Genomic DNA, 288,358 nt, shown 5'->3' on the forward strand with positions numbered 1-288,358 from the left:
GGAGTAAGGTAAACGTGGAGAGTTGTTTTGAAGATCCGACTCTCTCTCTCTCTCTCTCATTGTTTTCTCCCTCTTTCAAAGCCATTTAAAATTTAAAATTGAAACACGCCACTCAAAAGAACCTCTTTAAAGTATGTTGGTTTGTTTAAATTTTAAGAGGTTTAAATTTCAAAAAACCTTATCACTACAATTAAGAGGTTTAAATTTTAAAAAGCTTTCCCGCTCAGTTAACTATAAAATTTTGTTACTCCTTTAAAGTATGTTAGTTTGTTGATATATTTAATTATACATATATTAAAAAACAAACCTTATCAATAGTACCTCCAACCACATCCCCACAACAGCCACGGGACAAACCTAATGAATACTGTGAAACCTCAGCCGACACCTCCTACGTTTCTTCTCTGCATATCTTGAAGAAACCCTAACACACATCTCAAGTTCAGCCACACATCAAGTCTCTATCTCTCTCCCTCTGGCAACTCCGACCACCGGAGTGAGCTCCGGCGACAAGCACATACCCAGCTCCGGTTCTCTTCTCCAGCCGCATACCCACCTCCAATCTCTGGTCTCTCCTTAAAATCAACACGACAGATAGAGAGAGAGAGAGAGAGAGAGAGCCTGAAACAGAGACTAAGAAAGAGAGAAAGTGAGAAAGCAGAGAAAAAGAGAGGGAGATGTGGAAGAAAGATCGACTGTTCACGAAACGGCAGCTCTCCGGCGAACGGCCGGTGTCCGGCGAGGGTGAGAGCGGTGATGAAGTGGTGGCTCGAAGTCGAAATAGAGACGGAGAGGGTCAAGACGGTGGGCGCGTTCTTCCAAAAACCCACCCAAAACCTAGAGAGAGAAGGATCAGGGGAGTGTCCGGTCGGCCAGTCGTTCCTCCAATGGCGCGTGCACCATCACGCCACACAGATCAGAAGTCCGATTTCGAAGACATGGTGACAGTTTGGAGGTATTGAGAATGTTTTGTGATATGTCCATTTAGCTTCAATTTTGTGAACTTGATGTCTGATTGCTTTGGTTTTGTTGTTGTCTTACACTTTGTTCATGTTAGATTTGTTTATTATGTTCTATACAATCTTTTAATAAGATGTGGTAGTGTTAGTGTGCCGATTGTGTGAATTGATTGTTCAAGTGTCGACTGAGGTTGAAACTCTTTTGCTTGGCTGCAAACATGTGTTTATTGTTTATGTTTTCTCTTGTAGTCGCTTACGTAGTTGTTTTAAGTGCCAATTTTCATCTGTCTGTTAACATTTTAAAAGGTTCAGTTAGTTCGTCTTATTCGCCTAACCCAAAAAGGGTGCTATGTAGTTCAGTTGACAAGTGAAACAGAGTAATGTGGGTCACAAACATACGGGTCATTTAATATTTTGTTGGATACACAGTACGATTTTGTTTTGATGACATTTAATGTAGTTCTGACACTTTAAAAGATTTAGTTGATTCGTCTTAGTCACCTATTGGCTATTTTATGTATACCTTGAACTTTATCATCTTTTATACTTTTAATACTTTTATCACTAGCTAATTGCATGGTTTAAGGGTTGCGAAACAGGTACTTATATTACCCACCAAGTGTTTGATTAAATGTCTATGGCACCGTCGCCATGACCTGCACTGCCAGTATCGGAGCCTTAATCGACCGGAGACACCATCAAAAGTACTTCGTAATTTGGTTAGTTGCTTCTATTAAATCTGTTATGCTTTCTACCACTTCTCACTGACCTAATTTTCATCATTCTGTATAGACTTTTAAGAGAAGGAACCGAGGTAAAAACAAGTCAAGTTCGTTCGTGCTCCAACTGTCGCAGGTGTTGCCCTAAGGTCAGTTCTGTTTCTATATTTGCTTTGTTATATGTGTTGTCACCTATAATCTGAATAATTTGTTGAATACAGAAGGATTGGGTGTAGAATTGTACCGTTTGGGTGTAGATGGTGGGTTGGTATGAGGGATTCCTTGATGAAATTAGGTGCTCTGGTGTTTTGATATGACGACATGCAGCAAAATGACTAAGATGGCGGCTCGAGAGTTTTCCGGTGGTCTCCGTCTGTTTCCAGCAAAGATTGTCAGAACCCGAATCTTAGTTTTTTTTTTTCGGTGAACTAGACTATTTTTAAGATCAATCTATGGTTGCATGTCATTATTTGACTTAGATGTTGCTACGCCACCCGTAGTCCCGTAACCCCAGTAGTGGAAGTAACGCTGGTCACGTTAATTGGAGGCTTATTGAAGGTAATCATTTAAGTGCGAAACTGTATTGACATCATTCATTGCTGAATATATAATCTCAAACTTGGTGTTTACCACACATGCATAAGACTGAATCATAAGTTACAATATATATTGCTGAATATATATTATAAACAAACAAACAAGCAGTCAACAAACGCTGGTTTTATTCATTGTGTTACTTTTATTGATATAGCATAATATATAATCTCAAAGTTGGTGTTTACCACACATGCATAATGCATTACAATTCTGATTAAAGATCTCAAAAATAGGGTAGTAAAAGCGTCGACATTGGATATGCAACGGCTTCTTATTTTGAATCTTAAGTTAACTTACGTATTTTAGTGGAAGGTTTATACTTTATACTTATGTTATCCTAAAGAAGCTCATTTTTGTTATGATCTGCAGATTTTGTTGATAAATGAGCAGGTACAATCCGCAAAATGTGTCTAGAAAAACGGAGTGATCACCGGTTATGCATTGACAAAGCGAAGTGAAGACTATTCTCTGTGGTCTGCACCACACTTAATTCCAGTGTTCTTCATTTTTAGGCGGTGGATTTGGGATTTATATAATGCAAAGGTATGTGGTTCGCAAATTTATTAAAATCCTCTATCTATGTTGGAACATATGTGTGAATTCCAGTCAGATCCTGTTGTTTTACACTGCGGAAGTAGTGGAACAAGACTAAATGTATATGAATGGATGCCAAAAAGTCGCGTTCCAACTAACAGTTATAGCAATTTGGAATTCCAGTTTTGCTCTTCATTATTTACATAGCAATTAAATGAAAATTCACGACTTTTAATATTAATTTTTGGTGTGTATTGTTCAGGGAAATGATGCATACAAGAAAAGATAGTGGAATAAAGATGTAACATGTTATACTGAAGCTAACAAGTTGGATGAATCAATGCTCCTTTCTACTTCAACGGAGTAGCTACCTACGTAGAATTAGGATGGTATGCTTTCATTGTCTTAGATTTTTTTAGTCCCACTTAGAGGTATTCACAGTCCGGTTTTGATGGTCCTTAGGTCAAACCGTAAGCCAAACCGTTTGTAACAGTTTTTGAAAAAAAAAAAAAGAACCGTTAAACCTTAAAACCAAACCAAATCGTTACTAACGGTTTGCTTCCGATTTGATTTCACGTTTGGACTTTATTAATTTTTTTTAAATTCAATGCGTAATTTTTAAAATGAACTGCCAAGATAAATAACATAACATTTATTCACATAAACATAAACGAGTATAAATAAAAACTATAAAGCGCTTCAAATATGAAACATAGCCAAAGATGAAAGCTTTGTGCTACAACAAAAGCTTTATGTTATTTATTACAAGTTAAGGCCTAGGGTTCCACTTCAAATACTTTTTACCATTGTTTTAATTAAATAAGCATAACATAAATCACAAATAGTAAAATGCTATATTATTTAGCATTGTTTTAATTCAACTAGGCATAATAAAATATATCATTTAATGTTACGACTTACGATCCTGTCTGGTATTATATGCCCGGTTATTCGTATAAACCAAACTGTTCGCTACGTTTAAAACTTTGAAACCGACCGACCGAAAAGTGAGAAAAAACTGAACATTAAACCAAACCGATGACCAGTTTGGATGGTTTCACGGTTTTAAACCCAACCGTGAACACCCCTAATCCTACTTAATAAGAAGGTTAGCAATCATGCAAGTTCTTTCTTCTAGCGAGCGTTTAGTAAATCATTTTGTAAGAGATAGTATTTTGATATGCTATTTTTCCGGCTTGAACATGTGATCAAACTTTATTTAACTTGAAATATAACAGTTTATTCTCTATCCTTTTCCCCTGATCCGAACAATAGGGAGACTAAAGCTGGTAAGTTTCATTGCCATCAAGAAGCGCCAAGGAAGATTTGAAGACACTGGTGGCGAGACGACATCGATGGAAGAGATGGTCAGGGTGGGCCATAGCAATAGCATAGTAATAACCGACTGAACCCATATGAGGTAAATCTGAGCATCAATTTTTTAAAATCCCTTCACTCCATCAGAATATATGTCATGTATAACGAACCCAAGTGTCCTAAATAATACTATAGTCGAATCAGAACCAATACGAGCCGGATGTTCTCATGCTATTATACTATTAATACATCATATGATGTACTATTTTACTTCGTCAAAAGTGCCGGCATGTAATACAAACAAATCTCATGATATGTTTGTGAATGTTAATGACGAACTTTGATTATATGCAGATGCTAAGAATAGGTGCCAGAGCAGTTCAAGGGGAGGGCAGCTTATTATTTAGAAGAAGAGGGCTTCACTTATGACGGTGCTCACACCATCGACAAATCCAACATATGTTACTACATTCTTTCACTTCTAATATATGGTAACAATAATCAAGATTAAGCCTGGCTAAACAGGTTCGGTCAAATAACATGTCAAAACGGGTCGTTTTACCTTTTAAGAAGTATTTGTTTGCTTCCGAGTCAAAATCTTTTCTACCTAAATTGAGCTTGGGTTGAAACAAGTCGATTTAGGGAAAAGACAATCAAAATGGGTTTGTTTGTATGACGGACTGACGGTGCTGACACCATCTACGAAGCTGTAAGTTACACAAATCAATTTGCTTGACAAACAAAATTACCTGGAACAGTTTTTATTTTTGGAAAAATGAGTCTGTGATTGTCAAGAGTAATAAAGATTAATCTTTGGTTTATATATATATATGTATGTTTGTTCTCATTGTGTGGTTCTACTTTAATGTGTAAAATCGCAGAAGGTTGAAGTTGAGGCAAGAACTAGTAAAGCTCAAGAGGGAAACCACAAGATATGGTCTAAATATCAAGAATTAGGTGTAGTTTATATGAATTTGATAATTTCTTCAAAATATTGTATTGGGCTTAGATGAATTTTTTTCTTAAGACCAAATACCCACCAGCCACGGTCCACGTGTAAAATAGTGTAATCATTTAACTATGTACATACGAACCTCAGTTTAACCTGTTCCTCCTGCGCCCTGTTCATCCCGCGCAACGCAAAAAATGTTTGCAGCCGTAGCTTATGAAATCTAACATGTAATGTCGCGCAACGCGCGACAACGAATTCCCCTAGTTTAATTAAAGTGTAAAGGTAATTTTTAACCAATTTTTCAACAATAGTTTTTTATTTTAAAAACGATAATGATTTTAGTTTTTAATCTATGTTTTATTTGTGATGTTTTTAATCTTAAAGTACGTTGAGATTTTAATCATTTGGACACTAAGGCATCATTTACTTGTACATTTTAATTCGTATGTTGATGCTGAACAAGACAACTATCAAAACGTCGAACAAAATGAGTAGGTCATCATGGTGCCTTTGGATTTTTTTGAAATATTGTAGTTTATAAGATATTGCAAGAATACGTAAAATAATTATAAGTTTGTTTAAAAAGGAGAAAAGTGTAACTAATTATCTATAATTTTGTTAAAACTTATGGATTTAAGTGTAATAAGTTTAGGGGCTAAAAAATAAACAGTGTTTAAAAGACCAAACTACCTTCATTTTAGGGGCCTTTCTATAAATAAAGAGGGGAAAAGTTCTTATTTTTTGGGTATCTTAAAATGCCCTTGCCTCATGCATTATAATATAGTATAGATGCGTATCTCGAGGTATTATGATGCATGCAAGTATTGTAGTAACACTCTTATTTGAAAAAATCATTAGTTCATTACAATCTTGATCACTTAAGTGTGAGATCTTGGGTTTAAGTCATACGAAAAACAAGATATTCGTTGTTAAAAAACAACATATGTAGAGTTCTTTTTTTCAAAAGGATGTAGTGATTTGGTGTCGACAATGGAGTCCCCATATTTAACAAGAAAAAAGATAGGATGGTTAGGGGATCTTTTAGTATTTCTTTATTTTTTTTATAAAAGAACCCATTTTGATAAATACTTTGAAACAAATCACTCAAAGGACCCGTTCTTGCACATAGAAAAACTACTTAATTTTTTTTACTTTTATCCCCAAAACTTTTCATCTTTGCTTTTAACCTAAAACTATTTGATTTTTTTTACTTTTAACCACAAAACTTTCCATCCTTTATAATTTAACCTCACAACTTTTTCACTTTCAACTTTGACCCTCTATACTTTCCATTTTTCGCAAAATTTTCGTTTTATGTTCCGTTCAAAATTTTGCGAGTTAACATGGCGCAACGTGCATGTGTGGTTAAAGTTTTTACGTCGTCTATTTTTTTCCCGTTTGACAGGTTCATCGTAGCGCGTGGGTCCTAGATCAACATAGTTATTCTTTTATATGTTTTACGTTTTGGTTTAATTTTTTCACATTAACACGCCGCAACTTCAATATTGGTGGTTGCTGGCAGTAGTGTAGCATTGGTGTTCGCCCCTGCCGCGACGCGGGGGTGCTTAATACTAATTATACATAAACATTAAAAGAAAATACAGTCATGTCAATTCGATGATAAATTACCTCAAAACAAGTCTCCTTTTTTTCCCATTAGCTCAACTCGGAGATAGTAAAAGTTCATATTTTGTGTATTGATTACTTATATAATCTTTTTATAATATCACTACATAAAAACAAAAATGTTGGGATCAATACATTTAAAAGTTCATAAATTGGGTTATATAAAATTTCTAAACAAATTTAAGTTTCTAGTTATATGGCTGTGGTTACTAACACCCTAAGTGTTATGCACATAAGAGAGTAGGCCAAACCCTCACTTGGGCTGCCCATTTGGTCCGAATACAAGAGTGTAGCCCAAATGGGCTTGTGCGATCGGGTGAGTCTTGTGCGTTTGGGTTCGCTTGCATACATACATATATTATACATTGCACATAACAACATAACATTCATTAAATTAACATACCAAATAATTACACCGAGTTCACATACGTTACATTAGGCACATGTGTAAGTTCGGAAATACGAGTTGTCACATTTTTTTCAAAAGGATGTAGTGATTTGGTGTCGACAACCATGGAGTCCCCAGATTTAACAAGAAATAAGATAGGATGGTTATGGGATCTATTAGTATTTCTTTATTTTTTTATAAAAGAACCCCTTTTGATAAATACTTTGAAACAAATCATTTTGGTAAATAATTTTGTCAACTACACCCTTTTAAAAAAAACAAAACCTCGTCAAATATACACCAAAAGTTGTATAGTTTAACTCGGTAATATTACAAGTACACTTGAGACTAATAAAATAATTTAAAAAAATGCAAATGAGGTGCTTGAAAAATATGTGGGGTTATACTTTTATTCTTTTTTTAAATTTTATTTAATTGTTTTTTCAAAGATATACTTTTAGAAACATACTTCATAAGTAAAAAAGGTTTTTTACATGGGAGTTATAAAAGATTACTTCTTGATGAGTTTAGTCATCTATATATTGCATTTTATATAAATAGACATTTAAATTTTATGATACATTATTATACCTTTTATTTTACCATTATTACATGTAACAATATGTAATTTCGGTGTTGAGAGTTTGGTAAAAAAATTGAATTACAGTGTTTTTAATGTACAACCCCGTGTAATACACGGGTTTCTAACCTAGTACGGATAATATATTATAATATGTCATCTTATTTAAAAATTCTATTGAGAAATGTTATTTATGAGAGATTTTTTGTTTGACCGGCTTTGAGATGAATAAATATGGTTGTTCTAGACATTATGTATTTACAATAATTTCGTTAACTATATATCACAATCAGTTTATATCACTTCAACTTTCTTTGGTTTTCAGTTTTGCCATTTGGTAATACTGTTGCTATTTGTTTGTTAACTGAAAAAGCAGAGTGCATGATTGTTTTTAGTTTTTTTTTTTTTTTTATTGAACCTTTTAGGGTAGAGTTATAAAAAAAACATAATTGTATTCAAAATCAAATATTTTTTTGGCATCATAGCTTATAGCGGGTGATGTTACCGTTGTGGTACTATGACGAACCTAACCGTTTATGAGCAAACATCGTTGCCGATATTTTGCCATAATGTAAACAGTATCAGTGTTCGTCTTTAAGGTTTTCAACAAGCCAAACCGATAGTGACCAAACTCCAGCAACTTGCGTGCAGAAAGACGATTGTATTCCCGCCGCGAAGCACAGGGGTAAAAAAAATAGTTAGACTTAAAGCAAGAAGCCCCCACAGCCCACACATATACTATTGCTCAAGATAGCAGCGACGGAGCTTAACCAAAAGTTTCGAGGCGGCGTAAAGTGATGAGACCTAAATTTTTTTCCTATTGTTATGTTTCGGGTCGGGTCGGCTATTCGATTCATGTCGGGTCAGATAATAATATTACAAATAAAACTAAAAAATTTCATTCACTCAAAGGACCCTTCTTGCACATAGAAAAATATTTAATTTTTTTTTTTACTTTTATCCCCAAAACTTTTCATCTTTGCTTTTAACCTAAAACTATTTGATTTTTTTTTTTTACTTTTAACCTCACAACTTTTTCACTTTCAACTTTGACCCTCTATACTTTCCATTTTTCGCAAAATTTTCGTTTTATGTTCCGTTCAAAATTTTGCGAGTTAACATGGCGCAACGTGCATTTGTGGTTAAAGTTTTTACGTCGTCTATTTTTTTTTCCGTTTGACAGGTTCATCGTAGCGCGTGGGTCCTAGATCAACATAGTTATTCTTTTATATATTTTACGTTTTGATTTAATTTTTTCGCATTAACACGCCGCAACTTCAATATTGATGGTTGCTGGCAGTAGTGTGGCATTGGTGTTCGCCCCTGCCGCAATACGAGGGTGCTTAATACTAATTATACATTATACATAAACATTAAAAGAAAATACAGTCATGTCAATTCGATGATAAATTACCTCAAAACAAGTCTCCTTTTTTTCCCATTAGCTCAACTCGGAGATAGTCAAAGTTCATATTTTGTGTATTGATTACTTATATAATCTTTTTATAATATCACTACATAAAAACAAAAATGTTGGGATCAATACATTTAAAAGTTGGACGTAGTGAAGATCTTCCATGCTACCCAAGACATCTTTTTATCATTATTCGAACCTGCCCAGAGAAAGTTTCGCATCATTTTTTCAATTTGTTCGTCACTTTAACCGGAGCTTTGTATAGAGACAGGTAGTAAACCGGTAAACTAGCAAGCACCGATTTGATTAATGTTAACCTCCCACCCATCGATAACGTATTCGCCTTCCAAGAAGCTAATCGTGTTTGAATCGTATCAATGACCGGATTCCAATGGCAACACTTATTCATATTCGCTCCAACCTTAATCCCCAGGTAATCGAAAGGAAATTCCCCAACTCTACAACCTAAGATACCCGCCATTTCACCAACTTCGACTCCATCAACACCGATACCAAACAAATGAGACTTCCTGATATTAATCTTTAGTCCTGAACATAAATAGAACACTCTAAGCAGTCTAGCCGTCTTCTCAATATTGTCTTTCGACCATTCCCCCAAGATCAATGCATCATCAGCGTACAAAAAATGCGATATTTCCAGGCCCCCATTGAAAACTTTAACATCCTTTATTTCCCCCACTGCACAAGCCTTACTAACCATAAACGAGAAGGCCTCCATCACAATCAAAAACAAAAACGGGGACAAAGGATCACCTTGTCTAATCCCCTTTTGACATTGGAAGTCAAAAGTAGGCGACCCGTTGACAAGCACAGCTGATCTAGCCGATTCTAGAATGCCCTTTACCCAGAGACACCACTTGTTAGGAAACCCCATTTGATCCATAACCGAGATGAGAAATCCCCAATTCACATTATCGTAAGCTTTCTCGAAGTCTATTTTAAGCAAAAAGGCTTTCCTTCTAGTCTTTTTAACCCACCCACACAGCTCATTAATCATCAGGGGACCATCCAAAATAAATCTATTTTTTAGGAACGTTGTCTGAGTAGAAGAAATAATTTACCCATAATCTCCTTCACCCTTAACGCTAAAACTTTAGAAATAATCTTACTAACAACCCCCACTAAAGGCTGCTGGAATACGATAGTGAAGGAGATGGATCGCTGCTCGCTCAAAGGAAATAACATTAGGTCGCTGATTAAGGTGACCGTTGGGAATGGTATGGAGGTTCAGTTTTGGGTTGATATTTGGATCGGTTCTACTGCTTTAAAACATCGGTGGCCGAAAATGTACGCGTTGGAGAGAGAGAAAAACTGTTCAGTTGCTGCTCGTTTTCTGCTACAGGATGGGGGTTGGCGGTTTGTTCCTAATTGGAAAAGAGGTCTTGCGTCGGTGGAGGAGTTATCAGAGATGCAAGACCTGCTGTTTCTTTTTAATAACGTGTCTTTTTCAAGTAGTCAGGACCGATGGCAATGGGGAGTAGATGGCAAAGAGTCTTTTTCTGTGGCGCAGGTTAAAAGTTTGATTCGAGATGACAACGAAGTTCGTCGGGACCACAGTATGCAATGGGAATCGTGGATTCCTCTGAAGGTTAATTTGTTTATCTGGCGTGCTGAGATGGAGCGTATTCCGACTAAGTTGGCTCTTACCAGAAGAAGGATTTTCATTCAGGATGTTTCTTGCAGTCTTTGCGAGACAGGAGAAGAGGATGTGAACCATTTATTCACAGGGTGTGGCTTCTCGTTCGGGGTCTGGTCCGCGGTGGGGAAGTGGTGCAAACTAGCGCCGATTTTTGCCTTTGAATTCAAGGATTTGCTGGCCATTCACAGCCAAGTGCAAGGCGACAAATGGGCGAAAAAAGTGGTTAAAGGTATTGTTATGATTACTTGTTGGGCTTTATGGAAGGCGCGAAACTCAAAGGTTTTCGAGAGAGTTAATCCGAAGGTTATTGAGGTAGTCGCGATGGTTAAGTCTTTGTCTTTTCTGTGGTTGAAAAACTGGTCTAGGTTTGTCTCTATTCTTGGGAAGGATTGGGTTGTTTACCCCTTGTATATGTTGTAGTTTTTTGCCTTGGCGGTCCTTGCTTTGAGGGCGCGCCCGGTTTTTTAATGAAGTTTTCTTTTCAAAAAAAAAAATACATTTAAAAGTTCATAAATTGGGTTATATAAAATTTCTAAACAAATTTATGTTTCTAGTTATATGGTTGTGGTGTAATATTAAACCTCTGGTACCAATCAATATTGTCTGTTTTGCCCATGAAAAGTGCACATATTTGTTTTGATTACCCGAGCAAAATTTCCTAGGAGATCACCCATATTGGAAGATCACCCATATTGGATTGCTCCCACTATGTTATGCTTAAGTATGAAGTCGTTCGCACCTCTTGAAATTTTGGTTGAATCCCGATCGCACCTCTTGAAATTTTGGATTGCGGACGGACCCTTGAAAAGAAATTTTTATTGTATTTTGTAGGCTAAAATCCCGATCACATCTCTTGAAATTTTAGTTGAGCCCCTCGTTCGCACCCCCAGAAAATAATTCATGTGTCCGCTACTGCAAAGCGTTGGTGATCATGGTAGACATGCATGCTAAAAGGAGGAGCATGAATGAAATTAAAATCGGTCATGTATTGAACCAGTCAAGCTCAAGGGTGTGCATACATATTTAAAATCGCTTATGTATTGAACTAGTCAGGCGCACGAGTATGCATGTATGTGCGGTGCTAGAGGTCGTTGTACTTACTGGATAAAGCTCGAATGTGAGCTCTAATAAGCATAACTTGCGATTTGAGAAGCCGAGTTAAAAACCAATACATCTTACACATTACATGTATCGGTTTTTTGTACCCAAATTCAATAAACTTTAAAAAGCCGGATAAAATGTGTTGTTGCAGCCCTCGTTTCGCAAGAATCACACAATATGAGCTCCGGTAACACCTACGGCTCAAAAAATATAGCTTTAACGTTCAAAATCGAGCCTGCAGTACAACTTAAACAAAAGAGTTAATTACTGTTTTTGTCCCTGTGGTTTGTCAAAAATCACTATTTCAGTCCATTAATTTAAAAATTGGCGATTTCAGTCCCTGTGGTTTCACTTTCGTAACCATTTCAGTCCATCTCGTAACCATTTCAGTCCCTGTACTAACAGAATAAATGGATTGAAATGGTTACGAAAGTAAAACCACAGGGACTGAAATCGCAAATTTTAAAGTTTAAACTAATGGACTGAAATAGCGATTTTTGACAAACCACAGGGACGTAAACAGTAATTAACTCTAAACAAAATTAACTACATTTGAATGGTACATGTTTACAACAACATCTGGCTACCCTTATGATACAAAATTAGGGAAGAGATTACATAAATTAGCTACCCAAAATGGCAAAATACACCACTGAAACACGGTCTCTTTAGACATCATCGGTTCAGAGAAACTGGATCCACGTGAAGACTATCATGAGAAGAAAATAATAAGGATTCGGGAGTGAAAACTCTCTTCGCCCTGAAGAAGTTGCATTTGCACCTGTCGTTACGTTGTTTGCAGCGGTTTTGTTACTCCTGTGACAAGTTTGCAGCCAAGTTTTAGCTAAACATACTTAAATTGTTACGTAAATTGGTTCACAGTTCGGTTTTGGTGGTTTGGCAGTTTTACCAGTTACAACGGTTTGGAACTTGGAACCGATCATGCAAACCAAACAGCCCGTTTATCCTTCTTTTTGTTTTTATTTTATTTTATTCGTTTTTTGGAAATATGGCGTAACGCATTTGTATTATAATTATGAACCATCTTTTATTTTAGCGTAAATTACGTTTTTGGCCCCTGTGGTTATATCACTTTTACTATATTAGCCCAAAATAAGAATTTTTAACATATCTGCCCCCATGGTCTCTATAACTAACCATTTTGGCCCCTAAGTCTAACCATTTTGGCTCCCGTGGTCTCTGTAACTAACCATTTTGGCCCCCGTGGTCTCTATAACTAACCATTTTGGCCCCCATGATCTCTAGACTTAGAGGCCAAAATGGTTAGTTATAGAGACCACGGAGGCAGATATGTTAAAAATTCTTATTTTGGGCTAATATAGTAAAAGTGATATAACCACAGGGGCCAAAAACGTAATTTACTCTTTATTTTATTAAATTTTTAATGTAGACAATCTGTCAAAGCAGCCGAACCGGACCATGAACACCCCTAAATAGTTTATCGCACCAAGATGTAACGAACTTTCACCAAACTTTAATCGGGAACATACCCCGCCACATTAAATTGTAACAAAGTTTTTCTTAGTTACATTAAAAGGTAAAAGTGAAAATTAGTTACATTTTGGTGCAATAAAACTATTACTATAAAAAAAATGTTTTTTACAGGGTTGATGATTTTACGTACCCCGCTGTCATGTACAAGCAATTGTCATAACCTGTCCAAACAAAGATCAAAATTTAATAACAAATATATATATATATATAGGGTAAGGATATATAGAAAACCACTTTTATTGAGAAAACCCGGGAAACTCAAAGCTCCCAACATTTTTTTTTTTTTTGAAAAAAATAACACATGTAATATACATGTTTTTAAGAGTTTTGGGCCAAAAAAAACAAAAAAGCGCCGAAGAAATTTTTTTTTAAAAAATAAACAAGTTTCAACATATTTTTGCTTAACACGTGTTAGTCAACAAAGTTGCTGAAATTTGTTTATTTTTTTTTTAAATAATCCTTCGGCGCTTTTTCGATTTTTTTTGCCCAAAACTCTTAAAAACATGTATATTACGTGTGGTAATTTTTTCAAAAAAAAAAAAAGTCGGGAGCTTAAAGTTTCCCGGGTTTTCTCAATAAAAGTGGTTTTCTTTTTATCTTTAGCCTATATATATATATTTATGTATAGACAAACCAAATATATATGTTTTTTTTGCTCTATAAGCAAAAAAATAATTAGCTAAAAGGGAAATTAGTCAAACTGATATACTAATAAATTGGTTAATTCAAAAACAAATATGATCATTGTTTTAAAATTGTTTAATCATGATATTAAAATAAATTTTCAAAAAAAAAAATAGTATAGTTGGGTCAAAATACGTAAACGGGTCAAAATATCCAAATCAACATAACCCGGGTCAACCAAACCAATTCACAAGTAAATGGGTCAAAATACGTACTTGGATTCTTGTTCGTTTTAACTCCAGCTCCTCCAAAGCTACAAGCAATATCAGTAGCCCCATTTTGCTGATAATAACTATTAAACGCATACGAAGCATGCGACACCAAACTATCGGGTTGAAAACACGGCTGACTGGGCTGGATCGGCGAACAATCCACATTCCCGGACCCGCAGGCCCAATCCAGCCCGTTTCTCAAATCTTCTTCCGAAGCATTCGAGCTAGCAATACACCAAGAAGTCCCATTTACCGTAGTCAAATTCCCGCCATTGTTCACATCAACCGTACCTTTCCCCGTAAAATCGACATTATATACGCTCGTTTGATCGGGATAATACAAACCCCAGTTCCGTTCGGAATCCAAACCGGGCTTTCGGTTCTCGTTAAACAACGAGAATATGTATACGTCGAGCTCTTCACCGGGCTTCGCTGGCGTACCGGTGTTGTTGATGACGTGGCGGATGAGATTCGTGTTGTACGTCTGCGCGTTTTCAGGTGTTGCAGCGGTTTCTTTCGGGGAGCCTTTCGAAGGCCAGCCCGTTTCGGTTACCTTCACTTTTATCGTTTTGTAATTTAACCCCGCTAACGCGAAGTAAATCGAATCGATCTGTGCGTCGAACATGTTCATGTAAAGCAAACCCGTGTTCGGGTCGATTACTTCCGACGACGACTCGAAAAGCGCGTAATCTAAAGAAACGTTATTCGATGAATCACGATACGCGTAATACGGGTAAACGTTGACCAAAAACGGCGACTGGTTTTCCGCAAGAAAGTCGAGCAACGGTTTTAAAAAACCCGCGTGTTTGCTGTTAAACGAACCGGCCGACGGCGGGTACGAACGGGATAAAACCCCTAACGAATGGGTCGTCGAGACTTTAATCCTACGATGTAAACCAGCTTTTTTAAGCGCGTTATAGACGTTTATCATGGCGGGGACCACCATCGATGAACTGTTATCGCGAGCTTCGGTGACTTCGGCTCCGACGGTAATGTAGGTGATTTTGGTGGCGGGATAGTACGGGAGGATGCTGTTTTTGAGCCACGTGTCGGCGTTTGATTGGAACTGGGAGAACGGTAAGAGATCGGAGTTTGGGATTCCGATCATGAGTTCGATACCGGTGTTTGCGAACGCTTTGAGGACTTGAATGTTGGAATCGTAAATTCGAACGTAATTTATGTTTTGGTTTTTGATTAAGTCTACGGCTTTATCGGGTGTTGGGAGATCGTCTGCGTTTCGACCGTAGCAGATTCCGACTTTGCTTCCATTGCAGGTTCCTTCCAAAAGAAAACATAAATTAAAAGATAATTCGAAACATATAATCAGCTGCATTTTAAGGGTTTGAGAATGTGTTTGGATGCAGTTTGAAGAGTTAGATCAAATAGCCATTTGTTTAAAGCTAGGGGTAGTTAAGTAAATTTACATTCGTTTCGATGATATGTTTTCTTGATGGCAGTCTTAACCTGATTATCCAAATAGTCGGTTTTTTCATACCCGTTGTAACAAAACTGACTATATGTTATCTAAGCAAATAATGGGCGGGTTTGGTTTGTCGTTTTCCAAAAGTGTACTTAACTGTTCGGCCTTAATATTCATTTATCTGAACACCCCTAAATAAGAATAAATTACAAAAATCGCCCTTTATGTATGTCACTTATTGCAAATTGTGTTCTTTGTCTTCAATAATTACAGAAAACATATTCGATGTTTGCAAACCCTTGCAAGTTGTGTCCTTTAGCCCTAACTCAGTTATTTTTTGTGGTTAACTCTGACCAAATGGACCCCACATGGCCACATGAGGGTAATTTGGTCATTTTACTCTCATGTGGGGTCCATTTGGTTAGATTTAACCACAAAAAATAACTGAGTTAGGGCTAAAGGGCATAACTTGCAAGGGTTTGCAAACATCGAGTACGTTTTCTGTAATTATTGAAGACAAAGGACAAAGTTTGCAATAGGTGACATACATAAAGGACGATTTTTGTAATTTACTCCCTAAATAAATTTACCTTTCCATTATCAACATTAATACTAGCAAGTTTAAACAGGCTAAAGCAGATACCAACACTATCTTCTACAACTTGTTTTAGTATCCAAACACTTATCCTAAAAAAAACCTAAACTGATTATTGTGAAGTTTAAAGTTATCCAAACAGTCCATACTCTATACTAATCTAATCACATCTACATTCTTTATAATAAGTATTATTGGATTTTATCACCTCCAACTATTGGCTATTGGCCGCTGTCACCCCCAACTATCACTTTGACGCCCGTCACCCCCAACTTAACACTCCCGAGTCTCATTTAACAGGGGGAGGGGAAGGAAAATTTTCTCCTAATCTCTCCAATTTGGGAGGAGGAATATATGGTCATATTTTCTTCCCTTTTCCCTCCCCTCCCCCTGTTAAATGAAACTCGGGAACATGGTTTTTCATATTTTCATCTCTTTTCCCTCCCCCTGTTAAATGAGACTCGGGAACAGGTGTTCTGTCACCACGTCGTTAACTGATCACTAACTTTTAATCTTGTTACTATACTTTTGGGGGTGTCATAGGGATCTTAAGAAGGTTTTAGGGATCTTAAGAAGGTTTTAGGGATCTTAGGACACCCCCAAAAGTATAGTAACAGGATCAAAAGTTAGTTATTATTTAACGACATGGTGACAGAACACACTACGTATTAAGTTGGGGGGTGGTGGGCGTCAAAGTGACAGTTGGGGGTGGCAGCGGCCTATAGCCTATGTTCAGGGGTGATAAAATCCAATAACCCTTATAATAAACAATATAGAAGTGGAGACACTTGATGCATGTTTATTATACATAACCAAAAAAAAGTATCCCATTTATGTGAGCCAATGTTCCAGCATTGAAAAGGGATGTTTGTTTCCAAACACCAAAATGTAAATTAATTCAATAAATCAACTTAAAACCACAAAAACATGTAAGAGACATTTACACAAACACATAATGTGCATAAAAGGGATCTTTGCTTCCAAACAACAAAGTGTAAATTAATTCAACAAATCAGCTAAAACCCAAACACCAAAATGTGAATTAACCCACTAAATCAGCCTAAAACCACTACAAAACTTAATCAACACATTAACCACAAAAACCAGTTGAGACATTTACACAAACACCTAATATGCATAAAACAGATCTATGTTTCCAGACACCAAAACATGAACCAACCCACTAAACCACCTTAACCCCCCACACACCAACACTTAACACACATTCTACAACACTTACCCAACACACCCACCACCAAAACTAGTTCAAACATTTACACAAACACCTTACATGCATATAACAATTAACAAAGAAAACACATACCAAACAGCATAAGAACAAACGAAGCAGCAAAAATCAACCGAAACCCACTTGACATTTTGCAATCAGCACCCAAAAATCAACCTCCACAAATCTTTTTCTCTCTCTCTAAAACCCACTGTTCATCTGATATATTCACTCAAATTACACAAATTTAACCTCTAGAAACACGTAAAAACAAGTTGTAACGTCTATATTCTCTCACACACACTGTTTCGAAGCTTTTTGGGGCTCGATAGTGGTGAAAGGACAGAGGAGGGAGAGTGTGTGGGTGTGGGTGTCAGCTGCAACGGGACAATTCAGGAGTAAACAGTACAGAGTTGAAAGATTTTTAAAGGTTTTATTTTGCGGATTTGAAATGGGTTTATGAGTTGGATTTGATTTAAGGTTTTGAATCCGGTGTTAACCTGATAAAGAGACAAAGCATGTCTGTTCCCCACGTAATGTTTGGCATTATATAATAATCGAATATGTAATTTTTAATTGTTATTTTTTAATTATATGTTGTATGCTAATTTAGGTTGTTTCAATTATTTATTTTAGTCGTTAAAAACTATTATTAAATTAGCTTTTGGCTGTAATTTGAGGGTGAAGATACAATAGGAAGTTTATTTAGCTAGGAAGGATAGGAAGTGATCTTGACCATCCATTAAGTTAATTAAGGGCTAAGATTAAATCAGGGAAATTGAAAGAAAGAAAACAGGCGCGTGAGTTTGTTCAAGGGTATTCTAGTCAATCCAAGCCAATAGTTTCTCTCTCCTCCAATCCCCCCCCCCCATTTTTTAAACGTTAATAACTCTTTCATACGACATTATTTTTTTATAAAAATTGCACCAAAAAAACGAGCGTTTTTTTATCGTTAAAACGAGTATACTATTGCTATATTTTAAAAAAAAAAATTAAAACCCAGTTGCGTAAAACGCAATAGAAAAACCACCAGTTACGTAAAACACAATGAAAAAAAAACCTAAAAAATGACATTTTTCTAAAACGCAATGCACCAAAAACACAAAGAAATGACTTATTTGTAAAACGCAATTGCCAGAAAACACACAGAAATGTCTTATTTGTAAAACGCAATGGCCAGAAAACACATAAAAATGTGTTTTACCTAAAACGCAATGCACCAAAAACACAAAGAAATGACTTATTTGTAAAACGCAATGGCCAGAATACACTTAAAATGTCTGTTTTCTAAAACCCAATGGACTGAAAACACATAAAAAAGTGTTTTACCTAAAACGCAATGCACAAAAAACACAAAGAATGTCTTATATGTAAAACGCAATGGCCAGAAAACACTTAAAAATGACTCATTCTAAAACGCAATGGACTGAAAACACCTAAAAAATGTGTTTTACTCAGCCAGGGGCTGCCGCCCCTGGGACCCCGCTACCGGACCCCCGCAAAGATCGTAAAACGCAATGACTAAATCAAAAACCCAGATCATAAAAATGAAATTAAAGAATTTCTTACATGGATCGAAGCCGATTTCTTCATCAATTGACAAAATTTTGAATGATAGAAACACTTATCAACGCTCGAATCGAACGAATCGAGTGATTATCTCCAAAATCACCGGAAAAAACGAGATTTTTTTATGAAATTAAACTGGGTTTCCTTCAAAAAAAAGCTGAAGAACACGTTGATCGGGTTCTGAATCATTGATTGGTGATGAAAATCGCACTATAATGTAGTGATTATTGAGATAGAAAGTGAAGAAATAGTTGAAGATGGTGGGTTTTGAAAATTGTGGGTTTTTGAATATACTGGGTTTTGAAAAAGGAAGAAGAAAGAGTTGGATTGACTAAAATACTCTTTCTCTTTATTTTAAAATTTGCCACTTGTCATAATCCTATGGCTTCCTATCCTTCCTAGCGAAAATTAACTTCCTATTTGATCTTTTCCCGTAATTTGAATCATCCAATTCATGTGTGTTTAATATTTATATATATTTTTTTTAATTTTAACATTAAATGATTTAAAGAGCAACATCAAAGTTATTTACGTTGTTTTGATAGCATTTAACTCAATTTTCATTGTTTGGTAATTGGTGTCATTTATGAGTGTTGCGTAATAAATTTCAGACCAATTCAATAGAATGGGGCGATATCAATACTTACTCTTTAAATTAGTCAGACACCAACCCTCATACGTAATCATGTAATAGTGCACTTGTTCGGATTTTACAGCTACTTATTGGCCCTTGCAATATATTTAATTATTTATATATAGTTTTTCGTTGTTCCAAAAAAAAACAACCCTCATACGGGAATGTAACAAGGCGATTTTAGCTATACTGGCATATGAGGGTGGACATAGTGTATTCTTCAAATCTTTTAATCTTCCCTAACTAACTATCAATCACATATGAACATGTTTGTTATTTCCATACTATTAATTTACAACATTTTTATGCTTTATGGTGTTGTGACCTATGCTTAGGGGTTTTTTAAAAAGAAAATTGATTTTTCATTTCTATTTCCATACTATTAATTTACAACATTTTTATGCTTTATGGTGTCATGCCCTATGCTTAGGGTTTTTTTTTAAAAAAAAAAATTGATTTTTCATTTCTAATCCAAAATTTCTTATCTTTTTCAATTTAACCTCAACAGTTTTTTACTTTCAACTTTGGCCCTCCATACTTTTTATCTTTGCAAGTTTTTAGTTTTACGTTTCGTTCTAAATTTTGCGAGTTAACACACCGCAAGGTGCGTGTGGGGTTCGATGTTTTTTCGACTATTTTTTCCCGTTTGACACTTTACAGGCCAGTCGCGACGCGTCTCTTTTTCCCAGTTTGAAATGTTTGTCGCAACGCGCGGGTCGCAGATAAACTTAGTTATTTTTTCTATGTTTACATTTCGGTCTAATTTTTTCTCATTAACACGCTGCAAACGGATGTGCATGGTTCAACGATTTTACATCTTCTTTTTGTTGGGTTTTATTTTTTCCCTTTTAATTTAATTTGTTTTTACGAGCTTTTCCGGTTGTGGTGGTCACTGGTAGTGGTGTGGCATTAGTGCTACTTGACACAGTTTTACGTCACCGCCGCAACGCGGGGTTCTTAATACTAGTTCTTATATAATTATAATCAATCACAGGTGAGCATGTTTGTCATTATTATATAATTATATATAATAATCGAATATAGTATGTATTATTATAAAAGTTTAAATATTTTTAAAATTTAGAGTGAATTTCAAGGATTGTCCTTTATCTTTATACCCATTTTCAGTCGTTGTCCTTTATGTTTAAAATTGACGAGTTTTGCCCTTTATGTTTTCATATCATACACGTTTTGTCCTTTAGGCCTAACCCAGTTAGTTTTTTCAGTTAAATTTGGTCATATGCTTTGCACATGAGGGCATTTTTGTCAATTCAAAGGTAAGTTCAACGGCAGATTTACAGCTCAAAGCTTCTGCAACCTTTGAATTGACAAAATGCCCTCATATGTAAAGCACATAACCAAATTTAACTGAAAAAAAATAACTGGGTTAGGCCTAAAGGACAAAACGTGTATGATATGAAAATATAATGGACAAAACTCGTCACTTTTGAACATAAAGGACAACGCCTGAAAATGGGCATAAACATAAAGGACAATCCTTGAAATTCACTCTTTTAGTTTATTTTTAATTTATATTTGTTTCAATGACTTATTTAAGTGGTTAAAAATGGTATTTTTTTTAATTTAAGTGGTTATGTTTGTGCCGGATTCGGCTTGTCGCATGTGTGGGGATTTCGTGGAGACCGTGGAACACTTATTCATTGTTTGCCAATTTTCTCAAATGGTGTGGTGCGTTTTAGCTCAGTGGTGGAGAGCTTCTTCTTTTTTTGCTTTCCATTTGTTCGGTATTTCTCAGATTCACAAGTCGCTGGGTGGATCTTTTGGCCAGCAAAAAGCTGCTCAAGCTATTGCTTATACCGCGATGTGGAGCATTTGGCGTGCGAGAAATGCAAACGTTTTCGACAACAACAAAGTGACATCTGTTTTGAAGGTTGTGGATGAAACGAATACCTTAAGTTTTCTTTGGGTAAAGAATAGGTCGCGTCGAACGGGACTTTCGTAGGAGGACTGGAAATGTTTTAGTATAGGTTGCCTATATTAAGAAGGGGTTCCCCTCCTTTTCTTTTGTTATTTTCGTGTACAGGTTGTTTATGCTAGCGCCTTGCTAGTCAACGTCTTTTCCCTAAGACCGCCCGTAATGGGTGTTTTTTTTTAAATTGCCCAAACACGCCCAAAAACGCCCCGGAGCCGCCCCCTGGGCGTGATCTAGCGTTTTTTGCGAAAAGTTGGTTGCTGCCGTTGTTTGAAACACGCCAAAATGGTGCTTTGGGGAGCGAGTTCACCGTTCAACGGTAACTTTCTTTAATGTTTTTTTTTAATTTCCATTTAATACTATAAAAACCCCACTGTACATCTGTGACAACTGGCATCAAACCGGTAATTTCCGTACACTTTAATTATTATTTAATGACTGCAATTATGTGCTTAAATGTCAACCTTGTCTAATTACATTCAATACAAGTGAATTCATGCACGTTTCATACTACAAGAATTACTTTATGCATTAATGAACAACGTTGCGTCAGAAATACTAGTAAACTCGCCGGTAAGACACATTGTGTCAACAATTCTGCAGAAAACAGTCAGACAATAAAATTGGAGCCTAGGTGTAGGTCCAATGACAAGAATACATTAAAACCCAAGAATACATACAAGGGTTAACACATAGACATTCTGGAAACTAAAATACGCACTAAAAAGCACCCGAAACGCACTTTAGGTGCAGAATTTTATTAAATTCAGCTACAATCAGCCATAATTCAGCATCTAAACCTTGAAATATTATGCAGAATTCATGTCTTATTATACAGAATACCCTTCTAAGTGTTGGGAATTAAAAGGGTACCTAAGGGACACTAAACGGTGCAATTTAGCACTTTAACGAACCGGTATTTAACCGAACAACCGGACATAACCCGGAACATCAAAATATTATTAGAAGCATTGTTTTAATGTTTCTGAACTAGTTATGGTCCCCGAACACCATAACACCCCTTATAACGTAATAACACATTAAGTCCCTAAAAGTTACACTTGTAAACTAACTTGCTATTAAAGTTAGAGATTGGAATTTACATTTAACCCCCCCCTCTAGTTGGGACGGTCAAGATGTAGGCCCCATCCAAATCTTTGATAAATCTTACTAAATCACACAGTATCTTACCAAAATATTCACATGATCTTCTTGGATTTGTTTTGATTATATTAAGATGTTGTAAGATATGAAAAGATCTTATAAATGTCACCATCCTCACTCCATCATCTTCACACAACACATCTCCTCTCCCTCTCTTCCTTACATCTACCACCCACCACCACACTACCACCATTTCCGGTTATCAACCACCCACTCCAAGGCTATTTCATGGTGCTAGAAGGTCACTAACGGAGCTTGGTGGACTCGGATCTTGAAGAACCTCAACCGTTTGCTTTTAACCACTCAATTTTCACCAAAGTTCTTCCCTAGCTTTAAGCTAGTTGTAAGCATCTTGAACACTCTCATTTACTTCTATTTTTAGTGGTTAAAAGACTTGTCATGTTGAAAATCTTAAGAACATTAAAGAATATGAACATGAAACTTGAACATAAAGCTTATATACATGATGAATCTTGATGAAATAGTGATGTTTTGCTTATGTGTGATGTTTGTTGTTGTTGTTTATTTGAGATGATGATTAATCATCACATGAAGCTTGCTAGGTGATGTTTAAACACTTAATCTAGCAAGTAGGGGGATGATTATGTAACATCCTAAAATAATCATCTTCTTGGTAAGACATGAACTTGAAGAATGAATGATTCCTTGGAAAAATATTAGACAAAACAAGCTAGTAATCTTGTGAATCTAAGATTCATAAGTGGTTTTTCTAAAAGAACCAAGTTCAAAGTGTGATTTTTAGAAGAGCTTGATTTTTACTTAAACCTACACTATTTTTATTAGAAAGACAAGTGTATAAACACTTATGAAACAAGAAAAATACAAAAGAAATATTTTTAGAAAAATCATCCTACAAGTTGTAAAGAAACATATTCTTTAAAAATGGAGTTTTTAAAGAAGCAATCACGCTTTAAAGGGTAACAAGAATTACTAAATACACTAGTAAGTTACTACACATTTTTATAAATTTTCAAGTTCATGAAATAGAGAAATTAGTGTATGTTGTTGATGATTGTTGTTGAAATTGATTAATGATGATTTTTAAAAGAAAATAAACACATGTTTTGAAAACATGGGAAACCTCCATTTTTAGGGAAACTCTGTCAAAATTTCTGTAGGATTTTGACACTTAGAAAAATATAAGTTTCGAGAAAACTTATTCCCTAAAAATGTGTCTAGAAAATTTACCAAGGTTTCCCTAATTTTTGTGATAAAAAATGATGATTTCTTCAAGATTAAAAATTGATATTAAGTATGTATATTTTTTAGAAAAATATATATATTTTATTGATCACTAAATTTTGTGCTAAGTGTATGTAGTATGTATTATACGTGGTAGTGTATTAGGAATTGAAAATACACTAAATACTCTTAAGGAGTGAAAATACAAAAATACACATACGACATGCTTAGACACATACAAGAAAATATATTTAGGAAAATATATTTCTTCATAAAATAAATAACTTGGACAATGAAGCTTTAGACAAAGTACATAATTCGGGTGCAAAGTGCAAAATACAAGGAACTTATATTGATTTTTGAGAAAATAATATAAGTAAGACACATAGTTAAAAATATAAATTATTTTAACACAAGAAAACATATACAAAAGATAGTGACTTGTACTTGTGCGATACAAGTCTAGTGACTAACGTTAATAAAACACGTTTAGGTCACGACGCATTATAAGCAAAACCCGGTGAAGTTTACGACGCAAGGAACGCAAAGTTGTCAGTTTATAACCCCACCTTTTCACGGTTTTACATTTTTCTAAATGTTTTCGGGGTGGAAAGAGATGCACTTTTTGCAAAGCATACAAGAATTACATATTTCCAAACCATGTTACAAGCAAGTTTTAACAGACACAAATGGTTTACGAAAAGCTTATGTCTTATACCGGTTTTTCAAACAAGCGTATTTTTTGAAATATGCATACATACGAATTCTAAACCCAGTGAGTTCATGCTCCCTCTTTTCTTTAACTGTTTTTGATTTTATAATTTCGGGGGTGAAATACATGTTACAAATGTTACAGTATTTATAAGGGGTAACTTTGTAGAATAGTAACCAAGTTTTAAAAGTGTTCTAATTAGGTCACTCAAGTTTCAAAAGTGTTTCAATCAGGTCACTCAACATTCATTTTTTATTAAAATTAAGGGTTTTTTCATCCGATCCATAAGTAACCATGGTGATGTGAATTTTTGTTTCTTTTTTCTCTTTTATTTGATGCTAACATCGAGCAATAAAGTGGATTTTAACTTGTTTTTTTAATTTTTAATGTAATTAAATGTTTTTATTTTTAATAAATATAATTTCTTATATTATAATAATCCGACCCTAGCATCTTATGCTCTATTTTTCTTTTGACACATGGAAAAAAAAGACATGGCTCAATTTGAATGTTAAGTTATCTAATTGAGACAAAAACGATACGAGTGACCTAATTAGAACACTTTTGAAACTTGGTTACTATTCTGTGACATATTCAAATGGTATGATGGAGTACAAAAACATTCAAGTGAAACATTCTAGATCATGTCCCGAATAGGGTACCATAAGCACCATTAATCAACGTATACATTCAGACCGCGGAACAAAAGGTTAGATCTAATGGGTTTTAGGCAACCCCACTCTTGACCTACTTCTACCAATGAGTGCTTCTGTGTCTCATTCAAAGTAAACAAAAATGCCTAGGTTTGGTGGCTTCCTATGTCGTGACACATGTTAGTGGCCTTGCAAACCACTAGCGATCTCACACATTCAAACAATCATAGTACTCAGTTACAGATACGTTTTACAAGTTGCATTCATACATTCTACAAGTTTCATACTATGTCTTCATTCAAGTATTTAAACATTCAAAACAATCACTGCATGAATTCACACCAACATTATGTTGACGTTTTTTTTTCCCCAAACTCACATGTATTTCAGGTAACTAAAGGTGGATGTGCGCGCGGTCCTACTCATGCTTGTGGATGTCGTCTATGTTTATGTTTAAATAAAGTTGTAAACTTTTAAGACAGTGTTTCATGCTATCTTGCGATGTAAACGCTAAACTTATGTTTTCAAATTATGAAATGTTTGGTATTTGAAGTGATTTTTATGAGCATGTAGTATGTTTACCTTTCGTATGCAATGAGAACCTTTCATGATCACACCTCGTGCTTCCGCCGCAGAAAGGGGTGTGACAACATCCACATTTTTATAAAAAAAAACTCACCCTCAATCAAAGTTTCTCTCTATTTCTTTTACATTTTATAAAAGTATGAACCCATTCCGACCCCCATTTGGTTTTCCCTCAAGACCAGGGAACCCGAACACCACCCAACCGCAACAAAGCTTTAGCCTTCAAGATATGGACCTGAACATGTTATCGTACGCGGCTTACTTGAGTGGCCCTAATCCTTTCATGCCACCCACTTTCGGCTTTGGCCAAGTCGGCGGCTCGCAACCATCACAACAACAACCCGAACCCGATGTGGATATCGTGCCAGAGACGCAACCCGAACCGGAGCGAGAGACATCGAAACGCGGCAAAAGGTCGCATAAAAAGAAGGAACCGAACCAACCTCGTCGTAAGCATACTTACGTTATTTGGACGAAGAACGAGGAATTCACGTTGGCTCGGTCGTGGGTCGATGTTTCGGAGGACCCCGATGTTGGTAAGTTTTTTTTTTGTACTTTTTTTTCCTACACGTCGATTTTATTTTATTTTTAGCGTACAATTTTTTTTTCTATTTGTAGCAAACTTTCAAACCGGTCCTGAATTTTGGAATATGATTCGTGCACTCTTTTGTAGCACGTGGGGTAAGGGTGAACATCGTGACAAGGATTCCATTTCTAGCAAATGAACCGACATCAACAACAAGTGTCACGCCTTCTAATAAGTTTATCAAAGTAACTACGATAATCGGCCGAGCAGAGAAGGTGACGTCGGGGTTTTAACGAAGGCTATGGAAGTTTTTTAATGAAGTATTTTAAGTTTTAAATTTAAAAAAAAATAATTGTGTAATGATTGGATGGGCGTTATTGGGCATTATTCCCACTACGCCATTTTTGCAATAACGTCCAATAATGTCATCATGCTGCTGACTGGACTGCCACATGACAGAAAACGCCTTAGGGTGGGGGCATTATTCAAGTAACGACTACGCATGGTCTAATGAAGTTTTAATTTTGTTGATCGTTAAAAAAAATTGAATGTGATTTTAGTTAAACAATTCATTTGTTTAATATTTTACTTTTTATTTTCAATATAAAAATGATGTAGAGATCGACGTCAAAGTTATTGCCTTGTTTTGATAGCATTTAAATCTATTGTTATTGTTGGTCAAATACGTCATTTATGAGCTTTACATGAGACACTTTAAATGTTTAATGCAAGGTTGGTGATATCAGTTTAATACAAGCTTGGTGATATGAGTACACAACCTTCAAGTTGACCTAACATAGGACTGTTCAAAAAACTCCCAGCTTGCAGTTTGGTTCGGCTCGGCTCAGCTCAGCTCATTGGCTTGTTTAACTCCGAACTGGAGCTCGGCTCAACTCATTGTAAACTAGACATTTCACACACACTTAACTGAGATATTTAACTTAGGTTAGTGATATGGATCACCCGTGTTTAAAAATTGCAACTACTAAGACCAACTCTGTAATTATTGGACCCTTGGGACCAAGTCTGCAAAAATGACTGTTGGTGCATATGTCTGTCGACTTCGTCTTGTATCGAATCTTGTAATAGATTAGATTTATCAGGGCACGAAGTACGAGAAAATTGAGAAACATATGAGTTGGGACCATTTCGCACGAAATGGGAAGTTCATTTCGCACGAAATGGATGTGTCCATTTCGTACGAAATGGCAAAGGCCATTTCGTGTGAACCTGTTTCGTACGAAATGGTTGGCCTATACATAGCTGACTTGGTCTTTTCGTTTGGATCGATCTGATTCCGGTGCCGAGGTGTTGCCGAAGTGTCTCCAGACTGTAAATCGTTGTTATATCAATAAACAAGACAATTGGAGTGTATATCAAGCTGATTCAAAGTCGATACGTTTGTTTCCGCCTCTTGTATTGATTAGAACTCTTCTGAACGACTCGTTTTGGTCGTGCAAACGATCCTACAAGTGGTATCAGAGCTCAGGAGGAAGAGTTCTTACCGGTTCAGCTCGATTGCATCGAAAATTCTGATTTCTACACCTTCTTTTACAAGATTTTTCAAAATTAAACAAGATTTCACGGTTAAAATGGACGGATTTTCACATATTTTAAGCGAAACACAGTTTTAATCAATCCTTGAAAGAATTAGACCTAAAATCAACCTAAATCTTGTTCAATTTTGTCAAAAACCTACCCGATCGTGTGACGTCATCATCATTCCGTACGGAATGGGCCATTTCATGTGAAACAGACCCTCATTTCGCACGAATTGGACAATTTGGACCTCATTTCGCACGAATTGCACAATTTGGATCTCATTTCGCACGAATTGGACAATTTGGACCTCATTTCGCACGAATTGGACAATTTGGACCTCATTCCCCACGAATTGGACACTAAGTCGTCCATTTCGCTTGAACTGTAAAGTGCCATTTCGTTTGAAAATCAGGATCAGGTCGTATAGAGTTGAAGCAGGAGTTGGAGACATAAAATATTGAAAATGAAAGAATCAGACGATTGCTGCAAAGTTATTCAAGTTCTGATTATTTGATTGTCAGAATTTATCCAACTGTTGCAGGTTTTGAAGTATTTCAAGATAAGAAGATGGAAGAAAAGGATACTGGTAAGAAACAAAGTGTCAGTTATAACAAGTGTCCACCTCCGATTTGGGAAGGTTATTCTCCTAGAAAACCAAATGAGGAGCAAGTAAAAAGGCAGTTAATATAAAATTAAAGTCTGAAACAACTGATGAGTTACCAGAAAACATTGACGTCACGTTCACATCGTCTGACACTAATCATGAGTCTGAGTTAATAAAGAAAGTGGTCGATCAGGTGTTGGATAGAGATGAGGAGTCAGAGTTATAATCAGAATCCGAGAGTTCGAGTTCATCAGTTGACAATCCAAAGTCGTCGGTCAAACGGGTTTACAATAAAGAATTTATGTTATCAAAATCTAATTTAAATGACGAACCAATCAAAGTGGTATATACTTTGATTGATCCAGACAAATTATATTCTGATGAAGAATTTTCAATAAGAAGTGTTCAAATTGAAAAGATTAAAAAGGTTTTCAAATTAACAGAAATTAATATTTTTGAAATAAAAGATGTAAATCTTACTGAAAAACCTTAAAAATACACTTCAAGAGTTCAACAAAGAAAAGAAAGAAAGCGAGGGAGTATCTTGAAAAGATTTTGTCCTCGGGTACAACTGTTGATTCAAATACAAGTTCTGATGAATCGATTTACTCAACAAAAAGTAAAACGAATTCATCAGATACAAATATGAGGACAAAAGAGAGGATAAAGAAAGAAAAGTTGACTAATCAAACTGATAAATAATCAAAGAAAGTTAATTTTTCGGATAAAATCTGTATCAAAGTTTTTGAGTATAAAAGAAACTATGAAAGATCATTCATGTCACAAGTTGATAAATTTGGAAACCTAAATCTTGTAAGGATTGGGTTCCAATAAAGGATGGCAATGAATTTGTTTCTGCGAAAACAAAAGAGCCATCTTCTGGCAATGAATTTGTTTCTTTGGAAGCAAAAGAGCCACGTTTTGGCAATGAATCTGAATCGTCAAAGTTAGAAGAGCCACAAATCGAGGTAAAAAGTAATGATTCCATGTCGACAATGGATGATGCAAACTTTCCATCATTGTCAAACGGAAATTTAAATCAAAAAGCTGGCAAACCTAAGGCACGTCAGGCTTGGGTGAATCTTTTTAAATAAAAATCCTGACTTGCCGGAGCTCCCAAGTTGGTAATCGTGGAGCATGAATCGGCATCTTTCTCAAAATTAAAAATTGTCATACTTTAATTTACTAGTGTTATGGTTGGCAAGTGTTCCTACATGTGGTTAATCAAGGTCATTAAGTTGAACTTGATTTAACTTTCATACAAGTGGTTTCGACAAAACTAATTTTCCGGAAAAACCGTTTTGATTAAAACAAACTTAAGTGTTTTGAAATCATAATGGGAAAATAGTTTGTTGTCAGGGGGAGTTCTGATTGTTTACGCCAAGTGGATGGAGAATTGAAGCAATTCACATCAGTTTTGTCAAATTTTCTTTAAATGATTTTGAATTTTAGGGGGAGTAAATATTTCAGAAAATCCAAAAACATTAGAAAATTTGAAAAAAAGCCAAAAACATGATAGAATCAAAAATGAGTTTTGTTGTGAAAAAGAGGAAATGATAGTACACCAGTGGACTATCACAGCACGCTAAAGATTTGGAAAGTCAAATGTGATAAACGGTCTCACTGATGATATGCCAGTAGGTTTTCACTCACTCAGTAGATTGTCTTCGAGATATAAACTTAAATATCAATACTTACTTATCTCGTGGGGAACATCTCTCGGATATATGGGTAACCCCCGAAATCTTGTTTGAAAGATTTTATATTTCTGACATACTAGGTCTTTGTGCGTGATGATATCTGGGGTATTATACCAGGACTTCTGATTTTGCGGGAGCAATAGCCTAGTTGTAACACCCTGTCTATTTATTTTAGATTTTCGTATAATTATCGGTAACTAATGCATAATTCCGATAACACATACTTATAAAAATATGGGTTTATTTAAAGCTTGTATATTAAAAGTAGTACAACATGATGTAAAAGGATTTGTCATTTAAAAATTAATGACGAAACAATGTGCGGAAGCTTCTTTTTCATGTGTTCGGTTCTTCTTCGAGCTTGATCGTCTTCCGTTGTTGTATAATATACCTACATTTCATAAAACATGAAATGAGTTAGTCATTCAGCATTTATAAACATTATTGAACCAGTTTGTGGGTCAAAATAAGCCAACAACAAGATCAACAAAAATTTCCAAAATTTTAAGCCGTCGCGTGTCGCGACAGCGTTCACAAAACCTGTCGCGTGTCGCGATGGTTGTCGCGTGTCGCGCGCCGGGCTATGTCCTCCGTCGTGTGACGCGGGGGAAACCATTTTCCAGCAGGTCCGTCTCTGGAACCTGCATGTCTGTCCAGCTATAGTTTTAGTCGTAAAACGAACTTTAAAGTGTCATAACTTTTTATTTACAAGTCCGTTTTACCCGATTCTTTTTCCTACACGTTCGAAATTTAATTCTCCATCTCATGGAGTCACTACCTGATATTAGACTACTTCAAAAATTCAGATTCCAAGTTCAAGGCTTGAAATCCCTTTTTAACACTTTTGACCCGTTTATGATTTAATTAAACACAGTTGTTTCTAGTTAATCATAAATCATACACCAAAGTATTTAATTCAAAATCTTTATTTCAGATTTTTAACTTTTGTGAATTACGCAACCAATACCCAAGTTATGCACGTAATTCGTTTTGACCTGTTTAGAGAATTTAAACTTTTAAGTTTAAATTTCGCTCATTCTTTTCACCCATCTTTATCCCAAATTTTAATTATCTACTTACATTTCACCACAACTATACTCGTGGTGGATTTAGTACATTGGACCGATTTTCCCGGATTCTACATTTCGGTTGGTTGTTTTACGGAAAAGACCCGTTTATAGGCACTTGACCCAAAAAGGCTTATTTCTAAAATGTATAAAACTTACCAAACATTATTTATGTTGTTAAACAACTTCTGGCCAAATATCATGTCAAAACTCGATAGTTAAGACGTCGAAATAATTTCTACAAGTAACGGAACTGTTGCTGTCAACAACTAATTTATTGACAAAACATCCGCGAAAACCTCGTCAAACGACTTTATAAAAATCTATAAAAATTACTAAACATCCTTTATGTTGTAAATCGACTTCTGGTCAAATATCGTGTCAAAACTCGTGATTAATTTACTATTTTACCCTTTTTTTACAACCATCATGGTTTTCATCACTTTCACTTGTTCCGACCCATATTATTCACGTCGGAACATCAAAATTCAATTACGGATTTTTCTCTATTCATTTTCAATACACACAACTGATGTATACTATAAAAGGGTGTAAGATTTTACTTACCTTGCATCCAAACCACGCTTTTCTTTTCGTTCTTGATCCGTTTGACCCGCTTCCTCCACAAGCTCCCACCTAGCTTGTTAAGCGTTAAACTATCATTATAATTCGTAAGATAGTTAGTTGTTACGTGCGTGACTATACATATTTTTACAATGAAATTACACACGAATTGGTTTTAAATTTATAAAAGTGATTATTACTTTTACATCAAAACACACACGATAGAGGCAAGTGTACCCCGTCATATATGTAGTAAAGTATCGGTAAGAACCAAGTATCGATCCACGGAAATGGGCGGAGAAATAATACTAGACCTTTGTCACTAAATTACCGGTAAAAACATAAATTGTCTTGGTTTTAATTAATCTAAATTAAGCATGAATAAATACTTATAAAACATAGTAAATTATATATTAATAGCCTTGCTTAATACACAACCAAAGCATGTCAACTAAGTCAGTTTTGGCACTAGAAGCATTCGGTCAATTTTCCAATTTAAGACAATTAGTATCCCTTTCGGGAATCCTAACATGACAATCATTCGGAAAGTTAAAACGATAAACACACTTTAACCACCTAAAATTGTTCTTTAACGTGCGATTGATTAATGTCTACAAAAATCTCCTAAAAATAAGTTAGTCATCCGTTAGGAGTTTTCTAACCTCACTTAATCAAGGAAAGCAACACCGATAAACACAATGCAACCACCGAGACAAGCATAAACTAGATTAAATCACAACCGAGTTCATTTTACAAATCTTGCACATAAATTCACCAAGATAGCAATTTTGGCCGAAACTACTAACTAAGCTAACAAATCATGGCAAGAATTCGTAACAACACCATCTAACCCGTTAGAGTCCTTCCGTGAAGGCAAGCTTTCTTGATTAACAATAATTACATTTTATTAAACCACTAACCCGTTAGAGTATCATGGTGCCTACATTTTAACCAAGTTAAACTAGTTAACCAAATTAAAAGTTTACTAATACATGATTAAATAAGCTTCATTTTTCAACTATCTTACCTAACCAAGCACCAATCATCCAACACAATTACTTATAATCAAGAAATCAATATCAATAACAAGGTTGCAAACTAATCATCAAAGATAATCATAGAAAACACTTCAAAATGTCATTACAAACATAGATTGACATACTAATAGCTATAATCAAGCAAGGGATTGTTGTGTTTTTGCCTAAAGGCTACAATAATATATAAATATTAATCTAAATGCTTGAAACATTAACAAAAGTATGGAAAGATTAGAAAACCCAACCATAAACAAGCACAAGATTAAGAATCCGGATAGTAAATGAGCAAAACCGGGCAATGTGGCTTGAATCCGAGTGAAAGCAGCAGCCTTCGGAGCCTCAAAATCGCCTGCAGAGCTCCCAAAATTCCAGAGTTACTACTAAAATGGTTCTGTTCTGTTTAAATGCTTTTTCGAAGTTGCACGGCCGTTCTTCCGATCGCACGACCGTGCACTTTAAGCATTATTGGTGGTGGGCCACCATACTGCATGACGTCACAGATCGTTGACTAGTCTTCGGTCACGCACGGGCGTTCCACATTCGGCACGAGCGTTCCACACCGGCATTTTGTTGCACGCCTTGACTTGTGGTCGTTCAGCTCCGAGGTGTTTCTGGGATGCTGGATCCGCACGATCGTTCTTGATCGGGAACGGTCGTTCCATATCGGGCTTGCCTTCAGTGTCTTGCACGGTGAGTTGCACGCCTGGTTCACTGCCGGGTCTTCTTGGTTTGTCGGATATGCACGGTCGTGCATATGGCCGCATGACCGTGCCAAACGCCCAGGTCAGTTTTCTTCACAGAATCTTCGCAGCCTTGTCGTTTTGTCCGGAAAGTCCTCGTTTTCGCTATCATCTTGTCTGGTATGCTGTTTTAGGCCTGTAAACAAAAATGTAGATAATTAAGTATCCGAATGACGGTTTTACGGCCGAAAACGCATAAAATGGGGGTAAAACGGGGGACTAAAATATGTGTAAATTAGCGAATATCAAATCTCCCCACACTTGAACCTTGCTTGTCCTCAAGCAAGCTGAACTAAAAAGCAATAAAAGACTGAACGAACAAGAACGATAATTTACACACTATTTTATTGAAAACTACTATAAACGGTTGGCCGGTTTGTCGAAAGACATCATCAAAAGACTCAAACCCAACAAGCATATGCAATTATAATAGCGACAACCAAAAAGCCGTGACTTCACATTTAATTGACTCGACATGTTAATCTTCACACGACTCACAATATTCACACACACTCGGTTTTATTTATGAAACATACATAAAATGTGTATGTGCAAACACTCAATGCCACGTCAATGAAATATGCAATATCATAAGCTTGTCATAAGATCTCGTCTCCACCAACTAACATGCAAATAAGTGTAAATCAAGAGGTCTTTACGGGTTGTAACGTTAGGCTTGGGCGAAGGGTATGGAAATAGACATTTAAAGTGGCGAAAATGGTTAAAACTCGGTTTTAGCGTTTAACTAGCAAGAACATAATACAACTATACATACAAACGCCTTAAAAAGGTGACTAAAGCGCAATCGAGCTTATCAACGAAATTTTAACATTTAAGCATTCAAAATTGCTCGATTTTTATCAACTTCACCCTATTTTAGGGTGTTTTATTTTCTGGGGTTTTTTTTATATATAAAACATACTATACAATAAACTGAAATAAATGCTAGTTAAACGATTATTTTGTCCGAGTTTCAACACTAAAAAGGGTTTAAAATATACAAAGGCTAAATTTGGCTAAGTGGGCGATAATGTGGGTAAACAAAGGTAAACGGGAAGGCTCGACATGGTTAATCCTAAAGGGTAATATAAGGTGAACGGAAAGCACAACACAAAGAACAAGGCTTACAACAAAAGGGGTAATCTAAGTGCCTCTATCACTTTTACACAAATTCACAAGTTCATGATTTTAACAAGCATACTAGTGACAAGTTCTATATTACACATAACATCCGGCTCACTCATATATCCGAAATGAACAAATATATAACAATAGGCTCAAATATGCTCACGTAACGGATGGAATGGGTAAAAGTGTGAAAACTATCATGCAAGTCTTTCTTTGTTTGTCACGCTTTCCGGTTTCCTTTTTTCAAAAATATTTTGCTTGTCGAATTTTTATCAAGTCCGATGCTTTCTAAAACACAATCAACCTGATTATTTACTAAAATATATACAAAATACAGGTATTTTTGAATGATTTTTCTGATTTTTGATTTTTTTTTTTAGATATATGAGGACAAACAAAGTTAACAAAGTTAACCCCCTCCCCACACTTGAATCTCGCATTGTCCCCAATGCGAAACCCGAAATATAAAGAAAAAGGATAATAATACTCCCCTCAAGATGATATCTGATGAATCGAGGCTTCCAAAGCTGCGTCTGTCATATGCTCCGGCCAAAGACTTGATAGCCACAATCTGCAAATATGTCATATGGTACAGCATAACAGAACAGTAACAGAATAAACAGAAATAAACCATAATGTACATAAATACTACTAGTCCAAACAAAGACACAACATAAAGTAAAGAGTTTTAAAATACAATACAATCCGAGGGTGTTCGAAATAGTATGCAAAAAGAACACCCGAAATAACAAGTACTAATAATAACCATAAAAACCACCAAGGAAAATCACCACCAACTCCTACTCGTCATCGCCGTCATCGTCTCTCGTGAAGGATGGGCCCGCACCACCGTAACCAGGTGGGTTCCACGGTGGGAACTGTGGAGGGTGCTGGAAGTAGTCGGGATATGCATGGTGCATCTCCCCGAATAAGTACGAAAGCCCGGCACTCACCCCCTGGTATAAGCTCTCCTGGCTCTGCCTCAGCTGATCCTGCGTGGCCCTGAGCTGATCCTGACTAGCCCGGATCTGGTCCTGGCTGGTCCTAATCTGATCGATGTACGCACCATTCTGTTCCTGCGTGACACGCATCTGCTGGAACTGCTGATAAAACTCAGGCCAGTCCTGGTGCTGATAGAACTCATGGTGCTGCGGCTGGTGTGGCGGTGTGTGGTTGGTGCTGCTCCTGCATCTCTACATCTTCTTCCTCTTCTTCTGCTGGGAGTGGGGGTAACGGGTCCCAGACCTCGTTATTCAGCCCCCTCAACCTATCCCCGTGATCAGTCTCGACAATAACCCCCATCACCTTCAGCGACCTGATGTCAACATGCACTCCCTCAGTAATCAGGGTGAGACTCTGAAGTACCTCGTAAGTCATGAGGTGTTCGTTGTATGCAAGTTCGGTCACATATTGACCGCCATGTATCTGACTGTTAGGGGTCCTTCCTGAGCTCTTCACAAAGTATTTAGCCATACGCGCCGCTAAATTAATTGGCGCCTTCTCCACCAATGCGTAAAGAAAAATCAGATCTGGTGTTGGACAGTTACCAAGACTGTCCATGCGCCCGCATATAGTGTGGCTAAACACATGGTGCATCACCCGCACCAGAGGGTCTTTAAGTCGTGAGGCCTTTGACATCCTTGGGTTGTATGGGTCCCCAACAACATTTTCAGCCCAAAACTCATCCCTTGCTGCATCAGACGGGAAGGTGAACTGCTCTGTGAAGACACTGGCATCATCCATGTCTTCCCTAGTGTAAATACCGAGTCTCCTTCCCAGACGACCAACCGACCACCGGTGCCATTTACCACACAATCGGAAAGCTATCCGCTCCTTGTGGCGGAATTTGGGTCTTCGCGCAGCAACTGGCTTTTCATAAGCATATGATGCAAAGAACTCTATGGTAAGCTCCAAGTACACAGGTCGGTTGCAACCGACCAGATTTATAAGTGGACGACTCATCATATTTTCTAAACGGTCGTATTGATTAAGTTCTTGCATAACTTCCCAATCAAGCCATCTAGGGACTCCGAATTGCCCCCTCCGGGCCCATAACTCGTCTCTTTTAGGAATGCACAAAGCTTCACGCTCGTTGTTAGGATCGAACTGTAGGAAGGGATGATCCATCTGTAATGGGGAACATTGTTAGAAAGACAGAAACAGGAGAAAATGGAATTGAAAACAGCCGAGCAGCAAATTATGAAGTTTCTGTCCAACTGATCTGGGCGAATGGCACGGGCGTGCGGCGATATGCACGGTCGTGCATCACCGACGATGTGCACCATCGGCCCAGTAAACTCGGAACAGCACGGCGTGCGAACATCGGAACGACCGTGCAACTCCGAACCAACATCAGAAGCACTGAACACCCAGAAAGGCACGACCGTTCCATACAAGAACGACCGTGCAACGCCGATTCTGCAGTATTTCGAACCCCTGATCTAATAATAGCCTGATTTTTCGCAAACTTCCACAAGTATTGGGCTAACAGGGGTCGGAATCACAATCGGGTGTTCACGATACTTTGATTCAACAAAGGTTAGGGTTTCGATTTGTTTATGAAGAGAATCCTAATAAATCCCTTGTTGAATCGGAGGAAATCTACCTAGAAAGCGAGAAAACAAGAAATCTAACACTAGCGACGTACCGTGCGAAGTTGGGTGCGAGACCGTGCGAAAAATCGTGCGATTTGGTGTAAAACCCGCTCTGGAACGGCTGCAGTTGCTAGGGTTCGCGAATGAGAGGTTTTGCAGCAGATGAAGGTATATATAATGTGCAAAATGACAAAAATGCCCTCAGCCTGCCGCACGGTCGTTCACCGTTTGGCACGGTCGTGCGAATCCGATGACTCTCATTTTCCTTGGTGATGCACCGAGGGTGCGACCCACCGTGCCGGAACCTCGAAAACGCACGGTCGTGCGAATCCTGGCACGGGCGTGCATCAGCTGCAGATCAGAATTTTCTGCAGAAGCTATTTCCAGCAACTGTTTTGGCCGTTTTTCGCCATTTCTTCGACACGCCTACTGTTCTAACTATGTTGCAACATAGAACCCTCGCTCGGCACGAATAGAAACTGTTCAAACTATCGGAAACTACCTAACTAACCTAAATTACGCTAAAACTAGAAAATAAATCCTAAATGACTAAATTACCCCTAAAGCGCAAAATACGCTCTTGCTGCATTTTTGATCCACGAGTCAGCAGCGTAGACTCTCTCTTCCCCACACTTATGATGTGTGCGGGGTTTGGAGCTCAATGACCTCCATCACCGAATCTGTCGGCCCGGCAACGTATAACTTCAAGCGATGCCCATTTACTTTGAAAATAACGCCGTCCGCGTTCTCTATTGCAACAGTCCCATACGGAAATACCTCTTTAACCGTGTATGGGCCTGTCCAACGTGAATGGAGCTTTCCGGGAAATAAGCGCAACCGCGAGTTGTAAAGAAGAACGAGATCGCCCGCTTGGAATTCTTTGTGGTCCTTCAAGCGTTTATCATGCAATCTCTTCGTGCGCTCCTTGTACAACACGGAGTTCTCATAAGCGCGCTGTCGCAACTCTTCCAACTCGTGAATCTGGAGGAACCGGGCTTCACCTCCGGCTTTTAGGTCCAGATTTGCGGTCTTTAGCGCCCACATCGCTTTATGTTCCAGCTCAACCGGTAAATGGCATGCCTTTCCGTAAACAAGCCTAAAGGGAGTAGTCCCAATAGGCGTCTTGTAAGCCGTACGGAAGGCCCACAACGCTTCAACAAGCTTATCTGACCAATCCTTGCGGTTTGCACCTACTGACCGCTCAAGGATTCTTTTCAGCCCCCGGTTCGTGACTTCCACCTGCCCGCTTGTCTGTGGATGATAGGGCGTGGATAGACGGTGATGCACACCGTAACGGGACAAGGCTCTCTCGAGCTGAGTATTGCAAAAATGCGTCCCTCTGTCACTGATAAGCGCTTTCGGAGCGCCGAACCGGGCAAATAAGCTTTTCAAAAATCTCACGACCACCCTGGCATCATTGGTGGGCAAGGCCTGTGCCTCCGCCCACTTCGATACATAGTCAACCGCGACCAGGATGTACTTATTACCTCGTGAGGGGGGAAATGGTCCCATGAAGTCTATCCCCCAGATATCAAAGACTTCACAAACCTGAATGCAGGTCTGAGGCATTTCATCACGTGCCGATATATTTGTCGCTCTCTGGCAAGCATCGCACGCTCTAACCCAACTCTGCGCATCACGAAATATAGTAGGCCAATAAACCCCGGAGTCCAACACTTTCTTGGCGGTAAAGTTGGCTCCATGGTGGCCTCCGGTAGGTCCCTCGTGACAGTGGCGCAGAACATCGGTCGCCTCCTTCCCTGAAACATATCACCTAATCACCTGATCAGCACCAACCCGAAACAAGTAAGGGTCATCCCAAATGTAGTGCTTGACATCCGAAAAGAATTTCCTCTTTTGCTGGTGAGTCAACCCTTTGATCAGAATCCCACAAGCAAGGTAGTTCTCCAGGTCAGCGAACCATGGCGACTCATCGCATATCTCAACACTCATCAAAGACTCGTGTGGGAAGTTGTCATTTATGGAATCCCAACGCGCGTCCATGATGTCTCCATGCTCTAATCGAGATAGATGGTCAGCCGCTACATTCAACGCACCCTTTTTATCTTGAATCTCAATATCAAACTCCTGCAGCAACAAGATCCACCTGATCAGACGTGGCTTAGCGTCCTGCTTGCTGAAGAGATATCGGATGGCTGCGTGATCAGTATACACAACGGTTTTCGAAAGCACCAAGTACGATCTAAATTTGTCAAATGCGAAAACGACCGCTAAGAGCTCTTTTTCAGTCGTGGTATAATGCTCTTGAGCGTCGTGAAGAGTTTTGCTCGCATAATAGATCGGATGAAAGTGCTTTTCTCTCTTTTGACCAAGAACGACCCCTATGGCGTAATCACTCGCGTCACACATAATCTCAAACGGCAAACTCCAGTCCGGTGCAACTAAAATAGGGGCCTCAATCAACTTTTGCTTGAGAAGGTCAAAGGCTCTCAAGCAATCATCTCCGAATATGAACGGAGCGTCTTTCTCCAACAGACGGGTCATGGGTCTGGCGATTTTTGAAAAATCTTTAATGAATCGCCGATAGAACCCGGCATGACCGAGAAAGCTCCGTATCGCTCTAACAGAGGTGGGAGGCGGAAGTCGTGAAATGATATCCACTTTGGCTGGATCGACCTCCATACCAGCATGCGAAATCTTGTGTCCCAGAACTATGCCCTCCTTCACCATGAAGTGGCATTTCTCCCAGTTCAGGACCAGATTCGTCTCCTCACACCTCTTCAACATCTTTCTCAAATTTTCCAAGTAGTGATCGAAGGAATCCCCAAATACCGAAAAATCATCCATGAAAACCTCCATGGAATCCTCGATCATGTCATGGAAAATTGCAACCATGCATCTCTGGAAGGTCGCTGGTGCATTACACAACCCAAAAGGCATCCGCCGGTAGGCGAATGTGCCGAAGGGGCATGTAAAGGTAGTCTTCTCCTGATCCTCAGGAGCGATAGGAATCTGAAAGTACCCAGAGAATCCGTCAAGGAAATAGTAATACAACTTCCCCAACAGACGTTCCAACATCTGGTCGATGAATGGAAGCGGGAAGTGATCCTTGCGAGTAGCATCATTGAGCTTGCGGTAGTCAATGCAAACTCGCCACCCAGTGACGGTACGGGTAGGAATTAGTTCATTCCTATCATTTGAAACTACAGTCATACCACCTTTCTTAGGTACAACCTGCACCGGACTCACCCATACAGAGTCAGAAATAGGATAAATCATGCCGGCATCCAACAATTTAATCACCTCCTTCTTCACCACGTCCTGCATATTTGGATTTAAGCGTCTCTGATGCTGCGCACATGGTTTGTACTCGTCTTCCATCAGAATCTTGTGAGTACAAAAAGAAGGATTGATGCCCTTGATATCCATGATTTTCCATGCAATGGCTCTCTTATGAAGTCTCAGAACCTCGAGAAGCCGATTTTTCTCATCCTTTTCCAATGATGCTGAAATTATGACCGGTAGGCGGCGCTCCTTGTCTAGAAATGCGTACTCGAGATGTGGCGGGAGTTCTTTCAACTTCAAAGGCGTCGGATCATCAACCGAAGGCTCTGCTTCCCCCTTTTTCACATGGTCAATTTCAAGAAATCTCTCCGGACTCTGGGAACCATCGTCACCAATCTGATAGACTGGCTGCTCGAAATCGTGGCCCTCCTGCGTAATGCCAATCAGGTCCCCACACGACAGACGTGTGTCCGAATCAATCTCGTCAATAGTACCTTGAAAATGAGAGCACACACATGCATCGACAATGTCGACGTAATAAAGCTTGTCATCGTGACATTGCGGATGCTGCATCGATCTTTTGATATCGAATGTCACGTGCTCATCATTCACTCGGAGCGTGATTTGGCCAGCTGCCACATCAACAATCGTCCTCGCCGTATTGAGGAAAGGACGTCCAAGTATCAAAGGTACCCTTGAATCTTCATCCATGTCAAGGATAACAAAGTCCACGGGGAAAACAAATTTATCGATTTTTACAAGCATGTTTTCCACAAATCCGCGCGGATACTTTATTGAGCGATCTGCCAACCGAATGCTCATCCTAGTGGGTGACGGCTCACCCAGATCCAGTTTAGTAAAAACCTTATATGGCATAAGGTTAATACTCGCTCCCAAGTCAGCCAATGCATGGCTAACAGACATGTTTCCAATCAAACACGGGAGCGTGAAACTACCAGGATCTCCCATTTTCGTGGGCAAACGGTTTTGCAGAACGGCGGAACAAGCCTCATTTATCACCACACACGATATATCCTCGAGCTTCTGTTTATTCGAGAGGATATCCTTAAGGAATTTCGCATACTTTGGCATCTGGGCTAAGGCTTCAACAAACGGTATATTGATGTGTAGTTGCTTAAACAACTCTAGGAACTTACCGTATTGTTCTTCATTCTTCTGCTTCTTCAACCTGCCTGGATAAGGTACCGGAGGAGTGTAATCTTTGACCGACTCCTGGACTTGTGTTGTACTTGCTGGGCGCAGCCTGGCTTGCACCTCGTCCGGTGTGTCAGTCGGGACCACTTCAGTGATCGGTACTGAGTCCGATATGACGGGTCCGGTAGTTTTTCCACTCCTGGTCATGACAGCATTCACATCCCTGTGTCCACCCGGGTTTGGTTCTGTATTACCCGGAAGACTGCCTGGGGGTCTTTTGGACATCATTTGTGCCAGCTGACCAACCTGATTCTCGATGTTCTGAATCGAGGCCTTCTGACTCCTCATTTCTCCCTCGTTAGCCAGAAAACGATCTTCGCTTTGTTGGTATCGTTTTTCAGAGCTAGAGAGAAGCTGAGCCATCATATCCTCCAGCTTGGAACTAGACTGAGGGGCCTGCTGCTGGGAGCTACTCCCAGTGCCCTGATTCTGGTACGAATATGGACGCTGCTGGTAGGGTTGGTTGTACTGCTGGTACTGCTGACCCTGCTGAGGCGCTGGAGCACGCTGAGTGAACCCCAATGGGTTCTGATTTCCTGCATTCGCTCGCCACCCAAAATTTGGGTGATTTATCCAACCGGGATTATAGGTGTTGCTGTACGGGTTGTTCTGCGGCCTCACTTGATTACTCACAAAATCTACCTCTTCATGGCCCTCATATACGACTCCCTGAAAACATGCCCCAGGCTCGTGTGACACTCCGCACTGGTCACATCCCGAGCCAGCATGCGCAATCAGCTGGGACTTGTCGAATCTCGATGTAAGAGCCGAGAGTTGTGCAGTAATGGCCGTGTAGTCGTCTACAGCATGAACTCCTGAGCGAGATGATGATGATCGACCTCTATCTCCATCCCGACGCGAACTGGATTTTAACGCAGCTTTTTCGATAATATCATACGCTTCATTCGGCGTCTTAGTTCCAAGATCGCCTCCCGCGTTCACGTCTAATCGCTCTTGCGTATTATAGCTGAGCCCCTGATAGAACGTTAAAACCAGCTGTCGCTTGGAGAAGCCATGATGTGGCACATCAATCAATAAATCTTTGAATCTCTCCCAAGCTGCATGCAACGACTCGCCCTCGTCCTGGCGAAAGGAAACAATCCGGTTCCGTAGTTTGTTCGTTTTCTCAGGCGGAAAATATTTCTACATAAACTGCTCCGCCAACTGATTCCAGGTCCTGATGGACCCGGCAGGAAGTGACATAAGCCAAGCTCTAGCTTTGTCACGTAACGAAAACGGAAACAACCTCAACCGAATCGCATCCTCCGAAACACCTGTAATCCTAAATGTCGAACAGACAGCGAGAAAAGCAGCGATATGTCTCCCAGGATCCTCATGCTCACGTCCGTCAAACTGTACAGAATTTTGTACCATATTAATAATACTAGGTCTAATTTCAAAAGTAGGAGTATCTATAGTAGGCTGAAGGATACTCGGCTCCAGGCCTGCCCTTCCGGGCTGGTTTGTTTCATTCAGCGGTCGGTCGTCGTCCGCCATGACGACTCTCTCCTCGTCCCCTGAGCTTTCGTCTTCAGAGATAATCACCGGCTCGTCGATTGCATTTGCTATGCGTTGTGCAACGACAAGCGACCTTTCGCGCAGCCTCTTACTTCTTCTAAGATTATGCGCTGGTTCTTCAGTCGGCTCAGCAATAGCGGGCACGGGAGTTGAGGACATCAACCTACAAACGAAAAACTGACACAATGAATATTTTATTAATAAAATAATGCTGTTTTTTTTTTGAATAGAAGCAGAATATGTATAAATATGGGCTGTAAAATTTATAAAAATCCGAAAATGGGCCGAAATTTTTATAAAAATTAAAGCAACGAAAATAATCGAATCGGCTAGTACAAGAATGATATTTTTTTTTAAGAGCCGAAAACTCAAAGAATAAATGAATAAATAAATCCGGATTTGAACAAATAAATAGAATAAAAATTTACAAGTGTACAAAAGAATCATGAAAACGAATAAATTGAATTAAAAGCAAGAAATATTAACAAATAAATCAACAAATAAATAATTGATGTGCGTAAGTGTGTATATGTTTTTAGATGTTTATTTAAGCCCTTTTTACACTTTTAGCCAAGTTTTAAATTTATAAAACACGATATTTACTAACACTAAACACACATATGGGCAAGTGCACCCATCGTTGACGTAGTATAGTGTTGGTAAGATACCGAGGTCGTCCAAGGACACAAGAGCTTTTAATACCGGTTTATCCTCAACGTCTAATCAAATCAAAAAGTTAGAAAAATATTTTAAACTAAGAAAAATAAAAACTAACTAAATGCTGAAAAATAAAATAAAAACAGATAGACAAGATGAATCACTTGGATCCGACACGTGTATTAGTATAACCTTTGATTATTTTCGCACTTTTGCACTTGTTTAAGAGATTATCTTAGTTATTGTAGTAGGCCCCTCTTTTGAAGGCGACGTTACCCTCAACCCAGTAGTTTGAGTCAGCAAGGATACAATCCTAAAGGGTCGGATTATTGAAAGATAATGAATTAAGTTATTAATGCAAATTATGGTAGGCCCCGTTTTCGGCGGTGACGTTACCCTCGACTAAGTAGTCTGAGTCAGCAGGGATACAGTCCTAAATAGCCGGGTTATAGTATTAATAGTAGTTAGCTTATGAGGGGGTCAAAGAGTTTGGATCCCCGCCATCCAATACCCATGGGCATTGAAGGCGGTCCTATTAAATTTGACCCAGGTCCCAAGCAGGACCTCTAAACGCTGAACAAGGGCAAGACCTTTACCAAACCGTTCCCTTAACCCCCGACCGGGTAGCCAACATACCTCCATATAGACCGTGGAGATATGAATGGTGAAAATCTTTTATTTTATATAGACAGTAAAATAATGCCAAGACACCACGGACAAACGATAAGGAAAGATCACCTTCAACATAAGTAACTAGTTATTAAAGTCATTAATACAAAACAAAATAAAAAGTGCAAAAGATTAAAAATAAAAAGTATTATACTAAACACTTGTCTTCACCAAGTGATGTAAGAGACTTAGGCAAACATGGCCTTGATTGTCAAGAACTCTTACGATCAATCTTGGATCCCGAGACGACTCACACACTCTATGATGGACAATGGATGATGGTGGTGGATGATGGTGTTATGGTGGTGATGGGTGGTGGATGAAGTGTGAGAGAGGTGGTGTGCCAAGGGATGAGAGAGAATGGAACCAAGCTCCTCTATTTATAGGCTGAACAGAACGCTGGACACGGCCCCGTGTCCGCTGGACACGGCCCCGTGCCCGTCTGACATTCTCTCTCTTCATTAATTGTAATTGCGAATTACAATTAATGCACCTGCTGTACTTTCAACACGCCCCCGTGTCCGCTGGGCACGGCCCCGTGGTGAGCAATGGAAGCTTCTACTGGTTTGTCTTTTCTGCTGCTTCCTGGGCACGCCCCCGTGTTCACTGGACACGGGGCGTGTTCAGACTCTGTTCTCTTCTTCTTTGTCTTGGGAGATGCCGTTGAGGGTCCGGGCAGTTTACTTTTGTCCCTTTTCTTGTATTTATGGTAGAATTAGTGGTCTTTTTGCTTCTTTTGTGTTTTTGAGCTCATTTCATCCTGAAAATACAAAAGGAAGACAAAAACACTCTTTTTCCAACATTAGTACTTAAAAAGGGTTAGTTTTATGCCTTAATTGATGTGTTTTATATGTTGCATTTTACACACATCAAATACCCCCACACTTGAACTTTTGCTTGTCCTCAAGCAAAACTCTTTTAATGTGGCTTTACACTCCCAAATGGAATAGGTAGAAGAGAAGTTTTTTAACTTGTCCTAGAGTGTCGGGAATCCAAGGTTTGTATAGGTTCTATTTTTATTTTATTTACAATCTTATTCGTCATGGTTTATTTTGAACTTTTCATAAGATAAACTACTTAATTGGGCATAGCATGCCTTATTAAAATTCCATTTATATACAAGTTCACATACCTCACGGGAGATCACTCAATCACTCGGCCGAAGGTGTATATTTAAGTGAATCGCTCGAGAGCGGCACGGATTTACATTCTCCATATGCTTGCCAAGCGATCAATCCTCCTCCTTTTTAACTTTTTACCTTTGTAAATATCAAGAGGTCTTTTTGGGTGAAGGCTTGGGTTTAAAGGTGGGTGGTTGGTTAGTGGTTAGTAAAAAGGGCGAAAATCGTAACAAGTGTCGGTTTTCGTGAAATACCTTATTTATGGTGACATTTATTTTTGAAGTATTTCTCCAAACAAGCTTTTTGTAGCTTATGTTTGTTTTTGACTTCATCATTTTTTTTTTTTTTTTTGATCACCTTAAATGGTATGTTTATGAAAAACCGAGTTTGTTACTAAAATAAAGGTAAAAAAATGAAAAAGGTTTTTGGTGGGTAAAAAAAAATTGTTTTGGGGGTAATGAAATGAAAGGTTTAGGCTCAAAGGGGTTTTCTAGGGGGATTTTGGGTAGGTAAAAGAAAATGAAAAATAATGGTTTTGAAAGAAAAATAGTTAGTCCTAATGCCTCCATCATTTACTTACTTGGGTTTAAGTTGGTAAGGACCGGGAATGTATCGTCGTGGCAAGTTCTAGATTTGTAAAGACCGAGCGGCTATTCACACAAGAAACGAAAAATGAGCATTTAATCTAAATGTGTGTATTTTTATGCTCAATAAAGGCTCAAAACTCACTTTTTGTGGGAATGGGTTTTTAATGTGACCAAGCATATATAATCGAATTTTAGCTAGACTTGTTATACCGTTTCATAATTTTCTTATGTTAGTTCTTTTTATCACGACGCTATCGGTTGTAAGTTTGTAAAAATATAACCCTTTTATAACTTGTTATTCCCAACTTAAACTAAGACAAGTAAATAATAAAATGAAAAAGTTTTTGAAAAAATTTGGGGTGTTTAGCGGTTCCAATAGAGTTTTGTGTAAGGCTTGTTTTAGGATTTTGCAAAATTCCAAGGTTTTAGCATCCCCCCCACACTTAAATTACACATTGTCCTCAATGTGTCCAAAAATAGAGTTTTTGGTTGATTAGAATATGTAAAAGTGTGTTTAAAAACAAAGATTTGTGTTACTGGCACTCTGGACACGGCCCCGTGTCCATTGGACACGGCCCCGTGGCGAACTGCCAGTAACGAAAAACTTACAGAGGGTGAACACGGGGGCGTGTTGGGTGAACACGGCCACGTGTCCGACAAAAATCTGCAGGTCAGTAGCCAAACAGCAGAACTGGGAGATGGACACGGGGGCGTGTCGGCTGGGCACGTCCCCGTGTGGACAGTCTGTTAGCCAGAAAAATAGGGTTTTCTCCCGGTTTCTTCCTCCTAGGGCTGCGAGTGCTAATGTTTAGCATTCTAACCCTTGCATTGCACCTGTTCAAGCATTCAATACCATCCAACCAAGCACAAACCATCCTAATCTTACCATAGTCAAATATTATCCAAACATAAAGTAAAAACAAAATAAAGATAAAAAGTAGTTAAGGAAAGTAAATTGTCTTGACAAATGGCACGCAGGCCATGAATTGTTCGATGGATAAGAAGGGTAACCAAACCTGTGGGCTCATCATCAGCTAGCCCTTTGCTCCTCTCAGCCTCCTACTCCATATCTTCATCACTGTCTTCACCTCCGCCTCCCTGCCTCGCCATGTACTCCCGGATGCTACCGATATCATCTTGTATATCGTTGACACTGCGTTCGATAGCTCCTACCCGGAGGTGTGTGTTGTTGGCGAGGTTGTAGGTGTTCCGGGTGCACATGAGGTTTTCCTGCAAAAGATCATGTAAACTTTGGAAATTAGGAAAACCGCCTCCTTGAGAGGAGGATTGACCCTGTTCGCCTTGGGGAGGGTATTGGTACTGTGGAGGTGGTGCATGAAGAACTAGAGCCTCTTGCGGGTTCCATGCGTAGCCTTGCGTCCTTTGAAAGCTCACCGTCCCGTCCTCCGCTTCATAGAGCAAGTTCATGGCCCGGCAGATATGGTAATCAACCCGGCCCGACCATGGACTCCTTTCGAAGGACTTCGGGATGTTTGCGAAGTGCTTGAAAAGACGGTACACCCATCCCCCGAAGAAGATAGGTGTAGGAGCAGAGGCAAGGCGGTTCAAGTGCATGTTCCGCAGTAGGAGGTAAGGAACATCGAGAGGCTTCCGGTTGTGGATGCAGTGAAGGACAACCAAATCTCTAACCCCAACAACGCCACTACTGTCATGGCGTTGGTTCAGCGAGTACGTGAGGAGCCTGTGGATGTAGCGATATAACGGGTCTCTCAATTTGGTACTCTTTGTGCTGCTGGAGTTGTAGATCCCCTCACCGATTTGAGCCCATGCGGCTTGGCGTTCTGTTGCGTCCAAATCTCGCAGTCCCCCGGTATTCTCTTCGTTCCCCGCTTCTTCGTCTTTGTACAGCCCAATGATTGATCCGAACTGCGCCATGGAGGTTCTATAGGTCGTACCCCCACATCGAAACTCGACCGCCTCGTGATCAAACGGGTCGCGTCTCGAGCTGAAGACGAACGTGCTATAGAACTCCAATGTGCATTGGTGGACCGACCGAAGTCGGGTAGTCAGTGCAACGTGCAGTGGACCCGTCACTATGTTGTTGAAGCGGTCCAGTTGGTTTACCATTGTCAGAAGATCGGTACATGCTCTCCTTGGATACTCTTCGGGCCTTGTTTGTAAGACCTCGTAGCGAGCCCTGGCGTCAAGTTCGCTGGCATTGAACCGTGTGAATTTGGACATCTGAAAAGAATACAGCAAAAGTTAGTGCGAAACATGGAAATTCGGGTTGAAAACTGCAAACAGTGGGCTGGACACGGCCCCGTGTTCAGTGAACACGGCCCCGTGTTCAGGCGTCTGTAACACCTAATTTTCATTTTTTCGTCCCGGTTTCGAAAACCTGAAAATTTTTAGCCTAATAGCAGCGGTTTCCCCCGAAAATGAAACCCTAAGTGTCATTTTTCCAAAATCAAACCATTTACCCTTTCAATTTTGTGTTTTTCGGTTCAAGAACAAGGGTTTGTGTTTTTAGTTGGAAATCTGACAAATCTATCAACAATACATGTCTATTTACTCCCTACTACTCTATTCTAAACTACTACTAACAATTTTCATCAAAAATTTTGAGTTCGATCCGGATGAACATGAAGAACCCTAGATTTCCCCCAATTTTTGATGTTTTAACTACATGCAAGTAACTAATCTAACTACTAAGAAGGATAGAATCATACCTTGACGTTGTTAGGCTTGGTGGTAACGTTCGAAATCGGCAGAAAATCGCTCTAAACCAGAGAGTTTTCGGCGAAACGGGGCGTGTGGAATGGTGTAACTGATAGAAAAAGAGGGTTTTATCCCGACAGTCGCCTCGACACGGCCCCGTGTTCAGCGAACACGGCCCCGTGCCGGGTGAAATTTTGAAATTTTTTTTTTTTTTATTTTTATTATTTTTTTTTTAACGTGCTCGTGTGCATGCCCCTTATCTCCGAATAATGGTTAGATGATTTTACCAGTTCCGAATGTATACTTACCTGTAACATGTCGGGTATGAGTTTATTCGTTGACCGTTTGAAGTGCGATTTCCTCTTCCTCATCCTCAATGGATCCTCTGTAGAGTTTCAGCCGTTGGCCATTGACTTTAAATGGTATCCCATTTCGAGTTTTAATTTCTACTGCACCGTGTGGAAAAACATGGGTGACTGAAAAAGGTCCCGACCACCTAGACTTTAACTTACCAGGAAACAATCGAAGTCGCGAATTGAATAATAGAACTTGGTCTCCAACCCGAAATTCATTAGATTTAATATATTTATCATGCAAATTTTTCATTCTTTCTTTATAAATTTCGGAGTTAGAATATGCATAATTCCTAAGTTCTTCTAATTCGTTTATTTGACAAAATCGATTCTTACCGGCAACTTCTAAGTCTAAGTTTACATTTTTTATTGCCCAGTAGGCTTTGTGAGCGATTTCTACTGGCAAGTGACAACTTTTTCCATAGACTAGTTTATATGGGGTTGTGCCTATAGTGGTTTTATAAGCAGTTCGAAAAGCCCATAAAGCGTCGTCTAATTTGTCAGCCCATTCTTTTTTATTTATCCCTACGGTTTTCTCAAGTATTCGTTTTAAACCTCGATTAGTCACTTCGGCTTGCCCATTTGTTTGAGGATGATATGCTGTTGAGACCCGGTGATAGACCCCATATCTTGTTAATATTTTTTCGAGTTGATGATTGCAAAAATGGGTACCTCTATCACTTATTAAGGCTTTTGGTGTCCCGAAACGAGAGAACAATTTTTTTAGGAATTTTACCACTACTCTTCCATCATTTGTTGGAAGAGCTTCGGCCTCTGCCCATTTAGACAGGTAATCGACTGCCACAAGTATATATTTGTTTCCTTTTGAAGGTGGGAAAGGTCCCATGAAATCGAGTCCCCACACATCAAAGATTTCACAAACGAGAATGCCATTTTGGGGCATTTCGTTTTTGGAAGAAATATTACCTGATCTTTGGCAGGCATCACACATCTTTACAAGGTTTTGTGCATCCTTGTAAATGGTTGGCCAGTAGAATCCCGAATCAAATACCTTTCTTGCGGTACTTGCGGCACCATGATGTCCTCCGTATGGACTTTCATGACAATGACGGAGTATTCTTCGTGCTTCATTACCATGGACACACCTTCGGATGAGTTGATCGGCACACATTTTGAAAAGATAGGGGTCTTCCCAAAAGTAATGCTTTACATCAGCAAAGAATTTTTTCCTTTGATGATGTGGCCATCCTTTGGTGACTATACCGCTGGCTAAGAAATTAGCGTAGTCGGCATACCATGGTTCTTGTCTGCTTTCCATCATTTCCAGGGATTCCGTGGGAAATTTTTCGTTGATTTGCTCGTCCCTGGTTGTCTCCAAAGCTGGGTCTTCTAAGCGTGAAAGGTGATCTGCAGCAGTGTTTTCTGCTCCTCTTTTGTCCTTGATTTCAATGTCGAATTCTTGGAGGAGTAGAATCCACCTTATCAAACGGGGTTTTGCGTCTTGCTTCTTGAAGAGGTACCTGATGGCTGCATGGTCTGTATAAACTATTGTTTTAGAAAGAACAAGATAAGAACGGAATTTATCAAAAGCAAACACCACCGCTAGTAACTCTTTTTCTGTAGTTGTATAATTTTCTTGTGCATCATTTAGAGTTTTACTAGCATAATAAATTGGGTGGAAATGTTTTTCTTTTCTTTGTCCCAATACTGCTCCAACAGCAAAGTCGCTTGCATCGCACATGATTTCGAAAGGAAATTTCCAATCTGGTGCTATCATGATAGGTGCATTGACTAGCATTTCCTTGAGGGTTAGAAATGCTTGATTGCATTCCTTGTCAAAGATGAAGGGTGCATCTTTTTCAAGCAATTTTGTTAGAGGTCTTGAGATTTTCGAAAAGTCTTTGATAAACCTTCTATAGAATCCGGCATGCCCTAGGAAACTTCTGATCGCTCGCACGGAGGATGGAGGAGGTAATCGAGATATAGTCTCAATTTTTGCTCGATCAACTTCCATTCCTTCGCTTGAGATTTTATGTCCGAGTACTATTCCCTCTGTTACCATGAAATGGCACTTTTCCCAGTTAAGGGCGAGGTTAGTTTCCTCACATCGGGATAGCATTCGTTCAAGATTATCGAGGCATTGATCATATGAGTCTCCAAAGATGGAAAAGTCATCCATGAAGACTTCCATGGTTTTTTCAATCATATCATGGAAAATGGCGACCATACAACGTTGGAATGTTGCAGGCGCATTACATAGACCGAATGGCATGCGTCGATATGCAAAAGTTCCGTAGGGGCATGTGAAAGTTGTTTTCTCTTGGTCTTCTGGTGCTATCGGTATTTGGAAATAACCTGAAAAACCATCTAAGAAACAATAAAATTTATGACCGGATAATCTTTCTAACATTTGATCAATGAAGGGCAAAGGAAAGTGGTCTTTCCTTGTTGCTTCATTTAATCTCCTATAGTCTATACAGACTCTCCATCCTGTGACGGTTCTTGTGGGTATTAATTCATTTTTCTCGTTGGTTATTACCGTCATACCTCCTTTCTTTGGGACTACTTGGACGGGACTTACCCTTAGGGAGTTCTTTGAGCTCGATGGGTGGGTCTTTAGGAGACACCTTATTTTGTGGCTCATCTAGATCAAGAACTTTAAAAGTTTGTTCTATGGCTACCTCTTCTTCGACAAAGTGGTCTTCCTCGTGGTTTGTATCAGGTGGTTCAGCTTCATCTTCAATTAGGGGGTCATTGTTGCCAAAAGGATATTTCATTGAGCGCTCAAGATCTATGCTCCTTTTGAATGCCCCTAATTGAAGAGTTAGATTGTTGAATTTCCGTTTTTTCAAAGCTTTGTGAGTTTGTACAAAAGGTTTTCCCAAGACTAGGGGGCATCATCTAAGATGACGAAGTCGGTTGGGATTACCATTTGATTTGTTTGAACCAAAATACCTTCGACTACACCGATTGATTTCATTACTTTTCGGTCGGATAGAAAAATGGGTATTTGAAGTGGAGTAAAATCACTAATACTTAACTTTTCAAAAATGTAGTTGGGCATTATGTTAACACAAAGATCTTTATCAATAGTTACATTACTAATAAACGAATTTTGAAAGAAACATGGAACCGGTGTGATGTTAATTTCAAAAGGATCTTCCCTTATTAGTGAGGTTTGATCATTAGTTAACTTAACACTTACTATTTCTTTGATTTTAGCACTAGTGTTTAACTCTTTTAAAAACTTGGCATGAGGGGTTATTAAACAATGGTTTTCGAAAGTAGGTGACAAGAGATTAATTTTTTTTAAATTAGACTCTTCTTGAATTTTAACATTATCGGACTCACCATTTTCGTTGTTTAACTCATGTGTCTGTTTTTCACTTTCTTGTTCTTCCATTTTTACACTTTCAACTATCTCTACGTTTTTATCATTTTTTAGCTCTTCTCTTGCACGGGATTCCTCTTCCCTTGCGCGAGATTCTTTCATGCAACGTTCGATAGTTTTAATGTGTTCTAATATCCTATTAGTTACTTCGGTGAGATTGAAAGAATTTGGATCCTCAAAGCTTGAATCCGGTTGTTCGATCCTTGGTTCCTCATAGTACTCATATGAAGTGGATGGTTCACACCATTGTTCTTCATTATAAGTATATGATGGATAAGGGTCGAAACTTTGTTCTTCATAGTACTCATATGAGGTGGGTTGTTCACGCCATGGTTCCTCATAATAAGTGTATGAAGGTGGTGGCTCATATGTTGAATCTTCAAAGTATGAGTATGAAGGCTCATACCTTGGTTCATCAAAATATGAGTATGAGGAAGGAGGTTCATACCTTTGGTCTTCATAGGATGTGTATGAAGTTGATGGCTCGTACCTGGGCTCCTCATAATGGTTGTATGAATTGGATGGTTGATATGAAGTATTATATTGAACCGAGCGTGCATTACGACAATTAGTGCAATAATTACCTCTATAATCATCCTCATCATAGGTGTAGTTGTAATCTCTTGAGTATTGATCCATAGGAATCACTCAACAGACTACAACTGAGTCTCGGGACCAGAAAACAAAAATAAGACGGAAACAGAAGCTGGACACGGCCCCGTGTTGAGTGAACACGGCCCCGTGTTCAGGGACTGTATCTGGGCGTTTTAATTAAATTAACTGGTCACGTTGAGCACGGGGGCGTGTTGAGTGAACACGGCCCCGTGGTCAGACTCTGTATCTGGGTATCTACTCTAAAAATATGCAGCACGGGGGCGTGTTCAGCGAGCACGGCCCCGTGTTCAGGCGACTGTAAATGCAAAACTAAGCTAAAATGCAGAAAAAATGCGCGCGTTTTAAAAAGGTTTTGAAAAACTGATTAGGCCGTTGATTTTAAGCTTTCTTAAAATCCTTGTGTCCCCGGCAACGGCGCCAAAAACTTGATGTGCGTAAGTGTGTATATGTTTTTAGATGTTTATTTAAGCCCTTTTTACACTTTTAGCCAAGTTTTAAATTTATAAAACACGATATTTACTAACACTAAACACACATATGGGCAAGTGCACCCATCGTTGACGTAGTATAGTGTTGGTAAGATACCGAGGTCGTCCAAGGACACAAGAGCTTTTAATACCGGTTTATCCTCAACGTCTAATCAAATCAAAAAGTTAGAAAAATATTTTAAACTAAGAAAAATAAAAACTAACTAAATGCTGAAAAATAAAATAAAAACAGATAGACAAGATGAATCACTTGGATCCGACACGTGTATTAGTATAACCTTTGATTATTTTCGCACTTTTGCACTTGTTTAAGAGATTATCTTAGTTATTGTAGTAGGCCCCTCTTTTGAAGGCGACGTTACCCTCAACCCAGTAGTTTGAGTCAGCAAGGATACAATCCTAAAGGGTCGGATTATTGAAAGATAATGAATTAAGTTATTAATGCAAATTATGGTAGGCCCCGTTTTCGGCGGTGACGTTACCCTCGACTAAGTAGTCTGAGTCAGCAGGGATACAGTCCTAAATAGCCGGGTTATAGTATTAATAGTAGTTAGCTTATGAGGGGGTCAAAGAGTTTGGATCCCCGCCATCCAATACCCATGGGCATTGAAGGCGGTCCTATTAAATTTGACCCAGGTCCCAAGCAGGACCTCTAAACGCTGAACAAGGGCAAGACCTTTACCAAACCGTTCCCTTAACCCCCGACCGGGTAGCCAACATACCTCCATATAGACCGTGGAGATATGAATGGTGAAAATCTTTTATTTTATATAGACAGTAAAATAATGCCAAGACACCACGGACAAACGACAAGGAAAGATCACCTTCAACATAAGTAACTAGTTATTAAAGTCATTAATACAAAACCAAATAAAAAGTGCAAAAGATTAAAAATAAAAAGTATTATACTAAACACTTGTCTTCACCAAGTGATGTAAGAGACTTAGGCAAACATGGCCTTGATTGTCAAGAACTCTTACGATCAATCTTGGATCCCGAGACGACTCACACACTCTATGATGGACAATGGATGATGGTGGTGGATGATGGTGTTATGGTGGTGATGGGTGGTGGATGAAGTGTGAGAGAGGTGGTGTGCCAAGGGATGAGAGAGAATGGAACCAAGCTCCTCTATTTATAGGCTGAACAGAACGCTGGACACGGCCCCGTGTCCGCTGGACACGGCCCCGTGCCCGTCTGACATTCTCTCTCTTCATTAATTGTAATTGCGAATTACAATTAATGCACCTGCTGTACTTTCAACACGCCCCCGTGTCCGCTGGGCACGGCCCCGTGGTGAGCAATGGAAGCTTCTACTGGTTTGTCTTTTCTGCTGCTTCCTGGGCACGCCCCCGTGTTCACTGGACACGGGGCGTGTTCAGACTCTGTTCTCTTCTTCTTTGTCTTGGGAGATGCCGTTGAGGGTCCGGGCAGTTTACTTTTGTCCCTTTTCTTGTATTTATGGTAGAATTAGTGGTCTTTTTGCTTCTTTTGTGATTTTGAGCTCATTTCATCCTGAAAATACAAAAGGAAGACAAAAACACTCTTTTTCCAACATTAGTACTTAAAAAGGGTTAGTTTTATGCCTTAATTGATGTGTTTTATATGTTGCATTTTACACACATCAATAATCACGAAAAATATACACAAATATTAACAAGTATATACACCGATAACACAATGACTCAGGTCGTTCCTAAAACTCGCCATTCCCCGGCAGCGGTGCCAAAAACTTGTTACGTGCGTGACTATACATATTTTTACAATGAAATTACACACGAATTGGTTTTAAATTTATAAAAGTGATTATTACTTTTACATCAAAACACACACGATAGAGGCAAGTGTACCCCGTCATATATGTAGTAAAGTATCGGTAAGAACCAAGTATCGATCCACGGAAATGGGCGGAGAAATAATACTAGACCTTTGTCACTAAATTACCGGTAAAAACATAAATTGTCTTGGTTTTAATTAATCTAAATTAAGCATGAATAAATACTTATAAAACATAGTAAATTATATATTAATAGCCTTGCTTAATACACAACCAAAGCATGTCAACTAAGTCAGTTTTGGCACTAGAAGCATTCGGTCAATTTTCCAATTTAAGACAATTAGTATCCCTTTCGGGAATCCTAACATGACAATCATTCGGAAAGTTAAAACGATAAACACACTTTAACCACCTAAAATTGTTCTTTAACGTGCGATTGATTAATGTCTACAAAAATCTCCTAAAAATAAGTTAGTCATCCGTTAGGAGTTTTCTAACCTCACTTAATCAAGGAAAGCAACACCGATAAACACAATGCAACCACCGAGACAAGCATAAACTAGATTAAATCACAACCGAGTTCATTTTACAAATCTTGCACATAAATTCACCAAGATAGCAATTTTGGCCGAAACTACTAACTAAGCTAACAAATCATGGCAAGAATTCGTAACAACACCATCTAACCCGTTAGAGTCCTTCCGTGAAGGCAAGCTTTCTTGATTAACAATAATTACATTTTATTAAACCACTAACCCGTTAGAGTATCATGGTGCCTACATTTTAACCAAGTTAAACTAGTTAACCAAATTAAAAGTTTACTAATACATGATTAAATAAGCTTCATTTTTCAACTATCTTACCTAACCAAGCACCAATCATCCAACACAATTACTTATAATCAAGAAATCAATATCAATAACAAGGTTGCAAACTAATCATCAAAGATAATCATAGAAAACACTTCAAAATGTCATTACAAACATAGATTGACATACTAATAGCTATAATCAAGCAAGGGATTGTTGTGTTTTTGCCTAAAGGCTACAATAATATATAAATATTAATCTAAATGCTTGAAACATTAACAAAAGTATGGAAAGATTAGAAAACCCAACCATAAACAAGCACAAGATTAAGAATCCGGATAGTAAATGAGCAAAACCGGGCAATGTGGCTTGAATCCGAGTGAAAGCAGCAGCCTTCGGAGCCTCAAAATCGCCTGCAGAGCTCCCAAAATTCCAGAGTTACTACTAAAATGGTTCTGTTCTGTTTAAATGCTTTTTCGAAGTTGCACGGCCGTTCTTCCGATCGCACGACCGTGCACTTTAAGCATTATTGGTGGTGGGCCACCATACTGCATGACGTCACAGATCGTTGACTAGTCTTCGGTCACGCACGGGCGTTCCACATTCGGCACGAGCGTTCCACACCGGCATTTTGTTGCACGCCTTGACTTGTGGTCGTTCAGCTCCGAGGTGTTTCTGGGATGCCGGATCCGCACGATCGTTCTTGATCGGGAACGGTCGTTCCATATCGGGCTTGCCTTCAGTGTCTTGCACGGTGAGTTGCACGCCTGGTTCACTGCCGGGTCTTCTTGGTTTGTCGGATATGCACGGTCGTGCATATGGCCGCATGACCGTGCCAAAAGCCCAGGTCAGTTTTCTTCACAGAATCTTCGCAGCCTTGTCGTTTTGTCCGGAAAGTCCTCGTTTTCGCTATCATCTTGTCTGGTATGCTGTTTTAGGCCTGTAAACAAAAATGTAGATAATTAAGTATCCGAATGACGGTTTTACGGCCGAAAACGCATAAAATGGGGGTAAAACGGGGGACTAAAATATGTGTAAATTAGCGAATATCATTAGTTTAGTTATTGTCAATCACGACTATTCCATCTTACAAATTCTATGTCGAAACTACTATTCGACTTCTTCACCGGTTAATTTGACTTATAAAAGTCATCTACCCTTAATCATAAAAATGCAAATTTGCGTTCAATGACTCGTTTAGGCAATCTCATCAATTATCAAAGACACTTTATTCATTTAGACAACTTCTACGGGTTTTCGTCTATAAACGAAACCCCTTTTTTTTATCATGTTATTAGGCATTCCTACGGATACCTAACCAAATCAAGTTCTACTTACAACCGAGTAGACGCGCGATTTCACTTAGGCATTTTAACAAACACCTAGTGGGCATAATTTTTACACATTTATAAACTAGTTCATAACTAATTATTTCTACCAAATTTTACATCATTCTCAATTTCATTATATCTAACATACATATGAACCCTAGATTCACTTCATGGAATTCAAACAACACCCATCTCATAATCAAATTTCTAGTGTTCTTCCTCATCCTACAAAACCCATTTAACAACTAAGTGGGTGATTAGGAAGTTCATAATCATGAACACAAATTCATAAATTTATTGACTAGGGTTCGTTCCTAAACATGAATTCATCCTAGTTTCACCCAAACATCAATCATTCAAGCTTGAATTTCGATTTTCATAAGTTTATCAAGAATCTCAACTTCATAAATATCAAAAATTTGACATACCTCATGATCCCCTAAGCTTGGTGATCGTTTTTATGTGTTCATGCATCGATTTAGGGCCTGAATTGAGCTTCAATTTGAAGATTCTTGAAGAACTTCTCTCTTCTCCTGGTCGCTCCTACGAACACACACTGTGTGTTTCTTTTTTTTTCTTTTTTTTTGTTATTTATTTAGTTAACTTTCAAGTTAACCCTTTTGGCCCCTCATGTTTATTTTGTTTCAAAAGAAGTTATAATTCATTATTCATCACTTAATCATATATTACTAACTAGGTTAATTATTCCTAGTTAACTTAATGGGTTCGGGAAGTCATAACCCGTTTTATTTTAAGTCCCGTTAACTCGAGTCTTCTATATACTTTGTTTTCTCAAAGTATTTATCCTCCTTTTATTTATTATTAAGCTTATTTATTTAAATCCTAATAATTTCCGGTTTAATCTTTTCTGCTAACGCTATTATACCCGCTCTTTAGTATTAACGGGGTTTAATTACCAAACCCGTTTTCGGGATGTTACACTAGTCCTAGTATAATGCTCTGCACTGCTTTAATCTTAAGGCTCACCCTCAGCATAAAAAATGATGGAGCATTGAAAAATGCTAGTCATGTGTTGTTGAAGAAAAGATCCCCAAACGGGACACACCTAAAGACGAGCCATCATCTCTTTGTCTGAACGAAAGTTCTAACCTGAGCTCTCATGGTCTCGCATTACCCTTTTACAGATATCATTAGTGTACATTCACCTGTAAGACTGAATATAGAAGTCTGGATACGGGAGTATATTCTGAGGTGGGACACGCGAATAAGTTTAAGTACTTAAAACACTAATCTCGTATCTCGAAACAATTTTTGTGTGAAAATTTAAATGGATCAGTATACTGACAATCTACGTGAATCGTTTAGAACTTAAAATGATTTAAGCTTAATGGTGTTAGTGATTTGTCTCAAAAACTGATATGATCATCTTACACAGACTCATAAAAAATATTGTCTGTAAATATTTCTTTACTGCTTTTCAAAATCCAAAAAGATTTTAAATGTGTTTTAGCATAAAATTTTGAAATATCAAAAAGATTTTATTTCGTCTTATTTTCGACAACTGATGTTGGAAAGCTGATTTTCAAAATTCCAAGTGCTAAACATGATGAACAACAGGGTTGGGAGAATTTGTTGAAATGAGATTTGATTTTGAAAAGATTAAATGGTTCATTAATTTGAAGCCAAATCTGAATGTTCAAATTACAAGTGGTAAGCCAAAATTAAAATTGTCATAATATAAAAGTCTTATGTGTTGGGTAAAGATTTGTGCAGATCCTCGATTCTAAGCCTAAGCAGAGGTTGAGCCAGGTCACGATCTTGGAACAAGAGCTGTTCCAGATTGCGATCCCAGCTTATCGAAAGGGGGAGTCTGAAGACATAAGAGCTAGATTCAGATTATGGATCAACATTCAAGGGGGAGCTTGAATGGTAGAGAGCCAGTTTTGAATCCTGCTGATTCACGTAAGCTGCTGATGCTGAAGAACTTAAGGAATCAAGAGATCTGATCAAGAGAAGATAGAGTTAGATTGAGATTCTGGAAGAGAGATAGAGAGAGAGAAGAAGAGAAAGATTGAGGATGCTTACAATGGAGAATACTTTGGAGAGAGCAAGAAGACTGATAAAGACAGGAGACTTTGAAGACTCGACACTAAAGACTTCGTCAACATCCAAGGGGGAGTCTGTTGGTGCATATGTCTGTCGACTTCGTCTTGTATCGAGTCTTGTAATAGATTAGATATATCAGGGCACGAAGTACGAGAAAATTGAGAAACATATGAGTTGGGACCATTTCGCACGAAATGGCAAAGGCCATTTCGTGTGAACCTGTTTCGTACGACATGGTTGGCCTATATATAGCTGACTTGGTGTTTTCGTTTGGATCGATCTGATTCCGGTGCCGAGGTGCTGCCGAAGTGTCTCCAGACTGTAAATCGCTGTTATATCAATAAACAAGACAATTAGAGTGTATATCAAGTTGATTCAAAGTCGATACGTTTGTTTCCGCCTCTCGTATTGATTAGAACTCTTCTGAACGACTCGTTTTGGTCGTGCAAACGATCCTACAATGACAAACCACATGAACCAACCAAGCATTTAACTCTAATGTTAATGTGGGAAATATAGTTTTGATGATGCACATTACTCTCATTCATAAATGTTATTGAATTTAAGGCTTGTGGATGTCATCCAAAGGCCGAATCCACATCACTCTCTGGTATCCCGTCCCACATGGGTGAGATGGGCTTCCCTTATGGTACCACTTCTCGTATTACTCTTATCTCATCCTACCACCCATCAATCCTTCGTTGTTTATTTTTCGCTTTGGTACAACTATACCACTACAACATCCCGCACCACCATATATCATCCACCTTACTATCTCGTACAGACACATCACCCATTCCAATTCACCATTTTGTCCGTTGTCGAGACCAAACCCATCACCCTAATGCTCTAAACAAGACTAATCATAATATTTTGAAAATTTTTCTAAAAACAGTAGCTTAATAATCAATATATCAAAGGGCATGCATCTGCACCCTAAAACAGAAGTACAAGAATAAAATCTTGTTCTCACATCAACCATTTAACCGTGGTTTACATGTACATGATTCATCTCGCTCATATCAACCATAAACACGCTCGCCTTGTTTAGGGATGAGCGAGGTACCGGTACCGTACCGAACTAATACCGATACCGAAATTCGCCAAAATTGGATACCGGTACCGATACTGAAATAATTGGTATGGTACCGGTACCCAGTACCAAATGCTCATCCCTAGCCTTGTTTATAGAAACAAAACATGGTCGAACTCGAACTAAACATTTTAAAGTTTGGTGGTTAAAATGAACAATACACGATACTTAAAGGACCTTTTCCATCATTCAAATTAAACATCTATACTCTTGGCGGTCAATCACTCATTTCAAAACCCATCTTTCTCTCTCACACACACAAACACACACAGTGTAAGAAACCCTAACCTAAATTACAGCAATGAAGGGGATGAAGCCATTGAAGCAGCTAAAGCTCTCTGTTCCTGCTCAAGAAGCTCCAATAACAAGCTTCCTGTAAGCCACAACACGTTCTTATCTTCAATTTTGGATTCAAATTTCAATTATTTGCTCATTTGATCCGTAATTGTGCTCGTTTTTTACATATTTTAGTTAATTATAGTGTGTTTAGTCGATGTTTAACTGTATTTCGTTTGAATTTAGATAAATGTTGGTGTGAATTTGTTAATTGTTATTGATTTGTAGGACTGCAAGTGGAACGTTTCATGATGGGGATTTGCTTTTGAACTTCAACGGTTTACGAATCAAATCTGAAGAAAAGGAAGCTAGTGTAAAGGTTTTTGTTTATTTATTTATTTATTTATTTTTTTTTGGAATGAGTAACTGATGTACAATTGCACACAAAAGCAGTGAAACTTAGGTTGTAGAAAAAAAAGTTATTGTAGTTTAGGAATATTTTAAGAGCCATGTTGAAGAAACACCAAACTAATCAGGTGATTAGCTTGTGGTTTGTGCCTCGACAAATAATGGTTAATCTTCTTTGTCTCGCCTGAACTACTACGGAGATCCTGCAAAACACTCAACACACTGTTAAGCTCGTTATAAGGAGGGGAATAGGGGGGTTCTCCTTGTAATCACTCTCCGGCGTGAGAATAAGTAATTTGTTTTGAGGATAAAGTGTGTGTATAGAGTAAAAGAGTGAGAGAGCAAATTAAACATGGAGGTGGAGTCTTCTATTTATAGCAGGAGAATAGTGAACGAGGAGACCTGCCAGCTAGCCCATGCCTGCCAGCTGTCCGACCAGGAGGAATATCCTTTATGTCCCCTCTGACGTTGTCAGTAGCTGAGGTGATGTGGCACGCGGTTATTCGTTCCAGCTGGGCACTCGCTTGTACTGGCTGTCGCCCTGTCCTCCAAGGATCTTGCAAGCGTTGCTAGCGTCTAGCTATTGGTTCCACCTGTTGTCCTTTTTGTCTGCAGGAGCATCTTTCTTGTCAGCAGGTGGTTTCTTCCAGAAGGTTCTAGAACCTTCTGGATGCGCTCGTGTGATGTGGACGCCAGCTTGGAGTGTGGTGTGGTCCCTTTGACATGTGTTCATTTGTGATTTGGGACCATACCCCTTCAGATGTGTAATTCTGTATAAGATGTTTCTAATTTGGGTAGGTTATGCAAAAACTTCAAAATTTTAAGTGTTGCTTAAATTTGAAAAAATGAGCTAAAAAGGATGATCATTTACCAGCTATTAAAGGTTTTGTTAAAGCGTTGATGTGGTTGATCTTTTAAACATGGTTGTTTCCTTGGGCTAGGGTGTGCAGAAAAGCAATATTAAAAAAAAAACGGATCCGAAAACGAACCGTTTTGAAAAAAACAATAGGCTCCAGTGTTTCATATATGTTTTTTTTTGTAAAACTATCTTTTTGGGTTTGTTCATTTTTGTGTGAAAAATCAGGAAAAAAAAAACAGATTTGGACCGACATTTTCCATTATAGTAAAAGCACTAATCTTGTATCTTAGAATGTATTGCTGTGCTATTTTTACCTCTAGAGTATAAAACCTACTGAAATTGAACTGGGTAAAAAACTGAGTTAAAACCAAAAGGTTTTAACATCTCAGAAACCGGATATAGATTTCAGTAAATGAAACCGAACCAGTTCGACCTGTGCACACTTCTAATTTGTGGGATGGGAAGATAATAGTTGCAAGGTGATTCCTAAAAAAAGTAGACGTATCTTTTAATGTAGGTGTTCATGTCGTGTAGAGTTTTATAAAACGATTCACTAGTTGTTGTATAGAAAAAAGGTTTTAAATTGCAAATCTGTTTGCAAAATTATTACTCAGTTTAAAGCGGCAAACTAAGAGACTAGCTTGTTCATAAGTCATGCGTTTCGCAAGGTTTTATGTTGAATAGGGAGCATAATTGGTCAAATGACTCAAATCAATAAATTTAGCTAAATCAGAAACGGGTCAAACGAGTCGAATAGGTTGTAAGCTGCCTTCAGAGTATTGGCAATGCTTACAACCTCCAAACTAGTTTAATTTTAAAAGACTAGAACTACCATTGTAGTAACATAGTTTCTTGCTATCAATTTAACGAATTAACTATTAATTCAAAATGCACAAAAGCGTTTGTAACACAACCTAATCGGTTACTTTGACAACTGGCAGCTTCCGGAGACTAAGGAAATTGATCTAAAATTTTCACTGGAAGACCTTGAAACGATTAAAGTCATTGGAAAAGGAAGTGGAGGCGTTGTTCAACTGGTTCGGCATAAATGGGTCGGAACATTATTTGCTTTAAAGGTTTGTTCTTTTTAAACGCTTAAATTTTTATTTTATGGATTTATATTACCTGCTTCTTCTTTGTCTGCAACTATGGTTTATAATAAAGCAAAACAATGATAATGCAAGAACAATGATAACACTCTGTTATAACTAGGGCTACAAACGAACCGAACGAACAAGAAATATATGTGTTCACAACACTTACCGAACAAGATTTTATGTCCGTGTTCGTGTTTGATAAGGAAATGTACGTGTTCCTGTTTGTTTGTTCATTTTAGGCAACGAATGTTAATATTCATGAACACAAATGGAAACAAACGAACACAAACAAGCGTTCATGAATAGAATATATAATACACTGACACTTATTAAACACTTTATTTGTAGGAATTTCGAAGTATTTAAAAAAACTATAAAAACTAAAGACACTAGTGAACTATCGAACATAAATAAACACGTTACCGAACGTTCACGAACATAGATAAACGAACGCGACCTCTGTTCATGTTAATTCATTTAACTAAACGAACGAAATTTCTTGTTTGTGTTCGTTTGTTTAATAAACGAACGAACACAAACAAACTTCCTGCCGAACGGTTCACAAACTGTTCGCTAAACGTTTGGTTCATTTGAAGCCCTAGTTATAATAATAAAACGGGATACAAAAATATTGTTTATATTGTTTGGAGTTTTAATAATTAGATAACTGAGTGTTCGACTATTGAAATTATTAATAGAATAATAGATATAATGATAAAAAATGACAATTTTGTGGGTATATGCCAATTGTAGGTAATTCAGATGAACATACAAGAAGATATACGTAAACAAATTGTTCAAGAACTCAAAATAAACCAAGCATCACAATGTCCACATGTTGTTGTTTGTTACCACTCGTTTTACCACAATGGAGCTATCTCTCTGGTGTTCGAATATATGGACCGTGGATCTTTGGTGGATATTATCAGACAAATTAAAACGATTCTTGAACCGTATCTTGCTGTTGTCTGCAAACAGGTTAGTTTCTGAATTCTTTTCATTTTTTTATTTATTTTTACAGTTTTTTAGAAGATGTACAAAAGGTTACAAAATAGATGGCCGGGCGGGTTGTGTATAGGGGTGTGAATTTCTGACACGACACAAACCTAACACGAAATTTGCGGTTTAGTCTAAACGGGTTCCGGTCATTTTCAGGTTAAACCCGCGAACCCGTTTAGCTAAACAGGTCAGGTTATGGTCAACTTGACCCATTAAACCCATTTATATTGTAATATATTTTTTTACAATATGTTTTATGTTATAAATCAAATCTATGTGTATTCCACGCCATAGTTATAACTTAAAAAGAGAAATTGACATAAAATTATATAATTTAAATGTAGTTGTATTATATACATTTGTGTTTTTTTAGAAAAATTAAATTTTAATATATTAATTTGCATAAAAGAAAATAAATTTTTTTGGGTTGAATGAGTCGTGTTTGGGTCAACCTGTGAATATTCGGGTCGGGTTGGACCCGCCAACCTGCAAACACAGTCCGTTTAGCACCTCTATGTACAAATGGTGGCATAATAACATGTCAATTAATATGGCATTTTTATTGATAATTGGGGAGTTAAAAGCGGCATCTGAAGTTATAATATATTAATATTTGATAATGATCCATCGTTTAGGAAATGATTAGGAGGTTTAATGGTTCAAATATATTCACTCTAGTTGAGAAATATTATAGATACTTAATGTGTTAAATATGAATCAACAAATGATGTTATCTTTATAATAATCTTTTTTCGGAAATGATTTAGTAGGTTTTGTGCATTAATAATGCCTCTGGTTGACATTGGCTTTGTTTAGTTTGTTAGAGATAAAACATATTTTAATTGACGCATTCATAAGTAAAATGGACGGGTTTGGGTTCGAGTCAAAACAGGTTTGGATAGAGATGGTTGACCACAACATCTATTGTCCAAAAGTTTGAAGGTTCTATAAATAATTAGCATGTCAATTAAAATTACAAAATTTACATTATTTCATTAACAATCTATTTTTTTTGGAACCGATATAAGAGGTTTTATGCGCTAAAGAGGTGTTTAAGATTGCTTATTTAAACAACTTAAACGAGCCGAGCGGCTCGATAAAAAGCTTGAAACTAGCTGAGCCTTATTAAGCCCGAGCTGAGCTTGAGCCTAAAATAAAGCTCGTTTATTTATTGAACCCAAACTCAAGCCTAGCATGTGAAGCTCGTCAGGCTCGTCGAGCCTTATCGAGCTTTAGTGTAATATTAGTTTTTATTAATATTTAATAACATTTACCCCTTATTTAAAGTTGTCTAGTAAACGAGCCGAACTGAGCTTATTTAAACATGTTTACAAGCCGAGCTCAAACTTAAAAATAAGTTTGTTTAGTAAACGAGCCCAAGTCCAAGCTTCACTTACCGAGCTCGCGAGCCTAAACGAATCTATGGTTTATATTATATTTATTTAATATATTAATTAGTAGATAATAAACGAGCTGAGCTTGAGCTTGAGAAACTACCAACGAGCCGAGCTCGAGCTCTCATAAATTAATCAAGCTCGAGTCTGGTCGAGCTTGGGCTCGGCTCATGCGTTTTTCAATAAGCAGTTGCATACTTAGGATGAAGAAGTTACTTTTCCCTATGTTGTCAAAGACGCAAGGCGCAGGCGCATCGGCCTCGCCTGGAGCCTAGGCGCAAGGCGCAAAAAAAGCGTGGGCTTTTTTAAGAAAAGCGCACATAGAGAAAAAAAATAGAAAAAATATGTTATGCTTTGAAAATAAATAAGATTCCACATATAAAATTATAAAAACTATTATATATGCCATTTAAGATTTTCTGAGCTGGAATTTGGTTCTGCGGACACGAATGCAGCTCCGAAAACCCGGGCCCGCGTGGGGCAGTTTTTGCACGCACTCGGTTTCGTTTTTAATGGTCAATTGTGCTGTTTTACCTTTTTTCCTGCGCCTCAACAACGTTTTTTGCGCCTAGGCGCGCGCTTTTTGCGCCTCAGCACCGTTTTTTCAAAAAAAATCCCATTTTTGCGCCTAGGCTACCACCAGGCGCTATAGGTGCGTCTCGCTGCGCCCGGGCGCCTAGGCGCGCGCTTTTTGCGCTTTTGACAACATAGACTTTTCCAATAAGTAGTTTCGACCCGTTTGGTTTACTTTCGACCCCCATTTGACCCATCCATAAGTAAACGGTGTGGAATTGTAAATATATAAGTTATAACCTCGTTAAAATGTTTACAACAGGTACTGCAGGGTCTTGTGTATTTGCACAATGAAAGACATGTAATTCATAGGGACATAAAGCCATCTAATCTTTTGGTAAACAAAAAAGGTGAAGTCAAAATTACGGATTTTGGTGTGAGTGCCATGCTGGCAACCTCTATGGGTCAACGTGATACATTTGTGGGAACATATAATTACATGTCGGTAAGTAATTTTTTCATGCAGTTTGGAATTTTATAAAAGAATCTGGAGTAAAATGTCATTTTCGTCTATGTGGTTTGGCCAGTTTTGCGACTTTCGTCCAACGGTTTGTTTTTTCGCATCTGGATTTAAAAGGTTTGAAATCTTGCAATTTTCATCCGGCTCGTTAACTCCGTTCATTTTTGTCTTCTTTGTTAACTTAAAGGGCAATTCGGTCTTTTTTAGAGGTATTCAGTCTTTTTACATAAAGTGAAAAAAACCGAATTGCCCTTTAAGTTAGCAAAAAGGACGGAAGTACCCTTTCCTTAACGGAGAAAAATGGATGGAGTTAACGAGCCGGATGAAAATGGCAAGATTTTAAACTTTTTGAATCCAGATACCGAAAAACAAACCGTTAGACGAAAGTGGCCACATGGACGAAAATGGCATTTTACTCAAGAATCTGATAATCACAACTTTATACTACAGAAACACATCCAAACACCATATACTACAACCCGTTTGATTATCGGATTACAGTTACCAACTTCTTAAACTACCTTCATGCAGAATCTAATGAATGAGAACCTTGGTTTTAAAATGCGCGCATAATGCGTGATGCGCCCGATGCACTAATGAGAGCGCATCGCAACAGCTGATGCGATGCGTTTACGTGATGCGAGAATATTGCGCGCATTTCGCATAATGCGCTCTGATGCACGCAACATTGTTTCTTATGCTTTTTTTCCAGATTTTATGAACTGTGTTCGGTTTTTTCCATAATTAACATCTTAGTATGCTTGATTTGAACCAAAAAACACAACTCTTATCTTCTAATTACGTCAGTTGTTTTACTTTAAGTATGTTTTTATAAGTTTTTATGTATAAATAATTTTTAACTATTTTTTTTATAAAGAACGCATCACATACGTGATGCGCTCGCATCGCGCATCACGCATCAGAGTTTTGGACTAAACGCATCGGAGCGCATCACGCAATTTAAAACCAAGATGAGAACTACCTTATTTACATGTTGAATGTCTTTATGTTTGTTAAGCCCGAAAGAATTAGTGGTGGTGCGTATGATTATAAAAGTGATATCTGGAGTTTGGGCCTTGTGATTCTTGAGTGCGCTATTGGACGATTTCCGTATATACAATCTGAAGATCAAAAAGTTTCGCCCAGTTTCTACGAGCTTTTAGAAGCTATTGTTGCAAAACCACCACCAATGGCTCCAGCAGATCAATTTTCACCAGAATTTTGTTCTTTTGTCTCTTCATGGTAAGTTGAAATGTGATTTTTTAATCTTTTTACTCCAAGTTTATACTTTATACATGTCAAAACGGGTTTACGTTTTGGTTAAAGCAGTTCCTATTTTAGCAAGTGTTGAAACGGGTGGGGGCGGGCCAGGACGGGTGTTCCAAAGAATCGAGTAACGAACTATTCGAATCAAATTTTTTGATTTTTTTGTATTTTTTTTACCTGAATTCGTATTCGACTAAGATTTAATTTATTTGATTCGAAGTCATATTCGAATTTTGTGCCTAATTTGAAATCCGATTCAATTCGTATTTGAAACTAGAATTCGAATATATTCTATTTAATTCAGATTTACCCTAAATAATAATTTATTTTACTTTTATTTTTGAAACTTCTACAAAGTTTGTAGTACAAACTAATTGTATGGGCTTTTAAAGTATGACCAAAATTTAGAATGTTTTTACATGTGTGTGTATCGAATACAATAGTGCTTATTGTATTCAGAGAAAGTGTAAAATACAATAGTGCTTATCGTGCGTTGCGTATGCAAGCAGGAGATTGAGACGCGTGTCATTCCTTATTTTTTTTTGTATAAGTGCGTGATTATGTATATAACATGCGTAATTAGGGTTTGGAACAACCCATGCGTGATTTTGAGTTTAACATGCGTAATTTTCATGTTTGGTGGCATGCGGGTTTTGATTTTTTTTAACATGCGTAATTATGCAAATAACGTGCGTGATTAGGGTTTAACCCAACCCATGCATAATTATGCAATAACGTGCGTAATTATGTCAAGTTAATTACTATTGTACTACCGCGTTCAATTTAAGGCCTAGGGTAGGTCAATCATGTGGCTGAGATACTCGCGTACGCAACGCACGATAACCAATATTGTACGTTAACTGACCTCTATATATTCATATATATATATTAACATAAATAAATATATATGTATAATTTGAATTCGAATTTCGAATCGAACTCGAAATCTCGAATATTTGAAAACCAAATTCGAAGCTTGATAATTGAATTCGAATCAAGTTTCGATAACATGCCGATTGAGGTGTGGAGGTGTTTAGGTGATGAAGGAGTTCAATGGCTAACTACTCTGTTCAATCTTATTTTCAAATATGGAAGCATGCCAGATCAGTGGAGGAGCAGTGTCATATTGCCCTTATATAAGAACAAAGGGGATGCTCAATATTGTGGGAATTACAGAGGGATTAAGTTACTAGGTCATACTATGAAATTATGGGAGAGGGTAATTGAGAATAGACTTAGAAGAGAAACTCAAGTTTCGGTGAACCAATTTGGTTTCATGCCGGGGCGGTCAACTACGGAAGCAATACAAATTCTAAGGAGATTGATGGAAAAGTATAGGGAGAAGAAGCGAGATCTGCATATGGTGTTCATTGACCTTGAAAAGGCATATGACAGTGTACCACGCATGCTGATTCGGGATAGTTTGGAGTGTAGAGGGATTCCGGGGAAATATATAGACATAATTAGGGATTTGTATGTTAGGACTGAAACTAGCGTGCGTGCACCTGTAGGGGATACTGATGTCTTCCCTGTGGAGGTAGGACTCCATCAAGGGTCTGCGTTGAGTCCGGTTTCTTTTTGCAATTGTCTTAGATGAGTTGTCTAAGTTGATCCAGGACATGGTTCCGTGGTGCTTGCTTTTTGCCGATGATATTGTGTTAGTGGCTGAGAGTAAATAAAGCTTGAATGCAAGGTTAGAGGAGTGGCGAGTAGCTTTAGAGGGTAACAGTTTAAGGATTAGTCGTTCTAAGACCGGGTATCTTCGGTGTGATTTCAATGGTGTAGGCGACCAGGACAATCAAATCTCCTTTGAGGGGCAAGTGGTTCCGGAGGTAACTAAATTCAAGTATTTAGGATCTTTTGTACAAAATGATGGGGAGATAGATAGTGACGTAGCTCATCGAGTTCAGGTTGGATGGTGTAGGTGGAGAGCAGCCGCTGGGGTATTGTGCGACAAGAGGTTCCCAGCAAAATTAAAGGGAAATTTCTATAGGGTTGCAGTTAGACCGGCTATGCTATACGGAACAAATTATTGGGCCATTAAGAAGGCACAAGCGCGTAAGCTGGAGGTGGCAGAGATGAGGATGCTTAGGTGGATGTGTGGGCATACTAGGTTGGATAGGATAAGAAATAAGGTTTTTAGGGAAAGATTGGGAGTGGCTAGTATTTTAGATAAGGTTAGGGAGGGGAGGTTGAGATGGTTTGGGCATGTTCGGAGGAGACAAGTGACAGACACAGTTAGATCAACAGAAACTCTCACTGTGGAGGGGAGGAGGAGTAGAGGCAGGCCGAAAATGACTTGGGAAGAGCGTGCTAGAAAGGATTTGTTGAACTTACACCTCTCTGAGGACATGGTCGAGGATAGGGGTTTGTCGAGACGCAAGATTAAGGTTAAGGACTTTTAGGAGGATGACACAGTTTTTTGTATTAGTTTCTCGTGTTAGGAGCTTAGCTTCTTTAGTCCATTTTGGTGGCCTAGGAATATCACAACTGACATGTGTGTCTATTTGAAGTGCTATCTGTTCCTATTATATGTTTTCATCTATTGTGGTAGCTTAGTAAGAATATGTTTAGTACTATTTATGTAGTTATATGTCTTCTTCCGTTTTATTTTGACTCTTTTGCCTAGATATGATTTTATGTGATCATATGTCTTTTTCTGTTTTTATTTGACTGTTTTACCTATCGAGCCGGGGGTCTCACTGGAAGCAGCCTCTCTATTCCTAAGGGGTAGAGGTAAGACTGTCTACGTCTTACCCTCCTCAGACCCTACCTTAGCTTTGCTATTGGTGGGATTTACTGAGTATGATGATGATGATTAAGTTTCGAAATTTTCGAATCTGAATTAAATACTGAACACCCCTAGCGGCCAGGTTGGGTTGACCTTTTTTGTTAATTCGTTTTAGTTTTATAGTAGATGATTAGTGCGTTTATTTTGATTTTTCTATTATGCTTACAAAAAAACTGTAATATTTCAAAACGTTGTAAAATAGAATACGCTTATTGGTGGTTTGTTTTGGTAATTTTATATTTATTCAACCTGTTTTCATGATTACATTTTTTCTGAAAGTCACACTTTTGTAATTATGGTGTATAGAAGCGTAAAAAATAATAATAAAATAGGCAAAATTAATATCATTAACAAAACTTTTTTAAAAGGTTGTATGCATCTAAATACAAACCTGTTTAATTTTTAACTGAATTTTTGGAACCCGTTTGACGTGTTTCATTTTTACTAAATATTTGTAACCTCCTTGACACGTCACACGTTTCATTGTTAACTAATTTTTCTTGACCCGTTCGGTCTGTTTCATTTTTAACCAAATTTTATGGTTTCATGTGTGCATACTTTTAGGTGACTTTACGACTCGTTTGACCCATTCCATTTTTAACTAAATATTGTGACCCATTTGACATGTTCATCGTTAACTAAATTTTCTGGTTTTGTATGCGCTGTTCATCTTATATATAATTCAAATCGTACATTTTTTGTGAACTTACAGCATACAGAAAGACCCTAAAGATAGATCATCAGCTTTAGACCTTTTGGTGAGTATTACTTCTTAACTACTTTGTTAATTACAATGCATTTATTGACAACCCTTTAAACTGCTTTCGATTTTTTTTACTTATTTATATTAGAGTCATCCCTTCATCAAAAAGTTTGAAGACAAGGATATTGATCTAGCAATTCTGGTCGGTAGTTTGGAACCACCGGTAAATTTTACTAGGTAAGTTTAAACCGAAAACGTAACATTTGCTACATACCAAACACTCTTATATAGTATCTTGTAGATTAAATCGTATGTATTATCACATTTTCGACAAATATCATCGCAATGTATGTTTGCAAGTTGCTTCTGTATTACATCTTCAAGAAAAAAAATGTGTGGTTTTTTTTTTTTTTTTTTTTTTTTTTTTTTTTTTTTTTTGTTTAGTTTGCAATTTTAGCAACCTATAAATTGTTGTAGTTTTGTATCACATTGGCGGTTGGCCAAAAGTATCGAAATTGTTTTAGAGTCTCGTCTCTGCAGCACCAAACGACTTTTTTACGTAATAGAATGCGCTAAGTGTGTTGTGCTTAAGAGGGGGCGTATGTGAGCCCCATTAATTCGGTGTTTTACTATGGTTTTAGGTGTTAGTCGTTACAATGGTGTGACACCCTTACCTCCAAGCGTGTAGCTAAGTTGGTTGTGGGTCTCGATCGACAACATAGAAGAAACCCGAATTCATATTATCATAGAGGGAACCTACATGAGAAAATAAATCTCTTATAAGATGTATGGGATACTTGAGCCAACCGATGGCTCAAATAGGAGTAGAGAAATCTATCATTTTCAAAATTGCCCAGTTTATTAAGTTATAATCTATAATCATTCAGAAGCATTTCAAAATTTCGAATTATCTTTAAGAATACATTAACTTAGATTTTTTTTTTAAACATATACAAATGTAAGCTAAGGCATTTTGTATATTATCAAGAGAATAATACTTCGAATATAGGTTTTTTAAGAGCATATTAAGTTAGATTTTCGAAACATATACAAATGTAAGCTAAGGCATTTTGTATATTATTGTCAAGAGAATAATACTTATTTGATGTTTGATTTTATTATATCTAATTTAATTGATGTCCACTAATTTATATTTGATTTTATTATTTTATTATATCTAATGATGAGATGATTGATTCACTTAGTTTTGTTAAACGAGTGGCCGTAATTATAAAATCACGGCTCTAACTCGTTTTATATTAATAATACTTTAGAAAAACGCGGATAATTAGGTTTCAGATTTTTTTTAAAGAAAAACATAGAACTTATACATCTGGGTTAACCGATAACCCAGACGATCGAAGTAAAAATTATTACACTTGAATTGCATTTTACAATAGTCAAGCTTTTAAGTTTGAATACTTCAACTCGCATGATCATGCATCAACTTTCCCATGAATCGTCTCCAAAGAGATAGAGATAATGGTTTAATAGTGTTCGGTTCTTCGCGTACTTGATCATCCGTCCGGTACCAGCCCTTTTATAAACCTGTCATAAACACCAAAAACGATTAGTGTTTATACATCTTTTGTGATAACGGATGAAAAGATGACAACGAAAATATTCTAATCAACTAGAGTTCTATTGCGTATCACGACAGAAACGCTTTCAGACGTCGCGTGCTGCGAAGAATAATATGTGCACTTTACTAGTACGTGCACTTCACTAATATGTGCACTTTACTATTATGTACACTCCACTAATATGTGCATTTTACTGAGATTTGCATGCACTACTTTGTTGAAGTGTGTGTACTTTGCTGAGATGCGCACTACTTTGCTAACGTGTGCACTACTTTGCTGAAATGTAGACTTTTTTGCTGAAGTGTGCATTACTTTGCTTAACTGTGTACTTTGCTGAAGTGTGCACTACTTGGCTAAAGTATGCACTACTTTGTTGAAATGTGCATTACTTTGCTGAAGTGTGCCTACTTGGCTAAAGTGTGCACTACTTTGTTAAACTGTGTACTTTGCTAAAGTGGCTGAAATATGCATTGCTTTGCTGAATGTATAACAAAAACGGGGGGGGGGGGGGGGGTAAGTGTCAAGTTTTAAAAGTTTAAGGATTTGAATGTATATTGAGGGTTTAATTATGTGTTAATTGTTTTTAGGTGTTTTTATGTGTAACTAAGTGTTATATGGCCAATACTAGTGTTACAACATTAAAACAATGTTACTAGTCCATATTTGGTGTTTTGGTAGTGTTCAGATAATTCTTCGGTGCTTGTTTCGTTGTCGGTTCGCTAAAAGGTTAAGTTATGTAATTTATTAGGTATGATATGTTTTTGTGTTTTAATGATATCCCTGATACTTTTTAAGTTGTTTTTGATGTTTAACAACATTTCTGGACTTGTATAATTTGTTGGATTCTAAATCCTGCGAAAAATTGTCATTTATGGTCCAAAACGGACACTTTTAAGTTCGTTAATTTTTTTCCGGAAAGTGTTAACTATTATACGTGTTTTCCCACTTGGGATTTGTTATATTTTTGATGTTGTACCTACGTCTAAGTCCTAAATCTACCAATTAGCTGAGTACTGAGGCTGTGTTGACACAACATATCTAACCAGTGAGTTTGCTAATTGTTTTGACGCAACGCTTAAATTGTTTCACAATGCGATGAATGAAATGTATGATATGCATGATTAAGATGTATAACATGCAAACATGTAATGTTGACATTCAAAACACATAATTGCACGAAATAAATAACTATCTAATGGTACAGAAGTTACCGGATTTGTGTCGTTTGTCACACTCCACCTGCCAAACTCTTCCCTCCTTATCATGTAGCCCACTGCAGGAACGTGTTGAGGCTGTGATTGAATCACACCATCAATCTAATTCAACAATAAGGTGTCGTTAACCTCAATCTGGAGGATTTTGTTGAAGGGACGGACAACGACCCCACTGCCCTCCACCAATCGGCCCATGCTCAAGCAAGTTATAGTTTTGTGGAGGCGTTGGGTTCATGGTTAAATGAATGTTTGAGGAGAACAAATCTAGTGAAGGGTTATATGTGGCGATTTAGTTGATTGGTGATGTATGTTGCTAATAATGTGTAGGTATCAAATACCAATTTCTTTTGCTGGTTTGGTATCAAGTTTGGCACTTTAGGATCTGTTTGCATACTGCAAGAAGCATTTACTGAAACAATTTTAATGTTTGGTTATTGAATGACTCCATCAATATCTAATGAAATATTTATGATGGTGGTGACATGGTAAACGGTGGTGGCGGAGTGAACAACTGGTGAGTTGCAGGTTTCTGGCGATGGTGGTCGGAATCGTGGCCGGAGAAGGGTTGTTGGTTTGGCGGAAATCAGGTCAAGTAGAAGGGTGGGGTCGCACTTATTTTATGTGTTCTTTTAATGTTTATCTACTTAGTTATTTATTGTTTTTTTAGATAAAGGGGTATTTTTGTCATTTTACATTAACTTAACAGGAAAAACTAGCCTCCATCTAATCGGGGGACTATCCGAGTAACAACTAAGCAAACCACAGGGAGCATAGAGGTAATTTTAATAAGGTGGGGACTAAAGATGAAAAAATGGTAAGCCACAGGGACTATCCAAGCAATTAAATCTTTTCATTAGATGAATATGAATTTGGAGCAAGTATATCTTATATTGTTTTACTTTGAATATTTAGACTAAAGGGTATGGAGAGCCCATCCCCATGAGGATGGGCCGTCACCTAGGCGCCACATCACCATCCCATGAAGGAAGGATGAGCCTCCTTGCATTTTGAGGGGGGTGGAGGATGGGCCTACCCCATCTAATTATTTTATAATTTTCTAACTTTTTTTTGTTAACTTAATAAAAACTTCATAAAAATTAAATAAAATTAAAACATAAAACAACATAATTAAATTCATTTCATAAAAAATTACATTTCCTAAAAATTAAAATTACTAATCCTAGAAACGGAAAACATAAAAGCGAAAAAAATAACGATACGATTAAAAAAGTAAACAACCTACGACGTCTATTTTTCTTAACCTCCTCTTTCATCCTCCGGTAAACCTCGCGTTCATCATCCGGAATCGAGTCAAGATCCAACCTCATAATCCTAAAATCCTCCGCTCGAGCATAGTTGGCCGACAAGGTTTTCTTGTTACTATATTTTTCTGTAACACCCCAAAAATGTTTAATATTGCAATAAGTAAAAATAAACAAAGAATTTAACATAGTTATGAGATATGGCGAAACGGCACTTAGTTTATGGAAAAGCCCAAATCAAACACTCTTTTAAAGTGGGAGGGTTTAATGTGTAAATAATGAATTAAAAGGTTTTAATAGTAAACAAAATAAAAAAAAAATATATACCCACATTTGGGGTTCTGGGTTCGACGATCAGAGCAGGGGAAGAACAAGCAAACCCTAGCTTGCTAAATCCCATCAATTCACTTGAAATCTCAAGGAGAACCTAATGCATGAGCCCATATTTTCGAGTATCTAACCCTAATTAGTGAAGTGGTAAGTTTTACTTTCTGAAATTATGATTTGTAGGATGAGGGTTACAACCCAATCTCGAATTTTTATGTCTAAATGTGAGAAATCTGAGTTAGGGTTACCTTCTAGGACAAGAATCATGTTGATTTTTGGTTATTTGAAAGATTTTGGTAAAAACCCACTTGTAGTAGTAATACTATGAAGATGATGATGCTAAATGTGTTAAATTGAGTATGGTTATGATATATGAAATTAGGTGTTGTAGATTATTCTTATAAGAATCTGATTTAGGATGAAGGTTATGTGAAAAATTGTTGAATTTCATGATTTTGATATGAACTAGTAAGATTATGCATAATATACTTGTACACTATGCCTTGTAGATGGTACGCACGCAATGTGTTCGATGAAATGCCTAAGTGAGTTTGGTTATAGTTTTTACATGAATGCTTGTTAAGTCGATGTAACTTCTTTATGATAATGGCGTAAGTGATTAGTAGACACCATAATGAACTATAAGGAATGTGAAAGTAATGTTTTTGAAAGCTAAAGTATGGGATTATGACATATAGGCACGAAGAAGGAAGAAGGCGCAAGTCACTTGAAGCCATAAGTATCTCAAGATCGCGGTAAGTTCTTTTGAACTTTATTTACTCTACTAGTAGATTTACGATAATATTGAATGATATTATTTGATAATACAATTCGTGCAATTTCTTTACGGATAAAGATTGGTTAGATGTAAGGAATTATATTGAAGAGGACTTAGAAGTTATGTTGTAACGAATGCGAAAGAGGAAATCCCTAGTGAATTTGGGTATGCTAACGAAAGTGGTGATAAGCTATGCATTTTGATCGATTGAAATTCAATCGTGTCAAGTAAAGATGAACGCCATCCGTTCTAACGGATAGCTTTGAATGCTATAATAAAGATGAAAGTTATAACCCGTTTTACGGGTAGAAGAAAGAGTAATGTTGAAAGCAAATAAACCCAATTAAACGGGTTGAATGTGAATGCTTAACTCTCGATGAGAGTGTTTATGCTAAACCCAATTAAACGGGTTGAATGTGAATGCTTAACTCTCGATGAGAGTGTTTATGCTAAACCCAATTAAACGGGTTGAATGTGTATGCTTAACTCTCGATGAGAGTGTTTATGCTAAACCCAATTAAACGGGTCGAATGTGTATGCTTAACTCTCGATGAGGGTGTTTATGCCTAACCCAACTATTGGGGTAGTCGAATGCGTAAAAGTAAGAATGTTTTTGTATGGATAAAGCTAAAACGAAAGGTCATGATTTATTATGGTGATAACTAATCTTTTAAAATTTTGATTGTTAATGTAGGTAAAACTCCACTTTAGGCGATTTGGAGATATGGAGCGAGCACGTGTCCATGATTTATTTTACCAAGCGCTTCCGCTAGTTTATGTTCGTCTTTATGGTCTATGACTTAATATTTTGTCCAACTTTGTTAATAGTCGTATATTTTGTAAAACTTGTTGCCTTTGTTTTGGGTAGTCTAATGTCATAAAGGGGCATAGATTTTTGTTAGTTTGTTATGTTAAAAACAGGGGGCACGTTCGTTTTACGAACGGGTCATGCCAAATTTTTGTAAAAATTTTATTATGTATCAAAGTTGGTAATTTGATGTCTATAAATTACTTTTGTAAGTTGTTTTGTAAGGACGAAAACTGTGGGCGTAACAAGTTGGTATCAGAGCCAAGGTTTGAGGGATTCGGGCAAGAGTCTTAGCGCTCGAACTCAAACCATGGCTCATGCAAATGTGCTCGCTCCGAGATCGCCAATGAGGTAGAATTTTAAACATTCGCTTGATATGAGTATGTATAGTGCGTTACGGTTTAAGATTTAAGATTACTTATGTTAAGAAATGTTAAGATGGGTAAAATGAGAAGTCCCTGGACCCGGGTAGCTGAAAACGGACCCGGGAAATGGTCAAAACTGTCAAAATAAGGTTCAGCAGCGTTTCAGCAAAAGAGGGGCCGTCGCCGACGGGCTGTAATGCCGTCGCCGACGCCCCATGTTTGTCGACGGCCTATCTTCCTGTCTACGGACATTGTGGGTGACGCCCCATTATTGAAGCCCGTCGCCGACGGGGTGTGAAGCCGTCGCCGACGGCTAGCGGAAATCAAATCCGCGGAGGATTTTTGTTTTGTTTTGGTTCTCGTATTTTGAGTTTCCAAAGTGTTTTAAGGCTTATTAAATGTTCGTGTAGGGTCTATATAAGGCCTAATAAGATATATGTAACCACGATTAGTGGTTACGATGGAAAGAAAATTTTAAGGGTCGAAAGTAATGTGTCGAATGACACAAATGAATGCTAAAAAGAAAAATGAATGAAAAATGAGTAAAGTTTTAAATGTGAGGATGCGAATGAAGTAAATACGGACTAATAAACTATGATGTATTGAAAGCTTGTGAACTATAATTTAGGTTACCATACTTCTCAGGAATGCCCGTTTTATGCTCCTGGCAAGTTAATAGAAGATAAAATAAGTTATGTAAGGTTATGTAGACCGTTGGCGATAAAGTAAAAAAATTTATGAAAATTCGGATGAATGTATGCTTGATCAGAATTATGCATTAGAGGCGTGTACCTTGTACCGAATGGTGTGATGCTTATGTGTAATTAATAATTTGTCATATTATGATTAAGGGGGCGAACATGTGCTAAACGCGAATCATATGAGCTTAATAGTAAAAGATACGTTGGAATTATGATATATAGTTAACTTGAATGGTAATTACCATTTGTAGAATCATGAGGCATTAGTATGCGAAAATACGTGAAGGTGAATGTACATATGTGTATTGTTTGGGGGATTACGTAAATTATATGTATGAAATACGTAGAATATTAGTATTACGGTCTATCATGTTTTACATGTTCAAAAGTTTGAAGTATGTAAGCAAGACAGTTGACTATCTAAAAGTCAACAGTATAGGAATATTATGAAATGTTCATTAGACACAAAAGCTAAAGTAAAGAGTTGATATGTTATGTATTAAGCGATTCACGTGTTATGCTTGACGATAGTTTAGTTGTATGGATTGGAAGTGAGATGACTAATAATAAATGCCTTGTTTTTACGAAATTTGACTAACGAAAGTCAATTAACTTATGAATAGAAAGAAAATGAATAGTTGTATGTATGCTCACATAAGCTAACAGTGTTATGAATGTAATAATATATTAATATGTAAGGAATGGAAGTCTTGTCAGTTGATTCAAGTATGGATGGCAAACGGAGTAAGAGGAAGCAATGAGGCAAGCATGAACATGAACGCTAAAGGTAAGTGATTTCGCAATCGCTTCGAATTCATCTACATGAAGGTGTATACGTGTTTGAGTATTCGAAATCAAAGCGGAATGTATAAATAAATGAGAAAGGTTATGGTACGTTTTGTTGAGATTGTTGGCATAATGTTAAACCGATAAGACCTCATTATAAGGGTAAATCGGTCATAAATTTTAGTTGAGAAATTCTAAGGCGGAAATGAGAACTTGGTAATGTTGATGAAAGGTATGGGAAGAATATTAGTTGGGATGTCAGTTAAAGACATTTTTGTAAAGATGTTCGAATTGAGAGTAAGTGCAACATGTACTGAAATACTTATATACAAAAAGTATTGGGTGGTGGTTGACCTTATAAGGTTATATTGTAAGAAGACAGTAAATAATAATTACTTACAAACTTTGGAAATATTACGTAAGAAATGCAACGTGTAATGTAGGATACTCATTAGTAAGGGGCATGCTAGAGAACGTAGGAGAATTAACACCAAATACGGTGAACGAACAAATGGAAATGATATATTAAGAAATGGTCATGAATTGACCGAAGCTCGAGAAAAACACGAGAATCATCTCACTTACGTCCAGTCAAGCTAGCAAAAAGGGGTCTAACGATTCTTATAGGATTGGATCAATATAGGCAAGAAGGATAAAAATGAAAAGTAATAAATTAAAAGTTAGAACCTGTATGTGAAGACGAATTAAACAAGTGAGAATAAAAACTAAGTACCAAGCTCAAATAAGTTATACGGGTCAAATGGCGATCGCCATTTGAACCCGGTGTTTAATGTTCGGTTTGTCAAAGTTTATTACTTATAGGTGAGCATAATGTATGGGCATCCTTTGTCACGGCTTGGAAAGCATTAACCGTCGCAAAAGTACAAATAACGAGTCAAGAGTTTTGACCCGCGCCAAGTACGTATAAAAAGATTATATTTTTAATAGGAGCTTAGGGCTCGACTAGAGAATGATGTGTCAGAACAGGATAACTGATACCCATATGTAAGAATGCATTTACAATAAGACTTTCGAAGAGTCAAACGAAATAAATGAAGTCCTTGCAATTATGCAAGTATATGGTACGAACGTGTACCTCGATGCAACCACAATAGGTGAAGGGGTGTTAGTCTGACCTTGAAAGGTCAAGCTGCGAAAGTTGGAGAAATAACCAATAAAAAGAAGGGATTGTACGTAAGAAATGGAATGTATGATATGTTTAGCATGTACGCAAGAAAATTTTGAAAGATAAAATAGGCGAACAAACACCCTGTAGGACACCATACGAAAGGTTATGTGCTAATTATTTAATTATAGATATATATGATAGAATTATTAGGGAAATAATAGTATGAAGCTAGTAGAAGGATGCCTACGAGTGAAAACATATTTCATGAATAAATGGGACCAATTTTTGGTGCGGAAGGTACATATAAAGAAGCGGATCGATCCGGCACACGGATAACCGACTTATGCATTGAAGGTGAGGTTAGTAGAATGTTTAATTCTTGAGTAATGATTAAGAATCCGTAGATTAAATTGTAAGTATGAACAAAATAAATGGTAGAATAAGTATGGTATACAATGATCGACCTGTAATGGTCAGCGTGAGAAGGTATGAATGACACTAAGAGGGATATCTAAAGGCCTTAAATGAAAGTTTGAGCTGAATTGGTTAAACGCTCGTAGGGTGCTCATACACAACATACCTAGTCGTTATCATAAGTAGTTTATGTAAGGAGCTAATAATAAAGGGTGCGAATGATTAAATTTGAGGCTAAACTCAAAACTTGTAATTAGTTCAAGTGACGATAGTAACCGTAGAATGATGCTTTATACTCGTATTAAGTATGAAAAAGTAATTAGGAAGTGGCTAGCTTTGTATTAGTACCACTAAGTCATAAAATGTTTATAGTATACGTACAATGATATGATAAGCCCTCATATGAATAAGAAAGTAATTAGAATAACGTTAGTAATGGGATAATGGGGTTTGCCCATGATTACAATAATGAATTATATCGTGCATGATTCGTGAGTGGAATGAAATAAATCGATTTATTTGTATTAGTAAATGTAGGAATATGTTACGCTTATTTAGGAAGACAGAAACAAGCCGCAAGCATAAGCTTGTACGACATATAGTATGTATTTGGAATAAATTTCAATGAACGAACCGCTAGTGATGATGTATGTTAGGAACTAGTATTATAAAGTGAAAACGACACTAATAAGAGCTCCGGATCAGATTCTGACTTATATGAGATTATGAAAGTAAATTGTTTGAGTTAAGAACGGAGGGACAATGCGTACAAATACGTTTATGCATAAATGAACACTTGCCAAGATTCAAAATGCGTCCATATTATATTAAGCAGTGAGAGCAAATAGATGGAAAAGTAAGAATAGAAGTGGTCTTGTTGGAATGAGAAAGGTTTCGGGGGCGAAACCTCTTTTAAGGGGGGGTAGATTTGTAACACCCCAAAAATGTTTAATATTGCAATAAGTAAAAATAAACAAAGAATTTAACATAGTTATGAGATATGGCGAAACGGCACTTAGTTTATGGAAAAGCCCAAATTAAACACTCTTTTAAAGTGGGAGGGTTTAATGTGTAAATAATGAATTAAAAGGTTTTAATAGTAAACAAAAAAAAAAAATATATACCCACATTTGGGGTTCTGGGTTCGACGATCAGAGCAGGGGAAGAACAAGCAAACCCTAGCTTGCTAAATCCCATCAATTCACTTGAAATCTCAAGGAGAACCTAATGCATGAGCCCATATTTTCGAGTATCTAACCCTAATTAGTGAAGTGGTAAGTTTTACTTTCTGAAATTATGATTTGTAGGATGAGGGTTACAACCCAATCTCGAATTTTTATGTCTAAATGTGAGAAATCTGAGTTAGGGTTACCTTCTAGGACAAGAATCATGTTGATTTTTGGTTATTTGAAAGATTTTGGTAAAAACCCACTTGTAGTAGTAATACTATGAAGATGATGATGCTAAATGTGTTAAATTGAGTATGGTTATGATATATGAAATTAGGTGTTGTAGATTATTCTTATAAGAATCTGATTTAGGATGAAGGTTATGTGAAAAATTGTTGAATTTCATGATTTTGATATGAACTAGTAAGATTATGCATAATATACTTGTACACTATGCCTTGTAGATGGTACGCACGCAATGTGTTCGATGAAATGCCTAAGTGAGTTTGGTTATAGTTTTTACATGAATGCTTGTTAAGTCGATGTAACTTCTTTATGATAATGGCGTAAGTGATTAGTAGACACCATAATGAACTATAAGGAATGTGAAAGTAATGTTTTTGAAAGCTAAAGTATGGGATTATGACATATAGGCACGAAGAAGGAAGAAGGCGCAAGTCACTTGAAGCCATAAGTATCTCAAGATCGCGGTAAGTTCTTTTGAACTTTATTTACTCTACTAGTAGATTTACGATAATATTGAATGATATTATTTGATAATACAATTCGTGCAATTTCTTTACGGATAAAGATTGGTTAGATGTAAGGAATTATATTGAAGAGGACTTAGAAGTTATGTTGTAACGAATGCGAAAGAGGAAATCCCTAGTGAATTTGGGTATGCTAACGAAAGTGGTGATAAGCTATGCATTTTGATCGATTGAAATTCAATCGTGTCAAGTAAAGATGAACGCCATCCGTTCTAACGGATAGCTTTGAATGCTATAATAAAGATGAAAGTTATAACCCGTTTTACGGGTAGAAGAAAGAGTAATGTTGAAAGCAAATAAACCCAATTAAACGGGTTGAATGTGAATGCTTAACTCTCGATGAGAGTGTTTATGCTAAACCCAATTAAACGGGTTGAATGTGAATGCTTAACTCTCGATGAGAGTGTTTATGCTAAACCCAATTAAACGGGTTGAATGTGTATGCTTAACTCTCGATGAGAGTGTTTATGCTAAACCCAATTAAACGGGTCGAATGTGTATGCTTAACTCTCGATGAGGGTGTTTATGCCTAACCCAACTATTGGGGTAGTCGAATGCGTAAAAGTAAGAATGTTTTTGTATGGATAAAGCTAAAACGAAAGGTCATGATTTATTATGGTGATAACTAATCTTTTAAAATTTTGATTGTTAATGTAGGTAAAACTCCACTTTAGGCGATTTGGAGATATGGAGCGAGCACGTGTCCATGATTTATTTTACCAAGCGCTTCCGCTAGTTTATGTTCGTCTTTATGGTCTATGACTTAATATTTTGTCCAACTTTGTTAATAGTCGTATATTTTGTAAAACTTGTTGCCTTTGTTTTGGGTAGTCTAATGTCATAAAGGGGCATAGATTTTTGTTAGTTTGTTATGTTAAAAACAGGGGGCACGTTCGTTTTACGAACGGGTCATGCCAAATTTTTGTAAAAATTTTATTATGTATCAAAGTTGGTAATTTGATGTCTATAAATTACTTTTGTAAGTTGTTTTGTAAGGACGAAAACTGTGGGCGTAACAAGTTGGTATCAGAGCCAAGGTTTGAGGGATTCGGGCAAGAGTCTTAGCGCTCGAACTCAAACCATGGCTCATGCAAATGTGCTCGCTCCGAGATCGCCAATGAGGTAGAATTTTAAACATTCGCTTGATATGAGTATGTATAGTGCGTTACGGTTTAAGATTTAAGATTACTTATGTTAAGAAATGTTAAGATGGGTAAAATGAGAAGTCCCTGGACCCGGGTAGCTGAAAACGGACCCGGGAAATGGTCAAAACTGTCAAAATAAGGTTCAGCAGCGTTTCAGCAAACGAGGGGCCGTCGCCGACGGGCTGTAATGCCGTCGCCGACGCCCCATGTTTGTCGACGGCCTATCTTCCTGTCTACGGACATTGTGGGCGACGCCCCATTATTGAAGCCCGTCGCCGACGGGGTGTGAAGCCGTCGCCGACGGCTAGCGGAAATCAAATCCGCGGAGGATTTTTGTTTTGTTTTGGTTCTCGTATTTTGAGTTTCCAAAGTGTTTTAAGGCTTATTAAATGTTCGTGTAGGGTCTATATAAGGCCTAATAAGATATATGTAACCACGATTAGTGGTTACGATGGAAAGAAAATTTTAAGGGTCGAAAGTAATGTGTCGAATGACACAAATGAATGCTAAAAAGAAAAATGAATGAAAAATGAGTAAAGTTTTAAATGTGAGGATGCGAATGAAGTAAATACGGACTAATAAACTATGATGTATTGAAAGCTTGTGAACTATAATTTAGGTTACCATACTTCTCAGGAATGCCCGTTTTATGCTCCTGGCAAGTTAATAGAAGATAAAATAAGTTATGTAAGGTTATGTAGACCGTTGGCGATAAAGTAAAAAAATTTATGAAAATTCGGATGAATGTATGCTTGATCAGAATTATGCATTAGAGGCGTGTACCTTGTACCGAATGGTGTGATGCTTATGTGTAATTAATAATTTGTCATATTATGATTAAGGGGGCGAACATGTGCTAAACGCGAATCATATGAGCTTAATAGTAAAAGATACGTTGGAATTATGATATATAGTTAACTTGAATGGTAATTACCATTTGTAGAATCATGAGGCATTAGTATGCGAAAATACGTGAAGGTGAATGTACATATGTGTATTGTTTGGGGGATTACGTAAATTATATGTATGAAATACGTAGAATATTAGTATTACGGTCTATCATGTTTTACATGTTCAAAAGTTTGAAGTATGTAAGCAAGACAGTTGACTATCTAAAAGTCAACAGTATAGGAATATTATGAAATGTTCATTAGACACAAAAGCTAAAGTAAAGAGTTGATATGTTATGTATTAAGCGATTCACGTGTTATGCTTGACGATAGTTTAGTTGTATGGATTGGAAGTGAGATGACTAATAATAAATGCCTTGTTTTTACGAAATTTGACTAACGAAAGTCAATTAACTTATGAATAGAAAGAAAATGAATAGTTGTATGTATGCTCACATAAGCTAACAGTGTTATGAATGTAATAATATATTAATATGTAAGGAATGGAAGTCTTGTCAGTTGATTCAAGTATGGATGGCAAACGGAGTAAGAGGAAGCAATGAGGCAAGCATGAACATGAACGCTAAAGGTAAGTGATTTCGCAATCGCTTCGAATTCATCTACATGAAGGTGTATACGTGTTTGAGTATTCGAAATCAAAGCGGAATGTATAAATAAATGAGAAAGGTTATGGTACGTTTTGTTGAGATTGTTGGCATAATGTTAAACCGATAAGACCTCATTATAAGGGTAAATCGGTCATAAATTTTAGTTGAGAAATTCTAAGGCGGAAATGAGAACTTGGTAATGTTGATGAAAGGTATGGGAAGAATATTAGTTGGGATGTCAGTTAAAGACATTTTTGTAAAGATGTTCGAATTGAGAGTAAGTGCAACATGTACTGAAATACTTATATACAAAAAGTATTGGGTGGTGGTTGACCTTATAAGGTTATATTGTAAGAAGACAGTAAATAATAATTACTTACAAACTTTGGAAATATTACGTAAGAAATGCAACGTGTAATGTAGGATACTCATTAGTAAGGGGCATGCTAGAGAACGTAGGAGAATTAACACCAAATACGGTGAACGAACAAATGGAAATGATATATTAAGAAATGGTCATGAATTGACCGAAGCTCGAGAAAAACACGAGAATCATCTCACTTACGTCCAGTCAAGCTAGCAAAAAGGGGTCTAACGATTCTTATAGGATTGGATCAATATAGGCAAGAAGGATAAAAATGAAAAGTAATAAATTAAAAGTTAGAACCTGTATGTGAAGACGAATTAAACAAGTGAGAATAAAAACTAAGTACCAAGCTCAAATAAGTTATACGGGTCAAATGGCGATCGCCATTTGAACCCGGTGTTTAATGTTCGGTTTGTCAAAGTTTATTACTTATAGGTGAGCATAATGTATGGGCATCCTTTGTCACGGCTTGGAAAGCATTAACCGTCGCAAAAGTACAAATAACGAGTCAAGAGTTTTGACCCGCGCCAAGTACGTATAAAAAGATTATATTTTTAATAGGAGCTTAGGGCTCGACTAGAGAATGATGTGTCAGAACAGGATAACTGATACCCATATGTAAGAATGCATTTACAATAAGACTTTCGAAGAGTCAAACGAAATAAATGAAGTCCTTGCAATTATGCAAGTATATGGTACGAACGTGTACCTCGATGCAACCACAATAGGTGAAGGGGTGTTAGTCTGACCTTGAAAGGTCAAGCTGCGAAAGTTGGAGAAATAACCAATAAAAAGAAGGGATTGTACGTAAGAAATGGAATGTATGATATGTTTAGCATGTACGCAAGAAAATTTTGAAAGATAAAATAGGCGAACAAACACCCTGTAGGACACCATACGAAAGGTTATGTGCTAATTATTTAATTATAGATATATATGATAGAATTATTAGGGAAATAATAGTATGAAGCTAGTAGAAGGATGCCCACGAGTGAAAACATATTTCATGAATAAATGGGACCAATTTTTGGTGCGGAAGGTACATATAAAGAAGCGGATCGATCCGGCACACGGATAACCGACTTATGCATTGAAGGTGAGGTTAGTAGAATGTTTAATTCTTGAGTAATGATTAAGAATCCGTAGATTAAATTGTAAGTATGAACAAAATAAATGGTAGAATAAGTATGGTATACAATGATCGACCTGTAATGGTCAGCGTGAGAAGGTATGAATGACACTAAGAGGGATATCTAAAGGCCTTAAATGAAAGTTTGAGCTGAATTGGTTAAACGCTCGTAGGGTGCTCATACACAACATACCTAGTCGTTATCATAAGTAGTTTATGTAAGGAGCTAATAATAAAGGGTGCGAATGATTAAATTTGAGGCTAAACTCAAAACTTGTAATTAGTTCAAGTGACGATAGTAACCGTAGAATGATGCTTTATACTCGTATTAAGTATGAAAAAGTAATTAGGAAGTGGCTAGCTTTGTATTAGTACCACTAAGTCATAAAATGTTTATAGTATACGTACAATGATATGATAAGCCCTCATATGAATAAGAAAGTAATTAGAATAACGTTAGTAATGGGATAATGGGGTTTGCCCATGATTACAATAATGAATTATATCGTGCATGATTCGTGAGTGGAATGAAATAAATCGATTTATTTGTATTAGTAAATGTAGGAATATGTTACGCTTATTTAGGAAGACAGAAACAAGCCGCAAGCATAAGCTTGTACGACATATAGTATGTATTTGGAATAAATTTCAATGAACGAACCGCTAGTGATGATGTATGTTAGGAACTAGTATTATAAAGTGAAAACGACACTAATAAGAGCTCCGGATCAGATTCTGACTTATATGAGATTATGAAAGTAAATTGTTTGAGTTAAGAACGGAGGGACAATGCGTACAAATACGTTTATGCATAAATGAACACTTGCCAAGATTCAAAATGCGTCCATATTATATTAAGCAGTGAGAGCAAATAGATGGAAAAGTAAGAATAGAAGTGGTCTTGTTGGAATGAGAAAGGTTTCGGGGGCGAAACCTCTTTTAAGGGGGGGTAGATTTGTAACACCCCAAAAATGTTTAATATTGCAATAAGTAAAAATAAACAAAGAATTTAACATAGTTATGAGATATGGCGAAACGGCACTTAGTTTATGGAAAAGCCCAAATTAAACACTCTTTTAAAGTGGGAGGGTTTAATGTGTAAATAATGAATTAAAAGGTTTTAATAGTAAACAAAATAAAAAAAAATATATACCCACATTTGGGGTTCTGGGTTCGACGATCAGAGCAGGGGAAGAACAAGCAAACCCTAGCTTGCTAAATCCCATCAATTCACTTGAAATCTCAAGGAGAACCTAATGCATGAGCCCATATTTTCGAGTATCTAACCCTAATTAGTGAAGTGGTAAGTTTTACTTTCTGAAATTATGATTTGTAGGATGAGGGTTACAACCCAATCTCGAATTTTTATGTCTAAATGTGAGAAATCTGAGTTAGGGTTACCTTCTAGGACAAGAATCATGTTGATTTTTGGTTATTTGAAAGATTTTGGTAAAAACCCACTTGTAGTAGTAATACTATGAAGATGATGATGCTAAATGTGTTAAATTGAGTATGGTTATGATATATGAAATTAGGTGTTGTAGATTATTCTTATAAGAATCTGATTTAGGATGAAGGTTATGTGAAAAATTGTTGAATTTCATGATTTTGATATGAACTAGTAAGATTATGCATAATATACTTGTACACTATGCCTTGTAGATGGTACGCACGCAATGTGTTCGATGAAATGCCTAAGTGAGTTTGGTTATAGTTTTTACATGAATGCTTGTTAAGTCGATGTAACTTCTTTATGATAATGGCGTAAGTGATTAGTAGACACCATAATGAACTATAAGGAATGTGAAAGTAATGTTTTTGAAAGCTAAAGTATGGGATTATGACATATAGGCACGAAGAAGGAAGAAGGCGCAAGTCACTTGAAGCCATAAGTATCTCAAGATCGCGGTAAGTTCTTTTGAACTTTATTTACTCTACTAGTAGATTTACGATAATATTGAATGATATTATTTGATAATACAATTCGTGCAATTTCTTTACGGATAAAGATTGGTTAGATGTAAGGAATTATATTGAAGAGGACTTAGAAGTTATGTTGTAACGAATGCGAAAGAGGAAATCCCTAGTGAATTTGGGTATGCTAACGAAAGTGGTGATAAGCTATGCATTTTGATCGATTGAAATTCAATCGTGTCAAGTAAAGATGAACGCCATCCGTTCTAACGGATAGCTTTGAATGCTATAATAAAGATGAAAGTTATAACCCGTTTTACGGGTAGAAGAAAGAGTAATGTTGAAAGCAAATAAACCCAATTAAACGGGTTGAATGTGAATGCTTAACTCTCGATGAGAGTGTTTATGCTAAACCCAATTAAACGGGTTGAATGTGAATGCTTAACTCTCGATGAGAGTGTTTATGCTAAACCCAATTAAACGGGTTGAATGTGTATGCTTAACTCTCGATGAGAGTGTTTATGCTAAACCCAATTAAACGGGTCGAATGTGTATGCTTAACTCTCGATGAGGGTGTTTATGCCTAACCCAACTATTGGGGTAGTCGAATGCGTAAAAGTAAGAATGTTTTTGTATGGATAAAGCTAAAACGAAAGGTCATGATTTATTATGGTGATAACTAATCTTTTAAAATTTTGATTGTTAATGTAGGTAAAACTCCACTTTAGGCGATTTGGAGATATGGAGCGAGCACGTGTCCATGATTTATTTTACCAAGCGCTTCCGCTAGTTTATGTTCGTCTTTATGGTCTATGACTTAATATTTTGTCCAACTTTGTTAATAGTCGTATATTTTGTAAAACTTGTTGCCTTTGTTTTGGGTAGTCTAATGTCATAAAGGGGCATAGATTTTTGTTAGTTTGTTATGTTAAAAACAGGGGGCACGTTCGTTTTACGAACGGGTCATGCCAAATTTTTGTAAAAATTTTATTATGTATCAAAGTTGGTAATTTGATGTCTATAAATTACTTTTGTAAGTTGTTTTGTAAGGACGAAAACTGTGGGCGTAACAAGTTGGTATCAGAGCCAAGGTTTGAGGGATTCGGGCAAGAGTCTTAGCGCTCGAACTCAAACCATGGCTCATGCAAATGTGCTCGCTCCGAGATCGCCAATGAGGTAGAATTTTAAACATTCGCTTGATATGAGTATGTATAGTGCGTTACGGTTTAAGATTTAAGATTACTTATGTTAAGAAATGTTAAGATGGGTAAAATGAGAAGTCCCTGGACCCGGGTAGCTGAAAACGGACCCGGGAAATGGTCAAAACTGTCAAAATAAGGTTCAGCAGCGTTTCAGCAAACGAGGGGCCGTCGCCGACGGGCTGTAATGCCGTCGCCGACGCCCCATGTTTGTCGACGGCCTATCTTCCTGTCTACGGACATTGTGGGCGACGCCCCATTATTGAAGCCCGTCGCCGACGGGGTGTGAAGCCGTCGCCGACGGCTAGCGGAAATCAAATCCGCGGAGGATTTTTGTTTTGTTTTGGTTCTCGTATTTTGAGTTTCCAAAGTGTTTTAAGGCTTATTAAATGTTCGTGTAGGGTCTATATAAGGCCTAATAAGATATATGTAACCACGATTAGTGGTTACGATGGAAAGAAAATTTTAAGGGTCGAAAGTAATGTGTCGAATGACACAAATGAATGCTAAAAAGAAAAATGAATGAAAAATGAGTAAAGTTTTAAATGTGAGGATGCGAATGAAGTAAATACGGACTAATAAACTATGATGTATTGAAAGCTTGTGAACTATAATTTAGGTTACCATACTTCTCAGGAATGCCCGTTTTATGCTCCTGGCAAGTTAATAGAAGATAAAATAAGTTATGTAAGGTTATGTAGACCGTTGGCGATAAAGTAAAAAAATTTATGAAAATTCGGATGAATGTATGCTTGATCAGAATTATGCATTAGAGGCGTGTACCTTGTACCGAATGGTGTGATGCTTATGTGTAATTAATAATTTGTCATATTATGATTAAGGGGGCGAACATGTGCTAAACGCGAATCATATGAGCTTAATAGTAAAAGATACGTTGGAATTATGATATATAGTTAACTTGAATGGTAATTACCATTTGTAGAATCATGAGGCATTAGTATGCGAAAATACGTGAAGGTGAATGTACATATGTGTATTGTTTGGGGGATTACGTAAATTATATGTATGAAATACGTAGAATATTAGTATTACGGTCTATCATGTTTTACATGTTCAAAAGTTTGAAGTATGTAAGCAAGACAGTTGACTATCTAAAAGTCAACAGTATAGGAATATTATGAAATGTTCATTAGACACAAAAGCTAAAGTAAAGAGTTGATATGTTATGTATTAAGCGATTCACGTGTTATGCTTGACGATAGTTTAGTTGTATGGATTGGAAGTGAGATGACTAATAATAAATGCCTTGTTTTTACGAAATTTGACTAACGAAAGTCAATTAACTTATGAATAGAAAGAAAATGAATAGTTGTATGTATGCTCACATAAGCTAACAGTGTTATGAATGTAATAATATATTAATATGTAAGGAATGGAAGTCTTGTCAGTTGATTCAAGTATGGATGGCAAACGGAGTAAGAGGAAGCAATGAGGCAAGCATGAACATGAACGCTAAAGGTAAGTGATTTCGCAATCGCTTCGAATTCATCTACATGAAGGTGTATACGTGTTTGAGTATTCGAAATCAAAGCGGAATGTATAAATAAATGAGAAAGGTTATGGTACGTTTTGTTGAGATTGTTGGCATAATGTTAAACCGATAAGACCTCATTATAAGGGTAAATCGGTCATAAATTTTAGTTGAGAAATTCTAAGGCGGAAATGAGAACTTGGTAATGTTGATGAAAGGTATGGGAAGAATATTAGTTGGGATGTCAGTTAAAGACATTTTTGTAAAGATGTTCGAATTGAGAGTAAGTGCAACATGTACTGAAATACTTATATACAAAAAGTATTGGGTGGTGGTTGACCTTATAAGGTTATATTGTAAGAAGACAGTAAATAATAATTACTTACAAACTTTGGAAATATTACGTAAGAAATGCAACGTGTAATGTAGGATACTCATTAGTAAGGGGCATGCTAGAGAACGTAGGAGAATTAACACCAAATACGGTGAACGAACAAATGGAAATGATATATTAAGAAATGGTCATGAATTGACCGAAGCTCGAGAAAAACACGAGAATCATCTCACTTACGTCCAGTCAAGCTAGCAAAAAGGGGTCTAACGATTCTTATAGGATTGGATCAATATAGGCAAGAAGGATAAAAATGAAAAGTAATAAATTAAAAGTTAGAACCTGTATGTGAAGACGAATTAAACAAGTGAGAATAAAAACTAAGTACCAAGCTCAAATAAGTTATACGGGTCAAATGGCGATCGCCATTTGAACCCGGTGTTTAATGTTCGGTTTGTCAAAGTTTATTACTTATAGGTGAGCATAATGTATGGGCATCCTTTGTCACGGCTTGGAAAGCATTAACCGTCGCAAAAGTACAAATAACGAGTCAAGAGTTTTGACCCGTGTCACACCGCAACCGATGGCGGAATCATCGGGGCGCGGCACTGAGCGAAACAGATTGTTCAGAAGTTTCCACAACAACTATCATACAATTCAGTTATATAACACGTCCCATACCGTGTCCCAAATAATAACAAGTTATCATAGAAATCAACTAAACAATATGGGAACTGTTCCGACAACTCAGATTCTTAATTATTACAGACCGAATTTAAATATTGTTTTAAGACTTCTAGACGGCTAACGGTGGATCTTACTGACTACAGGTGCCAGTACAAGATCTACAGAGAACTATGGCCCTGGAGCAGGTATGTGGACACTGTCCTAAGGTCACAGGCTCCTAGAAGCTTATTATTGCCTCGCTTCCCTAGCACGCTAGTAGCTTAAACACCTGTCACATACGTTAAAATAAAAGTCAATACATATAATGTAAAGGTGAGTACACAAGTTTGATATAGCATATAAAGTTCGAAAAGTTTACGCATAACCAAGCACGTACACAAGGGCAAACGATGCATGTAAATTATCAACATGGGACCATCGATACCAACGACTTCGAGTTGACTGTCCGAGACAGTTCGCAATACATGATTACCACTGTAATCCATGCAAGTAATTGTCCTTAGCAACCCCCGTGTGAACGGGTGCTGAGTCCAAACTATAGTACTACGTTGCTAAAGCAGGCAGATAGCACTCCACGTGTAAACATAATAAACAGCAATCATTTAGTCAAGCAATACATGCAAGTAGGTTAGCGTTCAAATAGTTTGTGTCGTTGTGAATTTGATAGATTACGTATGTAACACCCAAAAGTGCTGAAAGCAAAAAGGGATCGAGTATACTCACAGTGGTTGGTTGTGGATTGAAATGAGCACTGAGAATAGGTTAGCCTGAATAGTTCGATAACAATACAATGAGTAATGCGGAAAAAGTGAACAGTGGAAACTGGATCGGATAGACCATTCGATCGGACGGCTGTTCGATCGAGTGGGCTGTTCGATTGGCTTAAAGTCCGTTCGAACGTCCCGTTCGATCGGCCGGCTGGCTCGATCGGCTGGTTCTTTCAAGTGGATTGTTTCTTCCTTTGATGTGAAGGATGTGTTTGTGTATGATGGTTTGTATTTTTGAAGTTTTTGCAGCATTACCTTTCAAGTTGGCCGATCGAACAGTCCGTTCGATCGGTTGGTCCAACCGATCGGTTAGCATTGCACACTTGGCAAATTGTCACTCGATCGGGTGGCATGCTCGATCGGGTGACATTCCAATGTTTCGAAGAGGTTTAGCGTTGAAGTGTAGTATCTCATGATTCGATGAGTAATGTTTACAATCGAGTGGCTCGATCGATCGAACAGAACCCTGTCCATACTACACCTCATGAGTTTGTGGGCCCAGATGCTAGTCGATCGATTAGCCTAGTCGATCGGCTGGCGTAGTCGTTCGGTTGGGCTGTTCGTTCGAATAGCCTAACCGTTCGGCCAGCCCCTGACCTGGTTAGTCCATCACCTAGCACTTGGTTATTTCCCGTTATTTTATTGATGTTTTAAAGATAGTTTGACCACAAGTTGAACCACCAAAATCCTCAGCCTTTACTTTACTCACTGACTCGGCTGGAATCACCCAAGCTCGGTCAGGGAGCGTTCAAGGACCTAAGTTTAACGTTTAACTCGTAATCGGTAATCTCGTGGTGAAGTCCGAATCTTGAACCATGTGTTTGTTTAGAATGATTTATAGGTCGGTTCAAGCTTCGTTTTCGCCGGTTTGAGTGTAAAAGAGTTGAAAGATTGGTGAAAACCGTCTTTCAATCCTTTTCCACCGTGAAATGTTAAGATCTTTGGAAGATTTTAGGTTGTTTATGTGGAAATCGGTTAGATTCAAGCTATTCAGGTCGGATTGATGTCAATCTTAGTGTTCTTCAAGAACACCATGATGACATCACCCAAGAATGCTTAGATCCTTGTGATTTCACGGTTGGAATTCAGATTTTGAAAGATAGAAAGATGGAGAATCGATCAAGGATCAAAAACGTACAAAGATTGGAGTAAAATACTTACAGGTTTGAGAGAAATCTGAGAAATGGCGAGAATAGAAGGCTGGTCGGTCAGAGCTTTTCCAAAAGTGGAAAGCTTGACAAGGACAGCCCTATTTATAGGCTTCCAAAAGTGGAAAGGGGTTAGCTGATCGAACAGCATCCCTGATCGAGCGGCTGCCCGATCGAACAACCTGTTCGATCGGCTAGCCTGTTCGATCGGATTGCCCTGTCCGATCGGCTTGCCTGGTTTTGAGTGTTTCGCGACGATTTTTGATATTTCGATTTCGATAGATTGAGGAGTAGAGTAGGATAGAGTTTCTATTCAAATTACTTTCAGTCCCAACTACTATATCTAACATACAAGCATCCTTACAACCTATTTTCAAAGTCGGTTTCGATTGTGTTTGATTATCCTTCGAGTCTCGATTGATTTGATTGATTCACCACACTCCTTAACATAAAAGTAACATGCACAAGTAACACGTAAGGCACACATACACGTATAAAAGCATTAAAATTATCCACACTTGAGTTCGATGATTGATTTGATTAGCTTGATTATTGATTGACTAGCTTTATTGCATTGTTACTTCCTATCATTCACAGTCGGTCGTTGATTCACAGTTCGATTATCGGTCGATTAGTTTGATTATACAACACTTACTCCACATAATATGAAAATCAAAATGAAACTAAAATAAAATTAATCTTTATTGATCTTTAATTCCAATAACAGTCAACTCTTGACTTTGACTTTGACTTTTGGGAAAACACGGGGTGTTACAGTCTCCCCTCCTTTAGGGAATTTCGTCCCGAAATTAGGCCGAGAACCGTACATCGCCGTGTGCTTTTACCAATTTGATGCTTCAGATCTATCTGAACAACTGCGGGTACTTGGCCTTTATATCACTTTCGAGTTCCCAAGTGAACTCCGCGCCTCGTTTGCCTTCCCATCGTACTTTTACAATTGGAATGCGAGAGCGTCTGAGTTGCTTGGTCTGTCGGTCCATGATTTCGACAGGCTTTTCCACGAAGTGTAGCGTCTCATTGACCTGAAGATCGTCGAGTGGTATTATTGCGTCGTGGTCGGCTACGCATTTTCGAAGGTTTGAAATATGGAAAGTCGGGTGGACATTGCTGAGTTCCTCCGGTAATTCGAGTTTGTAGGCAACTTTACCGATCCTTTCCAGAATCTTAAAAGGTCCAACAAATCGAGGCGCAAGTTTCCCTCTTTTGCCGAATCGGACTACTCCCTTCCAAGGTGATACCTTTAAGAGTACGTAGTCGCCAACTGCAAATTCGCGGGGCTTGCGTCGTTTATCGGCGTACATCTTTTGTCTGTCCCGGGCCTTCACCAAGTTTTCCCTTATCTGGTGGATCTTGTCAGTCGTTTCTTGCAGAATCTCGGGCCCAGTCAATTGTGAATGACCGACCTCGTGCCATACAATAGGCGAGCGACATCTCCTACCATACAAGGCTTCGAAAGGTGCCATCTCGATGCTGGAGTGATAGCTATTATTGTACGAAAATTCGACCAACGGTAGGTGTTTGCTCCAACTACCACCAAAATCGATAACACACGCACGGAGCATGTCTTCTATAGTACGAATCGTTCTTTCAGTCTGCCCGTCGGTTTGCGGGTGGAATGCGGTACTCAAATTCAGCGTCGTACCAAGAGCTGCTTGAAAAGTTTCCCACAATCTTGATGTAAACCGAGCATCGCGATCAGAAATGATGTCTCGAGGCGTACCATGATTCTTAATGATCTCGTCGGTGTAGATTTGGGCTAACTTGGCCACCTTATAGTCTTCTCGTATTGGCAGAAAGTGGGCTGATTTGGTTAGACGGTCGACTATAACCCAAATACTGTCGTGACCTGATGGCGTGGTCGGAAGCTTAGTTATGAAATCCATAGCTATGCTTTCCCACTTCCATACGGGTATCGGCGGTTGTTCGAGTAAGCCTGAAGGTCTTTGGTGTTCAGCCTTGACTCTTGCACAAGTTAAACAGTTACCAACATATAGAGCAATATCCCTTTTCATCCCAGACCACCAGTACTTGTAGCGAAGGTCCTGGTACATTTTGTCCGCACCGGGATGAATGGAATATCGGGATTTGTGGGCTTCGTTCATGATGATCTTTCGCAAATCTGTCCTCCTCGGAACCCAGATTCGGTCCAGATAATAGAATATCCCGTTGGCTTGGCTCACGAGCTGAGTTCCATCGTGATAGATTCGTTCTTTCTTCAACGTACGCTCGTTAAAGCAAGCGTGTTGTGCTTCGCGGATGAGAGCTTCGAGGTTATACTGAGCCTGGATGTTTCGAACACCTATCACGTAATTCTTTCTGCTGAGGGCGTCTGCAACTACATTCGCCTTGCCTGGGTGATAACGGATCTCACAGTCGTAATCGTTGAGAAGTTCTACCCATCGGCGTTGACGCATATTGAGTTCTCTCTGGTTAAAGATATGTTGTAGGCTCTTGTGATCGGTGAAGATCGTACACCTTGTACCATACAGGTAGTGTCGCCAAATCTTTAAGGCAAAGACAACTGCGCCTAGCTCAAGGTCATGGGTTGTATAGTTCTTCTCGTGGATTTTGAGCTGTCGAGATGCGTAAGCTATAACCTTGTCTCGTTGCATGAGAACACAGCCAAGTCCAAGGTTTGAAGCATCACAATAGACAACGAAGTCATCGCTTCCGTCCGGCAGTGTAAGAACTGGTGCATGGCACAGCATGTGTTTGAGGGTTTGGAAAGCAGTCTCCTGCGCGGTTCCCCACACAAAAGGCTTGTCTTTATGAGTAAGGGAGGTAAGCGGTACAGCAATCTTTGAGAACCCTTCGATGAATCGCCGGTAGTAACCTGCTAATCCGAGAAAAGAGCGAACTTCTGACGGATTCTTTGGCGTAACCCATCCCTTGACTGCCTCAATCTTTGCAGGATCAACGTGTATACCCCGACTATTCACAATGTGACCCAGAAATTGAACCTCCTCCAACCAGAACTCACACTTGGAGAATTTGGCGTAGAGTTGGTTTCCCTGAAGCAACTCGAGAACCAATCGCAAATGCTGCGCATGTTCGGCCCTCGATCTGGAATAGATCAGGACATCGTCGATAAATACAATGACGAAACGGTCTAAGAACGGTTTACACACGCGATTCATCAGATCCATAAAGACCGCGGGTGCGTTGGTCAAACCAAAAGGCATGACAACAAATTCGTAGTGGCCGTATCGGGTTCGAAAAGCGGTTTTGGGTATGTCTTCCTCTCGAATCCGCAACTGATGGTAGCCTGAACGTAGATCAATCTTGGAGAAACACTGAGCACCTTGTAATTGGTCAAACAGATCATCGATTCTTGGTAAGGGGTATCGGTTCTTGATGGTCAGCTTGTTCAATTCCCGGTAATCAATGCACATTCGGAACGACCCGTCCTTCTTTTTGACGAAAAGGACTGGTGCGCCCCATGGAGAAGTGCTCGGGCGAATGAAGCCTTTTTCAAGTAACTCTTGGAGTTGGTTTGAGAGTTCTCGCATCTCAGATGGAGCGAGTCGATACGGAGCTTTGGCCACTGGGTTGGCTCCTGGAATAAGGTCGATTCGAAAGTCGATATCCCGACTTGGAGGTAATCCAGGAAGATCATCAGGGAACACCTGAGGAAATTCTCGGACAACGGGAACATCCTTGACTTCAACTTTCCTTTTCTTGTCCGTCTCTGCTACAACAATGTTGGCCAAGAAGGCTCGATATTCCTTGCGGAGATATTTGCGAGCTTGAAGACATGACATGAGCTTGAGATCTTTTGCAGTAGTTTCACCATAAACACATAGAATATCACCACTAGCTAGCACAAAACGAATCATCTTATCGGAACACACAACTTCAGCATGGTTTTCACGAAGAAAGTCCATGCCTACTATGACATCGAAACTTCCGAGCTGCATTGGAATGAGATTAATCGGAAATATATGATTGTTGAGCTCGAGAGTACAATCACGGAGCACAGAATTGACAGCAATGGTTCTTCCGGTAGCGACTTCTACTTCGAAGGGTGACGAAAGATAAGAGCGCTTACGTCTAAGAAGCTTCTCAAATTCAAATGACACAAAGCAGTTATCGGCTCCAGTATCAAACAAACATGATGCATATATACCATTCACAAGGAACGTACCATTGACCACGTTGTTATCAGCTTGAGCCTGGCGTGCGTTGATGTTGAAAGTTCTGGCGTGAGCGGCTTGTTGTTGAGGCTGTTGTTGTTGCTGGGGTTGTTGGGCTTCTTGTTTCACCACTCTGTTCGGGCACCGGTTTGCGAAGTGGTTAGGGTCACCACATGCAAAGCAGGTCCGAACATTGTTTGCCGGGGCCTGTGCAGCTTGAGGAGCTTGAGGAGCAGGTAGCAGGGCTTGGTTAACAGCGGCTTGAGCTTGCGTTTGACGAGGACCATAGCGGCAATTCGCAGTGAAATGCCCGTAAACGTTGCAGTGGGCACAGTAACGGCAGGCCACACCCACCGGGTGATGATAAGAACATGTAGCACAGAGTGGGTGGGGGCCGGTGTACGCACGCTTAGCCGGCGGTGCATTGATCACTGGCGCAGTGCGCTGTGGTTGTTGCTGTTGTGGCGGTACTGACTGAAGAGGAGCAGCATTGGTTGCGGTGGCGCAACTCTTGTTCTTCTTTCTTCTTCTCGAGGACTTGGAGGCTTGAGCAGCAGGGTTGTCGGTTGATGCGGCAGTAACTTGATGCAACGACTTGGATGGCTTATCCCAGACACCAGCCTTAACTCGCTTGTCGTTAATCTCGGCAGCGAGTAGGTAAGTTTCCTCGATTGATGCGGGTTTGGCGGCGAACACAAAATCTGCAACACAATCCGGAAGAGCACGGATGTATTTCTTGATGGTCATCTCGGGAGTCTTGACCTGGTCTGGACAGATAATGCTCAGTTGTTTGAAACGGGCGGTGAGACCAGCGTTGTCGCCCTCCTTCTGCTTGATGGTCCAGAACTCATCCTCCAACTTTTGGCGTTCGTGGGGAGGACAGAACTCGTCCAGCATGATAGCCTTCAGTTCTTCCCACGTCAGCTCGTAGGCAGCGTCGTTCCCGCGCTTATTCCTTTCGGCTGTCCACCAGTCCAATGCCCGCGACTGGAAGACACCGGTAGCATTGAGAGTTCGAAGATGATCCGGGCATCCGCTTTGACGAAGGGTAACTTCCACAGAGTCAAACCAGTGAAATAAGCCTGTAGGGCCTTCTTCACCGGTGAACTCCTTCGGTCCACACGCCTTAAATTGCTTGAAACTGAACGGAGCTTTGCTGGATTCAGTGAGGGTTCGGGATTCTTCCGACGACTTGCTTGTGTTTTCGTACACCTCACTGACAGCTTTCGCTACAGACCTTGAGATGAGCTTGGCGAGACGTCGGTCTCTCTTTTCCTGACGGGAAAGGTTTTGGCGAGTTCTTGATGATGACGACATGGTCTGCAATAGACATCGCCATAGGGCTCAACACAACGAATTCGAATCTCGCACGTCTTAGTTTACTAAAGCTTAGAATCACGTCGCATCTCACGTCACGAAACACATAAGCTCACAATCATAGAGGCACATAAGCACAGAAGCAATTAGAGCACATAAGCAATTAAGCAAATAGAGCACTTAATTTCCTAAACACGTACGCAATTTTATCACAGAGGCTGTCAGAAAACAGAAACCTATAACCACAAGTCGAGTGTCGTTCGTTTTGCATATCGGATAGCATCACATTGTATCGTTTAACTTAGTCGTATAGCGTAGCATAACACACTGGTTTCGTTTAGATCACATCAACAGGGATTTGAATCGGGATAGGATAGCAACAAAAGTCACGCAGATTGATAACAAATGGAGCAATCAACGAATCTTAAAACACGTAAACAGGTAAATCATATAAAATCAACAAAGCAACACTCAAAATCGGAAAATGGATTGTCTGCGGCTACTAGACTTTGACTAACCATGGCAATTTAACTATTCACAGTTGACTTGTCGTCACTTTCGACTCTAGAGGACATGTTTCTGCCTCGATTCTTGGGCATTATGCATGCGCATTCTAGGCCATACTCGTGAGTTCAGGTCATTGGAGTCCGTCAATTGCCTTGGCGAGATAAAATAAAGTTGGAATAACTGCCAAGGTTAGGGTTTCACCCCTAGCTCAAAAATTTAGAGGAAAGTTTTCATCAAATTACGGGTTTCAGCCCTGATTTGGTATAATTCTCCCCCGTTTGTTGATAGAAATTTGCACAAAGTAATTGGCAAAATTTGTAATTTAGGCAGGAATTCGCGGGTTTCACTCCTAATCCCGTCCAAACTACAAAATTTGGCTCGGAGTTCGGATGTAATGATAGAATAGAAGGAAACAACATAAAATAAGCACATAAACTTGGTCTCTTGGTTCCTAGCTATAGTCTAGGTCTCTAAGACAGCGATCCGGACTAGATCGTGTCTAACCTAATTCCCTATAGTTATGGCTCTGATACCAATCTGTCACACCCCAACCGATGGCGGAATCATCGGGGCGCGGCACTGAGCGAAACAGATTGTTCAGAAGTTTCCACAACAACTATCATACAATTCAGTTATATAACACGTCCCATACCGTGTCCCAAATAATAACAAGTTATCATAGAAATCAACTAAACAATATGGGAACTGTTCCGACAACTCAGATTCTTAATTATTACAGACCGAATTTAAATATTGTTTTAAGACTTCTAGACGGCTAACGGTGGATCTTACTGACTACAGGTGCCAGTACAAGATCTACAGAGAACTATGGCCCTGGAGCAGGTATGTGGACACTGTCCTAAGGTCACAGGCTCCTAGAAGCTTATTATTGCCTCGCTTCCCTAGCACGCTAGTAGCTTAAACACCTGTCACATACGTTAAAATAAAAGTCAATACATATAATGTAAAGGTGAGTACACAAGTTTGATATAGCATATAAAGTTCGAAAAGTTTACGCATAACCAAGCACGTACACAAGGGCAAACGATGCATGTAAATTATCAACATGGGACCATCGATACCAACGACTTCGAGTTGACTGTCCGAGACAGTTCGCAATACATGATTACCACTGTAATCCATGCAAGTAATTGTCCTTAGCAACCCCCGTGTGAACGGGTGCTGAGTCCAAACTATAGTACTACGTTGCTAAAGCAGGCAGATAGCACTCCACGTGTAAACATAATAAACAGCAATCATTTAGTCAAGCAATACATGCAAGTAGGTTAGCGTTCAAATAGTTTGTGTCGTTGTGAATTTGATAGATTACGTATGTAACACCCAAAAGTGCTGAAAGCAAAAAGGGATCGAGTATACTCACAGTGGTTGGTTGTGGATTGAAATGAGCACTGAGAATAGGTTAGCCTGAATAGTTCGATAACAATACAATGAGTAATGCGGAAAAAGTGAACAGTGGAAACTGGATCGGATAGACCATTCGATCGGACGGCTGTTCGATCGAGTGGGCTGTTCGATTGGCTTAAAGTCCGTTCGAACGTCCCGTTCGATCGGCCGGCTGGCTCGATCGGCTGGTTCTTTCAAGTGGATTGTTTCTTCCTTTGATGTGAAGGATGTGTTTGTGTATGATGGTTTGTATTTTTGAAGTTTTTGCAGCATTACCTTTCAAGTTGGCCGATCGAACAGTCCGTTCGATCGGTTGGTCCAACCGATCGGTTAGCATTGCACACTTGGCAAATTGTCACTCGATCGGGTGGCATGCTCGATCGGGTGACATTCCAATGTTTCGAAGAGGTTTAGCGTTGAAGTGTAGTATCTCATGATTCGATGAGTAATGTTTACAATCGAGTGGCTCGATCGATCGAACAGAACCCTGTCCATACTACACCTCATGAGTTTGTGGGCCCAGATGCTAGTCGATCGATTAGCCTAGTCGATCGGCTGGCGTAGTCGTTCGGTTGGGCTGTTCGTTCGAATAGCCTAACCGTTCGGCCAGCCCCTGACCTGGTTAGTCCATCACCTAGCACTTGGTTATTTCCCGTTATTTTATTGATGTTTTAAAGATAGTTTGACCACAAGTTGAACCACCAAAATCCTCAGCCTTTACTTTACTCACTGACTCGGCTGGAATCACCCAAGCTCGGTCAGGGAGCGTTCAAGGACCTAAGTTTAACGTTTAACTCGTAATCGGTAATCTCGTGGTGAAGTCCGAATCTTGAACCATGTGTTTGTTTAGAATGATTTATAGGTCGGTTCAAGCTTCGTTTTCGCCGGTTTGAGTGTAAAAGAGTTGAAAGATTGGTGAAAACCGTCTTTCAATCCTTTTCCACCGTGAAATGTTAAGATCTTTGGAAGATTTTAGGTTGTTTATGTGGAAATCGGTTAGATTCAAGCTATTCAGGTCGGATTGATGTCAATCTTAGTGTTCTTCAAGAACACCATGATGACATCACCCAAGAATGCTTAGATCCTTGTGATTTCACGGTTGGAATTCAGATTTTGAAAGATAGAAAGATGGAGAATCGATCAAGGATCAAAAACGTACAAAGATTGGAGTAAAATACTTACAGGTTTGAGAGAAATCTGAGAAATGGCGAGAATAGAAGGCTGGTCGGTCAGAGCTTTTCCAAAAGTGGAAAGCTTGACAAGGACAGCCCTATTTATAGGCTTCCAAAAGTGGAAAGGGGTTAGCTGATCGAACAGCATCCCTGATCGAGCGGCTGCCCGATCGAACAACCTGTTCGATCGGCTAGCCTGTTCGATCGGATTGCCCTGTCCGATCGGCTTGCCTGGTTTTGAGTGTTTCGCGACGATTTTTGATATTTCGATTTCGATAGATTGAGGAGTAGAGTAGGATAGAGTTTCTATTCAAATTACTTTCAGTCCCAACTACTATATCTAACATACAAGCATCCTTACAACCTATTTTCAAAGTCGGTTTCGATTGTGTTTGATTATCCTTCGAGTCTCGATTGATTTGATTGATTCACCACACTCCTTAACATAAAAGTAACATGCACAAGTAACACGTAAGGCACACATACACGTATAAAAGCATTAAAATTATCCACACTTGAGTTCGATGATTGATTTGATTAGCTTGATTATTGATTGACTAGCTTTATTGCATTGTTACTTCCTATCATTCACAGTCGGTCGTTGATTCACGGTTCGATTATCGGTCGATTAGTTTGATTATACAACACTTACTCCACATAATATGAAAATCAAAATGAAACTAAAATAAAATTAATCTTTATTGATCTTTAATTCCAATAACAGTCAACTCTTGACTTTGACTTTGACTTTTGGGAAAACACGGGGTGTTACAACCCGCGCCAAGTACGTATAAAAAGATTATATTTTTAATAGGAGCTTAGGGCTCGACTAGAGAATGATGTGTCAGAACAGGATAACTGATACCCATATGTAAGAATGCATTTACAATAAGACTTTCGAAGAGTCAAACGAAATAAATGAAGTCCTTGCAATTATGCAAGTATATGGTACGAACGTGTACCTCGATGCAACCACAATAGGTGAAGGGGTGTTAGTCTGACCTTGAAAGGTCAAGCTGCGAAAGTTGGAGAAATAACCAATAAAAAGAAGGGATTGTACGTAAGAAATGGAATGTATGATATGTTTAGCATGTACGCAAGAAAATTTTGAAAGATAAAATAGGCGAACAAACACCCTGTAGGACACCATACGAAAGGTTATGTGCTAATTATTTAATTATAGATATATATGATAGAATTATTAGGGAAATAATAGTATGAAGCTAGTAGAAGGATGCCCACGAGTGAAAACATATTTCATGAATAAATGGGACCAATTTTTGGTGCGGAAGGTACATATAAAGAAGCGGATCGATCCGGCACACGGATAACCGACTTATGCATTGAAGGTGAGGTTAGTAGAATGTTTAATTCTTGAGTAATGATTAAGAATCCGTAGATTAAATTGTAAGTATGAACAAAATAAATGGTAGAATAAGTATGGTATACAATGATCGACCTGTAATGGTCAGCGTGAGAAGGTATGAATGACACTAAGAGGGATATCTAAAGGCCTTAAATGAAAGTTTGAGCTGAATTGGTTAAACGCTCGTAGGGTGCTCATACACAACATACCTAGTCGTTATCATAAGTAGTTTATGTAAGGAGCTAATAATAAAGGGTGCGAATGATTAAATTTGAGGCTAAACTCAAAACTTGTAATTAGTTCAAGTGACGATAGTAACTGTAGAATGATGCTTTATACTCGTATTAAGTATGAAAAAGTAATTAGGAAGTGGCTAGCTTTGTATTAGTACCACTAAGTCATAAAATGTTTATAGTATACGTACAATGATATGATAAGCCCTCATATGAATAAGAAAGTAATTAGAATAACGTTAGTAATGGGATAATGGGGTTTGCCCATGATTACAATAATGAATTATATCGTGCATGATTCGTGAGTGGAATGAAATAAATCGATTTATTTGTATTAGTAAATGTAGGAATATGTTACGCTTATTTAGGAAGACAGAAACAAGCCGCAAGCATAAGCTTGTACGACATATAGTATGTATTTGGAATAAATTTCAATGAACGAACCGCTAGTGATGATGTATGTTAGGAACTAGTATTATAAAGTGAAAACGACACTAATAAGAGCTCCGGATCAGATTCTGACTTATATGAGATTATGAAAGTAAATTGTTTGAGTTAAGAACGGAGGGACAATGCGTACAAATACGTTTATGCATAAATGAACACTTGCCAAGATTCAAAATGCGTCCATATTATATTAAGCAGTGAGAGCAAATAGATGGAAAAGTAAGAATAGAAGTGGTCTTGTTGGAATGAGAAAGGTTTCGGGGGCGAAACCTCTTTTAAGGGGGGTAGATTTGTAACACCCCAAAAATGTTTAATATTGCAATAAGTAAAAATAAACAAAGAATTTAACATAGTTATGAGATATGGCGAAACGGCACTTAGTTTATGGAAAAGCCCAAATTAAACACTCTTTTAAAGTGGGAGGGTTTAATGTGTAAATAATGAATTAAAAGGTTTTAATAGTAAACAAAATAAAAAAAAAATATATACCCACATTTGGGGTTCTGGGTTCGACGATCAGAGCAGGGGAAGAACAAGCAAACCCTAGCTTGCTAAATCCCATCAATTCACTTGAAATCTCAAGGAGAACCTAATGCATGAGCCCATATTTTCGAGTATCTAACCCTAATTAGTGAAGTGGTAAGTTTTACTTTCTGAAATTATGATTTGTAGGATGAGGGTTACAACCCAATCTCGAATTTTTATGTCTAAATGTGAGAAATCTGAGTTAGGGTTACCTTCTAGGACAAGAATCATGTTGATTTTTGGTTATTTGAAAGATTTTGGTAAAAACCCACTTGTAGTAGTAATACTATGAAGATGATGATGCTAAATGTGTTAAATTGAGTATGGTTATGATATATGAAATTAGGTGTTGTAGATTATTCTTATAAGAATCTGATTTAGGATGAAGGTTATGTGAAAAATTGTTGAATTTCATGATTTTGATATGAACTAGTAAGATTATGCATAATATACTTGTACACTATGCCTTGTAGATGGTACGCACGCAATGTGTTCGATGAAATGCCTAAGTGAGTTTGGTTATAGTTTTTACATGAATGCTTGTTAAGTCGATGTAACTTCTTTATGATAATGGCGTAAGTGATTAGTAGACACCATAATGAACTATAAGGAATGTGAAAGTAATGTTTTTGAAAGCTAAAGTATGGGATTATGACATATAGGCACGAAGAAGGAAGAAGGCGCAAGTCACTTGAAGCCATAAGTATCTCAAGATCGCGGTAAGTTCTTTTGAACTTTATTTACTCTACTAGTAGATTTACGATAATATTGAATGATATTATTTGATAATACAATTCGTGCAATTTCTTTACGGATAAAGATTGGTTAGATGTAAGGAATTATATTGAAGAGGACTTAGAAGTTATGTTGTAACGAATGCGAAAGAGGAAATCCCTAGTGAATTTGGGTATGCTAACGAAAGTGGTGATAAGCTATGCATTTTGATCGATTGAAATTCAATCGTGTCAAGTAAAGATGAACGCCATCCGTTCTAACGGATAGCTTTGAATGCTATAATAAAGATGAAAGTTATAACCCGTTTTACGGGTAGAAGAAAGAGTAATGTTGAAAGCAAATAAACCCAATTAAACGGGTTGAATGTGAATGCTTAACTCTCGATGAGAGTGTTTATGCTAAACCCAATTAAACGGGTTGAATGTGAATGCTTAACTCTCGATGAGAGTGTTTATGCTAAACCCAATTAAACGGGTTGAATGTGTATGCTTAACTCTCGATGAGAGTGTTTATGCTAAACCCAATTAAACGGGTCGAATGTGTATGCTTAACTCTCGATGAGGGTGTTTATGCCTAACCCAACTATTGGGGTAGTCGAATGCGTAAAAGTAAGAATGTTTTTGTATGGATAAAGCTAAAACGAAAGGTCATGATTTATTATGGTGATAACTAACCTTTTAAAATTTTGATTGTTAATGTAGGTAAAACTCCACTTTAGGCGATTTGGAGATATGGAGCGAGCACGTGTCCATGATTTATTTTACCAAGCGCTTCCGCTAGTTTATGTTCGTCTTTATGGTCTATGACTTAATATTTTGTCCAACTTTGTTAATAGTCGTATATTTTGTAAAACTTGTTGCCTTTGTTTTGGGTAGTCTAATGTCATAAAGGGGCATAGATTTTTGTTAGTTTGTTATGTTAAAAACAGGGGGCACGTTCGTTTTACGAACGGGTCATGCCAAATTTTTGTAAAAATTTTATTATGTATCAAAGTTGGTAATTTGATGTCTATAAATTACTTTTGTAAGTTGTTTTGTAAGGACGAAAACTGTGGGCGTAACATTTTCGGCCCCGAGCTCTTTGAACGAACGGAATTCGGATATCAACTCATCCATTTTCGAACCAGCCCCGGAAGATGTTTGGCTCGAGCCGCCCCCTTTTCGCTTTCCGGCCGCCTCTTTTTTTGATTTGTCCCTTCCGGGGGGACGTTCCGACTCGTGAACGGGCAACACATCCTCGTCATATTCCGGGTCGTCGTTTATGTCGATTCGACAACGAGCGGTGGAGCCTCCCGCACTATAACTTCCGGACTCGGATGTTTTACTCCGTTTGGCGGTTACGACCTCATTTGGAACCGGCTTCCATTTGTTTCCTTTCTTTAAAATGTTCCATGCTCGGAGGTGTTGGAAAGGCGTTGAATTTTTCTTTCTTTAAAATGTTCCATGCTCAGAGGTGTTGGAAAGGCGTTGAATTTTTAGAATCCCATTTAGGCAAAGCAAGGTTAAGAATGTCCTCGTCGTTACTCCCACTAGGAGGATTAGTGTAAATTTGGTTATAATACCCGCTAAAGGTGTTGATGGCCTTGCTCATTTTACGCCACTTGCCCGAGACGGAATCGAGATCATGCATCGGGCCTTGCTCCATAATCCCGTTAAATCTTTCCGTTATTGCCTTCCAAAAACTACTACCCGTTTGGTTGTTCCCTAAATTAAAAAAAAATGCATTAGTAAAAATTAAAAATAAATCTTTTTAAATTTAAATTAAAAAAATAAACTTTGGTTCATACCGACAATCAGGCAAGTTGAGGACTTAACAAACGCCATTGCTAGCGCCTCCTCCTCTATTTTTGTCCAAGGTCTCGGCTTTGCTTTCGAACCGCCTTTGGTTTCGGCTACGATTTCAACCACCTTCCCCTTCCCCCTTTTTTTTGCGCTTGAGCTCTTGAGGTGGCGATTCGTGGACGACTTCTTCATCATCGTCAAGTGGAACCGGGGGTTGCACTTGGAATGTTGGCGGTTGTGATTGGAATTGCGCTAGAGATTCAAACGAGTTGCGTTGCATCATTTGTTGGAATGCTTGGCAATGTTGCATTTGTTGAACTTGAGACATTTGTTTAAAGGCGTTGGGTGATTGTTGGAAACCCGAAAACGTAAATTGCGGAGACACCCATGAAGGATCGATAGTCGGAGTGTAAGCAGAGGTCGAAAAAAAGTTAGGTTGGTTCGGGTTGGGGTTGTTTGGGTTGAATGGATTCATGATTCTATAAAAAAGATGGAGTGTTTTTTATAAAATTGGATGAGAATGGGAGAAGTATTGAGAATTTGATATAAAAATGGATGAGAGAAGGGGTATTTATTTAAAGTGGAAAAGTTTTTTTTTTTTTTTAATTAATATAGCCGTTTTTTAACGGCTAGAATTTTAAATTTAGCCCCGTCGTATGCGTCGTGTGGGAGCCGGTTTGAACGAGCCGGGCCAGAGGAGGGCGGTGTGGGGGTCCGACGCCAGGCCGGTCCTATCTTCCAGTCTTATATGAATGAAAAAGATGATGAAATAAAAGAATTCGGATTAGGCTATAGGGTGTGGGGATCATGGTTGGGACATGATTTGCCACCTAGAAACATGAATGGAAGGCTACACCACCCCCTTGATTGATCCACCATGGTTTGCATGGATTAAACCATGGCAACCATGGTCCTCATTTCCATTTTTCAACAAATCATTTCCTTTTTGTTTAGACAAAGATAATAAATAAGGGGCTAATGGTTTGGGTCATGACCATACCCTTAGGGTAGTGGTTTTGAATGGTGGATTAAAGATGAATTATATGGCACTAACATGGAGGGTCATGACACCCTATAGCCTTATAAATAGCATATTTCATTATTGCAATCTTCTCATAAAAATCCTCAAAAGAATTCGGATTATAAATAGCATATTCCATTCTTGCAATCTTCTCATAAAAAATCTCATAAAGCTCACATGAATGGGCCTCACTATTACTTTATGTTTATTCTCGTGACCGTTTCTTCTTATTTTTTTTAATTTAAAAAAGTGAGTAAATTAAATGTTACATTGTGTGATGTTAATGCACCTATGGATGTGCTAGTCACCATAAGTTTCTAGAAATTAACAATTGAACTACAAACCCACCAAGAAATAAGTTTATCAACCTTTAGAATTTTATCAAGTAAAAACAATAAATTATAACAACTTCTAACAATCTTTTGTGACAATTATATGCCACTGAACTGTACACTCACCATCACTCTTCATTAAAGTAATTTTGTTCCAACATATCCAAATATCAGATCAATCGTCACCATGAGAGCTTCTTGGTTAATAAGACATGCATCGCCTTAAATATCACCAACATGTTTTGGACGCATTGGTTGTGAAGCATATAAAACTTTATAGTTCAGTTCAGGTAGAAGTAGTACTATTTTTGGTGACTTTATGGAAAGTCTCCATCATGGCAACCAAAGAAAAAGCCGTGATGGCCAACCCAACATGGTAAAACACAGAATATTGGTTGTATGAGATGTGGAATTGGTTTTTCTATTCAAAAAGGGGTGGCGGCGCAACTTGTTGCCCGACTACCTGCCATTGCTTTGTAATTGAAAAAAAAAATGATCGCTAAAGGTGTTATTTGTAAATGATTTACAATAGCATTCTACAAATTGAAAAAAGTAAACAATTCGATATATTATGCTTTATTGAATTGTTTTTTAGTTAAACTTTTAAAATTCAAAATCATAATATGAATGGATGAAATAAAAACAAGAGTAAAATGCCAAAATGATTACTGAGTTTAAGCTACTTTAGTTTAAAAATAATTTTTTTTTGTATCAGGGTCTCAGGGTCTCTGAGGTTTCATTTATGTTACCATTTTTATTCAATTGACAAAGTAGGTTAGAATTTTACGTTAACTTTTCCCATTTTCGTCGTGTTTCCCATTTAAATGAAGCGTAAAATCGTCATTTTATGACATAATATATTTTAATTTAATGAGGAAAACGACAAAAAAATGGAGAAGTTAGCAAAAGATTCTAACCTAGTTTGCAAATTGGATGAGAATGACAACAAAAATGAAACCTGAGAGAACCCAAATACAGAAGTTTTCATTTTTATACTGAAGTAGCAAAAGCGACATAAACTCAGTGACCATTTTACTCTAAAAAAACTTTAAAGGTGATTGCAAACATAAAAAAACATATAATTTTATTTAGATTTTAGAGTTGAATGTCATTTTAGTCCATGTGGTTTGGGTCATTTTGACAGTTTAGTTCAAATGTTTCATTTTTCGTATGTGGATCCAAAAAGGTTCCACCATTGACATTTTAGTCCACTAGGTTAACTTGATATATTTTTTCTGTTAACAAGAACGACAATTCGGTCATTTTATATGTAATTCTGTTAACTAGAAGGGCAATTCGACCATATAAAATGACCGAATTACCCTTCCCTATAACAGAAAAAATGAATGCAGTTAGCCCAGTGAATTAAAATGGCAACGATAAAACCTTTTTGAACCCACAAATAAAAAAGGAAACATTTAAAGTAAATTGAAAAAATGACTCAAACCAGACTCACTAAAATGATATTTAAGTCTAGATTTTAAACAACAAAATATCTCATACTTTTTAAAGATTGGGACCACAAGTGCCAGCTTTGATGACGTGGCCTCCAAATCTCACCCTTTTTCTTCTCTCTCCTCCATCATGGGGATCTAGAGAGAGAGAAAGTGACATAAAACCTATAAATTCTCCATTATCACTTCCGATTATTCCAGTTTTCCGCCTCGATTTCAACAAAATATCTTCATCACTCATTCTAGGTTATCCTCACAGTATTCATACATTTCAATTTCATATTTATACTTATGATTCAGATGATTTCGCCCTTAGATACGGTAGATTCGTTGCTGTTTGCAGCCAGCAGAGCTTTGTGTAGTCCGTTCGCCCTTTTTGTTCAGATTCAGGTTCGGTTTTTGTCGATTTTTATGTTTAACGAGCTTTTGATGATAATGTTATGATTTGATTTAGTTGTATTGTAGTGTGGTTATTATGATGAATCTTTTGTGTTGATGAAATATGATAGTTTGGTGCCCTAGCTGCTCCTAGGACTTGGATTTAAGTTGAATTTAGGTTAACTGATGAAACACTGGTTAACACTAGGTTATTCCAGCTGGTGGTCTCGTGAAGGGTGGTTCAATCTCTATCTTTCACTCGTCGTTAAGCTGATCTTCCAGAAATTGTACTGCAAAACAACACCAGTGACTCGCCACAGGAGGGGAATAGCAGTTCCCCTTGTGACCACCCTCCGGCGTGAGAATAACTATTTGTTTTGAGGATAAGTGTGTGTTAAGAGTAAGAGAGTGAGAAATCGGATCCTTAAACCTGGAGGTGGAGTCCTTTATTTATAGCCGGAGAATGAAGGAGGAGGAGGAGGCCTGCTAGCTAGCCAGTGCTCCAGTTGTCCGACCAGGAGGAATATCCTTTCTGTCCCCTCTGGCATCGTCAGTCCCACAGGTGACGTGGCGTGTGGTCATTCGTTCCAGCTGGGCGCCTGCTTGTACTGGCTGTCGGCTATCCTCCAAGGATCTTGCAGTCGCTGCTGGCGTCCACGGTCCATCTATTGGTGCCACCTACTGTCCTTTTTGTCTGCAGGAGCATCTTTCTTGTCACCAGGCGATTCTTTCCTGAAGGTTCCAGAACCTTATGGATGCACTCGTGTGATGTGGACGCCAGCTTGGAAAGTGGTGTGGTCCCCGTGACCAAGGTTTAAAAAAACGGAAACGAGTATCGAGGCATTTTCCCTTCGCCTCACGAGGCGTAAGTATTGAGGCGGAATGAGGCGTAAGGCTGAGGCGGCATTAATAAATAAATATTAAAATTATATACATCATAAAATAATAAATACTTAACATCAAAAAATGACTTTTCTCATCAAATCAACAGTTAAAAGCATAAAAGAAGATTCAAATTTCATCAAATACTTAACATAAAAAACAATAATAGTTTCTAATTAACTCAAATAGCCTTAACATAAAAAACAATAATAGTTTCTAATTAACTCAAATAGCGTAACAAACATCATTTTCATCATCCTCACAATATTCCTCAACCCAATCCTCATCATCGTCATCCTCGTCAATCAAATGAAGGGCTTTCCTTTTCTTTGATGAGGAACTTCCACCGCCTCGCTCAATTATCCCACCACCTCTACGTGTTTTAGTTGCCCCGCTACCTCTTGTTGTTCTAATGACCTCGTCATTTTCCTCCACATTTGCCGCATCATCTTCAATTGCATCTTCATCATCATCATCTCTTGGGTCGGCTATCCACTCATCATCAGACATGACGTTTTCAACAAGTAAAGGATCTTCATCTTCTTTTAAATTGGACCTTTTTACAAATTTTTGCTTTAGCTTTCTATTGTACATGATGAACACCAAATCGTCCATCCTCTCGGTGGTCAACTGGTTTCGTCTCTTTGTAAGGACTTGATTGAACGTACTCCAATTACGTTCACAAGCTAAAGCCGAACACGTAAGACCCAAAATCTTCATTGCAAAGGCCTTGAGTTCCGGGGTATCATCTCCATATTCGCCCCACCATAAAACTATATATGTTAAGAAATTAGTTAGTTAATTATTTAATTTATACAAACTATAAGTCTATAATAACATAACTAGCAAATATTTTACCCGGTGGACGTGTTTGATAAGCAAAAAAAACGTACGCCTCGCCATATTCGTACCGCCTCGGCCGTTTTTTTCCGCCTCACTCAACTGAGGCGTCCGTTTAATATCTGAACCTGAGGCGCCGCCTCATATGCGTTTTCCTTCCGTTTCGAACTGAGGCGCGCCTCAGTACGTACGCCTCGGACGTTTTTTTAAACCATGCCCGTGACATATGTGCACTTGATTTGGGACCATACCTCTTCATTAACGTTACATAATTTGTTTCATTTCAGTTTCATACGTTTAGTTAGGATAGAGATGATTTCGACCTTAGATTCGAATCATTCGATAGATTCGTTGTTGTTTGTAACCAGTAGAGCGTTTAGATTCAGGTTCGGATTTGGCGATTTTTATGTTTTACGAGCTTTTGATGATAATGTTATATTGTTATGCTTTGGTTTACTTGTAGTGTGATTTTGTGTTTGTGTTATGGATCTGGTGATTATTAGGTTTAGTTGGATAATAGTTGTGTGTTACGTTGATGATGACGTTTTGTGTTGACGAGATGTGATTGTTTGGTTCCCTAGCTGCTCATAGGACTTGGCTTTAACTTGAATTTAGTTGTTGTTTAAGTAAATGAGTTAATGGTAAGAAATTAGGTTACTGCAAATTTGCAATTTTAGCCAGTGTTCCACAGTTAATAGAGCTTTGTATTGCAATAGTCAAGAAATATCTGTAGGTTCAAATCTGCTAAAATCAAAGACTGATTTGGAGACTGTTTTAAAATAAACACTAACATTTTTGTATTTGTTGAATTGGATTACCCTCGCGAGTAATGTTAATGATAAATATTTGTGTTGACCGTTGACGAGATGTGATAGTTAGGTGTCGTAGCTGCTCATAGGACTTGAACGAACCTGTTGTTTTGACTGTTTGAGTTGATGCCTTAGTTATGAATCCAGTGTTAAAAAGATAGTCTACTAGACCTCAAAATATTTCTCCTAAAGTTTATGCTAAATTGACAATGTTTATTGCTTGGTGAGCTGGTGATTTCATTTTGGCTCTATTTATCCTCTCTCTGTTTTTGACGTGAAAGGAAAAATTACAGCCCGACAGTTTTCTACTATTGTAGATGTATCGTAGCTTGGGATTTTGCCTAGAATGGTTTTTATTCATAACTTTGTATATCAACTCATTAGACATAGGGATTTTGTATATAGGTGTAAAAGTGGTATATGTTCGTTGATCAGCTAGAACAACAAAACAACCCATCTTGATTTTTTTTCTTGGGTTTAAGCACGGTCTTCTGTCATTTATTGGTCAACAGGTATGCCGGATTCAAATTTAAACCCATCTGAGTGGATTTTATAGAATACTATGTTCTGTCATTAATTGCTTCTTGGGATCCTTGTATTTACTAGAAATTGCCACGTTGTCAAATGCACTCCACAATTAATGCTTTGTTGTAGAGGGGTCTCTGGATCAGCACTTAGAATTAAGAAAGGTGTTGATAGTCATACACTATAGTATCACCGTTTATAACATCTTTTTATACAAATTATTAAGAGTTAAATGCCGTTTTAGTCCCTGTGGTTTGGGCTATTTTGCCAGTTGAGTCCAAAGCTTTCATTTTTCGCCTATGGGTCCAAAAATGTTTTACCTTTGCCATTTTAGTCCACTGGGTTAACTTTATCCATTTTTTCTGTTAATGAGAAGGGCAATTCGGTCATTTTATATGTAATTCTGTTAACTAGAAGGGCAATTCGACCATATAAAATGACCGAATTGCCCTTCTCGTTAACAGAAAAATGGATGAAGTTAACCCAGTGGACTAACACAGCAACGGTGAAACCTTTTTGGACCCATAGGCGAAAAATGAAACCTTTGGACTAAACTGACAAAATGACCCAAACCACTGGATGAAGTTAACCCAGTGGACTAACACGGCAACGGTGAAACCTTTTATAAAGTATCCCTTCTGTTCAGAGGTTTTAAGATCTTATTGTCTGGTGCACTTTTGTGTAATACTGAATTTCTGGCGCTTAAGCCAGGAGATTTCAGAAGTCTAATCCATTAGTCTTTATTTATTTGTTTTATTTACCACGTAAATGTTTTGCTAGCATAATGTTTTTCAATATGAGGAAATATTCATGCCACAGGGATGCGTAATATGCTTACTTCTGGCTACTGGATGGGCGGGTGCCGCTTATGTGAGGTATCAACTTTATGTGTATAACCAATCTGTTTATTATGTCGGTAAAATTGAATTTTACACTTAATAGAACTATATTCTATCTCTTGCAGAAACAGAGAAATAAGACAGATGAAAAAATGTATGAAAGATGGCAATGACTTTGCATTTCTTAGTCATGATATTCATGACCTAGAACATTCAAAACAGGTCCAATTGCCAGGTGTCACCGTTGTAATGCCCTTGAAAGGTTTTGGAGAACACAATCTGCACAAGTGGAGAACCCAGGTACCATACAAAACAGATCCAAGTATATTGCACTACGTAAGCAGAATTAGAAGAAAGTAAAATACACTACATACAAGTTTATAACTGGGTTCTCGCAGTTCTCTGCTTAAAAGTGTTTTTATATTGCCCGTGCCCTTATTTTACTAATTGTTAACTTTGGATTTTGAAATTTCTATATTTATATTACTACGGGGCTGTTTGTTTACCTCTTACTGAGGCTCTTAATGGTTCAGACCTCTTACTGGTTCAACACTTAGGTGCTGTTTGTTTTTAAGAGGTAAAATGTCTGCAGTCTGCGGACCACATCTACAAACATCTGTAGCAGAAGAGGTGGACCAAATGTCTGCAGTCTGCAAGAAGAAGACTGTTTGTTTTTTAACTTCTGCAGGTTTCTAAAATAAACTGGTGGTGGTGTACGGACGGTGGTGGGTGGTGGTGGTGGTAGACGGTGGTGGGTGGTGGACGGTGGTGGTGGGTGGTGGACGGTGGTGGTGATGGACGGTGGTGGGTGGTGGTGATGGTGATGGACGGTGGTGGTGGTGATGGATGGTGGTGGGTGGTGATGGATGGTGGTGGGTGGTGATGGACGGTGGTGGTCGGTGGTGGGTGGTGGGTGGTGGTGTTTAACCCTCTGCAGACCTTAGAAGATCTTAGAAGTGGCTGGACCAAGTCTGCACCAAGACGCGAGACCTTTTTTAATGAAACGTCTTCGGAAAAACAAACAGTCTGCGCGTGACATTGTCTGCGCGTGGTCTGCGCCGCGCAGACAGAAGAGCCTGCGCAGAGGTTTTATGAAAAAACAAACAGCACCTTAATGGTTCAGGCTGTTTGTTTCGCGAGCAGATGTCTGAATGGTTCAGACATTTGCCTCTGAATGGTTAAGCATTATACTGAGTCTGAATGGTTAAGACCTCTAATCTGAATTGGTCAGACATGCCTCTGAACGGTTAAGCATTATACTGGCTCTTAATGGTTCAGACCTCTTACTATTTCAGCACTTAATGGTTCAGACCTCTTACTGGTTCAGCACTTAACCATTCAGAAGCATAGTCACATAATTCGCTCAAAAAGATGCGAATTTCGTTTTGGTACGTTTCGTACCATACGGAATTCGTATGCGTATAATACGATGCCAATTCGCGTATCTTATTCTTCAATTCAGCGCGCATCAGGTTCATGAATTCAGCGAATTTCCTTTATCAATTCAGCGAATTTCTTTTATGTACAAGATGTGAAATTAAATTTTTATGCACAAGAATGGTGAGAAGATGAAAAAATTAAACCTTACCTGTGATGTGATGATGAACCCTAGTGAAAATGGAGGAGACATGGAGATGGAGGCTGACATAATATGACGGCTGCGTTTCTTTAATCTATTTTAACCTAAACCTCTTTTATTTACATATTTCATCCTTTATGTTTGTGTTATTATAATTTTTAATCTAAAGCTTTTTTTATTAAGTTACATATTTCATCCTTAGACCTCAATACTTTTATTTTTTATCAACTTTAACTTAAAACGTTTTTTAATTGTTTACTTTTTTTTCTTATTTCATTAAGAAATGTGTATACCGAACCGGACGGAATGGTACACCGAACCGAATCGTACCGGATCGTACCGATATGAACCTACCCCCTCCGAACCGAATTCATCGCAACTAGCGAATCGCGAACCCGAATCGCGTACCCGAACCGGAGCGAACCGCGTATTAGGTGACTATGTTCAGAAGTTGCCAAACAACCCCTATATGTTTATTTTTGAAGTTTTGTATTCTTTCTTCTAATTTTGATTATGTATGGTTGTTTATTTGTCTTATAATGGTTAATAATATGGATTGTTGCATGTAGTTAACTTCGCTTTATGGTGGGCCCTTGGAGTTCTTATTTATTGTAGATAGTACTGAAGATCCAGCTTATCATGCTGTATCGCGTTTACTTCTAGATTTTAAGGTAAGTCAGATTTTGTGCAACGCCTACTTTGTGTGTTTTCTCTCTGCACTTACTGCAATTTCACCTTTATCTATTTGTAACTAGTATTTTGACCCGTTGCGCTTTGTGGTGGCATCGAAACTTAAAGCAACTCGATTTTATGCTGTCAAATATTTAACCCGACTCGTTTCCGAACAAAGTTTACATCAAAATGTAGACAAACTGAAAACGCACAAAAAAGTAACCACGGAAACGTATTATATTCGACCAGGCTCATTACCGAGAAAAATTTTACGTCGAAATGTAAACCAACTTGGATTATACTGAAACGTACTTAAAAATAAGCACGTAATAAAATATATTTTTTATGTTAAAGAATGGTACCGCGCATTGCGGTGGCGATGAAACGTAAAGTAACTCGAATTTATACCGCCTAGCGAAGACGTATTATATTTAACCCGACTCGTTTCCGAACAAATTTATGTCAAAACGTAGACCAACTGTAAACGTACATAAAAAAAATAAGCACGTAATAAAATATATTTTTTAAGTTAAAGAATGGTACCGCGCGTTGCGGTGGCGTTGAAACGTAAAGTAACTCGAATTTATACCGCCTAGTGAAGACGTATTATATTTAACCCGACTCGTTTCCGAACAAATTTATGTCAAAACGTAGACCAATTGTAAACGTACATAAAAATAAGCACCGAAATGTATTATATTTGACCCACGCACGTAAAAATAAGTACGTAAAACTCGAGAGAGTCAAAATGACATTTTACAAAGTTTTTAGAAAGCTGAGAGGTTGTAAGTGTCAATGCAGAAAATTGTGTTACATTAAAAGACAAAAAACACAAATCACTGTAGCTATAGTGATTTAGTCACCCACAAATATTATTATTATAACTAAAAGTATGTGATTTTTAATCAATTTTAACTTCCATTCTGTAAAACTTCGCTCTCAACTTTTATAAAAATCCAAACTATATAAGAGTTCTTGTATTTGTTTGGTGCGTATTCTCTTCCTTACTTATTTATATGCATGCAGGATGATGTTGATGCAAGAATAGTTGTAGCAGGTCCATCCACAACATGCAGTCAAAAAGTTCATAATCAATTGGTACGCTGCAAATCCCTTTTACATTATTTTTTCTTTCTTGGGGGGGGGGGGGGGGGGGGATATTCCACGGTCCTCCCAACCGCCGAGGTGATCCCACCTCGCAGACCGCCACCCAGCAAGCCTGAGTCTGGGGGTAAATCCGCTACCGTAGGGGCATTGGGAACGAGCAAGACTCGAACCCGCCACCTCCGGGTTAGAATGCGGGCTGGTGGCCATTGGGCTGACACCCAATGGTTATTATTATTATTATTATTATTATTATTATTATTATTATTATTATTATTTTCTTTCTTCATTCTCAGTAACATTCACAATTTTGAAGTTATTGTACTGTGGCCCGAATGGCAGGTTGGGGTGGAAAAAATGAAAAAAGACAGCAAATACGTATTGTTTCTTGATGATGATGTTAGGCTGCACCCTGGGTCAATCGGAGCCCTAACTGCAGAGATGATGAAGAATCGCGAGGTATACTCATGCTGATGCACATATGGAGCAAATATGTGTATTATTTCTAGATGATGATGTTAGTTCTTGAATCTTAATATTTTATTTTTTTTTCTTTTGTTTTCAAATTCTAGTTGTTTTCATTTGGTTCTTTTTATTAATGCAGATATTTATTCAAACTGGCTACCCGCTTGATTTACCGTCTGGAAGTTTGGGGAGTTACTGTATTTATGAATATCACATGGTAAGGCATGTCGATGAATTATGGCTTTTCATTATGCTTGGTATTTTTATTTGTTGGATTTGGTGGTGGTAGTTTCAACCCGTTTGCTAATGAACGAGTCTGTTTAGTTTATGTTTTAGAGTAAAATGCCATTTTCATCCGTGAGGTTTGGTCAGTTTTGCGACTTTCGTCCAAAGGTTTGTTTTTCCGCATCTGGATCCAAAAGGGTTGAAATCTTGCCATTTTCATCTGGCTCGTTAACTCCATCCATTTTTCTCCATTAAGTCAGATGTATTTCCGTTTTGTTGCTAACTTAAAGGGCAATTCGGTCTTTTTTACTTTATGTAAAAAGACCGAATTGCCCTTTAAGTTATAATAGAACGTAAAGATTGTATTATTGATTTTTTGAATAATGATTACAGGAATGTCATATATATAGAGAACATAAAGATACACTTTAGTACCACTAAATATAATGATATATAAAACTAATCTGTAACTTAATTATATGGTCTATCATCCCCCCGCAAGTTGAGGGCGGGGAACGACCTGCAACTTGGACCTCAGCATTAGAAACCTTTGAGACGGTAGCGGCTTGGTGAAAATGTCGGCTATTTGATCATGTGTGGAGATAAACTTGACCTGAGGTTTTCCCTGGGCAACTTTATCGCGAACAAAGTGATAATCACACTCAACATGTTTTGTGCGAGCATGGAACACAGGATTAGCGGACAAATACGTGGCACCTAGATTATCACACCAGAGTGTAGGTGTAATCTTAGAGATGATACCGAGTTCATGTAGAAGGGCCTCTAGCCATGTTAATTCAGCAACAGTGTCGGCTAGAGCTTTATATTCAGATTCAGTAGAAGAACGTGACACCGTACGCTGTTTCCGAGCATTCCATGATATAAGATTGGAGCCCAAGTATATGGCAAACCCCCGGTGGACCGGCGATCATCTGGACAGCCGGCCCAATCAGCATCAGAAAAAGCTCGCAAAGTGGTGTTCCAGTTGACATCAGTGAAGGCATGAAGAGTAGAGGCAGAGTCATGACGAATAAACAGACCAAAATGAGAGGTACCTTTGAGATACCGCAGGATCCGTTTAACAGCCGACCAGTGGTTTTCTGTTGGAGTTTGCATGGACTGACACACTTTGTTTACTGCAAAAGTGATGTCAGGTCTAGATAATGATGCATACGGAAGAGCACCCACAATTTGTCGATACTTGGTTGGATCAGCAAGAAGTTGGCTGTCACCGAGGGTGAGAAGCTGAGATGTGCTCATAGGAGAAGGAACTGGTTTGCATTCGGATAACCCAGCTTTGTGAATCAAGTCAGAAATGTATTTCCGCTGAGAAAGGATTAAGTTGCTGCCATGACGAATAACCTCAATACCCAGAAAATAATGCAAGTCCCCCAGATCTTTTACCGCAAATGATGTGCCTAATGTTGCAATGACATCATTGATAGCTGTTGTGTTGTTCCCTGTAACTATAATGTCATCGACATAGACCAAAACGTAGACCAAGGTCCCACGGGCTTTAAGTATAAAAAGTGAAGGATCCGTTTTAGAACCGGTAAAGCCCATATGATGTAGGGTGCTGCTAAGACGTTCAAACCATGCTCGTGGTGCCTGTTTCAGGCCATAAAGAGATTTATGCAGCAAGCAAACATGATCGGGTTTAGAATTATCAACGAACCCCTGTGGTTGTTGTAGGTAGACAGTTTCCTTTAGATCACCGTGAAGGAAGGCATTTTGAACGTCTAACTGTCTGAGAGACCACTGATTTGTCACAGCAAGAGACAAAAGAACCTGTATCGTTGTTGCTTTGACAACAGGACTGAAGGTCTCTTGGTAATCAACACCGGGTTTTTGGTTAAAACCTTTGGCAACGAGTCTTGCTTTGTAACGAGTGACCTTTCCATGTGCATCCTTTTTGATCCTGTAAACCCATTTTGAATCAATAACATTAGTATTCGCAACACGGGGAACAAGAGACCATGTCCCGTTCCGAATAAGAGCGTCAAACTCTTCAGCCATGGCCTGGCGCCATTCCGGTGATTTGTTGGCGATAGTAAAAGAGGAAGGTTCAATAGACTCGGAAGAATTTGTAGAGACATGGTAAGCTGAAGGATCATATCGAATGGTTGGCTTAGGATTTTGGCGAAGATTAGGCGGACGAGTACGTGGTGGTGAAGAGGAAATGTGAGCTGAGGACTGTGAGGTAGTAGGAATTGAGGTGGAACAGTTCAGGGCTGGAAAGGGTCGGTTCAGGGCTGGAATGAGTGGGTTCATGGCCTGTTGTGTGGGACAAGTTCGAGGGTTGTTGGTTATGGGTTTGATGGTGGTCCAAAGGCTGTGTTTCAGCTCTATGAGGTGCGGTTGAAGGTTGGGAAGTAGAAGTGGAAGGACAGGCTGATGGTATGGGGTAGGAAGAATAGTAGGAAGGTGATTGTGTAGGAGATGTGGGTATGAGTGGTGGTTTGAATGGAAAAATGTGTTCGTTGAAGCGAACATGACGAGCAATGTAAATCCGGTCAGATTGTAAATCTAGGCAGCGATACCCATGATGAACTGAGCTGTAGCCTAGAAAAACACACGGGGTGGACCGGAAGTCCATTTTATGATGATTATACGGGCGTAGGAAAGGGAAGCATTCACACCCAAAGACTCGTAAAAATGAGTAATCAGGTGGTCGGTTGAATAAGTGTTGGAAAGGTGATTTGTTTGAGTTGATTCTTGAGGGCATGCGATTTATTAGGTAAACCGCGGTTTCAAAGGCAAACTCCCAAAAACGTTGAGGGGCATGAGAGTGAGCAAGAAGCGCCAAGCCAGTTTCAACAACATGGCGATGTCGGCGTTCGACAACACCATTTTGTTCACTCGTATGTGGACATGAGCGTTGGTGAATTATGCCAAGAGATGTTAGAAACGAAGCAAGATTACGAAATTCACCACCCCAATCAGATTGAACTCTTTTAAGTTTCGTATTGAATTGTCTTTCAACCATTTTAACAAACAATTGAAAAACAGAGAAAACATCAGATTTATTCCTTAAAGGGTAAAACCACATATAGCGTGAATGATGGTCAACACATAATAAGAAAAAGCGACAACCATTAAAGGAAATAGAGGGTGCGGGACCCCAAACATCACAATAAACCAAATCCAAAACATTGTTACTACGAAAATTTGATAGTTTTAACGACATTTTGGAGGATTTCCCCATTTGACAAGAAGAACATAAAGAAGAAGACACTTTATTGGAAACAGGTAATTGACTACTAGACATTATAGATTGAAAAACTCGAGCATTGGGATGGCCGAGGCGTTGATGCCAGATCGCTGACGGAGCTTTAGTTGCTGTGAAGGAAACATGTGGAAGGGACTTCAATTTTGGAAGATAAAGTGAGTAGAGACCTTGTTCACTTGGGCCCGTGAGTAGGATGGTATGTGTAGACTCGTCCTTCACAACAAAAAAAGAGGAATGAAATTCAAAGAAAACGTTATTATCTAAGCAAAATTGTTGAACTGATAAGAGATTTTGTTTGAGTTCGGGTACATGAAGAATATTATTGAGAGAAAAGGTTTTATTAGGAGAATAGAATTTTGAGGAACCAATATGACAAATAGGGAGAGGATTACCATCGCCAACATGAAGGAAATTGTTACCAAGATAGGCCTCAGAGTTGTCCAAACTTGCAAGGTCGGGTGTAGCATGACCATTTGCTCCTGTGTCAGGTTTCCAGAGTGAACCAGTTGTAGACCCAGCTTCAGAAAAGGCTGCATAATTTGCTTGGGGCGAGTCGCGTGTGGAAGATTGACCAGCCTTGTTAGGACATTGTGCAGGAATGTGGCCAATACCACACCGGTTACAATGACCATACACGGTGTTCTGAGTAGAGGCCCAAGCAAACTGTGGTTGACGGTTCTGGGCACCAGATGTTTGAGACTCATCACGGTTCCTGTTATAATTACCACGATAGTTGCCACGAGAATTACCACGACGGTTACCGCGATAATTGGTTGGTTGACGGTTGGTAAAGAAGGCCTGCGGCTGTTGGTTTTGGGTAAAAGCAGGGCTGATGTTATACCCTAGCTGAGCAGCCAATTGTTGTAAAGTAGCCAGTTGATTCTGTGGTGGTGCCGGGTTGGGGAGAAGGCCAGCAGTGCTGTTGGCCGTAGGTGGGGCTGAGAAAGTGGAGGCTGTGAAGGCAGTAGGAATGGCTGGTGTATGTCGAGTCATCATGAACTCATGATCACTCAGCAGGCCGTGTAATTCAGTAAAGGCAACAGGTGGTGAACGAGCAAGTAAATTGGCTTTAAGTCCGCTATATTCATCTCGTAGACCAGCAAGTGTAAGCATTACTATATCTTTGTCTTTAAAGGGCTCACCAATATTGGCCAAGGCTGTTGCATATTCCTGCACACGACTCAGATAAGAGGCAGAAGTCTCATCAGCCTTCATCTGAAGCTTCAACAGCTGCGTTTTCAGTGTGTATTCCCTGGATGAGTTATTCGGGGCGTAGGCTCTTTCAAGGGACAGCCACAAGTCACGAGATGTTACACCCTGAACATGCGAAAAACTGGATTCAGAGATGGTGGAGATGAGAATCATTCGGACGTGGGCATCATTGGAAACCCAATACAAGTGGCTGGGATTATCAACAGAAGCTGTGTCGGTGGTGGCCGCAGTTCTGGAAGGTGGGCATGGTATGGTACCATCAATGTATCCAAACAGGCCATTAGTGACTAGGAAGGGATGAATCATGTTCTTCCAGAAGCCATAGTTTGTGGGAGTTAATTTAAAGGCGAATTTATGCGAATTGTGGGCAGTTTTCTCTACAGTGGTGAAGGGTGAGAGCATCGCCATTGGAATGGTTGGTTTAGAAGATGATCAGAGGTTTAAAAAAAAGAACAGAATTGCGTGACGGCAGCAAGTTTAGAGAGAAGGAGCTGCGACGGCAGTAGGGTTTGGGTAGGGTTAGAATGGCTCTGATACCATAATAGAACGTAAAGATTGTATTATTGATTTTGTGAATAATGATTACAGGAATGTCATATATATATAGAACATAAAGATACACTTTAGTACCACTAAATATAATGATATATAAAACTAATCTGTAACTTAATTATATGGTCTATCAAGTTAACATAAAAGGCGGAAATACACTTGACTTAACGGAAAAAAATGGATGGAGTTGACGAGATGGATGAAAATGACAAGATTTCAAGCCTTCTGGATCCAGATGCGGAAAAACAAACCTTTGAACTAAAGTCGCAAATCTGGCCAAATCTCAGGGACGAAAATGGCATTTTACTCTGTTTTATATTTAACATGCATGATAAATAATTAGGTTAAAATGGATTGGACATGTCAGTCACTAAAAGTGTATTTTTAAATGCAGAAAGCCTTGTAATCATGTTACTTAACAAAAAACATATTATTGAAACAATAGAACTTTTATAACCGTTTTGACACACTAATTTATAAAGAGCATGTTTTAAGCAACCCAACTGCGTTTCAACATGTTGAAATAATTAACTGCTTTGACCCGCTACCCACCCATTCCGTCCGACCCACCCATTTTTCTACTGGTTAACATTTCTTTTTGTAACGACAGACTGTCTTTGTTTAGTTTGTTTACGTTGAGATCCTTTAAATCACTTAACCTCTGTTTATTTGACTAATATCATTCTCTTCATAGCCGTGTTCAATGGGATTTGCAACTGGTGGAAGGACGTTTTTTCTTTGGGGAGGATGCATGATGGCAAGAAACTTTTACCCTTGGTTTACTGTCTTATGCTTGTGATAAAGTTTTATTTATCTGGATAATAATAGGATATTTTTTTTAAAATTTTTATTGTTTGGCAGATGCATGCAGATGATTTCCGAACGGACAAACATGGTGTTGTAACACAACTTCGTGATGGTGGATACTCTGATGACATGACTCTTGCTGCTATAGCTGGTAATCAATAGTTAATGCTACATTGATAAAAAAAATAAGAAAAAAACAAAAAAAAAACATAAAATTTTGTAGAGTTAAATGCCATTTTCGCCCCTGAGGTTTGGTCAGTTTTGCGACTTTCGTCCAAAGGTTTGTTTTTCTGCATCCGGATCCAAAAGGTTTGGAATATTGTCATTTTCACCCGGCTCATTAACTCCATCTATTTTTCTCCATTAAGTCAGGGGTATTTTTGTCTTTTTGTTAACTTAAAGGGCAATTCGGTCTAACGGATTCAGTCAGGGGTATTTTAGATGCTTGTACATAATGTGGAAAAGACCGAATTGCTCTTTAAGTTAACAAAAAAGACGAAAATACCCCTGACCTAACAGAGAAAAATAGATGGAGTTAAGGAGCCGGATGAAAATGGCAAGATTTCAAACATTTTGGATCCAGATGCGAAAAAACAAACATTTGGGCGAAAGTCGCAAAACTGGCAAACCTCAGGGACGAAAATGGCATTTTACTCAAACTTGAAATTTTATAATTTAAACTCTTTATGAAATTAATAAAGCAAGAGTTTTTTTTTTTTTTGGGTAAAGGGTTACCCCGGTTAAAATTCATTCATCAACCAAATAAAACAAGTGAGGAATAAAGTAGACCTCAGTTCTCTAGAATGACATGCCATTACTAGAGTACACACACAACCAAGAAAAGAAACTAACATGCAAATAACGCACACAAGTCAAACCGACAAACACGTAACCAAAACAGTTACAACATGACGCTCTCATAAATTAGCCACATTCATCTTGATCCATCAGCAATTCTCTTGGTAAACTCCACTCAAGTAAAAGTTGATTCACATGGCTTGTTCTTTTAAACTTCATTGTATGTAATTTCATCCGAATGGTCATAAGAATCACCTCGATAAGCTGAGCTGCATTCCTTTTTTTCAAAGTGAATAGCCTGTTGTTTCGTTCCTGCCAAACAAAATAAGCCGATGCCGTCACCACTAACTTGGCAATGATGTGAGAAGCTCGCTTAGAATCCGCATGCTGCAATAAATGATCCATAATTTCCTCCCACGTATTTCCGATAGCTCGCGTACCCACTTTCTCTCGAACCGCATGCCAGATTTGAGTTGCATAGTCGCATTCAAAGAAAAGGTGATCATGTGAATCCGGTTCGGGTGTACATAGTGAACAACACAAAAGGTTGTAGTTTGCATTACCCGACGATCGCCATTTGCACATCACATCCTGAGTTTTTAGTTTCTTGTAAACAATAAGCCACATAAGAAATGCATGCCGAGGGATAGCCTGAGGATACCACACTAAACGATCCCATGGAACCAGATCTTGTACTTGCCGAATATCATCCCACACGCCATACGTGCTATAATCCATATCCTTGCTCTCTCTGGACCTCCAAATAATCCTATCTTGAGCATAGGAGTTTAACACTACCATAGGGAGATCTTGCAAAGCAGGAAATCTAGTTAGCCAAGAATTAGGCCAAGCCCACTCACCATTCAGAACCATATCCGCAACCGTACACCTCATATTGAAACCCGCATTAGATATCATTCGAGGTGTTATAAAAAGGTTCAACGGACATAAAGTATCCCATGTATCGAACCAAACAAGAGTATTAGCGCCATTACCCAGCTTAATCCATACATGCTGTCGTATGATTGAACGCAGTTGTAACATCTTTCTCCAACCCCAAGTGACATTATTCCGAACAGGCACATCCCAAAAACTTCTATCCCGAATACGATACGAATGGACCCATTTTACCCATAAGGATTCCCTATGTGTCAGGAGACTCCAAATATGAGCTACCATAAGCGCGTTATTCATGTCAGAGATTCTCCGAATACCCAAACCACCTTCATTCTTAGGCAAACACACGCGACTCCATTTCACCTTCGCCTTCCCCTTAATATTATTACCTTGAGCCTAAAGAAGTCTTCAAGATCATGGACAATTCGTTTTGGTAAGATAAACACGGAAGCCCAATAAACATGCATTGAAGATAACACTGATCTGATTAGTTGAAGCCGGCCAGCAAAGGACAAGCTTTTAGCTTTCCAATCAGTGATTCGAGATTCCATATTTTCAACCAGCTTTTTACAATCATTATATATCAATCTAGAAGAGATTAGAGGGACACCCAGATACCGCACCGGAAGAACACCTTCCTCGAATTGCATTATATTACGGATTTGATCTTTTACATAATTCGGAACCCCACCAAAAAAAGCTGTGCTCTTCGACATGCTAAGAACCAACCCCGACATATCCTTGAATAAATTCAAGGACTCTAGAATAACCGCAGCTGAATTAGGATTACCACGAGCAAACAAGAATAAGTCATCTGCAAAACATAAGTTAATAATCCTTTGCTTTTCACATTATATATATATTAAAGAGAAAGGTCGGTGGTGACCTTTCTCTTTTAAGCATCAAGTTTTTGACTTTTTGACTTCTACATTTCTTTTCTTTAAAGTTGTATGGCTTTTATTTGAATTCAACTATCAATTAATTACTATATATGTCTACTTCTAAAAGAACACATGATATATATATATTAAAGTTTTGACTTCTACACTTTCAACTTTTTCCATTTTACGCTCTTAATTTTTTTTATTATGAAACACTATTAATCATTTTCTTTAAGTAAGTTACATATTCACTTTTAATTTTCAGTAATTGACAACTTTAACCTTTTTAACCTTCTTCTACTTAATGACTTGAGACCTCCTTTTGTTTAAATTACTTTTACGACTTTACATCGCAAGGTGGACAAATTATTATACTTTTTTTTATCTATGTATAATGTTAAAGACAAAGGTCGGCGGCGGGCCTTTGTCTTTAAGTCCTCAACTTTTACAAAAATACACACTTAGCCCCTATACATTTATCTATTACAATTCTAATCCCTACATTTTTACTTTTTAACCCCGATACTTTTAGTTCTTTCAATTCACACTTTCAAACTAGGTAACTTAAGCATTCACTTTTAACTTTTGGTAATTGATAACTTTAATCTGCCAACTTTTTTCTACTTAATAACTTAACGTCTCATTTTATTTGAATTGTTTTTACGACTTTAGATCATAGCATCACACATTAGTATACTTTTTTTTTATCTATGTCTAACCATATTAATGTCTAAAACTTTACACTGCAACGAGCGAGCCATATATATATACTTATTTTGTGTACGTTCGTAAACTGTATTTGAAAGCAAGTCGGGTCAAATATAATACGTTTTCATTCGATGGCGATATAATTTTTTTAAGTAAAGAGTCGGGTCAAATATACAATATAAATACGAGTTACTTTAACTTTCGACGCCGCCGCAACGCGCGGCGGGTCAAAATCCTAGTTTATGATGGAATCTAAACTCAGCGTTTCCATCAACTTGGTTTTGAAGGATCAAAGTAAGGATCTCCATTACCAAAGTAAAAAGATATGGAGACATAGGGTCCCCCTGGCGTAGACCCCGCTTCCCCTTAAAATAACCATGCAGATTCCCATTTATAGCCAAAGAAAACGTAGCGGAGGTAACACACACCATAACCCATTTGATCATTTTCTGGTGAAAACCAAAACCACGTAAAATATTCTCCAAGAATCTCCAATCAACCGTATCATATGCCTTCTGAATATCGACTTTAAAAGCACATCTCGGCGGTCCATGGTTACGATGGTAATTATGCATTAATTCCTGGGTAAGCAGGATATTATCTGATATCTTTCTACCCGGGATGAACGCTGACTGATTAATGTTGACAATATCTCCTAGGCCCTCCTTAATGCGAGTTGTGATAATCTTACTAATACACTTATACAGAGTATTACAGCAAGATATAGGCCTATAATCAGTAACAGAAGCAGGAGTCTTTACCTTCGGAATTAAAGAGATAACCGTGTGGTTTAACTGGTTTAGAAGCTTGCCATTCTCGAAAAAATCTTGAATCGCCATGCATACATCCTTTCCAACTACATCCCAAGCCTTTTTAAAGAAAATAGATGTGTAACCATCCGGACCTGGCGCCTTGTTCCCGGCAATGGAGAACATGGCTTTTTTAATTTCATCCTCAGTCACTGTGCGCACCATATTACTAGCTTTAACCGACGACAACGTGTTGCGAAAAAGATGCGGACTGGGACTATGAACCACCTGGCCTACACTTCCAAAAAAATTAGAAAAATGATCAACTAATACCTGGGCCACTGCTCCTCCTTCGTGTAAATTACCACCAGTATCTCGAATTGTGAATATTCGGCTACGGTGATTTTTGGCTTTCACAACATTATGGAAGTATTTCGTGTTCGAGTCCCCAAGGGTCAGCCAATCGACCTTCGATTTTTGTTGTAAGAAAAGTGCTTCATCATGAATTGCATCCTTGTATTTCTGAAGAAGTAAACTATGATTAGCTAGCACTTCATCATTAGCCGGATCTTGGTCCATAAGAAGCTGACACTCGTCCAGCTCCTTCCTTGCCATCTTCACATTCTCATGCAGGTTACCTTGCTTAAAGAAAAGCTTTCGTAACGGGGTTTTTAGTAACTTGAGTTTCATGACAACTTGATACATTCGAAACCCTGCAATATCTTTACTCCAAACCTGATTAACTTCTTCCAAAAAACCATGCTTCTCGGCAATAAGATTCACGAATTTGAAGGGTCTAGGTTTATCTCTAGATACACTCGGCAACTTCAATATGCATGGTGAATGGTCCGAGACCCGAAAGGGATGGAAATACGCACCAGCATTCGGAAATTCAGTAACACAGTTAATATTGCACATGATTCGATCCAGTTTTTTGAAAATAACTCCACTTTGTTGCTGATTATTCGTCCACGTATAGTGTAAGCCCGTGCTATTAACATCGAACACTTCTATGTTATTGACACACTCCTTAAACTCACGAGATCCAATATTATAAGTGGACGCACCCGTACTCGTATCATGAAATAAGTAGGCATTAAAATCCCCCATAAGTACCCACGGTTTATCTTTCATAAAAGAGCTATGACCACACAGATTGTGCCACAAGTCCCGTCTATTTTTATAATGGTTATCCGCATAAGCAAACGAACAAAATAAAGACTTTCTGTCTAGCTTAAACATTACTTGAGTGTGTATCACCTGATCAGTTTGCGAGAGAACCATAACATCAGTCACATTTGGATCCCACCCAAGCATGATACGAATTCCTTTTGTACAGCAACTCGCATTCGTTTTATTGTGATCCAATGTAGTCATTACAGTTTTATTGTGATTTAACATCATGATATTGGCAGTTTGGCACTATAGTTTTTTCTAGTAGTGGCATATAATAAGCATAAGTTGTCCATGTTTTTTTGTATAATTTTTATTTTACCTTTTTCAATAGAAAATGTTTTATGTTGTTACTAGTTTTTAATTACAATATACTGAATTGCTCATACTGGTCTCAATTTTCAGGTGCTCATAAGAGGCTAATAACATCACCTCCGGTTGCGGTTTTCCCTCATCCTCTTGCCAGTGACCTTACCTTTTCAAGGTCTGAATATATAAAGTAGAATAATTGCAGATAAAATGGGTTGATTTGAGTTGTGTTTTATCTCATACGGGTCAAATAAGTAGATTTAGCTAAAAGGACTATGGTCAAACTTTTCAAAGATTGAGCTCGAGCTCGGCTCGTCTATTATCTATTAATTAATCAATTAAATAAAAATAATATAAATAATTGACCCGTTTAGGCTCGCGAGCTTGATAGTGAAGCTCGAGCTCGTTTACTGAACAAACTTATTTTTAGGTTCGGGCTCGGCTCGTAAATAAGCTTGGCTCGGCTCGTTTACGAGACAACTTTAAATAAGGGGTAAATGTTATTAAATTAAAAAAAAAAAAAACTAATCTTGCACTAAGGCTCGAGCCTGACGAGCTTCACATGCCAGATTCGAGCTCGGGCTTGATAAATAAATAAATGAGCTTTATTTTAGGTTCAAGCTCGGCTCAGGCTCGATAATGCTCGACTCGTTTTGAGCTTTTTCTCGAGCCACTCGGCTCGTTTGCACCCCTACTTGTTGTAAGTTGCCAAAACTGCTTTTTTTAATGCTTACTTTTGTAATCGTAATTAATGCATAAATTGTATATGAGAAATAAACTGGGCAAAAAAAGATTTTACGCTCTAAACCGTTCTGGACTAAAAAAGAACCCTTTCAGCCCGCCCAGCTTGCCACCTATACCTCAAGTTATTAATTTGATCTGTGTATGTCGTGTATAGGTACTGGAATTATTTGAGAAAACAGACATTCGTTTTGGAGTCCTACACAACATACATAAACTGGATAATGAATCGAGCTTTGTTTTCCGTGCACTGCTACCTTTCTTGGGGATTTGTATCTCCATATATTATGGCTATGTTTCATATTGCAGCAGCACTTAGATTTCATTTTAAGGATAATTTAATTGAAGAACCAGTTCTCAACCCTAATGGTAAGTCACGTTAAAATGTCAAAACGGGTTGATGTTAAAATTGGTAATCTTTAGTATAGGAAAGAGGATCGTCCTGGGTTAACGTGTAATGTTTTTTACTGTTTCTCTCTCTCTTGTGTGAAATGCCATTTTCGTCCCTGAGATCTGACCACTTTTGCGACTTTCGTCCAAAGATTTGCTTTTTCGCATTTGGGTCCAAAAGGTTTAAAATCTTGCAATTTTCATCTGACTCGTTAACTCCATCCATTTTTTAACATTTAGTCAGGGGTATTTTCGTCCTTTGACCTATTTGTTAATGTTTATAAGAAAATTCATAACCAGAAAGTCAACATAGGTGTATCTTTAATCTTTATTTCTTAATAGTGTTTTTTATTTTAATAAAAATGTTTGAAAAGACGGAAATACCCCTCATTTAACAGAGAAAAATGGATGGAGTTAACGAGTTCGAGAAAAATGGCAAGATTTCAAACCTTTTGATTGATCTATTTATGATTGCACATGGGTTGATATTTATATTAATTAAATCATATGAAAAGATTTACACTTTTATGTTATTGATCTTGTCCAGAATTTTTGTTAGGGTTGAGACTTGTTGGCTGCCTAATCATATGCACTGCCATTGAACTTCTTTCAATGTGGAATTTAACAAGAATTGAAGTTCGGTTATGCAACATGTTGTCTCCCGAGGCACCTCCACTTTCACTTGGTGCTTATAATTGGTGTTTGGTAAGTTGTCATAACCATCTTATAAACCGTATTTTGTTTCATTCTTGATCTTTCTACTCATTTAGGATGGGCGGGTTGGTGGTAATGGGTCAAAAACGGGCCCCTTTTATGAAACAGTTGAAATGGGCTGGGATGGTTTTATTCATGATCTTGCTAGACATTTATTAGAGATGGGTAAGAGGGGGAGGGGGGGTAATGGGTCAAAAAGGACTTTTTACCAACTGTTGAAGTTGAAACTTGAAACGGGCTGGGTTGGGTTGATTCCTTTTTCTTTTTTAGCTATTATTTTAACTAGTGGATTACCACCCGGGCTCCACAACGGGTTCGAAACGTAGATAAAAATAAGCAAGTCGCGAGAGTAAAGTTGTTTGATGTTTTAGTTAAGGGGCTAAACATGTCATAAATAAAGTTGGGGGGGGGGGGTAAAGTTGTTTATTAATAAAGTTGAGGGGCTAAAGTTGTTTATTAATAAAATTGAGGGGCTAAAGTTTGATGTAGTTAAGGGGCTAAAGTGCTAAACATGTCATTATTTAAGTTGAGGGGCTAAGCATGTCATTTTTAAAGTTGAGGGGTTAAAGTTGTTTATTATTAAAGTTAGTTGAGGGGTTAAAGTTGTTTTAGTTAAGGGGCTAAACATGTCATTACCAAAGTTGAGGGGCTAAAGTTGGTTAATGCCAAAATTGAGGGGCCAAAGTTGGTTGAAGTATATATAAATGGAACTTATGTGATACAACCCAACCCAACCCAAACCGACCCATTCAAAACTAAACGGGTCAAATTGGTTATTTCTAGCATTTAATGACCTATAAGTATACAGTCATTTTAATCTCCATTATTATTGCAGGATTCTTTTATTTAGAATTACAGTGTTGACTATTGATTTGGTCAAACTGACTATGAGCAGGTGTTTGTTGCAATGGTGGTGGATAATTTTCTATACCCGATTTCAGCAATCCGTTCACATTTTTCTCAGTCTATCAACTGGTCTGGTATCCGTTATCATTTAAAGAATGGGAAAATACACAAGGTGAGATCTGTTACGATTCCATTATTATTAGGCAAATTGGATTTAAATGTCCCAACTTTCTCAATTTGTCCGATAATAATTCCAACTCAGTTATTGGCCGATAATACTCCGAACTGGTCCACTTTTGGCCAATAATAGTCCGCTGTTAAAAATAGCTTAACGGAGTTAAGTTTTTTTCCGAATTACAAACTGATGTTTTATGGATTTTGATCAGAACGAGGATACGAATCGATTTATGTAAAACTTACCTCGAAACGATGCTTCAAACGGCTTGATTTTTGTTGATTGGAAGTTTAAACACCCGAATTGAAGCACTGTTTTTGTCGTTTGAGGCAGTATTTCGAGGTAAATTTACATCAATCAGCCCGTATCCTCGTTCTAATCAAAAGCCCTAAAACATCAGTTTGTAACTCAGAAAAAAAACTTAACTCCGTTAAGCTACATTTAACGCAGACTATTGTCAGCCAAAAGTGGACCAGTTCGGATTATTATCGGCCAATAACTGAGTTGGGATTATTATCGGCCAAATTGAGAAAGTTGGGATTATTTAAATCCAATTTGCCTTTATTATTATTATTATTATTATTATTATTATTATTATTATTATTATTATTATTTATTGATGACCTATTTGCCCTTCAATGAAAACTACAAAATATTCATAGCATTGATGACCTATTTGACTAAATGAATATTAATGACTCATTTGACTAATAATTAAATACAGGCCGAATCCGAACATGACAAGAGATTTCACGGGTTGACATGAAAACGATTGGTTTAACTGAAATTAAAATTTTTTATTTTCATATTAAATCTCTAAAATTCCAACTTTGCATCCAAAAATACTAATGTTTATAAAATAATTATGTTCAATATTTAAACTGTAAAACTTGATGCTCATTTTCTTTATCAATTTTTTTTCCATAAAATACCCAATTAGTTGTAGTTATTACATAAAACATATTAAAAAAGTTAATCTGATCAATGCATGAACCGGCTCGTCCACTTGAACAAGACTTGTTTAGCTAAACGTGTTCACATGTCTAACCGAAACTGACCCGAATCCGTTTAGATTAAACCCAAACCGCCAAATTTCGTGTTAGGTTCTTGTCGTGCAGCAGTTCACACCCTTACATAGACGGGATTTTCCCCACTTAGTTAACAAAAATGTATTTCTTAAATATCAGATTGACCGAACAATGGAGAAGGGCAAGAAGTATTCCGATTTGGCAGCCAAGCGTTTATACGTGAAGAAAGCCCAAAGCAAAATCTCGATTCTTGGTTCTTTGTCGAGAAGTTTGGTTAACTGGAGACAACCAAAGAAATACGATGTGTAGAAAAAGGAATCGGGATTTAACAACCGCTTGTGATTATTATCATTATTATCTGGTTTCTTGTTGATTGATTAATGATCATGAAGTAGCCATCCATTCTTTTTGAAAGAAAAATATTAATTCAATTGATTGATTCTTGTTCAGCTGTAGCATGTCTGGCTTTTGGTTTTGTATTCTTGTATATTTTAGTTGGTGTGTAATTTAAAGGAAATACTTATGCATTTATATGTTGAAGACTCATTTTGTGGATGGAAAATGTTTAGAAACCAACAATACTCTACCCGAAAACCACATCCGCCGCTAATGTTGCCGCTAAACATGAGTTCTTTTCATCAATCCTGCCTGCAAAGTCCGCTGAAAGACTTCAGAATCCCTAAATAAGGAGAATCCATCATGTCGAGTTCTGTGATAGGAAACCATAGAACACGACACTGTGGTCCTAAAAAAATTGTCTTGCATTATATTGAGTTTTATTGAGTAACGAGTTAAAATAGGTTTAACTATACTGGATAATGAAATGATCAAAACTAGTAGAGTCAAGTTAGATCCACGTGCCGAACAATTTTCTTTGTATTAGACCGTGGGGTATGGTGGGGTTTGGGTTGGGTTTGGGTTTGGGTTGGGGCATGAGTTGGCATGTGGCTTGGGGGGGGGGGGGGGGGCAGACATGGGCTGACCCACATTCAACAGGGTATGGTGGGGCGGGGGTTTGGTGGGCTTCGCTGGGCTGACCCGCTAGGCTATTTGAATATTATATTTGTTTTTTTATCTCTTCTCTCATCTCCAAGACTAGTTGCAACTCGTCACCCTCAAGGTGATCAATGCGCTCGGATAGAAATTTCAAATCATCCCGTCTTTGTTTCAGGGTATCTCTAGCTTCTTTGCTCTTTCGTTGTTCGGCCCTTTGTTGTTAGAAGACGTTGAATGTATCTAACTTGCATGCAATGTCATCCAACTGATCGCTGTATATTCCCCTACGCGAGCCTGCAGTTGAAGGCGATGCCGTACCAGATCTTGATTTTTGAGCACGCCTTTTTGCGGCATCTCTTCCATACTCAGGCCAGTTTGACGAATCATCCAAAAGGTCCTCAAACTCTTGATCTCGTGCATCAGATTGGGCTTGGGACGAGGCCCTTGACCTTTTGGAAGACGTGTTACTTTCGCTACCACTGGGGATATTCGCCCACTTTAGATGGAACTCATATCTTAATACATTCTTTAACTATATATTTAGTATATTAGTTATTTATAAAATTCAAGAAAAAAAATTAATAAAATAAAATAAAAACGATAACAACCACAAACCATGATAAAAGTTTAGTTATTTTGACTTGTTACCGAACCTGCTATTATGTTTAACCAGCTTCAAAATTCTATTATGTTTAACCAGCTTCAAAATTTTAAGAACCTGATTGCAAACCTTTAAAAAGTTACTTTGTTGTCAATTGTCATGTATGCATTATCCAAAAAGGTTGTTTTTTTTTTCTTTTTACATATTCCCTTGCTAAGCGGGCTTATTATATTTTTACCCCATTATAAAATTCGATTCAGGAAGGGGAAATATGTAATTGAATTTTATGATTGAGTAAATATGTAATACGTTTCCGCTAAAGTGTTAAAGAAGCAACTAGCGATGTGCTTGCAACTGCATGGCGCTTTGTATGAACGACTTCGAATGTTATCTCGATCAATCCCATGTAGCATAATGATCATAGATATGTACTTGATTTCCACTCGATTTCTCTCACAAGTCACAATGATGATTATTAACGAAATGGAAAACGTATAAGCGAAATCACGTACAAATCAAGCGAAAATCGAGTGTGAATACATGGTGATTATGTTACTAGGATTGCCCTTGGCAACATAAGTCAAAGTTTAGAGTTCTATTAACCAAACAATAAATATGGATTATTATCCGCAAATGTGTCATAGCGAGTATTATTAAAATCCAATTTCCTGAAACATAAAAATGCATATACATAAAAATATAAAAGTTACACCTTAAAGTTGAAATTTTAAATCATGCATAATAATTTTTGTCCCCTAAGATCATGTGTAGTGGTAAATCAATATAATGCCCCCACCATGGGGCGTTTTGCGACACGTGTCATCCCAGTCAGCATGGGGCATTATAGCATAAAGTGGTGTAGTAGGGCATTATTCCAATAACGCCCATACAATCATTTCCCAATTATTTTTTTTAATTTAAAACATAAAAAACTTCATTAATTTAAAATAAAAATTACACTACTTGAAAAAAAAAACCGAAATAAAAAACAGAAAATAAAAATACAGAAAATTAAAAAACCTAAAAAAATAAAGTTAAAAAAAAACAAGAATAATTCAGAAAATAAAAAATTACCTTTACCTTTACCCCTTCTTTTGTTTTTTCCCCACCAAAGGGCCCACCACTCACTACTTTACCCTCTTCTTCTTCTTCCTTTCTTCTTCCCACCACCTGCAACTTCAAAGAATTTCACCATTCTCTTCTTCCTTTTCTTTTGTTTTTTTTAAATAAAACTAATTATAAACACACACAAATATTATACACACATGGCAAGCTTTCATTGGACAACCAACTCAAGTTCCGGCGTTTTTAAAATAACGCCAAACCCATTTTTTTTCAAAAATAACGCCGGAAAACGCCGGCCGTAATGGTAGTGTGGGCGTTTTCGGGCGTTTTTTTTGCAATTTTTTTTAAAAATCACGCCCCACTACACATGGTCTAAGACCTAAAGTTTTATTTTTAGTAGGATTAGTTTTCCTATTTAAAAAGTCATGTGACAGGAATACCCGTGCAAGACACATGATCATACTTAACCAAAAAAGCTAACTGGGTTTGGCCTAAAGGATAGAACGTGCAAGATTTTGAAACATTAAGAACAAAACTTGTCGACTTTTGTGCTAAAGGACATCGCCTGCAAAACGTGTAAAGATAAGGGATAAAAGTTAGTAATTTACCAAATGAGTTAACTTCTATTTTGCTCCTTGTGATTTCGTCATCTTAATGGTTTTACCCCAATAGTTTAAAGATAGTCATTTTCCTCCCTGGTTTTTCTAACTTATTGTCATTTTGCTCCCCGTCTCTAGCTCCATCCAAAAAATCCATTAACTAAAAGGGTATTTTGGTAATTTTATAGATAAAAGCAAAGGCATATAAGTCTTTTCATCTAAATAAACGTATAACTTGTTTATTTACATGTATATAAGTAATTTTTTTCTGATCCCCCACCTTTCCAACCACTCTTTCTACCGGCCACCACCTGCAACTACCACATGCTGACCACGACTACTGCGACTTTTAACTAAACGTTTTAATTGAGTTAGAGCCAGAAAGTAAACTACCGAAATACTCATACTTTTAATAGTCAGGGAGCAAACTGATGACAAACTCAAAAGATCAGGGAGGAAAATGACTATTTTTAAACTATTGGAGCAAAACTGTTAAAATGAACATATTGTTAAAATGAACATATTGTTGTAATCAAAACACTTCTTTACACTCTGCAACAAAACAAAACAAAACCCTAGACCCGAAACACCACAAGAAAGCTTCATCAATGGCGGACGATACAGCATCAATGAGCATATACAGAGCTTCGAGAACGATCAAGAAAAAACACAGCTCCTTGTTCAATTCTCTACTCTCGATTCACGAGGACTCAATCTTCGTTTCCGAGATAGCTCAGCTATGGCCTCAACTGCCGCTTGTTGCTAACCTGCGCTGTGGTCTATGGTACGCGAACAAGTTTCATTCGAATTGTTACTTCAAATCGACTGATGGACATACGAACAATCTCTCGTTTAATACTTCTCGTCTCAATCTTCATGTTGCCACTCTTGCAGGTTATTATTATTATTAATTTTTTTTAATTTGTGTTCGTTAATGATGTAAAATGATGTTTGTGTGTTTAATTGTAGTAGTGTTAGTTAGTGTAGAGATTGTTTGCTGATAAGAAGTTAAGGCTAGGTTGAATTTGACATCAGATGTAGCTTATATGATCTGTTAATTTAATAGTGATTTGTATTTTTTTTTGAGTTGTTAATCAATAAAGTTAAATCTCGTTATCTATGCAGTTATAGCGGTCCAAATCGAATAGCGGTCAAGGTCCGCTATATGACATATAGGCTATAGCGGTGGTGTAGCGGTAATTTTTATACCATGCATAATTTATGTATTTTTTTATATATATATAAATATATCTTTGAAAAATGTTAATAGTAATATCAAAATTCATAGTAATATCATTCCAAATATTAGTAGTGATGTCTCCACTTCAAAACATAAAAAGATTTAGCTTCAATTTAGGTTCAATTTAGCTTCCAGAATCCAGATGATGAACAACTTCCAGGCTTCCAGCGAACTCAGAAGAACCAGTGTGCGTCCAGCAACATTGGTCGTACATAATAAATTTAGGTTTTAATTGGTCGTACATAATAAATTTAGGTTTTATTTTGCATTTGGGCCTTTACTGTTACGGGTTTATTTAACAAAATACCGCTAAAATCGATGCTTTAACCGCTATATTGGTTTCCGAATAGCGGCCAAATAGCGGTATTTAGCGCCGCTAATAGCAGAACCGCTATAGGCCACCGCTATTTGGACCGCTACACACCCTGAGGTCCGCTAACCGGATAGCACCTCTATAGCACCGCTATAGCACGCTATTGACTGCATAGCTCGTTATGTAGGGTGTAAACGAGCCAAGCTGCTCATTAGCGATTCTGGTAGGTTATTTTCCAAGGTTTTTGTTTTTTGGTGTTTGTATCTGTAAGCGTAGTAGTTTTAGTGTAGAAATTGTTTGGTGATAAGAAGTTAACAAGGCTGTGTTAAATTTGAAATCAAATGTGGTTTATTGAATGTGTCAATGTTTTTTGATTTGCTAGTCAATAAAGTTAAATCTTGTTAGGTAGGGGTGTAAACGAGCCAAGCTGCTTTTTAGCGACTCTGGCAGGTTAATTTTAAAAAAAAAGTCGTCATGAATGATGCTTTGGAATCAGATCTGATGTGAATTTTACTGCGAAATGATGTTTGTATAGTGTTTGTGTAGAGATTGTTTGGTGATAACGAGTTAACAAGGCTAAGTTAAATTTGAAATGGAATGTTAGATAACGTTTTGAGTTGTTACTCAAAAAGTTAAATAACGTTTCAGAAGAGATACAATGTTCATTTAAGAGTCTTAGCCTGGGGTGTAAACTAGCTCGAGCCTAAAAATAAGATTGTTTGATAAACGAATCTGAGCCCGAGCTTCACTTATTGAGCTCGAGCTAGCTCACCAGCTAAGTTCGAGCTCTACAAGTAGATCTCAAAATGAGCCGAGCTTGAGCTTTTTGAATAGAGCTCAAAATGAGCCGAGTTCGACATTTCAATCTTGGTTTAAAAAAGCGCGCTTTAAGCGAGCTTAAAGCGTGAGGCGCTGAAGCGCTGGGAATGTCTCTTTTTTTGCTGTGAGGCGCCGCAACACGTGAAGCGTTTTGAGGCGAGCTTTAAGCGCGAAGCGACCTTGGTTTGAGGCGACGCTTCAGCCCAATCAGGTCACATTTGGGTCATTTATTTAGGCCCAATTGTCTTTAAATAGGGTTTAAATGAGGCCGCTACTTCTTTACCCTAAAAAAAGAACATTAGCTATCTTTTAACATATTCGTCCGCTCCCTTCCTCTTCTGCTGCGATTCTTCATACTTTCTCCAATAATCAGCATTCAAAGAGGAGATGAATACGTACTTGATTATGATGATTATTGATTAAAGACTATTTTTATGTTTATGTTTATGTTTTAAGTGTGGTTCGACTTTAGTTTATGTTTTAACTGTGTTTTTTATGTGTTAAGTGTGTTTTTTAATCATGTTTTTGTGTTTATTAGTGATTAACAAGTAGAATAGGTCATATTGATGTGTACAATATTTTTTTTTTTTATTTTGAGCGCTTCGTATACCTGAAGCTCTCGCTTCGCGCTTGAAGCTTCGCTTAAGGCTTTTGGAACCAAAACGCTTTGGAGCGCCTCACGCTTTTTTAAACCAAGATTTCAATTTCCCAAAACTTTTGCAAAGGTACACTTCATAAGGAATCATTACAAACTTTGATACTTGAAAAAGTTTCTTACTTTTACATCATTATTTGAGTCAAGTTATATGGTAAATACTCCAGTTAATTATCACAAGAGACATAAATATCTATATTTTATCAAAAAGAGTAAATTACGATTTTGCCCATGTGGTTATATCACTTTTACCCTTTTAGCCCCAAAAGGAATCTTTTAACATCTGAGCCCCCAACGTCTTTTTTTCTATCCCTTTTGGCCCCTAAAAGTAAATGGATGGGGTTAGTGTTAGGGGCCAAAAGCGTTAGAAAAAAAGACGTTGGGGGCTCAGATGTTAAAAACTTAAAATATTCCTTTTTGGGCTAAAAGGGTAAAAGTGATATAACCACAGGGGCCAAAATCGTAATTACTCTTTCTCAAATGGAATTGTCAATGTTGTAAAGCAAAAAACCTAAATAGTCCGAACAACATAATGGAATATCATTGTTAAGTATTTAAATTTTAAGGATGGCAGATTTTGTTCTCTTTGTAGGTATGGAGTTTGGCAGTGTGTGTTTGAATCTCAAAAAAGACAATAGTAACTTGTATTATTTGTTTTGAGTTTTTAATTATTGATAATGTTAGATCTTGTATTATAAGAGATTGATTTTCCATTAATGAGCATTAAGCTCTAGCTTATTTGTGTATTGTGATCTTATTTTTGTTATCTTATTTTTGTTATCTTGTAACATGTGCTTAACGGTTATGATTTGTAGAGTTTTAATGTTCGAACATTTTTGTAGTTATGAACAGTGAGTTTTTTTTTTTTTTTTTTTAATTGGATAATAATATTTGGATTTTTTTTTTGCTTTTATTATGGATAGGACAGAGGGGAGGGTGTATGATCGTTGATTCTACTCGAAAAGGGAAGAGGTTTCCCGACAGTATGTCAAAAACCATACCGATTTGGACTTGCGTGTTAAATCGTGCAATTTCGAATTATAGAAACAAAATGAATGGGATCAACAAGCCAACGGAAGGAGTAAGTAGTTGTTTTCTTTGTTCTATCCATAGTTATCAAAGGCGGGAAGCGCACTCAAGGCGCTAAGGCTCCGCCTAGGGCCTAGGCGAAAGGCGCAAATAAAGCGTGGGCCTGAGAAAATAAAAGCACACTTAAATAAAAAATAAAAATAAAATATATTATGTAATTAACTATATCTTAAAGAGAAAGGTCGGTGGACCTTTCTCTTTAAACCTTCACCTTTTAATACATATACATACTAACCCTCAACCTTTAACAACTTTTCTTTTTTAACCTTCAATATATGACAACCTTCATATAGTGTGATAATACAGTAATTTATATGAAGCCTAATAATAATCATTAATATTCTCATAATGATTTATATGAAGCGTAATAATAATCATTTACATTCTCATAATCTTTTGTTTAGAAAAAATAAAACAACATTAATGAAATTACTATACAACCATTACGAAACTAGAGCAATTCTTACATATCATTTTTGTCATAAATCATAACAATTATATTTGAAGTAAATTGAGCAGTTCTTACATATCTTTTTATTTATTTCTAACCAAGTTATTATTACTAACGCAATATGTATTACAAAGTAAAAAACGCGTCACATCACGTGTGAGCATCACACGTTAATGTCATCATCGCATTCCATGTAACGAAGTTACAGACGTGATGTAGCCGCCGCAACGTACGGCACCGGCTAAAATCTAATTTAACTCAAAAAATAAGAGTGAGATTTGTAAAGCATTCTGACATCAATATTATTCCATTCCATTTATCCATATTATAAATTTTAAGTACATGTGTTTTGCTCCTTTTAATCAGTTGAGTCCTAAATTAAAAAAATTAATGTTTTGAGTTTCTAACCACTTATTTTATAATGTTTTGAGTCCATTTTTTAACACTTATACTTTTGATTTTGCACTTAAGTGATTAAAATTACTAAAAAACAGGGATTTAAAACGTTATAAAATGAGTGGTTAGGAACTCAGAGAGTTAATTTTTTTTGATTTTGGACTCAAATGGTTAAAACCACTAAAACACAGAGACTTAAAAAATAATTTACTCGTGGAAAATAAAAAATAAAATATGTTATGTAAAATATATCTGTTTTCCTGTAATATAAGGGTTCAACATCATTTGAGAAGCCCTTTTCTGTATTCTGTGAATACAGAATTCAGAATTAAATCAGAGAACAAAAAAATAGAACTTAGAGAACTAATTCAGAATTAATTAATTAGACATATATACTGGAAAATGCAGAACTAAATCAGAGAACAAAAAATGCTGTTAATGTATTTAGGATAAGGGTAACTTGCTAGCCCCTGTTGTATTTGTTTGCTGGATTCTAATGAAAGTTTTTTAGCCGTGCCAAAAAAAAAAAAATGGATAAAAGTAGCTAGCCATGTATTTAGGATATTTTTAACTTTCTATACGTATATTTAACAGAAAACCCAAAATCCAACTACTGTATACGTATATTTTATTGCTATGTTATTAAAACTAAAAACACCCTGAAATCCCGCTATTTAGTTGTTTCAATCTTGTATGAGTTAGTTTAACTTCTTTCAAACATACCATAAAAATATAGTACACGAATGGTCCTTGTGGCTAACCAAAATTTTGGATTTGGTCCCTAGCTTTTCAAAATTACATGGATGGTCCTTGTGGTTTGCACTTTGTAACGCATTTAGTCCCCAGCCAACAAATCTATAGGTTCTAGCATGTCCAAGTTAGGGACTAAATGCGTTACCAAGTGCAAACCACAGGGACTATCCTCATACTTTTGGCAAAAGTTGGGGGACTAGATATGTTACAAAGTGCAAACCTTTGGGACCATCCATATACTCTTTGCAAAAGTTGGGGACTAAATGCGTTACAAAGAGCAAACCAACGAGACAATCCGTGTACTACCTTTGGAAAGTTAGGGACCAAATCCGAAATATTGGTAAACCACTGGGACCAACCGTGTACTTTACTCTAAAACCAAAAAGCAAAACTAAAAAAAAAAAACCTGAAATCCCGCTATTTAGTTGTTTCTATCTTGTATGAGTTAGTTTAACTTCTTTCAAACATAGAATATATAGAGTTAAGTTCCTGTGAAAATAAAATAAACGTACGAATTGAAAGAAAGTAAAAAAAAGTGGCGGTGGCATTTTGGTAATTATCAGTAATTTTGAGCTTCTGTAGAGTAATTTTGTAAAAGTTCATGTAGAGTAATTTTGGTCGTGTAGGGTAATTATCAAAATTGTAGGGTAATTATCAAAATTACACTAACCCCCCCCCCCCCCCCCCCCCAAAAAAAAAAAAAATTGATAATTACCCTACATTTCCCAAAATTACTCTACTAGAGTAATTTTGAAGTTGCTGATAATTACCAGATTGCCACCGCCACTTTTTGCTTTTTCCCCAGTAATTTGAAGTTGCTGATAATTACCAAAATGACACCGCCACTTTTTGCTTTTTCCCTCAATTCGTACGTTTCGTACATTAATTTTGTTTTTATTTGATCCTTTACCAGAATATATATCATTATGTTATTTACATGATTGTAGGTTAATTGTTCTACCCCAAATCCCGATACTACCGTACAAGAATCCCCTAAATGGGACACATCTTTACATCTTCCTCTTTGGGTACCCGATACCGAAAAAACAAGAATAGAGTCAAATTTAAACAAATGGGTCAATACTTTCGAAACAAGTGGAGTTGATATCGCTTCTATTTCATCTCTATTAAAGAAACCTCTACGACCACTTTGGATTTCACAAAAAACCGTCATATGGTTGAACGAAGTTCCCGATCACAACTCTTGGGATTTCACACCCATAATCCTTATTTCCGCATCTGCGTCAAATGATATATACCGACAAAAAAAGAGCTCCGAATTTAGTTGGAATTACATCGCGGGAGCAGGCGACGATGAAGAAAGTTGGTCACGCGGTTTAACGCCTCCTTTGTTTTGGAATAATGTTTATGATTTGATTAATTCGGGGCCGGATGTGTGTAACCAAATGGTAGCTAATATTGTTGAAAGAGATAGGGTGTTTCGTGCTCAACGGGGGCAGAACGCGCCGCAGTTTTCCGTTAAACTGACAAAAGTAGAAAGCACCTGGTCAGCTCAGTTTCGAGACCAACCGTTAGACGTTATTATGGAGAATGGAATTCATGGAGATTTATTAGATGATGGGAATGGAATATATTGGTTGGGTTTGACGGACCTTGCGGTTTGTTCAACCGGATATGGTAAGTGTTCTGTATACATTAGTATACATTAGAGATCGAGGGTGAATAATATGTTTTGGAGTAAAGTACACGGATGGTCCCTATGGTTTACCAAAACTTTGGATTTGATCCCTAGCTTTTCAAAAGTAAACGGATGGTCCTGTGGTTTTCACTTTGTAACGCATTTAGTCCCCAACTTTTTCCAAAAGTGCATGGATGGTCCCTGTGGTTTGCACTTTGTAACACATTTAGCTCTAACTTGGACCTACTGAAACCGTTGATGTGTTAGCAAGGGACTAAATACGTTACAAAGTGCAAACCACAAGGACCATTTATGTACTTTTGAAAAGTTAGGGACCAAATCCAGAATTTTGGTAAACCATAGGGACCAACCGTGGTACTTTAGTCTATGTTTTGCATTAAAATTTTAGACAATGTTGAGATTATGGCTATCTTGACCCATTTTTTATTAATGGATTGTGTTTTTTCTCAAACGGGTCAAATCAAAAGTATTAGCTTAAGCGAATTGCTATAATACTGTTTTGAGTAAAGTACACAGTTGGTCGCTGTTGTTGACCAAAATTTTAGATTTGGTTCCTAGCTTTCCAAAAGTACAGGGATGGTCCCTGTGGTTTGCACTTTGTAACGCATTTAGTCCCTAACTTGGACCTGCTGAAACCTTTAGCTTTGTTAGTTGGGGACTAAATGAGTTACAAAGTGCAAACCACAAGGACCATCCGTGTACTTTTGAAAAGCTAGGGACCAAATCCAAAATTTTGGTTAACCACAGGGACTATTCGTGTACTTTACACTACTGTTTTTATCTTCATAAAATGTATGTGTGAGTGTGTATAAAGAAATAGACAGATGCTTGCTTGCGGGTCAACTTGACACGTATGAAAATCTCCTCGTTTAACCTGGACCTGTTTTGACCTGTCGATTTGCAGAGAAAGAATCGACTTTATAGTTTATATATTTGTTTTACTCCAATATTCTTAACAAAAAAAAAATAAAAAATAAAAATTCAAGGTTGTTCTTTTCTTCCCACTTGGCTATTAAAACTTCAAAATCACCTCATTTTTGCAGATTTTAAATCATCAGATGTTGATAGCATACTGAATTGTGACCAAAATCAGATTCATTGTACCCTCAAGGATTCTGAAGCTTATCTGCACCTACCTATAATGGTTCGTCATGTAACTATTTATTAAGAGTAAACTGCCATTTTGGTCCCTGTGGTTTGGTCAATTTTGCCACTTTAGTCCAAAGCTCAAACTTTTTGCATCTGGGTCCCTGTGGTTTCAGTTTTATTGCCATTCTGGTCCAAAAATGAAATCAGGTCATATTTGTCTTATAAAATCCTGTTATTTTGTCATTTTCCGCAGGGGCAAAATGATCATTTTTTTTAATAAATAAATACCATATTTTATATAAGACAAATATGACCTGATTTGCCCCTTAGGAAAATGACAAAATTGCAGGATTATATAAGACAAGTATGACCTGATTTCATTTTTGGACCAAAATGGCAATAAAACTGAAACCACAGGGACCCAGATGCAAAAGGTTTGAGTTTTGGACTAAAGTGGCAAAAGTAACCAAACCTCAGGGACCAAAATGGCAGTTTACTCATTTAGTATTAATTTACTTAATTTTGTTCTATTCCCATTTTTTAATCTTGCTTCATGACCTTTTACCTATACAGAACTCAAAATTTGATAGATTTTCTCTGCAAAGAAATCTACCTTCTGCACTGAATTTTGCGAAACTGCATCTGAAAATGGGAAAGAGACTTGTAGTCTGCTGCAACAGTGGTAAGCATTACCACAATGCCTTCTTCATGGAGTTTTTCTTCAAAAACCTGCTGCTTGCTACTTTATATATATATATATATATATATATAGAGAGAGAGAGAGAGAGAGAGAGAGTATATCGTACATTACTGCTTAACGTACTTCACGTACAACAACGTGCGTGATTTGTTATATAACATGCGTGATTAATGTTTTCAATATGCGTGATTATTGTGTTTCAACATACGTGATTTTGGATTTTTGAGTTATAGCGTGCGTGATTTTAAAATGAACATGCGTAATTACCTGTCGTACGTGATGTACGTTAAGCCGTAATGTACGTTAACGTTCCTCTATATATATATGTATATTTATTTATGGAAGGGTTAAAATGTGAACTAACTTGAGTTGTGAGAACTTGAGAACTTTTTGAAATAAAGGTTTATTGAAAATAAAATTTTGACGATTTTTTTTTATGAAACTTTTTAAACAAATTGTATGTGGCTTATTACGTCGGTGTAAAACAAATTTACACTGTGTGTGTGCGCGCTTTCGATTTTGTCCCATTTTAGTCATTGTAATTTCTACTGTACCTTTCATTCATTAAAAATCGGTTTTTGCCCTGTGCGGGGTCATTATGTGGACTTGCTTTAAAAGTTTGTTCCATATGTATCACCTTTAAAATGCCCTATAATGACCTGAACAGGACAAAAAGTCATTTTTGGTGACTCAAATGTACAAAAAAGAGTACTACGACTTAAAGTGGGACAAAAAGGAAAGTACGATTCTTGGGATAATGTTTCCAAGCTGAATAATAACGTTGTTTTTTATTCAATTTACAGGGGAAGACATCAGTGTTTGTGTTTGCCTGGCAATACTGATTTCATTATTCAATGCCGAAGGTATGTGTACTCCTTTATCGTTAAACATGCATACTCATATTAAAGAACGTTATTTTCTGATAAGAGACTAACAAAACTATCAATAGTTTCAGTCTCTTTCTTTGATGTTCTAGGTGATAGGTTAAAGTTCCCGCAAGTATCATCCCATTTTTTTATGGGTTAACTAATAACCAGGACTTTCGCGTATTCTTCATGACTAGGAGTGTAAACAAGCCTAGAGGCTCGAGAGCTACTCGTGATCGGCTCGGTTAAAAGCTCGAACGAGCCGAGCCTTAACGAGCCCGAGCTCGAGCCTGAAATAGAGCTCGTTTTGTTATTGATCCCGAGCTCGAGCCTGAAATACAAAGCTCTTTTAGGATACAAAATTTTAATTTTTTTTTATATATAATATATTAATAATGATGATAACATTGATGAGCCGAGCTTTGGCTCGATTAAGCGATGTTGAAGTGAGCTCGAGCCGAGCTTTTAGCTCATTTAAGGTTGTTCTCAAAATAGTTCGAGCCGAGCTCGAGCTTCATAAAAACCTAACGAGCCGAGCTCGAGCCTGGTCGAGCTCGGGCTCGGCCCGGCTCGTTTACACCCCTACATGACAGTTTTCCCTTGGCCAATTATGGTTATTTTCATAAGACGATAGTTGAACTATAACACTTATATTTAGGTGCTAAAGTTTGTGTTTAAGTTACTATAGTTTGTTTAAGTTCACTAACTACCAATTTGTCTGTTTTAGAACATTCGGATCCAGTAACATTATCAACCGCATGTCAGGTTTGGGTCTAATGTATATACACGTTTAGCTAACACAGGTCGGGTTTGGGTCGACCTAACGGGTTTACAGGTTGACTTTTTAGCCTGTTCGTTTTTTTATAAATATTCACACAAATGTGTTTTATGTCATACTTATGCTAAACGGGTGTTTCATGCTAAAGATTAAAAGATAAATGAGAAATGATCATCGGCTTTTATAATTCAAATGTAATTATTTTATATACATATGTATTTTTTGTTGTATATTCTTAGTCTTGATGCAATAAGATAAAATAAATTCTCGGGTTGTGTTCTCGGCCAGTCTTGATGCAAAGACGACCCATAAATATTCCATTTTATTGTACATTTATTTTTTTTATTCCTATTGTTATCATCCCAAAACTAGAAAATTATTCACAAAAGTAGTTTAAGACTTTGTCCTTATCCAGTTTTAAATATATAATTTTTTGAAATGTTTTAATGTTCATGATAAATGTATAAATCTTGATGGTTAATTAAGTTTATTATTCTTACAGGGACATACGATGACGGGAAATTCTTCAAGGAGACACGAATAACAAAGCTAGATATGCGACAACGACTAATATTCGTATGCAAATATGTCGTCAACGCTCGGCCATCAAGAGGTAATCTAAAGCAAGTCTATAATTTCCTTGCGACCGTGACCAACATGAGCGATACAGATGTTAGAGGGGTTTGTCCTCTATAGCTGGCATAAGAGTTTTTTATAGGGTTATAAAAGAACAGTGTTTAGGTTACGTTCATATATTTTTTTGAACGGCGGAGATCCATAATAAAATGAGTTCGGGTAAAAAAAACGGGCCCTTTTGTGGCGTAATACAATGTGTATTTTTTAAATTGCTTATTGTTCTTACCATTAGGTGACATGTCCAACCCGTCTATCTTGCCACTCGTTCTCAAGCGTGCTTTGTTCATTTAGCCAATCTATTCATGTGTAAAATTTTTTACCCATCGGTCATGGTATTAAGTAGGGATGGCAATCGACTTGAACCCAACGCCGATTCAGAAATATGAACATCGTCAGATGTTTTGATATAAGACAGCTATGAGATTGTTTAAAAAAACTTGCTGGCATCAGATGGGAATGAGATTAGGCGATACCTGATCTGGAATCTAAACGAATAATTTTTAACAAACAAACAATTATCTTGATATTTAACGGGTATGACAATGAAGTTATCAATGCCCATCTCATTGCCATCCTACAAAACAACCGTGATATGTAGAGGTGCACAAACCAGTTAATTTTAATAACCGGTTCGCTTAACCGGTTATGCCGGTTAATTTGACCTTTTGACTTAAACCGGTTAATGCTTTAACCGGTTATTTTACCTTTTTTTTTTTTTTAAATTTTTCGTTTTTTTTTGGTTAACCGGTCTAGCAAATCGTGTCTTAGCAGGTTTAACAGGTTGACGCGAACAACACAAGTTCTAAACGTGAATACAACGTTTAACTATTTTATATCTCATGTCTATAACACAGTTTTATGTTTTATGTATTAAGAAGGAGCAATGATGGATCCTAGCCTTCTAATTTTAATTATTTAAAAAAAAAGTAAAAAATCACATGGTGTATTTTTCAGTGAACAGATCTAATCGTTTCTTATACAGGTACCCAATTGCTAGCCCTAAACCAGTCTATCGGTTAAAAACCGGTTAATAACCTGTTCCTATAATAAATATTTATAACCGGTTACTAACCTACGGTTAAAAATAACCACTAACCGGTTATTCCTAAACGGTTATTAACCAGTTACGGTTTCGGTTAATAACCAGTAACGGTTAATTAACCGGTTATTTTGTGCACCCCTAGACTGATATGTGATTGCTTTTTTGTAGATTTATAGGCCATAGGGTTCGGTTAATGTTTGATCCGATCTGGCTCTGGCCCACAATACAACTAAGTGGATTGTGATATGACCCATTAGTTCATAGATTTTTTTCTAACCCACGACCCAATTAACCCAAATAGTTGGATCAAGAACACTGAGTGATGTGTAGCCCAAACAGGTTGATAGATCACTTATTAATATTTTGATCAGTTTGGGCCATGTAAATGGATAGTGGATAAGACCCGATCCATTAATAGGCTTGTTTTGTTTGGCACTAGAGGACTATCGTGTCACCAGTAAGTCTTATCTTTGAGTTTTCATGTTGAAACTAGAAACCGAAACCCTTCAAAGACGCTTTTGAGATGCACGGAAAAGCGACGCATGTGAGTTAATGTGAAGGTTTGTGTAAATCAGGCGGGGTCGCGATGAACTGTTAACAACGGGTCCTTAGTTTGTGAGCCTGGTTTATAAACACAAGTAATAATAGCAAGGGGTGTTTAAATTTTGCTTATTAGAGGTTAACGTACAATATTTCTGAACGTACGAGCGTACGATATGAAATTACGCATGTTATAAAACTCAAAACCTTAATCATGCATGTTGAAAAAAATATAATCACGAATGGTTATGATTTTTCGACATGCGTGATTATTGTTTTTTTAACATACGTGATTATGGTTTTTCAACATGCGTGATTAGAGTTTTGAGTTTAATAACATACGTAATTTTATATCGTACGCTCATACCTTAAGAAACTTTGTATTTTACACTTTCACATTAAAAGTGTTCATCTACTTGTTATTTCAAATATTATTATAAAATTAGTTATCTCATAGTTTGTGACCAGAGTAAACTTTTATGGCTTAATGATTTCTACTAAAAACCGGACTTGTGATGTATCATACATGTTTGCATGTAGTGAACATAAATTTTAGAAGTGAATGTAATTTAATTACTTTAAAAAAAAAAAAAAACAGCTTATTTTTCTAAAAACAACATCATCTTCTCGTCGTAAGTCTCCTTTTTTAAATAAAAAAATCACAATTATGAACCCCTTTAAGTTTAATTATGAAACTATAATCAACTAGAAATAATATAAAATTTGGGAATGTATTCATGTATATGCTTTTCAATCCTTTTATATTTAAAAAGGAATTATCATCAAAACTTTTTTTTTTATTATATTAATCTTGAAACAAACAAATAATTTTGATGATTATAAATATATTTGCAGTGTTTGTCAATTTCCAATTAAAAAAAATATCTTTTAATAATTAAAATAAGCGAAATAATATATTATACTATAACTTAAAAGACAAAGTCGGTGGAAACCCCACTGGCTTTGCCTCCTCTCCCCCCCATATTTTCACGATTTTACAATTTTAGCTCCTTGACTTTGTACCTTCAAAATTTCATAAAATTGCAAATTTAGTCCCTAAACTACTACTCCATTTTACACATAGTTTGCTTTTGAAACCCAACTTTGTGGTAGTTTCCTTTTCAGCCCCAACTTTGTTATAGTTTTCTTCTTACCCCAAAACTTTATCAAATTTTATCTTTACCCTTTCTTAGCCCTTAGGTTCAGGAAATGCAATTTTTAAGCACTTAACTTTTTATGAACTTTGTAAATGCTACTTTGACCCCCTCGAGAGTTTTTGGCTTGACGATATAAATTCGAGTTACTCGGGTCGCGTATAATCCGTTATGATTGTACGATATAAATTTGATTTACGTTACGTTTTGATCCAATCGCAATGCAACTATAGGATATCAGTTCAATCGGATACGCCAAAACGTGCGTTTTCATATGGTTAACATATCACATAACGTTTGGACTAATCCGTTCGATATTTGCGAAGTACCTGCGCCGCAACACGCGCGGGTCTTATTACTATTACTAGTTGATATATTAAAAGCTACAGAATATTATATTGTTTAAACAAATTAAAAAGAAAAGAAAAACATTTTCTTTTTTCGACACGAAGACAGAATAATTCAATGAAACAAGTATTTGGTCGTCCTAGCATTGAAACATGATTTGAAACGTGGCAAAGAATGAAAACTGAAAAGACTTAAGAGTTAGGTTGTGTTTTGTTATATTATTTAATTAATTAATTAATTTAATTAACTTAATTTATATTTATATCTATGAATAGAAGGCTGGAAATGAACAGTAGGTGGACACTTGTCCACCTGTTGTTCGCTGCTATTTTTTTTAATTAAATTCACATTTTTTGTTTGTTTTTAAAAGTTATTATTTTAGGATCTTAAAAGACATACTTGTGATGGTTCACCGGTTTAGGCAGTTGTTGTTGGTTGTGTAAGCTCAGGTTCGAATCTTTGCCCGTGTATTTTTAATCCGTTTTTAATTACTTTTTAATTTTAATTTTGGTTTTAATTTACTCTTAAAGAAGGAACACGTGGTGTTGTTTAGTGATTTTTTATCAGTGACGTGTACTTGCTGGTTATTTTCTGCATGCTTTCTTCTGGGTTTTGCTTGGTCCTTTTCTTCTGAAGTTTGGCAGGCGATCGTGGTAATGTTGTTGTTACTTTCTTTTTTTCCCTTCTCCGGTGTTTATTAGGGTTTCTAATGTTCTTTCTGCGTTGTGCATGTGAAGCGTCTTTTGGTTTGTGCGACTTTATGTTTGGGGGTTGCTTTGATTGTTTTAACGGAGAAAATGACTTTTGTGTATGGGGATTAAGGTCTGATTTAGGGTTCGTGAGGTTTTGCACACCAGGTGTTTGATAATTTGTCTAGCTTAATTTTTATGCTTTTTGTATGGGTAACTTGGTCTGCAATTGTTTATGGCCTATTGTTAATTGGTTTACGGTGGGACTTGATGATAGGTATGTATGTTGTGTCAAGAACTCCATGCTTTCGTCTCTTTTTATATCTCCTCATTATCTCTAAGGTCTTCTCTTTTTTATTATGTAATATAGTACTTTCATTCTTGACTCATTTGGAGAAAAAAAGGTTGCTACTTCAACAGCTATTATGTGATGAATTTTTGACTAAGTTTAGTGATTTTGTTACTTTAGACAATTTTCTATGTATAGCAATATATTACTTTGTTATTTTTATCATGATTGTTTGGATGACTGGTATTTAAACTATATATGAGCCCGACCAACCCAACCCGAAACCGGTTCCGACTTGAACTCATACAGAAAACCAAAGGGGAGTGTACAAGTCCATCAGATGATTTGTTTGGAGGAGGGTATAATTTAATTTAACTAGGATTAAGACCAGCCCGCGTTGTGGCGCGGGTATCGTAAACATTGAATGAATTGGTCCAAACGTTATATGATTCATTAACCATATGAAAACACACATTTCGACGTATCCAGTTGAACTCAATGTAACAAGTGTAAGCATTGTGATTGGATCAAACGTAAAGTAAATCAAATTCATATCGAACAATCATAACTTATTATATGTGACCCAACTCATACGTAGAAAACGTAACGGGTATGAAGGAAAATCTGCACATGTAATCGAAAGGGATTAATTAGAGCTTTCGAAAAAGGGGAGAAAAAGAAACCATAATTTGACTCCATTCGGTCGAAACAAACTTTACGAAACATACATAAAATAAACACGAAAAAATATTATATTTGACCTGAATCATTTCCCAAAAAAGTTTACGTCGAAACGTAGAACAACTTGAATTTATACCAAAACGTACATAAAAATATGCATGTAAAAATGGTTTCTTTAAACGAAAACGTATTATATTTGACCTGGAGTAAACTGCCATTTGGTCCCTGTGGTTTGGGCACTTTTGCCATTTTAGTCCAAATCTCAAACTTTTTAAATCTCTGTGGTTTCACTTTTATTGTCATTTTAGTCCAAAATCCAAAAATCCCCTATTTTGACTGTTGAAACCTGATTGTTTTGTCTTTTTGTGCAGTGGCATTTTGGTCATTCTGATTTACTCTTCTAATAAATTAAAACAAAAGTAATTATATATATATTATATATATATATATATATAACTCTCTCTCTCACTAAAGCACAGATAAACTCTTTCTCTCTTAATTCTCTCCCTCTCTACACTAAAATGCCCATCACGAAACCCTCTGCTTATCTTCACCTCCTCAACTCCCTCTCACTCTCACTCGTGAAGAACTGGTGACACACGGTGGTGCCGGCAGAACCCCAGCGACTGCCGGTGGCAGTTCACAACGACAAGGGTGGGTGGCGTCGCCGCTCACGGCGGCGGTGGCAGGTTTCTCCGACGTCGTTTTTGCCGGCAGGTTTCACACCCAACCCTTCCTTCTTGGTCCCGTAACCCACGTATCGATGTAGAGAGAGAACAGAGTTAGAGAGAGAGAGTGGCGGCGGAGTTGTGGTGGTGTCACGGCAACAGCGGCGGCAACCGCAATCACCGTCGTTCTTTCTTTCTAATAGGGTTCCAGTAAACTCCTCCTACCACTCTCGTTGCTTTTGATTTTTTTTTTAAATTTCAAGTGATAATGGCAGGAGACATGAGTTCTTTTTGTTTTTACGATGTCGATGACGAATCAGGGATGCTAATGTTAGTGTTAATAACAGACACGGTGGTGGTGATTGTGTTCTCTGACTTCTTTCTTGGCTCGAGTCATGCTTCAGTTCAAGATTCGGGTTCAGTTCCAGTCAAAATTAGTCAGCGTGGTCATTTGCTTCGAGAGAGACAGGGGTGGTGGTGTAGTGGTGGTGCGGTGGGGATGGACGATGGAGGTGGTGCAGTGGTGGTGTTAATGGAGGGGGGAGGAGGTGGCGGTGATGAGAAGGGGGAGAGAGTGGCATTGGTGGTGATGGGGAAGATGACCGGAGCCTCTGCATACATATATATGTATTTTACTGTGGCGAGGCATGTGTCTGTTTAATATACATAAAAGATGTTGCAATTGTTGTTGATCTGTTTTTATAAGATGTTGCAAGTGTTGTTGATCTGGGGTTGATTCCTTCTGTTCTGAACTTGTGGAAGATGATCTGCTTTGAGAAAGAGAGAGAGAGTGTGGCCAGATGATCTAGGTTTTTATAAGATGATCTGCTTTGAGTTCTTGATCTGGTTTTTTTTTAAATAACCATTTACCCTTTAAAAGCAGTACATCACATTATATTTAAATAGGCAGGTTGCAACAGTCAAATAAGGGGTTTTTTTGAATTTTGGACTAAAATGGCAACAAAAGTGAAACCACAGGGACCCAAATTTAAAAAGTTTGAGATTTGGACTAAAATGGCAAAAATGCCCAAACCACAGGGACCAAAATGGCAGTTTACTCTTTGACCTGACTCGTCTATAAAAAAAGTTTACGTCGGAATATAGAACAAATCATATTTATACCTACTCATACATAAAATATGCACCTAAAAATCAGTTTTTAAGTAAAGGAAATATAGGGATAAACCGAAACAAAATATTAGTAAAAAATTTAATAGGTTAAAAACGTTCGTAAAACAGTGCCAAGTAGCACCAATGCCACAACGGCATCGACTCTCAACATTGTAAAAATAAAATAGATAAAATGGGAAAAAATACACTGAACGAAAAGCAGATTTAAAATCGTTGAACCACACACACCGGTTACAGTGTGTTAATGCGAAGAAATTAACCAGAAAAGTAAAACGTAGAAAATAACAACTTAGTCGATCTAGGACCTGCCCGTTGGGGCAAACTTGTCAAAAGAGAAAAAAATGGACACGTTGCGACGGGTCTGTCAAATATGAAAAAATAGAGCAAAAAATATTGAACCTCACAGGCACACTACGACGTGTTAACTCGCAAAATTTAAAACGAAACGTAAAACTTTCGAAAGATAAAAAGTATGGGTGACCAAAGTTGTAAATAATAAAGTGTTGTGTTAAATTATAGAACATGAAAAACTTTGAGTTAAAAGTAAAAATAAATAAAACAGGCTAAAATACAAAATATGAAAATGTTTTGGTTAAAAGTAAAAAATCAAAGTTTTTTTTTTTAAAAAAACTCCCCAAGCTTGGGGTACAACACATTATGCAACAAAAAGTTGCTAATTTATACTTTGTTAATTTTTTTTACCCCCAACAAATCAATCACAAGTACTCGGGGTATCACTGGACAAACGGGATACTCCAAGAGTAACCCGAGTCATCCACCACCAATTCTGGAGAAAAACCCGGTAACCCACCAGCCCGTAGACACGATGGTGAAATTACTGGTAAAACTCATTTGGCTCAAAGATCAAACTCAGGTTTCCCTAGGTCTCCTATTACTGTCCATCAATGACTCACTCCTTTTTGCTCTAAATCAGAATCTAACTTGAGTCTTCATAGAAGAATCCAAGTCATCCTAACACTTAAGTTGGAGGTCATTGACAATTTAATTTAATTTAATTTAATTAATAATACAACTGAAAAAAAATTGGTTAACATATACGTTTAAAAAATATTGTTTGTAAAAGAGCAGGAATGTTTATAAATCATTAAAACCAACCAAACCCTTCAAACTGAAAGGAGTTTCAGCCGATTTGACCGGTCTGAAATATATAATGTTCGGTTTATGGCTTGAAACTTTGAACTGACCCTGTATAACTAATTGGCCGTTCAACGTTTATATTTTAGTTTCCTTTTTTTAATTTAAAAATAAAAGTTTCAAAACTATACTTTCGTAAAATGTTTTAGAAATCGCCTCATCCGAACGACTAGTTTGGACGACCAAACCAAGCAGGCCAGTTCGGTATGTCTTCTTTCGAAACCATAATTAGTGGTTTGGCCCGAATTCTTATCAAAACCGACAATTACCAGACCATGAACACCCTTTATAAAAAATAAGCGTGAATTATTATTAACTTAAAAAACAAACTTCTCAAAACAAGATATTTTGATTCTTCGTAATTTAGGAATGAGAATATAACTATAAAACTTCAAGATGAGATCGTTGTTAGATCATTAAAGATTTAGGCGTAAGTAATCGGACTATATATAGCCTGTGACGAGTTCGGTTTGGCCTGACAAGTCTAGTCGGCGGTGCGGGTTAGGGCGGTTGCGCTTAAGGTGGGTTGTTGGGTCTGGGAGGTGGCCCCATTTGGTTGTCATTAGGGCACGGGTGGTGGAGGCATGAGTGATAGATTCCAATTTGTTTGCCAACCAAACACATCAAGAATGGAATTGAGATTCCAATTCCAACAATTTCCGATTCCTATTGGAATGTTTAAATTCTAAACCAACTTCCTTCAAATATTAATTCATATACAAATTCCGATTTCAAAATATTTCGAGAACCAAACACACCCTAAGAGACGGGCTAGGGATCTTTTCAAAATGATTTATAAAATGATATAATACAAATTCTAATTCTAACACATTTCATTAACCAAACACAACCTAACAAGAATCTTTTCAAAATGATTTATGAAAGGATATATTATTAAATCACGGAATTTGATGGTTATTGAGAAAACTTATCAGGACTCAATTACTCAGTTAACGTACGTCATGAAAAAAATTAGAGCTATGAGTTTGACCCTTATTGATCTTAGATTCATTTTTTTGTTGGTTGTGTAATAATTTAAATAAAACTAGAATTTCCCCATCGCGCGTTACAATGGGGAATCCGCGTACAAACTAAATGATAAAGACCGATATGAAGATGCAAAATATAAAGGCATAAAAAACTAAAATTGAGATATGTAACAGATGGAAGAAAAAATGGTGACATGGTACCTATGACTTGGTGTTGCGACCCCAACAAACGAACAGATAAAATGATGGTGGTGACGTGGTGTTAAGCCATTTCAAAAAAATTATATCGAGTATTGAAAGTTGTAAAAGGAAAATAAAACTATAAAACTATTAAGTTAAAGACGTAATTTATTATAACTAGTGTTAAACACCCCCGCGTTGCGGCGGGTGCGTAAAACCATGTCAAATTGCACCAATGCCACATCACCATCAGTAACCACCAACACTGAAGTTGCTGCGTGGTAATGCGAAGAAATTAGACCAAAGCGTAATACATAGAAAATTATAACTAAATCGATCTAGGACTCGCACGTTATGGCGAACCTGTCAAACGGGAAAATTTAGATAATTTAGATGACATGAAAACGTCGAACCATACACGCACGTTGCGTCGTGTTAACTCACAAAGTTTAGAACGATTGCACTGTATTAACTCGGAAAATTTAGAACAAAGCGTAAAACGAAAAATTTGCGAAAGATGAAAAGTATAGGGGACCAAAGCTGAAGGTAAAAAAGTTGTGAGGTTAAATTACGAAAGATGAAATGTTTTGGGTTAAAAGTAAAAAAAAATCATATAGGTTTTGGTTAAAAGTAATTTATTTGGGTTAACAATAAAAAAACAATTTAAAAAAAAACCAAAAAAAAAAAGTTTTGCTAATTTATGGTGTCTAAAACCAATTTTTTTTAAAGAACCCCCTAAGCACTTAGTACAGCAACTATATGCAAGAAAGTGTTTCTAATTTATAGTGTATAAATATACATAAAAAATATTTAGGTCTATAATTATATTATAGTTATTTATATTTTGTATTTTATTTATAAAAACAAAAGAAAATATGCCTATATGTCATGTAGCTAAAGTAAAAATAAAAAAACTTTTGATGACTCATGATACGATCCGACCCGAACCGTTGTCGTAATCCTACGGGCCAACCCACCACCACATTTAAATATTGTTGCATGAAAGTTAGTTTTTAATTATTAGTTAGTTATTAGTTTAGAACTCACGTTTATTATTTAATTAGATGTATGCATGGGCATGTGGCATTAGGTCCACGTTCATATTTCATGGTCCATGATCTCTTATGAAGAAACCATCATTGTTTTCCTATTTAAGTTGAAACTAGAATTACGACCCGCCGCAATGCGGCGGGAATTCTTTAGTTATAACTAAGTCGATTTAGGACGCGCACGTTATGTTGAACCTGTCAAACGGGAAAAAATAGACAATGTAAAAACGTTCATCCACACACACACGCACGTTGTATCGTGTTAACTCGCAAAATTTATAACGAAATGTAAAAACGTTAAACCAAAGACGCACGTTGCGATGTGTTAAGTCACAAAATTTAGAATGAAACATAAACAGAAAAAATTTGCAGAAAATGAAAACTATAAGGGACCAAAGTTGAAAGCAAAAAAAGTTGTGAGGATAGATTGCAAAAGATAAAAAGTTTTGTGTTAAAAGTAAAAAAAACAAATAGTTTTTGGTTAAAAGTAATTTATGAAATACTTTTGGGTGAAAAGTAAAAAAAATCAATTTTTTTGTAAAACCCCCAAAGCGAAGGTTACAACAACCATATGCATAACCATTTTTTCTTTGAAAAAACCCCCAAAGCCAAGATTACAACATAAAAGTAAAAAAATCAAAATGGTTAAATCGCAAAAGATGAAGTGAAAAATCAAATTAATCAAAGGGGTTAAATTGTATAAGATCGAAACTTTTGAATTAGAAGTAAAAAATCAAATTAATTAAAAGAGCAAAATTACCAAAGATTAAAACTTTAAACGCAAATTGTCAAAGATTAAAACTTCAAGGTTAAAAAGGAAACAAATATTACCAAAGATTAAAACTTTAAACTCAAATTGTCAAAGAGTAAAACTTTAGGGTTAAAAAGGAAACAGATATTAAAATTTAAACTTAACTTGATAAAGATTGAAACTTTAGGGTTAAAAAGGAAAAATCCAATTATTTTTTGAAAAACTCCCAAAGCTAATAGTACAAATACCATATGCATAAAGTAGTTGGTTAGTAATAAGGTTTTAATATCCAAAGAAAATAGAGAAGGGAAAATTGTTACAAAACTAGTCTTGTTCTTTATCTTTGTTTTTGGAGCCTAACCAGTGGCGGACCCAGAAATTTTTTCATGGGGGTGCGGAACATTTTTAAAATTTTAGGCCCCTAGGTATAGGATTAGGTTCAAACGTGAACAAAATCCCAAGTGTGAACTGCGTGAACTGATCTGGGCCCTTGATTTTTATGATCTTGAGATTAAAGTGAGTGGTATGATGATAATTATTTGGTTAATTTTTTTCATTTAATTAAATACAAAAAGGGTATATGTGTAATTTCAATCTTAAATTGATTGCATAAATCTCTCACAAATTAAGTAATCAATTATCCTCTTTAATTGATTGCATAAATCTCTCACAAATCAAATCAAGGATTAGGAAAGATGTAACTTAATTCAATTATTAAAATAATTATTTGTTTAAATGCGATGTACACATGTGTATTCTGATTTTGCCCTCTTTTTAATGCGATGTACACATGTGTATATTGTCTGTTTTTGTGATATCTCAGAATTTTTTTTGTATTGAATGTTGATATACACCTGTGAATTACTGTACACATATGTACGATGCTAAGTACACATGTGTACTGTTCTATTTATATCCAAGTACACATGTGTATACCGTTGAAATATGAAGGTTACGTGGATCTTAAAAATCAAAATTTGAATTTTGGTGATGAAATCTAAAATAAAAATAAAAATCGAAATATGGTGATTTGTTGTTTGTTTTGATAATTATCTTATTAATAAATAAACATAATGTGGATAATGAATTTAAATTAGGAAAGATGTAACTTAATTCAATTATTAAAATAATGATTTAAATCTATTTTTTTATATAATTACAATCCTACCCTTAACAACTAAAAAGGAAATCAAGGGTCCATATCTGTTCACGCAGTTCACTCTTGGGAGGTTGTTCACGCTGGAACCCTACCCCCTAGGTATATAAGTAAAAAAATCGGTCCGTATCGTGTCGGGTCGGGTCATGTAAAACAAACGAACATCAAACTAAATTTATATAATCATTAAAAACATGTCAAACCTTGTTACAAACATAATTAAAACGTCGACGCCCTACGGGTTTTCATTTTTTGAAATCTATCCAAAATATCATCTAAAACTAATTTTTTAAGCAATTCTTTCTCTATATAACATAAGTTCATCGCTCCATAACATAATGTTTCAATTTTAATTTTAATTTTCAACTATTCAAGCCCTAGAAATCATAACGTAAGTTGTAATCACCCTAAAAATATATAAACAACATAATCACCCTAAAAATCATCTAAACAACTATAAACAACGTCAAAACACACAAAATTTCAAACCTATTTAACAACTTTATTACCCTTTTTTTCTCCTATAATATCAACCAAAATCATCAAAGTAACAAAGAAACTTACCCGTGTTCGGATTCCGGTTAGATTTGGTGCCAAACGATGGTGGTATGGTGGCTAACTACGGTGGTCGCCGGCTGCTGGACTGTTGTCGCTGGGTTATGTTGTTCGTTGGCAGTGCAGGGACGCAAGAGAGAGAGAGAGCGGGAGAGAATTTCTAAAGGTTTTGGGCTTTAATTATTTTATTATAGTTTGAAATATTGTTGGGTTTGGTTAATGGGCTAAGACTTAGTGGGCTAGCTAGTTAGGAATTATAAGTGGGTAAAGGTATAAGTATTTGGGTTTAGTTAGTTAGGTATTAAAAGTTATATAATTTAGGTAGTATTTTTTTTTTTTTTAAAATAAGAGTTTACTAAAAAAATTAAAATATAAATTGATAACACTTTTTACCTAAGGGGTGCGGACGAAAAATTTCAAGGGTGTGGTCGAAAAATTCCAAGGGGTGCGGACGAAAAATTCCAAGGGGTGCGGACGGGATTTTCGACGGAACTTAGCACTAAATTTTTTTTTCCACGGGGGTGCGCCCGCCCACCTTGGGCTGGGCTTGGGTCCGCCCATGAGCCTAACCCACTCTACGGATATCTATCGGAAGATTGACCATCTTGAATCGGTCTCTAACAACTCAAATGAAAAGAGAGTAAATTTACTGTAATTAATTAACATGATATAATTTAATATATATTATATTATAATATAATATAATAATATGGCCTATGAGATATATAATTCAAAGGGTATATTGACTTTAAATGTTACAAAAATCTATTCAGTTTAGTCGTGTACGTAGTGGTCTTGCAAACCATGTTATATTGTTTGTTTGGGTCCAATTTTCCAACATATAATTATGAGGAATTAGAAACCATTTTGGCTTTGTAATTTATGATAGTATACGTGGCACAAACATGGAATAAATATGCATTATTAGGAGGTTGGACATTTTAAAAGATTTGCTTTAAGTATGTAATTAATTAATAATGAGTTGTTTGGGCTACTTTTATATAATTGACCATAAGATATATTTAAATGTATATTATCAAAAGTTAATCTTGGCCTGCTTTCGAGACACGTTAGTGCAACAATAATGACACTTGACCCGTTGCTAGGCCCCACTTTATATTGAAACTTTCCAACCATAAATTTGTTTTAAAGTGATTTTTTTTAGAAATATATATATATATTCAATAAGTTTTTATGATTACTTTAGGTTAGTGTGTTTGAGTTTATTTATTGGAGGTTTAGATTCGAATCCACCGTTTAGACCATGTGTATTGGGGTTTAAACTCTTTTTTAGGCAATATTTGATATGTAGCTCCTAATCAGTAAAGGGGTTGAAAGTTAAAAAAGGGTGTCATGGTATAATGTTCCTTACAATGATTAGATATTGTAATTGAATTAAATAAAAAATAAAAAAGAACCATAAAAAACATTCCATTGACTATTCTCTCTTCAATCAGGCATTTTCAAGCCCATACATAAGCCAAATTTGACGAAAAAATCGCCCCAGGGGCGGAGGGAGGGGCGTGAAGGGGCGTTTCGGACGAAAAAAAGCCCAATTAAAGCCCCACTACGGGTAGTCTTACTTTTATTAAAATCTATAAAACAATTGCAAACTAATGCATCGAAATACAAGGTAGATAGATAACAAGTTGTGTCACTACCTCTTTTTGAATAACATGTACTATTTTCTTAACATTTAAGATATGTTTAGCGAATGTTATGTATTAGTTAGAAACGGAGTCGTGTGAGTTTTTCGATAACAAATTTATAGTAGTTATTAATAAAAAAAATCATGTATGTCATTTATGATTTTTAACAAATTTATCTGTTCTTATGATATTGACATATTGTCTATAAAGAACTTTTTATCTCTATAATTATACGGACATACAAAAATTAACATATTTATATTTTTATAACTATTTTTAATGGAAAAGCAAGGTTAACTTTAACTAGGTCGAACGATATAATATATTCTTTTGGCCCTCATTTTTATGAATGTTCCTTTACTATTCGAAAAAAAAAAATTATTCGAGATAATTTTATTAGGTTTTTTAGTGTGTATGATACATTTTCTTACTTAACAATATAAATATAATTATTCCTGTTGTTACATGTGCATTTTTCTATTAGACTCTCACTTATGCAAACAATAACGATCAAAGTGATTATATCATTGAAATGAGGCCCTAACCACCAAAGGCACTTATTAGTGTCATCTTGTTGTGTTACATTTTGAGAGTATGTATGGCAGATTTTTTTTCTTACTACTGATGAAACGTCATATGCATTGTTTCTAATAGACTCGTAATTATATAAGACATTAACAATTAGTAACGATATTAGTGAAACGAGGCCTTAACCACTAACGACACTTGCCTAAATTTTTTAAGGGGGGGGGGGGGGGCGTCCGCCCACCCAAGCCATAGCTTGGGTTAGGGGTGTGCATGGGTCGGTTTGGGTCGGTTTTGACCAAAAACCATAACCATAACCACGATGTCGGTTATTGGATAACCATAACCATAACCGATCGGTTATGGTGGTTATGGTTATTCGGTTTTGATGGTTATAGCGGGTCGGTTATGGGTGGTTAACCGTGTATATAGCTTAGCTAAAAATAGCTTAATTTTTTTTAACATGGAATAAATTGTTATTGCATATTTGTATATATTAGTATATTACATAGTATTAAAAAAATATATAATCTATAATATTAATACCAATTTTTATTATCAAATATTCAAATAAAGTGATATGATACATTCCAAAAATTCAAATGAACATTCAACCAAAACCACAAAATGATATGAAAAACCCATAAGTACTAAAAATCTTCAGTCAAAAACATCAAATATTATAAATATGGTGAAAAGTCCTAAATCCTACAAAGATTTATTACATGTCGGTTCGGTTCGGTTATGGTGGGTATGGAAAAAATGATAACCATAACCGACCCACTACTTTCGGTTTTCAAAAAAACCATTAACTGACCCACCGGTTTTTTATTTTGTTCAGTTTTTTCGGTTCGGTTTTGTCGGTTAATTTGGTTATGGTTTGGTTAATTCGGTTTTTTGCACACCCCTAGCTTGGGTCCACCCCTGACACCACTTTGATAATCATCATTAAGAAAGGATAGCTAGACCATACCAACTTTGAAGCATAATATAAGTTAGAGTAAACTGCAATTTTACCCCCTGAGGTTAGAGGTCATTGGCATGTCTACCTCCCTAAGGAAATAATTGCAACTTTAACCCGCACTGTTCAGCCTTATGTCGCACTTTTACCCCCCGGACCATCTTTCCGTTCGATGTTAGCGACTTCTGTTAATGGTCAAAGGGCAATTAGGTAATTTCGCTTTAGTGTTGACCTGCAACCTCATTTAATCACCAATTCATCACTTTGAAACCCTGAAGTAAACCTAAATCGAAATTGAAGAGCTCTGCACCGGCGGTCAGGCATTCTTCAACAATTATAGCAGATTAGAAGTCTGTTACGAGCATGGATCTTCGATTGTGGAAGATACGAGCTGAAGATCAGTATTTCGAACCGGGTGAAATGTACCGTAAGTGACATGCAAGCACAAAGGGGTCTAAATTAGGTAAAAGTTTAACTTTTTTCTGTGTTAATTTGTTGTTGATTTGTGTTTACAGGAGAAACCCCATCTCAATTTACCATTAAAATTCACCATGGAGGTAGTTTTGTAGAAAACCCAAATAGGAGATACCTTGGTGGGAAGATGAACTACATTGATCATGTAGATTGTAGAGTGTTGAATACTAATGTTTTAGAGGAGATGGTTAAGAAATTAGGATACAATGATGGTTTGTTTTTCTGCATTCATTACAAGGAACCGTACTGTTCGTTGGATTTTGGTCTTAGGACATTAAAATGTGATGTTGACTTAGTAGGGGTCTTTGCTAATGTGCGTCAAGGAGCCAACATGATAGACATGTATGTTGAACACGAGATGTCTACAATATTGGAAAATACAAGTGAAGGTCCTGTAGGGGCATGTAAAGCAATTGTTCCAGCATCGTTTACAATAAATAATCAGAATCATAGTATGAATGAAGATGAAGAAGAGAGTGAAGGAAGTGATCCTGATTATGAGTATGTTGAGGAAGAAAATTTGGTTTATGAAATAGAGGTGGATATGCAGAGGTTCAGGGCTAATGTTGATTTTACTAGGGAAGAGTTGGATGGTTCAAGTGATGGGGATCATGATGATGACAGAAGCGAAGAAGGTCATGTGCCTGTAGACCTGAAGGATTTTGAAAGTGGATCGGATGAAAATTCAACCCTTAGAGATAAGGTTGCCAGGAAGATAAGGAGGAGAAACAAGAGTGCTTCAAAAGGTCCAAATGATCTGCCATTATATATTGGTCAGCTTATTGATGACAAGAAAAAGATGAATCAGATGGTGAAAGATTATGCTCTTAAGGCAAGGAGGGATGTGTTTATTCTAAAAAATGAATTGTTAAGGTATAGGGTAGTATGTTTTGGAAGCAATCCACCACTACTTGGTCCTGTAAAAAGAAAGGGAGAAGAGGGGCAAAATAGTAAATGCACCAAAGTAGGGCAAAAATACAAGCACCTTAAAAGGCATACCAAGCCCACATGTCCTTGGGCAATTCACATCTCAAGGAACACAGACAAGGATAAGTGGTGTGTGAAGACCATTCATAATCAACACAATTATTTGACAACAAGGGCCGTTTCTTTGTATACAATGAGTTCGATTGCCAGAGAGATCTAACCTATGATTGAAAGCAATCCAGACATGCCAATTCAAGCAATCCAAAGTCAACTGCTTCGGAAGCATCAACTTGAAATATCACTACATAAGGTCTTCAGAGCCAAAAGGATAGCAACTACGAAGATCTATGGTGATTACCAAGAACAGTATGGTCTGCTAAGGTCATACTGTGATGAACTTCTAAAAGCCAACCCAGGTAGTACAATTAAAATTGATGTGGAGCCATGTGGGAACTCAGCTAGTCCTACAAGGCAGTTTCGGAGGGTTTATTTTTGTTTTGCCTCTATGATGAGATGATTTAAGATGATTGGAAGACCATTGCTGGGTGTGGATGGTTGTTTCATGAAAGGTCCATTTCCTGGACAGATCTTGAGTGCTGTTGGTATTGATGGGAACAATAGCATATATCCAGTTTGTTATGCCCTTGTTGAGGCAGAAACAACACAAACCTGGAAATGGTTTTTGCAACTGTTGAGAGATGACCTAGGGTGTACGGTTAACTCTTGTTTCACCTTCATCAGTGACAGATAAAAGGTAATAAGTTGTTAAGGTCATATTGTCTTAATTAAAACATTGCAAAAAACTTTTGTAGCAAAATATTGTCATTAATTGCATTTTGTATCAGAGGGTCTGATTCCTGCTATGCTAGCTGTTTTTCCTAATGCTGAGCACAGATTTTGTTTGAGGCACATTCATGAGAACATGAAATCCAAGTGGCGCGGAGATCTTTACAAGAATTTGCTTTGGTTAGCCAGAAGGAAGACATCTATTCCATACTTTAACAAAGCTATGGAAGAAATTAAGACAACAGAACGAGCTATGTATGGCTGGCTGAATGAGATCCCATTCACCGCTTGGTCAAGAGCATATTTTTCTGGAAGAGCTAAATGTGATATGTTGCTGAACAACATATGTGAGGTTTTTAACAGACAAATCGTAGGAGCAAGGGACAAGCCGATTATCACATGCCTAGAATTCATTCGGGAGTACATGACCAAGAGAATAGTGAATGTTAAGAAATTACAAGCAAAGTGTATGGGGCCACTCACTCCTCATGCCACTGAGGTCTTCGATGAAATCAAGAAACAGGCTGCTGAAATGTCTGTTTTGATGGCTGATTCGGACAAGTATCATGTCACAGGTCCGAGATCACAGTGTGTTGTGAATGTTAAAAATAAAACTTGTGCATGCAGGAAGTGGGATTTGACAGGGACGCCTTGCAAACATGCAGTTGCAGCCATATGGGATATGTCAAGGAATAGCATTGATGCTGGCATACCAGAAGAGTGGGTGGATGAAGTGTATTGGCTGTCAACATGGAAGAAAGTTTATTACAATGTCATAGAGCTAATCAACGGACCGAAGATGTGGACTCCTTCAGAGTGTCCAACAACACTCATCCCACCAAAGCATCATACACAAGTTGGAAGGCCAAAGAAGAAAAGAAAGAAGGCATATGGTGAAAAAGAGCTTGAGCAGGAGTTCGACAAAGGAGGTAAAATGACCAGAAAGGGTAGTAGTATCAAGTGTGGTAAATGTGGGAATATGGGTCACAATGTCAGGAGCTGCAAAGGACAAGGGGCTGAACAATCCATTGCTTCACAGGAATCACACACTGCCACTCAAGGTGCACCAGTTTACAATCTTGATGAGTGATGGATGGTTTGTAAGTTTGGACTATGTTTGTTTGTTTGTCAAGTTCATTCGAGACAATGTTTGGTTTGTACCTTTATGTTTGGTTTGTTCAAGACAATCTTAGGTTTCTACCTTTATGTATGGTTTGTTCAAGACAATGTTAGGTTTGTCAACTTTGGTTTGTACCTTTATACAAATATGGCTGCATGTTTGTTTACAAATCTTTATGTTTGGCTGCTTTAGTACAAATAAGAGGCAGAAAGCTAATCGATTACATTACATTGCAACATTTAGTCCAACATACAAACTTAAAACCAAACAAAATCTAGCCTATTTCCAGTGACAATCATCCAAACAAGACCAATCCGAATCAGAACCATGCTCCCCTTCATATGGGTCAAAGTACCAATCATCATCTTCATCCCAATATGTGTAATCCCATGCATGTTCTAGCACTTCAGGGTCATAATCCTTTGTCGGATCTCCGAATATCTTTTCATAATCAGTTTCTTGCTCCATGTAAGGTCTGAGTATCTCAGAATCTTGATCCTCAAAGTAGACATAACTGTCTGGTTCTTCGGCTGCAATGATGTCTTCATCCTTACCAACATCTTTGTCTTCATCCTTACCAACATCTTTGTCTTCATCCTTACCAACATCTTTCACAATGTCAACATCCTTACCTACACAATTAAAAGCAGGCTACCAAAACAAACATATAATAAGAACTTGAAAAAGACCATTGCATGAAAACAAACATATAACAATAATTTGAAAAAGACCATTACAAGCAGGCTACCACAACCAAATCCAATTTGTCCACAATATACTACTTAACAAAAAGCAGTAGAACAATCAACACCCAAGTAATCACAAAGTACATCTTCAGTTTCAACACATCTCCATTCTTGTACCGACCCAATTGTTCTTTGCACTTAGCCAACTCATCAATTAAACCAGGCATTACCTCTCCGCAAACCGGACATCCCTGTTCTTCACCTTTGTCAGCCCATCTTAGGAATCCACATCCTCCAACCTATTATCGGACATCATAAGCAAGACTTTCCAACAAAGTTCAGATTCAATAAGCATAAAACAGAAGAAACTTACACATCGAATATACCAACGACCAGGATTAGCTGTCGATTCTGATTGTTTCATCACTGTTTTCGCACCACATGAACATATGATGTCTGAATGTTGAGTTTTGCCCTTCAATCGAAGCACAGATGACGAAGATGAAGATATGTTCAGGGCACTGATCAGAGGGTAAAGAGTTGAGGGCAGTGAATTGAGGGATTGAAGGCAGTGATTGAGGGATTGAGGGCAGAACGTTAGCGATTTAGGGCAGTGATTGAGGGATTGAGGATACAACCTATTTATGGGGAAGATGAAGGGTAGTTTGGACTTTTCACTACAAACTAACGATAACAATAACGGAAAGATGGTCCGGGGGGTAAAAGTGCGACATAAGGCTGAACAGTGGGGGTTAAAATTGCAATTATTTCCTTAGGGGGGTAGACATGCCAATGACCCCTAACCTCAGGGGGTAAAATTGCAGTTTACTCTATAAGTTATTTGACAGAAATATAAATCTATACTATATAATAAAAGAAACCTGTTTTGAGACACTTGTCATTCTCTCATTTAATTGATTAAAATTATTAATAATACTATTAATAATAATATTTAATCTAAATTAATACAAATTCTTATTATTAATAATATTTAATCAAATCTAAAATCTAATCTAATACAAATTTTTATTATCAATAATATTTAATCAAATCTAATAAAGTTGATATTAACTTTCAAATAATTAAAAAAAATCCACCTATAACATCACAAATGTTTCTGTTAAATTCGATTAATTAATTTGTTCAACAATCACTATAATCTTTATCATTCAGTACCGTTAACCGATTTATCATCATACAACCTCCCACCTATTCAATCATATGATTTTTCAATCTTATATTACTAGGTTAGAACCCCGTGTATTACACGGGTTGATTAAATATATTTTTATATAATAAAAAAGTTACATATTTAATTACCTGTGTATAACATGAGTTGAATAAGTACATGTACTACACTGCTTGAATAAATATAATGTAATCAGTTAACACACACAGTCGTTAAAATACGTTTTTGGTAAAAAGAACTTTGATATACTATTTACATATTAGAACATTTTACTTTGTTTTTTTTATTTTTCTATTATTATGTTATAAACTTGTGTGTTACAAAAGTCCATTAAATCCACTTATTTCTTCTTTCCCCATTCATGACTCATTGCTTTGTACCTAAATATTAGTTTTTATTCTTCCTACTTAATATATGTAATAAGAGGAAAACAATTACAAAAAATGATATGCACTTTTCAATTTGAATTCACATACAGAACTAATATGAGGCTATCAACCTGCAAATATGGCTTGTTTGGCATTTAGTCAGCGAAAGGCAGGCTGGATCTCTCCTCCGAGTGGATGTTGATAGCTCGGAATGAAAAGGGGCTTGCTCCATGTGAATGGCCTCATAAATTTAAGAGATCCAATTGTGTTTGGACTACATCTCCGGTGAAAACAGAGGCAATTTTGCTTGGGTTTCAGGCAGTTTGGCGTTTGCACCACATCCCCATTCCATTTTGCGAGTCAGTTGATGTCAGTCATCAAACGATAGTGGGATCCTCACATGTTAGGCATGTGAGGGAAATAAACTGAGATAATTAACTTGGTTAGTCATAAAGGATTAAACCAGCAACAAAAATAAACTTAAAGGATGTTTTTAGCAAGTTTTAAACATTAAGGCTGGAACCTGCAAGTTTGAGAAAACATAAAGGACGTTTTGTGCAATTTACTCGCAAAATAATAAACTAAGGATAAGTATAAAGATTATATTAGAAGATAAATATAAATATAGAGATATAGTTATAGATAAACGTCGACTTAAAATATGAGATAACTTGATAAATTATTTTAAAACTTGTAATTTTTAAGATAAAAATAAACATAAATATATGACAAGAAAACTAAAAAATAGATGTCTCTCGTATCGACACGTGTCCATCAATTGGTTTCTTTTATTGTATGTATATAGATAGATTGTCGCCGCAATGCGGCGGAGGATTCATTAGTTATATATCATGTTAGATGAAAGGCAAATGTTTCTCACATAACCACAAGCTTGTGTGTAAAACCGAGAAAAAAATAACTAAGTCGATCTCTGACTCGCACGTTGCGACAGACCTATTAAAGGGGGAAAATAGACGCGCTACGACAGACATGTCAAACAGGAAAAAATTAGATGAAAAAATGTTGAACTACACACGCACGTTGCGGCGCGTTAAGTCAGAAATTTAGAACGAAACCTTAAATGGAGAAGTTATGAAAGATGAAAAGTATATAAGAGACTAAAGTTGAAAGTAAAAAAAGTGTTGAGATTAAATTGCAAAAGATGAAAACTTTTGAATTAGAAGTGAAAAATCAAATTAATCAAAGGGGTTAAAATACCAAAGATTTAAACTTTAGACTTAAATTGCCAAAGATTGAAACTTTAGAGTTTAAAAAGAAATCAATTAAACAAAAGAGATAAATAGATTTAGTTAAATTGATGTTTAATATTAGTATTATTATTTTATTATTATTATTTAATAAAAGAGATAAATAAAAAAAATAATGGTGAGAAATTACCAGAGAATGACACGCGTCCAAAAAGGATTTTTGTTTATTAGTATAGAAAGATTAACTAAATAAATAAAGATTAATATTCAATCTTATCCTACTTTAAATATAAAAAAAATCTGTTAGTTCAGATTAATATTCAATCTTATCCTACTTTAAATATAAAAAAAATCCTTAGTTTTTTTAAATATATATATATTTTTTATTATTTGGTATATAAAATCGTATTTATTCAACCCATGTAATACATGGGGGTTTTTTAAAAATATAACTTTTTATTATTATTTGGTAAACAATATTACATTTATTCAACCAGTGTAATACAATGGTTTTATAGATATAATTTTTTTATTATTTGGTATATAATATTACATTTATTCAACCCGTACAATACATATGGTTCTTATAGATATAACTTATTTTGTTATTTAATATATAAAATTACATTTCTTCAACCTGTGCAATAAAGGAGGCTTTTAAAAAGATAATGTTTTATTATTTGGTATATAAAATTCACTTATTCAACCCGTGTAATACACGGGGTTATAACCTAGTATGTTTATAATTTAAAACATAATGTGTGTTATGTATTGGTACCGCTCACTAATGAAAGGGTGATTATGAGCTTATGCAACTTTATCCAATGTGTGCAAATACACCATGATAAACTTAGTATCAGATTTAAAGAAATATTTTTCGGTACACTTTATATAATGTTATGAAGTTATATAATACAAAAATATTTGATGTCAAATGGGCTTGTGACACTAGCTCATCATCGTGAATTCAATTTGAAATGAACCTTTTTTTAAAGATTATTCTTTAGTTCATAAAAGAACAGTTAAATTTTAAAGGATAAAACCGTTACTCTAAAAAGGTGATTCTGTTACGATATATTTTATATCTATCTATACTATATAATAAAAGAAACCACTTTAGGACACTTGTCATTATATTAGGCCATCTCGTATAGATAATTATTATTTTAATTTAATCTCTTCTAGTTAATTATAGATAACCCTTTTATTAAATATTATTAGTTTAATATGTTATGGATAAATATTATTTGTATGATTCACCATTAATATTCAATATCATTTAACCCAAATCTATATATAATAAAACGAAAACAGAATGAAAACGAAAACAGAATGAACAGTGAATATGAAAACTGAATGAACAGTGATTATTTTTTAATTCTTTATGTGATTTTTTTTTATATTGAGCAATACGTTATATTCATTTGTTATGCTTTGGGGGAGTTTATGTAAGACTATGGGGTATGGGGCGGGGTTGGGGCGTGGGTTGGGTACAAACACCCAAGTCACCACCCCGGGTGGGCTTGGGTTTTGGCGTGGCCCCTTGGGCGGGGTTTCAGCCCGGACGTTGGGCGTGCCTAGCGGGCTTCCGTGGTCGGCTCTCATTGGCTGGGTTGGCTAGGTCATAGCGGCTATGTTTAAAATTTAAAAAATAACCGTTTGGCCAAGCCAAACGGTACACCCAAGTCACTATAAAACCCCCCAAACCCACCGCATGTCCACATCGCTACCCTAACCCTTCACTCCACCTACCCGAACCCGCTACCCACATTTGATAAATGGCCTCTTGGACGCACGAGGAAGAGCTAGCACCTGTCACGAGCGTCGTGGACGCGATGAAGGGCCGCCAACCCGGTGAGACCCGTTACTGGCCGGAAGCTTTCGCTAACTACCGGCACAACATGGGGAACAACCGGCACAATTTAAACACGTGCCAACACAAGTGGCGCGAGCTACGACCGAAGCTCGACCGTTTTAAAGCCTACTACGACATCGTCCCGGGCGGTGATATAAGTCACGAAGACCGGGTGGCGGTGGCCAACATCGAGTTCTGGGGCAAGGAGCGGAAGCCGTTTGGCAAGCTCGCCCTGTTCGAAATCTACCTAACGCTTTAGGCTTTTTTTTTGTTTTGTAATCTTTTTTTTTTGTAGAATTTTGTAATTTTTAGGAAATTTAAATAATAATTTTAGGCTTTTTTTTATTTTGTGTGTATTTTTTAATTTTAGGCTTTTTTTTAATTTGGCAAATTGGATTTAAATAATCCAACTTGCTTAATTTGGCCGATAATAATCCCAACTTAGTTATTGGCCGATAATAATCCGAACTGTTCCACTTTTGGCCGATAATAGTCCGCCGTTAGAAATAGCTTAACGGAGTTAAGTTTTTTTCCGAATTACAAACCGATGTTTTATGGATTTTGATCAGAATGAAAATACGAGTTGATGGATATAAAATTTACCTCGAAATACTGCCCCAAACGACGAAAACGGTGCTTCAATTCGGGTGTTTAAACTTCCAATTAACAAAATTAAGTCGTTTGAAGCACCGTTTCGAGGTAAGTTTTACATAAATCGAATCGTATCCTCGTTCTGATCAAAATCCATAAAACATCGGTTTGTAATTCGGAAAAAAGCTTAACTCCGTTAAGCTATTTTTAACGGCGGACTATTATCGGCCAAAAGTGGACCAGTTCGGATTATTATCGGCCAATAACTGAGTTGGGATTATTATCGGCCAAATTGAGCAAGTTGAGATTATTTAAATCCAATTTCCCTTTTAATTTTTATAAAATTGCCAACCCACGTGGGCTAGCCACGCCCCGCCATACCAACCCAACACGTCACTCACCAACAGGGGGGGGGGGGCTCGGTCGCCTCCTCGAAGCAGCTCCCTCTCGCCCCGATTGATGAAGTCCCTGATTGAGAACACCATTGCTAAGTTATGTATAATATGTCATGCCTTCAGGGGAGGAGAACGGAGTGAGTGCAGGCCCTCGCTCAACGAGAGCATGGTTTTGTGGTCCGGGTAACACATTTTCTTTTCAACACCATTATTTTTCACTTTTTTATCACCGAAATGACCTCAGACTAATTTGCCAAAGAGACCTGCTCATGGGGCGAAAGATGCGATGGCAAAACCGCTTCCGCATAAGCGTAGCGTTTGTTGTAACACCTCGAATTTTTTATGTCCAATAATGTGTTAACACGTGTCATTTGATTACACGTGGCATTGATATTAAATAAAGGACTAATATTGACAAACCTTTAAAATATATAAATTCGAGGGTTATAAATGTCAATCAAGGGTAAATATACTGTATAGTAACCCTAAATAATGCTTGTACCTTCACACGAGTAAATCATAGATCGTACGGAAGTGAAACGCGGAAGAAAGTGAGAGATTACAAACCACGGGGGTTAACGGTGCCAACATGTTTAATTATACCTCTGAGTGATCCTTTAACGTCCCCAAAGCTTTGTAACAGTCTTATACGCTCACTAGAATATACTGTATAGATTTCGCGAAATTCCATTTTAAAACGAGAAAGATATGATCAGATTCGTACGAGAAGGGTTAAAAGCGTCAGTAATATAATTTAAGGCCTTCTGAATAATAAATAAATTAACCAGGGGCCTAACGATACGGGTAAATAACGCGAGGTCCTTAATTGTAATTAACAGAGGGCCATATCGCAAAGTTACCCCTTCAAACCCGAAAGGTCAGGTAATTAATTACCAAAGATTCGTTATTAATTACAGAGATTTAGTAATCATTTGAAAAAGATTTATTTTTAACCCCTTACGGACCGTAAAGGATATGCCTTACGGACCGTAAGGAGGGGGAATGATTACACCGGATCCGCTTATGGCTTACGGACCGCAAGGCCGAAGCCATACGGTCCATAAGCGACGCCCAGCGACAGATTGTTGGCTGTTGGCTGTTTTAAGCGCCAAAACAATGAATGATGGGTTTCTCAGGGTCATGGGCGCCCCCTACTCGACCCATAACCCTCTAGGACACATGCCAACCATCCATGATCAGTTGTAGAGTGTTGTGTGATGATCTTAGGCCTTGACTTTGGCTATAAATAGCATGCTTATGCTCATAACTTTCATCACAACTCAACAACACTTCTCTGGTCATTCTAAAGGCTCTCAAGCATCATTCTTTGTTCTCTAAGCAAGTCATAACTTCTGTAAGTCCATTAGATCCTTTGTAGTTCAATTCATGCTTAGTATATAGCTAGAAACCAAACCGTCGTAAATACGGTTTGACTTTAAAATAAATCCGTGATGGTTCTATCTTATGACGAATCAAAGGTAGTTATGAGTTGGTATTAATGTGGGTAATAAACCTCTAAAAGGGTTCCCTCTGATCACCACTCTAACTAGCTCAAATGTCGAGTCAAACGAACGGTTAAAAAGTCAACAGAAAACTATTTTTGCGATTTATGCATAATCTGTAATGTATATGCTATGGAACCTGTTTAGACACTCATAAAACATGATATTAAGTATATAAACTCGTTTGCGCTCGTTTGAATCGACCATTTGCTATATTGAACCGGTTCGGAGCCGAATGTCGCAAAAGTTTGACTTTTGCTTTGACTTCAGTTCTGACCCGTTTTAGTAAGGTATAGATATGCCTTAAGACTCTCTTAGGACCAGGTTACATGAAGGTATAAACCTCTGTGATCGGTTCATGAGTTATCCGAGTCTTTTGCGCGTTTCCGTTAATCGCCTAAAAGTTGACCGTAACGCCATTTTGAAAATAAAACAAGTATTTCGGACACGCGAACGGACCAGAACCTTGCTTATTAAATTATAAGCATGTCCTTAAAGTTTCACGTCAATCCGAGGTCTAGAATGAGAGTTATGCTAAATAGCGCATTTATAAGAAACTTTAGTAATAAACGGCGCAATTAGCATAACGCCTATCTAAACCAAGATTTCGTCACCAAAACTTTTTTCCCACTGTTATAAAATAATATTTTGGGAATTTTAAAGATTTTTAATAATTTTTACCTTGCTCATAACCTGCGGTTATGGCTACGGTTCGGTAAATACCGAATATGCCCTTTTCGGCCAAAACTTGAGTTCTACAAGGTCTTTTGACCCGATTCCAGTTGCTACTGATTTTAAATAATAAATAAAATATTTTCGACGTTATAAACTGTTCGGGAAACTCAGGTTTCCTATAGAACTCGAAAAACCCTTTTAAAATCTTTAAAATGACCGAAAAGCCCCTTCGGGGCATAATATTAACTTAAACTCGTTACGGGCATCACGGAAGGTATCCTACTGATACCACAACCTCTTTAAGGCATATTAACTTAGGGAATAAGCGTAGGACTCTCATGGTTAACCGTTCCGCCTGTTGCGCGCACGGTTCGGCTTATGAAACTAGTTTTCATAAATTAGCCGATACGAGTCAAATTATATTATTTGAACCCCAAAATCCAGAATGTGAACATTGAACCCATATAAAACAAGTCTCTGAACTTGTTTGGGCAGAATCACATTCCATTCCCGGTTTTCGCCTTTTCGCGCGATTGAACCATATTTATATTCCAGAACCAACCGGTCTAGGCTACGGCCAATATAAAAGACCCGTTAGGATTATAAGAGGTTAATTAAAACCTTCGTTCCAGATTAGGAGCCCCAGTAAAAGCTATCGGTGATTTAACCAAATTAAGGAATAATACTTGCAAAGGTAAATACTTTAACTTATTTCCCCTATACGGGCTTGGGTTACGGTATGTTAATACCGCTTGATTGAGCATTATATTTTTCCATCGCTTAGGTGGTTAATTAAATAATATGATCGGCTCATTTAAACAGTTTTGTTTCTTAAAAGCCTTTGGGGGGGTTTAATGACCGTTGTCCCGGATATCCTTGGCATCATTTTACGAAATGGCCACGACCATCGACATCCCGGTGTAGGCGTACACCCGGTATACATTGTCGACATTAAATTAAAAGACGTAGCCGTTGGTTTTTATACTACGGTTTTTTGCAATGTGGTGTGTCTATAAATCATTAACCCGGCACGACCCGGGCTACTGAACGCATAAAAGAACATGTAAAACGTTCACAAGATTTTAATAATTTTCCCAAGTTATAAAAGAGTTTGTGCCTTGTGCATTCAAATCAATTTTAGTAAACATTTTCAAATGTGTCAGTTGAACGTATTTACCAGTGTAAACTGGCGTATTTTCCCCAAAAAGATTAAATGCAGGTACTATACGAAATGGGCTGGTATTAGCTTCCTAAGCATCACGAATAGTCTCGCAAACTCGATGCTGTATCTGAAAGAACAATATTTTATCTTTATTTTGATCCGCTGTGGATACATGCAACTTCTGTAATACATTTGATATTACAATCAGAGGTTGGAGTATATATATTTGTCTTTAAAGCTTCCGCTGTGCATTTATATAATTGTGTGGTTTGACTATATTGTTGCCAACATCGTCACGGTAATCCCCCACCAGGCCCACCGGTGATACACGTGGAAATCGGGGTGTGACAGGTTGGTATCAGAGCCAACATTGAGTGAATTAAACACTATCCTATTGTGTTTAATCTCAATGACACAATTGCACATACTTGAGTCTAGACAATAACTTAGGACAAATTCGGATTAATACTCCTTTTTGTCTTTATTTTCATTTCGATTTTTAATAAGTTTTGGAGCAGGAAAATGCCACCTGTTATATTCCGAGGAAGAGGAAGAGGAAGAAGAGGCAGAGGAGATATCGTGACACATCACGATCACGAAGCTGGACCGTCAGGTACAAGACCTCCTTCGATGACAAGGAGCGAAGAACCACAACGACGAAGAGACCTTTACGTACCCGCGAGGCATTCCACCTCGCACAGCTCGACGCCATCATACAGGCACTCCTTTGGGCCAAACTCAGAGAATGATCCCAACAACCCACAACCTTCCTTCATACCTCTACAACGTTCGGTATCGCACCGAAATTACGACGACCCTACTCCATACTTCATAGGTCAGTTTAATCCAGCTGACTACATACAGGAACCTTCAGGTTTTGTTCCACTAGGGCCACAAGATCACTTTTCCGAAGACCATATAGATGAAGATACTGATCCAACAGAACCTGCTCGTGGTACGCCCACGCATCCGATAGAAGTCTCTGATGGGTCATCCTTCCATGGCACACCTTATCAGGGGCCAGACAGTTTCCAAGCGTTGTTTGACCGACATGAGTGGTACTACACACCACCTCAACAGACATCACAACAACCGCGACATCCACAGGATCCCTCTGAGGATTCACGCTTTGTGGCAGTTACGCCACCACCTCCGCCACCGGCGCAACCAGTAATGCCTGATCCGCCAAGGCGTAGGAGGACAAATGCTCGTATGTCCACACGAGGTGGAGGGGGTATCCACTTCAGCACCCCTCGACACTCTAGTAGTAGCCACTATCCGCCACTACAAGAAGAAGGACCTTCAAGTCCTATACAGGAGGCGAACTCCGCACCAGCTGCACCAAATTCGCCACCATTTGGGTATGACCAACCCATACCTGCTTACACGGGTCCAACGGCTTACAACCCGTTCGAACCGTCACAAGCACATTACAACTACAATTATGAGCGCGACCCATATGTGGTGTCAGCTAGATATAATGCACGCTACCCTGACGGAGCTCACGGGAACATGGGAGCACCGGACTACTCAGCTCATGGGTATCCAATACCTCCCAGACCTCCAGTTCCGCAACAAGCGCCACAACCACGTTTCTCTCCTCCTGAACAGGAAGAGATACTCCATCGACTAGATCGTGTGGAGAGAGAGTTTGAGGAAGAGAAAAAGAGCCACCGAGGTTTTCTCTAGGGCTTAGCAAACCTGTTGAAGGGCAAAAAGAAGAAACGCAACCATTAGCCCTTATGGTTATATTAATGTAATTTCTACTTTTGAAATAAGTCCCTGCGTGGACACTTATCGTATTTTAGTCCTTACATGGACTTATCCGCTAATCCTACAAGGACATATGTCATGTACTAGTACCTGTATGGACCTATCTTTTATTTAACCTTTATAAAGGTATGTATTGTTTAAAGACCCGTTTAGGGCAATATGTGATAATATTTGAAATTTATGGAATGTATGTTTTAATATGTATGAAATAAATTAAAACCATTCCTTTTCAATTGATCTGCCTAAATAAAGAATCTTAAAAGGTGAAACCTAGCCTGGTGTCTTTTAAGATCCGGTCAAGATGGTAAGACCTAATTGAAAGATTCAGATTCCCTGTTAACCTCTGTGAGCATGTTAACACTCATGGCAGATGTGATTCGTTAAAATCACACACGTCATTCTTATACAATAATCCTTTAAAGGATTTTAAAGACCCAACTAAATGATTTATAAATCATGGGCTAAACCACCAGTAAAGGTGATCACAATATAAAACATCCATTAGTGATGTAGTGCCTACGGGCCAATCTTATTAAAACATCCATTAGTGATGTAATGCCTACGGGCCAACCTTATTAAAACGTCCATTAGTGATGTAGTGCCTACGGGCCAACCTTGATAAAACATCCATTTGTGGTGTATTGCCTATGGGCCATAATAATTGTCTTATAAAGACAAAAGACAGTGGTGGTCTATGACTCCCTGCCAGAAAGGGGTAAGAGAACTACGGTTCAAACCTCTACGCCTTTGATTCTCTGAAATCTCGGCTAATATTATAAAACATCCTCGTGATTAGGCTTTATGCCGCCAATATTATTGATATAGTTAAAATAGGATATATTCAAATCCTAAGATTAAATGAGTAACAAGTTAACCGAATATGGTCTCTGTTACCATGGTTGACAAATTGTCATAAAAGACAATTATATAATAATCTCCTGAATAAAAATTTTGTTATCTTCTGTAGCAGATTCAAGATTTCAATGGCGGATCCCAATGGAGAGAATAGCCATACAAATGAAGATGACTACGACAATGCGCCAGTGCATTTGACAGGCGCACAGTTAAAGGCTCTAATTGACAATGCTGTTCAGGCAGCTCTGGATCGTCAATATACTGAGTCCCAAGGCAGAACCGTATCAAAACCACCCTCCAAACCAAAGACACACTCCAAACCACCCTCTCAACCCAAGAAAGATGACGACAACCACTCGTCAGCTGAGAATAGTATTCATCGTGAACGAGAATACACTGATGCATCTGGTGCCAAGGGTTGCACCTACAAGTATTTTGTATCTTGTAAGCCCCGGGAATTTACGGGGGAGAAAGGTGCTGTTGATTGTATCACTTGGCTAGATGAGATGGACACTATTGTGGACATCAGTGGGTGCGCAGAGAAGGATGTGGTGAAGTTTGTGTCCCAGTCATTTAAGGGCGAGGCCCTGGCATGGTGGAGGGCGTTGGTGCAGGCATCAGGTAAGTCTGCTTTATACAAGATGACATGGGAGGAATTTATTGCTCTCATTAAGGAAAACTACTGCCCTCAGCATGAGGTTGAGAAGATCGAGGCTGACTTTGTGTCACTGGTGATGACGAACCTGGACTGCCAGGCTTATTTGACGAGCTTCAATACGATGTCTCGCCTGGTTCCATACCATGTGACACCAGAGTCTAGAAGAATCGCCCGTTTCATTGGGGGCTTGGAGCCTGCGATAAAGGCTAGCGTAAAGGCCTCTCGGCCGACGACCTTCAGGTCAGTTACTGACCTCTCCTTGTCTCTAACTTTAGATGCTGTCCGTCTGAGGACGCTAAGGAGCAAGGAGGCTGAGAAGAGGAAACGTGAGGATGATACCTCACGAAGGTCAGGAAAGAAGCACCGTGGAAACGGTGATGGCAAAAGAGGGTCGGAGACGAAGAAGGATGGGCAGGCTGGTGAAAGACCAAATTGCAAAATCTGCAAGAAACCCCACTCTGGGAAATGTAGGTTTGCGTCGAATTCACAGTCGCAGCCAAAGACTTCCTCCTGTGGACTATGCAAGTCCAAGGATCATAAGACGGTGGATTGTAAGAAAATCAAGGACGCAACCTGCTACGGTTGCAATGAAAAAGGGCATATCAAGAGCAACTTCCCTAAGAATGCCAGGAAACCGGAAGAGACCAAGAAGACAAACGCGAGAGTCTTCCGCATGGATGCAAAGGAGGCAGTACAGAACGACAATGTGCTTACAGGTACTTTTCTCGTAAATAATATATTTGCAAGAGTACTTTTCGATTCTGGCGCTGATAAGTCCTTTGTAGACCAAAAGTTTTGTAAACTATTGAACATGCCGACCAAAACCCTAGATATGAAATACGAGGTAGAGTTAGCAGACGGCACGATAGAAACCGTCTCCACTGTGCTAGAGGGATGTGAAATGTCCATTAAGAACCATTCTTTTCCTCTATCTCTACTTCCCTTCAATCTAGCGGGATTCGACATAGTCTTAGGCATGGATTGGTTATCCCGTAATCAGGCCCAAATCGTTTGCAACAAAAGGCTTATAGTGCTAAAGACTCCGAGTGGTGAATCGCTCACCATTCAAGGAGACACGCAGTACGGATTACCCGAGGACGCATCTATGCTCAAAGCTTCTAGATGTTTGAACAGAGGATGTGTAATTTACATGGCTCAGGTGATAATTGCAGAACCTAAGCCGAAGATCGAGGATCTTCCTGTCATTTCTGAATATCCCGAGGTTTTTCCTGAAGAACTACCTGGTTTGCCACCAGATAGACAAGTGGAATTCAGAATAGATATCATACCTGGAGCAGCTCCCATAGCAAGAGCACCTTACAGGCTAGCTCCTACTGAAATGAAGGAATTAAGGACCCAGTTAGATGAACTATTGGCAAAAGGTTTTATCAGACCTAGTTCGTCTCCCTGGGGAGCACCTGTCCTGTTTGTAAAGAAGAAGGACGAATCGATGCGTTTGTGCATCGATTACCGTGAGCTGAACAAAGTTACCATAAAGAATAGATATCCTTTGCCAAGGATCGACGATCTGTTCGATCAGCTGCAAGGGGCGAGCTACTTCTCGAAGATCGACTTGAGGTCAGGCTATCATCAGCTAAGGGTCAGAGATGAAGATGTACATAAGACAACATTTAGGACTCGCTATGGTCATTACGAGTTCCTCGTGATGCCTTTTGGGCTCACAAATGCACCGGCTGCGTTCATGGATCTCATGAATCGCGTTTGCAAGCCGTACTTGGACAAATTTGTCATCGTCTTCATCGACGATATCCTTATATATTCTAAAAGCCAAGCTGACCACGAGAAGCACCTCCGTTGCATTCTCGAATTACTACAGCGTGAGAAACTCTACGCCAAATTCTCGAAATGTGAATTCTGGCTACGAGAAGTTCAGTTTTTAGGTCACGTTGTAAGTGAACGTGGTATCCAGGTGGATCCCGCTAAGGTAGAGGCGGTCATGAACTGGCAAGAGCCAAAGACGCCTACCGAAATTCATAGTTTCCTGGGATTGGCAGGATACTACAGGAGGTTTATTGAGAATTTTTCGAGGATTGCTGCGCCCTTAACGTCCTTGACCAAGAAGAAAGAAAAGTTCATTTGGGGCCCAAAGCAGCAAGAGTCCTTCGAAGTTCTGAAGCAGAAGCTAAGCAACGCACCTGTGTTGACATTACCAGAAGGTACTGATGAATTCGTAGTTTACTGCGATGCATCACACACAGGCATGGGGTGTGTGCTTATGCAGTAAGGCAAGGTGATTGCCTATGCTTCAAGGCAATTAAAGGTGCATGAAAAGAATTACACCACCCACGATTTGGAGTTGGGTGCCGTTGTATTTGCACTAAAATTATGGAGGCATTACCTTTATGGTATTAAATTTGTGATTTATTCTGATCACAAAAGCCTCCAGCACCTGTTCAATCAGAAAGAGTTGAAGATGAGGCAGCGCCGCTGGATGGAAACCTTGAATGACTATGATTGTGAGATCAGGTACCATCCCGGTAAGGCGAATGTAGTCGCTGATGCCCTGAGCAGAAAAGAAAGGGTAAAACCTATTCGAATCAATGCCAAGAGCATTGAGGTCAAGAACAATTTAATTGAAAGAATATTAGCTGCACAGCGAGAGGCTGTGTTGGAAGCTAATTATCCCAATGAAAAGTTGGGAGTAACTGAAGAGCAGTTGACTCTTAGCAAGGATGGAATCCTTAGACTGAACGGACGTATATGGGTTCCGATATATGGAGGGTTAGGAGATGTTATCCTCCAGGAAGCCCATAGTTCCAAATACTCAGTCCATCCTGGTGCTGACAAGATGTATCAAGATTTAAAAGCAAATTATTGGTGGATAGGCTTGAAGAAGTCTGTAGCCGCCCACGTAGCAAAGTGCTTGACTTGTGCTCAAGTCAAAGCTGAGCACCAAAAGCCGTCTGGCTTGCTACAACAGCCTGAACTTCCCGAGTGGAAGTGGGAATGTGTAACGATGGATTTTATTACCAAGTTACCCAAAACCAGGAAAGGAAACGATACAATATGGGTCATAGTCGATAGGCTGACTAAATCAGCTCATTTTTTTACCCATCAAGGAGACGTATAGCTCCGATATGTTAGCCCAACTTTATGTTGATAAGATTGTAGCCTTACACGGCATACCTGTGACTATTATCTCCGACAGAGATACCAGGTACACGTCTCATTTCTGGAAAAGTTTCCAGCAATCTTTGGGCACGCGTTTAAACTTTAGTACGGCTTACCATCCACAGACGGACGGTCAAAGTGAGCGTACTATCCAAACGCTAGAAGACATGCTTCGTGCATGTGCAATCGATTTAGGCGGTAACTGGGATAAGAATCTACCCCTGATCGAATTCTCCTACAATAATAGCTACCACACCAGCATAAAGGCTGCGCCTTTCGAGGCATTATACGGTAGGAAATGTAGATCGCCTGTTTGTTGGGCGGAAGTAGGAGAGGTCCAATTATCGGGACCAGAGATAGTTTTCCAGACAACGGACAAGATTGTCCAGATTCGGGAACGTCTCAAGGTTGCCCGCGATAGGCAGAAGAGCTACGCTGATCCAAAGCGTAAGGATTTTCACTTCGAAGTGGGTGAAAAGGTGTTGCTTAAGGTGTCACCCTGGAAGGGAGTGATGCGTTTCGGCAAGAAAGGCAAACTGAGTCCGAGGTACATAGGACCTTTTGAGGTCATTGAACGTGTCGGGTCAGTTGCCTATAAGTTGAACTTGCCTGAAGAGCTCAATGGAATTCACAATGTGTTCCACATCTGCAATCTCAAAAAGTGCTTCGCCGATGAATCATTGGTGATTCCACACACAGATGTGCATATAGATGAGAGCTTAAAGTTTGTAGAAAAACCTTTGTCGATTGAAGATCGACAGGTGAAGAAGCTTCGAAGAAAGCACGTACCGATTGTAAAAGTCAAATGGGATGCTCGTAGAGGTCCCGAATATACGTGGGAAGTCGAAGCCACAATGAAAGAAAAGTACCCCTATTTATTTGAGTAAATCTCGGGTCGAGATTTATTTTAAGGGGGTGAGGATGTAACACCTCGAATTTTTTGTGTCCAATAATGTGTTAACACGTGTCATTTGATTACACGTGGCATTGATATTAAATAAAGGACTAATATTGACAAACCTTGAAAATATATAAATTCGAGGGTCATAAATGTCAATCAAGGGTAAATATACTGTATAGTAACCCTAAATAATGCTTGTACCTTCACACGAGTAAATCATAGATCGTACGGAAGTGAAACGCGGAAGAAAGTGAGAGATTACAAACCACGGGGGTTAACGGTGCCAACATGTTTAATTATACCTCTGAGTGATCCTTTAACGTCCCCAAAGCTTTGTAACAGTCTTATACGCTCACTAGAATATACTGTATAGATTCCGCGAAATTCCTTTTTAAAACGAGAAAGATATGATCAGATTCGTACGAGAAGGGTTAAAAGCGTCAGTAATATAATTTAAGGCCTTCTGAATAATAAATAAATTAACCAGGGGCCTAACGATACGGGTAAATAACGCGAGGTCCTTAATTGTAATTAACAGAGGGCCATATCGCAAAGTTACCCCTTCAAACCCGAAAGGTCAGGTAATTAATTACCAAAGATTCGTTATTAATTACAGAGATTTAGTAATCATTTGAAAAAGATTTATTTTTAACCCCTTACGGACCGTAAAGGATATGCCTTACGGACCGTAAGGAGGGGGAATGATTACACCGGATCCGCTTATGGCTTACGGACCGCAAGGCCGAAGCCATACGGTCCGTAAGCGACGCCCAGCGACAGATTGTTGGCTGTTGGCTGTTTTAAGCGCCAAAACAATGAATGATGGGTTTCTCAGGGTCATGGGCGCCCCCTACTCGACCCATAACCCTCTAGGACACATGCCAACCATCCATGATCAGTTGTAGAGTGTTGTGTGATGATCTTAGGCCTTGACTTTGGCTATAAATAGCATGCTTATGCTCATAACTTTCATCACAACTCAACAACACTTCTCTGGTCATTCTAAAGGCTCTCAAGCATCATTCTTTGTTCTCTAAGCAAGTCATAACTTCTGTAAGTCCATTAGATCCTTTGTAGTTCAATTCATGCTTAGTATATAGCTAGAAACCAAACCGTCGTAAATACGGTTTGACTTTAAAATAAATCCGTGATGGTTCTGTCTTATGACGAATCAAAGGTAGTTATGAGTTGGTATTAATGTGGGTAATAAACCTCTAAAAGGGTTCCCTCTGATCACCACTCTAACTAGCTCAAATGTCGAGTCAAACGAACGGTTAAAAAGTCAACAGAAAACTATTTTTGCGATTTATGCATAATCTGTAATGTATATGCTATGGAACCTGTTTAGACACTCATAAAACATGATATTAAGTATATAAACTCGTTTGCGCTCATTTGAATCGACCATTTGCTATATTGAACCGGTTCGGAGCCGAATGTCGCAAAAGTTTGACTTTTGCTTTGACTTCAGTTCTGACCCGTTTTAGTAAGGTATAGATATGCCTTAAGACTCTCTTAGGACCAGGTTACATGAAGGTATAAACCTCTGTGATCGGTTCATGAGTTATCCGAGTCTTTTGCGCGTTTCCGTTAATCGCCTAAAAGTTGACCGTAACGTCATTTTGAAAATAAAACAAGTATTTCGGACACGCGAACGGACCAGAACCTTGCTTATTAAATTATAAGCATGTCCTTAAAGTTTCACGTCAATCCGAGGTCTAGAATGAGAGTTATGCTAAATAGCGCATTTATAAGAAACTTTAGTAATAAACGGCGCAATTAGCATAACGCCTATCTAAACCAAGATTTCGTCACCAAAACTTTTTTCCCACTGTTATAAAATAATATTTTGGGAATTTTAAAGATTTTTAATAATTTTTACCTTGCTCATAACCTGCGGTTATGGCTACGGTTCGGTAAATACCGAATATGCCCTTTTCGGCCAAAACTTGAGTTCTACAAGGTCTTTTGACCCGATTCCAGTTGCTACTGATTTTAAATAATAAATAAAATATTTTAGACGTTATAAACTGTTCGGGAAACTCAGGTTTCCTGTAGAACTCGAAAAACCCTTTTAAAATCTTTAAAATGACCGAAAAGCCCCTTCGGGGCATAATATTAACTTAAACTCGTTACGGGCATCACGGAAGGTATCCTACTGATACCACAACCTCTTTAAGGCATATTAACTTAGGGAATAAGCGTAGGACTCTCATGGTTAACCGTTCCGCCTGTTGCGCGCACGGTTCGGCTTATGAAACTAGTTTTCATAAATTAGCCGATACGGGTCAAATTATATTATTTGAACCCCAAAATCCAGAATGTGAACATTGAACCCATATAAAACAAGTCTCTGAACTTGTTTGGGCAGAATCACATTCCATTCCCGGTTTTCGCCTTTTCGCGCGATTGAACCATATTTATATTCCAGAACCAACCGGTCTAGGCTACGGCCAATATAAAAGACCCGTTAGGATTCTAAGAGGTTAATTAAAACCTTCGTTCCAGATTAGGAGCCCCAGTAAAAGCTATCGGTGATTTAACCAAATTAAGGAATAATACTTGCAAAGGTAAATACTTTAACTTATTTCCCCTATACGGGCTTGGGTTACGGTATGTTAATACCGCTTGATTGAGCATTATATTTTTCCATCGCTTAGGTGGTTAATTAAATAATATGATCGGCTCATTTAAACAGTTTTGTTTCTTAAAAGCCTTTGGGGGGTTTAATGACCGTTGTCCCGGATATCCTTGGCATCATTTTACGAAATGGCCACGACCATCGACATCCCGGTGTAGGCGTACACCCGGTATACATTGTCGACATTAAATTAAAAGACGTAGCCGTTGGTTTTTATACTACGGTTTTATGCAATGTGGTGTGTCTATAAATCTTTAACCCGGCACGACCCGGGCTACTGAACGCATAAAAGAACATGTAAAACGTTCACAAGATTTTAATAATTTTCCCAAGTTATAAAAGAGTTTATGCCTTGTGCATTCAAATCAATTTTAGTAAACATTTTCAAATGTGTCAGTTGAACGTATTTACCAGTGTAAACTGACGTATTTTCCCCAAAAAGATTAAGTGCAGGTACTATACGAAATGGGCTGGTATTAGCTTCCTAAGCATCACGAATAGTCTCGCAAACTCGATGCTGTATCTGAAAGAACAATATTTTATCTTTATTTTGATCCGCTGTGGATACATGCAACTTCTGTAATACATTTGATATTACAATCAGAGGTTGGAGTATATATATTTGTCTTTAAAGCTTCCGCTGTGCATTTATATAATTGTGTGGTTTGACTATATTGTTGCCAACATCGTCACGGTAATCCCCCACCGGGCCCACCGGTGATACACGTGGAAATCGGGGTGTGACATTTGTCTAAGCAACTCAGGTAATGGCGATCAACTCAATTAGTAATCAGGTAAAGCATCGTTTAATACTCTGTTTGTACCAAGTACAGAGGATGTCAATATTGCATTGCGAGGGCCTTATGTTGCTGGAGATGCGCTGGTTATAGGGTCGCAGGCGGTGACATCGTGGAACCAACCACTGTTGTGAGAACATGTTAAAAATCCAAATCAGCGATCATGGTTTTGAAAAGATGAATCAATTTTGTTGTCTACAAAACCCATGTGGGATTTGTGGAGTTTGTCTGCTCAAAGTATGGGGGTTTTAGTTGAATCTGATTTAGTTTTGATTAACCTAACAAAGGTATATCTGTAATTATACTTCTCTGTTTGAATAATGTTACTTGAATTTGTACTAATTCTATAATGAATCCTGTAATTTTTACTGTGATTAAGTGGTGAAACAAGAGTTAGGGTCCACGTTTAGTCTTTGCAAGAAGAGACAGTTAAAAGAAGAGTTGTAGGATGATGTCGGTCGAAAACATCAATGCTTTCACGCAACGCGCGTCATTGAAAAACACTAGTTACAATCAATGGCCCTAATTTACCATTACTAAGCCACGTCGACAATTGTTGACCAACTTTGACCATGATAATCTTAATGATATATATTAGGTGCTAAATGTCTAAATGAGTCATATTAGCTTTATTATGTATTAGTTAACCATATGGGTCAAATTAGACCTTATGAGTCATTTTAATTCATGGCAATCCATAATGGGCCTATATAAGTCGTACTTGACCATATTAACCCCAAATTAACAATGAGTGCCCTAATTAACCATTAACAACCCTAGCCAGTTGACCATCAATTACCCTTAAGGACCATAATTCGCCCTACTTAACCATTAGTAACCTTCAATAACTATCAGTGACCTTAAACAATCATCAATGTCGTTGATCATTATTGACTATAATTAACCACTAATGACCCTAATTGACCATCATTGACCCTATTCATAAATCTTAAGTATAAAACGACTTATTTCACTATTTCATATTTAGACCATGCACACTTTACTTTGTTATTTCACTTTACTCCATACTTACACCATATACTCTACTTTAGTTTAATTTCTTTATAGTCTATTCGGTTAACTTTATACTCGATATTTCATATCTACCTCCATTTTTGTAGTGTTGTTTGTCACATTTGTAGTGTTGGTTATCGAGCCATGATATGAAAACAAATTATGTTATCGATTGAAACAACCGATGATGTGAACATCTATATCTATATACTATATAATAAAAGAACCAATATGTGACACGTGTCATTCATTGGAGGCACCTATTTTTGGGCTTTTCCGCCTTTCTTTTATATTTATTATTTAGTATATAAATTAGATTTTTTACTATTATTAGTATTTTTATTATTTATCAAATATATTGATTACTTAAAATTTATATATAAGACTTTATCCAAAATTATATTTATTTAATACACTATTAATGCAAAATATATTTATTTAATATACTATTAATCTAAAATTACATTTATTCAACTCGTGTAATACATAGAGTTTTTAAAGATTTAACTTTTTTAGTATTTGGTATATCAATTACAATACACGAGGTTCTTAAAAATATAATATTTTTTTATTTTTTAACATATAAAATTAAATTTATTCAACCCGTCTAATAAATGAGATTTTTAAAGATATATCGTTTTATTATTTAGTATGTAAAATTACATTTTTTTTCAACCCGTGTAATACACGGGGTTGTAACCTAGTTATAGTTATATAATAAACCTCACCGGATCTAGTTTAGAGAAAGGTTATTGTAGATAGTGCTGAGCAATTTACGGTTCTGAACCGTCAGAACTGGGGAACCGAACTGGAACCGCCGGATCCACACCGTATTGTTGTATTTCGGCTCTGGTTCCGGTTCTTAAGTTTGGGAGAAAACGGTTCCCGGTTCGGTTCCGGTTATAACCGACGGTTCTTTTTAAAGAACCGCTAGAACCCGTTTTGGTTTAAACTTTAAATAATATATTTAAAAACCCTATTAATTCATTTAAACTTAAAATATTATATTTAAAAAATGTATCTAGTATTAAAGAATATTAAACTAGTTTTGACATAATGTTTTTGGTTTTTTACATTGTATACTTTTGGTTTAAAACATTTTATTGTTGCTACTTTTACTCTGATTAATTTGAATTGTGAATGTTGCAACTCTTAGTTATATGTTTTAAACGGTTTATTGTTTTAGTTGTTTTTATTTTGTTCTTAGTTTTAGGATTTAATTGAAAACCGGTTTCGGCAAGAACCGTTTACGCTAAAACCGTTTAACCCGGTTTCGAACCGAACCGGAACCGTTAGAATACGTTTTGTTTCCGGTTCTTATATTTAGAATTAAACGGTTCCGGTTCGGTTCGGTCTGGTCCGGTTCTGAACCATTACACAACCCTAATTGTACAAGAGGAAGTAAGAAGTGTAGGAGAGAAGTTTGGCCATTGATTGGCAAAATCAATGGTTGAAATTAAGTGGTCCCTAAATATAGAATTCACATAACTAAAAACAAGGAAACAATTGGGGAAAAAGGTAAAATAGAAAAATCCAATATTGTTGACTCATAAACCACTCCTCCTTTGATTTTCAACCGACTATAATTTTTTTCACCCGTTAATATTTTTTTTTAATAAAAATTACACCGTATTAACGAGCATTTCATTCTCTTTAATTCGAGCAGCTTATTGCTATATTTTTCTTAAAATATTTTTTGAAGGATTTTGAAAACCCATTACGTGATTACGAGATTTTGAATACCCAGTAAGTGACTACGTGATTTTGAATACCCATTACGTGATTGCTTGATTTAATTATAGTATTTTATGTGAAACCTCACTAAGTGATTATGTAATTATGTAACAAAAGTTGACTATCTATTACTACATGATTACATGATTTTAAATACCCATTTCGTGATTACGTGATATCATTATAGTATTTATGTGTAACCCTACTTAGTGATTACATAATTAAGTATAAACAAAACATGTAATACATAATATTTCATATGGAATACCTAATATTTCAGGTATAATCACGTATTAAGGATACATTATATACAAAATATTAGCCAAACCAACCTATAATAGCAACATAATGTCGTATATTAGAGATTTAACCACGTAATAAACCATAAACAATCAAGTTCTTATTATTGAATATGTAATCATGTAATAAGCATAATTGTATTAAAATTAGTTATAACATATCATACTGAATGTGTAATCACGTAATGAATTTACATCGAATGCGTAATGATTTATGTTAAATGCGTAATCGCTTAATGGGTATTCAAAAATCACGTAGTCATGTACCAGGTATTTAAAATCATGTAATGGGTATTGGGTATTCAAAATCACGTAATCACGTAATGGGTATTTAAAAACCCAGTTGCGTAAAACGCAATAGAAAAAACCCCAGTTACGTAAAACGCAATGAAAAAAAAACCTAAAAAATGACATTTTTCTAAAACGCAATGCACAAAAAACACAAAGAAATGTCTTATTTGTAAAACGCAATGGCCAGAAAACACAAAGAAATGTCTTATTTCTAAAACGCAATAGCCTAAAAACTCAAAAGAAAATGTACTTTCTAAAACGCAATGGACTAAAAACACATAAAAAGGTGTTTTACCTAAAACGCAATGCACCAAAAACACATACACATGTCTTATTTCTAAAACGCAATGGCCAGAAAACACTTAAAATGTCTGTTTTCTAAAACGCAATGGACTGAAAACACATAAAAAGTGTTTTACCTAAAATGCAATGCACCAAAAAACACAAAAAATGTCTTATTTGTAAAAAGCAATGGCCAGAAAACACTTAAAATGACTCATTCTAAAACGTAATTGACTAAAAAACAAGAGAAAATGTTCTATGTAAAACACAATGGACTGAAAAACACTTAAAAAATGTTTTACCTAAAATGCAATGCACCAAAAACACTTTAAGAATGTATTTTTCTAAAATGCAATGGCCAGAAAACATAAAAAAATGTTTTAGTTCTAAAACGCAATTGCCTAAAAACACCAAAGAAAGTGTTCTCTCTAAAACGCATTGAACCATGACAATAGTTTCGTCTGTGCTGTGAATTGTCTGTGCTGTGAAGTCTCTGAACCAATGCAGTTTACGAATGCAGTTTCCAGAGGCAATTTACAGAAAATTAATTTTTCTGATGCATTTTTATTACAGCAATTTAATCAATGCAGCTCAACCCCAGCCAGGGGCTCTGCCCCTTGGACCCCGCCAGGGGCTGCTGCCCCTGGGACCCCGTTACCAGGGGCGCTGTTCCCAGACCCCCCGCCAAGATCGTAAAACGCAATGACTAAATCAAAAACCCAGATCGTAAAAATGAAATTAAAGAATTTCTTACATGGATCGAAGTGATTTCTTCAACAATTGACGAATTTTGAATGATTGAAACACTTATCAGCGCTCGAATCGAATGGATCGAGTGATTATCTTCAAAATCACCGGAAAAACGAGATTTTGTATGAAATTAAACTGGGTTTTCTTCAAAAAAGATGAAGAACACGTTGATCGGGTGTTTGAATCATTGATTGGTGATAAAAATCGCACTATAATGTAGTGATTATTGAGATAGAAAGTGAAGAAATGGTTCAAGATGGTGGGTTTTGAAAATGGTGGGTTTTGAAGTTACTGGGTTTTGAAAAGGAAGAAGAAAGGGTTGGATTGACTAAAATACTTTTTTTCTTTATTTTAAATGTTGCCACATGTCCTAATCCTATTGCTTCCTACACTTCCTAGCTAAAATAAACTTCCTATTGATCCTTTCCCTATATATATATATATATATATATATATATATATATATATATATATATATATATATATATATATATATCGATGTGAACTTGAAGCTTAGAGTTGCTAACACATATATGATGATATAAATCTTTCATGTGGTTAAGATAAGTATGCTCGAGGACCATTTCGACTCAATAACAAGTCAAACTTGTATTGAGTTTGATATCCACCTAAGCTTTTGGATATTGACAAAATAAAACATCATAATCATTTCATACGAGGTCAATGAAGAATATTATGGCTCAAATTGATTATTCTCATTGATTGACACCTCAATATATACAAAATACAATCCCATAATTTAGGGAAGAACTAATTACATAATCCTATCTATATTTACATAAGGTATATCTATTACACCCCCGCAGTCGAAGCACGAGGTGGACGAATGTTGAGACTGGAGCGGAAGTCGTCAAATAAAACCCGAGGTAGTCCTTTGGTGAAGATGTCTGCAATCTGAAGTCAAGTAGGAGTGTGAAGTATCCTTATCGTGCCACGTTGAACTTACTCACGCACAAAATGAATGTCAAGCTCGATATGTTTTGTGCGTTGATGCTGAACAGGATTACTCGACAGATAGATTGCACTGATATTGTCAAAATACACTAAGGTGGCCTTGGAGAGAGGTCGGCGCAATTCAAGAAGAAGGTTGCGGAGCCATCAAATTTCAGCAACAACATTAGCAACTGCACGGTATTCGGCTTCAGCACTAGATCGCGAGATGGTCGATTGCCGCTTAGAAGACCAAGATAAAAGATTTTGCCCCATATAAACGCAATATCCAGATGTAGAGCGACGGGTGTCGGGACACCCTGCCCAATCGGCGTCGGTATACGCCCGGAGAGGGATATCCGAACACGAGGATAGAGTGAGCCCATAGTCTGCCGTGCCTTGAATATAACGAATAATGCGTTTCAATGCCTGCCAATGATCAATGCTAGGATGATGCATGTGAATGCATATTTGTTGAACCGCGTAACTAATATCAGGCCGAGTAAACGTGAGATATTGAAGAGCGCCCACAAGGCTTCGGTATAACTTGGGATCTTCAAACGGTGTACCAGATGTAGCGGCAAGCTTAGGCTTTGTATCGACTGGTGTACCGACCGGATTGCATGAGGACATACCCGCACGATTAACAATATCCAAGGCATAAGATTTTTGTGACAGAAACATAGTCTGACGAATGCGAGAGACCGTAATACCCAAGAAGTAGCTAAGAGGTCCAAGATCTTTCATTGCGAATTCAGCCGCGAGGCTGCCCATTAGTTTCTCTCGTAGCGAATCGGTAGAAGTGGTGAGAATAATATCATCGACATAGATCAATAAATACGCAATATCACCCCCGTAATGATATGTGAAAAGAGAGTTATCACATCGACTTTGCATGAAGCCCATTGAAGTAACAAAATCCGTAAATCGTTGGTACCACGCCCTGGGTGCCTATTTATGTAACGCCCTGCTTTTTCATACTTTCCATAATTAGAAAGCTCGCCTTGTAATGCTATTTTTGGAAATCTTGTATTATTGTAGTCGTCCTTTCGTTGTAAAATCCGAGACTTGGATCATAAATAAAATTCGTATTTCTTTAAATTCACCATCTACATATTCATACATGTTCATACGTTCGAATTCCTTGTACATCGAATCCTTATTTGTAATTCATACTTATACGATACTTATTCACGATGCATGTCCATGCTTGTCCTTAAATTGTTGATACCTAAAAACCCCTAATAATATGCTTATTTATACTGTAACAACTCTCACTAAAATCAATACTTAGTGTGTTAATTATCTATTAAGGAAACCCTAATTGAGTAACCCAAGTAATTCCGCATAAACCCTAAAATTTTTAGAACAATCGGAATCAGGATTAGGGCCCCAAAAATACTCAGGGGGTAAACCCTAATTGATAATTATCATCAAAACTCGCTGTCTAAATTGAATTTATCGAAACTGTCAACTCACCTGAGCTAGTTGGACACGTACCTACCCTACCCTAAAAATGTCACCCCAGGCGACACGCGGCATGCGACACGGATTCTTCCGCGACTAGCGGGAGGTGCAATTTTTGTGTATAAATAGAGGGCCTTGGGACTTGAATTCTGACACTGAAACGACGTAAAAATTCGAATTATGCTCTGAGATATCATAGAAATCGTTCACAAACACACACAATTCACGAAGTGATGCCGCAATCAGGGTAATAACTCGATCGCTATTACGATTCAACGTCCGATCGATTGTAACTATCCAACGATTGTTTTAGTGCTGCTCAAATTGAGTTATACTTTGTTATTCATCGTGATTTCGACTTGAATGTTTGAGTGCTGTTCGAACTCGGACTATACTCTGTCATTCGTTGTGAATCCGCTGAATTGTTAAGTATCGCACTTTGTTAATCGTTGTGAGGGTTTGATCTCGTGAATTGTCATAACTGCTGTATTAGTTACTCACCCGTTTGTGTGTGCATTGTTATTTCAATTAGGTTAATCAAGGCTAATCAGTAGGCTTATACACTGCTCGTTAAATCTGCAATGTGAGTCCATTCTCTTTTCTCACAGTTTGTGAGTCATTCTCTTTTTATCAGCTGTTTTACAATACTCCAAATTATTTTCAAAAGTTATAATTACAGGGACCAAGTCGTGGATATCTTGAATCACTGGCTAGTGGGGTATTGTGCACATTACTAATTTTCTCCCAGTTAGGTTCATTGACCTACTAGGGATAATCATCACTATTTGGGTTCATTGACCTAATAGTGGTATGACCATCGTCACCATTGTGACTTGTCACCATTGTGACAGAGCACCAGATAAATATAAGATATAAACCATTGTAATCGCTCTTATGCTGTAATTTATAACTAAGGTTCATTTCATAAAAATGAATGAACTCACTCAGTATTTCCCGCTGACAAAACCTTTTTCAAACATGTTTCAGGTGATCTGTTGTGATCCAAGAAAAGTGCCGTGAAGCACTTCAAGCTTAGAAAAGTGGCTCAATGTAAATAAATAAAGAAACATGCTTTGTAAAATAAAGATTTCCTAGTGAAATCATCTTATTGTAAATTATTGGGTTTTATCCCTAGATTATATAAACGGGCAGTTTTAAATAATTGAAAGATCCTGTTTTAAAAAGACTTCCGCTGTCACCTAAATTGAATACCACGGGATTTCTGTCCCGCGGCTCCTGAAACGGGTCAAACCGGGTCAAGGGCCGTGACAGAAAAAGGTGGTATCAGAGCCACTGATTTAAGCTTACTATTGATTTTAGCCTATTAAAGTAACTGAGAAATACTTAGGAATTTTTAATTGCTATTTTACGATTATGTGTTTTAGTATCTGACTAATTATGTATAGTATGTGCAGATCTTTATATGCTAGCCAACGTAGCGATTAATGCAAATCCTTAAATAAATTGACCCAATTTTTAGCACCTTTATTATCTACCATCTAGAAACCTTATTCAGTAAATAAATAAATTTACAAATAAAACCTAGTGTGTTTTAAATTTCAGTTGTTTTGGTAATTACCCAGTATGAAATAATGTTTAAAAGTTTTTCTATAAAATTTTGTTATGAATTTTAACTTAGTAATTGTGTGTATTTTGCTAAACAGCATGAGTGACTTGTCTGACGCCCTTCAGAATTTAAATCTCTATCCAGTAAGAATAGAGGTTTCCAGAGATTTCAATAGGTATATACCAGACATAGAAGAACCTATAGAATTCAACGCTTTACCTCTCGAGAAACCCACGCCTAAGAAAATAGAAATTGGGGAAAGTTCTAGGCAAATTGAAAGGTTACCATCTCAGGAAGAGCTAGATTTTATATTGACAAGCTATAATACTATTAAGCCTGTTAATGAAAATGTTTTTATTCACTCTTTTGAAACACAACTACCAATGAACTTAGAACCAGCTATTCCAAACCCTTCAATCCACTCGCAAATAGACGAATGGTTGACTAATGAAATACAGTTACAAAACAATCCCTATAAGCTTTTTCCTCAGTTGAATTCAGAATCTTTACCAAATCCACCAATAAGTAACGAGAATACGGCTGAACTTCGCTTTGATGAAGAACTAATGAATACTGGAAATAGGATCCAAGAGATTGGGGAACAGATCTCCTGGAAATACGATGAGAGGGAACGTCGTTACTAGAATATCATCCGAAAAAGGATAGGGGATTTATGAAACTGTTGTTGTGTAATAGTAATAGTAAAATCAGTATGTGTAAAATAAATAATTAAACGGTTATATATAGAAGCATGATATTTTTAGAAAATTTACAAATTTTGTTCGTTTACGTGATTATGTGCAATTAAGTGTGACATTGGATTATTTCTTGTATACTAATTATTTATCTCTAAATTAGTTATCAAATGGAAAACGCTAATAATGAACCAGTTAACGAGGTTAATAAATCTGAGCAACAATCAGGGGAGCAATATATGACTAGACAGGAGATAGAAAATATCGTTGCTCAAGGGATAGCCAACACTATTCCAGCAATAATTGCTCAAGGGATAGCCAACGCTATTCCAGCAATCGTTGCTGCTGTTAAAAATCCAATAGAACCACAACAAATCATTCCTAGCAAACGTATTTCTGAAGATAACTTCAGTAATAGCGTAAACGGAGGCAATGATCATGTTAATCATGATAATGAACCGCGACAAGCTCCGCTCCCTAAGAAAATGAAAGCTGCAATGCCTGGTTGCACTTACAAAGAATTTCTTGCTTGTAAACCATCTGAGTTTGCAGGCAATGAAGGAGCGACTGCGGCACTGCGTTGGTTAGAGAAAACCGAGGCAGTAATTGCCATAAGTAAATGTGCTCAGGATGATCAGGTCATGTACGCATCAAACCTTTTCAAAGAAGGGGCGCTAGAATGGTGGAATACGGTGTTACAAGCAAAAGGAAGAAGGATGGCGTATGCTATGAACTGGGAAGAATTTAAGAGCTTTGTAGAAAGAAAATTCTGTCCCGAGTATGAAAAGGAACAAATGACAAATAAGTTTTTAACCCACCGGATGGTGGATGTAGATTGCCGAAAGTATACTTCAACATTCTTCGAGTATGCTCGAGTAGTACCAACCTTGGCTTCGCCAGAGCCGGTACTTATTTCTCGTTATATTTGGGGATTGATTGCCGAAATCCGTAATATCGTCAAGGCTGCGAAACCTCGCACGATTGATGATGCGGTAGATTTAGCCAATACTCTGACTGACGAACTAGTACGGACAAGAGAAGAAAATAGAAGGAAGGAAGTAGCCCAAAAGATTACCCAAGGATTCCGTCCGGGTAACCATAACAATTTCAAGAAAGGAGGGAATGGGCAATCTTCCACTAGCCCATTTTGCAATTTTTGCAAAAGAAAGCATTTTGGAAGATGCAAAGGATATTGCAATTTTTGCAAAATTCCGGGGCATCAAGAAGAAGACTGCAGGAGGAAGAGATTTTCAGTCTGCTACAACTGTGGAGAAGCTGGACATCTTAGGCCAGATTGTCCAAAACTGAACAAACTATCTAACAATAAAGCCAAACCTGCAGAAGAAACAAAAAGGAATGTAAGAGCCTTCCAACTGACTGCTCAGGAAGCAGAGCTCATTCCAGATGTGATAGCCGGTACATTCTTAGTTTACAACGTTTACACAAAAGTATTATTTGACTGTGGTACAAACCAAAATATTTTATTCTGCGAAACTCTTAACTTACCTTTAACCAGTATTAGGCAAATTTTTACAGTAGAAACGGCAGATGGGAATTCAGTTAAATAAGGTTCTGCAAAAACATAGAAATAGAACTTTTAAGTCATAAATTTCCGCAACCCCATTACCTATGAAATTACCTGAATTTAATGTTGTGTTAGGAACGGATTGGTTAGTAACCAACCATGCTCGAATTCTCTGTGATAAGAACTTTATAGAAATTCAGACACCCGCCGGAGAAATAATTATGATTACAGGAAATAAACCACGTAAGGTCACGAACTTCATATCAGTAATGAAAGTTGCTAGTTATGAACGAAAGCAAGGATTAGTCTATATGATTTCAGTAATCATTAGCACTAAGGGTAAAGAACTGAAGGATATATCTGTAGTCTCCGAATACCCAGACATCTTTCCAGAAAAAAAATTACCTGGGTTACCACCTGATAGAGAAGTAGACTTTAGGATTCATCTAATTCCAGAAACTATATCAAAAGCTAAGGCACCTTATCAGTTAGCACCCACAGAAATATTAAAACTGAAAAATCAATTAGATAAATTATTAAGTAAAGGTTTCATACAACTTAGTTTATCCCCGTGGGAGGGGGCACCAGTGTTGTTTATTAAGAAAAAGGATGGTCTGATAAGAATGTGTATGGATTATAGAAAATTGAATAAGGTTACAATTAAGAATCGATACCCATTACCTAGGATTGATGATCTTTTCGATCAACTTCAAGGAGCTAGATATTTTTCTAAAATAAACCTACGTTCCGGATATCATTAATTGAAAGTACAAGAGAAAGACATACCTAAAACTGCTTTCAGAACGAGGTATGGTCATTACAAGTTTACAGTCATGCCCTTCGGATTAACAAATGCACTTGCAACATTCATGGACAAAATGAATAGGATCTGTAAACCATATTTGGATAAATGTGTAATTGTCTTCATCGACGATATACTTATTTATGCCAAAAGTCAGGAAAAACATTATCAGCACTTGCATGCACTCATTAACTTTGTTAAGAAAAGAGAAGCTTTTCGCCAAATTCTTGAAGTATGAATTTTGGCTGCCAGAAGTACAATTTCTAGGTCATATGGTGAATCATGAAGGTATTCACGTAGATCCTGATAAGACAGCAGCAATTACCAAATGGAAGATTCCGTAATCCGCAATGGAAATTAGGAGTTTTGTAGGTTTAGCCGGATACTATAGACGATTTATTAAGGATTTTTTCAAGATAGCTATACCATTAACTAAGCTAACCTGTAAAACAGTTAAGTTTGAATGAGGAACTAAACAAGAAAAAGCCTTTAGGATCTTAAAGTATAAATTAACAAATATCCCAATCTTAGCCTTACCAGAAGGAACAGAAGATTTAAAGTATATGGTGATGCTTCAAAGTTAGGATTTGGACGTGTGTTAATGCAACACAAAAAGGTAATTGCGTATGCATCAAGGCAATTGAAAAAGCACGAATAAAGCTATACCACTCATTATTTAGAATTAGGAACCATAATTTTGCCCTTAAGATTTGGAGACATTATCTGTATGGAAGTAAGTTTACTGTCTATACGGGTCATAAGAATTTAAGATATATATTTGAGCAAAAAGAATTAAACATGAGGCAAAGGAGATGGATGAAAATCCTAATTGACTACGACTGTGATATCCAGTATCACGAAGGAAAGGCTGAAGACGACTAGAGATCGCCAGAAGAGTTATACAGATAATAGACAAAAGCCGTTGGAGTTTCAAGTTGGAGACAAAATGCTATTGAAAGTATCTCCTTGGAAAGGAGTTGTTAGATTCGGTAAGAAAGGAAAGCTAAGTCCAAGGTACGTAGGACCATTTCCAGTAATCCAACGTATAGGACCAGTTGCTTATCATTTACAATTACCAGAAGAGTTAGCTGGAGTACATGATGTATTTCATGTATCCAATCTCAAGAAATGTTTATCAGATAAATCCCTGGTAGTACCTCTTCAAGACATAGAGGTAAATGAAAAATTGAAATTTGTAGAGAAACCACTACAAATAGAAGATAGAAAGATCAAGTTTCTCAAAAACCCAAACGATTAGTGTTAGTTCAAGTAAAGTGGGATTCATAGATAGAACCCTAATACACTTGCGAACGGGAATCAGAAGAGAAGAGAAAGTATCTTCAACTATTCCAATAAATCTCGAGGACGAGATTTTTCTTAAGGTGGGGAGGATGTAACAACTCTCACTAAAATCAATACTTAGTGTGTTAGTTATCTATTAAGGAACCCTAATTGAGGAACCCAAGTAATTCCGCATAAACCCTAAAATTTTTAGAACAATCGGAATTAGGATTAGGGCCCCAAAAATACTCAGGGGGGTAAACCCTAATTGATAATTATCATCAAAACTCGCTGTCTAAATTGAATTTATCGAAACTGTCGACTCACCTGAGCTAGTTGGACACGTACCTACCCTACCCTAAAAATGTCACCACAGGCGACACGCGGCACGCGACACGGATTCTTCCGCGACTAGCGGGAGGTGCAATTTTTGTGTATAAATAGAGGGCCTTGGGACTTGAATTCTGACACTGAAACGACGTAAAAATTCGAATTATGCTCTGAGATATCATAGAAATCATTCACAAACACACACAATTCACGAAGTGCTGCCGCAATCAGGGTAATAACTCGATCGCTATTACGATTCAACGTCCGATCGATTGTAACTATCCAACGATTGTTTTAGTGCTGCTCAAATTGAGTTATACTTTGTTATTCATCATGATTTCGACTTGAATGTTTGAGTGCTGTTCGAACTCGGACTATACTCTGTCATTCGTTGTGAATCCGCTGAATTGTTAAGTATCGCACTTTGTTAATCGTTGTGAGATTTTGATCTCGTGAATTGTCGTAACTGCTGTATTAGTTACTCACCCGTTTGTGTGTGCATTGTTATTTCAATTAGGTTAATCAAGGCTAATCAGTAGGCTTATACACTGCTCGTTAAATCTGCAATGTGAGTCCATTCTCTTTTCTCACAGTTTGTGAGTCATTCTCTTTTTATCAGCTGTTTTACAATACTCCAAATTATTTTCAAAAGTTATAATTACAGGGACCAAGTCGTGGATATCTTGAATCACTGGCTAGTGGGGTATTGTGCACATTACTAATTTTCTCCCAGTTAGGTTCATTGACCTACTAGGGATAATCATCACTATTTGGGTTCATTGACCTAATAGTGGTATGACCATCGTCACCATTGTGACTTGTCACCATTGTGACAGAGCACCAGATAAATATAAGATATAAACCATTGTAATCGCTCTTATGCTGTAATTTATAACTAAGGTTCATTTCATAAAAATGAATGAACTCACTCAGTATTTCCCGCTGACAAAACCTTTTTCAAACATGTTTCAGGTGATCTGTTGTGATCCAAGAAAAGTGCCGTGAAGCACTTCAAGCTTAGAAAAGTGGCTCAATGTAAATAAATAAAGAAACATGCTTTGTAAAATAAAGATTTCCTAGTGAAATCATCTTATTGTAAATTATTGGGTTTTATCCCTAGATTATATAAACGGGCAGTTTTAAATAATTGAAAGATCCTGTTTTAAAAAGACTTCCGCTGTCACCTAAATTGAATACCACGGGATTTCTGTCCCGCGGCTCCTGAAACGGGTCAAACCGGGTCAAGGGCCGTGACAGAAAAAGGTGGTATCAGAGCCACTGATTTAAGCTTACTATTGATTTTAGCCTATTAAAGTAACTGAGAAATACTTAGGAATTTTTAATTGCTATTTTACGATTATGTGTTTTAGTATCTGACTAATTATGTATAGTATGTGCAGATCTTTATATGCTAGCCAACGTAGCGATTAATGCAAATCCTTAAATAAATTGACCCAATTTTTAGCACCTTTATTATCTACCATCTAGAAACCTTATTCAGTAAATAAATAAATTTACAAATAAATTGACACCCCTTCACGAAAATGAGCATAACTCACTGAATTCTTATCCGATTCACTCGATTCTTTTTCCTACTACTTTGTATTGACTTTATCTACGTTTCCATGAGTTTTTAACAATAAATAAGTCCCTGGAACTCCGGCAAAAAGGATCCAAAGCCCACTGATTGTTTTTGTTTTCATGAAATCCTTATTATTTCTTACCAAACTTGAGTCTATCTCATCTCAAACCTATGTCCTAATGCTTACAACACTTTAGTGGTTGGTTAGGCTTAAAAACAAGGTTGAGACACTTAAAAATCAGAGGATTAAACCTCATAAACTTGGTGTTTTGTTTAGGGTTTTTAACCCACAAGTCATGTCAAATTTTATCTTTGATACATGACTGATTATGGAACAACTTGGGTTGTCCAAACATACAATCCTCACATGATTTGATGATTTCTCTTAGTTAGTGTGTATATTTCTTATTCTTTATTGTATGTTCATGACCCTCCTTGGTTGTTTTTACATCAAGTGTAGTGGTGAACACATAGAGGTGCCTAAATGGAAGACTTGATCTTCCTACCTCCTACATGATTTCTATGACATTTAGAGGTACCAAAATGAAGATTTTAATCTTCTACCTCATGCTTGAACTATTGGACATATATTATATAACCTTAACATATTATTCGAATAATCGAATCTTTGATGATGAACTAGTGTTCATATGTCGGGGGTACTAGATTACATCATCCTAGACTATGATAACTTGTCACGATTCTAATGGAACCTTGTTCCATGAAAACATCTAAACTCCTTCGAGTTTCCTAGTGTCAAGAACAAGCATCATATGTACTAAATGATTATTTTCCATGTTATTCTCATATCTTATTTTTATGTTGTTTTAAACACCGAATCTCGACTCTAAACATACTTGAACTTTAACCCTTATACATTCGGACTCTAAATCTCTACTCGTCAACAATTGGATAATCGGAAAGCATATGCAAGCCTTGTGAGTATACTTGACCCCTTTTTTCGTTTACCACTTTTTGGGGTGTAACATGTTATTTATAAACTTACACACAAACTTTATCATAATACATAAACATTCCTATTACACGCATGCTTATTTGATTACTTGATACTTTAAACTTGGGTGATACTTATGTGTTGAACTTATCATTAACTTCGTACGAGCCTAACCGTGACATATGTAGCGCTATAGGATTAACGACCCACCCGTAAACTTGTGGTTATGTCATGAGCATATTGCGTTTCAACATTTGGTTTGATATGGGTTGACACATGCCAATTTTAATGTTTATCTTGTATCAAGAGCTTGCCACTTGGAATTGTTTAACACTTATCTTTTGTTATATACGTACCAAACTTGTATACTCGCCTTTGCTTTTGCATTGAACTTTATTTTAACATGTTACAGGTGAATGTTGACGATGCATGGAATCTAGTAGGATGCTTAGATACACACTTAAAAAGAATTGTATACGTATTGTATTATTTTATTATTCATGTTGTTGTATTTTGTTTCAAAACCTTGTACTTGATTCTTTAGAAATGAAATGAAATGATTATTTAAATACTTGTCACAATTATTAGCGTTATGATGTCTTGAGCAATCTTCACACTTCGTCTCATCCCGATGTTTCCGCCATTGGTTGGGGTGTGACAGATTGGTATCAGATCCATAACTATAGGGAATTAGGGAAAGTAGGAATGCTTTAGCCTAGTCTATAGTTTTAGAGCTTTATTCTTATGTTTTACTTGAAACTACTTGCATGCTACCCTATTTGTTCTTATTCATTCTCTTTTGATCTTTTAAGCATATATGTCGCTTATGTGTTAACACTTGGCATGCTATATTTGCTTTATTATGTGCTAATACATGTTTTATTGTCCCACTCATTATGTGCTATTCTTAATATGCTTCATTGTGCGTTTAAATTTGTTTGTTTATTCCTTTAACATACTCTTTCCCTCATGCATTTTACTCGACTATTCTAAATCCGTAAACACTCGCATTATACAAATGAGACGAATTCACCAAAATAGGCGTGAAACCCACAATTTGGTGAACGACTCTCAATCTATCTATTCTTCTTTTTGCACGAGATATCGCCATTAAGCTAGGAGTGAAATCCACATCTTAATGGTAAATCTCAAATTTCAAATTCTAGTGGACCCTTGTCAAGATGTCGAAACTAAATTTTGACCCGACGAGTACCAACCACACGTAGGATACGAAATCGTCAAGTTAGGGGTGAAACCCGCACCTTAGCGACTAGTTCCACTCCTTGATATTTTTTTTAAATCCCGCCAAGTCTCGAAATTTCCATTGATTTGGGACATGTAGTAACCGGAAGGGTAAATACCGTTAACCGACTTGTCGGCGAGAGTATTTTACCTATTAGGCCAAAGCATGCTCCTCAAATTCAAAAGACTTTTCGAACACTTTGGTTAGTCAAAGTTCCGTTTTGGAACCATCCAAATTTTGATCAAACATGTGTTTCTATTATTTATTTATACGATGCAATCTTTCAAACTCGAGTTTACTTTCGATTTCTCTTTTCACACACACAACATATCGAACCTTTTCCATACATTTATATATATGAATGATTTCATATAATTTAAATTCATATTCCTTGTAACGACGAGTGGAGACATATCATTAAGATTGGAGTGATTTCCTTACCTTGACGATTAACTCCACTCCCCTTTTCTTAAAAAAAAACGACATCACCAACGAGTTAGGGGTGATTCCCTTACCTAGGTGATCGTTACAAAAACGCCTCTTCAAAATATCTTATCATGCAAACTCGATCATATTTTATACCCAAATTGTTTATCATTATTCAAAATACCCACTCATACCGATTTCAAAATACATTGTTTTATCAAACGTACTTCTTATTCTACAATCTATTTTCACTCAACTCATATACACGAGATTCTTAATCATGTCTTAAAATGTTTTATTACTCGAACTCCAAAACCTTACAAAATGCTACCTATCAATTAAATCGGTCCAACGAAACCCTTGCCCATGAACTTCATATTCGAGTTAATCACTAAAACTTGCTCACATTATATCGTCATACTAGAGACTTCCATTCTTAATTGAAACCAAACCAACCTTTCTCAATTACTTATAGGATCTTATAGATATTATGACATCGTTTTACCAAAGAATATTTCCAACATCAACGAACCATTTGTCAAAACCCTTTAAAATGAACACTAAGACCTTTGATAAATCCCTTTTCCAAGGATCTAGGTATTCACAAAAACTCCAAAATTTCTTGTTTTGATGAAATAAACTTACTTTTTTGAAGACCTTTTCCTACACCTATTTTCCAAAACACGTGGGCAAGAAGACTTCATGGGGACCGACCATCTTCGGATTTCGTAAACTCTTTTAAAACAAAGGTAGCATTTCCATTCATTACAAAATACGACATGCATGACCAATAAGTACTTTATATCCTCTTACATATGCAAACTATAGTCTACCTTTTAAACCAAGCTCAATCTAAATTTGATTCAATAAACTCAACGTTTCGTTTAAACAACTATACATGCATATCATCATACACGTTTTTGTCGCTTCATCGCGACAATTTCACTTATATCGTTCGTATTTACATGCTCAACCTTTTGAGCACTCTTACATACGTAACTTTGTTATGTTTCAATTAATACTATATACGTAATCATTAGTATTTGTACTCACACTCTCACTCATATTCATAACAACACATTTTGTGCTTATACTTATAATCGTATTCATACTTGTACTCATGCGTTTGATGCTTATAATTATATTTATACGTTTCATGCTTACACGTATACTCATACTACTCGTACGTTTGATACCCATACTTACGTGTATATTCATACTTAAACTTATACTTATGCTCATAATTTTGCTTATACTCATGATTCATATATTCATACCTATACGCGAGCGTAATCCGAGGGATTCGCTTGCGTGGGTCCCATACATACTTAAGCATGGAATTGCTTACATACTATATTCTTATACGTACACATTCTTATTCTTTTTATGTATACCCTGATTCATACACAACTAGTACAAGCTATGCAAATCATGCGACGATCAGAATAATCGCGGGTGCACACGGGATTATAGTGATAGGCGTATGAGAACCATAGAGTGTACTACAGTGTATGGTAAGACACGGAACGTAACCTGACACTGAATACGAGACAGACGTGACATGGTCAAAACATGGTGGATACGCCGCTGGTAGTTCCTATATATAAGTGTTTCACCATGTTACCAAACTGTCGTAAAACGTGCCATGAGAAATTCAGTATTTTGCAGACCCTTTGACCTAATACAAACTTTAAATAACTCACAAACGCATTATATCCGATTATCCATGACGAGACTTCATCTTTAACACGCTACTTTCGTCTATCTAATACTTATATCATTCATATACTTGCATTCATTTAGTGTCAATTGTTCACCCCATACTCCTATTATTCTCCATTATCCTTTCTTTCATATGAACCCCGTTCGCAATCAAGCTTGTTTAAACATTCAAATCCTAACTTATCTCATTACCTTTAAAACCGTCTTCCTATTGTTTATTCTTATGTAAATGTACTTAGTATACCTTTAACGCGTTATTCAAAGTACCAAATCTTTTCGTTACTCTAATAAACAATTTTTACGAAAATGTGATTTTTATACTATCCTTTAGACTCCCCATGCAAACTACCACACTTTTCATCAAAATACTAAACGCATTATACGAAAGTTATACTTCTTGGATATCATATTTTAAAGATACCTCTCCATTATGGGACATTCAAACTTATTTAAACTCCTTTGCCTATGCGCACGCATACACGTTTTACCTATGCTTAAACGCCTCATTTCATTTTAGTCAAACAAATTCCTATCCTATCGTTCTTCAAAATTTCGTACTTTTCTAAACGTTTCAAAACTCCCAAGTCTCGATTCTTTTAGCCAAAATGCTTTTTCTCCAAGGCCTTCCTCTTGAATAAATTTCGGGACGAAATTTCCTAAAGGAGGGGAGACTGTAACGCCCTGCTTTTTCATACTTTCCATAATTAGAAAGCTCGCCTTGTAATGCTATTTTTGGAAATCTTGTATTATTGTAGTCGTCCTTTCGTTGTAAAATCCGAGACTTGGATCATAAATAAAATTCGTATTTCTTTAAATTCACCATCTACATATTCATACATGTTCATACGTTCGAATTCATTGTACATCGAATCCTTATTTGTAATTCATACTTATACGATACTTATTCACGATGCATGTCCATGCTTGTCCTTAAATTGTTGATACCTAAAAACCCCTAATAATATGCTTATTTATACAACGGTTAATCATCTAATATGTGACATATACTTGTCACTTACAAACATGTTACATACTTGTACATTACACTTTTTACCTAGTTAAATCATGTTTTATTTCATATTTTACCTTGTTACAAGTTAGGGGAAACATTGTTGCATATTATTACACAACTTAATTAACAAAATTACTCATTATAATGTTTAAAAAAATAAAAAAAATAAAGAAATATGGCAGCCCCAATTCAGCAAAATTCAGCCCCATATAGTTGGGTTTTGTGGGCTAGTTTCAAGGTGTAACCCCTTCTAAACACTTCCAAAGCCCAACCATCGAAACCCTAATCCTTCCCCATATAAAACCACTTATTACCAGCCTCCCTACCACTTTTGCAACACTAAAAACTCTCAAAACATCCTCCAAACCGTAGCTGAAAGCAACGGTTCGAGCAGATTGACACCCCTTCACGAAAATGAGCATAACTCACTGAATTCTTATCCGATTCACTCGATTCTTTTTCCTACTACTTTGTATTGACCTTATCTACGTTTCCATGGGTTTTTCACAGTAAATAAGTCCCTGGAACTCCGGCAAAAAGGGTCCAAAGCCCACTGATTGTTTTTGTTTTCATGAAATCCTTGTTATTTCTTACCAAACTTGAGTCTATCTCATCTCAAACCTATATCCTACTGCTTACAACACTTTAGTGGTTGGTTAGGCTTAAAAACAAGGTTGAGACACTTAAAAATCAGAGGATTAAACCTCATAAACTTGGTGTTTTGTTTAGGGTTTTTAACCCACAAGTCATGTCAAACTTTATCTTTGATACATGACTGATTATGGAACAACTTGGGTTGTCCAAACATACAATCCTCACATGATTTGATGATTTCTCTTAGTTAGTGTGTATATTTCTTATTCTTTATTGTATGTTCATGACCCTCCTTGGTTGTTTTTACATCAAGTGTAGTGGTGAACACATAGAGGTGCCTAAATGGAAGACTTGATCTTCCTACCTCCTACATGATTTCTATGACATTTAGAGGTACCAAAATAAAGATTTTAATCTTCTACCTCATGCTTGAACTATTGGACATATATTATATAACCTAAACATATTATTCGAATAATCGAATCTTTGATGATGAACTAGTGTTCATATGTCGGGGTACTAGATTACATCATCCTAGACTATGATAACTTGTCACGATTCTAATGGAACCTTGTTCCATGAAAACATCTAAACTCCTTCGAGTTTCCTAGTGTCAAGAACAAGCATCATATGTACTAAATGATTATTTTCCATGTTATTCTCATATCTTATTTTTATGTTGTTTTAAACACCGAATCTCGACTCTAAACATACTTGAACTTTAACCCTTACACATTCGGACTCTAAATCTCTACTCGTCAACAATTGGATAATCGGAAAGCATATGCAAGCCTTGTGAGTATACTCGACCCCTTTTTTCGTTTACCACTTTTTGGGGTGTAACATGTTATTTATAAACTTACACACAAACTTTATCATAATACATAAACATTCCTATTACACGCATGCTTATTTGATTACTTGATACTTTAAACTTGGGTGATACTTATGTGTTGAACTTATCATTAACTTCGTACGAGCCTAACCGTGACATATGTAGCGCTATAGGATTAACGACCCACCCGTAAACTTGTGGTTATGTCATGAGCATATTGCGTTTCAACATTTGGTTTGATATGGGTTGACACATGCAGATTTTAATGTTTATCTTGTATCAAGAGCTTGCCACTTGGAATTGTTTAACACTTATCTTTTGCTATATACGTACCAAACTTGTATACTCGCCTTTGCTTTTGCATTGAACTTTATTTTAACATGTTACAGGTGAATGTTGACGATGCATGGAATCTAGTAGGATGCTTAGATACACACTTAAAAAGAATTGTATACGTATTGTATTATTTTATTATTCATGTTGTTGTATTTTGTTTCAAAACCTTGTACTTGATTCTTTAGAAATGAAATGTAATGATTATTTAAATACTTGTCACAATTATTAGCGTTATGATGTCTTGAGCAATCTTCACACTTCGTCTCATCCCGATGTTTCCGCCATTGGTTGGGGTGTGACAGATTGGTATCAGATCCATAACTATAGGGAATTAGGGAAAGTAGGAATGCTTTAGCCTAGTCTATAGTTTTAGAGCTTTATTCTTATGTTTTACTTGAAACTACTTGCATGCTACCCTATTTGTTCTTATTCATTCTCTTTTGATCTTTTAAGCATATATGTCGCTTACGTGTTAACACTTGGCATGCTATATTTGCTTTATTATGTGCTAATACATGTTTTATTGTCCCATTCATTATGTGCTATTCTTAATATGCTTCATTGTGCGTTTAAATTTGTTTGTTTATTCCTTTAACATACTCTTTCCCTCATGCATTTTACTCGACTATTCTAAATCCGTAAACACTCGCATTATACAAATGAGACGAATTCACCAAAATAGGCGTGAAACCCACAATTTGGTGAACGACTCTCAATCTATCTATTCTTCTTTTTGCACGAGATATCGCCATTAAGCTAGGAGTGAAATCCACATCTTAATGGTAAATCTCAAATTTCAAATTCTAGTGGACCCTTGTCAACATGTCGAAACTAAATTTTGACCCGACGAGTACCAACCACACGTAGGATACGAAATCGTCAAGTTAGGGGTGAAACCCGCACCTTAGCGACTAGTTCCACTCCTTGATATTTTTTTTAAATCCCGCCAATTCTCGAAATTTCCATTGATTTGGGACATGTAGTAACCGGAAGGGTAAATACCGTTAACCGACTTGTCGGCGAGAGTATTTTACCTATTAGGCCAAAGCATGCTCCTCAAATTCAAAAGACTTTTCGATCACTTTGGTTAGTCAAAGTTTCGTTTTGGAACCATCCAAATTTTGATCAAACATGTGTTTCTATTATTTATTTATACAATGCAATCTTTCAAACTCGAGTTTACTTTCGATTTCTCTTTTCACACACACAACATATCGAACCTTTTCCATACATTTATATATATGAATGATTTCATATAATTTAAATTCATATTCCTTGTAACGACGAGTGGAGACATATCATTAAGATTGGAGTGATTTCCTTACCTTGACGATTAACTCCACTCCCCTTTTCTTAAAAAAAAATGACATCACCAACGAGTTAGGGGTGATTCCCTTACCTAGGTGATCGTTACCAAAACGCCTCTTCAAAATATCTTATCATGCAAACTCGATCATATTTTATACCCAAATTGTTTATCATTATTCAAAATACCCACTCATACCGATTTCAAAATACATTGTTTTATCAAACGTACTTCTTATTCTACAATCTATTTTCACTCAACTCATATACACGAGATTCTTAATCATGTCTTAAAATGTTTTATTACTCGAACTCCAAAATCTTACGAAATGCTACCTATCAATTAAATCGGTCCAACGAAACCCTTGCCCATGAACTTCATATTCGACTTAATCACTAAAACTTGCTCACATTATATCGTCATACTAGAGACTTCCATTCTTAATTGAAACCAAACCAACCTTTCTCAATTACTTATAGGATCTTATAGATATTATGACATCGTTTTACCAAAGAATATTTCCAACATCAACGAACCATTTGTCAAAACCCTTTAAAATGAACACTAAGACCTTTGATAAATCCCTTTTCCAAGGATCAACGTATTCACAAAAACTCCAAAATTTCTTGTTTTGATGAAATGAACTTACTTTTTTGAAGACCTTTTCCTACACCTATTTTCCAAAACATGTGGGCAAGAAGACTTCATGGGGACCGACCATCTTCGGATTTCGTAAACTCTTTTAAAACAAAGGTAGCATTTCCATTCATTACAAAATACGACATGCATGACCAATAAGTACTTTATATCCTCTTACATATGCAAACTATAGTCTACCTTTTAAACCAAGCTCAATCTAAATTTGATTCAATAAACTCAACGTTTCGTTTAAACAACTATACATGCATTTCATCATACACGTTTTTGTCGCTTCATCGTGATAATTTCACTTATATCGTTCGTATTTACATGCTCAACCTTTTGAGCACTCTTACATACGTAACTTTGTTATGTTTCAATTAATACTATATACGTAATCATTAGTATTTGTACTCACACTCTCACTCATATTCATAACAACACATTTTGTGCTTATACTTATAATCGTATTCATACTTGTACTCATGCGTTTGATGCTTATAATTATATTTATACGTTTCATGCTTACACGTATACTCATACTACTCGTACGTTTGATACCCATACTTACGTGTATATTCATACTTAAACTTATACTTATGCTCATAATTTTGCTTATACTCATGATTCATATATTCATACCTATACACGAGCGTAATCCGAGGGATTCGCTTGCGTGGGTCCCATACATACTTAAGCATGGAATTGCTTACATACTATATTCTTATACGTACACATTCTTATTCTTTTTATGTATACCCTGATTCATACACAACTAGTACAAGCTATGCAAATCATGCGACGATCAGAATAATCGCGGGTGCACACGGGATTATAGTGATAGGCGTATGAGAACCATAGAGTGTACTACAGTGTATGGTAAGACACGAAACGTAACCTGACACTGAATACGAGACAGACGTGACATGGTCAAAACATGGTGGATACGCCGCTGGTAGTTCCTATATATAAGTGTTTCACCATGTTACCAAACTGTCGTAAAACGTGCCATGAGAAATTCAGTGTTTTGCAGACCCTTTGACCTAATACAAACTTTAAATAACTCACAAACGCATTATATCCGATTATCCATGACGAGACTTCATCTTTAACACGCTACTTTCGTCTATCTAATACTTATATCATTCATATACTTGCATTCATTTAGTGTCAATTTTTCACCCCATACTCCTATTATTCTCCATTATCCTTTCTTTCATATGAACCCCGTTCGCAATCAAGCTTGTTTAAACATTCAAATCCTAACTTATCTCATTACCTTTAAAACCGTCTTCCTATTCTTTATTCTTATGTAAATGTACTTAGTATACCTTTAACGCGTTATTCAAAGTACCAAATCTTTTCGTGACTCTCAATAAACAATTTTTACGAAAATGTGATTTTTATACTATCCTTTAGACTCCCCATGCAAACTACCACACTTTTCATCAAAATACTAAACGCATTATACGAAAGTTATACTTCTTGGATATCATATTTTAAAGATACCTCTCCATTATGGGACATTCAAACTTATTTAAACTCCTTTGCCTATGCGCACGCATACACGTTTTACCTATGCTTAAACGCCTCATTTCATTTTAGTCAAACAAATTCCTATCCTATCGTTCTTCAAAATTTCGTACTTTTCTAAACGTTTCAAAACTCCCAAGTCTCGATTCTTTTAGCCAAAATGCTTTTTCTCCAAGGCCTTCCTCTTGAATAAATTTCGGGACGAAATTTCCTAAAGGAGGGGAGACTGTAACGCCCTGCTTTTTCATACTTTCCATAATTAGAAAGCTCGCCTTGTAATGCTATTTTTGGAAATCTTGTATTATTGTAGTCGTCCTTTCGTTGTAAAATCCGAGACTTGGATCATAAATAAAATTCGTATTTCTTTAAATTCACCATCTACATATTCATACATGTTCATACGTTCGAATTCATTGTACATCGAATCCTTATTTGTAATTCATACTTATACGATACTTATTCACGATGCATGTCCATGCTTGTCCTTAAATTGTTGATACCTAAAAACCCCTAATAATATGCTTATTTATACAACGGTTAATCATCTAATATGTGACATATACTTGTCACTTACAAACATGTTACATACTTGTACATTACACTTTTTACCTAGTTAAATCATGTTTTATTTCATATTTTACCTTGTTACAAGTTAGGGGAAACATTGTTGCATATTATTACACAACTTAATTAACAAAATTACTCATTATAATGTTTAAAAAAATAAAAAAAAATAAAGAAATATGGCAGCCCCAATTCAGCAAAATTCAGCCCCATATAGTTGGGTTTTGTGGGCTAGTTTCAAGGTGTAACCCCTTCTAAACACTTCCAAAGCCCAACCATCGAAACCCTAATCCTTCCCCCTATAAATACCACTTATAACCAGCCTCCCTACCACTTTTGCAACACTAAAAACTCTCAAAACATCCTCCAAACCGTAGCTGAAAGCAACGGTTCGAGCAGATTGACACCCCTTCACGAAAATGAGCATAACTCACTGAATTCTTATCCGATTCACTCGATTCTTTTTCCTACTACTTTGTATTGACCTTATCTACGTTTCCATGGGTTTTCACAGTAAATAAGTCCCTGGAACTCCGGCAAAAAGGATCCAAAGCCCACTGATTGTTTTTGTTTTCATGAAATCCTTGTTATTTCTTACCAAACTTGAGTCTATCTCATCTCAAACCTATATCCTAATGCTTACAACACTTTAGTGGTTGGTTAGGCTTAAAAACAAGGTTGAGACACTTAAAAATCAGAGGATTAAACCTCATAAACTTGGTGTTTTGTTTAGGGTTTTTAACCCACAAGTCATGTCAAACTTTGTCTTTGATACATGAGTGATTATGGAACAACTTGGGTTGTCCAAACATACAATCCTCACATGATTTGATGATTTTTCTTAGTTAGTGTGTATATTTCTTATTCTTTATTGTATGTTCATGACCCTCCTTGGTTGTTTTTACATCAAGTGTAGTGGTGAACACATAGAGGTGCCTAAATGGAAGACTTGATCTTCCTACCTCCTACATGATTTCTATGACATTTAGAGGTACCAAAATGAAGATTTTAATCTTCTACCTCATGCTTGAACTATTGGACATATATTATATAACCTAAACATATTATTCGAATAATCGAATCTTTGATGATGAACTAGTGTTCATATGTCGGGGTACTAGATTACATCATCCTAGACTATGATAACTTGTCACGATTCTAATGGAACCTTGTTCCATGAAAACATCTAAACTCCTTCGAGTTTCCTAGTGTCAAGAACAAGCATCATATGTACTAAATGATTATTTTCCATGTTATTCTCATATCTTATTTTTATGTTGTTTTAAACACCGAATCTCGACTCTAAACATACTTGAACTTTAACCCTTATACATTCGGACTCTAAATCTCTACTCGTCAACAATTGGATAATCGGAAAGCATATGCAACCCTTGTGAGTATACTCGACCCCTTTTTTCGTTTACCACTTTTTGGGGTGTAACATGTTATTTATAAACTTACACACAAACTTTATCATAATACATAAACATTCCTATTACACGCATGCTTATTTGATTACTTGATACTTTAAACTTGGGTGATACTTATGTGTTGAACTTATCATTAACTTCGTGCGAGCCTAACCGTGACATATGTAGCGCTATAGGATTAACGACCCACCCGTAAACTTGTGGTTATGTCATGAGCATATTGCGTTTCAACATTTGGTTTGATATGGGTTGACACATGCCAATTTTAATGTTTATCTTGTATCAAGAGCTTGCCACTTGGAATTGTTTAACACTTATCTTTTGTTATATACGTACCAAACTTGTATACTCGCCTTTGCTTTTGCATTGAACTTTATTTTAACATGTTACAGGTGAATGTTGACGATGCATGGAATCTAGTAGGATGCTTAGATACACACTTAAAAAGAATTGTATACGTATTGTATTATTTTATTATTCATGTTGTTGTATTTTGTTTCAAAACCTTGTACTTGATTCTTTAGAAATGAAATGATTATTTAAATACTTGTCACAATTATTAGCGTTATGATGTCTCGAGCAATCTTCACACTTCGTCTCATCCCGATGTTTCCGCCATTGGTTGGGGTGTGACAATTTAAGCCCGTAAAGAGACTTCTTGAGACGACACACGTGGTCTGGATAGTCGCGATGGCGAAACCCCATAGGTTGATACATGTATACAGTCTCCGTAAGATTTCCATGAAAGAAAGCGTTTGTAACATCGAGTTGATGAATGGGCCAGGACTGTGACAACGCCAACGTTAAGACTGTCCGAATAGTGGCCGGTTTAACAACCGGACTAAAAGTTTCCCCGCAATCAATACCCACTTCCTGATTTCGACCATCACACACAAGCCGTGCCTTGTATCGATCTAACGTGCCATCGGACCTGTATTTATGACGAAAAAGCCACATGCTACGAATAATATGCATATCAGGATGTCTCGGGACAAGTTCCCAAGTCTTATTTTTACTTAAAGCATTAAATTCGGTTTGCATGGCATTGAACCATTCCGGGGTAGATAAGGCAACAGTGGGATTTTTAGGTATAGGTGCAATGTAGGTCGAGGAGAGGTTGTAAATTTGTTTGGGTTTGGAAATACTAGACATGGCACGGGTTTGTATGGTGCGATGGGGTGGAACGGGTGGTGGTGGGTGCGTTGTTGGGCTAGGAGATGAAGGTAGTGGGCTGGGAAACGATGCATCAGACAATGAGTGGGCTGAGGGGTTAGTTTGGGCCGGAGGGGGGGGGGTGATATGTGAGGGGCTGGTGTGGGCTGTGGGACAAGAAAGGTGAGGTTGGGCCGTAGGGGTGGGTGTGGGTTGTGGAGGGTGGGCCGTATGGGTGGGTGTGGGTTGTGTTTGGGCCAAGGGAGTGGTTGGAGGTGAAGCAGGTGGGTCTGTTGGGTGGGTAGGTTGGCGAAGATAAGGGTGTATAGGGGTATCAAGGAATTGGTAGGAATGAGTTGTGTGTTTGTGAGGTTTGGAAAAAGGAAATATGGTCTCGTCAAAAAGAACATGACGGTTGATGGTAATGGTTCGAGACTTGAGGTCAAGGCATTTGTACCCTCTATGGTTCGAAGGATAGCCGAGGAATACGCATGGGTAGGAACGATAGGCAAGTTTGTGTATGGTCGTATGAGGTATAAGGGGGTAGCAAATACACGCGAACACACGTAAGTGGTCGTAAGATGGCAAGCAATTGTATAGGCGTTGGGTAGGGGTTTGAAAATTAAGTGTTTTGCTTGGAATAATATTTAATAAATATGTTGCGGTTTCAAGGGCATGATGCCAATAAGTGTTTGGGGTTGAAGAGTGGGCCAAAACGGTACGCATTAGATTATTGTTAGTGCGTATTTTTCGTTCGGCTTTACCATTTTGTGAGGAGGTATGCGGGCAAGAAAAACGGAAGTGCATGCCATGGGTGGTGCAAAACGTATGAAACTGGTTATTGGCGTATTCACGTCCGTTGTCACATTGAAATTGTTTAATTTTGGTGCCAAATTGGGTTTGAATGAAGGTAGTAAATTTAGTGAACATGGCATATACATCGGATTTGTGGGCTATAGGGTATGTCCATAAAAAATTGGTGTAATCGTCTAAAAATAAGACATAGTAACGGTGTCCCCCATTAGAAATAATGGGAGAAGTCCAAACATCACTGTGAACTAGATCAAATGGCAAACGAGTACTTGTATTAGATGTAACAAAAGGAAGTCTAGTATGTTTCCCAAAAATACAAGCACGACACACTTTATTGTTTAAAGAACCACAAGAAATTGAACAAGAAGTTTTTAAAGTTTGTAAAATAGCTGGGCCTGGATGGCCGAGCCTTTGATGCCAGATGTCTTGAGAGATAGCTACAAAAGTGGATGCAGTGGTAAGGTTCGTGATGTTGGACGGGTTGAGAGTGTAAAGGTCCCCCGAGCTATTGCACCGTAGGATAGGTTTCTTGGTCTTGAGATCCTTCACAGTAAAACCATAAGGGTCAAATTCAATAGATAATTGGTTATCAGTAGTAAAACGACATACTGAAATTAGGTTTTTAACAAGATTAGGAGCGTATAAGACGTTGTTTAATTTAAAGGGAGGGAAAGGTGGGGGGAGGGTTATGTTGCCTTGTCCGAGTACCTTAATGGTTTTGCCATTGCCAACAATAATGTTGCGAATAATGCCAGAATTAAAAAGAGACGGAAACTTATCAGATTGAGGAAACATTGTACCTGACGCACCGGTGTCCATAGTCCATGAAGAGTCGTTGTGATGGAGAGACAAGTTGTATAGTGCTTGTGCTATGTTAGTTGGAGCATATCCAGTAGCATACGATTGGGCCGAAGAGGGAGTGCTCGGTTTTGGGCCAAGGATACCTTGGGCCGGGCCGGTTGATCAGGATTTGGGTTGGATGGATAGGGGCATGGGGGAGGAGATCATTGGGCCCAAGGAGATGTCGGCTGTGGTGGGTAGTAGCCGACCCATGGAGGTGGCGGCCAGTAGGGTGGTTGGTAAGGAGGGTAGCGGCCACGTCCGTTAGAGGAGCGACCATGTCCACGGCCTCGGCCGCGTCCGCGATCAGAGCCGGCATGATTGTGGGTTTCGGAGGGGGGCGGCGGGGCGAATCGGTGGTGGTGTGAAGTGCCGTGCCGGCGGTTTGAGCCGATATCTTTGCTTGGGCGGTCTTCTGTTCTTCAAGTTGGCATAGACGGGAGCGTGTGTTGTAGAAGTCCGGGAGCGGTTGGGTTTGCTGAAGTATTAGGGAGATGCTCTCATATTGATCTGTAAGCCCGGTGAGGATCTGAAGAACAAGCTGATTTTCGGATATGGTGGAACCAAGACTGATAAGTTGATCGTGAAGAAGCTTCATATGTTGACAATACTCGGTCATGCTGGAGAAGTTTTCGAGCCGCGAGTTGAAGAACTTGTTTTGTATAGTAATTGTGCGAGCAGCTTGGTTGTCAAGGAAGAGGTTCTTGAGACGGCACCATGCTTCATAAGCGGTAGTGTTGGTGGTCATGATGGTGTGCATGAGATCTTGAGAGATGGTACCGTAGATCCATTGGAGAACAATGGAATCGATCCGTTCCCATGACTCAAGATAGTTGGGTTTGGCGGCCGGAGCTTTTTCTTTGTCTTTGTCGGCTGTTTCTTTGGTTGCGGAGGAGGAGGCCGCGTCCTCACGGGGTTGTAAGTGGTCGAAGACATCATATGCTTTGCAGTGGAGGACAAAGAGTTCAGCCCAAGTGTTATAATGTTCGGTTTGACTATCAAGGATCAAGGGGATAGAGTTTTTGATGTTGTTTACTGTGACAGCTGGGTGAATGGGGGGGGGGGGGATGCCATGGCCGGCCGAGAAGAGGAAGGTGGCGGACAGCAATGGAAGAGAAAAAGAAAGTAGGGTTAGGGTTAGGCTCTTGATACCATGAAGAATATTATGGCTCAAATTGATTATTCTCATTGATTGACACCTCAATATATACAAAATACAATCCCATAATTTAGGGAAGAACTAATTACATAACCCTATCTATATTTACATAAGGTATATCTATTAGTCAAAGCAATATGAAGCAAAATACTAGAGTTATCTAACGAATAGATTAAATTCTACTATGATTTAGCTTAACACATATATCTAACAAATTAGATTAAATTCTACTATGATTTAGCTTAATACTTATAATGACATCTTTGTATCACATCACTCGAATCATCTTCACTTTATGTAAGCGTGGAAATCATTAGCCGCTAATCAATAACTACGTTGGTTATCTGGGTTCAATTTTGCTTGCTTTAGTTATGCAATGGATAACTTGGGTTGCCTCAAATCAAACCAAGCGTAAGAATGTGTCACTTTTAAAGTACTAACATAAAAATGGTTCCAAATAGAAGGGCAACACCCATGAGTGTTGTTTGTTGGCACATCTACCTGTCGTTGCCTCCACCACCTAACCATGGCCATCACCCCCATCGTCATCACCACCAACACAACCACCATCGTCACTAGCATGACACCATAATCACCGTCGCAGCCTCCACCCACACAACCACTTTGCCAACATCCCAACTTCCGTCGTCTTTGACACCAACCGCCAGGGGCGGACCTAGTGTAGTCCGAGGCGTAGCCCGGGCTACGGCTCAACTTTTATCCGGTAGTGTAAAAAATTCTTTTTTTTTCGATTTTTATACTAAGGACACCACTCAACAACAACTAGGACACCCCTAAAAAAATTTTACAAACTGAAATTAAGCCCAAAAAATACTGATTATATTGGTCCAAATAACCATGGAAGGAAAACAAAGAAAAAGATGAAGTTGGTAAAGTTTCTTTGTTAGCGTTAAAGTGAAATAAAAAAAGTTGCAGGTTTTGATACAAGGAAGAAAGGTTTCTTGAGGAGTACATCTTGGGAAGATAAGTCTCAAAGTCAAAAGTTAATTTAATTTACCTTTCAATTCCAAAAAATACATTTTAATTATTTCTTTAAAAGAAATAATTTAATATAACCTATTAGGTGGGGTGGGGATGGACTATTAAGGGATTTGTGTTGTATATAAATATTGAGAAGCAGTTTCATTATATTAAACAATTAGTATGCCTTGTAGCGAAATTCGGTTTACAATCTTCTTGCTCCAACGCACAGTCTTCATTCTTTGTGTAATCGATCGGCCCCTTACGTAAAAATTAAAAATAAATCTAGCCCGGTCTAAAACCTAAAAACTTATTGTCAATATTGATTCATAAAACATAGCTCAAATGTGAAATGCTCAATATGGATTCATTAACCTAAATACTAATAACATTAAAAAAACTAGTTTATAAAACTTAATTCTTTAAGGCCTAAGTGTCTTTTTTTGGCTCGACCAGGTCACTTGATTTTCAAGATTGGCCCTGCCCCGTAATATAGGTAAAAAAAATTTCCATTCTATAAATTATATAAGCACACGTTAAAAAAATTGGGATACCCTTGAATATTTCTTCTGGTTCCGCCACTGCGGCAACCGCCACCATCACCCAACCACCTTCCCCACCGTTGTTGACCCAACCACCATTGTCACCACCTTACTCTACACCATTACCGGCATTAGCAATGCTATCACCACCACTGTCGCTCCTTTGTTGCCACCATGGTTGCAAAAGTCGCTAGGCGCTCCCTAGTCGGATTCGGGAGTACTCGGGAGGTACTCGGGAGTATTCGGGAGTACTCGGGGAGTAATTGGCCTGGGAGAAGAGTACTCGTGCCTCGGCAACCTACCTTGTAGCGAGTAATCGGGGAGTACTCGGAGCCTAGTCGGGACTTTTACAACCATGGTTGCCACCAATACCCGTCATCACTAACCACCATAAAAATAAATGTAGCGGTTGAATCCATTTTGATGTTTTTTTTTTCTAAAACGCTCAATTTCAACCCAAGCTAATTTTGGTCTAAACGTTATTATGGGTTAATTAATGCCAATGAGGTGGTGGTGGAGTGGTAAGGGGGAGATGGTGTTCTAAGGGTCCCAAGTTCGATTTCTGTCCTCCGCATTATTTTATGTGGCACCAGGTGATGATGGGAGACTAGGCGAATAGGTGGAGATCGCTAGTTCGATCCTTGAACTGAGCGGTTTTTACCTCACCGCACTGTCGTGCCTTCGGGCGAGTGCCCACAGGCTTCGGCCCTAGGTGAGTGTTTTCCCCGATTCGGAGACGAGTGTATCCCGTTAGCCCATTTAAAAGATTCGTTTACCTTTTAAAAAAATTATGGGTTAATTAATGCATATTTTCCACCAAAAAACATGGAATGTGTTGTTTGTTACAATTAATCATTGTTTTATTGTCTTAATGGATAATATTAAATAAAAGTCTTCAACTTGTATGATATTTTATTTGACGTTTATTTTTATATATTTTTAAAAGCATACATTTTTTGCATATATTTTTTTTGTATGTATTGTTTAATAATAACAAGACATTTATTAGGAACTCAAAAGTTTAATTTCGTTTTTGTGTTACTCAAAACTGGAAATCTGGAATGATTTATTAGGAACTCAAAAGTTTAATTTCGTTTTAATTTCGATTTTTACGACTCAACAAACAACTCTAAACAAGCAAACAAAGATACTACTTAATTAGACTTCTACGACTCAAAAATAAAACACAAATAGCACGTAAAATGCAAGCAAAGAACGTGATCAGGTCTAATCGAAGCTAATGAACGCAATCGCCAATAGTCCTCGGCAACAGGTATTGAACCCACGAGACTCTACTGACTACGTTTGATAGACTCTATAGACTTGACATTGACATGACTAAATTTATTTTATATTTTGAGAGGGGGGGGGGGTTTCTAAAATCCTAAATTGCAATTAAAATAAATTTAATTAAGACGAACTAGAACGCGACTTAAACTCGAATTGAACTTAGTAATGACGAATGACTACCTAGGTTGGATTCCCAATTGTTATCGTAAGGCTTTCTATCGCATGCTAATGTGTTATTGAACAAGGGATCTTTAAATCATAAAGCCTAAGAGAGACCGAACAGGACCTCTGACCCTTCTCGGGAAGACACCTATGGAACTCTAAAAGGCTGTTAAGACTACCGGTTGACTAGACTCCCTTACGGTTATCTTATTATCTAGAAAAGTGCCCTAAATTGACTAACTGCCTTACAGTGGAAAGTCTAAGGCAGCTAAGGAACTTGATGTCACACCCCAACCAATGGCGGAATCATCAGAGTGGGACGAAGATGTGAGATTAAATATATTATTAATGTAATATTTAATCTTGTAGCCTTTATAATCATTTATATTATATTAGATCAAAATATATTAATAACCTATTAATAATTAGTTGGTAATTGTTGATGGACCATATTACCCTTATTAACTAATTAGGTTTCCTCTTGGGTGTATAAATAAGGGGATTATTAGAGAGTTTAAGGGTTACACAAATTACACAATCACAAACCCTCATAACATCAATTTTCGTCTCTCTCCCCATAACCGAAATCAACCCTAGTTTCGGTTCATCACCATCATAACTTTACACCCTAAGGAGGAACCAGATCATCCTGACAATCATGTCGAACTCCATGGCTGCATCTCTAACTGGATTCTCTACCGGCCTGTCTGCTGTAACAGGTATGTTATTCATGTTTTCCATTAAGTTTAAACAGAACTTATCCAACATGTGGTATCAGAGCATATGTTGATAAATCAGTTCTAGTTTTGTATCCATTATTCTGGGATCAAAAATCTGGAAAACGAAATTTTTTAAAGTCTTAAGAATCACGGCTGGTTTCGAGTTCTAATGAGCTGAAATCACTGTTTTCGGAAAATATGTTTAATAATTTTGACTCGAAACCATAAATGGGATAATGATATCCGAAATCTGTTAACTGAAATCATAAAATTTAGATTTTGGAACCCAGAATCATGTTTTTTTTTTGGGTTCATCAATTGTTCTAAGATAAAACTCGAAAATTCCCTAAGATTTAGAATATAATTTAGATTAGTGGGTGTTTTTACTTTTTTGATCTTAATTTTATCTATTAAAGTTTTCGAAAACTGTTAAAGAGATAATCAGTTATTATTTACGAAATCTTTTGATAATTTAGATCAACAATAAAACAGGAAACACTATCCCACAATCCCTAAAATTTCGAGTTTTCAGTTATCATCACAAAACAGCTGTTAACAGGGATTCGAGACCATCAGACTGCGAATCGAGACCATCAGATCTCGACTCGAGACCACAAGGTCTCGACTCGAGACCACAAGGTCTCGACTCAAAATCATAAGGGCTCTCAAATCTTTACAACTCGAGACAAGGGTCTCGACTCGAGACCATAAGGTCACAACTCGAGACCACAAGGTTGCGACTCGAGACCATAAAGCTACAACTCGATACTAAGGTTGCGACTCGAGACCACAAAGCTACAACTCGAGACTAAGGTTGCGACTCGAGACCTCATAACTAACCTGAGATCTTAAAAAAACTCAGTCGAGACCTAACTCGAAACCATGACTTGAGACCTCACTCGAGACCTCATCACCTTAGGCTGTTTGATGTGAACTAAATACTTGGTTTTGTTAATACTTAATTAATTAATCAGAATCAGATAATTTTTTGCAAAACCAAAATAGCTTAACTTGAATGAGCTTCTGATGTATTAATTCTGGCCAAAGCTGATTTAATACATCTATTTATTATTCAAGTATTATAAAAGCTATGTTGAGTATGCACTACAAACGTGAAATGTCTTAATTCTGGCCAAAGCTGATTTAATTCATTTATGTTTAGCATGCTTGACAAGTGCATAACTAAAGTGATTGTCTCATTTCTGGCCAAAGCTGATTTGTCACGATTACTTTGCACACATACTTAAATGATTACACTTCTGGCCAAAGCTGATTTGTCTTTGTTTAAGTAGAATTTTTAACTAAGTCTATTATTTTGATGTTAGTAATAGACATTATCACAGCTTCATAATTAAAATGGTCATTATTTATGCCTGCCTTAATATCACATGCCCATTAGATCACATTAGGACTTCTTTCTTAGTATCATAACTTGCTCATCTTATTTCCACTATCAGCACCCAATTGCGGGATTCAACCTTTGACTGGTGATAACTTTGCTGCATGGAAGGATGCTCTCATGCTTACGCTTGGGCTGCTGGACTTTGATTATGCTCTAAGAGAGAATAAGCCAGCGGACCTTACCGCTACCAGTACTGCTGCTGAGCAGATAGTCCATTATAAATGGACTAGGTGTAACCGCATGTCTCTCATGTTCATGAAGCAGTCCATTCATAACTCAATCAGAGGAGCCATTCCTGATTCTGAAGATGCTAAAACCTATTTGGCTTCTGTGGAGGATCAATTCAAGGGAACATCATAAGCACACGCTAGCACTCTTATCCTCAAGCTGGTGACAACTAAGTATGATGGGAGGAGCGGCATTCGCAAACACATCATGATGATGCATGACATGGCCAATAAGCTGAAGGGCCTAGAGATGGAGATCAGTGATGGTTTTCTTGTTCACTTCATCATCACTTCGCTTCCTTCGTCCTATGAAGCATTCAAGATCAGTTACAACACTCAGAAGGACAAATGGACGATGAGTGAGCTGATTGCTATGTGCGTGTAGGAGGAAGAGCGTATGAAAATGGATCGCACTACTGATGTTGCTAACTTCACCACCTCTAGCTCAAAGAAGAGGAAGCAAAATTATCAAAGAAAGGTTGCTTCTAAGGTTCAAAAGCCAAATCCAAATCCTAATACAAGTGCACCTTCCAGCTCTAAGAACTCCTTAGGCAAACCCTATTGCAAGTTCTGTAAGAAAACAGGACATAAGCAAAAGGAATGCCCTTACTTCAAGGAGTGGCTGGCTAAGAAAGGTAACGATTTTTTCATGATACTTGAGTCCTTTAATTTAAATGTTCCTGCTAATTCTTGGTGGTTTGATTCTGGTTCTATGGTTCATGTTACCAATTCACTTCAGGGATTCTTTACAATCCGGAAGCTGGGAAGAAACCAAAGAACACTTAAAGTTGGAGATGATCGGGAATTAGAAGTGAAGGCCATAGGAACATTACAATTATTTTTGAAAACTGGTTTATGTATTAAACTTTATGATACCTTATATGTTCCTGAGGTAACTCGGAACCTTGTATCAGGACCAAAGTTAGACATGGACGGTTTTGTCATTTCTCATGGTCATCGCAAACTCTCTATTCTCTATGATTCCGTTGTTTATGGTACTGGCATTCTGGATGGTGGTCTCTATAGATTAGAACTAGATGATAATTTTTCCAAATCTTTGTTGTCATATAATATTAATGAATCACTCACAAAGATGGAAAAGAAACAAATTCGAGACTTAGAGACTTCATCTATGTTGTGGCATCAACGTTTAGGCCACATCTCAAGAGAACGATTAAATCGTCTCGTAAAGGATGAAGTCTTACCTCCTCTCGATTTCACTGATTTTGGAACATGTGTCAAATGTCTTAAAGGCAAAATGACATCCGCGAATAAGAAAGGTGCCACTAGGAGCTCTAATTTATTAGAACTCATTCACACTGACATTAGTGGTCCCTATCAAATCGCTGGCATCACAGGACATACTTCATTTATCACTTTCATTGATGATTATTCTCGTTACATGTACTTGTATCTTATAAAGGAAAAGTCTGAATCTCTTACAACTTTTAAAGATTATAAAGCTGAAGTTGAAAAGCAATTAGATCGTCAGATTAAAGTTGTGAGATCAGATAGGGGCGGTGAATATTATGGAAGACATACTGATGTGGGTCAAGCTCCTGGTCCATTTTATGAGTTTTGTAAGGGCCAGGGGATTGTGAACCAATACACCATGCCTGGTACACCTCAGCAGAACGGTGTCGCTGAACGAAGAAATCGTACCCTTATGAACATGGTGCGCAGTATGTTAGCCAACACTAATTTACCATTATTCCTCTGGACTGAAGCGTTAAAAGCAGCTGTTCATATACTCAATAGAGTTCCTTCTAAGTCTATCCCTAAAACTCCTTATGAACTTTGGACAGGAAGGAAACTGAGTCTTAAATATATGAAAGTATGGGGCTGCATTGCTGAAGCAAAACTCTATAATCCTTTCCTAAGGAAACTTGACCCTAAAACAGTTGCCTGCTTCTTTATCGGGTATCCTGATCATTCAAAGGGTTATCGTTTCTATTGTCCTTCCCATGTCACCCGTATTGTTGAAACCAAGCGTGCTGCGTTCCTGGAGGATTTCAAGGTCAGTGGGAGCAGTACCAACCCTTACGAAGAATTGCAAGAAGTACTAGACACGAGGGGAGAGACTCGTCGCTTACCATTACTCTGTTTACTCCTCTTGTACCCCATGCAACTGCACCTGAAGCCACTGCACAAACTCCATCTCCACAACCAGAACCCATTATACCTCATAACGAAGGCACATCAAACGCTCAAAACCAAGACAACGCTGAACCCGATAATCAACTCAGGAGGTCATCTAGGCAGAGAAGGCCTACTAATTGGGATGATTATGTTACCTACCTGACTGAAATGGATGCTGGAAAGCTCAATGATCCTATCTCTTATAATGAAGCCATTAGTAGTGATCAGTCTTCTGAATGGAACAAAGCAATGATTGATGAGCTTGAATCCATGAAGAAAAATGACATTTGGGATTTGGTAGAATTACCCAACGGTGTCAAACCTGTAGGTTGTAAATGGGTGTTCAAAACAAAACTGGATCCAAATGGGAACGTTGAACGCTATAAAGCGAGATTGGTTGCAAAGGGCTACACTCAGAAAGAGGGAATTGATTATCAAGAGACGTTTTCACCTGTCTCTCGTAAAGATTCATTAAGGATCGTTATGGCCCTAGTAGCTCATTTTGATTTAGAGTTGCATCAGATGGACGTCAAAACTGCTTTCCTTAACGGAGACTTAGACGAAGATGTTTACATGAAACAACCTGAAGGCTTTAAACCTGAAGGTCAGGAGCATCTAGTCTGTAAGTTGAAGAAATCCATTTATGGGTTAAAACAAGCATCACATCAATGGTATCTCAAGTTTGAAGTCATGAAGAGGCAGGGTTTTATGAAGAATCAAGTGGATCAATGCACCTACCTCAAGATGAGTGGGAGTAACTTTACTATACTTGTCCTTTATGTAGATGATATTCTATTGGCAAGTAATAGTTTAGACATGTTGCATGAGTCGAAGCGGTTACTCTCGCATAACTTCGACATGAAAGATCTCGGAGATGCTTCTTACGTCATTGGCATCGAAATTCACCAAGATAGACACAAAGGGATCTTAGGATTATCTCAAAAGACTTACATAGATCGTGTCCTTACACGTTACAACATGCAACAGTGCAAACCCTCCGTCGCTCCAGTAGTTAAAGTAGATGTTTTCGGTTCATTCCAGTGTCCGACAACAGAGGTTGAAAAGGAGCAAATGAGCCAGATCCCTTACGCGTCAGTAGTCGGGATCCTGATGTATGCTCAAGTCTGTACTCGCCCAGATATCGCTTATATTGCTGGAATGCTAGGCCGTTATCAGACTAATCCTGGTCTAGATCACTGGAAAGCAGCTAAGAAGGTCCTTAGATATCTGCAAGGGACGAAAGACTATAAACTGACTTATAGAAGAAGTGATCACTTAGAAGTGGTAGGTTATTCTGATTCTGACTTTGCCAAATGCAAAGATGACAAGAAATCCACTTCGGGCTACATCTTTATGTTAGCAGGCGGACCTATCTCATGGAAGAGTCATAAACAACAGTTAACTACAACTTCCACGATGATGGCAGAATACATTGCTGTTTACAACGCAACCTGTCATGGAATGTTGCTTAGAAATCTGATCACTGGACTCAAAATCGTTAATTCCATTTCTAGACCATTGAAGCTTTATTGTGATAACTCAGCTGCCGTTAGTTTCTCGAACAGTAACAGTTCGACTGGAGCTGGTTTATATCTCGATACAAAATGTTTGTTCGTACGTGAACGAGTTGAGGAAAATAATCTTTGTATTGAGTATATTAGTACTAAAGATATGCTAGCGGATCCGATGACTAAAGGTCTCCCACCTAAAGTTTTCGAAGAACATGTATCGAATATGGGACTTATTAAAGACCTTGTTTAATGGCATATTGTACTAGCTTATGTTTTAATTAATAAAATTTCCTCAGTTTGATTTTGTATGTCTCTAACATATGTTCTGCCGGTGTAATGACATATAGACAAATATAAATACAAATCAGACGCTAAAGGGCTTATACATATTTTGATCGTAACTATTAGCTTTTAAATTGAGGCTATAGTATGATTAATGGGGGTCCTGAGTCGAATGATGATTCAACGGCTGTATTTCTCTGCTATAGTTCTTGGTTTAAGGCTAAAATTAGTGTTAACTCCTGGCCAGGCTTACCTAATACTCATGATAAATGATTACTCGGCTAAGTGGGAGAATGTGAGATTAAATATATTATTAATGTAATATTTAATCTTGTAGCCTTTATAATCATTTATATTATATTAGATCAAAATATATTAATAACCTATTAATAATTAGTTGGTAATTGTTGATGGACCATATTACCCTTATTAACTAATTAGGTTTCCTCTTGGGTGTATAAATAAGGGGATTATTAGAGAGTTTAAGGGTTACACAAATTACACAATCACAAACCCTCATAACATCAATTTTCGTCTCTCTCCCCATAACCGAAATCAACCCTAGTTTCGGTTCATCACCATCATAACTTTACACCCTAAGGAGGAACCAGATCATCCTGACAATCATGTCGAACTCCATGGCTGCATCTCTAACTGGATTCTCTACCGGCCTGTCTGCTGTAACAGGTATGTTATTCATGTTTTCCATTAAGTTTAAACAGAACTGATCCAACAGAAGAAAGATTACTCATCACAAATAACGCTAATTGTGACAATAGAATTAAAATAAATTGTTTTTATTCATAACAAAATGTTACAATACATGGAACTTGGGATACAACATGTTCAATATAAGAGAAACAATACAACAAACAAGTACAAAAGTTTTTACAACGTATTAAAACCTAAAACGTCTATATGTGTATCTAAGCATCATCACTACTTCAGTTTTATAGCATCGTCATCATCAACCTGTAACATGTTAAAAAAGTATAGTTCAATACAAATATGTATTGGCGAGTATACATGTTTTCATACATAACATAAAAAGATGAGTTGTAAACAATTCCATATGGCAAGCTACTGAAACAAGATAAACAATAAAATCGGCATGTGTTTAACTAATCAACCCAATGATGAAACGCAATAAGCTCATGACATAACCCAAAGTTTACAGGCGGTGCGTTAATCCTATAGCACTATATATGTCAAGGATAGGCTCGGACGAAGTTAATGATAAGTCTAACATAAAACGTATAACCTAAAGTTTAAAGTATCAAGTAATCAAGTAGGCATGTATGTAATAGGAATGTTTGTGCAATTAAGAATAAAGTTTAAGTGTAAGTTTTATAGATTAACATGTTACACCCCAAAAAGGTGGTAAACGAAAAAGGGGGTTTAAGTATACTCACAAAATTGCATATGCTTTCCGATTATCCAAGTGTCGACGAGTAATGGGATTAGGAGATTGAATGTAAACGGATTGGAGTTCAAGGTATGCTTAGAGTTGGAAATTTGGAATTTAAAGTATATGGAAAGTAAATATATGAGAAAATAATCATCTATCACATAATACTTGTTTTGACACTATGAAACCCAAAAGGGTTAGAATGTTTTCATTGGTTAAAATACCCATTAGAATCACAACAAGTTATTAAGGTCTTAGATAATGTAACTTAACATCTTGACAAATGACCACTAGGTCATCATCAAAGGTTTGGTTACTTGAATATTATCTATTTTATATAGCATATATTATAGGCAAATTGGATTTAAATAATCCCAACTTGCTCAATTTGGCCGATAATAATCCCAACTCAGTTATTGGCCGATAATAATCCGAATTGGTCCACTTTTGGCTGATAATAGTCCGCCGCTAAAAATAGCTTAACGGAGTTAAGATTTTTTCCGAATTACAAAATGATGTTTTATGGATTTTGATCAGAACGAGGATACTATTCTATTTATGTAAAACTTACCTCGAAACGGTGCTTCAAACGACTTGATTTTTGTTACTTGGAAGTTTAAACACCCGAATTAAAGCACTGTTTTCGTCGTTTGGGGTAGTATTTCGAGGTAAATTTTATATCAATCAACTCGTATCCTCGTTCTGATCAAAATGCATAAAACATCGGTTTGTAATTCGGAAAAAAGCTTAGCTCCGTTAAGCTATTTTTAACGGCGGACTATTATCGGCCAAAAGTGGACTAGTTCGGATTATTATCGGCCAATAACTGAGTTGGGATTATTATCAGCCAAATTGATCAAGTTGGGATTATTTAAATCCAATTTGCCTATATTATAAGTTACTAGTCCAATAATTACATAAGAATATCATATCAGTCATGCATGAGGTCGGAAGATAAATCTTCCATTTAGGAAACTCTTTAGTTGTCACCAATACACAAGTTGTCATAAGACAATAAGGATGGTCATGAACATACATTAGGAAATGGAAATACATACTATCTAACTAAGAAAACATCAAGTGATGGGTGGATTTGTAGGTAGGATAGCCCAAGTTATCCAAATAAATCAGACAACTTCAAGTGTAGGACTTGTTCATCACTTGTAGGTTAAAGCCTTATCAAAACAGAATGTTTGTGAGGACTAATGTCACATCCCAAAAACGTCGCAGCGGAATATAAAATGTAGTGGTGACGGAAGCTGGTGCCCATTTATATCTTGTCGATCGATGCATTTAATTGTTGGACATGTTAGTATATTTTAGATGTAAGTTATTTAAACATTACGTTTTAAGATACGACACAACCACGACATAGTTAAGTTGTTTTGATCCTCACGGATCTTATTACATTCGTCCCAAAAAGGTTTAAAAGTCAGTCCAACATTTTAAGGGGGTGTTTGATTTTTGCAAGAAGCACTTCTTAACCTCTTATGTCTGCGCCGCGCAGACCACGCGCAGACCTTTGGATCTGCAGCGTGTTTGTTTTTTAGAAGAGATTTCACTAAAAAAGCTCTTCTAGAGCTCTTCCTCACGCAGATGTGGACTTACATCTTCAAACCTCTTCAAGACTCCTCTCTCTTTCAAAACACAATTTCAAAACCCTACATCCTTCTCCAGCCGACACCTGCACCTTCCGCCACCACCTCCACCTCCTCTGCCCCCCACGTTCATCGTCGACCACCTGTTGCACCGTTCACTGTCGACCACTGCCTCCTCCGTCGACCCCTGCCGCCTCCACCTCCTCCGTCGACCTCCTTCTCCACTTCATCTTGATTAATGTATGCTATATATATATATATATATATATATATTTCAGTTTTGTTGATTGTTTTTTTGTGGAATTAGTGTTTCACTTTTGAATTTTTTTGTTTGCGATCATCTTCTGTCTGTTGACTTATATGTGGTTGACTTATGGAGGTTTATTTGAAACTGAAATTAGGGTTTGTGAGCGAGTTTTTTGGAATTCATATGCGTAGAATCATGGATGATTTTTTTGTTGAATTATTTATGGCTTATTTATATTGAAGTTGTTTCATTGAAACTTGAAAGTTTATATGATTCAAAAGTTTGATTATTGTCTGACTTTGATCTTAATGAAGTTTAGTTGAAATTGGAGTTGTTATTTTGTTATATGTGGTTGAATTATTTGAGTTACACAATTTTACAGTAGTTTTTAGCTTGTTTGATTGGTAACTTTGCTCTCGAGTTAATGGATCTGGCATACTTTCTGTTATGGATAAGTTTAGTTAAAACTTATACGCATATATCATGAGTGCAGATTTTTGACTGATTACTTGTATGTTTTTCAGAAGAAAACTTCAATTTGTTATATGACAAATTACTTGTATGTTTTTAGAAGAAAACTTCAATTTTATTTATAGTTTTATATGATAGCTTAGCCTGATAGTTTACTGATAGATTTGGTATACTTATCTTATATGGAACAAGCTAATCGACCATTATCTACTATCTACTATCTTTTTGTTATATGACAATATGCGGTTATACTATAATATGCTAAAGTATTGTTTCTTTTTCTTTTGGTGGATTTCAGATATTTGGGGGGATTTTATCTTCCGACTGATTTTTCTTGAGTCAATATTATGATAGACATTAAAAGTACAGAACACATGCCATCACCAAAGATGAAAATGAAGTCAACCACAGGCTGTTCAAGAGAAAAGAACAGCGTATGTTGCCCCTAGCTCATGCGTTTTTGTGTGGGGTGAGCTTGTTATGGATCCTAAGAAGATTTCGAGAAGGTATATTAGAACCAATTTCTTCGTTGATCTAATTGCAACACTTCCGCTCCCTCGGGTATAAAAAACTTTATTTATTTAATTTTGTTATATTAGTTCATTCATAATTTTATATAATTTTGCAGATTTTATACGGTTTGTGATACCTGCAATTAGGAGCTCACGGGAAGGTGTAGCTATTATTTATGTTTGAATGTTAACTCTTTTAAGTTAAATAAAATCAGTTTATTTATATTTCAGTTTATTTCAGCATCTTGCACAAGTTGACAAACAAACAGTCTTCTTCTTGTAGACTGCGGAGGTTTGGTCCACCTCTTCAGCTGCAGATGTTTGCAGATGTGGTCCGCAGACTGCAGACGTTTAACCTCTGAAAAAACAAACAACACCTAAGTAACAAAACATGCATCAACAACCACAAGATACGCCATAATTTCCGAAGCCGAACTCAAGTACCTGTAGAACACGTTAAAATCAAGTGTCAATACAAAGGAAGGTGAGTTCACATATTCACTTACAAACAATTTAATTCCAAGGAAAACTTTCTGATTAGGTGTTTATTTGAAAACATCCATATAAATTTTAGGAAGTCCATTTTACTTGCTTAATAAAATCCATGGGCCTTCCGTCGGTTCATCAATCCGACAACTGCAATATATATATTGCCCAGGTTTTGTATATTAAATTATTGCGTCAACTTTCAGACTCGTATGTTAGCTAGACGATACGAACTATATATTAACCATTCAGGGATAATCAAAGCTAGACAATAAACAAAATTTAAATTCGTCGTTTGACTTGACACGGGGCGACCGGTCATGACGGGGTTGTCAACCCGATAGATCTACCAACAATTTATCGCGTGCAATACTTAAATGATTAAACGACATCATGGGTGCAGGGTCCTCTTGAAGGACAATATGATGTCTGCCTCACGTAATATATATATATATATCCTACTAATATGACAATTTAATACACGACGTTGTACGAATTCCCCTTACACTCCATTATATGAGACCCAGTCAAGAATTCGTCACCAACTGTACGGTCATGTTTCACTTAAGAAATACCGTACTTACAATATTCATTCATCAAAAACGTTTTACTTTGAAACGTATGACTTATCAAATCTTATATATTTTCATCGAAAATATATATTTTATACTAAAAGATATGTTTTATTTCAAAAACATTATTAAACCCTTTTATTGACATGTTCTACCCCCAAAATATATACAAAGCAGTAAAAAAGAGGGGTTTAGTGACACTCACCTTTGGGTGCGTATTTTAAATAGCGCAATCCCAGAGATTTATTTCCACACGTCCTATTATATATATAGGATCGATTTTAAATCGATATAAACATCATATAAATCCTAAGTTTCTCTGCTTCTTAGAATTATCACATAACTTTGAGATTTTCTCGAAAAGTTATCATTTTTTATTATGTTGGCACATTAATATATATATATATATGAGTCCATATATATATATATATATGATTTTGCGACTTGAACGATTTTATTGGTGACCATATTTGTGTAAATCCGTTAACACTCCCGTTTATACGCAATATATCTACGATTTCCGCGTCGTAATACATATATACATAAAAGTTTACATAATTTAACACCGATACATGCTAAATCTTGTTAACTTATCTATTTTGCCATTTTTAAAACAAATATACATAAAACATCTCATAAGTATCAAATTTCATGCTCGACAAACAGGTTACACATTTAACGCGATTTTTACCGTTTCTACCGCACAAAACGCACAAGTATACATGCATAATCCCAATCTTTAGAATCATGTTAAAACTTAAAATATTTTCACATTCACATGTTTAAATCACATGACACATCTTAACACATAAGGTTCACCCAAAATTTACCCATACTAGTGTTCATCAAAAAATGCGTATTTTAGCGATTCGGTAACATTTTCGGGCGTCGGAAGTCACATATGACTAACCAAACACCAAGTAAACTTAAAATTAGTTAAAATTCTTATTTTAAACTAAAAATATCAGTTTACTTACTGATCTAAATCAGTTTTATAAAAATCACTCGAAAAGCCGATTTTTGACCGTTTTAACGCATAGTCTTGCGTTAAACGTTTCTATAATCATCCCAACTCGGAATGACTTGATATTTTAACACAATACATGTTATTTACTGATTAAAATAGTGGTTATAATCAGATTAGTGCATTTTTTGTGTAAGTCACATAAATCATGCGATTTCACGTATTTTACAACTCCTAAAGCACCAAGTACAATATGCATGGCTAGTAAACATTATGACAAAGTTATATATCATTTTAACACTTCAAGTAATTATATTTTTAATGTTTAGAATCTGAGTAAAAATCATCTTCGTCATACCATACATAAATCATCATTTCATGACCATTCGTCCACATGCATGCTTAAGTACAAGTATCTAATGCATACATAACATGTTTTAATCATCTTGTATGAACTTGAATGCATTTAGATCTTCATTTAACTCATGTTTCAGATATTCAAATATTTCATACTTCACATCATCATCATCTAATCATTTGTTCACAGATGCAAAACATATGCATATATTCTTACACATCAACATTTATCAATATCAAAATGTTCATGCATGCATATATATACACACATAAATCATATAATCAAAATCAAATAACAGCAAAACTAAATCTCTAATCCATACACCTTCTCATTTTTGGTCATGTTAATACACACACATGTTCCATTTTAAATTTTATATAAAACCCATTTGTTTTAGATTTCAAGTTTGTGAAATTTTCCAAGACTCAAGAGAAACTTCCAACATAATCAAGATCATCAAGAATCAAAAACAAGGTTTTTAAAATAAATTTTATACCTTCAAGTTCTTGAATGATTTTTAGTAAAATTTGGTGATTTGGTGCTTGATTGTTGCTTAAAACACCTTGAAATCACTTCTAAACCACCATATGGACTTGTAAACACCTTGTAATGAGTTTGAAACCTTTAAAACATGGTTGGAAAGTTGAAAAATGGCTGATTAGAGGGGTGTTCGATCAGCTCATGTTTGAGAGAGAAAGTGGGTAAATTTTGAAAATGTTCACTTGAACTTTGTGAGATTTTGCAAGATATGTGTAGATTCTCAAGGAAACATCATCATTACCCACCACTTTTCCATCCAATAGGTGAAAGAGAGAGGAAAGAGAGAGGGATATATGGCTGCCATCTATCACTTGCATATACACCTCACACGCACACGCACACATATATATATTTTATGTATATATATCAAAAACTGGTATTTTACTGGATACCGGGTATTTCGTCTCGTATTTTAATCCCGTTTTAGCGCGTTTTAAATTATTTTTAATGCTCTATAAAAATAAACCTGCCAAAATATTACTGAACAATATTTTGTTTGCCTAGACTGGCTACGTTGCCGGTATTTGGCAGTATGCGCGCTTTGCTGCGCGGTACGCACTTAAAATCACAAAAATAGGGATTTATGCGTTTTTATTTATTTTTATCATTCTAAAGTGATAAACTCATCAAATTATTACTAAAATGACTATCAGTTTCCTTGACAGGCTGTGTTGACAGTATTTTGTCGGTACACGCGCTGCATCGCGCGGTACGCGCTTAAACTCGAAAAATTGAGTTTCTAAGCGTTTTAATTTATTTTTCCTCACGAATAAGATTAAAATTATTATTCTAATCATAACAGACTATTTTTAGGATTTTAACACTGATCGGGTGGTCACCGACGTTCGTTTTGCATTTTAGCCGTTACGCGATAAGCGTTTATCTTATCATTGCCAACATAATTTTTACCAAGGTTTAAATTTACCAACTCATTAAATTCCACATAAAAACATCATAATCAGTCAAATACAACCTTTTTATCTATTCACAACACGTGTTACAATTGTACGGTACGGACTGAAAAGCCGGGTGTCACAACTAAACCTCTGGATTTACATGTCACAACCTTGTTTTTAAGCTCACACAGTCATGGTCTTGATTAGTGGCATAAGGACATATGAATGTGTTGAGAAATCTCAATTTAAAGTATGTTAAATAAGTGTTTATACAAAATCAGAAAGTTTATTGCACTTTGGAGCCTTTTATGGTGATGTTTGATGTGCGCAACATGCAACATATAAATTACATCAAATGTGGCATAAAAGTAACCCTTTTTTAGTACTAATGTTGGGAAAAGTGTGTTTTTGTCTTCCTTTTGTATTTTTAGGATTAAATAAGCTCAAATGAACAAAAGAAGCAGAAAGGCAGCTAAATCTAACATAAATACAAGAAAAGGAACAAACGTGGCATGCCCGACCCCCCGACAACATCTTCCCAAGCAAAAAAAAGAGAACAGAAGGCTGAACACGCCCCGTGCTCAATGAGCACGGGGGCGTGCCCAAGTGTCTGCAGAAGACAAAGTTGTAGAAGCTTCTATCACCCATCACGGGGGCGTGCCCAGCGGACACGGGGCCGTGGTCAACTCTAAGGTTCGCAGAATCTAGGAAAATCTTGATAGTACAGATACGCTTCTGCACACGGGGTCGTGCCCGGCGGACACGGGGGCGTGGTCAACTAATGCAGACAAACTGCAATTAATGAAGAAAGAGAAGATGGATGGACACGGGGCCGTGCCCAATGGACATGGGGTCGTGCCCGAGCTTCTGTGCAGGCTATAAATAGGGGTGCTTGGCTCATTTGCAAACCATCCCTTGGCACACCACCTCTCTCACACTTCACCCACCCACCACCACCATCACAACCCACATCCACCACCATCATCCATCATCCATCATAGAGTGTGTGAGTAGTCTCGGGATCCAAGATTGATCGTAAGAGTTCTTGACAATCAAAGGCCATGTTTGCCTAAATCTCTTACATCACTTGGTGAAGACAAGTGTCTAGTGTAATACTTTTTATTTTTAATCTTTTCGCACTTTTTATTTGGTTATGTATTAATGACTATAATAACTAGTTTCTTATGTTGAAGGTTGTAGGATCAGTTTTGACCTCTAGAACGAGTCAATCAGAGCTAGTGCGTGCCGGAAATGTCGCGGAAATACATTTCAGACATGATACAAAGCAAACAGTAAAAGAATGGAGTAGAAACAGAAGGATTATACTTTAAACACACTTTTTCACTTGTATTTCACTTGTCGTACGGACAGCACTTCGACTTGAGATCACATACAAGGTTACCAATGAAAAACTGAACAAGGGTATTTATACTGTTTCTGGTCCGCTTATGTGACATACCACAAAAGCGGATCTCCCTATCAAGTGGGTTCGCTTTTGTGGACATGTGACACAAAAGCAGACCTCTTACATTCAAAACATAAAATTACAGTTTAACCCCCTGTACTATACAAAATCAACCTATCCAGACCCTATACATGAAACTAGTACAACAAAGACGCAGGCTTTAGACATTGTGTACCAACAAACTCCCCCTTGGATGAAGCCGCAGTCTTTGTCTATGATGTAGGTCTTCAGATAGCTTTGTATTTCTCTTCACGCGATTTTGGCTTCTTGCTCAGCTCGACTCTGATTCTTTCATTCAACTTCTTCTTTGCTTTTTCTTCTTCAAGTTGTTGTTTCATGAACATACCTCTCCTTTCTTCCATCCTTTGATTCTCACGTTCACGCTCACGCTTCGCCTTTCTCTTCATCTTCTCGTCTAACGACCACCATGACGATTTCCACTTGCTTTCAGAGTTTATGCTTTTCTGAAAGCATAGTGAAACTACACGTTGAAATTGGAGAGCTTGCTCTTTGTCTGCTGGCGAATAACGAATTTTGTTGATGAATAAACATTCAATGTCTTTCGCCGAGCAATTAACCAACCACATAGGATCATAAACGTGAATATCTCTTATTTCTCCACCAGCTCTGTAAGATATTATCGCTTCAGTTATTATGCAGCTGTATACCCAACCTATAAAGCCTTTGTAGAATTCCTGCTCCATTTCAGGCATAGGAATTGTCTTCATTGTTCTTGGAGGCTTTACATTCAGTATTGTCTCAATAACTCCAGTCTTTGGATCTACCCTTTGAACACGTCTAGGACGATGAGGCTTCCACTTCTGAAAACCTTTTAGAGCCTCGTACTTAATGTAACCCCACATCACCTTGTCATTCTTCCTCACAGGGTAATCCAAACTTCTAACTTTAGGCAATTCATCAACGTCCCACCATGGTAATGACATGATGTCATATAGACGTTTGAAATATTGGACGCCGTACTCCCTACGAATAGCGTACGCGTTCACTTGTGGCAGAAATCCCCAACTTATAATATCGCCAAGAGAAACAGTTCTATCACGTTGGAAATACTTCAAAGGCCTCTTGAACTTTCTCTCATGACTGTCTTTGAACCACTTCGAACGATCTTCTTTTTCAACATTAGATTGACTTTCTTTCTCAGCATCTTTCTTCAGATTTTCAAAGACATTTTCATTAACAGCTTCAATGACTTTCTGTCGCAACTCTTCCCTATTTTCTGCTGCGAAGAATTCCATCAACGTTGGAAACTTTGACGTATCTTCAGCGACATCTACACTATCAGAACCCTCCTCTACTTCAACTCGATCATATTGATCAGCCTCTTCAACATAATCATACTTGTAATCTTACTGTTTATTTATATCAAACGATTCCAAATCCTCTTCAAAGTCGAAGGGAATCTCAGGATTTACATCTTTTAGCATCTCCCTATACACATCTAAACGCAAGAACAATGGTTCAGAATGTTCAACTATTTGCGTCTTACCTGACTCCCCCTTTCCCGAAGCTTCACCACTTTCTTCATTCACTGTGTCGTTCGTCAAATCATCAACGACCTTTTCAGTAGCAGCTTCTGTAACCCTAACACCAGAACCTCCTGCAGCGTCATCATCATCGTCACCTTTAGAACTATGACTGCTTGCAGAGTATACAAACTCATCATCATCATCATCATCTTCATCATCCTCTTCATCGTCGTCACCAATCAATTCATGCATCGGAGTCTCTTCTTCGAATAAACCAGAGACTGCAGAGATAGGCTCAGGATTCTCTGTAACCATTGAAGGTACTAGAGCCATTTCAGGCACAGATGAACTTCCTTCAACTCCTTTACCCTTATCTTTCATCTGCCTTTCAAGTTCAGCTTGACGTTCAGCACGAAGGTCTTCTACTTTCAACTCTTCAAACCTTTGATCGACTGACATTCCAAGCATACTTTTGACCACTCTATTCAGCATATAGACTTCATGGTCACTTACCGCTTTAGCTGCTGCAAGCTCTTTGTTCTTAAGCTTGAAATATTCGTTCTGACCATCACGTCGGTTCTTCTCTTTTTCAAGCTCAGACACGCGAACTTTTAGAATATCGATTTCAGTCTGATCAGCATCAACTTTCTTTATCAATTCTTTATTTTCACTCTCTAACTTCTGCACACGAACTGCAAGAAGTTTTTCTCTATCAGCTACCTTCTTGATCTCAGCTGCCAACCTTTTGTTTTCTGCAACAACTTCTTCAACTTTTCTTTCAACATTTCTAACTTGAGAAGCGTTTGCAAAGTTGAAATCTCCAACATCTAGCAGGTTATCTTGCGGTGTCGGAAGACCTTTAATAGAAGAACCAGGTTGTACTTGGGTGAGTGGAGGTGTGCCGAAGATATCTTGTGAAGTGAAAAATGGTTGTTGTGGTGGTGGTGTTGATTGAGGAGTAGGTGATGGTTGTCTTGGAGGTGTGGGAAGTCTGGGTGGTGATGATTGTTGTGGAGGGGTAGGTTGTCTTGGTGATAAGTGGTGAATCGGTGATTGTGGTGATGTTGGTTCAAGCGGAGGTGTAGGAGGCTTCTTCATAATCTTTTGAGGTCTCTTTGACACTCTAACCTTCGGAGTAGCTCTCTTACGACCAGCAGCTTTCTTTCTACCTCGAGGAGTTGATTGTGACTCAGAAACATCCTCCGGTGAAGGAACATAAGGAGCATCATCCTTTTCTTGCCTCTTCCTCTTCTTGATCAACTTTTCTTGTTCAATCTCCTCATTCATTCTTCTTTCACGTTCAACCTCATCTACAACTTCGTCTTCTGATGAACTTGAAGAACTAGTTGTATCTTTATCAACGTCATCGCCTTCAATATCATCTATCACCTTCTCTTTCTCTTTCTGATTATCAGTAGTAACAGTCTGCACAACATTTTCAACAAAATTTGTATCTGTCTCAAGCATATCTGCATCAAACAATAAATCTTCTCCAGCAGTCACCTCTTGTTCCTTTTCAACATTAAAAATAGGAATATCATTCTCAGGTTCATCAACCAACATAGTTTGAACCTTTTTCTTTTGTTTCTTCTTTGGTTTAGACGATGATCCTTCACCTTGTTCTGCTGTAGGAGTCGCCAATCTGCGTCTCCTTCCAGATTCTTTCACGTACCATTCATTCCTTATGTCTTTGAATTTTTCCAGAATCTTCAGCTCATCAGCGTATAATGCCTCTTTCATTTCTTCCTGATTCCTCCAGTTCTGATGATTCTCTGGATCAGGATCAACATACTTCACATCTTTGATGTACCCAAAGTTTTCAATCACAAGATCTGGCTCTGGGTGATTTGGATGGTATTTGATTAACTGCTTCAACGTGTTGTTCGACATGTGAGCTTGTACTAAAAGATCATTTTGAATGTTTCTATCTATCCCTGGATATGCGTGATCAATTAACATCTGCACAAACCGTGGATACTTCCATGCTCTAACATTCGTTGTAATGTTCTCCTCCATGTAGTGAAACACTATATGCGAGAAATTGTACTTTTTGTTCAAAACCAACGCCGTCAGCATATTTATTTGATAATCTCTCATCTAATCATAGCTACCCTTTGTGTGACTTAGCGAAATCAGAATACAATGAATTAGAAACTTGAAAGACTTCTGAAATTTCGACTTCAGATAATTTCCCGTGTTCAATGCACCTCTGTAACCCAACCTTAGCATGCAACCTTTCACCATCCTCTTAGGAAACCTCGTAGGATAGTTTGCTTCATCTGGAAAGTTCACAACTTCACGTACAAGAGCTTCTGTCACCAAGATTGTCTCTAACTTCCCATTAACTTCCACTACCGATGAAATGACTTTGTTTTCCTCATCATAGCTAGCATTCTTCCAGAAACGTCCAATGTGTGATCTGTAGATTGGCCTTTGGTCCGTCAGCGCCTTCTTTATTGGAATCCGGTCCATGAAATCTAATATGCTACTGAAATTTGACAATAACGGATTCTTTTTAACATCCAGATCACAGCAACTATTGTGAACTGGATCAAACACAACATTCGCGGATGCCTGCACAACAAAAACATGAACAATGATTTAGAAAAATTTCAAATTTTGAAATTGAACATTGACTAAAAAGCGGACCAAAGATGTACACATAGGCGGACCATATGAATACAATATAAGCGAACCTCACAAGAAACCTATGAGCGAACCACCAAACAATGTGCACAAAAGCGAATCTGTCCTTAAAAAGACTAAAACGCGAACCTAGTCTATCATGAATAAGCGAATAATTACACATAATGCACTAAAAGCGGACCTAGTATGAAAAACACACAAAAGCGAACCATACCTAGCACGAATAAGCGAACCACTATACACAGTGCACCAAAAGCGGACCTAGATATGTTCATAAGAGCGAACCTAAGAGTGTTCCTAAGGGCGGACCTATATAAGTGACTAATGAGCGGATCTCTTGTGTGCTTAAAAGCGGACCTAAAGTATGTTTGTCTGTTTAAGTGGATCTATATTAAACATTCAAAAACTATTTAAAATCTAAAATTGAACTTGGATCTAGATTCTACATACAATTCCGAGACTAGGGGTATCTTTTGATTTCATCAAATCTGTCTAAACAACCCTAGATCTAAGCTTGAACCCACACAGCTTCGACACACAATACACACAGTCAAATGGATGCAATTAAAGTACACTAACATCACCTACACTATCAGATGACACTAATAATATGATCAATTTTAGCAAATATGACAGTTCAAGGCATACAAAACCATTTCGTTCATAACAGATAGCCGACAAACAAGATTTAATCGTGAAATAAACAAAATTGAAAGGATACATACCTTGCCCATGATCAAATAAATGATAATCTAACAAGAATCAATGAAAACAGGGCAGAATAATGATCAAAATCAACTTCTAAAGAGATTCGCTCCAAAGATCTCCTCAGAGAGTATGTCGTAAAAGCGGACCGGTGAATGAGAGTGAATGACACAAATAGCGGACCCCTGTGCTATTTATATAGGGACAGGTCCGCTTATACAACATATACTCAGGAGCGGACCACATGTTACTCTTGTGACAAATAAGCAAACCTGATGTGTCCTTAAAAGTGAACCAGAATTACTTTTTTTTTTTTAAAAATTCATTTTTTATTCAATTTTTCACTTTTCCAATTAAGCACAGTAACACCCAGCTGACCAAGTCCAAGTCAATGACCTTGGTCAACTGTTTGACCCACCAAGTCTAAATTAATGGCCTTGGATGATCAGATTTATGAAGTACCCTGACGTTTCATTTCAAAAACGGTTCAATTTAATGAACTTTCGAACATTTCAACCATTCACACGTTTTAACTTTCAAACTCAATACCAATCTGAGTTTGCAATCATCAGCTTACCCAACCCTCATCAATCTCTGACATGATCTGCACACAGGCTTTGATCTTCCAATTCCCAATATCGGTTGTCGAAAATAAAATGAGAAATGAAAATCTTTTTGGATTTTATCTGGACAAACTAAAACTATGTACATACAATATTTTTGCGAGCGTGTTAGGGGATCATATCAGCTGCCGACAAAACACTAGTACCGTTAAGCTGATATTACATTTTAAGCTTTAAACAGTTCATGTAGATTGCCGATATATTGATCCACCTAAATTTTCACAAAACTTTCAATCTGTTCGGGATACGAAATTAGTGTTTTAAGACTTAAACGTTTACATGTGTTCCCACCTCAGTATATACTCCCGTATCCGGATCCCAGTATTCAGTCTTACAGGTGAATATCACAACTGATATCTGTAAAGGGGTAAATGCGAAACCGTGAGAGCTCAGGTCAGAACTTCCGTTCAGCAGAGAGATGACGGTTCGACTTAAAGGTGGGTCTCCTTTAGAGGATCTTTTATATTTCAACAGCAGCGACTATCAATTTTATTGTTTCATCAGCTTGCTGAGGGTGAAGCTTATGTTTCAAAGCTTTTTGCGGAAAGTATTATCCGGGGACTAGGTCAGTATTTCTATACAGCAGAAGTCCCAGGATAATACCCCAGATATCACCGAGCATAAAGACCTAGTATCTCAGAATACGGGACCTTTCAAACAGGATTTCAGGGGTTACCTATATATCCTGGAGGTGTTCCCCACGAAAACGCAAGTTAAATTTAGGTTTATATCCCAAACTGATTTACTAACTCTGTAAAAACCTACCGGCACATCTTTAGCAAGACTGCTTAATTGCATTTATACATTACAATTCTTTAGCGTACTGTGTCCGTCTAGCTGATGTACTATCATTTCCCCTATACTACACAACTCTTTTTTAATTTTCTAATGTTTTTGGATTTTTATGATTTTATCATGTTTTTGTATTTTTCTGCGAATAACTCCCCCTAAAACTAAAACATATTTTTGTGTTTTTGTTTTTATCGAAAAGCAGGAAATACAACTGTACAAAAGAAAGTGACAACACGACACCAGTTCATGTCAGATCGCTGCCTAGCTCGGCTTCACATTCGATTACCCTCCCAGATTGCAGATTTTTCAACCCATTTAACCTCAAAAGATAGTAAAATCTCTTTTTATCAAAAGGTTTTGTGTAAAAATCAGCTTTCTGATCATCGGTGCTCACGTGTTTAATCCGTATTAATTTCTTTTCATGACAATCACGTATAAAATGATGACGGATTTCAATGTGCTTTGTTTTCGAATGGTGAACCGGATTTTTAGTAACATTTATGGCCGCTTCATTGTCCACAAATATCGGTGTATCCAAGAATTGCAAACTGAAGTCGCGCATCTGCTGTTGGATCCAGAGGATCTGCGAGCAACAGCTAGAAGCTGAGACGTACTCAGCCTCACATGTAGAGAGCGCAACTGCAGTTTGTTTCTTGCACTGCCAGGTAACAAGCCGAGTTCCGAAAAACTGGCACCCAGCAGTGGTGGACTTAGCATTCTGCTTACAGCTACCAAAATCTGAATCAGCGAAACCGGATAAAGTAAAGTCACCCGAACGAGGGTACCACAAGCCGATGCTTGGGCAGCCCTTCAAATACCGTAAGATGCGTTTGACGATCGTCAGGTGTGACTGCTTTGGATTCGACTGATATCTTGCACAAAGACATGTCGGGTACATGATGTCGGGACGGGAAGCTGTAAGATACATCAATGAACCAATGATTGATCGGTATAAAGTCTCGTCCATCTTCACGCCTTGTTCGTCAGGACAAATACCATGGTTCTGTGCGAGGGGGGTGGATGCAGGACTGCAATCTGTCATATCAAACTTGTCTAGCACGTCCTTTACATATTTTGTCTGATGAATGAAGATTCCATCAGGCAATTGTTCAACTTGCAACCCGAGGAAGAACTTCATCTCCCCCATAGAACTCATTTCAAACTTCTTCTTCATTACTATCTCGAACTCTTTACACAAATCGTCGTTGGTGGAACCGAAAATGATGTCATCAACGTATATCTGCACGATCAGCAAGTGGCCTGCTTCTTCTTTTGTGAACAAGGTGCTGTCTACTGTGCCTCTTGTGAACCCGTTGTCCAGCAAGTAGGTCGAAAGCGTCTCGTACCAGGCTCTCGGGGCCTGGTGCAAACCGTATAATGCTTTATCCAGTAGGTACACCTTGTCTTTGTTCAGTGGATCTGCAAACCCCGGTGGTTGCCCCACGTAAGCTTCTTCTCTAATTTTGCCGTACAGGAAAGCGGATTTAACATCGAGTTGATAGACTTTGAAATCTTTCCAAGATGCAAAGGCTAGAAAGATGCGAATTGCTTCAAGCCTTGCAACCGGCGCGTAAACCTCATCATAGTCTATTCCCTCCTGCTGGCTGAAGCCTTGGACCACTAGTCGTGCTTTGTTCCTCACCACGACTCCTCTATCGTCTCGTTTACATTTAAAGACCCATTTCGTCTTTATCAACTTCTGATTCTTTGGCAGATCAACAAGTCTCCACACGCCCAATTTCTCGAACTGTTGTAGTTCCTCCTGCATAGCATTCACCCAACTGTCCTCGGTCAATGCTTTTTTGTAGGTCCTGGGCTCTATCTGCGAAATAAAACATTTAAGTGAGACTTCTTTCTGCATATCAGCGATAGATGAATAAAAACATGTAAAAGCACGGTCTATCTGATGTCTCGTCTTGACACCACTCTGTAGATCGCCAATAATTTGTTCTGAAGGGTGGTAAGACAGCGTCCGTGGCATCACCGTATCAGGCACCACTACTTCCGATTCCAGATTCGAAATGTTGAGATCAACGGTTTGATCAACAGCCTCCTCTGATGTCTCATTTGGTTCCTCGTCAAAGGTAGGAGCGGGTTCCTCCTCTGAGTCGTCAGAAACGTCAAATGACGGAGCTGGTTCCTCTGGCGGTACATGAATAGTTCCACTTGGTCCTGCTTCATCATCGTGAGTACCCACGGTGGGTATAGGAACATCTAGCGGTCTAGATACTGGCTCTTGTGACTGACTTTGCTGATACAGGTACATAAGAGCAAGTTCCTCATCACTCGGCTTGGACGGCAAATGAAACGATTCCCAGAGTTTGTCGTAGTCGAACAGGAATCTTTGTCCGGGAAGTTGTTGCGATGGCGTGTGCTTCTGACAATCCACATGATGGACCTGAATCACCTTCCCCAGACATGGTACAACCACCCTTTTTAGCGGGCTGGCGTAACCTACAAAGAACCCTTCATTAGCTTTTGCGCCGAATTTACCATCAACATCTATAAAAGTACACGGAGAGCCAAAAGGTTCTAGGAACTCAAGATTTGGCTTGTAACGGTGCAGCAGCTCAAAACACGTCTTTTTGTATTTCTTCACGGTGAGAACTCGGTTCAAAGTATAGCATGCCGCTGAAACTGCTTCACTCCAGAAGTAAATCGGAAGCTTGGAATCGGCCAACATTGTACGTGCAGTCTCGATCAGGGTCCTGTTCTTTCGTTCAGCTACGCCGTTCTGCTGTGGTGTGTACGGCGCACTGAATTCATGAAGTATCCCCTTCTCGTTGCAGAACTCGTACATTTTATTATTCTTGAACTCCGTTCCGTTGTCGCTCCGAATTCTCCTGATTGGCAGCTTGTACACCGTTTCCATCTTCTTAAACAAAATCTTCAACGTCTCGAAAGTTTCATCTTTTCTCTCCAAACATGCAACCCACGAAAACCTCGAATAATCATCTGTCACCACCAAACAATAAGAATCCCCGCTGATGCTTTTGACGTTGACAGGCCCGAAGAGATCCATATGCAATCTCTCGAGAGGTAACCTGATTGTGTTGAGCATCTTTGGCGGATGTGACTTTCGAACCTGTTTACCCTTTTTACAAGCAATGCAATCATCAGGCAAATGAAAATTCTTAACATTTACACCCTCAACTAAATCATTGTGCACCAGAAAAATCATCTTTCGTACATGAATATGACCCATTTTCCGGTGCCACATCACAGTTTCTTTTTCAGTAGCTTTTGATTTTGTAACAAAACATTGTTTTTGATGAGTTGTTGGCGTTGCAGCACTCATATCTAAAATATAAAGATCATTAACCCTCGGAGCGCGCAACAGCACCAACTCATCAGGGACTTTAAACCCTGGCTTTAAAACCAAACACTCTGATTTTGTAAAATGAACGCTAAAATCCTTATCACATATTTGTGATATGCTTAACAAATTGTTTGTCAACTCTACAATGTAGTTCACTTTGTCAAAAGATATCACTCCGGTTGTAAGCTTTCCCTGGCCGACAATTCTGCCACCTTGGTTTCCAGCAAACCCCACGTAGCTTCCATTTATAGCCTTGACGTCATACAAGAGAGCTAATGACCCAGTCATGTGGCGTGATGCTCCACTGTCCATAATCCACCTTGAAAGAACAGACTTGGGCAGCCCCTGCAACCAACACACAAACACATTACTCAAACAATGATGCCCACGATTTCTTGACTTCTGACACGGATCCAAACACTACATCGCACTTCTCATTTGTTTTAGGAAAATTAAATGTGACATTTGAAGCTTCTTCTTTGACATCTTGTTTTATTTTGTTGTTAATTGTGGGAAATTCTGACAAAAACTTATCAAGCTCAGTCTCAAACTCAACAACATCATCTTTAACAAGATTTGACTCATTTTTCAAAACACTTTACATTTTCTTGATTTCAACTGGAGGTTTCGATTTCACGATCCACGATTGATTTTCAAAAACTTTTGCTTTGGGGTAAAACTTTGAAGTCTTGTGAGACTTAGAAGATTCGCCAATCTCGAAACTCGACTTCGGCTTATCCTCCGACTTCAAGGTTTCACCTCTTTTAAGAATACGGATCGGAGAAATCATTTCTTTTTTACCCTTTGAAACAACCGGTGATTTTGGTCGAGATTTTTGAACGATTTGTTTTGAAACACTTTTGTTTTGAACCTTAGGTTTTTCAACCTTTGGTTTCTCAACCACTTGTTTTTGAACAGATTTTTCAACAACCGGTTTCTTAAAAACTTTCTGACACTGTTTAGCCATGTGTCTGATTTCATTGCAGCGATAGCACACACGTTTATCATACTCTACAAAAGTGGTATTAACAGTTTCTACTTTCAGCTTCTGTGCTGCATTGAAATTGTCCACGGCCTTTTGACTAAAAATGTATTCTTTTTCATTCTCAGTGCTAGGACCAGCAACAAACACATCATCAATCCTATCTTTTGGCTTAACCACCTGCTTAGCCATTTTCTTCTCAAAACCAATACCTTTTTTCTTTAACTGATTTTTCTTGTTTTGGCTTTTACCCACCCCATCTATCTTTTCCGGACTAGTGGGACGTGAAGAACCAACTGATTTTTTCAGTTTCGAAAAGAAATCATTTTTCTTGATTTCGTTAACACTCAGTTCAACCAGCTTAAAAACTTTCTCAACATTCTCAAACTTGACGTTCTGAAGCGGAAACTCAATGTCCGAATAAAGTTTGTCAGTTCCAACCATAGTGTAAACCACCATGATTGGATCATCATTCGCACTTTTATCCGCTTTCGACAAATAACGATCTAAGAAATTCCCATCCTCCTCAGAATCACTGACAGACTCCACCGAATTAGCCTTCTTAGATTTTTCACTTTCATCATCCAACACCTGATCAATAACAGTTTTGATAACCTGGGATTCGTTATCAGTGTCAGATGCAGTGAAAGTGATGTCAATATTATCAGGTAACTCTTTTTCAATTGTTTTCAGTTTGATGTTTAACGCAGCTTCCACCCCATCTGGATACTTCTGAGTATAGTGATTCCACATTGGGGGTGGAACGCTGTTAAAGACAGGTGAAGCATGTAGCTGTTGAGGTACAATTTGTTCTAACACATACGATGAAGCCACATAGCTCATCAACTTTTGATCAATTCTGTCATTCTCAATTTTAACCAACTCAAGTTCTTTTCTTAAAGATGCGAACGTGTCAAGATGAAAATTAACTTCTCTTTGTTTATCAAACAATGTGGATTGAGCCAACTTTGTTGCTTTATCATTTTCAATACTCTCTTTTTGAATCATTATGATTGACCTAGATAACGTGTCATATGCCTCTTTTACCTGTTCTAGATCAAACTTCACCAAATCAGTATGTTGTTTCAATTCCTGATACTTAGTGTCTTTTTCAAGACACTCCATGCAAGGTTGTGAACAACTTTGACATGGTGTTTCGGGAATTGAAACATTTTCAACAACAATCTTATCCTCACACACAACTTTACCGACTTGATTTGACTCTGACTCAGACGATTTGATAACTTTGACCTCTAGGACTCCAATTTCCTCTCCTAGAACTGACATCTTATCAACTGACTCCTGGAAATCTGTGTCTACCTCTTTCAACTTGCTCATCAACGCTTTGTCTGCGATCTCCTTTAGAACCTCCCCGGTCATCTCTTTGGAAACATCGATCACCTCCTCGACTGTTTCTTTCTCTTCTTCAAATCTGGGGCAAGTTCCAGTTCTCGGTTCTTCAAAGAAATCTGCAAAAGAATCAAAAACGTTAGGAGGCAGAATAGATTTCGTTGTAGAAACAAATTCCTCCTGCCGTGATTGAAAGTTGAGAACTTCAGTCACTGATTCCTCAGCTTCTGCAGCACCTTCCTTAGAAACCTTTTCAACAACCTCAGGAATCACCTCATCAACTACCTCAGTAACCACTTCATCAACCACCTCAGGAGCCACCTCACAAACAATCTCAGGAACTACTTCATCAGCAATCTCAGTAACCACCTCATCGATAACCTTCAACTCTGCAACTGTCTCAGTAATCTCAACTACCTCAGCCATCATTGCCTGGTCATCCTTTCCCGGTATAAACTTATCCCAACTAAACCCAGAAGCGACTTTTTCATCATCTTGGTTTACAATAAGCGCCTTCTCTGGTTTATTCTCGATCTGAGGCCTCTGAACAGCTGGCTGTTGATTTGGTCTGTGATAGATTGCCTGTCTGTAGTAGTCGTTTATGAACGGGTTTTGATGATAATTCACTTCACGGTTGGGGCATGCACGTTTGAAGTGACCACGTTCTTTACACTTAAAACAAGTAACCTTCGACTTATCAAACCCTAACTTTTGATCAGGGCCTGACAGACTGCTTCGACCAGTAATCTCCATAAAGCGTTGAGCTCTGCGTACCAGACTCGCCATACACCACTTTATATTGTTGGTGCATAATGTCTAAAGCCTGCGTCTTTGTAAAGTTAGATTAACGTATATGGTCTAGATAGGTTGTTTTGTATTAGTTCAGGGGTTGAAAGTGTAATGTTATGAAAGTTATGTTGCTGGACCGCTTTTGTGACATTTGTCCACAAAAGCGAACCAGGCTGGATCGCTCATGTGGACATGTCACATGAGCGGTTCACAATCTCTATATATACCCCTGAAGTCGTTTTCATTTGTAACGTTGTCTTGTACTCTACGTCGAACTGCTGACCGTGTGGCAATCGTTATCAAGTGAAGTAAAAGTGTTTAAAGTGTGAATTCATCTGTTTCTACTCCTTTCTGTTACGTTTATCTTTGTATCATGCTGAAAGTGTGTTTCCGCCACATTTTTAGTAAGCACTAGCTCTGGTTGACTCATTCGTGTGGTCAAAACTGATCCTACAATTGGTATCAGAGCCAGTTGCGAGTTAGTTGCTAGATACGAAGTGGTTTTCACGGACTTTTGTAGATCTGGACTGATTTAGCGGTGGAAATGGACTGAGATTTGGACAGTAGGTGTGAAACACAGTAATAACAAACCCTTGAAAGTTTCGGATCAAAATATGGCCTAAAAGTGACATAAAAACCTTCGTGAAAGTTGGATCGCTCTGACGTCATCTCTGAATCGCTTTTATGGACCGCTCCTAAGTACAGTTTTAGCTGGATCGCTCGTAATTTTTGTTCTGGATCGCTCCAAATGGCTATTTTAGGTGTTGGATCGCTTTTCTTAACCGCTCATTTGGCAATCTTCTGAACCGCTCTTGTATCACCTGTGGATCGCTCGAAATACAGTCTTCTGAACCGCTTATACGTCATCTGTGGATCGCTCTTTGGACAGTTTCTAGGATCGCTTTTTGCACACTTTTCTGGATCGCTCTTTGTGCAACATATCTGGATCGCTCTTTGTGCATTCTTTGGATCGCTTATTCAGACTGTTTGAAAGATTTTTCCGTTACAGCTGAAAATGGAAAGTCAGGATTTCTATAACATGTTTTCGGGTGTGGGTGCGACTCAAAGCCAAGCAAGTATCATGCAAAATGTCAGTTTAGAAAACAAACTTGGAACGATGCAGAAGCCTCCAAAATTGATGAGTTTGGATGAATATTCAGGATGGTCTGAGAGGTTCAAAAATTGGGTGCAGGCAAATCACTTAGAGAGTTGGATAAAGATTGAAAGAGAGTATGTTCCTCCAGTAGACGGGTTGAATATAAAAAAGACAATTGCCAGTCTGACAGAGGCAGAGCAGGTCGAATTCAAAGCCGAGAAAAAGATGATCAGCATCTTACAACAAGCCATAAAAGAAGATATTTTAGTGTTACTACAGCACAAAAATAACTCACAGTCAATATGGTAAGCATTAGAGAAAAAATTCAAAGGCAGCGCGTCAATGATTAAAAGTAAAACGGCATTGCTAAAGAAAGAGTTTGATATCTTCACAGGGATTAAGGGTGAGTCAACAAAGCAGCTTATCGAGAGGTACTGTCATCTGGTGTTAGAGATGAGAAGGTTGGACATCGAGAAGACAAATGAAGAGTGGATAGACAAATTGTGCGATGCACTTCCATATGAGGAATGGGGAACGTACGTGATGATGTTGAAAAACAGTTCGGATTTCGTGAATTATAGCTTGAGTGAGTTCATAGAGAAAATTGAAGCTCATGAGTTGGAATTGGTGAAAGTCAAGAAGATGAATGCAACGAATATGCCACAGGATGTATCTTTGTATTACAAGAGTAGTCCTGTAGTATCGAATGTTCAAAGTTCGAAAATTCAAACTGGTTTTAGTGCAGATAACACTTCATCTGTTGCTCCAAATGCCTATCAGTCAAGTCAATCGACTCCATTTGCCAACTACGAGCCGAATGTCAAAGTCTCAGATCAAAATTCTCCTCAAAGCTCTACTGGGTCAAATCAACAAACAGTTGTGTCAGGAGTACAATGTAACATTGCAATTAACATCAAGAATGGAAATGAAATCTCCGAAAATGCAGCCAAGCAGCACATCGCGTTATTGGGTTCAGTTCTGGAAGCATATGAAGGTCTGGTCGCTGGTAGGATCGGAAATCCTGATATGACTAAAGAGGATTACGATCAGATCGATCCGGAAGAACTGGAATTGATAGATATTAAGTGGTGTATGGCAAGTTTAGTTCGAAGAGCTCAACGATTTATGGAAATCACTGGTAGAAACAGTTTGTCGGGTCCGGATCAGAAATTAGGGTTCGATAAGACCAAGGTCACCTATTTTAAATGCAAAGAGAAAGGTCATTTCAAGCGAGAATGTCCGAATCGTGAGGTGACAAATCTTCAGAATCCGTTTACAAATGATTATTACAGACAAGCTATATATCATCGCCCGAATCAACAGCCTACAGTTCAGAGACCTCAGATCGAGAACAAACCTGAGAAGGCGTTGATCGTAAACCAAGATGATGAGAAGGTTGCGTCTGGTTTTAGTTGGGATAAGTATATTCCAGGAAAAGACGATCAAGCAATGATGGCTGAAGTTGTAGAGACTACTGAGACGGGTGCTGAACCAGAAGTTTTCGAGAAGGTAGTTGCTGAGAATGTTGTTGAAGAAGTTACTGAAATTGCTGAGTCTGGCTCTGAGGTGGTTGATAAAGCAGTTACTGAAGCTGTTGAGTCTGTTCCTGAGATCGTGGTTGAAGAGGTTATTGAAGTTGTTGATCAGGAGGTTCCGGAGGTCGTTAAAGATGTTTCCATGGAAGATTCTGCAAAAACTGAGGAATCTGTATCTGATGGTCTTAGTTTTAAATCTCGACGGGAGGAATTTGTCTATACTATGAAATCAATTTTATCTCCTAACGTTTTTGGTTCTTTTGCAGATTATTTTGAAGATCCAAGAACCGGAACCTGTCCGAGATTCGTAGCAGAGAAAGAAGAAGTCGAGGAGATTATCGATGTGTCGAAGGAAATGACTGAAGAAACTCTAAAGGAGATTGCGGATAAAGCACTGATGAGAAAATTAAAAGAGGTAGATTCAGATATTCAGGAGTCAGTCGATAAAGTGTCAGGTCTAGGAGAGGAATCTGGAGTCTTAGAAGTCAACATGGTCAAGTCGTCTGAGTTGGAGTCAAATCCTGTTGGTAAAATTGTTTGTGAGAATGAGATTATAGTAGAAAAAGTTTCAGTCTCTGATACACCGTGCCAACGTTGTTCACAACCATGCACGGAGTGTCTTGAAAAAGACACCATGTGTCAGGAACTGAAACGACATGCAGATCTGATGAAGTTTGACTTAGGGCAAGTAAAAGAGGCGTACGACACATTGTCTAGGTCAATAAAAATGATCCAAAAAGAAAGTCTTGAAAACGATAAAGCAACCAAGCTGGCACAATCAACTTTATTTGACAAGCAAAGAGAAGTAAACTTTCATTTAGACACAATCGCATCTTTAAGAAAAGAGCTTGAGTTGATTAAAATTGAAAATGATAGAATTGATCAGAAACTGATGAGTTATGTGGCATCATCATACGTGTTAGAGCAAATAGTACCACAACAACCACATGCTTCACCTGCCTTTAACAGTGTTCCACCCCCAATGTGGAATCATTATACCCAGAAATATCCAGATGGGGTGGAAGCTGCATTAAACATCAAACTGAAAACACTTGACAATGATTTACCTGATAACATTGATATCACGTTTACTGCGTCTGACACTGACAACAAATCCCAGGTAATCAAAAATGTTATTGATCAGGTGTTGGACGATGATAGTGAGAAATCTGAGAAGGCAAAATCAGTGGAGTCCGGTAGTGATTCTGAGGAGGACGGAAACTTTTTAGATCGTTATTTGACGAAAAAGGATAAAAGTGTGGATGATGATTCAATCATGGTGGCTTACACTATGGTTGGATCTGACAAACTTTACTCCAACATCGAGTTTCCGCTTCAGAATGTTAAATTTGAGAATGTTCAGAAAGTGTTTAAGCTGATTGAGCTAAGCATAAATGAACTAAAGAAAAATGATTTCTTTTCAAAACTAAATGAGTCAGTTGGTTCGTCACGTCCTGCTAGTTCAGAAAAGGTAGAAGGGGTGGGTAAAAACCAAAACAAGAAAAATCAGTTAGAGAATACAGGTATTGGTTTTGACAAGAAAATGTCCAAGAAGTTGGTGAAGCCAAAAGATAGAATTGATGATGTATTTGTTTGTGGTCCGAGCACTGAGACTGAAAAAGAGTACATTTTTAGTCAAAAGGCCGTGGACGATTTCAATGCAGCGCAAAAGCTGAAAGCAGAAACTGTTGGAAGCACATTTGTCGAGTATGACAAACGTGTATGCTATCGCTGCAATGAAGTCGGCCACATGGCGAAGCAGTGTAAGAAAGTGATCGAAAAACCAGTTGTGGTAAAAGCGGTTAAGAAACAAGTGGTTGAGAAACCGAAGGTTGAAAAACCTAAGGATAAAAACAAAAATGTACCAAAACAGACCATTCAAAAACTTCGACCAAAATCACCGGTCGTTGCAAAAGATAAACAAGTGATGGTTTCGCCGATCCAAATTCTCAAACGAGGTGAAAAGTTGAAGTCGGAGGATAAGCCAGAATTGATTTTCGAAATTGGCGACTCTTCTAAGTCCCCCAAGACTTCGAAATTTTACCTTAAAGCAAAAACTTTTGAAAAACAATCATGGATTGCAAAATCTAAACCATCTGGTGAGATTAAAAAGATGGAAAATGTGTTGAAGAATGGGTCACAGTCTGTGAAAGATGATGTTTCTGTATTTGAGTCTGAAATTGATCAGTTTTTGTCGGAATTTCCCAAACTTCATAACAATGTGAAACAATATAAAAAGGAAAATGAGCCAAACGTCACATTTAATTTTCCGAAAACAATTGAGAAATGCAATGTGGTTTTTGGTACAGTGTCGGAAGTTAAAAAGTCGTGGGCATCATTGTTTAACTGATGTGTTTGTGAATTGATTGCAGGAGCTGCCCAAGTCTGTGCTCTCAAGGTGGATAATGGACAGCGGAGCGTCGCGACATATAACGGGATCCTTAGCACTGTTGTATGATGTCAAAGCGATTAATGGAAGTTACGTTGGATTTGCCGGTAATCAAGGTGGAAGGATTGTTGGTCAGGGAATGCTCACGAACGGCATCATTTCGTTTGACAAAGTGAATTATATTATTGAACTGACGAACAATTTGTTAAGTATTTCACAAATCTGCGACAAAGACTTTAGCGTACAGTTTACAAAAACAGAATGTTTAGTTTTAAAACCAGGGTTTAAAGTCCCTGATGAGTTGGTTCTGTTGCGCGCCCCTAGGGTTAATGATCTTTACATTTTAGACATGAGCACTGCAACACCAACAACTCCTCAAAAACAATGCTTTGTGACAAAATCTAAAGCAACTGAAAAAGAGTCGGTTATGTGGCACAGAAAGATGGGTCATATACACATTCGTAAAATGAACTTTCTTGTGCACAACGATTTGGTAGAAGGTGTGAATGTTAAAAATTTTCATTTACCTGACGATTATATTGCGTGTAAGAAAGGTAAACAGATACGGAAGTCTCATCCGTCAAAGATGCTCAACACCATCCGGTTACCTCTCGAGAGATTGCATATGGATCTCTTCGGGCCGGTCAACGTCAAAAGCATCAGTGGAGATTCTTACTGTTTGGTGGTTACGGATGATTATACAAGATTTTCGTGGGTCGTTTGTTTGGAAAAGAAGGATGAAACGTTCGAGGCTTTAATGGTTTTGTTCAAAAAGATGGAAACAGTGTACAAGCTGCCGATCAGAAGAATTCGAAGCGATAATGGAACTGAGTTCAAAAACAACAAAATGTACGAGTTCTGCAATGAAAAGGGGATACTTCACGAATTCAGTGCGCCATATACTCCACAACAAAACGGCGTGGCTGAGCGAAAGAATAGAACCCTAATCGAGACTGCACGTACTATGTTGGCCGATTCAAAGCTTCCAATTTTCTTCTGGAGTGAAGCAGTGTCAGCAGCTTGCTATACTCTGAATAGAGTTCTGACAGTGAAGAAATATAAAAAGACTTGTTTTGAGTTGTTGCATCGCTATAAGCCAAATCTTGAGTTCTTGGAACCTTTTGGCTCTCCGTGTACGTTCATCGATGCTGATGGTAAATTCGGAGCGAAAGCAAATGAAGGATTTTTCGTAGGATACGCCAGCCCGTTAAAGAGGGTGTTTGTACCGTGTCTGGGGAAGGTGATTCAGGTCCATCATGTGGATTGTCAGAAGCATACGCCGTCACAACAACTTCCCGGACAAAGATTCCTATTTGATTACGACAAACTCTGGGAATCGTTTCATCTGCCGTCCGAGCCGAGTGAGGAGGAAATTGCTCTTATGTACCTGTATCAACAAAGTCAGTCGCAAGAGCCATTATCTAGTCCGCTAGATGTTCCTACACCCACCGTGGGTACTCACGATGATGAAGCAGGACCAAGTGGAACCGTTCATATATCACCAGAGGAACCAGAGGAAACAGCTCCGTCATTTGACGTTTCTGACGACTCAGAGGAGGAACCCGCTCCTACCTTTGACGAGGAACCAAATGAGACATCAGAGGAGGCTGTTGATCAAATCGTTGATCTCGACATTTCAAATCTGGAATCGGAAGTTGTGGTTCCAGATAATGTGATGCCAAGGACACTGTCTTATCATCCTTCAGAACAAATTATCGGCGATTTACAGAGTGGTGTCAAAACAAGACATCAGATAGACCAAGCTTTTACATGTTTTTATTCTGATATAGCTGATATGCAGAAAGAAGTCTCATACAAATGTTTTATTTCGCAGATTGAGCCCAGAACTTACAAAGAAACATTGACCGAGGACAGCTGGGTAAATGCTATGCAGGAGGAACTGCAACAATTTGAGAAACTGGGCGTCTGTAGACTGGTCGATCTGCCGAAGAATCAGAAGCTGATAAAGACAAAATGGGTGTTTAAATGTAAACGTGATGATAGAGGAGTCGTGGTGAGGAACAAAGCACGCCTAGTGGTCCAGGGCTTCAGCCAGCAGGAGGGAATAGACTATGAAGAAGTTTATGCGCCGGTAGCAAGGCTTGAAGCAATCCGCATTTTTCTAGCCTTTGCTTCATGGAAAGATTTCAAAGTCTATCAACTCGATGTTAAATCGGCATTTCTGTATGGCAAGATTCGAGAAGAAGTTTATGTGGGGCAACCACCGGGGTTTGCAGATCCGCTAAACAAAGACAAGGTGTATTTGCTGGATAAAGCTTTATACGGTCTTCACCAGGCCCCGAGAGCCTGGTATGAGACGCTATCGACCTACTTGCTGGACAACGGGTTCACAAGAGGGACAGTAGATAGCACCTTGTTCACGAAAGAAGTAGCTGGCCACTTGCTGATTGTGCAGATCTATGTCGATGATATTATTTTTGGTTCCACCAACGACGAGCTATGCAAAGAGTTTGAAGTTGTGATGAAGAAGAAATTCGAGATGAGTTCTATGGGGGAGATGAAGTTCTTCCTCGGGTTACAAGTTGAACAACTACCCGACGGAATCTTCATTCATCAATCGAAGTATGTAAAGGACGTGCTGGATAAGTTTGACATGACAGAATGCAGTCCTGCATCAACCCCCCTCGCACAAAATCATGGTATCTGTCCAGATGAACAAGGTGTGAAGATGGATGAAACATTATACAGATCGATCATCAGCTCGTTGATGTATCTTACAGCTTCCCGGCCCGACATCATGTATCCGACATGTTTGTGCGCACGATATCAGTCAAACCCGAAGCAATCACACCTGACAATCGTAAAAAGAATTCTACGGTATTTGAAGGGTTGCCCAAGCATCGGCTTGTGGTACCCTCGCTCGGGTGATTTTACATTATCTGGTTTTGCTGATTTAGACTTCGGTAGTTGTAAGCAGAATACTAAGTCCACCACTGCTGGGTGCCAGTTCTTCGGAACTCGGCTCGTTACCTGGCAGTGCAAGAAGCAAACTGCAGTCGCGCTCTCAACTTGCGAGGCTGAGTACGTCTCAGCCTCTAGCTGTTGTTCTCAGATTCTCTGGATTCAACAGCAGATGCGCGATTTCGGTCTGCAATTCTTGGATACACCAATATTTGTGGACAATGAAGCGGTCATCAATGTTACGAAAAATCCGGTTCACCACTCAAAAACGAAACACATAGAAATCCGTCACCATTTTATTCGAGATTGTTACGAAAAGAAACTAATACGGATTGAACATGTGAGCACCGATGATCAGAAAGCTGATTTTTACACGAAACCGTTTGATAAAAAGAGATTTTATTATCTTTTAAGGTTAAATGGGTTAAAAAATCTGCAATCTGGGAGGGTTATCGAGTGTGAAGCCGAGCTGGGCGGCGATCTGACTTGAACCGTATCGAGTTGTCAATTTTTTTTTGTACAGTTGTATTTCCTGCTTTTCGTTTAAAAACAAAAACACAAAAATATGTTTTACTTTTAGGGGGAGATATTCGCAGAAAAATACAAAAACATGATAAAATCATAAAAATCCAAAAACATTAAAAAATACAAAAAGAGCTGTGTAATATAGGGGAAATGATAGTACATCAGCTAGACAGGCACAGTACGCTAGTGATATGTAATGAAAAATGCAATTAAGCAGTCTCGCTAAAGATGTGCCGGTAGGTTCTTGCAGATTTAGTAGATCGGTTTGGGATATAAACTAAATTTAACTTGCGTTTTTGTGGGGAACACCTCCAGGATATATAGGTAACCCCTGAAATCCTGTTTGAAAGGTCCCGTATTCTGAGATACTAGGTCTTTATACTCGGTGATATCTGGGGTATTATCCTGGGACTTCTGCTGTATGGAAATACTGACCTAGTCCCCGGATAATACTTTATGCAAAAAGCTTTGAAACATAAGCTTCACCCTCAGCATGCTGATGAAACAATAAAATTGATAGTCGCTGCTGTTGAAATGCAAAAGATCCTCTAAAGGGGACCCACCGAAAAGTCGAACCGTCATCTCTCTGCTGAACGGAAGTTCTGACCTGAGCTCTCACGGTTTCGCATCTACCCCTAACAGATATCAGTTGTGGTATATTCACCTGTAAGACTGAATACTGGGATCCGGATACGGGAGTATATACTGAGGTGGGAACACACATTGACGTTTAAGTCTCTAAAACACTATTAACGTATCCCGAACAGTTTGAAAATTCTGTGAGAATTTAAAGTGGATCAATATACCGACAATCAACGCGAATTGCTTAAATGTCTAAAATGAAATAAGCTTAATGTTGCTTGTGTTCTGTCGGCAGCTGATATGATCCCTTAACACGCTCGAAAAAATATTGTGTGTATATTTTTTCAGTTTGTACAACTTTAAACCCAAAAAGATTTTATTTTCTCATTTTATTTTCGACAACTGATACTGGGGATTGAAAGTTCAAAGCCCGTATGCAGATCATGTCGGTGTCTGATGAGGGTTGGTTAAGCTGTGATTGCAAACAAAGATCTGGTATGATGTTTTACAGATAAAATGTGCAAATGGTTTAAATGTTGAAAAGTTCATTAAGTTGAACTGTTTTTGAAACAAAACGACAAAGTACTTCATAAATCTGATCATCCAGGGCCATTAACTTGGACTTGGAAGATCAATCAGTTGTTCCAAGGTCATTAACTTGGACTTGGTCAACTGGGTGCCAGCATGTGAAATCGAACAAGTTGAAAAATGATTAAAAATTGAATTTTTTGAAAAGTTAAGGGTGGATCGCTTTTATGACACATCTATGGACCGCTCTTGTGCAAAGTAACAGTGTGAACCGCTCATAGGGCATGACGAATAAGCGGTTCAGACCCTCATATATAAGGAACAGGGTCCGCTTATTCTGCCATTATCCTAAACCGCTTTTACGTCACTGTCTCTAAGGCGATTCGAGCGATCTCAACTGATTTTCGTGTTTTCTTGCTGTTTGAGCTTTGTTTTTGCTTGTTCTTGATAGATCTTCATCATTTACATCGTGGGCAAGGTAAGTCATCTTTTATTTTCAGTTCTAATGTGATAAATCATGTCTGTCGGCTTGTGTGTCTGAACGATTCATGTTTTAAGCCTGTGAATATCATGTTTGTGTGAAATGATTATTGATTCAGTGTCGTATGAAGATATTAGGTGTTGTATTACATGTTAATTGATGAGATTTGTACATTAGATGAGGGTTGTCGGAACTGAATGTGTTTAGATTCAGATCTAGAGTGTTTAAGACATAACTGTAGAAATTAAAAGACACCTCTAGAGTCGGATTTATGTGTAGAATCTGTTTGTAGAATCAATTTTAGGGTATAATATGTTTTTACATGTTGTTAATATGTGGACCGCTTTTACAACCAAGAAGTTTGAACCGCTCATAGATCATACTTGAACCGCTTTTGTGAACAGATGTACTTTGAACCGCTCATAGGTTCCATGTTGAGTCGCTCATTCATACATTTCTAGGACCGCCCATTGGAACAAGTTCTGAACCGCTTTTACGGCATATTAGGGTTGTATCGCTTATGTGACTAGGGGTGGCTCGCTTTTTGTGTTTTTTTTAGTTGGACCGCTTTTTAGTCATTCTTGTGGATCGCTTATAGGGTTGTTAAGTCTTTGGATCGCCTTTGGGGTATTATCATGTTTGGATCGCTTTTAAGTTTCTGTGATGGATCGCCTTTTTGGTCAAAGTGTTCAGAATGTGAAATTTTTGTCTAAGTCTCTGTTTGTTGTTGTTGTGCAGGCATCTACGAATGTGTTGTTCGATCCAGTTCACAACAGTTGTGTGGATTTGGATGTGGAGAAATGTCCGCTATTATCTGAATTTAGCAGTATTCTGACTTATATGGATCGCATTCCAGTGAAGAGAGCTATGACTGAACAAAGGCCGTTGTATCGATCACATATCAGCAGATTCTGGAAAAGTGCAAAGTATGACAAGGAAAACAAGGTAATTTCAGCAGAAGTGGAAGTGAATGGAAAGATAGAGACTATACTAGTGACCGAAGCGTTGGTTCGAGAAGTTATGAATTTCCCTGATGAGGCCAACTACCCAACTAGATTTCCTGAACGAATGGTGAAGGGTTGCATGCTACGTTTGGGATACAGAAGCACGTTGAATACTGGGAACTACTTAAAGTCAAAATTTCAGAAATCATTCAAGTTCTTGATTCATTGTATTTTGATTTCCCTGAGTCACACAAAGGGTAGTTATGACCAGATGGGGGATTATCAAATGAATATGTTAACTGCTTTAGTGTTGAACAAGAAATACAACTTCTCGCACATCATTTTTCATTATATGGTGGAGACTCTAGCGTCAGATGTTAGAGTTTGGAGATATCCACGTTTTGTTCAAATGATGATTGATCGTGCTTATCCTGGTATTGACAGAGACATTAAGGATGATCTTCTTGTTCAAGCACATATGTCTAATATCTCGTTGAAGAACTTGGTCAAGTACCATCCTCATCATCCAGAGCCGGAGTTGGTGATTGAAAACTTCGGATTACTTAAAAATGCAAGTTATGTGGATCCTGATCCAGAAAGTCATCAAAACTGGAGAAATGAAGAAGAAATGAAAGAAGCATTGTATGCTGTAGAGTTGAAGATAATTCAGGGTTTCAAACCAACAAAGAATGAGTGGTATGTGAAGGAGTCTGGGCGCAGACGTAGACTTGTAACTCCTGTAGCTGAAGGTGAAGGTTCTTCTTCAAAGCCAAAGAAGAAACAAAAGAAGAAGGCTGAAACTGTGTTAGTAGATGAGTCTGAAGAAGAAGTTCCTGAGGTGAACGTTGAAAAGGAACAAGAGGCTGCTAGTGTAGCACATATTGAAATTCATACAGATTTATTTACTGATAATGTTGACATTTCACAGGAGAAAGAGAAAGTGGTAGATGATGTTGAAGGCAACGATGTTGATAAAGACACTACTAGTTCTTCTAGTGGGTCTGTTTTTGAAGTAGTTGATGCAAGAGAACGTGAAAGGCGAATGAGAGAGGAGGTAGAAAAGGAGAAGTTACTCAGAAAGAGAAAGAGAGAAGAGAAAGAAGATGCACCTTATGAACCTTCTCCAGAGCATGTTTCAGCATCACAGTCTACTCCTAAAAGTAAAAAAGAAAGCTGGAGGTCGAAAGAAGGGTACTCCAAAGATTAAAGGGTCAAAGCGCCCTCAAAAGATGATGCAAACACAATCTACACCTCCACGTCAACAAACACCTCCACATCAACCAACACCTCCACAATATCCAATTCATCAATCTCCTCCTAGACAACCAACACCACAACACTCACCAAAACAACCTACCCCTCCATCACATTCAACACCACCCAGACAACCATCTCCTCTGTTTCCACCATCACCACCTCCACATCAACAATATTATTCTTCTCAAGATCTTTTTGGCACACCTCCAATCGCTCAAGCCCAATTTGGTTCTTCAAGTAGAGGTCTTGCGATACCGCATGATAATCTGCTAGATGTTGATTTTGATTTTGCAAACAATTCTCAAGTTTTGAAGTTGGAAAAGAGAATTGATGAGGTGATAGCAGAAAACAAAAAGTTGGCGGATGAATGCAAAAGAATTGCTGAAAGAGAAAAGTCTCTTGCTGGTAAGGTGCAGAGATTAGAAGGTGAAAACAAAGTGTTGGAACTGAAGATTGAAGTTGATCAGACGGAAATTGATGTTTTGAAAGTTCGAGTGTCTGAGTTAGAAGAGGAGAAGAGTCGTCGAGAAAGTGAAAACGAGTACTATAAGTTGAAGAATAAAGAGCTTATGGCTGCTAAAGCGTTGCATGAACACAAGTTCTACATGCTGAATAGAGTTGTGGAAAGCATGTTAGAAACAACAGTGGATCAGAAGTATGAAGAGTTAAAGTTAGAGGATCTTCGTGCTGAACGTAAAGCAGAAGTAGAAAGGCAAATGAAAGATAAAGGTAAAGCTGTTGAAGGAAGTTCTGTAATGACTATTGTGCCTTCGATGGTGATAGATAATCCAGTGCCTATATCCTCAGTTCCTGGTATAGTTGAAGAAGAAATTCAATCGCCAAAGTTAATTGGTGGCGAAGAAGAAGAGGATGATGAAGATGATGATGAGGAAGAGTTTGTTTATTCTGCAAGCAGTCACAGTTCGAAAGGTGATGATGATGATGACGCTGCAGGAGGTTCTGGTGTGAGAGTTACTGAAGCTTCAAAAGAAAAAGTCGTTGAAGATCTGCTAAACGATACAGTTAATGAAGAAAGTGGGGAAGCTGAGAGAAAGGGGGAGTCGAGTAAGACTCAGATTGTCGAACATCATGAACCGTTGTTCTTATGTCTAGATGTGTATAGGGAGATGTTAAACGATGTAAATCCCGAGAATCCAATTGATCTTGAAGCTGATCTGGAATCTTTTGATATCAATAAACAGAAAGATTACAAGTATAACTATGTTGAGGATGCAGATCAGTACGATAGGGTTGAAGTAGAGGATTGTTCTGATAATGAGGATGTCCCTGAAGATACATCAAAACTTCCGACGTTAATGGAGTTTTTCGCAGCAGAAAACAGAGAAGAGTTGCGTCAGAAAGTGACTGAAGCGGTGAATGAAAATGTGTTCGAGTGCTTGAGAAAAGAAGCTGAACAAGAAAGTCAATCAAATGTTGAGAAAGAAGATCATTCAAAATGGTTTAAAGACAGTCATGAAAGAAAGTTCAAGAGGCCTTTGAAGTTTTTTCAATGTGATAGATCTATTTCTCTTGGTGACATTATAAGTTGGGGTTTTCTTCCTCAAGTCAACGCCTATGCAGTTAGAAGAGAATATGGTGTCCAATACTTTAAACGTTTATATGACATTATGTCATTACCATGGTGGGATGTTGATGAGTTATCTCAGGTGAGAACGTTGGAGTATCAGGTGAGACAGAATGATAAGGCGATGTGGGGATATATTAAGTACGAGAATCTGAGAGGATATCTGAAATGGAAGCCTCATCGTCCAAGACGTATTCAAAGAGTAGATCCTGTGACTGGCGTGACAGAAACTATTCTGAATGTAAAGCCTCCAAGAACCATGACAACAATTCCTATGCCAGAAATGGAGCAAGAGTTTTATAAAGGGTTCATTGATTGGGTTTACAGCTGTCTGACAACTGAAGCAATCATAACGTACAGAGCTGGGGGTGAGCTGAGATATATTCGTGTCTATGATCCGATGTGGCTGGTGAATTGTTCGGCAAAAGACATCGAATGCTTGTTTATTCACAAGATTCGTTATAAAGCAGAAGATAAAGATCAAGCTCAACAGTTCCAACGCGTTGTATCACTGTGCTTTCAAAAAGGAATTAATTCCGAAAGCAAGTGGAAATCGTCATGGTGGGAGTTAGATGAAAAGATGAAGAAGAAAGCAAAACGTGAACGTGAACGTGAAAATCGTAGGATGGAAGAGAAAAGAGGAAAGTGTTTGAAGAAACAACAGGAAGAAGAGAAGGCAGAGAAGCGAAAGCGTGAAAAGATCAGAGTTGCATTGAGCAGGAAGCCTAAAGGGCGTGAAGAACATTACAACAAGGGGGAGTTTGTTGGTGCATAATGTCTAAAGCCCGCGTCTTTGTAAAGTTAGATTAACGTATATGGTCTAGATAGGTTGTTTTGTATTAGTTCAGGGGTTGAAAGTGTAATGTTATGAAAGTTATGTTGCTGGACCGCTTTTGTGACATTTGTCCACAAAAGCGAACCAGGCTGGATCGCTCATGTGGACATGTCACATGAGCGGTTCACAATCTCTATATATACCCCTGAAGTCGTTTTCATTTGTAACGTTGTCTTGTACTCTACGTCGAACTGCTGACCGTGTGGCAATCGTTATCAAGTGAAGTAAAAGTGTTTAAAGTGTGAATTCATCTGTTTCTACTCCTTTCTGTTACGTTTATCTTTGTATCATGCTGAAAGTGTGTTTCCGCCACATTTTTAGTAAGCACTAGCTCTGATTGACTCATTCGTGTGGTCAAAACTGATCCTACATATATCTATCAATTCAAGTTCTTCAGGATCAATCTGGTCGTAATCCTCTTTTGTCATATCAGGATTACCGATCTTTCCCGCCACCAAACCTTCATAAGCTTCCAGAACTGATGCTAGTATTGCGATGTATTGCTTGGCTGCATTCTCGGTTATCTCGTTCCCATTCTTGATGTTGACAGCTATGTTACATTGCACGCAAGAAACAAATGCCTGCTGATTTGAACCTGTAGAACTTTGAGGCGAATTCTGTTCTGGAACTTTGATGTTTGGCTCAAAGTTGGAAAATGGAGTAGACTGGCTTGACTGATAAGCATTGGATGCAACGTTGGAGGTGTTGTCAACACTAAACCCCGTCTGAATCTTCGGACTTTGAACATTTGTTGCTGCCGGACTGTTTTTATAATACAATGACACATCTTGTGGCATATTTGCTGAATTCATCTTCTTTATCTTTCCTAGCTCCAGCTCATGAGCTTCTATTTTCTCGATAAACACGCTCAAACTGTAATTCACAAAATCTGAACTATTTTTCAACATCATCAAATACGTTCCCCATTCTTCATAGGGAAGCGCATCACATAGCTTGTCGATCCACTCCTCATTCGTTTTCTCAATATTCAACCTTCTCATTTCAACGACCAGATGACAGTATCTCTCTATCAGCTGCTTAGTCGACTCGCCTTTAATTCCAGTGAAGATATCAAATTCTTTCTTTATCAGCGCTTTCTTACTTTTGATCATAGATGCACTGCCTTTAAACTTCTGTTCCAAAGCTTGCCATATCGATTGTGCACTCTCATCGTGCTGTAGCAGAACTTGAATATCTTCCTTGATCGCTTGCTGCAGAATACTAACCATCTTCTTCTCTGCTTTAAACTCTATCTGCTCCGCATCTGTAAGACTTACGATAGTTTTCAACATATTCAACCCATCCATCGGAGGAACATATTTGCGTTCGATTTTCATCCAGCATTCTAGATGGTTGGCCTGCACCCAGTTTTTGAATCTCCCGGACCACCCCGAATACTCATCCAGACTCATCAACTTTGGCGGCTTCTGCATAGTTCCAAGTTCGTTTTCCAAATTTACGTTTTGCATGATGCTCGCCGAACTCTGAGTAACTCCACCACTACCAACAAACATGTTATAAAAGTCTTGGTTTTCCATTTTTAGTCACAACGGAGAAATTTACACACAACTGTTCAAACAAGCGGATCTACACCAACCGAATAAGCGAACCAGCTCTTGAACCAATAAGCGAACCAACAGTAGTCCTATGAGCGGACCGGAACAATCAACGATGAGCGAACCAGAAAATGATCCCTGGAGCGAACCTAAAAAATCACCTTTCAAGCGGACCAGACAACAACCTTTCGAGCGGACCAGACAACAACCTTTCGAGCGGACCAGAATAAACCACCCTAGGAGCGAACCTGAAAACTAACCCTTCAAGCGAACCAGAAAAGCGAACCTTCAACCACTAAGTGCCTATTGTGACAACTCGAATTTCCAAGATTCTATTTCGCATTTATTGCACGTTCATGTATTGACTAGTCGTTTATTTGCACAATTGATTGCCATGGAATTATATATGTTTTGATTGTTTGATTGTGCATGGTTGTTTGTTAATTGTGAAATTGATAAATATATGAACTTGGGGTGAAATTATGAAATTGTTATGAGATGGTGTACTATTGTAAAATATAATACTTGAGGATGTAGAGGACAATTAGTGAAATTCTAGTCATACTTAACCCTAATCCCATTTCACTAATCACTTTCACAAAAACCAAAGCACGTACATTCACTTTCTCTAGCAATCATCATCACCAAATCATTGGCAAGACATCACAAGTTTGATTCCTCTCTTTCTCTAGGATCAACACAAGGTAAATGATTATTGTCTATTGATTTCTTGATTGTTATCAATTCTTGATTCCTGATTATTGATTATGTGTTCATAGAAACCCTAGTTCCTTATATAATACATTCTGTGATTTTGTATTGATTCTAGATGATTGTGATAATAATGATGTTGATGATTAGTTGCGTATTGAGTTGTTGTATCAAGTTACATGATGTGCTACGATTATGATTGATAATAAGATTAAAAGGGCTGCCAGTATATGAATTAGGGTTTCACGACTTGTATGAACATAAAACGTAACTGCTCCGATCTCTTGGTTCTGTGCATTGTTTTGGAAATCACGCTTAAATGTTTACTCAGAGTTTTATCATGAGAATTAGTCCGAGCTTGTTATCACATGTCTGAGTTTTAAAAGAAGTAAAGGGTCCGATGTTTATGTATAAAGTGATCCGAGTTTCTTATATTTAAATAAAAGGATCCGAGGTTTGTAATTAGATTGTGAAGTCCGACCTTTTTGTACATGTTATACTCTTGTCCGACTTTTAAAACAAAACAAAGGGGGGGGGGGTCCGAGTTTGGCACTCTAGTCCGAGTTTTAACATGTAAATGGTGGTCCGAGTTTCCCATACCCCTAGTCCGAATTTTATAACCCTCTTCACAATGGTCCGAGTTTCTTGGGTTGTGTTATTGTCCGAGTTTGCTAAGGAGGGGCTGCCCGACCTTCAACACTCAATAAAGGTCCGAGTTTGTATTAAGCTTTCATGTCCGAGTTTGCATTAAGCTTTCATGTCCGACTTTGTTGAATGAACAAGTGTAGTCCGAGTTCTTTTACAAATGGATTGTCTGAGTTTTAAGAGCACCCCATGGCCCGAGTTTCTTTAGGGGTTGGGTGTCCGAGCTTTTAACATAAGGAGCATGGCCCATTGGTTAAGATATTAACCTGGTTAACTTTGTTAAGTGGATAACATTACTAGCTATTAACTCAGTTAAGGCATGTAACCCTGTTTAGTATGTAACACTGATAGCTTGCTAGCCCTGTTAATTGATTTACATGATTAATTATTCTTTCCCGTTAAGAAAGATGACCATGCTAAGCTTGTTAACCTTGTTACGTATGTGGATCTGTTTAGCCTGATGACCCTTAAAGGGTGTTATTGAGTAGCTAGGTTAGAATTGACCAAGAACTCTATCACATGATGCATGATTGGATGAACGTGAAATAATTGTTATGCACTACTTGACGATGATTGCTTAAACACACTTTGCGACATAGATGGCATGTGAATACGATGAACTGATTGCATAATGTATGATTCTATATGTGTGTAATCGTATGATATTGAATGCAACGGTATGATTCTGCATGCGTGAACATTCTGGGTGATATCATCATGTACACAATAAACACACAAGACACAACCGTTTGAATGTCAATGATTTGCAAACCCTAATTGGATGCAAACACTTATATCGTATCATGTGCATCATATCCTAGGTCGTGTGTAACGGACTTAGACATCTGATAAACTCTAGAAGCAATAACATACCGAGCAAACCAAGGTGAGTTCACACAGCCAAGGCATGGGGTTCCCAGGGTGGGAATGGGATTGGATTACTTTACTGTACATACTCAGTTGATAGAACCTAACGATAAGAATACGACTAGACTAGTAACACTTATTGAACTGATCTTCGCACACCTGCCAAGGGTTGGCCGCGATATTATGACTGACTTCGCACACCTGCCTTTGGAAGGCCGCGAACTGTAATTTACTAATCTTCGCACACCTGCCTGGTAGGCCGCGATACAGGTAAACCTAGTCTAGAATACTCGGGATGAACATCCCCCTAATATCTTCGCATACCTGCCTGGGAGGCCGCGATGGAAACTAATACGATGCATGACATAACGAACGAACATACTACTACTCACACTATACTATTACCGAACTGTTAACTGTGAACTCGCTCAACTAGTTTGTTGATCCTCTGTTACATGCCTTGCAGGTCGTTAGATACATGGAGCTTGCACAGGGAGGAGCAGGTCGTTGTGGAGCATGGATCGTGGATGCCATGTTAAAACATTTAAACATTTGAACTTATATTACACATTGGGTTTTCTTACTTATGCTTCCGCTATACTTCGAAACTATGATTTTGTTTTGAACACCTATCGTATTGAATGATTGGTTTACATTTATTATACTTGATATTAATTACATGTTTGATATGATTGGTGGCTTGATCCTGGTCAGTCACGCTCCCAAGCGGTGATACTCCGCGTGAGGATTTTGGGGGTGTGACACCTATAAGCGAATCTCTTGAGCGAACCAGCTAAGGACTGTGACATTTTGAGCGAAGCACAAGAGCGAATCTTAAACTAGTGAACCTTGGAGCGGACCAGAAAAGCGAACCCCTACACTGACGTATAAGCGGATCTGTTTCACGAGTTGTTTTTGGTCACTTTTAGGCCGAATTTGAGTCTAATCTTCTCAAGGGTTTGTTATTAGTAGATTTTACACCTTTTGTCAAATTTTCAGTCCATTTCGACCGTTCAAACTGTCCGAATCTTCAGAAGTACGGGTAAAAAGCTTTGTATCGGGCAAACTAACTCACAACTGGCTCTGATACCAATTGTAGGATCAGTTTTGACCTCTAGAACGAGTCAATCAGAGCTAGTGCGTGCCGGAAATGTCGCGGAAATACATTTCAGACATGATACAAAGCAAACAGTAAAAGAATGGAGTAGAAACAGAAGGATTATACTTTAAACACACTTTTTCACTTGTATTTCACTTGTCGTACGGACAACACTTCGACTTGAGATCACATACAAGGTTACCAATGAAAAACTGAACAGGGGTATTTATACTGTTTCTGGTCCGCTTATGTGACATGCCACAAAAGCGGATCTCCCTATCAAGTGGGTTCGCTTTTGTGGACATGTGACACAAAAGCGGACCTCTTACATTCAAAACATAAAATTACAGTTTAACCCCCTGTACTATACAAAATCAACCTATCCAGACCCTATACATGAAACTAGTACAACAAAGACGCAGGCTTTAGACATTGTGTACCAACAAAGGTGAAATTTCCTTATCATTTGTCCATGGTGTCTTGGCGTTATTTTACTGTCTATATAAAATAAAAGATTTTCACCATTCATATCTCCACGGTCTATATGGAGATATGTTGGCTACCTGGTCGGGGGTTAAGGGAATGGTTTGGTAAGAGTCTTGCCTTGTTTAGTGTATAGATCCTGCAAGGACCTGGGTCAAATTTAGTAGGACCTCCTTCAATACCCACTGGTATTGGATGGTGGGGGTCCAAACTCTTTGATCCCCTCATATGTAAGCTACTATTAAAACTTTAACCCGGCTACTTAGGACTGTATCCCTGCTGACTCAGACTACTTAGCCGAGGGTAACGTCACCTTCAAAAGAGGGGCCTACCACATTACGCATTAATAACTTAATTAATTATCTTTCAATAATCCAACCCTTTAGGATTGTATCCTTACTGACTCAAACTACTAGGTTGAGGGTAACGTCACCTTCAAAAGAGGGGCCTACTACAATAACTAAGATAATCTCTTAAAAAGTGCAAAAGTGCGGAAATAATCAAAGGTTACACTAAAACACGAGTCGGGTCCAAGTGATTCATCTTGTCTATCTGTTTTTACTTTTATTTTTATTTTCAGCATTTTTAGTTTTTATTTTCTAGTTTAAAACCTTTTTCTAAACTTTTGATTTGATTAGACGTTGAGGATAAACCAGTACTAAAAGCTCTTGTGTCCTTGGACGACCTCGGTATCTTACCAACACTATACTACATTCACGATGGGTGCACTTGCCCATATGTGTGTTTAGTGTTAGTAAAATATCATGTTTTATAAATTTAAAACTTGACCAACGTGTAAAAAGGACTAAAAAATATATATAAAAACATAGGACACCACACGCGCATCATGTTCCAACTTGGTTTTCGATGGAAAACCCGTGGAAACATACCTAAGGTTGTTCCAAGTGCTAAGAAAAAATAATCATTGAAAAAGATGGAAGAATGATGAAGTTATGCTTGTTTTTGCAACTTAGATGATTCTGCCTTGAATCTGAATTTCCAGCCAACTTAGAGTGTTTTGAGAGTGAAATTTGAGTGTTTGTAAAGTGGAAAATGTGTGGGAATGGGTTGGGTTTTATAGGGGATGAATTAGGGTTGGTTTGGTAAGCATTGAATGCAAGAAACACAAATACAACACAAGAAACAGCCCACTCCCGTAGCTGATCAAGGCTGTATGCGAATCGCACTCCCTCACGGGGCGCGAGGGAGATGTTTGTGCGAGTCGCGGCCCGCGAGGAAGGTAAATACGTGATTTTGTTTGTTTCTTGGCAAGATCAACCCCTATACTTTCCTATTTTGATGTTTTTAGGTGTTTCAAGGTGGTTTAAGTATAAGAGATTATAAGTAAAGGTATGTAATGTATTTAATCACAAAAACACATATAAAACAAGTATAAATATGTATGGATGTCGAGTATAGGTGTCGTATTTGCATAAATTGCGCATATAAGCCGAGTGTTTGTAAGTTTAACGTATTTAGTATGAATTATGAATATAGTATCATGTGTTTAAATAATTCAAACGTATGAATATGTATGAAATGTGTATAACATGAATGTAAAGGAATACAAATTTTATTATGATCCAAGTCTTGGATTTTAGAACGATTACAACGAAAAGACGATTACAAGAACACAACGCTTCCAAAAATAGAAATACAAACAACGCTTTCTATTTATGGAAAGTATGGAAAAGCAGGGCGTTAAACTTGATTTAACTCGGTAAGAAAATAATGAAAGGTAAACTAAGGGGGTCTTCTTACAAAGAATTTAACCCTAGCAATTTGACACTAAAGACAAACCGACAATCTCTCACCTTACGGATATTAAGATTAGTAGAACATTTAACCCTATCCAAATTACAATTATACCCCTATGGATCACTACGTCTAGCGAAACATCTAATAGCCAAAAAACACACATTAATTGACCTAACATGCAACTATTATTTGAAAGACATTCAACTAGCAACATGGGGGATAATCATTATTCATTAAATCTGATTAAACATGCATACACATCAAATCAAGGAACCAAAGTTTGCTACTTTTCAAGATAAATCCATAAAACACATTAACATCAAATAAAAATCCAAACTTTAACAATTGTTCATCACAGCCTAAGTAGTTTAAAGTATTTAGCCAAGAAACATAGTATCAAAAACCAAAACACAGGTTTCAAAAGAAGAATTCATTAAAGGAAAAAAAGAACTAAGAAACAAGACAAATCGGGATGGTAAAACCCGTCAAATCTTCAATCTTTATGCTCCCAGCTTCTCCCCGATGATTCCAAGACTTGATTCCTTGATAAACAGCTCTCAAAATTCGTCCAAAACAGTTTGGTTGCATCCAGGGTTTAGATGGTTGCAATCATCATGTTTTTATACCTTACCAACACCTAAAACCCCTCAAAATTACGAAATCCGCTGCTTTTAACCTCTCTCGCGGCCCGCGGGACTCCAAGCCAAATCCATCACGTCCCGCGGCGCTACCTAACAAGTCAAACGGTCAATTCCAGTCTCTCGCGACAGGCGTAGACCTCCTCTAATCCCGTCGCGACGCGCGACCACCCTTAAAACATGATTTTTTCTTTCGTTTCATCTTTCGATCACCCGTTCACGTCCCTATACTTGGTTTTAGCATATTTTAGCTCGTTTTACACCCTTTTCAGCTACTTTAATCAACCAAGACTTGTAAAACATAAACGGGTTAAAAGTACGCATATTCTAAAAAAAAGACACTAAGTCTAGCTAAAAACCATACAAACTATACAAGATAAATAGATGTATTTTCCAATACATCAAATATCCCTACACTTATCTCTTTTTCGTCTCTAAAAAAAGAATTATGCAAATGGAATCATAATCAAATAAAATATTCGGGTTCAAAATTTAGATTACTTAATAAAATTAAAACTCGTGTTAACCGCGATTGCAAGTATACATGTCCACTTAAGCCCAAACCCGGTTCCAAGCCCTTATCATGCAATTTATGTTCAAGTTTAGTCCATCTACCTAGGGTCTCACACTAAAAGCCGCAGTTTCACCTTATCCCGCCTCAAACTCATGAAACACAAGAAACGGATCAATTGACCCTTTCCTAACCGTTTTATACCAAAATCACAAGAATTTATCATCAAAAATTTTTCTTTTTTATCTTTTGAGCACTGGATTTTGCATACCTAACCCAGAGGTTGTCTCAACCAGAGTCACCATCCCCGAGAGCGACAACATAGGCATCGATAATTTTGCATTTTTTCTTCTAACTTAACCTAGAAGCAATCTAAATCGGAGTCGCCATCCCCAATAGAGATTACATAGGCCTCGTTTTATATAAATCTTGCTCAATTTATTATATTTTTTCTCTAATAAAAAATTCTAACCATTTTAGCTTATAACGGCATTCCTTACAATATTATCGTCGGTTTTGGCTTCCTACTTCTCCTAGATGAGCACCCACTAGCAAACTAACAATTTAGGTATATTAATCTCAAAGAAACCTAAAAATCGGATCAGGCCTACTCACACATCCCAAGCTAGACACAAGTTCAACTTTTTAAACTTCTATTATTATTATTTGAAACCTGAACATATCTGATTTTTCTATCACTTTCCGTATTTATTTGCAAATTTCTAAAACAAGGACATTTTCTGATTTTTGATTTTTTTTTGGATTTTTTAAAGTTTTCTATATTTTTGTATTTTGTTTCAAATTTTACGACTCAAACGACACTAGACAGACTCAAACGATAGTTTCCTATCCCCACACTTAAACTCTACATTGCCCTCAATGTAGGATGGGAACCGACTCAAAAAACTAAAATTAAATAAGAAATAAAAAACTAAAAGGGCAAATCGGAAAGGACTTAGCTGGTTATATAATGCGTAAGCTCCAAATTGGGATGAGCTCGGTATCGTCCGGTACCGAAAATCACCAAAAGTGGGTACCGGTACCGATACCGAACATACCCGGTTCGGTACGGTACCAGTATTTGAGAGTAAAAACCGGTACCGAACCGGTACCGAAAATGCTAAAAGTCGGTGCCGAATCAGTACCGAAAAAGTACTCGGTTCGGTAAATTCGGTACCAGTACCGGAAACGATTTGCTCATCCCTAGCTCCAAAACTCTAATCCAATCCAGCTCGATCGTATAGCATTTCATTCGCGATCGACTCTAACACTGACTGGTATACTTGGTAAATGTCTGATATTCACTAAACAGCTCCGAAAACACCCGAATGGCGATTGAGTATGAGTGGTACTTATTCAAACCTGCATAAAAAAAGATAAGAAAAAACCAGCATAATACCGACTCGACACAAAAATCCGACTTAAAACCACTAAGTTAGACTCATAGTACAAAATTTTCAGGAGAACATACCTTGGAGACAAGTGATTGATGAAGAACTAATGAATTCGGTTAAGTGTGCATCAAATTTGGAAAAATAAACAACTTTCTCGGTTTATATAGATCCTCGCGGCACGCGAGAGACTGAATCAAGAACGTCACGACCCGCGGCGCTATCATATTTGAACCAGTTCAATTAAGAGTTTTGACAAGACTATACCCTCGCGGGGCGCGAAAATACCTTATAAACAGAAAGTTTCTAAGCTTTTGAGGAGTTTATGCCTTAGATTTTCTTTTTTATAATTATCCAAATCCTCTTAAAAATCTCTAAACCACTTAGAAACATAAATACTTACCTCACACTCGAATTCTTCGTATATTTCTGCTCCACTTAGAAACATAAACTACTTAGAAATGTGTAAAAGATGAGGGGGTGGTGGTATCAATGAAAAAGTAGAGGGTTGGTGTCGTAAATACGTAAAAATTGGGTGGTGGAAAAGCAAAGTAGAGGGGCGATAATAGCAAAGTTTGAAAGGCAAAGGCTAGATTGTGGAAGTTCAGAATAAAAGGGGCGATTGTAGCAAAGTATAAAAGTGGGGATATCGGTGACGCAAAAAACCATCGACTTTGTGCTGTAAGTTAAAGAATAAGTTTTAATTTTTTATTTTAAGGGTATTGTACAACTTAAACTTTTGACTACTTTATGATACTTCGGTTGGTCAAAGTCAACTTAAAACTATAACTATTTTATATAGAAGAAGAAACTACAAGCAAATTATTTAAAAATTCAATTTATACACCGAAAGAAAACCAAACAAATCAACCGTAGGTCCCACAAAGATGACGTGTAGGGCTATTTATACACAAGAAAACCTCAAATAACTGAATAAGAATAATCACTTGGAAACAGTGGCGGACCCAGAAACTTTTTTCATGGGGTGCGGAATTTTTGAAGGTCGGTTCTCGCTAAGTATTAAAGACAGATGGCTCAATTCGGGTCGGGTCGGGTAAAACTTGTTGCGACAGCCAAAACTAATGTTTAAGTCGATAATCTAATGACTAAATTGGTCTTAATAGTTTTATTGGGTTTACTAGTTGAATGGGTTAAGGGGCTTTGTATTAAGTTTAATTAGTAATGACTAAAATGGTCTTAATAGTTTTGTTTAGTTTGGGCATGAAATTATATCAATACTCACCGTATAAAGCTATAAAGCAAAAGAAATTATTAGTATAATTGAACATTGACGTAGATTCTATCTCAATTTTGATTTTACTTTGACTTAAACTCACAATTAGAAAGGTTTTAGTGATTGGAATATTTCAATTAGGTAAGTATGTAATATATCAGTAATGTACCTAAATTAAATATTTCAGTTTAGGAAAGGAGGTAAATAAAATATTTTTTTAGGATGGTATGCAATTTAAATCTTTTATATAGAAAGGTACGTAATTTAAGACTTTTTAGTAACTAAAAATTAATTAATTGATTGGAAATTTATATTAGGAGGACTTTCCTAACTGGACTCATTTGATTTTCTTTTTTCTCTGTTCTATTCTATATGAGGCGACCCATTGCCTCAATTCATACCTTACAACCTCTCTCACTCAAAAACATCTTACACAAAATGCCTTTCTCTATATAACTGTTCGAATCAGAGCATATACAAAGCTGTAAATAACGCTCTTGACCTTGTATTCCTACTTCCTGCTATGAAAATTCCAACGCTGCAATGCTATAGGTGAAAAACTCCGGTTTGTTACTCTTAGTTTGAGGGGCGTGGGTTCAAAATTTCAAGGGGTGCGGTTTCAAAATTTTATGGGGGGCGCTCGGGATTTCATCACATACATACTAAAAGAAATGAAAAATTCATGGGGTGCGGCCGCCCCCCTTGGGGACTATATAGGTCCGCCCTTGCTTGGAAAACAAGGAGACTACCAAATGTGGCGAAACTTGATTCGTCTATTTGTGTGTCCCCACGGTAGAATGACATGCGTCGGTCGTAGAGGATCCCAGCTCAAGTTGTAAGATACTACATTTTGTATCTATGGTCCTTGAGGATATGTTTAGTTACTGAATTTCTTTGGAAGGCGAAAATCATTAAACACAGCCGCGACGACTATCTCCAAGAAAGAGATAGACAAACGCATCGATATCGGGAAAGTTAAAAATTTGAAGCGTCCTTGACGATTGGCATCGATATGTTTAGTTACTGAAATAGCCCTTGTAGTTGGGAAAGTTAAAAATTTGAAAACTAGAGGTGTTAGTTTCGTTAGAAGCGTCCTTGACGATTGGCATCGATATCGGTTGAAGGAGTGAAGAGAAACAAATAAAATAGAGATTCTTAGTAAACGATATTTGATATGGTTTCCGTTAGACTATCCCTACAATTTCTAACGGTTTTGAACCAAGCAAGACGTGGATGTATCACTGCTAGAAGAATGAGTATAACCGATGAATTATCAACGACAATAGATATCGTGACGGAGTATCGCAGACAGTGATCACCTTTACCTATGAGTTACCTGACCGGTCATCAAAGAAAAAATATATCATGACAGAGTATCACAGAGAGTAATTGTCTTAATCTATGGATCAATCCATAAGTGGAAATCATTTGTTTTATATTGTATTGTATTTTTAATAATGAAGGAACAATGGTTAATTTAATGACTATACTTGTGTTTATTAAATAACATAGCATGCCTTCACTTTTAACTAGAGTAAAAGCTATTATTTTTCCTTAATAACATATTATACTTAGTTAGAAAATAAGGATAACTAGTATTAAGCCCTCGCGTTGCGGTGGGGACATAAAATCGTGCAAATAGCACCAAGGCCACAACACTACCAACGGCCACCAACACTGAAGTTGCGACGTGTTAATGCGGAGAAATTAGACCGAAACATAAAACATAGAAAAAACAATAACTAAGTCGATTTATGACCCGTGCGTCATAATGAACCTATCAAATGGGAAAAAATAGACGACCATAAAAACGTTGAACCACACACGCACGTTGCGTAATGTTAACTGCAAAATTTTGAACGAAGCGTAAAACAAAATGTAAAAACGTTGAACCACACATGAGCGTTGCGTCGTGTTAACTCGCAAAATTTAGAACAAAATGCAAAACGAAATTTTTGCGAAATATGAAAAGTATAGGCTACCAAAGTTGAAAGTAAAAAAGTTCTGAGGTTAAATTGACAAAGATAAAAAGCTTTGGGGATAAAACTAAAAAAAAAACAAAATAGTTTTAGGTTAAAAGTAGGGGTGTGAATTATTGGCATGACCCGAAAACACAACACGAACCTAACACGAAATTCGCGGGTTTGGGTTTACTCTAAACAGGTTCGGGTCAGTTTCAGGTTGAACCCGCCAACCCGTTTAGCTAAACGGGTCAGGTTCGGGTCAACCCGGTCGGGTTGGCGGGTTGACCTGTTTAACCCATTTCTATAATATTATATTTTTTACAATGTGTTTTATGTTATAAATTAAAGTTGGTGTGTATTTTTTATGCTATACTTATAACTTAAAAATAGTAATACTTATAACTTAAAAATAGTAATTGACATAAGATTTTATGATTCTAATATAATTTTATTATCTAATTTGTGTTTTTTTTGTAGTAAATGTTAATTTTAATATATTAATTTGCTGAAAAAAGTAAAAAAAATAAGAAAATTCGGGCTGAACGGGTCGGGTTCGGGTCAGCCTGCGAATTTTCGGGTAAGGTTCGGGTTCATATGTATGAAACGGTTTTCGGGTTCGGGTCGGGTTCGAATTGGTCTAAAATTTTCGGGTTCGGGTCGGGTTGAACCCGCCAACCCGCGAACACGACCCGTTTAACACCCTTAGTTAAAAGTATAATTATATCAAATTTTTTTGAAAACCTCTCTAAGCATAGAGTACAACTACTCTATGCATCAAAATATTACTAATTTAGACCATGCCTTGCGGGCGTGATTTTTTCAAAATTTGCCTTCAATCATGCCCAATCACACCCCCTCCCCACCCCCTTGCCATTAGGCGTTATTGATTAAAAATTCCCCCTAGGCGTTTTTTAAATAACGCTATGCACAAATTTGAAGGGCCAATCACATTTAATCTTCCTTTTACTTGGCCAATAGCTTTTTTTGTTGGGTTTTTTATTTTTATTTAATTCTCTACACCATTTTAACATAATACCCCAATCCCTACTACACTCATTTTAAAAAAAACGCCCAATAATGCCCCTTGTTGACTGTACTGCCACATGGCGGAAAACGCCCAAAAGTGGGGGCATTATTCACCCTTACCACTACGCATGATCTTATAATGGATATATTTTTTTCAAAACCTCCCTAAACATAAAGTATAACTACTCTATACATCAAAATGTTGCTAATTTATAATTTATAAGGGGATACGGAGTGGGGCGGCAAAGGGGATCGGCAAAGGGGTTTGCCGCTCGGGAACACTGCCGCCTACCCCCCTTTGCCGCACGGTGACTTTGATGATCGGTGTTTCATTGCAGATCGGTGAGGAGGGAGGGAAGGAGAGGGGGGGTGTGGTTGGATCCATGTCATCTCAACCAATCACACCTTTTACCTTTTTTTTAAATAGTTTACCAATTCATAAAGTGTCTAGCCATTGTCAACACTTTTGAGCATAGTTTACCACTTTGACATAACACACTCTCATTGATTAATTTTAAAGTTTACCACTTTCAAGTGACTAACCACTCCCTATACCCTAACAATAACAATAACATGGTAGTCTTAATTCGTTTTCCCTTTTCAATTCCCCATCACCACTACAAAATTCCTCACACATGCATCCTCTCTCATCCACTTACCATTCGACGAATATCCCCTTAGCATACATGACAAAATCCTGCACCTATACTACACACTTTGAATAAAAAGAGAATGTTTGAATGCACATTGTAAATTCAATGATGAATCGACTACTATGTTTATTTATGTTTATTTTGTGTTTGGTATTATAGTTTATGAATTATACGACTAGACGGTATGGGGACGGTCAAGGGTCGTTAAGCCCCAGTGCCGCCCTGGAACACCGCCCCCTATGGGTCGGCTCGTCTTCACCGGCGGATCCCAGACGATCTTGCCCTCCCTCTCCAACACACACACCTATACATACATACATATATATACACTAGTTTGGTGTTCGCGCGATGCGGCGGGAGCGACACTTTGCATTGCGACACTTGTTTCTGGTAGTTTTCTTATTCGTATAATATTTATGATAATATTATTGTGGTGGATATATGTCATAAGTGTTACACATATGTAAAGTTTTGTTTTTTTATAAAAATTAATAATCAAAAGACAAAAAAATATTGTTTCTTTTTTTATAAAAATTAATAATCAAAAGACAAAAAATAAAAGGTAATAAGTTGTTATAATTGTAAAGTATGTTTGTTTTATTGGTTGAATTATAAATTATAATTTTATTCTTTAAAGTTCATAACTTTTTTTAAATATCCACATAGTATTCATCCAATAAACTTTAAGTTTAAAATTTTTGTTTTTATAAAAATAAAAAATAGTATTTGACTCGTAAGTACGTTTTAGACCTTTAACTTAAATTGTTACATTTCGTTTTTTTACAGATATAAAACATTTATATTTTTATAAATTTCAAGAACTGTTTTTATAAAAAAATAGGATGTTAGTAGTTTATATCTTATTAACTTGATATCATACTAAGTTCAGATTTTTAGTTCCCGGCTAATCTTATCTATATGAGTCTATTTTTAACTTATAATCTCTAAAAATATGAAACATAATCTACAAAGTATCTGGTCAAGTTAGCAAAGAATTCTTTTGAAACTGAATAATATTATCTATAACAATATAGTTGAACTTAAAATTTCTAAAAAAATTGCAACACAATTTAGTATTTATCTAATAAAGATTGTAAATTACTGGAGTATTTTATTTATATTACTTGTTACAAAAAATGTTTATAAAAGAATTAATTTTTTTATAAAAACAAAATGTTTTGTTTATAAATAAAGTAAAAAAAATTGTTTTACACATGTAAAGTTTCGTTTTTAATAAAAAATAATAATTAAATGACAAAAAATAAAAGATAAGTTGTTATAGTTGTAAAGTAAGTTTATTTTGTTGGTTAAATGTTAAAGTTTATAATTTTATTCTTTAAAGTTCATAACTTTTTTTAAATATCCACAAGATACTCATCCAATAAACTTTAAGTTTAAAATTATTGTTTTTATAAAAATAAAATATAAAAAAATAATAGTTGACTCGTAAGTACATTTTACACTTTTAACTTTAAATATTAAATTTTGTTTTTATATATATAAAAAATTTATATTTTTATCAAATTTTAAAAATAGTTTTTATAAAAAAAGGATGTTAGGAGTTTATATCTTTATTAACTTTATATCATAGTAAGTTCGGACTTTTAGTTTAGCTTTACTGTAGGATCGATTTGGGACCCAAACGAGTCGTTCAGAAGAGTTCTTAGACTATACGAAAGGCGGAAACGGACGTATAGACTCGAAACAGCTTGAATATCACTTTAACCTTCTTGTATATTGAATTGACAGAGTTTACAGTTACAAGAAATACCGGCAGCACTTCGGTACAATATTCTGATTCCCCACCAAATGACATGATGACTCTCCTATTTATAGTGTTTCCGATTCCCCACGAAAGTGCTATTTTCTGATTCCCCACGAAATGACAATTTCCTAATTCCCCACGAAAATGTCATGTCTATTTCGTGGGAAATCAACATTTCGTGGGAAATCACCATTTCGTGCCCTAATCTAAACAACTCTATACAAGACTCGATACAAGACGAAGACGACAGACGGATGCACCAACAAACTCCCCCTCGGATGTTGACGGAGTCTTCAGTGTCGAGTCTTCGCATCTTCATTCTTTATCAGTCTTTGGGCTTCTCTTTGAAGTATTTGACGCTGTAAGCATCCTCAATCTCTATCTCTTCTCTTTCACCTTTAACAAACTCTTTCCCTCGGATGTTGACATCTTCAAATTCATCAGCACCAACATACACTCCCTCTCAGATGTTGACTCTTGAATCTTGCTTAGTATCAACAAACCTAGATTTAATTCAACCTGCATAAAACTCTACCACAAACATAAGTTTTATGATAAACATTTAAGCATTCAGACACCACTTGTAGATCTTATCACAACCTGATCTATCAATTAGTTTCTGATGAACCACTTGCAGGAGAAATATATTTAAGTCTTTTGATGACCACTTGTAAAATTTTAACTTTAAATCTTTCACACTCACCACTCCCAAACCAGTTCATCAAGTTTAGCACTTGGAATTTTGAAAATCAGCTTTTCAACACCAGTTGTCGAAAATCTTTTTGACTTTTTCAAAAATTTATGCTAAAACACACTAAAATCTTTTTGGAAATTTGTGAAATATGTTGATTATATCTATAAACATGGGTCAAAATATAGAACCTAATCATGTTTATTCAATCATAACGTAAATATAGATACCAAGTTAGAGACACTTACTTGTGGGAGTGGTCATCTTTGAAGACGAATATAAGGCCATGATTCCCGTTATGATACCTTGGGTTGATGGATCACCTTAGAGAGAATTTTAGTGTTGGTGTTCTTAAGGAGTTTTTTCATACCTTTTTATCAATACCAATGATCAATATATAATGATCATAAGTGATGGTAGGTTATGAAAACTCTTTACATTCTCTATTAAAGGTACCTAAAGGGAAATCATAATTGCCCCTTAAACTAATCAATAATTACAATTACTACCATCAAGTAATTGTCAGGGATTAGTTATGTCATATTGGTAATGTTACAAAATGATCCGTAAGGCCACATCAACGGGTTATTTCTAACATTCTCCCACTTGGCCGAGTGATCATTTGTGATAAGTATAAGTAAGTTTGGCCAAGTTAAAACATTAATCAATGTTTCAAATTGAAATTGCAAAAGAAAAATACAGTCATTGTGTTATTCTCAACTCAAGACCCCCATTAATCATGTTACAACCGCAAATCAAAACATACGTAAATTTAAGACCAAACTGACTAAGGTAAACCCTTTAAAATTAATTTGTATAATTCTTGTCTATACGTCATTAGGTGCACATACGTATTTATAGACAAACAAATTGTATAATTGAGGAAAAATAATAACTAATCATTCATATGTACGATATGCTATTATGTAAGGCCTTTAGTAAAACCCTTCTTTATTATGAGCTCTTAGAAAAACTTTGGGTGTAGACCTTAGTTATCGGATCCGCAAGCATATCATGAATGTAATGTATTCGATACAAATAATTAGTTTCCTCTTCTTGTTCATAAATGAACAATAATTTTGTATCGAAGTTTAATGCAGCACCTCTCGAACTGTTACTGTTCGAGGAAATAAGGTAGCTGACTTTTCACAGTAAGTCTTCAATATAGTATTTATATGGTGTTCATAAGTTTATGAGTCCACTGATAAGTTTTCAACAACACTTAGTGACAATTGCGTTGTTAATTAACAATATACTATGTCATTATAATTTATGTTGTTTTATCAGTTTCTTATGACTCCTCCATGAGACAATTATATCTGCTGACGTAAGGATATACCCCGAAATTAACATTCAAAGGAAAAGTAATTAACCTGTTTGAGTTCTCACTTCGTCTTACAGTCTTTCTCGTTTTTAAAGATATCGTAAGATGCTTCACAATAATCTATAGTGGTCTAATGTTCATCAATGTGAGCAATATCTAAACGAGTATAGACTTGAACCTTCGTAAGGCTTCTAATTAACGAAGAATAAGGAAGTAATCCCATTTATCATTTTATCCTCTTAATGAGAGCAATATTGTTTGTTACATATGTAAGGACCCACTTTAGAGTAAAGCTTATGGCATGAAACTAATGCCCCAATGGGTCTATCTCGGTTTATTTTGATATCTCTCACGTAAGTGGTATTTCCGAGATTCATTATATCAAAATATGTGTGAGAAATCATTTGACTTATGTAATATATACTTATCAAAAGAGTGTCATCTATATAAGGATAAGTTTACATTAATTGCTCCCACTCATCCTGAGGTTGGTACACATAAATCCACTTAATTCGTGATGAAAAGAATTACATTAAGATTTCGTCACATTTTGATGTTTGCTTCAACCCATATATGAATTTCATCGACTTGGAAACTAAGTGTTCTTAACCTTTCAGTTTAGAACTTTCAGGTTGTTTTGAACATGTAAGTCTTTGTTTAGGGAAAGTTGTTTTAATATCCATTTAATGTAGCTACAAAAGATTATAATCTACTAGAACAACAATGATCCTCAAAGAAAACTTTTGCAAAAAGGTAAGATGATTCTTTGATAACAAACGTTATTCTAACCAAAAAATTAATTTTACTAAAATAATTTTTATTCCATTTAGAAAATTGATTAACGCAAATGGCTTAATTATGAAAGGTAGAATCAGAAAACTTTCCAATATCCATTTCAACTTCAGTCAAGTAGGATACATAATCATCAAAGTTAAACCTATATGACCTCCGTAGTTGATTATTGGGTCGTATAATGATTTTCAGATTTATGGATTAACTCTTGATTAAGTTTCTATCGCTTTCAAGATTCTAAGTGTGTAAGAGTTGGTGGAGTATGGTCTACAAGAGGTGTAATCGGAGTAAAAATTAATAAGTCTCTTCCCCCCGCCTCTTGTACTTCTTGCAAGTCCTGATAAGGACTATTACTGCTCCCACTGACTTAGAAATCTTTAACAATTTAGCATGCTTATGGTCAACATTAGGAGACCAATAAATTCTAATAGAGTAACAAATTAATGAAGTTACTCCTTGTAGTTTCTCTGTTTGAGGATTCCAATTATGGCAAGAAATCTGATTGTGCCCACGTCTAAGCAACAATGAAACTTTTGTTAAAGTAGCAGTATATTCTTAAAGAGAAAAGTTGTGAAGGAGCAGTGTCTTGTACAAGAGGTACAAACTGATGTAACGACAAGCTTTCACTCCCCTACCTCTTGCAACTCTCGCAAGTTAAGATAAAGACACTTAATGCTCCCACTAACCTTTTAGATCTCTAGGAATGTTACAAGATGAGTTTCAGTGATGTACGTGTTGTGGGAACCTTTCATATATGTTAGACTTGATTTCCTTAATGTCCAGATGTTATAAAATATTTGAGGACATATTTAGAAGGAATCATAGTACACATGAATTAATTTCTTTAATATCTTTATTCATATAAGACATATTAAATACAAGTAAATATTATGATAAATGAATTATGTCTGAATATTCCATTTTGGGATAAGTTCCAATGAAATATAACTTCTAATGGAACTTAATTTATTCCCTTGGCCATTTAAATATTAAGGCTTATAACACATGCTCATAAGTCACTAAGAATGAGATTTGATAATATTTCATCCTTCATTAACCTAGTCATGATTTCTCATGAAATTTGGTCTTAATGGATGGAATTTGTAAGTCTCATTTTTCTTTTGTTAAATTTTCATTTTCATGATAACAAAAGATTGTGAAAAAGTGTAGCATCATCTAGTGCTATCTTATAAGGTTTCTATTCAGATTGAGATGACAAATAATATGAGAGTTTAAGGTAAGAGTGACTTTGTTTTAACCATGCAAACCTCACAACTGTCATAATGTAGCTTTCATATTGATACTAAATTCTGAATAATCTACAGAATATATAAGGTATCATAAAGCCTAATTATAAAACAGTTTATTATGGTTCTTATAGTCTTAACATAAAATTTTGCCACTAACTCTCATATTAATTATTTGTTGATTTCTGGTAAGGAAACACAAAGAACTAGAGTCAACTCGTCATGTGTTGATTGGAATATCATCATTAGCAGACTTAAATATCATAAATTTCTGACTACTTATCTTAGCCAGCTGTTCCATTGAATAATGGATAGTCTCGATGCTCATGCCTGGTTTAATGACACAAATTTGCAGCGAGACTTTCCTTTTGAAGAAACTTATAGCTGGAAATAGTACTTGTACACTATCGCTGAATCTTAAATGTATCCTCCTTTAAGGTTTAGTGGCGGTGAGATGAACAACATCTAATTTTCCAGTTTCATGCATTCATTTTCCTGTTCATATGCTGCTAATCAACACACTCGTTTTCCTTTGGTACTCTTGAGTGGTATAGTTGATTCTTAAGGCAGGTATTGGTGGAAAAGTTATATGTAATGCACCGGAAAAGTGTACTGATTTCCATGTGTAAACCTTTAAATTATGGGTCATGGTATTGTACACCATGATGTACTCGCATATGCCACTAACTTTATAGTAAGAATCTAGAGTAATGCATGCATCTTAGGAGTTATTTTGATTCTTAAAAAAAAAACAAATTAGTCTTCGGAAATTTAGAATCTAGAATAGCTCACATGATAGCAATAATTAAGTTAGTTCTTGATTATCATAAGAGATATAATGGTTGACTTATCCTATTAGTCATACTCTAGTTGTCTTCTGGAAAACTTTTATCAGAAAAGAGCAGTAGGATTATCATATCTTAAGAAATAATCAACAAAATAACAAGAGCAAATTTTGTAGAAACTCTTTAGTAAGCAAAACATTTTAGGTTTTGAAATTAGAGAGGATGAAATAGATGAGATACAAACCTAAGAAGAAGCTTGGAGTGATTTACATTATGGGGTAATCAAGTAAGGCACAAACAAATTATTATATTGAAGATATAGTCTACTATAACACCAAAATAACAGACTAATTTAAGATTCTACCTGAATTTTGGCTTCGCTTTGGCTTTGACCAAAATTTATGCATTATGAACATACATAATAGACTGACTTATTGTTCTACATGAAATTTGGCTTCGCTTTGGCTTTGACCAAATTTCACGTATTATGAACATAAATAAATAAAACCAACTTAATGTGCTGCCTGAATTTTGGCTTCGCTTTGGCTTTGACCAAAATTCACGCATTATGAACGATATAAAATAATAAACCTCGGCTTAATGTTCTACTTAAATTTTGGCTTCGCTTTGGCTTTGACCAAAATTCAGCATTATGAACGATATAAATAATAGACCGTCTTTAGTGTTCTACATGAACTCTGGCTTCGCTTTGGCTTTGACCAAAATTCACATATTATGAACACACATAAATATAGACTGTCTCAATGTTCTACATGAACTCTAGCTTCGCTTTGGCTTTGACCAAAATTCATGTATCATGATGAACATACATACACAATAAGGTAAAACACATAAAGATAACATAACACCTTTGGGCCAGAAATGAAATATTTATGTAAATTAGGCTAATAATTCATTATGTATGTCATTAAACAATTAGTTGTTGGGTTCATTATCCAATAATACACATAATAACATAAAATGAAATAAATTAAAGTTGGGCCATTCGCAAGTTATGGTCATACGAAACCAAATAAAATAAGGCTTCCAAAAGTTAACATAAGGCATGCGAATTCGTATAAACGTTATGCGAAAATTTATGCAGAAATAATTTATACAAAATATCACATGCGAAAGCTTAATATATAATTTTTGTGGATCATACCAAAAAGTCAATTAATTAATTTCATAAATTAAATGAGCCATGCGAAATTG

At 37.4% G+C, this 288,358-nt stretch overlaps 6 protein-coding genes and 5 long non-coding RNA genes across 26 annotated transcripts; 8 read left to right on the top strand and 3 right to left on the bottom strand.

The window, feature by feature from the left end:
- The first annotated feature begins 320 nt into the window (after window positions 1–320).
- LOC110877099 lies at window positions 321–5,347 on the top strand. 5 transcript variants are annotated; one of them, XR_002556756.2, is made up of 9 exons: window positions 321–955; window positions 1,546–1,678; window positions 1,752–1,827; window positions 1,900–2,236; window positions 2,645–2,818; window positions 3,072–3,198; window positions 4,085–4,229; window positions 4,481–4,835; window positions 5,008–5,347. It is a non-coding gene; the product is annotated as an uncharacterized LOC110877099 (long non-coding RNA). The 5 variants fall into 5 exon arrangements; XR_002556757.2 differs by having other exon boundaries at window positions 4,481–4,617; XR_002556753.2 differs by having other exon boundaries at window positions 4,481–5,347.
- A 6,715-nt stretch (window positions 5,348–12,062) lies between these two features.
- Window positions 12,063–17,923, bottom strand: LOC110877100 (glucan endo-1,3-beta-glucosidase 13). The gene is made up of 4 exons (XM_022125257.2): window positions 17,598–17,923; window positions 14,262–15,536; window positions 13,493–13,523; window positions 12,063–12,663 (listed from the first exon to the last, which is right to left on the bottom strand). Exons 1-4 carry the CDS (start codon window positions 17,650–17,652, stop codon window positions 12,531–12,533), a joined length of 1,494 nt encoding a protein of 497 aa, XP_021980949.1. The 5' UTR covers window positions 17,653–17,923; the 3' UTR covers window positions 12,063–12,530.
- Window positions 17,924–30,602: 12,679 nt separating this feature from the next.
- Window positions 30,603–58,395, bottom strand: LOC118481927. Of its 5 annotated transcripts, none has more exons than XR_004866355.1 (4): window positions 58,302–58,395; window positions 31,961–32,049; window positions 30,867–30,975; window positions 30,603–30,717 (listed from the first exon to the last, which is right to left on the bottom strand). XR_004866355.1 is itself a non-coding variant. In XM_035977261.1 (4 exons), the coding sequence occupies exons 1-4, from the start codon at window positions 58,304–58,306 to the stop codon at window positions 30,623–30,625; spliced, it is 270 nt and encodes an 89-aa protein (XP_035833154.1). In that variant the 5' UTR covers window positions 58,307–58,395; the 3' UTR covers window positions 30,603–30,622. The 5 variants fall into 5 exon arrangements, 4 of the variants coding, with proteins under 4 accessions (XP_035833154.1, XP_035833153.1, XP_035833152.1 ...); XM_035977261.1 differs by having other exon boundaries at window positions 30,867–30,967; window positions 31,961–32,029; XM_035977260.1 differs by having other exon boundaries at window positions 31,961–32,029.
- A 2,850-nt stretch (window positions 58,396–61,245) lies between these two features.
- LOC110877101 (mitogen-activated protein kinase kinase 6) lies at window positions 61,246–72,233 on the top strand. Of its 2 annotated transcripts, none has more exons than XM_022125258.2 (8): window positions 61,246–61,408; window positions 61,598–61,688; window positions 63,518–63,652; window positions 64,427–64,651; window positions 66,902–67,084; window positions 68,118–68,341; window positions 71,869–71,914; window positions 72,008–72,233. In XM_022125258.2, exons 1-8 carry the CDS (start codon window positions 61,335–61,337, stop codon window positions 72,098–72,100), a joined length of 1,071 nt encoding a protein of 356 aa, XP_021980950.1. In that variant the 5' UTR covers window positions 61,246–61,334; the 3' UTR covers window positions 72,101–72,233. The 2 variants fall into 2 exon arrangements, with proteins under 2 accessions (XP_021980950.1, XP_021980951.1); XM_022125259.2 differs by having other exon boundaries at window positions 61,598–61,682.
- Window positions 72,234–76,249: 4,016 nt separating this feature from the next.
- Window positions 76,250–78,027, top strand: LOC110874068. The gene is made up of 3 exons (XR_002555605.2): window positions 76,250–76,395; window positions 76,944–77,000; window positions 77,718–78,027. It is a non-coding gene; the product is annotated as an uncharacterized LOC110874068 (long non-coding RNA).
- A 1,572-nt stretch (window positions 78,028–79,599) lies between these two features.
- Window positions 79,600–84,132, top strand: LOC110874069. Of its 2 annotated transcripts, none has more exons than XR_002555606.2 (3): window positions 79,600–79,684; window positions 83,049–83,105; window positions 83,823–84,132. It is a non-coding gene; the product is annotated as an uncharacterized LOC110874069 (long non-coding RNA). The 2 variants fall into 2 exon arrangements; XR_002555607.2 differs by lacking the exon at window positions 79,600–79,684 and adding an exon at window positions 82,355–82,500.
- A 1,572-nt stretch (window positions 84,133–85,704) lies between these two features.
- On the top strand, window positions 85,705–90,239 carry LOC110874070. 2 transcript variants are annotated; one of them, XR_002555608.2, is made up of 3 exons: window positions 85,705–85,789; window positions 89,156–89,212; window positions 89,930–90,239. It is a non-coding gene; the product is annotated as an uncharacterized LOC110874070 (long non-coding RNA). The 2 variants fall into 2 exon arrangements; XR_002555609.2 differs by lacking the exon at window positions 85,705–85,789 and adding an exon at window positions 88,462–88,607.
- A 1,572-nt stretch (window positions 90,240–91,811) lies between these two features.
- LOC110874071 lies at window positions 91,812–107,713 on the top strand. 2 transcript variants are annotated; one of them, XR_004866356.1, is made up of 3 exons: window positions 91,812–91,896; window positions 106,630–106,686; window positions 107,404–107,713. It is a non-coding gene; the product is annotated as an uncharacterized LOC110874071 (long non-coding RNA). The 2 variants fall into 2 exon arrangements; XR_002555610.2 differs by lacking the exon at window positions 91,812–91,896 and adding an exon at window positions 105,936–106,081.
- A 3,712-nt stretch (window positions 107,714–111,425) lies between these two features.
- LOC110877103 lies at window positions 111,426–135,348 on the top strand. Of its 3 annotated transcripts, XM_022125263.2 has the most exons (15): window positions 111,549–111,680; window positions 114,605–114,711; window positions 115,544–115,599; window positions 115,689–115,863; window positions 117,712–117,813; window positions 118,841–118,912; window positions 119,261–119,377; window positions 119,523–119,600; window positions 125,296–125,358; window positions 125,463–125,559; window positions 131,020–131,098; window positions 131,822–132,033; window positions 132,614–132,759; window positions 133,664–133,786; window positions 134,977–135,275. In XM_022125263.2, the coding sequence occupies exons 4-15, from the start codon at window positions 115,708–115,710 to the stop codon at window positions 135,124–135,126; spliced, it is 1,395 nt and encodes a 464-aa protein (XP_021980955.1). In that variant the 5' UTR covers window positions 111,549–111,680; window positions 114,605–114,711; window positions 115,544–115,599; window positions 115,689–115,707; the 3' UTR covers window positions 135,127–135,275. The 3 variants fall into 3 exon arrangements, with proteins under 3 accessions (XP_021980954.1, XP_035833155.1, XP_021980955.1); XM_022125262.2 differs by lacking the exon at window positions 114,605–114,711 and having other exon boundaries at window positions 111,426–111,680; window positions 134,977–135,348; XM_035977262.1 differs by lacking the exons at window positions 114,605–114,711; window positions 134,977–135,275 and having other exon boundaries at window positions 111,426–111,680; window positions 133,604–133,719.
- A 3,254-nt stretch (window positions 135,349–138,602) lies between these two features.
- LOC110877102 (tRNA A64-2'-O-ribosylphosphate transferase) lies at window positions 138,603–149,732 on the top strand. Of its 2 annotated transcripts, none has more exons than XM_035977264.1 (7): window positions 138,603–138,972; window positions 142,034–142,186; window positions 144,742–145,432; window positions 146,498–146,598; window positions 147,117–147,225; window positions 148,047–148,106; window positions 149,390–149,732. In XM_035977264.1, the coding sequence occupies exons 1-7, from the start codon at window positions 138,907–138,909 to the stop codon at window positions 149,581–149,583; spliced, it is 1,374 nt and encodes a 457-aa protein (XP_035833157.1). In that variant the 5' UTR covers window positions 138,603–138,906; the 3' UTR covers window positions 149,584–149,732. The 2 variants fall into 2 exon arrangements, with proteins under 2 accessions (XP_035833157.1, XP_035833156.1); XM_035977263.1 differs by having other exon boundaries at window positions 138,629–138,972; window positions 142,029–142,186.
- A 44,487-nt stretch (window positions 149,733–194,219) lies between these two features.
- Window positions 194,220–194,957, bottom strand: LOC110875191 (uncharacterized mitochondrial protein AtMg00810-like). The gene has a single exon (XM_022123390.1). The coding sequence runs from the start codon at window positions 194,955–194,957 to the stop codon at window positions 194,220–194,222; it is 738 nt and encodes a 245-aa protein (XP_021979082.1).
- Between the last annotated feature and the right edge of the window lie 93,401 nt (window positions 194,958–288,358).

The sequence above is a fragment of the Helianthus annuus genome, chromosome 9 (genome assembly GCF_002127325.2).
Source record: "Helianthus annuus cultivar XRQ/B chromosome 9, HanXRQr2.0-SUNRISE, whole genome shotgun sequence".
Taxonomy (NCBI): Eukaryota; Viridiplantae; Streptophyta; class Magnoliopsida; order Asterales; family Asteraceae; genus Helianthus; species Helianthus annuus.

What these genes read in the sequence shown, in the direction of transcription:
- LOC110877101 (XM_022125258.2), top strand. Translation starts at nt 61,335, where the DNA reads ATGAAGGGGATGAAGCCATTGAAGCAGCTAAAGCTCTCTGTTCCTGCT. An exon ending in GCTCCAATAACAAGCTTCCT is followed by an intron (nt 61,409 to 61,597) that starts GTAAGCCACAAC and finishes ATTGATTTGTAG; the next exon opens with GACTGCAAGTGGAACGTTTC. An exon ending in GAACATTATTTGCTTTAAAG is followed by an intron (nt 63,653 to 64,426) that starts GTTTGTTCTTTT and finishes TGCCAATTGTAG; the next exon opens with GTAATTCAGATGAACATACA.
- LOC118481927 (XM_035977258.1), bottom strand. An exon ending in AAGCGTGGTTTGGATGCAAG is followed by an intron (nt 30,984 to 31,960) that starts GTAAGTAAAATC and finishes CTAAAACTATAG; the next exon opens with CTGGACAGACATGCAGGTTC. An exon ending in ACCATCGCGACACGCGACAG is followed by an intron (nt 30,718 to 30,866) that starts GTTTTGTGAACG and finishes TATGAAATGTAG; the next exon opens with GTATATTATACAACAACGGA.
- LOC110875191 (XM_022123390.1), bottom strand. Translation starts at nt 194,957, where the DNA reads ATGGGCTTCATGCAAAGTCGATGTGATAACTCTCTTTTCACATATCAT.
- LOC110877103 (XM_022125262.2), top strand. Translation starts at nt 111,582, where the DNA reads ATGATTCAGATGATTTCGCCCTTAGATACGGTAGATTCGTTGCTGTTT. An exon ending in CCCTTTTTGTTCAGATTCAG is followed by an intron (nt 111,681 to 115,543) that starts GTTCGGTTTTTG and finishes TTCATGCCACAG; the next exon opens with GGATGCGTAATATGCTTACT. An exon ending in GTATTTATGAATATCACATG is followed by an intron (nt 119,601 to 125,295) that starts GTAAGGCATGTC and finishes TTCTCTTCATAG; the next exon opens with CCGTGTTCAATGGGATTTGC.
- LOC110877100 (XM_022125257.2), bottom strand. Translation starts at nt 17,652, where the DNA reads ATGTCAAGTGGGTTTCGGTTGATTTTTGCTGCTTCGTTTGTTCTTATG. An exon ending in GTTTGTTCTTATGCTGTTTG is followed by an intron (nt 15,537 to 17,597) that starts GTATGTGTTTTC and finishes TTCTTTTGGAAG; the next exon opens with GAACCTGCAATGGAAGCAAA. An exon ending in TAAAACGAACAAGAATCCAA is followed by an intron (nt 13,524 to 14,261) that starts GTACGTATTTTG and finishes TTGTTTGGACAG; the next exon opens with GTTATGACAATTGCTTGTAC.
- LOC110877102 (XM_035977263.1), top strand. Translation starts at nt 138,687, where the DNA reads ATGGCGGACGATACAGCATCAATGAGCATATACAGAGCTTCGAGAACG. An exon ending in TCATGTTGCCACTCTTGCAG is followed by an intron (nt 138,973 to 142,028) that starts GTTATTATTATT and finishes TATTATGGATAG; the next exon opens with GACAGAGGGGAGGGTGTATG. An exon ending in GGTTTGTTCAACCGGATATG is followed by an intron (nt 145,433 to 146,497) that starts GTAAGTGTTCTG and finishes TCATTTTTGCAG; the next exon opens with ATTTTAAATCATCAGATGTT.